The 288358-nt window shown below is 45.7% G+C and overlaps 1 protein-coding gene across 1 annotated transcript; it reads right to left on the reverse strand.

Annotated features, from left to right (window-relative positions):
* Positions 1 to 95754: 95754 nt before the first annotated feature.
* Positions 95755 to 105264, reverse strand: LOC109739270 (uncharacterized). The gene is made up of 9 exons (XM_020298357.3): positions 105058 to 105264; positions 103017 to 103190; positions 102239 to 102644; positions 101827 to 102095; positions 100677 to 100745; positions 100545 to 100601; positions 97396 to 97448; positions 97236 to 97311; positions 95755 to 97083 (listed from the first exon to the last, which is right to left on the reverse strand). Exons 1-9 carry the CDS (start codon positions 105261 to 105263, stop codon positions 96012 to 96014), a joined length of 2382 nt encoding a protein of 793 aa, XP_020153946.2. The 5' UTR covers position 105264; the 3' UTR covers positions 95755 to 96011.
* Positions 105265 to 288358: the final 183094 nt, after the last annotated feature.

Consider the following 288358-nt stretch of genomic DNA (forward strand, 5'->3'; position numbering starts at 1 on the left):
CATTGACCGTTCAACGTCTCGGGAACCGCTACCCTCTCCCTCCTTGGCATTCAAGCACCTATGGACCCGTCGACGACGAGGTGCCTATGGTGACTTCGTAAATTTCAAGATGATAGTGTCGTGCGTGTGTGCGTTCATAGGGGTGAGTGTATGCGCGTGTATATGAGCGCTTGCTTCTGTACTGTGTAAAAAAACGTAAATGCGTGTCAAAAAGAGACTAGTCAGTATACTCAATATTGTGCACCTCGGAGAGGAAAACGATAGAACTAGTACGTATTTATTTATGGTGCAGATTCACTCATTTTGCTCCATATGTACTCCGTCTCGATGTAGTCTAGTCACTTGTTGAAATCTCTAGAAGGGCAAGTACTCCTTTCTGGTTTACAGGGCTATACTAGCAAGTAGTTGTACGTACTAGTACAATAGTGGGCTCACATAGCAATTTTGTCTCATGCAAGAGCCTGGCTATATGCGTGCTCCAATGTTCGCAACTGCAACATTCGGTTTGCGCTTGGCTCTTCGCCTCTTCGAGAAGACGAAAAATGATGTTACTACTACTGCTTCTATAGTGTCGAATCCACTGCTGCATGTCTGTCCACCGCGAGCGGGGCGGATAGCTTGTTGTAGAAGTACTACTAAGCAAAAGCCTGTCCTCGTTTGCGAGCAACCGCGCGCATGGGTGAGGGAGAAGGCGTGTAGTAAAATCAAGCTTCTCCTCGTTGTACGAGTTGACGCGACACATCATAGCACTGGCCCCACATGCTTGCCTCTAAACTTGGGTGAAAGACCCGCAGTGTACAATATATTTGCTGCAACCTCTAACATTTACCCACCAAAAATTAAAATATATGTGGCCGTATGCATCGTTCTGATGCAGAGGCCGGGGAGTCCCCCCTTTTCGAGAAAAAACAAATTAAAATATATATTCCTGTCTTGACCAGATGAGCGTGCAAACTACAATCACCAGGGTGTCAGGTAGGGCCAGAAGACTATTTTAAATTTTTTTTTAACTTCGAGACAGCCACATAGCATGGAGCCGACCCCAAGGATTTTAAGCTTATAGGCACGGTACATGCTATCCTAGACTACTCTACACATGAAACTGCCACACGAGCGTCCGGGCTGCGCTTGGCTCTTCGCCTCTTCGGGAAGTCGAACAATGATGGAGTACTACTGCACTGGAGGAGTACTACAGTACGCTTCTGGCCATCTGACACCGATTGAACTGCTGCATGTCCACCGCGTGCGGGAGGGAGAGCGTGTAGCAAAAGCTTCTCCTAGTCTTGCCAGCCACCACGCTCATGGGTGAGGGAGGGACACTCCTGCCTTTGCGTGTATGACAGGTGGGCCCGACAGGTGTGTGGCCAACTTGTCATACAGCCAAAGGCAGGTGCAGTTAAGTCCGCGAGGGAGAGGATAATCAAACTTCTCGTTGATGTACGAGTTGACGCGACACATCAAAGCACTACACTCAATATATTTCAATAATTTGCGTTTACCGATGCATTAATTACAACGCATGCATGCATGCCGTGACTCTCCTTTTGATACTTGCATGTGTTGATTTAATGCACCTTGAAGTAGTATAAAATATGTGACGGTAAAGCTTTGTAATACCCCGGCCCAAGTCAAGAGATGGTTGTGCACGAGGAGGGCGAGATCATGCAAACCGAACAGGACCCGACGATGAAGCTCTCTAAGATCTCGATGGACCTCACCGTGCTCCACTGCCCCTTGTGCCTCCGCCCCTTGAATTGTGGTTTCTCAACGAGTTGTGCTGAACTTCTTGTGAATTGTGGTGGTTTTCAGTAATGAAAATCGGAAGGGGCAAGCCCTTCTTTGATCAAAAAAAAATTAATCGTCCTTATATATTCATCAGTCTTGCTATAAGTCGCAGTAGATGCTATATAGGTCCGTCGAATCTTACATCAAGATCCGTGCTTTCAGATTTTCTTTTTTCTCTCTTAAATCTCAGTTGAGTGAGACATAGCCACGCCATTAAACAGAGGCTCGGGCGCCATTAATGGAGACCTTGGGAGAGAGGTGGATGGCAGATGGAGGTCAAAGGGCTCTCCTCTCGAAAACACGCGCAGCGGTCTGATCGCACGCCTCTCGTACTCAAATAGCTACCCTGCACGGCGCCTCCTAGCTAATAAAAAATGGGGACGCGTGGCGGCACGTAAATGGTACTAGTAAGTAGAACGCCCATGGTTTCAATAATACTTGTGTTTCCGATTGTAACGTGACAGCACTTGTTCCAAAATGACTTTGTTGATTGTTAATGTGTGCCCATTCGCAAATCGGACTGCAAATTTACCACAGCATGTTGGTGCCATGTCATGGCACCAAGCCAATTTTCATGCGTGTTTTGGAATTACAGGAATTAAAAAACTAAGTTTCTCAATGTTTCCAACCTAGCCACGACGCCCAGAATTTTGAATTTCATTCCCATTTCTTGCATGGAACCTCGAAATTTACCCGAGGACATGATTTTTCAACCAACTCTGGTGCACTAGAACCAAGGTTGGAAAAAGCGGTCAGCGTAAGCGGGGCAGTTGGCCTTCGCCTAGTGCCTAGGCGGTGCCTAAGCGCCCTAGGCGCGGCCTAGTCGGTAATATAGTTTTTACTCGAAGTGTATTTGTGATTATTATATGGGTGTAGGTATTAATTTAGGGCATATAAATAAGTTAATTACCGGCTACTGCCATTGTAATATAACCTGTTTGGCATATCAGTGCAGTACATGGCATGATTTCTTGCTTGGGTAGGCAATTCCTTGCTTGCCCTGCCTAGACCTCCATTTATGCCCTAGGCGAGGCGTTTGGCCATTGCCTAGCGCCTAGGCGTGCCTAAGCGCCCCCTAGGCACTGCCTTTTCCAACAGAGACTGGAACATGTGCTTGTATTTCAAATTTGAATTATGCACACAAAGGTGACACGTTCCCTCCCAGAACCACGAGCCTTCTTGAGAGAAGCTCTGATTTGCAAGAAGCTTATACCAAAATTTGTTCCTATTCGGCCAATTTTTTTTACCATGTCATGGTACTACCATGACATGACACCATGCCAAGTTTCATGATTTTAAAACCAAGTTTCTCAATGTTCTCGACCGAGCCACGATGCCCAGATGTTTGAATTTTATTCTCATTTTTTGCATGGGACCTACTCCCTCCTTCCATCTATATAGGGCCTAATGTGTTTTTCAAGACAGCCTTTGACTATTGACAAGATTAATAGCACATGAGATATATACTATGAAAATTATATTATTGGAAGCTCCTTTGACATACAAATTTGAAGGTATGCTTTGTGTAAGTTGCATGTCATATATTATTGCTCTAACGTTTGGTCAAAGTTAGCCTCGAAAAACGCATTAGGGCCTATATAGATGGAAGGAGGGAGTAGAAATTCAGCCAAGGACACAAATGTGATTTTTCAACCAACTTTGGTGCACGGGAGCATGTGCTTGTAGTTCAAATTTGAATTATGCACATTAAATAACCAAAAACTCAATTAATGTGCAAATAAGGCCAAACGAAGCTGGAATAATTCCAAAATTTAACAGGGCACTCTTGTAGTTCTATGTTGCCTTTGTAAATAAACTCAAGGGGGACAACGTATATCGTTTCGCACTCAAAGGTGGCACGTTCCCTCTCAGAACCACGAGCCTTCTTGAGAGAAGCTTCGGTTTGCAAGAAGCTTATACCAAAATCTGTTCCTATTCGGCCAATTTTTTACCACAACATGGTAGTACCATGACATGACATCCATGCCAAGTTTCATGATTTTCAGACGTGTTTTGGATTTACAAGAATTTTAAAACCACTCAATGTTCTCGGTCGAGCCACGATGCCCAGATGTTCTAATTTTATTCTCATTTCTTGCATGGGACCTAGAAATTCACCCGAGGACACAAATGTGATTTTTCAACCAACTTTGGTGCACGAGAGCATGTGCTTGTAGTTCAAATTTGACTTATGCACATTAAATGACCAGGAACTCAATTAATGTATAAAAACGACAAACGAACCCGGAATAATTCCAAAATTTAACAGGGCACTAATGTAGTTCTATGTTGCCTTTGTTAAGAAACTCAAGGGGGGGCAGCGTATATCGTTTCACACTCAAAGGTGGCACGTTCCCTCTTAGAACCACGAGCTTCCAAATCGGCCCAATTTTTTACCACAACATGTTAGTGCCATGACATGACACCATGCCAAGTTTTATGATTTCCAGGCGAGTTTTGGATTTACATGAATTTAAAATCAAAGTTTCTCGATGTTCTCGGCCGAGTCATGACGCCCAGATGTTTGAATTTCATTCTCATTTCTTCCATGGGACCTAGAAATTCAACCAAGGACACACATGTGATTTTTCAACCCACTTTGGTGCACCGGAGCATGTGCCACTACTGGAATCAGCTAATTTGCCATCTGCCAGCTCTTTGTCGTCTGCTAGCTGACGGCAAAGAAGCTCTTTGCCATCAGCTACCCAAAAGCAGACGGCAATGAACAGGCAGACGGCAAAGAAGCTCTTTGCCATCTGCCAGCTCTTTGCCGTCTGCCAGCAGACGGCAAAGAGTGTGGTGGCCCCCACCCCCCGCTCGTTTGAAAAAATCTTAACGGCCCACCTCTTTACCGTCCGCTAGCAGACGGCAAAGAGGCAAAAAGGCGGACGGCAAAGGCTGGCGGACGGCAAAGAGGGCACTTGACTAACGGCAGGTCCCCCCCCCCCCCCGCCCGTTACTCACTTCCTCCTCGCCCTTCACCTCCCACCCCGCCGCGCGCCGCCGCCCCGTCGCCCCCCGCCGCCCCGTGCCCCACCGCCCCGGCTCCCCGCCGCCCCACCGCCCCGCCGCCCCACCGCCCCGTCGCCCCCCCGCCCCGGCCCCCCGCCGCCCCGCGCCCCACCGCCGCCCCGGCCCACCGCCGCCCCGGCCCCCCGCCGCCCCACCGCCGCCCCGGCCCCCCGCCGCCCGCCCCCCCCCCCCCCCCGCCGCCCCGCCTCCTCCAGCGCCCCGCCCCGGCCCCCGCCGCCCCGCCTCCTCCAGCGCCCCGCCCCGGCCCCCGTCGCCAGCCCCTCCCCGACCCGTCGCCGCCCCCCACAGTGAGCCCCTCCCATTTTTTTCTGTTTTTTTGTCTTTCTTTTCTGTTTAGATAAGGTTTTTTAGTTTAAGTTTTTTCAGTTTAGAATTAATTAGTTTAGGTTATTTAGTTTAATTAGTTTAGGTTTAATTAGTTTAAATAGTTTAGTTTTAATTAGTTTAGGTTTTTAGTTTAGGTTAAGGTTAAGTAGAAGGGGGAAGAAGAAGAAGAAGAGGAGGAGGAGGAGGAGGAGGAGGAGAAAGAAGAAGAAGAAGAAGAAGAAGAAGAAGAAGAAGAAGAAGAAGAAGAAGAAGAAGAAGAAGAAGAAGAAGAAGAAGAAGAAGAAGAAGAAGAAGAAGAAGAAGAAGAGGAGGAGGAGGAGGAGGAGGAGGAGGAGGAGGAGGAGGAGAAGAAGAAGAAGAAGAAGAAGAAGAAGAAGAAGAAGAAGAAGAAGAAGAAGAAGAAGAAGAAGAAGAAGAAGAAGAAGAAGAAGAAGAAGAAGAAGAAGAAGAAGAAGAAGAAGAAGAAGACGGGGGATGAGAAGAAGTAGAAGAATGAGAAGAAGTAGAAGTAGTAGAAGAATGAGAAGACCCCCTGACCCCCTGACCCCCTGACCCCGACACCACACCCCGACACCCGACCCCCTAACCCCCTGACCCCGACACGACACCCCGACCCCCCGACCCCCTAACCCCCTGACCCCGACATGACACCCCGACCCCCCGACCCCGAAACAGCACCCCGACCCCGACACGGCACCCCGACACCGACACGGCACCCCGACACCGACACGACACCCCGACCCCCGACACGACACCCCCGACACCCCGACACCCCGACCCCGAGACCCCGACCCCGACCCCGACCCCGACCCCGACACCCCGACCCCGAGCCTGACCCGACACCCCGACCCCGACACCGACACGGCACCCCGACCCCGACCCGGCACCCCGACCCGAGACCCCGACCCCGAGACCCCGACCCCGACACGGCACCCCGAGACCGACACGACACCCCGACCCCCGACACCTCCCGAAAAGGTGTTCTTTGGCCTTCCAGAAGCCGACGGGGTCATATATTTGTGAATTATTAGTTAGGTCATATATCTTTCGATTTTGTTATGAAAAACATCATATATAATTGTGTTGATCGGGTAGTTTTAAATGTGCAGTTGTTTCATCGCTGCGAGGTTTGGTGTTCGACGACCTCGCCGTGCGTTTGACGAGCTCTGCCCCTTCGTTCGTGGGTGAGCACAAATGACATGTCCTCCTCCCCCATTAATTATTTGATCTATTTCGATGAAACTTGATAGCTAGATATATATGTGTCTTGAATCATCAGTATGCGTAACCAATATGTGTCTCCCGTTCGAAAGCGTCATAGTTATAAATATGCATGCATTTGCATATTTATAACCTTGATTCTTTCGAATTGTCCAACGCTATCCATGGACAGCCCGAGTATGTTTAGATTGGGTTCGTTTTCCCATATGCTTTGCTCCGGATCCGACGCATAAATTTCGTCAGTGCCTCCCCTGTTGTTCTCCGGGTACACATCCTCTCTGTTTATTGCAGAGACGTGTATCAGGAGAACAGCGGGGAGGTGCTGCCGAAATTTTGCGTAGGATCCGGGGCATAGCATGGGAAAATGAACCCAATCTAAACATACTCGGGTGGGATTAGGACCTATCATTACCTATTAGAGTGTAGGTTGCATGGACGTAATAAAATTGACAAAGTAGATCAACTGATGAATACATACATGGTGAATTATATATATATATATATATATATATATATATATATATATTTGTTGTGTGTCTAGTAGCTCTGGAAGTCAAGATGAGTGATCGTGCGTGGATGTACACCGGTCACACTGGTCAGAACAAATGGAGCACTGAATGGTTCACAAAAACCAAGGGGTTTGTGCGAGCCGCATTTGCAAATGGCCAGAGGAAAACCTGGTGCCTCTGTTTATGGTGCGGCAATTGGGAAAAAAGGACAGAGGCTGAAATGGGCAAACACCTTCAGAAGAGTGGTTTTACGCCCGATTATACGGTGTGGACATTTCATGGTGAGTCTGCCCAACGTGACCGAGCTGAGGTGGATCGTCGTCGCACCGACGAGCATGGTACCGGGATGGAAAACATGGTGCAAGACTTTGATGATGCTCGGGATTCGGACGAGGAGATGGAGGAATCTGCAAAGGCCTTCAATGAAATGTTGGAGTCTTCAAAACGTCCGCTCCATGAGCACACTAAGCTTTGTCAGTTGGATGCCATCTCACAAGTAATGGCTCTGAAGGCCCAGTTCAACTTGGGCAGAGAATGCTACGATGCAATGATGACAGTATTTGGACGCTTTCTACCCAAAGGCCATGTAATGCCTGCAAACCTGTACCAGTCGGACAAAATCCTCCGTGCACTGAAGATGCCCTATGATAAGATACATGCCTGTGAGAAAGGATGTGTCTTGTTTAGGCTTGACTATGCGGACTTGAACTATTGTCCCATTTGCAAGTCTTCCAGGTATGTTGTGGTAGACAACGGTATGGGTGAGAAGACACAGACCAAAATCCCCGTTAGTGTTCTTCGGTATATGCCAATCGTACCAAGACTTCAACGTCTTTTCATGGTCGAAGAGACGGCCAGACAGATGACATGGCACAAAACGGGCAAAAGAACCGAACTAGATGTAGATGGGAATCTGATGATTGTACACACATCGGATGGTGTTGCGTGGAAAAAGTTTGATGAATTACATGGTGACAAAGCGGCAGATCCGAGGCATCCTCGAGTCGGCATCAGCACGGATGGGTTCAGTGTGTTTGGTATGACGGCAACCCAATACAGTTGTTGGCCCGTATTTGTCTTTCCACTCAATCTCCCCCTCGGACAGATTATGCAAAGAAAGAACATTTTCCTGACGTTGATAATTCCAGGGCCCAACTATCCGGGGAAAAATATGAATGTGTACATGCAACCGCTTAAGGACGAATTGCAAGAAGCCTGTGATAATGGGTTCAAGACATACGATGCCTATAGCAAACGGAACTTCATAATGCGTGTCTGGTACATGTACTCGACGCATGACTTGCCGGCGTATGCGCTATTCGTTGGCTGGTGTGTGCATGGAAGGTTCCCGTGCCCCACATGCAAGGGAGCTCTTGAGTTTTGTTGGCTTCAGGCCGGTCGCAAGTTTTCTTGCTTCGACATGCATAGACAGTTCCTGAATCCTCGCCATAAGTTCAGGAAAGACAAGAAGAACTTCATCAGAGGTAGAGTTGTCAAAAACTCTGCACCACATGCATTGACAGGCCAACAGACCCTGGATCAGTTAAATGCTCTTGAGCCAGATCCAGAGCGTCCAGGGTACTTCAAGGGGTATAATTCTAAGCACGCCTGGACTAACAAAACATGCTTATGGGATCTGCCTTACTTCAAAGACCTCCTTTGCCCACACAACATCGACGTGATGCACACTGAGAAGAATATCGCCGAGGCACTTTTTGGTACATTGTTCGGCATAGATGGGAAGTCAAAGGATAATACTAAGGCTAGAGTCGATCTGGAGGCGCTATGTGATAGGCCGTTACAAAACATGAAAGAACCGAAAGGAAAGCAGAACTGGACGAAGCCAAAGGCATGGTTCAATCTTGGAAGGCCAGCTATGAGGGAAATTATCTTGTGGGTGAAAATGCAGTTGATGTTCCCCGATGGGTATGCAGCGAATCTACAGAGGGGAGCCAGTCTTGATAAATTGAAGATATTTGGTCTCAAGAGTCATGATTGGCACATATGGATTGAGCGGGTAATGCCGGTGATGTTGCGTGGCTTCATCCCTGAGGATGAATGGCTAGTACTGGCAGAACTCAGCTATTTCTTCCGTGTTCTTTGTGCGAAAGAACTATCGCCTGTCGTGCTAGAAGAAATGGAAGAGTTGGCGCCGGAGTTGATCTGCAAGTTAGAGAAGATCTTTCCACCGGGCTTCTTTAATCCAATGCAACATTTGATTTTGCATCTCCCGACCGAGGCAAGATTGGGGGGGCCCGTGCAAAATCGTTGGTGCTACCCAACTGAGAGGATGCAGAAGACGCTTCGACAAAAATGTAAAAATAAACGTAGAATTGAAGCATCGATGGCTGAGGCATTCATCACTGAGGAGGCGGCAAACTTCGTGACAGCACACTACGAAGCCAAAAATCGTCATTTGCATAATCCGAAGCCTCGGTACAATGCTGACGACCCTAAAAAGGGTGGATCCAACCTCAGCCTATTCAAAGGGAATCTCGCACCAGCCAGTGTTTCAAATCCAGTATCTTTGGATAACGAACAATGGCGGACCATTTCGTTGTATATCTTCAACAACCTGATAGAAGTGCGGCCGTACATCGAGTAAGTTCTCGGTACATAGTTTCGCAACTTCTATTTCCTTTGAACTGCTCTTATTCCTGGATATTTCATACAGTCGATACGTCGCCTTATTCTCGTATGGAGCGGTGATCCAAAAGGATTCTGTCGAAGAGTATGAGCTTCTCGCAAAGCAAGGAGGCGGCTATCCCGGTTTCATCTCTTGGTTCAAACAAACGGTAATTTCTATTAGACTTGTAGGCTAATTTGTAGGCGGCTATCCCGGTTTCATTCGCTAATTTGTGCGTAATGCAACAATCCTTTCATATTAAACTTGTAGGCTAATTCAGAGTCTATGGACGCCGAATTGAGACAAGTCGCTAATGGTTTTGACTATAAGGTCCGTTCATTTGACAAATACGACATCAACGGGTATCGCTTTCGTACCTATGGCAAAGAGCTATCTATGGCCGACCGAAAGTCTACAAATTGTTGTGTATCTGCTATCGGCGAAGGAGGTACCGAGTATTATGGGAGAGTTGAAGCAATTTATGAACTTCTATTCTATGGTGAAAACCCACCGAATGTCGTAGTCTTCAAATGTTATTGGTTTCAGCCGAAGGAGACCAGAAGGACTCATGAACATATAGGGCTAGTTGAAATCAACCAAAGCACCCATTTAGATGTTCCTGATGTCTATATTACGGCTCAACAGGCGACCCAAGTATTCTATCTACCGTGGGCCTGCCAAACTAATCCAAATCTGAAAGGTTGGGATGTCGTTTATGAAGTGCCGCCACGTGCTAGACTATCTCCCCCAAAGGAAGAGGATTATGAACCTCACATTAACCCAGACACATATGAAGGAGAATTCTTCCAAGAGACACGTCTTTCCAAAAAGCGTTTCAAGAACCGCTATACTTCACCCCAAAACATTGAAGTAGACAGCGACAGTGAATCCGACATCACCCCAGAGGAGGAACAAGAAGAGCCGGAACAAGAAGAGGTTACTGCTGCGGATGACCTGTCATTGCTTGACCGATTACGTCAAGGTGGCCTTGCACATGTTGATGCCACTGAACCCTATGAGCCCGTCATTGATTATAGTGATGATGATGATTATGCATTTATTGATGATACTGATCGAGATTATTAGTAGTGTCAGGTATTAAATTTTTTAATGTTGTACTTGATGATGATACACTTAAGTGATACACATATTATTATTCATGTCGGTCTTTTTTTTATGTTGTACTAATTTCGTTTACTGTTTGTCATGGCAGGTGTTGAAAGATGGTGGGCGCTGGTCGGGAGCGCGCCAAGGCCCCTTCTTCGTCGGCGCGTGGTCTGAGGTCTTCGATTCCAGACGTACCTCTCCGCCGAGCGTTGCTGGACAGTATGTCCACACCGCCGGGCCCTTCTTCGTCGACCGCGGTGCCCAGCAGGGGACGAGGTAGGAAGAGAGGAGGTGGGGCACGTGGTCGCGGGAGAGGAGGTAGGGTGACTGCTACGGCGCCTTCCTCGCCGCCACCCCCAGCTGTTTCACCCGAGCACGTGACTGCTAGGGTGGACTCGTCCGAGGAGGAGGCTACACGGACTCCGGTCCACGAGCCTCCGGTCCACGGGTCTTGGGCCCACGAGCCTCGGGTCGACTGGCCTTCGGCCCACGAGAGTTCGGCCCACGAGACCCCGGAGGAGCACACGTCCGGATGGGGTACCTGGCCGGATCAGCCCGAGGAGCCGAGTGGCCATGCTGATCATGGTGGGGAGCCGACTGATCTTGAGGAGGAGGGTGGCACCGTCTACCAGCGTGGTGCTACACGGCTCCCGTCCGTGCCGGCGACCCGCGAGCAGAGGTGGTTGATCTTCCCTGATGGGGAGAGGTACGTAAGTGCATTTAATATTTTTGTACCTTCTGCATTCACGTTTCTTCAAATAACTAATGCCTTGGCCTTGTCATGCTGCAGGGGTTGGGACCACCATCATAGTGTCCGCCGGCCCAACTCCGTCCTTGGAGTTCTTTGCCGGCAAAACTTCCCGGGGTTTGTCACGTTGCCTGGTGAGGGTCGGCTTCCAGAGCTTGGGTTGAGCTGGGAGCACTACGTGGCTGCCCCGGCCCCGCCGGATGTCATTATCGACGGTGTCGTGTGCGACACGAGGGCAGACATGGTGATCAGGACGTTCTGGGTAATTTCTCCTTTACACATTTCAAAATCTTCAACTACCTAGTTATTAATTGTACTAATCAATATTGTCTCATTTGATTGCAGACATTCTACAGGTGTGAGGAGGGATACGAGGAGGACAGCGCAAATGTTATCCAGAACGTCTGCAAGCGCCTACTCCAGAACTTACGGCACGAGGCTCGGGTGCAGGCTGTTCGAGACTACTACGCCTTGCGTGGTATCAAGAAGACCAAGCCGGCATGCCGTGATAAGTTCCTGAGTAAGGAGCAGTACATGAAGGTAATTCTTAAGGCCTTCTACTTAAGTTCCTTCATTTAGTAATTCTTAGCCGTAGCGCTCAAGTTTCTATTTGCTAACTTAGGCGCCTCCAAGATGGTGTGTGGATCGGATGGATTGTTGGGAGGTGTTGGTCGATGAGTGGTGCTCACAAGAATAGCTAGCCCTCCACAACCAGGCCAAGGACAAACGTGCCCAAATGGAAGGTGTGCCACACCATCAAGGCAGCTCCAACTTATATCAGTTCGGGCGCAACTGGGTATGTGGTTTGCTTCATGATTCATGCAATTCATTCATCATGCTAGCTTGAGCCCTTTAATTACTAATTTTCATTGTTTCTCTCTTTCAGGCACGCCACAATAAGGCGGATAAGGTGCCAGAGGTGTACGACCTGTATGCCATGGCCCACACTGGCTCTTTCAAGAAAGTCAAGGCTTTCTCTCAGTCTGACCTCGATGATGCAAACAACTTCACCAACATCTCCTCCCACAACAAGCTCATGAGATATAGAGATGAGGGGAAGGCGAGGAAAGGGGAGGACTTTAACCCGAGCCAGGGTCCCATTGATCCAGAGCTGGTGATGATATCTGGTGGCGGGAGGTCCCATGGCTCCATAGCCATTGGAGATGGACTTATCCGTTGTCCTAGCACTCTCCCGGAGATCAAGGCGCGCCAGTCGAGCTCCGCTCCTGAGATAAGGCCTCGTGAACGGCCAGTGCAACTCGCCATCAAGGTTAGTGATACGTACTCAGTTATCTTTCTCCATTACATTGTGTGCGCTTCCATCAATGATTACAAATGGTCATGTGAGTGGTGTTGCAGGCTGCTATACAGACTGAGAGAGATAGAACGGAGAAACTTCTGGCGGAGGCGGCGGAGAGGCAGCGGGAGATGGAGGAGAGGACGAGAAAGATGATGGAGGAGGAGAGGGCACGGAATGACATGCAGGCAAGGGCCATGTACGAGCTCCTTGTGGTAAGTTTCTTCTGCAGATTACTTGCTAGTCTTAACATTTGAGTCTCATTACTAACTAGTATGACTCTGTTCTGAAAACCAAATGTGCAGTCTGTGTGCGAGAAGTCCGGTCAGCCCGCTCCGCCGATGCTAGTGATTGCTCCTGGGAGCACGGTGAGTTTAGTTTGAATGGACATTACTTGGTAGTCTTAACATTTGAGTGTCGTAATGCTAACGAGATATTGGAAATGATCTTTGGTGCAGCTTAACTCCAGAAACGCATCGCACGATCCTTCTCCAGGTAGCGGTACTAGCCACCCCGCTCCTACACCTCCCTGATCACGGTAAGTTTCTCTAGTGTTTTGCTTAATAAATGCATAAAGACCTAGACTTAGCTTTATTTCCTCCAATATGCTTACCATAATGACCTAGAGTTAGCTTATTTTCCTCCAAAATGACCCATTTTACCTAGGTTAGCTTATAAATGATGCAGTTCATCCAAGTTAGCTCAAAAATGACCCATTTTACCTAGATTAGCTCCTAAATGATCCATTTTACCTACGTTAGCTTTAAAATGGCCCATTTCACCTACGTTAACTCCAAAATGACCCATCTTACCTAGGTTATCTCATAAACGATCCATTTCAACTAATTTAGCTCATAAACGATCCATTTGACCTAAGTGAGCTAAAAAACGATCCATTTCACCTAAATTAGCTCTTAAATGATCCATTTCACCTAAGTTAGCTCAAAAAGATCCATTTCAACTAAATTAGCTCTAAAATGACCCATTTTACGTAGATTAGCTCCTAAATGATCCATTTTACCTACGTTAGCTTTAAAATGACCCATTTCACCTAGGTTAGCTCCAAAATGACCCATTTCACCTAGGTTAGCTCCAAAATGACCCATCTTACCTAGGTTAGCTTATAAATGATCCAGTTTATCCAAGTTAGCTCTAAAATGACCCAATTTACCTGAGTAGCTCCTAGGTTAGCTTATAAATGATCCAGTTTATACTTCTTGTTCTAGTCTTCTTCTTGTTCTAGTCACCTATTTCTAACTTTCTTATTTACCATTTTGCAGATTTCATTCATTTCATGGAAGCTAGCTTGCTATGATGGAGTGCTTGCTTTTCCTTTGATGAAACTTTGCATTGTATCTAGCTTGCTATGATGGAACTTGCTATCTTGATGAAACTTTGCATTGTAATATATATATATGGATGGAACAATGTGTATGGATGGAACTTGCTTATGTATGAACAATGTGTATGGATGAAACTGATGTGATATGTGATATGTGATATGAAACTTATGTGCTGGATATGTGATATGGAAATATATCTATATATGTCATATATATTTTCTGTGCAAATTGTGGGATTTAATAAAAAACAGAAAAAACAGCCAATATGCAGGCTCTTTGCCGTCTGCCACCGACGGCAAAGAGCTCTTTGCCGTCTACCGCGGACGGCAAAGAAGCCACGTGGCAGCCAACTGTGCTTCCTGGGAGCTGACCCATTTGGTCAGTTTGCCTACAGTGGCAGACGGCAAAGACTTTGCCATCTGTGGCAGACGGCAAAGAACCTGCACTTTGCCATCTGTGGCAGACGGCAAAGAACCTGCACTTTGCCATCTGTGGCAGACGGCAAAGAACCTGCCATCTAGTGACGTGTAGATGACATCATACGGCAGACGGCAAAGACCAGAGAAATTTTGCCGTCAGCGGCGGACGGCAAAGGTCTGCCGTTAGCCACTTAACGGACTGACAGCGCAATTATTGCCGTCCGCTATCTTTGCTGTCCGCCGCAGACGGCAAAGAGCCTTTGCCGTCCGCCGCCAGGAAGCAGACGGCAAAGCAGCTGTTTACCGTAGCCTTCTTTGCCGGAGCCTTTTGCCGTCCGCCTTTCGAGCCTTTGCCGTCCGCCGTGGCAGACGGCAAAGTAGTTGTTTCCTGTAGTGTGCATGCAATTCATATTTAGATTATGCACATTATAAGTCCAGAAACTCAATTACTGTATAAAAAGGCCAAATGAACCCGAAATAATTCCAAAATTTAACAGGGCACTCATATAGTTCTATGTTGCCTCTGTAAATAAAATCAGGGGGAGGCAGCGTATATCGTTTCGCACACAAAGGTGACACGTTCCCTCTTGGAACCACGAGGCTTGTTGAGAGAATCTCCGGTTTTGCAAGAGGCTTATACCAAAACTTGTCCCAATTCAGCCAAAAATTATACGTATGAAAACAGGGTTTAGATTATCCCAAACATCTCGCTACCTAGACCAATAATATACTATGATTTGAATTCAACATAAAATGGATACAAATATTTGAATTGGAGAGCGTATGGTACATGTAGTTCATAGTGAAATATGATTACTGCTATATGTATATTTTTATTATCAAGATAATATTTAAATTATTGTATAACTTGACAACAATCGTATTCAAATAAGGAAAATTGATTCAAATTTAGTCCATATGGTAGACGACAATATATATGTTCACATGGTGGAGTAAAATGTTCATATATGATGGAAGATCAAAATGTACGACTACATCAATTATAAACCGCAAGGTCACCTAACGATATATTCGAATTCAACATAACGTGGATTCAAAAATTGAAATTCAAGATCATGGCATCTATAATCATATAAAAAGGGACATTACTCTTTCTTTGGTGGGAATTGATTTGTTTTCTGTTGTTGTTGAGGGAAGTGCGAATCGATTCGGTACTGTGCAGGGTAATCTTGTTCTCCCGATTTTTTTTACATTTTTCTTGTAGTTTTTTCAATGGCATCTATAGCAATATAGTAAAAGGGGACATGACTCTTGTGTCTTGTATGAATTGTTTTTTTCACACGTTAAGTTTGTTCTGCCGAACAAGGAATCTGCACCTTGTTATCCCGAAATTTTCAAGCTCGAGTATCTTTTGTCTCACCTGCTTTGAAACTCCCGCTTCTTCAACCCGCGCCGCGCCTTGTTATCCTGAAATTTGGACGCGCGCAAGAACTCCCTCCTCATACGAAATCGCTCCCGCAGCTCAGACACGCGAAATCCCCCTTCTACCCCTCAGCCGGAAATGAAGCTCCACGTCGCGGTGTCAAAACCGGTGGGGGTACGCTGGTAACTTACCCTACATTTCGGACAAGCGCGTCCCTAAGCTTGGCTCCCCCCTCCCCCTTCGCCCCCCCCCCCAATCGTACACCGAGGCCGCCAAAACCCAAAAAAACCCACGCTCCTCCGTCGGCCTCCCGACCGCCGCCCAGCCGGAGACTCTTCCCCGACTACGTCGTCCACCACAACAGCTCGCCGTCCCTCATCCACCGCACTGGATGAGGATCCGTTGTCGATCTCGTCGTCCCACCGGATCAGCCGCCCCGTCCTCCACCTCCAAGGAGCTGCCCCGACGTTCGCCTCGTCTATCACGCCACCTCAATCCCCACAGTGCCGTCTTGACCTGCCCCACCGGAACCGCAGCACCCTCACCAATTCCTCCGATGAAGCCGAGGCCAACTCGGCGCCACCAAGGAGGTTCTGCACTCACCGCTGCATTTTATCTTTTATTCGATCTCACGGGGCTGCTGGTGCTCGATACCGAGCAGACATGGCGTGCCTCCATCGACGGCGCCGTCGCCGGCCACATCATCCACGGCGTCTCTCCCCCATGTCGTTGCTTCCTCGGCGGCGACTTCCACAACGGCACTAGCTGCAGCTGCTCTGGCTCTCGCTCGCGCTGCGGCTCTGTTCTTGCTGTCGGTCGCGCTGCTGCACTGCTCCTGCTTTCGTTCGTGCTGCTGCTCTGCTCTTGCTCTCACTTGCGCTGCTGCTGCTGCACGACCTCCGGCAGCTACAGGAGTTACTGCTTTAGCACTCGCTCGCGGTGCTACTGCACGACTTGCTCTCTGCTAGTGCGTTCCCTGCTCGAGCGTCTGCTGATTTAGATCACTGCTTCTCTGCTACTAGTGCTCGAACGCCCTAAACATCTTATATGTCATCAGCTTAGTTTAGATTTGCTTTGTGTGAATGCCACCTGTTTGGTTTCTATATCATACTCCCACCATTCCTAAATATTTGTCTTTTTAGAGATTTCAACAAGTGACTACATATGGAACAAAATGAGTGAATCTACACTCTAAAATATGTCTATATACATTCGTATGTGGTAGTCCATTTGAAATTTCTAAAAAGACAAATATTTAGGAACGGAGGGAGTATATGGGAATTATGCAATGCCATCTTCTTTAGCCAGGCATCATATACGTGAATCATGCAATGCCATCCTGTTTAGCCAGTCATCGTATATGTGAATTGTATTGTGCCATATTTTTGTCCATAATGTATTCCATTTGTCAACAATGTTTATACATTCATCTACTCTTCCTGTGCATCAGCCATTTGAGTCGGTCATGGGAAAATATAGAGTGAAAACAAGGTCTTCTGAGCAGTCAGTGCTACCTGTCGATGCAGATTTCTTGCTGGTTATAGGTAGCTCCTCAGAGGAGGATTCAGAGAGAGATGACCAGTCATATTCCCCCCCCCCCCGAGGTGCATGCTCTAACTTGGCTGGGTTATATTGCTCATATCATGCATATGGTGTCTTGCATTGCCATGCCATCTGCTTAGATTAGACATGCTTTGTGTGAATGCCTCATGTTTGCTTTCTATATCAGATATGTGAATTATGTAATGCCATGTTTTTCAGCGAGATATCATATATGTGAATTATGCACCGCCATGGAGCCAGGCATCATATATGTGAATTATCTCATGCCATCTTTTTTTTCATTACGTATTCCATTTGTCAACAATCTGTGTATATTGAACTACTCTTCATGTGTATCAGCCATTTGAGCCGGTTACGGAAAAATCTGGAGTGAAAACAAGGTCTTCAGAGTAGGCAATGGTACCTGTTGAAGCATATATCTCGATGGTTACAGGGAGCTCCTCAAAGGAGGATTCAGAGACAGATGACCAGTCCTATATCCCACCTGAGGTGTATGCTCTAAGTTGCAATGTTTATATTTCTCATATGATGCATATGGTGTCTTGCATTGCTTAGTTTAGACATCATATGCACAATATTGAATTCTATCTGCTTAGTTTAGAGATCATACATGCGAGTGCCAGCTGCTTAGTATATGAATCAATTATGTCAATTATATCATGCCATCTTGTATACTTAGACAACATGTATGTGAATTATTTCATCCCAACCTATTTTAGAAAGACATCATATAGTTTTGTCATGTCATCCTGTTTAGGTACTCATCATATGTTGAATTATGCGATTATATCATGTTAAGTTATCCATCATATATCTGAAACTGTGTCATGCTATCCTGTTTAGTTAGGCATCATATATGTGAAATTGTGTCATGCTGTCCTGTTTGGTTAGACAACATATATGTGAATTACCACATCTGTCTATCATACAATGTCTGTACGCTCAATTTCTTTTCTTGTTTATCAGCCACTTGAATTGGAGGGGGTGATGGCAGTATCTAAGGGAGCAAAAACCCGTTCTTCACAAAAGACAGTGCTACCCGTCGATGCAGATAGAACCATGGTTGTACTGGCCCACAAACTAGCCCCACCACACATAATCGAGACTCTTCCAGATTACACACTTACACCGTTGGGCAGAGAACCAGCTACAACCCATCTAACCGCAACCCCAGCGGATAGTAACCCACTTATAGTTGACAAAGCACCATGTCCACCACAGAGTACCCCCACACGAGCAGTTTGTAAAGATACTGCAGTGCCCAAAGCACGAAGACCACCACAGCTAACCCAAACTCCACGTTTAAAGCAGAAGAGCAACTCTTCTCAGGTCAGATTCCGTAGCTATGGTCCATACTCCTTTGATGTTGCATCACTGTATTTACTCATACCAACTACTTTCGAATTTGAAGGATCCGAAACTCCAATGGCGCAACAGGTATGTTTTAAACCTATTTCTTTAACTGGATTGTTGTTCTAACTTGTTGCTCTATGTTGATTTCAGTTTAAGTTGTATAAACAGTTATGTTCTCATGTGATGCACATTACAAGTGCTGCCAATGTTGTGTAGTTTCTCACACTTATATTCTGTCTATGCTGCTATGTCTTAAAAATATATGAGTTGAACTGTGTCTCTATCTTGATTAGGGAACATAAACTAGAATGATATGGACAATACAGTGACCATAGTACATAGATATATATTTGTTTCATGCTGTTATCCTATCCACCTTACTACTGAACCGGTTTACCAAAATGAGTTTCGTATACTACAAGCTAAACCTGTGATGTGTCTGCTTGTTTCTCTTGTAGTATGCAAACAGAATATTGGAGAAGAGCACCCCACTATGCAATGGTAGAGAAAGTAATGCAGATAAGGTTCAAGATAGTGAGACAACCATGTTGGTCTCCAAGAAAGGTGATAAAAACGATCTTGTAGACAGTGAGAAAACCCCACAGTCCTGCATTGATGTAGTGTTCGAGTTACTGGCCAGTACCGCTGGCACAAGCTCTTCGAACTCGCTGCCTGAATCACTTCAGCTTCTTCAGTCTCAGCTACAAGCTGAAAGGCATCAGTCAGCTGTGCTGCGGCAAGAAGCCGAAGGACTGAGGAAGTCCCTGCAGAATTCAGATGCATACTTTCTTGTGCAACAGCAAGCGCTGGAGGATTTAAGCGCCAAACAAGAGAAAGTTAATAAGCTTGCTAAGCATCTTGCCAACATTATGGGTACCCAGGATATTGTTTCTTGAACTCTTCTGAAGTGGTTTCAGTTCTGGACTTGTTTTGCTGCGGCGTTTATATGCTGCTTTGTTCCCTATATTTGCACTGGTGGCGAACTTTGATGCCCAGTGGATGTAATATGTGTAATAGCCGTGATAGCCTAGCATAAGTTGCTTGCTTATTTATTTCCTTGTTGTCTTGTTTATTTGTTTGCTTGTTGTCAGTGCAGTTCTTTTTCCGCGGTTTGCTAGTGGCTGCAATAACCTATTTTTTAAAACTAGGCCACAATAACCATGGGCTAATATTTACTGTAGTGACACTGGGCCTCCTACGGGCCGTAGAAACAGTGGGCCTTCTACGGGCCGTAGAAACAGTAGGCCTTCTACGGGCCGTAGAAACAATGGGCCTTCTACGGGCCGTATCATCAATGGGCCTTATATGGGCCGTATGATCGATTTGCCAAACATGGGCCAATAACAGGCCGCATTATGGCCGTAAACGGGCTAGAGTTGGAATCGTCCGTTCATGGGCCGACCATAACGGGCCATCATTAATAGGCCGTATTTGATGACGCTATGAAAACGGCCCAACGTATTAATGGACCATAAACGGGCCGACTGTAACCACGGGCTGAATTTGGCCCACAAGCAGAAAATGACAGTAACATGCCGTAAGTAAACGAATGCTGGAAATGAGCCCAAGAATAAATGGACTCTGAGAAGGCCGAAAGATAACATGGGCTGGAAACAGCCCAACAGAATAACGGGCCATTAATGGGTATAAAGTGATACACTGTTCATTACGGGCCGGTTTCACCACAGGCCGTTAATGGGTGTAAAGTGATACACTGTTCATTATGGGCCAGTTTCACCACGGGCCGTTAATAGGCCAAGAGTTACATAGGGCCTCATATGGGCCGAAAGACGTCATGGGCCATACATGGGCCAGAAGTGAAAACGGGCTGGAATCATATTGGATGGCCCAGATGACGCTACTGGGCCTAATTCGGATAGGGCGTAACGGGCCTTGGGTTAGCAGGCTGTAAATGGGCTATATGCGAACAGGCCGTTAACAGGCTTTCCATGGGTCGGCCCGCCACCTTTTGACCAAGTCAAACGGGCCGGCCTTTTCACAGGAATGGGCCTCTGTTGGGCCGTGCCACGTGTCGACGTATCATAGGCGCCTTCTGTCCAATGAGTGGATGACATCTGTCCCAACGATGAGCCGACACGTGTTTCCTCCAGCCAATGATGATTTTACATGTGGAAAATCCCCATTGGTCGGGGCTGTTAACGGGTTATCGGATCCAAAACCCGACCCGATAGCTTAACGGCGTTCTGTTACGGTGGATGCCACGTGTCGGTCACCCTTGACGAAAGCACTTCTGTGACGCGCGATTTATCGTCGTGGAAGTGCACACTTCCGTGATGATAATTTTGGTAATGTCATGGAACACTTCTACGACAGCACAGGTATGACTATCTTGATTCTGTCATAAAATCGTCATGGATGTACATGCATGACAAAAAACGCGACCTACTGTGACAAACACGTATCATCACGGAAGTGTATTGTTTTGTAGTGCATATAGAGACATATCTTTGTTCTAGATATCGAGTTGTAATATTGAGTTGTAAGTAAATAAAAGTGTGATGATCATCATTATTAGAGCATTGCCCCAGTGAGGAAAGGATGATGGAGACTATGATTCCCCCACAAGTCGGGATGAGACTCCGGACGAAAAAAAAGAGAAAGGCCAAAAAAAGAGAAGGCCCAAAAAAAGAAAAAAAATGAGAGAAAAAGAGAGAAGGGGCAATGTTACTATCCTTTTACCACACTTGTGCTTCAAAGTAGCACCATGTTCTTCATATAGAGAGTCTCTTGAGTTATCACTTTCATATACTAGTGGGAATTTTCATTATAGAACTTGGCTTGTATATTCCAACGATGGGCTTCCTACTCCTCACATTGACATCAATTGATGGGCATCTCCATAGCCCGTTGATTAGCCTCGTCGATGTGAGACTTTCTCCTTTTTTGTCTTCTCCACATAACCCCCATCATCATATTCTATTCCACCTATAGTGCTATGTCCATGGCTCACGCTCATGTATTGCGTGAAAGTTGAAAAGGTTTGAGAAACATCAAAAGTATGAAACAATTGCTTGGCTTGTCATCGGGGTTGTGCATGATGTGAATATTTTGTGTGGTGAAGATGGAGCATAGCCAGACTATAAGATTTCGTAGGGATGAGCTTTCTTTGGCTATCTTATTTCAATAAGACATAATTGCTTGGTTGGTATGCTTGAAGTATTATTGTTTTTATGTCAAAGGATAGACTATTGCTTTGAATCACTCGTGTCTTAATATTCATGCCATGATTAGACATATGATCAAGATTATGCTACGTAGCATTCCACATCAAAAAAATTATCATTTACCTACTCGAGGACGAGCAGGAATTAAGCTTGGGGATGCTGATACGTCTCCCTCGTATCCATAATTTTTGATTGTTCCATGCCAATATTATTCAACTTTCATATACTTTTTGGCAACTTTTTATACTATTTTTGGGACTAACATATTGATCCAGTGCCCAGTGCCAGTTCATGTTTGTTGCATGTTTTATGTTTCGCAGAATATCCATATCAAACGGAATCCAAATGGGATAAAAACGGACGGAGCTTATTTTTGGAATATTTGGAAAATTCCGGAAGAAAAATCCACGCGAGACTGTGCCTGAGGTGGCCACGAGGCAGGGGGCGCGCCTGCCCCCCTGGGCGCGCCCCTGACCCTCGTGGGCCACCCGTAAGGCGGTTGATGCCCTTCTTCGGCCGAAGAAAGCTAATTTTTGGTTAAAAAAATCACGACGAAGGTTTCAGTCCAATCGGAGTTACGGATCTCCATATATATACGAAACGGTGAAAGGGCAGCAGAACAGAACACAGAAAGAGAGAGAGACAGAGAGACAGATCCAATCTTGGAGGGGCTCTCGCCCCTCCCACGCCATGGAGGCCAAGGACCAGAGGGGAAACCCTTCTCCCATCTAGGGAGGAGGTCAAGGAAGAAGAAGACGAAGGGGCCCCCTCTCCCCTTCTCTTCCGGTGGCGCCGAAACGCCGCCGTGGCCATCATCATCACCGCAATCTTCACCAAAAACTTCACCGCCATCATCACCAACTCTTCCCCCCTCTATGCAGCGGTGTAACCTCTCTCCTACCCGCTGTAATCTCTACTTAAACATGGTGCTCAACGCTATATATTATTTCCCAATGATGTATGGCTATCCTATGATGTTTGAGTAGATCCGTTTTGTCCTATGGGCTATTTGATGATTAAGATTGGTTTGAGTTGCATGTTTTATTATTGGTGCTATCCTATGGTGCTCTCCGTGTCGCGCAAGTGTGAGGGATTCCTGCTGTAGGGTTTGCAATATGTTCATGATTTGCTTATGGTGGGTGGCGTGAGTGACAGAAGCACTGACCCGAGTAAGTAGGTTGTTTGCGTATGGGATAAAGGGGGCTTGATGCTTTAATGCTATGGTTGGGTTTTACCTTAATGATCTTTAGTAGTTGCGGATGCTTGCTAGAGTTCCAATCATAAGTACATATGATCCAAGTAGAGAAAGTATGTTAGCTTATGCCTCTCCCTCAAATAAAATTGCAATAATGATTACCGGTCAAGTTATCGATTGCCTAGGGACAAATAACTTTCTCGTGACAAAAAGCTCTCTACTAAAACTAATTTAGTTGTGTCTTTATAATAACAGCCCCTAGCTTTTATTTACGTGCTCTTTACTTTCTTGCAAGATTACCCAAAAACACCTACAAAGTACTTCTAGTTTCATACTTGTTTCCGGTAAAGCAAACGTCAAGCGTGCATAGAGTTGTATCGGTGGTCGATAGAACTTGAGGGAATATTTGTTCTACCTTTAGCTCCTCATTGGGTTCGACACTCTTACTTATCGAAAGAGGCTACAATTGATCCCCTATACTTGTGGGTTATCATTGCCTGCCATTAACTAGGTGGAGGGAGAAGAAATGGCGGAGCAAGGCCATGGACGGAGCAATGCCCATGAAGGCCTGGCACAAGAAGGCGAAAGCAGAGAGGAGGATGATGGATCCAGGATCTAGATGCAGCGCCTGGATCTGGTAATGTGAGAGCACGACGTTGAAGAAATTGGAGGATGGAGGCAGCGAGCTGGCAAAGAGAGCGTGGAGATGAAGGGGGATTTCGGTGGCCTCCATGTCTGCTAAGGTCCGGGAGGTAGGCCAGACCGTTGTCGCCTTCCAATCGTTGGAATCGGCGGCAAGGGCTTGCCGGACCTTGTCCAGCCCCTCCTGGTTGATCATCGTGGACCGGTCCACCGCTGGTTTCGGCCCTGGAGAGGGCTCCGCGGCCACACAGGCTTTCCCCTTCTTCGTCCTGGGAGCCATGGCGGCGGAGTGAATTGGAGCTGGCGTGGAATCTGGTGAAGAAGGCGCAAGTCCGCGGGAAGGAAGGGGAGCAGAAGGCCAGTGCAGCGGGCAATGATAGCTACGCGGTGTGGGGAAGTGGAGACGCCCACGTCCCATCAAGCGCCACGCGTCAGCTTGGCCTGCGGGTGATTGGGGCCCGTAGCGCTTCATTGGGACAATGCTCTAATAATGATGATCTTCACACTTTTATTTACTTACAACTCAATAACTAGAAGAATATGACTCTCTATGAATGCATCTGGCAGTGTACCAGGATGTGCAATGATCTAGCATAACATGTATGATAGTGATGAACCATGGCTAAGCCAGAAATACTATGTCAGCTATGTGATCATGCAAAGCAATATGACAACGAATGTGTATGTCGTAAAAATGGAATGGCGAAAGTTTGATGGCAATATATCTCAGAATAGCCATGGAAATGCCATAATAGGTAGGTATGGTGGCTATTTTGATGAAGATATAAGGAGGCTTATGTGTGATAGAGTGTATCATATCACGGGGTTTGGATGCATCAGTGAATTTTGCACCAACTCTCGAGGTGAGAAAGGGCAATGCACGGTACCGAAGAGGCTAGCAAATTGCGGAAAGGTAAGAGTCTGTATAATCCATGGACTCACATTAGTCATAAAGAACTCACATACTTATTGTGAAAGACTATTAGCCCTCGAAGCAAAGTACTACTCGCATGCCCCTAGGGATAGATTGGTAGGAAAATACCATCGCTCGTCCCCGACCGCCACTCATAAGGTAGACACTCAATAATAAGTCCTGCTCCAACTTCATCACAAAACTAGAGACTATACGTGCATGCTTCGGGAATCACAAACCTTAACATCAAATTTTTTACTAAACCACAATCATACACTTGTACCCCCACATATTTCTTAATATCGCAAAACTATTGCAAGAAATTAAACTTATCATGTTTAGTGATCTACATGATTTTTTTTATTATATCCCCTTTCAATACCTTCCTATATGGATTAGTCTTATAACCCATCCAAATTGCCATTAATATTTATTAGAATCTCAAAAAGATTTAAGTGAATCATGAGGGTGCAACTATTTCTTTAAAATATTACCACCATCATGCTCTAAAAGATATAAGTGAAGCACTAGAGTAACTGCCTAGCTCAAAAGATATAAGTGAAGCAAATAGAGTATTCTAACAAATCATGAATAAATGTGTGTCCCTCTCAAAAGGTGTGTGTGCAGAAAACAATGATTGTGAAAAAACTAAAAATCAAACAACACAAAAACTAATATGGCACAAGACGCTCCAAGCAAAACTCATATCATGTGATGAATAAAAATATAGCTCCAAGTGATATACCGATAGATTATAGATGAAAGAGGGGATGCCATCCGGGGCATCCCCAAGCTTAGACATTTGGGTCTTCCTTGAATATTACCTTTGGGTGCCTTGGGCATCCCCAAGCTTAGGGTCTTTCCACTCCTTATTCCTTCATCCATCGTGTTCTCACCCAAAACGTGAAAACTTCAGCACACAAAACTCAACAGAAACCTCGTGAGATCCGTTAGTGTAATAAGCAAATCATAAACTTTAGGTACTGTCATGAACCCATTCATATTTTATTTTCCATAATATCTATTGTGTTCTAACTTATCCATGACTTATACCCCCCGATATGATCCATAGCATCATTAAAACAAGCAAACTATGCAATAGAAAATAGAATCTATCTAAAACAGAATAGTCTGTAATGATATGAAAAACCACTATACTTCCGTAACTCCAAAATTTCTGAAAAATTAGGACAACGTGGAAAATTTGTATATCAATAATGTGTAAAAAAATCAGAATTTTATCGCATTCCAGTGAATTATAGTAATTCCAGTACTGGGCGCAAAAGTTTCTGTTTTTTCACATAATCAAATCAACCATCAACCAAATCATCCCAAAGGCTTTACTTGGCACAAACACTAATTAAAACATAAAAACACAATCATAACAGTAGTGATAATTGTGTCAACACACCAAAACATAAAATAAAAGCAAAAAATTAAGATAACTATTGGGTTGCCTCCCCAGAAGTGTTATTGTTTTATGCTCTTAGCTAGGCTGCATTGTTTCAAGTTTTGTCATCTTTCACATTAATTCCATAGGTGGACCTCATAATAAATTCATATGGTTGTTTAATTCTCTTTCTAGGGTTGTGTTCCACCCCTTTCATTAATCAAAATTAGAACCTTATATTTCCTTCTTTCATATCAATAATAGCACATATGGTTCGTAGGGAAGGCCTACCAAGTATTATAGGACAAGATGGATTGCATTCAATATCAAGAACAATTAAATCCATGAGCACATAATTTCTATTAACAAGTATGAGCACTTAATTTATTCTACCCAATGGTTTCTTCATAATTGAATACACTAAGTGCAAATTAAGGGAACATTCAGCCATATCGGTGAGGCCTAGCACATCGCATAAAGATTTTGGTATAGTGGAAACGCTGGCACCTAGATCACATAAATAATTACATTCATAATCTTTAATATTTACTTTAATAGTAGGTTCCCATTCATCATGCAATTTCCTATGTATAGAAACCTCCAATTCTAGCTTTTCTTCTCAAGCTTTTATCATAGCTTCTACAGTATGTTTAATAAAATCTTTATTTTGTTCATAGAATTAGGTGAATTTATCATGGATTGCAACAAGGAAATACATTCAATTAAAAACAACTATCAAAATTAAAATTCTTCTAAACCAAAGTAGTGGGAAAATCACTATTTAAAGTCTTGACCTCTCCAAACCCACTTTTATCATTTTCATCATTAAGACCATCACCCTCGGAACAATGTTTAGTTAGTCGTTGATCTTCAGAGGTTCTCTGCATTTATGTTTTGCGGTCTCGGAAAGGGCTAGCGAGACACCATCTTGATATATCATATTACGATTGTTTTGAGAAAGTGTTGTCATCCGAGATTTGTTATTATTGCTCGCTAGTTGATTATGCCATTGATATGAGTAAACATGAGACCCAAGTGTTATTGTGAATATGGTTGGTTTATAATCTTTGCTGAAAACTTGAATGCTGGCTTTACATATTTACAACAACAAGATCAAATAGAGTTTGTAAAAGTTTTTCTTTATCACTTTCAGTTTGTCAACTGAATTGCTTGAGGACAAGCAAAGGTTTAAGCTTGGGGGAGTTGATACATCTCCATCGTATCTACTTTTCCAAACACTTTTGCCCTTGTTTTGGACTCTAACTTGCATGATTTGAATGGAACTAACCCAGACTGATGTTGTTTTCAGCAGAATTGCCATGGTGTTATTTTTGTGCAGAAATAAAAGTTCTCGGAATGACCTGAAACTTCACGGAGAATATTTTTGGAATACATGAAAAATACTGGCAAAAGAATCAATGCCAGGGGACCGCACCCTGTCCACGAGGGTGGGGGGCGCGCCCACCCCCTTGGGGCGTGCCCCCTACCTCGTGGGTCCCCTGAGGCTCGACCGACCTCAACTCCAACTCTATATATTCATGTTCGGGGAGAAAAAAATCAGAGAGAAGGATTCATCGCGTTTTACGATACGGAGCCGCCGCCAAGCCCTAATCTCTCTCGGGAGGGCTGATCCGGAGTCCGTTCGGGGCTCCGGAGAGGGGAATCCGTCACCGTCGTCATCATCAACCATCTTCCATCACCAATTTCATGATGCTCACCGTCGTGCGTGAGTAATTCCATCGTAGGCTTTCTGGACGGTGATGGGTTGGATGAGATTTATCATGTAATCGAGTTAGTTTTGTTAGGGTTTGATCCCTAGTATCCATTATATTCTGAGATTGATGTTGCTATGACTTTGCTATGCTTAATGCTTGTTACTAGGGCCCGAGTGCCATGATTTCAGATCTGAACCTATTATGTTTTCATGAATATATGTGAGTTCTTGATCCTATCTTGCAAGTCAATAGTCACCTTCTATGTGTTATGATCCGGCAACCCCGAAGTGACAATAATCGGGACCACTCCCGGTGATGACCGTAGTTTGAGGAGTTCATGTATTCACAAAGTGCTAATGCTTTGGTCCGGTACTCTATTAAAAGGAGGCCTTAATATCCCTTAGTTTCCAATAGGACCCCGCTGCCACGGGAGGGTAGGACAAAAGATGTCATGCAAGTTCTTTTCCATAAGCACGTATGACTATATTCGGAATACATGCCTACATTACATTGATGAACTAGAGCTAGTTCTGTCTCACCCTATGTTATAACTGTTGCATGAGGAATTGCATCCGACATAATTATCCATCACTGATCCAATGCCTACGAGCTTTTCACATAATGATCTTTGCTTAGTTACTTTTCCGTTGCCACTGTTACAATTACTACAAAGCTGCTACTATTACTTTTGCCATCGTTACCGTTACTTCCATACTACTTTGCTACTAAATACTTTGCTGCAGATATTAAGTTTTCCAGGTGTGGTTGAATTGACAACTCAACTGCTAATACTTGACAATATTCTTTGGCTCCCCTTGTGTCGAATCAATAAATTTGGGTTGAATACTCTACCCTCGAAAACTGTTGCGATCCCCTATACTTGTGGGTTATCACAGAGCAAGGATGAAAACCAAGTTTTAGCACACTCTCTTAGCGAGAAAGGAAATAACTTCAAATTTATAATATCATTGTCCACATCGTTTTTTCTTTTGCATATCACATAATTCAACGAAAGTATTAAGATGGGAAGCAGCATCCTCATCAGGATTTCTAGAAAATTGTTCTTTCATAAAATGATTTACCAATGCATCATTAATATCATATGAATCTGCACTAGTGGCGGGAGGAGCAATTGGAGTACTAATAAAATCATTATTATTAGTATTTTAAAAGTCACACAACTGAGTGTTTTCTTGAGACATAGCGACAAAGCAAGCAAACTAGGAAAGAACAAAGTAAAATATTTTTTGTGTTTTTGGATTTTTATGAGAAGTGGGGGAGATGAAAAAGAGAGGCAAATAAAAAGGAAAATAAAAAATAGAGCAAGTAGATGATAGTTTGTGTGAAGGTACTTGATAAGAACTTGATGATGTTTCCCCTGAACAGCGCCATAAATTCTTCCTACTGCCTATGAGTTGCGTTGGGATTTTCCACGAAGAGGAGGGGAGATGCAGTACAGTAGAGATAAGTATTTCCCTCAGTGAGAACCAAGGTTTGTCAAACAAATAGAAGAACCACGTAAATAACCGTCTTCAGCACCTGCACACACAAAAGCTAATACTTGCACCCAACGCGGGCAAGAGGGTTGTCAATCCCCTTGAACTTGTTAGCTGCAAGGATCAAATCTTGTATAGGTAGATGGATAAATTGCAATGTAAAATAAAAGTAAATAATTTGCAGCAAAGTATTTTTTATAATATGATTAAAATAGACATGAGGGCCATAGTTTTCACTAGAGGCTTCTCTCTCGAACACATAGCATATGGTGGGTGAACAAATTACTGTTGGGCAATTGCTAGAAAAGCATAGTTACGAAGTATTCATGGCAATGATCATGTATATAGGCATCATGTCTGAGACAAGTAGACCGACTCCTGCCTGCATCTACTACTATTACTCCACCAATCGACCGCTATCCAGCATGCATCTATGGTATTAAGTTCATGAAAAATGAAGTAACGCCTTAAGCAAGATGACATGATGTACACAAAGTAAACCCAATCAATATGAATAAACCCATCGTTTTACCCTTAATGGCAACAATACAAATACGTGTCTTGTCCCCTACTATGTCACTAGGATATAGAGCACCGCAAGATTGAACCCATTACAAAGCACCTCTCCCACTGAAGATAAAACAATCTAGTTGGCCAAACCAAATGGATAGATAGGAGAGAAATACAAAGCTATAACAATCATGCATAATAAAATTCAGAAAAAACTCAATTACTTTCAATCGATAATCTGATCATAAACCCACAATTCATTGGATCTGTGAGAACCCGGAATTAACTTCCAGACCCTCCTGTGTATATTTGTCAACCCCAGGATCATTGTTGACAACATAGAGAAATTGTATCATTGCACAATACGTAAAAGTATTACAAGTAGTACATTTGCACAAGACATACCTAGTGAAATGTCTCATGACATTTATTACAGTCAGAAAACAACAGAAAGTAAAATGCGTAGCGACTCCATATCAGCCACAGGCATTCAATGTAGTCCACGTGACCTCACTCCTACGGCTCGCCATAGTCGTTGTAGTCATAACCTTCGTCTTCGTGCAACTCTGTTGTTCAACAAAATTATTGCCATGAGTACATTACGTACTCAACATGCCTCCATCGGAGAAGGACCTAACAGCTACATGTAGCTTCAAAGGAAGGTTGTATGGCTCATTTGCATAAAGCTATTTTTTTAAACATAGTAGTTGGATAGAAGCAGTTTTAGATGAAAACATGTTTTATGTCCAGAATAACTTTCATCAAAGTGAGGATCGATCAGCTCACACTCTTCATAGGTTCCAAGAATAGGGGCAAAGAGGGAATAAGCAAGATGGGGCATGTATGTCAAGAAAGATTCATGTGTCGTCCATGACCGTGGACACGGCTATTCGAATAGTTTTACACTCTGCAAAGGTTGTACACTTTACCCACATGACACAATCCCGTCTTGATGCCACCAGTGGCCGCTGTTATAGTACACCATTTGGTATACGCGCAGGGAGATTGTGACGAGGTCTTTGGACTAGATCCCCCAAAGATGTGACATGTCCACCGGGTCTAGCGCACGCAACTGAGAGTACGTCCTCAAACCGGTCCCCCATCAGTGCCAAGGATACTCCCCATAGGGCAACTATCCCATCTGCGGTACGGCGACATCAGCACCTAAGGCTGACTAGCTTACTTGACCAAGCTAGTGCCCATATAGCATGTGGCTGTACTGTTATCACAATCTTCATATCCAAGACTTATTAGGCCTTCTGTGGCACGGACGACTGATTGCCCCTTCAACTTGTGAAGGGCAGCCAATCGCTCCTTCAATCCTTGATTCAACTGTCGCCCGCGCCGGTATTCAGATGGTAAGTTTCGCCCAGAGTAGAAGAGGATAGAGAAGGTCAACAAGGGCCAACTGGCCTAGCTCAGCGTTAAGTTTCAAGTGTCAATGACCCAAAGGTCATTCAACAAAGCACCTATAGGGTGATTAGCATGGCTAAGCATTTCTACTCTACCAGAGCTATATACTTCTACTCAGGTGTCAAGTAAATAGGCGACAAACGGAGCAAGGTAATGTGTCAATCGACACACTAGCTACAAGAATTAAAATAGCATGCATATAGTAACAATAAAAAACAATGCAATTTTGTAAAATATAGGATAAGTATGATCAATAAGGAGGCATGCCTTCATTGTTGAGTCCTTCTTTGGTAACCTGGTTCTGTTGATGTCCAACCTCGTCACTCCCTACTCGTTATAACGATAGAAAAAGACAAACTATAAATACCAGAGCAATATCAAATCCAAATAACATCCAAAACAATTTAAGAGTGGATAGATAGCAAGATATTGATCAAGATGGAGATTCCAAAAGGAGATAGCACAATTGGAAGGTAAGTACAAAGTATTCGACTGATAGGTAGGGCTTAGGTTGAAGATGACTAAGCAAATCTTATCAACAAGACTAACGTTCTAATACGAACTATGATACTAACCATTAGCAGTGCCCACTACACATCTGAGCACTACACATCTGAGCTTACTATACGGAAACTATTACATAACAAACCTAATGGCATCAACACACATGAAAAGGAACCATCCTATGCATTTACCACACAATTACAACATGACATGATGAAGGTAAAAAGTTAACCACAAATAAATATTTAGATAGAATCTAATATTTATAATGGTCAATAGCAGTCAAACATATACATCAATTATATAATAGCTGAAAAGCAAGTGTTGCACAAGACAACCAAACCAACATTGTAAACCATACAAGTTAAGCAATCAAACACAATTCAACAACATGACTTGAATAGATCTAGGTCTAGCCCTCAATCATTATTAAAATAAAATAGGATCAACTACATTATATCAACCACTTCATTTGTCAAACAATTAAAAAGAAACTATACGACACATGGAAAAAATGGATGAACAACTATCCTAGACATGATATGATTCTGACACCCTGGTTTTTGCACACTTTCTTTTACTGGATTTATTTGCTTTTTTATTTAAATTTGAGTTTTGAATCAACTCATTTGGACTTAATCACTTGGGAATTTCTTTGACTTTCACCCAAGTAACTCATCTCACTCTCAAACTCATTTCTTTCTCTCTGATATATCAAAATATGGCCATGGAAATATTTTTCTTAAATGAAAAATATTCATTTTCTCTCTGAAATAACCTTTCGGTCACTTCTACTCTAGAGCAACCCTCATTTTTCTTGCCCACAAAAATCTGAGAAAATTCTTGAATATTCTTTGGACCTTGGCAAACCTCCCTGTGCAAAATTATTTCATGGTTATTTGGAATATTTTGCTACAGAAATCTTTTTTCTGTTCTGGCCAGAAAATGCATGTTGTGAAGGAAGTGCATTTTTCCTTTATCCAATGGAGCTGAAATTTTTAGGGCTTCATTACCCTCCTAAGAAACCCTTAACCACCAAAACTCAGCTCCTAACTCTCTCTATATTCTTATCTATTAAGCTCCAAAGTTTCTGTCCAGAAACTTGCCAAGAGGCTACAGTCTCACTCAGTCGACCTGGCTTCAACTCAAATGATTGGATCGATCTAGCCTTGCATGAACAACACCGTAGACATGAATTTAATGCTCGGCGTGCTGTGTAGCCAAAGTTCACATGGTGACCGCGAGCGGACACGGTGCCAGGCAGTCGCTCGACGTGCTCTGGGTGCCGCCGACGCCTCTGTTTCGCTCGTGCATGCGCCCGAGGCCAAACCACTTTGCCACCAAGCGCCTGCTGCCTCGACTCATCGCCCTTGACCTCTCCTTGCTGCTCGTCGATGCTGGAGTTCGCCACAGCAAGCATGGGCACGACACGACCAAGTGCACAGTGCGCCCGTGCCAATGTGCTTGTCTCCACCCGCGCCCTATGCTTGTCCCTGTCCTCCCATAATAGCCGTGTGAGTCATGGAGGCTTCCCCCTCTCTCACTGGCGCCTCTCGTCGCCGTGCACCGCTTCCGGAGCCTCCGGCGAGCTCTCGATCCCCGCCTCGGCTCCGCCTATAAATAGGACCCTGCCGAGCTTATTTCTCCTCACCACTCCACTCCTCTAGAACCACAACCCCTCCTACATAGCAGCGGCCCGGCAGGGCAGGCCTCTGGCCGCCGTTCCTCTCCCGAGCTCGCCGGTGATCCCCTTCCTCTGCCCCTCCCCACTCCACTGCCTCTCGAGCTCCACCGACTGCGCAGGCGTGTTCCTGGTGATCCACTAGTGCTAGCTGGTGCCTCTGGAGCCACTGGAACGACCTCGCGACGCAGGCGTCTTCCTCACCGACGAGCTCCTCCCGCTGCAGCCGCTGGACATGACCTCACTGAGATCGTCCGTCCACCTCTCGCCAAGCTACAGGTACGTGCGGGTGCGCCATAGTCTTGCGCGTCCTCCCATCCCTTCCCCGGCGGCCGCCGACCTCTCCTCGTCGGAGAAACGCCGGCGATGAACCGTCTCTCCTCTGCTTCTCTCTCCCTCTCTCTAAACATGACGATCGGGTACCACTGTCAGCCTCACCACTCGCGCTCGAAGCGGTATGAGCGGAGGCGTATCGGCCAAAATACCCCTTCGACGTCACCCCTTTCTTATTTTCTGAAAATCAATTTGAATCAGAAATTTGACCAAACTTTGACCAGCCATAACTTCGATTCTATAAGTCTGAATGACCTGATTCTGTTTGCATTTGTTTTGTGTTGAAATTCTCTATCAGCATGCAAAAGATGAGATTTTTGCTTTATTTTCTGGTGAATTAAACAATGTTATGTGACATTTTCTTTTTGCTATTTTAATTATTTTCAGAGGAAGAAACTTGCCTTGAAGATCACCAGAGGGAGTGTGGCCCTCCTCTGCACTAAGGCAAGCCATCACAAATATTTGCAAGAGTGTCATTTCAATAACTATGGTTTTTACTTGAATATGATCATTTTAAACGCATATAGAAATTCATATAAAGTTATTTGATGCTAGTACAAGTTCTTGCTATGTTTGTTCTGTTATCAGTAGCATTATTGTTAAATAACTAAGTTTATGCGATAAAGTAAGGTGATAATATGCTTGATCTAGTTCATATCGGTATTATGTTAAAATGATGAATATATGGTTCATGGCATACTATGACTCGGTAAAATTATTTGCAAGTTGAAACCTGATAATAAACCAACTTGAACATGTTGTTGATTGAGTCATGGTGCCACCGAATCGAGCTTCCCTAAGTGCAACCACATTTGCCTTTATGAGGAGGGGGGCCTTTCTCGGTTATTGTTATGCCTCTAACTGTTGCCTCCAACTAGGGAAGGTTATTCGCTGGCGCTACCCTCGCCTGGTAGGCAGGTATAACCTTGTGTGCCCGAAGTTGTTTTGGTACCATGTCCCCATTTGGGATGATTTTTTTGCCACGACGGTGGTCGTTGGATGCCCGGAGTGGCATCGGGGCCACCCATGACTTAGCCCAAAGGGGAGTTGTTCAGAGTGGCCGGGAGAGTGTCATGGCAATAGACTGGTTCTGTCGGAACATCGTTGGTCCACCCGAATGGGAGTCCGAGGCCATGGGTTCCGTGGTGTGGGTACAGTGTACTAACCTCTGCAGAGTGTGTATAATCTATCAATAGCCGCGTCCTCGGTCATGGACACAAGTTCGTAGTAGGTCACACCGTGGAACAACAAAAATATTAAAACTTGCACACTAAGTGAATACTTGTGGCACTGGTTATGTTGGTGAAGTTGTTGAGACCATCGAGATAGTTTCATTTGTGATCCGGAAGTGATCACCTTGATATGATGAGGTTCATGGTTACGAGGTAACCGAGATGGTAAGCGTGTCTAAAAGGCCCTGTTATGAGCACAATCACTTCATGAAAGGCATGTTGAATTCTTGCATTTAACCTACTTAAATATCATTGTTGTTGTTTGCTATTGTTGCTTTGTTTGTGTGAGCTTGCAAGTACATTCAATGTACTAACCTGGCGTGTCATGCCAGTTTTGGGAGAAATCATATCGGAGTTGGAATTGCATATCGCATCGCAGTCTAGACCGTGTCCACATCAGTGTCCCTGTGAGATTGAGTCCTTCTACGTCGTCGTTTCGCTGCCGTGTAGTCTTATCGTGATGTCGAGGCCCCTACTCATGTCTACTAAATAATGTACATATGTTCAGCAGCATCGTGTGTGCCAGTTGGCCTCGCTACTTGATGTAATATCAAACTCTATGTTCCGCTAGTACCAATAAAGCGGTTGTATTTCTGTACCAATCTGTTGTGTGTTTCCAGAAGACATGATCTCTGGGCTGGCAATGCAAGGCTAACCGGTCGCTCTGAGTCGGGGTGCCACAACAATTGGCATCCGAGCCGCGCTGACTGTAGGACACGCTAGATAGCTAACGTGTTAGTCCAAATGGTAGATAGTAACTCTGAGTGTCGGTAGTGCTTGTGTGCTTTTGGTTGATGCATTGCATGTATATAGTTTATTTTATTACTAACCAACTAATGGTTGTGAGTGTAGATGGCTCCAGTACCGTATGCGTGTCAGTTGGAGCTGGCATCATGCACTTCGCTGCACCTTCTTCGAGGCGTTTGGCATCGACTCTACCCTCACGGTGACGACCAAGTGTATCGGGTGTACCGAGAGCGCCTAGCAGACTCAGTATTAGAGTATAACACGGTGGTTACCTTGCGTTGCAGTTCGACATCTGGCACATACACCCGTTCTTCTAGGAGTGGTTTCGCTTCTACCCCCACTCAGGTTGTTCAGTTTGTTGCGTTTGAGATTCTCGTTGAGTTACGCTATAACGAGATCCAAATGCAGACTCACCCAGGCTTCTACTACTACCCATCCCTGCACGATGATGGGCGTGTCCAATTTCCTATTATTGATCCGGCGGCCGAGAGTCCCGCTAGCCACCTTTCCCGCTTATATCACTGCTAGCTATCTTCTGATTCACGAGCTGGCCCGAGAGCTGACTCGAGCTCGTACTACTTTGGTGGCTGCTAGGTCCAGTTTCGTTCCACATTCCATAGGATTTACCCCCGTTATTTCCACAGCTCTAGCTCGCCAGCTACCCCGGTTACTCCTTCGAGTAGCTCGGGCACCTCGACCGTGACTCCCCACAGTGCCCCTGCCGAGTGGGCTTCACTTCTCGCTACTCCTGCAGCCCCTATGCTCCAGCCTCATCTAGCACCCGCCCCTGAAGGAGAGCCCTTCAGGAAGCGTCATCATGTTACCTTTAACCCGGAGGTTTCCGTTAACATCGTCAGTTCAGGATCCGAGTCCGGGTGAGGAGAGGACCCAGCAGGACCAGTAGAGCACTAGATCACCAGAGTATCTGAGGTTGTCATGATGCTTGGATGTACGGATGTAGTCGTACCTATCATGATGTTTCCTTTCATGTATGAGTGTAGTCGTGCCGGTCATGATGTTTCATTTCATGTATGAGTCTATGTATAATTATGTTCGAACTTCTTCCGTTATTATTCGCCTTGGTTTCTTGTTGCTTTGTTTCGGGCTTTGTCGCTTGCTTTTCTTCCCCATTTATGGATGTTGCTCATCTCGATGCTTCGTATTGGGAAACAAAAATAGGATGACAAGAGGAGGTATCAGCAGTCAGGCAGATGACGATACTCCTGTTGGTTGCTCCGCTCGACAAGCAGGGCATTCCCTTGAACCATATCAGCCACCACCACCTCCTCCACCGCAACCACCTACCATAGAGCAGATTATGAGAATGTTCGAAGAAAGAAGAAACCAGGACTTACTGGAAATACTGAGAAGTGTGCAGGCTATGGTTGGGCAGAATGCAAATCAGTATGGCAATTACTCCAAACTATCAGACTTTCAGAGGACTAAGCCTCCCAGTTTCAGACAGGTTGTCGATCCTTTGGAAGCCGATGATTGGTTGCGGACTATTGAGAAGAAGCTTGAAATTGCCCGCACCAAAGAAGTCGATAAGGTTTCATTTGCTACACACTATCTTGAAGGAGCTGCCGCTATATGGTGGATAATGCTAAAGCTATGTGGCCCGCGATCGATGAGATCACTTGGGATAAATTCAAGGAAAATTTCCGCAGGTACCACATTCCCGCCGGTATCATGAAAGTCAAGCAGCGTGAGTTCCTCGCTCTCACTCAAGGAAATCTGACAATAAATGAGTATCTGCATAAATTCAATCACCTGGCTTGTTGTTCCCTCTATGATGTGGCCACTGAAGAAAGGAAGATCGGTCGATTCCTTGGAGGACTCAATTAGCACCTCCGATGCACACTCAGCATGTTCGACTTCCCCAACTTTTAGACTTTGGTGAACAAGGCCCTCATTGCAGAAAGGGAGCACAAGCTCGTTCACGAAAACAAGCCCACTTATAATGATCAGAAACACAAGTTCGAGCCTAAGAAGGATGGACAGCCAGTGGAGAAGGCTCGTACCTAGCAGCAGCCTCAGTTTGAGTTTAAACCAACCTAGAAGCAGAATACCAACAAGACAAAGAATCAAGTCAAGAACATTGTGACCAATCCTGTCCGGGAAGACTATCAGCGCAGCAACGCATGTTTCTCTTGTGGACAGACCACACACTATGCAAAACAGTGTCCCAAAAACAACAAGCCAAATGCACCCCTCAAGTCTCAAGTCAACCACATGGAATCCTACACCGAGGAGGAGCTGATCCAAGGCCAGGTGCATCATCTCTCCACCGAAGAAGCCCAAGAAAACCCCGAAGTGGTCATCGGTATGTTTTCTGTTAATAACATACCCACAATAATTTTATTCGACTCGGGGGCTTCCCATTCCTTTATTTCGTGGAGTTTTGTTACCCAAAACAAGTCTTCTTGCTCTATTCTTGAGAAAGGAATGATGGTGCAATCCCCGGGATCCATGCTCAAAAAAAATTTGGTATGTCGTGACTTGGAAATACGGATTCTTGAAGTCATGTTCCCTGCCACGGTAGTCATTGAATCCGAAAGGTTGGATGTCATTTTGGGAATGGATTGGCTGACAAAGCATAAGGTCTGCATAAATTGTGCAACCAGGGAAGCTACATTAACAAATCCGGTAGGACAGATAACGAGGTTTGTGGCTCGGAGAACCATGCCTAAGAAGGAAATGGCTTTTGCAGCAATATCCTCAGATGTGGAATTAATACCAGTGGTCAGTGAGTTTCTAGATGTATTCCCTGGAGAATTACTAGGAATGCCACCAGACCGGGAACTCGAGTTTGCGGTTGATCTCGTGCCAGGAACGGCACCCATATACAAGAAATATTACCGGATGCCTTCATCCGAACTGATTGAGCTAAAGAAACAACTTGATCAGATGCTCAAGAAAGGATACATCCGCCCCAGTTCTTCGCCCTGGGGGTCACCTGCCATATTTGTGAACAAAAAGGATGGTAGTCTTCGGATGTGCACAGACTATCGTCAGCTCAACGATGTTACTATCAAGAATAAATACCCGCTCCCCAGAATTGATGATTTGTTCAATCAACTGCACGGAGGTCAAATCTTTTCCAAGATTGATTTAAGGATCGGGTATTATCAACTCAAGATCGGGAAAGAAGATATTCCTAAGACCACATTCACCACTCGTTACGGTCTATATGAATACACAGTTTTGTCATTCGGGCTGACTAATGCTCCTGCATTCTTCATGCATATGATGAACAAAGTGTTCATGGATTTCTTGGACAAATTTGTGGTGGTCTTTATCGACGATATTCTCATATACTCAAAGGAAGAAGAAGAGCATAAACAACATTTCCGAGCAGTGTTGCAAAGGCTTCATGACCACCGGTTATATGCAAAATTCAGTAAGTGTGAATTCTGGCTTAAGCAAGTTGGATTTTTGGGGCACATACTCTCTGCTGAAGGAATAGCTGTGGATCCAAGCAAGATTAAGGATGTGCTAAAATGGCCAGCACCCACGTCAGTGACAGAAATCAGAAGTTTTCTAGGGCTTGCTAGTTATTACCGTCGATTCATTGAAGGCTTCTCCAAAATTGCTAAGCCCATGACAGAATTGCTCAAGAAAGACCAAAAGTTCATATGGTTAGAAGATTGTGAAAAGAGCTTTAACGAATTAAAGACTCGTTTGACCTCAGCACCCATGTTGACACTCCCAGACATCTATAGAAGGTTTGATGTGTACAGCGATGTATCTCGAAAGGGCCTAGGATGTGTACTCATGCAAGATGACAAGGTTGTGGCTTATGCATCCAGACAGCTACGACCACACAAAGGAAATTATCCTACTCATGACTTGGAGCTAGCAGCCGTTGTGCATGCCTTAAAAATTTGGAGGCATTACCTTATTGGCAAGCGGTGTCAAATATTCACCAACCACAAAAGTCTAAAGTACATATTTACGCAACCTGATTTAAAACTTAGACAAAGAAGATGGCTTGAGTTGGTCAAGGATTATGACCTCGGGATAAACTATCACCCGGGTAAAGCTAACGTGGTCGCAGATGCTCTCAGCCGCAAGCCAGCCACAGTCAAGACATTAATGACATATTTGCCTCCCGAGCTACAAGAAGAAATGGCCCAACTCAATTTGATCATTGTAGAGGATGACTGCCCCAATGTGATGGTAGTCACTCCCACTCTAGAAGAAGAAATTCGCAAAGCTCAGTCGGGAGATATGTTCTTGCAACACCAAGTCACTCGGATAAAAGAAGGCAAGACTCAAGATTTCCTGATGGATGAGCAGGGCACCCTGCATTTCGAAGACGGATATGTGTACCCAAAGTAGAAGAGTTAAGGGGGAAGATATTAAAGGAAGCACATGAATTCTCATACTCGATCCATCCCGGAGATACCAAAATGTGCGAGGACCTCAGGAAAACGTTTTGGTGGGATGGAATGAAGAAGGATATTGCATACTTCGTCGCTTGCTGTGATATATGCAATAGGGTTAAGGCGGAACATCAAAACCCGCCGGGCTACTTCAACCTTTGCCCGTTCCCCAATGGAAATGGGACGATGTCTGCATGGACTTTATCACCGGTCTTCCAACCACCCCTCGTGGAAACAACGCTATATGGGTCGTGGTGGACATGCTGACCAAGGTGGCCCATTTCATTCCTATCCAGACCACATACCGTGCAAATCACCTGGCTCAACTCTATGTGTCACGAATCGTCAGTTTGCATGGCGTACCTAGAACTATCACCTCAGATCAAGGATCCCTTTTTACCTCGGCATTCTGGGCATGTCTTCACCAAGCCTTGGGGACATCATTGAAATATAGCACGGCTTATCACCCTCAGACAGATGGCCAGACGGAGCGAGTAAATCAAATACTTGAGGACATGCTTAGGGCATGTGCTCTCTCTCAAGGACCCAAGTGGGAAGACAACTTACCCTACGCTGAGTTTTCCTACAACAACAGCTATCAAGACAGCCTCAAGATGTTACCATATGAAGCCTTGTATGGACGCAAGTGCGTACCCCCTTAAACTAGTCCCAGACTGGAGACAGTCGTATTTTCGGGACTGACTTGATGATGGAAGCCGCGAAGCAAGTTAGGGAATCTGAGACAGATTACAACTAGCCAAGTCTCGACAGAAGAGCTACTATGATGCTAAGCACCGACGGATCAGTTTTGAACCTGGTGAATATGTCTACCTCCGAGTCACACCTATGAAAGGAATCAAGAGATTTCAGACTCGGGGAAAGCTTGCACCAAGGTATATTAGCCCATTTCCAGTTATGTCCAAGGTTGGTACAGTGGCATATCAATTGGAACTCTCCCCTGTTGGGAAACGTAGCATGCAGTTTCAAAAAAATTCCTACGCTCACACAAGATCTATCTAGGAGATGCATAGCAACGAGAGGGGGAGAGTGTGTCCACGTACCCGCGTAGTCCAAAAGTGGAAGCATTTGACAACGCGGTTGACGTAGTCGACTTCTTCTTCCGACCGATCAAGCACTGAACGTACGGCACCTCCGACTTCTGCACACGTTCAGCTCGATGACGTCCCTCGAACTCTTGATCCAGCAAGTGTCGAGGGAGAGTACCGTCAGCACACGGCCTCGTGAAGGTGATGGTGAAGTGATCCGCGCAGAGCTTCGCCTAAGCACTACGTGAATATGACCGGAGGCGTAAACTGTGGAGGAGGCACCGCACACGGCTAACAATGTTCGTCGTTTTGTTCTAGGCGCCCCTCCCCACGTATATAAAGGAGGGAGGGGGAGGAGGCCGGCCCTAGGCGCGCCCAAGTAGGAGGAATCCTACTTGGGCTCCTAGTTGGATTCAGCCCCCCCCCCCCTTTCCTTTTATCGGAGGGGAAAAGGGGGAAACAGAGAGGGGGAGAAGGAAAGGGGGGCGCCGCCCCCTCCCCTAGTCCAATTCGGCCTCCTTCCCTGTGGGGGGCACGCCACCCCTTTGGGGGATGGGGTGTCTCCCTCCTATGGCCCATATGGCACATATCTTTCCCCGGGGGGTTCCAGTAACCCCCTCCCCCCAGTACTCCGATATGTACCCGATACACTCCGGAACACTTTCGGTGTCCGAATACTATCATCCAATATATCAATCTTTACCTCTTGACCAGTTCGAGACTCCTCATCATGTCCATGATCTCATCCGGGACTCCGAACAACATTCGGTCACCAAATCACATAACTCATATAATATAAATCGTCATCGAACGTTAAGCGTGCGGACCCTACGGGTTCGAGAACTATGTACACTCCGGAACACTTTCGGTGTCCGAATACTATCATCCAATATATCAATCTTTACCTCTTGACCAGTTCGAGACTCCTCATCATGTCCGTGATCTCATCCGGGACTCCGAACAACATTCGGTCACCAAATCACATAACTCATATAATATAAATCGTCATCGAACGTTAAGCGTGCGGACCCTACGGGTTCGAGAACTATGTAGACATGACCGAGACACCTCTTCGGTCAATAACCAATAGCGGAACCTAGATGCTCATATTGGTTCCTACATATTCTACGAAGATCTTTATCGGTCAAACCGTAATGAAAACATACGTAATTCCCTTTGTCATCGGTATGGTACCTTCCCGAGATTCGATCGTCAGTATCTTCATACCTTGTTCAATCTCGTTACCGGCAAGTCTCTTTACTCAGTCCGCAATGCATCACCCCGTAACTAAATCATTAGTCACATTGCTTGCAAGGCTTATCATGATGTGCATTACCGAGAGGGCCCAGAGATACCTCTCCGATACTCGAAGTGACAAATCCTAATCTCGATCTATGCCAACCCAACAAACACCTTCGGAGATACCTGTAGAGCATCTTTATAATCCCCCAGTTATGTTGTGACGTTTGATAGCACACAAGGTATTCCTCTGGTATCCGGGAGTTGCATAATCTGATAGTCAAAGGAATATGTATAAGTCATGAAGAAAGCAATAGCAATAAAACGTAACGATCATTATGCTAAGCTAACGGATGGGTCTTGTCCATCACATCATTCTCCTAATCATGTGATCCCGTTCATCAAATGACAACACATGCCTATGTTTAGGAAACTTAACCATCTTTGATTAACGAGCTAGTCTAGTAGAGGCTTACTAGGGACACGGTGTTTTGTCTATGTATCCACACATGTATCAAGTTTCCGGTTAATACAATTCTAGCATGAATATTAAACATTTATCATGAAATAAGGAAATATAAATAACAACTTTATTATTGCCTCTAGGGCATATTTCCTTCAGTCTCCCACTTGCACTAGATTCAATAATCTAGATTACATTGTAATGATTCTAATACCCATGGAGTCTTGGTGCTGGTCATGTTTTTCTCGTGGAAGAGGCTTAGTCAATGGGTCTACCACATTCAGATCCGTATGTATTTTGCAAATCTCTATGTCTCCCTCCTTAACTTGATCATGGATGGAGTTGAAGCATCTCTTGATGTGTTTGGTTCTTTTGTGAAATCTGGATTCCTTCGCCAAGGCAATTGCTCCAGTATTGTCACAAAAGATTTTCATTGGACTCGATGCACTGGGTATTACACCTAGATCGGATATGAACTCCTTCATCCAGACTCCTCCATTTGCTGTTTCCGAAGCAGCTATGTACTCCACTTCACACGTAGATCCTACCATGACGCTTTGCTTGGAACTGCACCAGCTGACAGCTCCACCATTCTATATAAATATGTATCCGGTTTGTGACTTAGAGTCATCCGGATCAGTGTCAAAGCTAGCATCAACGTAACCATTTACGACGAGCTCTTTGTCACCTCATAAACGAGAAACATATCTTTAGTCCTTTTCAGGTACTTCAGGATGTTCTTGACCGTGTTGTCTAGTGACCCACTCCTGGATTACTTTGGTATCTCCCTGCTAGACTTATAGCAAGGCACACATCAGGTCTGGTACATAGCATTGCATACATGATAGAACCTATGGCTGAGGCATAGGGAATGACTTTCATTTTCTCTCTATCTTCTGCAGTGGTCGGGCATTGAGTCTGACTCAACTTCACACCTTGTAACACAGGAAAGAACCCTATCTTTGACTGATCCATTTTGAACTTCTTCAAAACTTTGTCAAGGTATGTGCTTTGTGAAAGTCCAATTAAGCGTCTTGATCTATCTCTATAGATCTTGATGCCCACTATATAAGCAGCTTCACCGAGGTCTTTCATTGAAAAACTCTTATTCAAGTATCCTTTTATGCTATCCAAAAATTCTATATCATTTCCAATCAACAATATGTCATCCACATATAATATTAGAAATGCTACAGAGCTCCCACTCACTTTCTTGTAAATACAGGCTTCTCCAAAAGTCTGTATAAAACCATGTGCTTTGATCACTTCATCAAAGCGTATATTCGAACTCCGAGATGCTTGCACCAGTCCATAAATGGATCGCTGGAGCTTGCACACTTTGTTAGCACCTTTAGGATCGACAAAACCTTCTGGCTGCATCATATACAACTCTTCTTTAAGAAATCCATTAAGGAATGCAGTTTTGACGTCCATTTGCCAGATTTCATAATCATAAAATGTGGCAATTGCTAACATGATTCGGACAGACTTAAGCATCGCTACGGGTGAGAAGGTCTCTTCGTAGTCAACTCCTTGAACTTGTCGAAAACCTTTCGCAACAAGTCGACTTTGTAGACAGTAACATTACCATCAGCGTCAGTCTTCTTCTTGAAGATCCATTTATTCTCTATGGTTTGCCGATCATCGGGCAAGTCAACCAAAGTCTATACTTTGTTCTCATACATGGATCCCATCTCAGATTTCATGGCCTCGAGCCATTTCGCGGAATCTGGGCTCATCATCGCTTCCTCATAGTTCGTAGGTTCGTCATGGTCTAGTAACATGAATTCCAGAACAGGATTACCATACCACTCTGGTGCGGAACGTACTCTCGTTGACCTACGAGGTTCAGTAGTAACTTGATCTGAAGTTTCATGATCATTATCATTAGCTTCCTCTCTAGTTGGTGTAGGCATCACGGGAACGGTTTTCTGTGATGAGCTACTTTCCCATTCGAGAGAAGGTACAGTTACCTCATCAAGTTCTACTTTCCTCCCACTCACTTCTTTCGAGAGAAACTCTTTCTCTTGAAAGGATCCATTCTTAGCAACAAAGATCTTGCCTTTGGGTCTGTGATAGAAGGTGTACCCAACAGTTTCTTTTGGGTATCCTATGAAGACACACTTCTCCGATTTGGGTTCGAGATTATCAGGTTGAAGCTTTTTCACATAAGCATCGCAACCCCAAACTTTAAGAAACGACAGCTTAGGTTTCTTGCCAAACCATAGTTCATATGATGTCGTCTCAACGGATTTAGATGGTGCCCTATTTAACGTGAATACAGTTGTCTCTAATGCATAACCCCAAAACGATAGTGGTAAATCTGTAAGAGATATCATATATCGCACCATATCTAATAAAGTATGGTTACGATGTTTGGACACACCATTACGCTGCGGTGTTCCAGGTGGCGTGAGTTGTGAAACTATTCCACATTGTTTTAAATGAAGGCCAAACTCGTAACTCAAATATTCGCCTCTGTGGTCAGATCATAGAAACTTTGTTTTCTTGTTACGATGATTCTCCACTTCACTCTGAAATTCTTTGAACTTTTCAAATGTTTCAGACTTGTGTTTCATTAAGTAGATATACCCATATCTGCTCAAATCATCTGTGAAGCTTAGAAAATAACGATACCCGCCGCGAGCCTCAACACTAACCGGACCGCATACATCGGTATTGTTGGGAAACGTAGCATGCAATTTCAAAAAAAAATCCTACACTCACGCAAAATCTATCTAGGAGATGCATAGCAACGAGAGGGGGAGAGTGTGTCCATGTACCCTCGTAGACCGAAAGTGGAAGCGTTTGACAACGCGGTTGATGTAGTCGAACTTCTTCTCGTTCCAACCGATCAAGCACCGAACATACGGCACCTCCGAGTTCTGCACACGTTCAGCTCGTTGACATCCCTCGAACTCTTGATCCAGCAAAGTGTCGAGGGAGAGTTCCGTTAGCATGACGGCGTGGTGACGGTGATGGTGAAGTGATCCGCGCAGGGCTTCGTCTAAGCACTACGTGAATATGACCGGAGGCGTAAACTGTGGAGGGGGGCGCCGCACACGGCTATGAATCAATGTTGTGTGTTCTAGCGGTGCCCTCCCCCCACATATATATAGGTGGGAGAGGGAGGGGAGCAGCAAGGGGAGCCCCAAGTAGGAGGGATCCTACTTGGGCGCCTCCTCCAAGTCGGCCTCCCCTCCTTCCATATTCATCAGAGGGGGAAGGAAAGAGAAGGGGGGAGGGAAGGAAAAGGGGAGGTTAAATCCTCCCCTTTCCTTCTCCCTTCACTTCCTTTCCTTCTCCTCCTATTCGGCCTATAGGGGAGCGAACCAGCCCCTTAGGGGCTGGTCTGTCCCTCTCTTGGCCCATTAGGCCCATGTAGTTTGCCGGGGGGTGCCCGAAACCCCTTCCGGTGCCCCAGTATGTACCCGATACCCCTAGAACACTTCCGGTGTCCGAATATCATCGTCCTATATATGAATCTTTACCTCTTGACCATTTCGAGACTCCTTGTCATGTCCATGATCTCATCCGGGACTCCGAACAACATCCGGTCACCAAATAACATAACTCATATAATATAAAATCATCATCGAATGTTAAGCGTGCGGACCCTACGGGTTCGAGAACTATGTAGACATGACTGAGACACCTCTCCGGTCAATAACCAACAGTGGAACCTCGATGCTCATATTGGTTCCCACATAGTCTACGAAGATCTTTATTGGTCGTACCGTAATGACAACATACATTATTCCCTTTGTCATCGGTATATGTTACTTGCCCAAGATTCGATCGTCGGTATCTTCATACCTAGTCCAATCTCGTTACCGGCAAGTCTCTTTACTCGTTCTGTAATGCATCATCCCGCAACTAACTCATTAGTCACAGTGCTTGCAAGGCTTATTATGATGTGCATTACCAAGAGGGCCCAGAGATACCTCTTCGATACTCCGAGTGACAAATCCTAATCTCGATCTATGCCAACCTGTGACGCCCCCGATTTGACCGTACACTAATCATGCACGCAAACGTGTACGATCAAGATCAGGGACTCACGGGAAGATATCACAACACAACTCTAAAACATAAATAAGTCATACAAGCATCATAATACAAGCCAGGGGCCTCGAGGGCTCGAATACAAGTGCTCGATCATAGATGAGTCAGCGGAAGCAACAATATCTAAGTACACAGATAAGTTAAACAAGTTTGCCTTAAGAAGGCTAGCACAAACGGGGATACAGATCGAAAGAGGCGCAGGCCTCCTGCCTGGGACCTCCTAACTACTCCTCGAAGCCGAACTCAACGTAGAATCATCCTCGGGATCTCTAGCTCCTGGACTCCAGCATCTGGTTGCGACAACCAGGTATAGAAAGGGGAAAAGGGGGAGAAAAGCAACCGTGAGTACTCATACAAAGTACTCGCAAGAAAGGAGCTACACTACATATGCATGGGTATATGTGTAAAGGGCCATATCGGTGGACTGAACTGCAGAATGCTAGAATAAGAGGGGGATAGCTAATCCTGTCGAAGACTACGCTTCTGGCCACCTCCATCTTGCAGCATGTAGGAGAGAGTAGATGGTAAGTTCACCAAGTAGCATCGTATAGCATAATCCTACCCGGCGATCCCCTCCTCGTCGCCCTGTTAGAGAGTGATCACCGGGTTATATCTGGCACTTGGAAGGGTGTGTTTTATTAAGTATCCAGTTCTAGTTGTCATAAGGTCAAGGTACAAGTCTGGGTCGTCCTTTTACCGAGGGACACGGCTATTCGAATAGATAAACTTCCCTACAGGGGTGCACCACATAACCCAACACGCTCGATCCCATTTGGCCGGACACACTTTCCTGGGTCATGCCCGGCCTCGGAAGATCAACACGTCGCAGCCCCACCTAGGCTCAACAGAGAGGTCAGCACGACGGTCTAAATCCTATGCGTGCAGAGGTCTGGGCCCATCACCCATTGCACACCTGCACGTTGCGTACGCGGCCGGAAGCAGACCTAGCCCCCTTAATAGAAGCGCGAGCTTACGGTCCAATGCGGCGCGCGCCACTCAGTCGCTGACGTCAAATAGAGCTTCGGCTGATACCACGACGCCGAGTGCCCATAACTGTTCCCGCGTAATTGGTTAGTGCGTATAGACCAAATGGCCAGACTCAGATCAAATACCAAGATCTCGTTAAGCATGTTAAGTATCCGCGAACACCGACCAGGGCCAGGCCCACCTCTCTCCTAGGTGGTCTCATCCTGCCCTGTCACTCCGCCACAAAGTAACAGTCGGGGGTCGTCAGGAACCCAGGCCCACCTCTACCGGGATGGATCCACATATCCTTTCAGCCCCCTCATCAGAACCACTTGCGGGTACTCAACGAGCTGACCCGACTTTAGTCACCACATGTGTCATGTACATAAATTATATAGTATATACCCATGATCACCTCCCAAAGTGATCACGGCCCAGTAGTATAGCATGGCAGACGGACAAGAGTGTAGGGCCACTGATGGAACACTAGCATCCTATACTAAGCAGTAGGATAGCAGGTAACGGTAACAACTGTAGCAAAAATGACAGGCTATGCAACAGAATAGGATTAACCGAAATCAGTAACATGCTACACTACTCTAATGCAAGCAGTATAGAGAAGAATAGGCGATATCCGGTGATCAAGGGGGGGCTTTCCTGGTTTCTCTGGAAGTAGGGGTCGTCAACAGCGTAGTCGGTCGGGGCACTAGCAGCGACGTCGGTCTCGTAGTCTGCCGGAGAGAAGAGGGGGAAGAAACAATGAATATAATGCAAACATAAGCATGACGATGGAAGACAAGACAATGCGCGGTGCTAGGTGTGCCCTAACGCGGTAGGAGGTGGTACCGGCGAAGGGGGAAAACATCCGGGAAAGTATTTCCGGTGTTTCGCGTTTTCGGAAAGATGAATCGGAGGGGAAAAGTTACGAGTTTGCTATGCTAGGGATGTGTGGCGGACGAACGGGCTGCGTATCCGGATTCGTCTCGTCGTTCTGAGCAACTTTCATGTACAAAACATTTTCATCCGAGTTACGGTTTATTTTATATTCATTTTTAAAGATTTGAATCAATTTATAAATCAATATTATTAATTTAATTCGAAAATGGCATTACTGCATCAGCATGACGTCAGCATGATGTCATCAGTCAACTGAGTTGACCATGGTCAACCCTAACGTGTGGGGCCGGTCAGTGCCCAGTCAGCGTTGACTGGGTCAAAATTGACCAGTCAACAGGGTCAATGGGGCCCATCTGTCAGTGTCACATATTTTAAAAGGGGCGTTTAAATTAAGCTAACTAGGGGTGGGCCCCACTGTCATAGAGTCCTCTGACTAACTAATTAGCTAATTAGTTAATTAGGAAAAATCAATTATGTTAATTAACTGAACCACTGATTAATTTAGTACTTATTTTATTTTTATTAACATTTCTTTTTTTGTTTTTCTTAAGACAGGGGCGTGGGCCCCATCCGCCATAGGCCCAGGGCCTTAACGGGGCGGATGTGCGGTTACGGGCGAACGGGCAGGGGCGGAGCCCCAGGGGGCGCGAGCGCGGGCACCGGGCGTCGGACGCCGGAGTGCGTGGCGCAGCGGAGTGGCGCTGGGCGCGGACGAGGGCGGTTGGCCGGATCGGGGCTGCGGGGCGCGGGCGGACGGCGAGCAATGGCGCGGTGGTGCGGCTGCAGGGACCGGGGCGTGCGGGCGCTAGCAACGTCGGGACATGGCCCAGGCCAGGGGAAGGGAAGAGGGTGAGCTCACGGGCGTGTAGAGGAACGGGGGCGGCGAGGCTTGATGAAGCTGCGCGAGGAGGGGACGTGGACGCGGTCCGGCAGCGTCGTGGCTCCGGCGAGGGGGACTCCGAGTGGCGGTGGCCTCGGGGCCGAGTCCCAGTTCCAGATCGAGGGCGGCACGCGGACGGGCGTCGGGGGCGAGTTAAGGCGATGGCGACGAGGTGGCGGGGAGCGGCGACGACGCGGCTTCGAGGCTCGGGGCGCCGCGGGGTCGAGCCCCCGATCCAGCTCGGTCGAGGGGCAGGAGCCTGTGCGGCAGGCGAGACGGAGCAGGCTGCGGGGCGGCGTCGGGGATGGGCGCCGGCGTCAGGGCCGCGAGGCGGCGCGGGATGGGGTCCTCCCCGATCCAGATCCAGGCGAGTGGGGGAGACGAGGGAGAGAGTGGGGTTCGTGGGGGGAGTGGGGATAGTGGTTAGGGTTTCTGTCGGGTGGGTGCAGCGGCCTTAGTAGGCCAGAGAGATGGGTGGCCGGTTGTGCCGGGTGGGCCGTGGCCGGCTGCCAGCTGGACCGAGAGGCCCAGGGGAGGGGGGTTCTCTCTTTCTCTCTTTTTTCTTTTATTGAAAAACAAAGATAGAAAATGACTATTTAGGGTAACCAAAAGAGCTGAGAAAATGTGGGACTTGGCCTATTAAATAGTTTGCATCTTTAGGCGGTGCCACAAAAAGGTTTGGAGGCCAAAGGAATCCATTTGCATTTTTCACAAATAAAATAGCACTTTAAAATGCTGAAATTGCACTGTAATAATTGCTACAGTCCATCTTAGCTCTTAGGTGATGTTGTTTTCCTTAACAATTAAGTGTTATGGAATTTTGGCTAAATGACGAACTATTTTGCAGCAACTTTGGTGCAACTCCATATTTCACTTGCAAATAGAATTTCATTTCAAAGTGGAATTTCAAATGATATTTGAATTGAAGTTGATCAATCACTGCTTAGCAAAACAATCTGCTTTAATCACAGTGGTTTACTGTAGCATGACACTGGGGGTGTTACAAATCTCCTCCACTACAAGAAATCTCGTCCCGAGATTTAAGTGGGGAAGTAAAGAGTAACTGACCCTTATATGGTTAATTATCTGGTGAACAATTCAGGGAATGAGGTGGAAGTATCTCCCGAGTTGAAACTCAATAAAACATCAAGAGCAAAGTATGAAGGTACCATGAGAAGTTTTAACGGGCAGGCAATCATTCGATGCCTAATCAAAAGGTGAAAGGGGTTCAGAGCAACAACAACAAAAATTATTTGATATTAGAATAGATCACTAGGAAGGTGGCACATGAATTACATATGAAGGCAAGTGAAAAATGATGCTTCGGAATCAAGGATGTAAGGGAGTCAGGGTCCGATCCTATGGAACTGTGGGTTATGGGCCCACCATGTGGGTTAAAACTAGAAAGGCACTATCATTTTGCACGGTCATGATGGCAAGGCAGGTCAGAGAATAGCCTGTCAATTATGTTGGCAACAACGTTGGTACCAAGGGCGAGGGACGAAGAGAACCATTTTCCTGCTCGTAAGACGAGGCGGACCAGTACGCAAAGTTCTCAACCATCGGTGGTTACCGAATGTCACCAACAATAGTAACAGGGTCTTACTAACAGAGTTGTACACCGAGGTGTTTGCACAAGCAGGGAATTAATACTACTTAGATCATAATGATCACCAGAAACGTTAAACCAACCAATGGAAAGGAAAATATGATTATCAGATTAAACAGAACAATGGAAAGGAAAATGTGTTTAAACACATATTTCAGGGGTATATCCTTCCCAAGGACAATGGTTAGAAGAGAACCATTTAGGTTAGGGATGAGGAAGTTCATGACATTACCCAAACAATGGTGTTTGAATAATTGATAACGAAAATTTAGCATTGTGTTTCAAATGTTTTTATTGAAGATTGGAGTACCACAGACATGCTTCGAGATAGCATTGACATGGTCATTAGGTAAGATCAGGCTATAGTGTAATGCCCACGATGCGGCTATATCTCCCACGTGTCGAGGCACGACTTAGAGGCATAACCGCATTGTGGTTTAATCGCAAGAAGGGTCATCTTTACACAATCCCAGGTAATGAACAAGAATGGGATAAAGAGTTGGCTTACAATCGCCACTTCACACAATACATTAATAAATCATACATCAATCAGAGTACACACATAGGTCCGACTACGGAACCAAAATAAAAGAAGACAACCCCAAATGCTAGATCCCTGATCGTCCCAACTGGGCTCCACTACTGATCAACAAGAAATGAAACATAGTAACGACCAAGGTCCTCGTCGAACTCACACTTGAGCTCGGTTGCATCACCTGCACTGGTTTCCTCGGCACCTGCAACTGTTTGGAAGTATCTGGTGAGTCAAGAGGACTCAGCAATCTCACACCCGCGAGATCAAGACTATTTAAGCTTATGGGTAGGAAAGGGTAGTGAGGTGGAGCTGCAGCAAGCACTACCATATATGGTGGCTAACATACGCAAATAAGAGCGAGAAGAGAAGCAACGGAATGGTCGTCAACTAGTAATGATCAAGAAGTGATCCTGAAACTACTTACGCACAACCATAACACAAGAACCGTGTTCACTTCCCGGACTCCGCCGAGAAGAGACCATCACGGCTACACACGCGGTTGATGTATTTTAATTAAGTCGAGTGTCAAGTTCTCTACAAATTCCCATCTGCCACATAACCGCGGGCACGGCTTTCGAAAGATAATACCCTGCAGGGGTGTCCCAACTTAGCCCATTATAAGCTCTCACGGTCAACGAAGGATATTCCTTCTCCCGGGAAGACCCGATCAGTCTCGGAATCCCGGTTTACAAGACATTTCGACAATGGTAAAACAAGACCAGCAAGACCACCCGCTGTGCCGACAAATCCCGATAGGAGCTGCACATATCTCGTTCTCAGGGCACACCGGATAAGCTAAGCGTACAGGTACCGACGTAACCCAAGTTGCCAAGGGACCGCACAGTGCTCTAGTTCGGACCAACACTCAGAGGAGCACTGGCCGAGGGGGGTTAAAATAAAGATGACCCTTGAGTCTGCAGAACCCAAGAGAAAAGGCTTAGGTGGCAAATGTTAAAACCAAGGTTGGGCCTTGCTGGAGGAGTTTTATTCAAGGCGAACTGTCAAGGGGGTCCCATAAAACACCCAACCGCGTAAGGAACGCAAAATCAAGGAACATAACACCGGTATGACGGAAACTAGGGCGGCAAGAGTGGAACAAAACACCAGGCATAAGGCCGAGCCTTCCACCCTTTACCAAGTATATAGATGCATTAATTAAATAAGAGATATTGTGATATCCCAACATATCCATGTCCCAACATGGAAAAAACTTCATCTTCACCTGCAACTAGCTACACTATAAGAGGGGCTGAGCAAAAGTGGTAACATAGCCAAACAACGGTTTGCTAGGAAAGGTGGGTTAAAGGCTTGACATGGCAATATGGGAGGCATGATATAGCAAGTGGTAGGTAGCGCGGCATAGAAATAGAACGGAAAACTAGCAAGCAAAGATAGAAGTGATTTCGAGGGTATGGTCATCTTGCCTGAGATCCCGCTAGGAAGAAGAACGAGTCCATGAAGAAGACTAACGGACGTAGTCGAACGGATCCTCACAACTCCGGAACGAAACCGAAGCTAACGAGAGAAGCAAACCGGAAAGAAGCAAACAACATAGTAAACAACCACCACATACACATGGCATGATGCACAATCAAGTATGATGCATGTCCGGTTTAAATGAAGCATGGCATGGAAAAATGCAACAAACAATACTACAAATTAGGTGGAGCTCAATATGCAACGAGTTGCATATTGACGAAACACCACATTCAAATATTTAGTTCTCTCTCGGTTATGTACCCAACAATATTAAATGTTATTAAACGTGGCAAGGGGTGAAGCATAGTAAGACTATCTATCTAGGCAAGTTTAAATGAGGCCGGGACAATAAACAACAATTCCGGAAAATCTCCATGTCATTTAGCAATTTAATGGAAACAACAAATATAAACATTTTAAATGTTGTTATCATGATGCGGATGACATATGCAAGTTTTAAGCAATTTTATGAAAATGTTGACATGAGCATGTTATGAAGCATTTGGTCACCATGGCGGAACAAAAGGGGTGCCACGGCAACGACAACGAAAATGGTGCCACGACAACATTCCGATGATCCGATAACTCATTGAGATACCGGTGCAAAAGAGCAAGTGTGCGGATGTGTGAAACATGCAAAAGATGGTGGGGTGATCCCGATTACCGGGTGTCCCACATGTCGGTGGCATGGAAACAAGGAACACGCAAGCGACAACTGGGACACGGTTCGAACATGAACAACTCATACATCACAATCATTCGTTCACGGGCGTCGTCTCGGCGGTTATACCATCGAAGCGTGCATTTTCGGAGTGGATCGGGTTCGACGGTAGTGGAAGTAGTTGTTCACGGGTCGCCGAGCGAAGTAGTGGTACACGGCGACGGTAGTGGTACCATTTTCATAGATGTTCGGGGTCGTCGGTAGAGGTACTTGACGTCCACGGGGTCGACGCTAGAGTTACACACGTTGTCGGGGTACCTGTTTTTCCGGTCTTGGCGTCCGTAGATGTACACGGCAATCGTAGTGGTACTTGGCGGTTCCGTGTAGTCGAACTTGACGATCCGAGGGGGTACTTGGCGCATCACCGGATAGTTGTACATGGGTTAAATAGAGGCATTGACACATCTGGAGGGGCGTCAAGGGACTTGTCAAGGCCCTGCCTCGGGAGGTCACAGGAGGTGCGTGGAGGTAGCTCGAGCTGCTGGTCGTCGGGGCATGGCCGAGCAGCGGCTGGAAGAAGTGGCCGGCGTTGGTCTTGGCATGAAGCAAGGGAGGCGGAGCTCCTGCTAGGGCAATGGCGGCGAGCAGGCAACAGAACTTGGCGTCGACGTACACGCGCAGCCGAGAGGAGCAACGACTGGAACGTGCAGCAGTGGGCGAGGGACTCCGGGACACGTGGAGGTCGAGGAACTCGGCCGGTGGCGTGGCTTGGAGCAGATCGGGCGCGAGGAAGGTCGGAGGTGCCCGAAGCGAACGACGGAGGGGCGCGAAGGGCGGCGCTCGACGCTAAGGAGGTGGAGCAGAGGAAGGGGCGGAGCGGACGAGGCTGGCGAGCGGCGTAGAGCTTGACGGCGAGGACTCGAAGCATGGCTCCGACAGCGCCGGGAACAGCGAAGACGGGTGGATCCAGTCGGCCGGCGCCGGATCCGGGCAAACGGCAGCGCGAACGGAGCTCGGGGCGGAGGAGCTTGGGCGCGGGACGGCGGCCTGGTGGCGTTGGTGCTCCTGCGGGCAATCATGGCGGCGGCGGCCTCCTGCTAGTCAGGTGGCTGGACTCTGGCAACGAGGAGGAGGCAGACGGGAACGGAACGAGGGCGAGGCGCTGGTCTCTCTCTCTGACGGCGCATCGAGGGAAGAGGGGATTGAGCAGGGCTCTCCTGGCTCGATGCCTGCGTGTATGGGTGGCGGCGGAGGGGAACGAGAGGGGTTGAGTGGTCGAGCGGCTAGGGTTAGGAGGGTTAGGTGGGCCGGCGCTGGTTGGTTAGGCCCAAGAGGCCGGCTAGGATGCATGGCTGCACTCTCTCTCTCCCCCCTCATATTTCTTTTAATAGAAAAGAAATTAGAGAGAAGAAAAGAAAGAGAGGGTAAGGGAAAGAAGTTGGACATAGGGATTATTTTTCCGGACTCACAAAAATGTGCATGAACCAGGAAAAATAGAAGTGGGCATGACCGAAAGTTTAAATTCAAACTCATTTGATTTAAAATTCAAATGGTTTGAATAGGAAGCGAGGGTTGGGAAGGTCCAAAAATGTTGAGAATTTTGGTGGGGCTTCGGTAGATGAAGAAAGAATTATAGACAAGGTTAGAGAGATCGACTCAAAGCAGAAAAGGCATAGGATTAATTTTGCACGTGTGTTATGGTGATTCCCAAAGAATGGAATACTTTGTTATAGCTCCCTAATAATATTGGGAGGATATGTTATAAAGAGAAAACACCATGTGAATTCCCTCGATTTAAATGGATCGAAGATCCATACAATTTATTTATCTGAGTATTTTTTTTTAAAGGTTGCATGATGACATGATGCAATGCAAGAGATGCAACAAACAAAACAAATCACACGACGAAACTCAGAGCATCTGGAAGTCTTCTGGAGCGTCGGTCTCGGGGCGTTACAATACTCCACCACTACAAGAGGATCTCGTCCCGAGATCTAGGATGGCACCGGAGAGAAACGAAAGAGGAAGAGGTAAAACAAAGTTGCTTCTTTGACAAACGAGTGAAACCAAAGAACCTTGAGAGGTCGCAAAGCTTGAAGAAATGACACGACGGAGGTGAACAAAATTTAAAACACTCCGTTCAGCAAGAGGAACAAGGACCATTACAAGAACCTTGTAGGTTGAAAAACATCGAAATAAGAGCTTCACGAACGAAAAGAATATGACCACACCGATAGAAAAGAGAAACAAGGAACACCATGTGAACTTTGGAGTTTGCAAAGCTATGAATGACGAGAACAATGGACGAGAAGTACATGCAAGCACACCGGTTGAAACGAGATGTACAAGGAACGATAAGGATCAATTACGATAACGCTCCGGTCGGAAATGAAAAGAATAGAATTTGAACTTGGCAAAATGAAAGCATTTGGATGAGACTCCGGTTAGAAGAGGAATGATAGACACAACACTCCGGTTAAAACAAGATAAAGAAGGAATAAGAATGATATAATTTGGACAGCACTCCGACTGTAAATGGAAGGAATTGAACATGAACTTTACAAGATGAGAGGATACTTAATGAAATCAACAGCACACTGCCTCCGGAACTATTGAAAGAATGGCACAATGGGTCAGAAAGATTTCAGACAGCACTCTGGTTGAGAAGGGACGCAAAACTTGACAGAATGGGAAGAACTTGAAAAGAGGGCACGACACTCCGGTTGGAAATGGATAAGCACGAAAAGAACACGGTCCTCACAAATCGAGATGATGAGTGAAGAGAGCAACATCACCATGCCTCCGGAAGAAAAAAAATAGAAGATAGATCATTGGAATAAAGGAATGGAGAAGAAAATGACAACTTCTGCCACAAATGAGCTTGGAAAGCATCCTTCCAAGAAGGTTATAACGGAGTTGTTGGGAAATCAACAACGAAAAGAACAAGCTTGTTGTGGGCTTATGGAACACATCTCAAAATTATGAGGTGACAACCCGCCACTAACGGAAGCAATTGCTTGCTTGAGATCAACGAAGAGATGAAAACTTCTCTTGCCGAGAGGATAGGAGAAAACTTGGATCATTGATAGACACCACAATTAGCAACATTCCTTAGGAAATGCTTTAAGCGGAATATGACACAAGATAACTCAAATGAAGAGATTAATGGATTTAAAAGATCTCTTGAACGAATTGAAATTGGTGGTTTTAAAATATGTCATTCCGGACAACTTGTGAATCATGAAACGCGAACTCAAATTGTCAAGAATGACATAACACCACCTCAAATGATAAGGTAGAACGAATTGCACTTTAGAATGCAAGATGAAGAATGCTTGGGCTCCTCAAAACAAAACATGTGTTGAACACCATGTTTATTTTGGAGTAAGCTTGACGGATCATAACTTTGAGAGAAATCTTGAAGAACAATTGAAGAATGAAAAAAATCCTTGATGAACCACCATGTAGAGCCTCCATGAAGAACTCCGGTAATAAAAGAATGATCAAACGAAAGGGAAAGTTGAAAAGAACTCCGGGAGAAGCCTTGCAATGATTAGATGAAGCTTTCAAATGATATAATTGAAATAACTTGGAGCTCCGGAAAGAAAAATGAACAAATGAGATCAAGAATTTTGATATCATGAACGAACTCCGGAAGAAGGAATTAATCACTTGGAGGAAACAAGAATAAGAATTACATTACGCGTATCCTTCACCAATTTAGATTGATGACAAGCAACGGATTTGGCATACTACTTATTCTCGTAGAAAGGATTAAGATAGATATAGCGCAAACTTGAGAAAAGTCTTCAACGAACCACCGGTAGGATTGAAACAACGAATAAATTGATATGATAACGAAGGAAGAGAAATCTTGAACGAACCACCGTAAGAATTGAAAATGAACGAAGAAAAGATCAAGAAACACCGGGAAGAATTAGAAAATGAACGAAGATACTTGAGAGAATTTAGATACAAGTGAAATGAAGATATCATGAACTGATTAGAGGATATTTGAACGATGCACCGGTAAGATTTGGAGAACGAGAGCTAAATGTTGAGAAAGAATAAATCTTCTGAAATGATGGCCTTCAGAGAATCAAACTGAAAAGACTCATGAATTGCCCCGGATGGGTGAAAGGAATTCTCACAATCGAAAATAATTATGAGAGGATGGCATAAGCTAGAACTATGAATCTTCAAGAGAACGGACCAAGATTCAAGAGAAATTCTTCTTCGGTCTTCAAATGTTGAGAATCATGAAGAGAAACACCACCATGATTTTTTGAGGCACTCCGGAATGAAAATTGGAAAGGTTGAACCAACGACGAAAAGAATTTGAAAGATCTTGGAGAAAGACATTTGACTGATGATAATTCATTCTTACGTCAAACTTTGAAAAGAATTTTAGAAGCTCCGGGAAGATTAGAAGAGTCGGGTAAGATCCTGGGAAAAGACCTGTGGGTTAGGGCCCACTCAAAAGATACACCGTTGAACGATTTAAAAGAGAGATTGCGCCAGTTCAATTAAATGGCTTGAATAAGGTAATAGGTAGAAAGGATTAAGAATAGAAACATGAATCCTCTGGGATACCTTCGGCACTCCAGATAAACATGAATAGCAAGAGGTGGATGATTAAGAGGTGCACCGGCATGAGAAAACATTTGAAACGAGGAAAGGATATGATCGACAAAGCTTGAATTGAATCCACCGGAGAAGAAAAAAGAACAAAGAATGATGAACTTGAAGCACCCTTAGTATATTCATGAGAAATCACCAGATAAAAACATTAAAGGAAAGGAATGAAGAAACTTCCCATCAATAAAAGGATACTTGATTAAGAAATCTGAGTCCTTGTAGAAAAGGGTGGGAGGGCGGGAAAACAAAGGCAACTTGGGATGAATGAAACAGACATCATTGAGAAAACTTAGAATTGATCTTGCGGATGGGGAGAATGATGGGATCATCTTGAAGAGAAACGCACCGGTTGGAAATATAATTAAGATGGCAATCTCGATGGTCAAGAAGGATTAGTATCCACATAGGAATATGAGAACACCGCTTAGAATAAGGTATGGAATCAACACTTGTCATTGAAGCAACTCAAATACCACAAAAAAAACAAAAAACAAAGGATTTGGCTTGCAAAATAAGCCGGAAACAAACATATGATAGATCCCATATCGTATCATGTGTGTGTTGGAAAGATATCCTACGAGATACTTGAATTCCCACTGATAAACTCCCGAAACTTTCTAGTTATGCAATCTGGTGTTGGGGATACAGGGGACGCAATATATCTCACCCAAACTAACAATCCCTAGATCCAACTGTATCCATCCGTCAACACATAACCAAGAAAACTCCGGAAATCGTGTACCTCAACCTTCGAAAAGCATCCATTATACGAGTTATGGCAATACTCCCGAACTCCCGCCCCAGTACTAGGTGGCGTCGAGGTGATCTCACCAACAACTGCATAAAAGAGATTTTCGATGTCGGCGAAACTCAGGTATTCCAGAACTGCAACGATAAAATTGTGACGACAACACCTCGGAGCTCAACTCCCCGGGACACTGCCACAACCCCTAAATGTCAGGAGGCACCAAGAACAATGTTCTCGTCACAAAACCATCGGTATGATTCCCAGATACCCGCGTGATCCTAAAAAAAATTTAGTGAAATTTGAGGAGAGAAGAGTCAAAACTTCTACGTCAGGAGACCTCACCAGAGCGACGAAGGGACTGAGGAGTAAAAAGAATCCTACTCTCCGATATATATAATCCTAAGACTCAAAACATTTTTGTTCTAGACTTAACAACGCCAGCGATTCGATCAAGCAGGGGGCTCCTAAGTCGGGGATGGCTCTGATTACCAACTTGTAACGCCCACGATGCGGCTATATCTCCCACGTGTCGAGGCACGACTTAGAGGCATAACCGCATTGTGGTTTAGTCGCAAGAAGGGTCATCTTTACACAATCCCAGGTAATGAACAAGAATGGGATAAAGAGTTTGCTTACAATCTCCACTTCACACAATACATTAATAAATCATACATCAATCAGAGTACACACATAGGTCCGACTACGGAACCAAAATAAAAGAAGACAACCCCAAATGCTAGATCCCTGATCGTCCCAACTGGGCTCCACAACTGATCAACAGGAAACGAAACATAGTAACGACCAAGGTCCTCGTCGAACTCACACTTGAGCTCGGTTGCATCACCTGCACTGGTATCCTTGGCACCTGCAACTGTTTGGAAGTATCTGGTGAGTCACGAGGACTCAACAATCTCACACCCATGAGATCAAGACTATTAAAGCTTATGGGTAGGAAAGGGTAGTGAGGTGGAGCTGCAGCAAGCAATGGCATATATGGTGTCTAACATACGCAAATAAGAGCGAGAAGAGAAGCAACGGAACGGTCGTCAACTAGTAATGATCAAGAAGTGATCCTGAAACTACTTACGCACAACCATAACACAAGAATCGTGTTCACTTCCCGAACTCCGCCGAGAAGAGACCATCATGGCTACACACGCGGTTGATGTATTTTAATTAAGTCGAGTGTCAAGTTCTCTACAACCGGATATTAACAAAGTCCCATCTGCCACATAACCGCGGGCACGGCTTCCGAAAGATAATACCCTGCAGGGGTGTCCCAACTTAGCCCATTATAAGCTCTCATGGTCAACGAAGGATATTCCTTCTCCCGAGAAGACCCGATCAGTCTCGGAATCCCGGTTTACAAGACATTTCGACAATAGTAAAACAAGACCAGCAAGACCACCCGCTGTGCCGACAAATCCCGATAGGAGCTGCACATATCTCGTTCTCAGGGCACACCGGATAAGCTAAGCGTACAGGTACCGACGTAACCCAAGTTGCCAAGGGATGGTCCCGCACGGTGCTCTAATTTGGACCAACACTCAGAGGAGCACTGGCCCGGGGGGGTTAAAATAAAGATGACCCTTGAGTCTGCAGAACCCAAGGGAAAAGGCTTAGGTGGAAAATGTTAAAACCAAGGTTGGGCCTTGCTGAAGGAGTTTTATTCAAGGCGAACTGTCAAGGGGGTCCCATAAAACACCCAACCGCGTAAGGAACGCAAAATCAAGGAACATAACACCGGTATGACGGAAACTAGGGCGGCAAGAGTGGAACAAAACACCAGGCATAAGGCCGAGCCTTCCACCCTTTACCAAGTATATAGATGCATTAATTAAATAAGAGATATTGTGATATCCCAACATATCCATGTCCCAACATGGAACAAACTTTATCTTCACCTGCAACTAGCAACGCTATAAGAGGGGCTGAGCAAAAGCGGTAACATAGCCAAACAACGGTTTGCTGGGAAAGGTGGGTTAAAGGCTTGACATGGCAATATGGGAGGCATGATATAGCAAGTGGTAGGTAGCGCGGCATAGAAATAGAATGGAAAACTAGCAAGCAAAGATAGAAGTGATTTCGAGGGTATGGTCATCTTGCCTGAGATCCCGCTAGGAAGAAGAACGAGTCCATGAAGAAGACTAACGGACGTAGTCGAACGGATCCTCACAACTCCGGAACGAAACCGAAGCTAACGAGAGAAGCAAACCGGAAAGAAGCAAACAACATAGTAAACAACCACCACATACACATGGCATGATGCACAATCAAGTATGATGCATGTCGGTTTAAATGAAGCCTGGCATGGCAAAATGCAACAAACAATACTACAAATTAGGTGGAGCTCAATATGCAACGAGTTGCATATTGACGAAACACCACATTCAAATATTTAGTTCTCTCTCAGTTATGTACCCAACAATATTAAATGTTATTAAACGTGGCAAGGGGTGAAGCATAGTAAGACTATCTATCTAGGCAAGTTTAAATGAGGCCGGGACAACAAACAACAATTCCAGAAAATCTCCATGTCATTTAGCAATTTAATGGAAACAACAAATATAAACATTTTAAATGTTGTTATCATGATGCGGATGACATATGCAAGTTTTAAGCAATTTTATGAAAATGTTGACATGAGCATGTTATGAAGCATTAGGTCACCATGGCGGAACGAAAGGGGTGCCACGGCAACGACAACGAAAATGGTGCCACGACAACATTCCGATGATCCGATAACTCATTGAGATACCGGTGCAAAAGAGCAAGTGTGCGGATGTGTGAAACATGCAAAAGATGGTGGGGTGATCCCGATTACCGGGTGTCCCGCATGTCGGTGGCATGGAAACAAGGAACGCGCAAGCGACAACTGGGACACGGTTCGAACATGAGCAACTCATACATCACAATCATTCGTTCACGGGCGTCGTCTCGGCGGTTATACCTTCGAAGCGTGCATTTTCGGAGTGGATCGGGTTCGACGGTAGTGGAAGTAGTTGTTCACGGGTCGCCGAGGGAAGTAGTGGTACACGGCGACGGTAGTGGTACACGTTTTCGTAGATGTTCGGGGTCGTCGGTAGAGGTACTTGACGTCCACGGGGTCGACGCTAGAGTTACACACGTTGTCGGGGTACTTGTTGTTCCGGTCTTGGCGTCCGTAGATGTACACGGCAATCGTAGTGGTACTTGGTGGTTCCGTGTAGTCGAACTTGACGATCCGAGGGGGTACTTGGCGCATCACCGGATAGTTGTACATGGGTCAAACAGAGGCATTGACACATCTGGAGGGGCATCGAGGGACTTGTCAAGGCCCTGCCTCGGGAGGTCACAGGAGGTGCGTGGAGGTAGCTCGAGCTGCTGGTCGTCGGGGCATGGCCGAGCAGCGGCTGGAAGAAGTGGCCGGCGTTGGTCTTGGCATGAAGCAAGGGAGGCGGAGCTCCTGCTAGGGCGATGGCGGCGAGCAGGCAACGGAACTTGGCGTCGACGTACAGGCGCAGCCGAGAGGAGCAACGACTGGAACGTGCACCAGTGGGCGAGGGACTCCGGGACACGCGGAGGTCGAGGAACTCGGCCGGTGGCGTGGCTTGGAGCAGATCGGGCGCGAGGAAGGTCGGAGGCGCCCGAAGCGAACGACAGAGGGGCGCGAAGGGCGGCGCTCGTCGCTAAGGAGGTGGATCAGAGGAAGGGGCGGAGCGGACGAGGCAGGCGAGCAGCGTAGAGCTTGACGGTGAGGACTCGAAGCATGGCTCCGACGGCGCCGGGAACAGCGAAGACGGGTGGATCCAGTCGGCCGGCGCCGGATCCGGGCAAACGGCAGCGTGAACGGAGCTCGGAGCGGAGGAGCTTGGGCGCGGGACGGCGGCCTAGTGGCGTTGGCGCTCCTGCGGGCATTCATGGCGGCGGCGGCCTCCTGCTAGTCGGGTGGCTGGACTCTGGCGACGAGGAGGAGGCAGAGGGGAACGGAACTAGGGCGCGGCGCTGGTCTCTCTCTCTCTGACGGCGCATCGAGGGAAGAGGGGATCGAGCAGGGCTCTCCTCGCTCGATGCCTGTGTGTGTGGGTGGCGGCGGAGGGGAACGAGAGGGGTTGAGGGGTCGAGCGGCTAGGGTTAGGAGGGTTAGGTGGGCCGGCGCTGGTTGGTTAGGCCCAAGAGGCCGGCTCGGCTGCAAGGCTGCGCTCTCTCTCTCTCCCCTCATATTTCTTTTAATAGAAAAGAAATTAGAGAGAAGAAAAGAAAGAGAGGGTTAGGGAAATAAGTTGGACATGGGGATTATTTTTCCGGACTCACAAAAATGTGCTTGAACCAGGAAAAGTAGAAGTGGGCATGACCGAAAGTTTAAATTCAAACTCATTTGATTTAAAATTCAAATGGTTTGAATAGGAAGCGAGGGTTGGGAAGGTCCAAAAATGTTGAGAATTTTGGTGGGGCTTCGTTAGATGAAGAAAGAATTATAGACAAGGTTAGAGAGATCGACTCAAAGCAGAAAAGGCATAGGATTAATTTTGCACGTGTGTTATGGTGATTCCCAAAGAATGGAATACTTTGTTATAGCTCCCTAATAATATTGGGAGGATATGTTATAAAGAGAAAACACCATGTGAATTCCCTCGATTTAAATGGATCGAAGATCCATACAATTTATTTATCTGAGTATTTTTTTTTAAGGTTGCATGATGACATGATGCAATGCAAGAGATGCAACAAACAAAACAAATCACACGGCGAAACTCAGAGCATCTGGAAGTCTTCTGGAGCGTCGGTCTCGGGGCGTTACAACACTCCACCACTACAAGAGGATCTCGTCCCGAGATCTAGGATGGCACCGGAGAGAAACGAAAGAGGAAGAGGTAAAACAAAGTTGCTTCTTTGACAAACGAGTGAAACCAAAGAACCTTGAGAGGTCGCAAAGCTTGAAGAAATGACACGACGGAGGTGAACAAAATTTAAAACACTCCGTTCAGCAAGAGGAACAAGGACCATTACAAGAACCTTGTAGGTTGAAAAACATCGAAATAAGAGCTTCACGAACGAAAAGAATATGACCACACCGATAGAAAAGAGAAACAAGGAACACCATGTGAACTTTGGAGTTTGCAAAGCTATGAATGACGAGAACAATGGACGAGAAGTACATGCAAGCACACCGGTTGAAACGAGATGTACAAGGAACGATAAGGATCAATTACGATAACGCTCCGGTCGGAAATGAAAAGAATAGAATCTGAACTTGGCAAAATGAAAGCATTTAGATGAGACTCCGGTTAGAAGAGGAATGATAGACACAACACTCCGGTTAAAACAAGATAAAGAAGGAATAAGAATGATATAATTTGGACAGCACTCCGACTGTAAATGGAAGGAATTGAACATGAACTTTACAAGATGAGAGGATACTTAATGAAATCAACAGCACACTGCCTCCGGAACTTTACAAGGTCCAACACAAATTGTCGAAACGACATCGAAGATTCTCGGGAGATGAACTATGGAAGCGAGTTCCGAACAAGGGTTCATCATTAAATCAAGGAGAGGTGAGGAGGTGAATGATTGACTCAGCGACAATCAATTGAGATTTCCAAAAGATGGATTTCCACAACTATGTGACCAAGGAGATAACATTAGCTAGATCGAATGACTTAATGATGTATGCTCGAGGAAAACATACACAGTTAAACATTGGTTGAAATGTGCACCCGAAATATGGGCTAGGTAGCACGATCAATGTTCGAATGATGATTCATTAAGCCATAGACGTAGAATGAAACTATAGACCAATAACTTCAAAGCAATAGGGTTGCTAGAAGTTTAGAATTTACACATCACAGACCATTTGTCGGTATTTCGTTTAGAAACAACACGGGGACCAAGAAAGAATGGTGATGGTGAGAAGTATCACTGTACCAAGAATTCTTAAGAGGTGGAGTAATGCTCACGACATTCTTGACATCAAAGATGGTAATACTCCATGGTAGAACATAACATAAGTTGGATAGCAGGGAAATCAAGATACAACACAAAATATGAACAAGTTTGTGTTGGGGGGAGGCAAGAATGTTGTCGATGATAACACAATTCATCGAGGGGCAAGGATGGTATTTCTCATCCTGAATTTCGACACACAACTTGGAAGAAGTCAAATTGTTGACAATGATCACGACACATTTGTCGAGAGATTTCATGAAGATGTAATCAATCAGCGACGACATCAAGTCAAAGGAATGATGAAGCACACGGTTATTGGAACCATGGGTAGGACACAAACTTGAAGTCAAGCTTGTTGTTCAAGGTGAAATGGTATGAGAGGAAGATCGGCGTAAGCTTAGCTCATCATCGAAAGTTGTGCTCCAGGGTTAAGGACCAGGTAGCACAGTTAAAATTTAGCACGCTAATGATATAGCCGATCAGGCTAGGAATGACTTAAATGATTATTAAACTCGTAAGCAACGAAAATTACTTAGAGTTATTGAATCGGAGTGCGGACTTCATTCACTATTCGGTGTTCTCGGTCGACAAACAACCCAGAATCCATGAAGTGACAAAGACAAGGTAAGGTAGTACTTCATTGAAATTTATAAGATGTAGTGCAATGGTAAGATATCCTCGAGATACCAGGGGTAATACTCAAAGGTAGATCATAATAGAGGTTGGGCAGGTGTATTGACCTGCAGAAGACAAGTGATTTAACTTGTCCAAGAAATGGTATTTAAAGGAGAACATGGTCGGAAACCACGATCATAAATGATCAAACCACGGATACAAGATGAACTTATAACAAGGGGGGTAATTATTTTTACGAGCAGCTTCCATGATAAGTTATACATCGTGTCCATGGGCATGAACGCAAGGTTCAAGGTCGACTCCCACTTCTTCAATGTATAACCTTCCATTCACTTCTCACCTTGATAAAGGCATTAGTGTTGAAAGTTTTACCTGGTGAAATACCATATGAGTATGACTCGTGAAAACTTCCGAGTTCACACATATTAAGGAAGGCATAGGTTCAACCCGTCAGGGTATCGTGGAAACATATACCACAAGCTTCAATAGTAAATACCACCAGCTCGAAAACAGAGCATGGTTGAGAAAACAGAGGATACAATTTACCAAAGGCATGGTGTATCAGGGGAAGAACTCAAGGTTTTGAGAATATGCAGGAATGGTCGGATAATAATCCACCAAAGGATCTGGCGGACCGCAAAGAAACTAATTTGAGTATATATGTTCAGCCAGAAGAAGAAATAATGCCAAGGCATCGGATTATAGAAAAATCTAGATAATTCGAGACCTTAAATGCAAGGAATTATGATTTCCAAATTGGGGGATCAAAAGCAGATGCTCTGATCAAAAGACAAGTAAGTTGAATAGACTTAGAGGCACAAACGGTGTCAATTTTATTGGTCGACAACCTGCTCATGTTCAAAATGACGTCCGAGCCGGAAGGATGAATTCTAGGTTCTGATTGAGGATTGCGAGCATTCGCAACAAATTGAATCAACAGACTCAAAATGATAATGACAAGAGATGCCAATAAGATTACGAGACTTAAGATTAATCATAATGCAAGTAAGCAAGAATTTCAAGAGCAAAAAGGCTCCTGAGGATTTTCGGAAGATCGAATGGTATTTTGAACACTTTTGTGAAATACTTGAATCAACTGGGGATGAGCGGATACTCGGTAAGTGCGAGAATTATCCGTAGGGGTATTCAGGTGACAAAGAATAGCAAGGCAGTAAGCTCAAAGGATTCTCGGAACAACAGAGAGAATTTCGGGGTATCTTGTAATAACAAGATCAACTGGGAAACATTGTATGAATGGCGAGTATACGTGGTTATCCATAGGAGTTTATCAATGAAAGGGAATTGCAAAAGCGATGAACACAAGCTCTCGGGTTATCAGCGGAGAGTATCTTCAGGGTCTTCACGTGCAGCAGACGATCATCAGTAATAAGGGGCTCTCCGGGTGAAAGTGATAACGAGATCCTAATGTTAGATTTAGCAAAATTCACTTAACTCAAATAGAAGAGAGATCAGAGTTCCAGAGTATAGACAAGGAGTAAAAGATCCTAATACCACCCAATGTCGACGTGGGCCCGTAAGCCACACAGCCATGTTAGTAAAAGTTTTTCAATGACTAGACTCGACTTCGGCCAAGGAGTTGGAAAGGGGGATTCCTACAGGCAGTCGGCTCTGATACCAACTTGTGACGCCCCCGATTTGACCGTACACTAATCATGCACGCAAACGTGTACGATCAAGATCAGGGACTCACGGGAAGATATCACAACACAACTCTAAAACATAAATAAGTCATACAAGCATCATAATACAAGCCAGGGGCCTCGAGGGCTCGAATACAAGTGCTCGATCATAGATGAGTCAGCGGAAGCAACAATATATGAGTACAGACATAAGTTAAACAAGTTTGCCTTAAGAAGGCTAGCACAAACGGGGATACAGATCGAAAGAGGCGCAGGCCTCCTGCCTGGGACCTCCTAACTACTCCTCGAAGCCGAACTCCACGTAGAATCATCCTCGGGATCTCTAGCTCCTGGACTCCAGCATCTGGTTGCGACAACCAGGTATAGAAAGGGGAAAAGAGGGACAAAAGCAACCGTGAGTAATCATCCAAAGTACTCGCAAGCAAGGACCTACACTACATATGCATGGGTATATGTGTAAAGGGCCATATCGGTGGACTGAACTACAGAATGCCAGAATAAGAAGGGGATAGCTAATCCTGGCGAAGACTACGCTTCTGGCCACCACCATCTTGCAGCATGTAGGAGAGAGTAGATGGTAAGTTCACCAAGTAGCATCGTATAGCATAATCCTACCCGGTGATCCCCTCCTCGTCGCCCTGTTAGAGAGCGATCACTGGGTTATATCTGGCACTTGGAAGGGTGTGTTTTATTAAGTATCCAGTTCTAGTTGTCATAAGGTCAAGGTACAACTCCGGGTCGTCCTTTTACCGAGGGACACGGCTATTCGAATAGATAAACTTCCCTGCAGGGGTGCACCACATAACCCAACACGCTCGATCCCATTTGGCCGGACACACTTTCCTGGGTCATGCCCGGCCTCGGAAGATCAGCACGTCGCAGCCCCACCTAGGCTCAACAGAGAAGTCAGCACGCCGGTCTAAATCCTATGCGCGCAGGGGTCTGGGCCCATCGCCCATTGCACACCTGCACGTTGCATACGCGGCCGGAAGCAGACCTAGCCCCCTTAATACAAGCGCGAGCTTACGGTCCAATGCGGCGCGCGCCACTCAGTCGCTGACGTCAAAAAGAGCTTCGGCTGATACCACGACGCCGAGTGCCCATAACTGTTCCCGCGTAGTTGGTTAGTGCGTATAGACCAAATGGCCAGACTTAGATCAAATACCAAGATCTCGTTAAGCGTGTTAAGTATTCGCGAACACCGACCAGGGCCAGGCCCACCTCTCTCCTAGGTGGTCTCAACCTGCCCTGTCGCTCCGCCACAAAGTAACAGTCAGGGGCCGTCAGGAACCCAGGCCCACCTCTACCGGGATGGAGCCACCTGTCCTTTCAGCCCCCTCATCAGAACCACTTGCGGGTACTCAACGAGCTGACCCGACTTTAGTCACCACATGTGTCATGTATATAAAGTATATAGTATATACTCGTGATCACCTCACGAAGTGATCACGGCCCAGTAGTATAGCATGGCAGACGGACAAGAGTGTAGGGCCACTGATGGAACACTAGCATCCTATACTAAGCAGTAGGATAGCAGGTAAGGGTAACAACTGTAGCAACAATGACAGGCTATGCAACAGAATAGGATTAACCAAAATCAGTAACATGCTACACTACTCTAATGCAAATAGTATAGAGAAGAATAGGCGATATCTAGAGATCAAGGGGGGGCTTGCCTGGTTGCTCTGGAAGTAGGGGTCGTCAACAGCGTAGTCGGTCGGGGCACCAGCAGCGACGTCGGTCTCGTAGTCTACCAGAGAGAAGAGGGGGAAGAAACAATGAATATAATGCAAACATAAGCATGATGATGGAAGACAAGACAATGCGCGGTGCTAGGTGTGCCCTAACGCGGTAGGAGGTGGTACCGGCGAAGGGGGAAAACATCCGGGAAAGTATTTCCAGTGTTTCGCGTTTTTGGACAGATGAATCGGAGGGGAAAACTTACGAGTTTGCTATGCTAGGGATGTGTGGCGGACGAACGGGCTGCGTATCCGGATTCGTCTCGTCGTTCTGAGCAACTTTCATGTACAAAACATATTCATCCGAGTTACGGTTTATTTTATATTCATTTTTAAAGATTTAAATCAATATTATTAATTTAATTCAAAAATGGCATTACTGCATCAGCATGACGTCAGCATGATGTCATCAGTCAACTAAGTTGACCATGGTCAACCCTGACGTGTGGGGCCGGTCAGTGCCCAGTCAGCAGTACAGTCAGCATTGACTGGGTCAAAATTGACCAGTCAACAGGGTCAATGGGGCCCATCTGTCAGTGTCACACATTTTAAAAGGGGGTTTAAATTAAGCTAACTAGGGGTGGGCCCCACTGTCATAGAGTCCGTTGACTAACTAATTAGCTAATTAGTTAAGTAGGCAAAATTAATTAAGTTAATTAACTGAACCACTAATTAATTAATTAATTAATTTAGTACTTATTTTATTTTTATTAACATTTCTTTTTTTGTTTTTCATAAGACAGGGGCGTGGGCCCCATCCGCCATAGGCCCAGGGCCTTAGCGGGGCGGATGCGCGGTTACGGGCGAACGGGCAGGGGCGGAGCCCCAGGGGGCGCGAGCGCGGGCACCGGGCGTCGGACGCCGGAGTGCGTGGCGCAGTGGAGTGGCGCTGGGCGCGGACGAGGGCGGTTCGCCGGATCGGGGCTGCGGGGCGCGGGCGGACGGCGAGCAACGGCGCGGTGGTGCGGCTGCAGGGACCGGGGCGTGTGGGCGATAGCTGAAGGAAATATGCCCTAGAGGCAATAATAAAGTATTATATATTTCCTTATATCATGATAAATGTTTATTATTCATGCTAGAATTGTATTAACCGGAAACATAATACATGTGTGAATACATAGACAAACAGAGTGTCACTAGTATGCATGTACTTGACTAGCTCGTTAATGTTTCCTAGCCATAGACATGAGTTGTCATTTGATTAACGGGATCACTTCATTAGGAGAATGACGTGATTGACTTGACCCATTCCGTTAGCTTAGCACTCGATCGTTTAGTATGTTGCTATTGCTTTCTTCATGACTTATACATGTTCCTATGACTATGAGATTATGCAACTCCCGTTTACTGGAGGAGCACTTTGTGTGCTACCAAACGTCACAACGTAACTGGGTGATTATAAAGGTACTCTACAGGTGTCTCCAAAGGTACTTGTTGGGTTGGCGTATTTCGAGATTAGAATTTGTCACTCCGAGTGTCGGAGAGGTATCTCTGGGCCCACTCAGTAATACACATCACTATAAGCCTTGCAAGCATTGTGACTAATGAGTTAGTCGCGGGATGATGTATTACGGAACGAGTAAAGAGACTTGCAGGTAACGAGATTGAACTAGGTATCGAGATACCGACGATCGAATCTCGGGCAAGTAACATACCGATGACAAAGGGAACAACGTATGTTGTTATGCGGTCTGACCGATAAAGATCTTCGTAGAATATGTGGGAGCCAATATGGGCATCCAGGTCCCGCCATTGGTTATTAACCGGAGAGGTGTCTCGGTCATGTCTACATAGTTCTCGAACCCGTAGGGTCCGCACGCTTAATGTTACGATGACAGTTATATTATGAGTTTATATCTTTTGATGTACCGAAGGTTGTTTGGAGTCCCGGATGTGATCACAGACATGACGAGGAGTCTCGAAATGGTCGAGACATAAAGATTGATATATTGGACGACTATATTCGGACACCGGAAGTGTTCCGGAGAAGTTTCGGATTAAACCGGAGTGCCAGAGGGTTACCGGAACCCCCCGGGGAAGTATTTGGCCTTAGTGGGCCTTGAGGGGAGAGAGAGGGCAGCAGCCAGGAGGTGGCGTGCCCCCTCCCAGGAGGAATCCTAGTTGGACTAGGAGAGGGGGGCGCAGCCCCCTTTCCCTCTCCCTCTCCCTCTCTTTCCTTCCCCCCCCCTCTTTTCCTAGTAGGACTAGGAAAGGGGAGTCCTACTCCTACTAGGAGGAGGACTCCCCCCTCTCGCCTTGGCGCGCCTAGGGCAGCCGGCCTCCCCCTTGCTCCTTTATATACGGGGGCAGGGGGCACCTCTATACACACTTGATATACGATATTTTAGCCGTGTGCGGTGCCCCCCTCCACCATATTACACCTCGATAATACCGTTGCGGAGCTTAGGCGAAGCCCTGCGTCGGTGGAACATTGTCACCACGCCGTCGTGCTGATGAAACTCCCTCAACACTCGGCTGGATCGGAGTTCGAGGGACGTCATCGAGCTGAACGTGTGTAGAACTCAGAGGTGTCGTGCGTTCGGTACTTGATCGGTCGGATCGTGAAGACGTACGACTACATCAACCGCGTTGTGATAACGCTTCCGCTGTCGGTCTACGAGGGTACGTGGACAACACTCTCCCCTCTCGTTGCTATGCATCACCATGATCTTGCGTGTGCGTAGGAAATTTTTTGAAATTACTACGTTCCCCAATAGTGGCATCCGAGCCTGGTTTTATGCGTTGATGCTATACACGAGTAGAACACAAGTGAGTTGTGGGCGATATAAGTCATACTGCTTACCAGCATGTCATACTTTGGTTCAGCGGTATTGTGAGATGAAGCGGCCCGGACCGGCATTACGCATACGCTTACGCGAGACTGGTTTCACCGTTCGGAGCACTCGTTGCTTAAAGGTGACTGGCGGGTGTCTGTCTCTCTCACTTTAGTTGAACCGAGTGTGGCTACGCCCGGTCCTTGCGAAGGTTAAAACAGCACCAACTTGACAAACTATCGTTGTGGTTTTGATGCGTAGGTAAGAACGGTTCTTGCTAAGCCCGTAGCAGCCACGTAAAACTTGCAATAACAAAGTAGAGGACGTCTAACTTGTTTTTGCAGGGCATGTTGTGATGTGATATGGTCAAGACATGATGTGATATAATTTGTTGTATGAGATGATCATGTTTTGTAACCGAGTTATCGGCAACTGGCAGGAGCCATATGGTTGTCGCTTTATTGTATGAGATGCAATCACCATGTAATAGTTTTACTTTATCACTAAGCGGTAGCGATAGTCGTAAAAGCAATTAGTTGGCGAGACGACAACGATACTACGATGGAGATCAAGGTGTCGCGCCGGTGACGATGGTGATCATGACGGTGCTTCGGAGATGGAGATCACAAGCATGGTGCTTCGGAGATGGAGATCACAAGCACAAGATGATGATGGCCATATCATATCACTTATATTGATTGCATGTGATGTTAATCCTTTATGCATCTTATCTTGCTTTGATTGACGGTAGCATTATAAGATGATCTCTCACTAAAATTTCAAGATAAAAGTGTTCTCCCTGAGTATGCACCGTTGCGAAAGTTCTTCGTGCTGAGACACCACGTGATGATCGGGTGTGATAGGCTCTACGTTCAAATACAACGGGTGCAAAACAGTAGCACACGCGGAATACTCAGGTTAAACTTGACGAGCCTAGCATATGCAGATATGGCCTCGGAACACGGAGACCGAAAGGTCGAGCGTGAATCATATAGTAGATATGATCAACATAGTGATGTTCACCATTGAAACTACTCCATCTCACGTGATGATCGGACATGGTTTAGTTGATTTGGATCACGTAATCACTTAGATGATTAGAGGGATATCTATCTAAGTGGGAGTTCTTAAGTAATATGATTAATTGAACTTAAATTTATCATGAACTTAGTACCAGATAGTATCTTGCTTGTCTATGTTAATTGTAGATAAATGGCCCGTGCTGTTGTTCCGTTGAATTTTAATGTGTTCCTTGAGAAAGCTAAGTTGAAAGATGATGGTAGCAATTACACGGACTGGGTCCGTAACTTGAGGATTATCCTCATTGCTGCACAGAAGAATTACGTCCTAGAAGCACCGCTAGGTGCCAGGCCTCCTGCAAGAGCGACGCCAGAAGTTATGAACGTCTGGCAGAGCAAAGCTGATGACTACTCAATAGTTTAGTGTGCCATGCTTTACGGCTTAGAACCGGGTCTTCAACGACGTTTTGAACGTCATGGAGCATATGAGATGTTCCAGGAGTTGAAGTTACTATTTCAAGCAAATGCCCGAATTGAGAGATATGAAGTCTCCAATAAGTTCTATAGCTGCAAGATGGAAGAGAATAGTTCTGTCAGTGAGCATATACTCAGAATGTCTGGGTATAATAATCACTTGATTCAACTGGGAGTTCAACTTCCGGATGATTGCGTCATTGACAGAATTCTTCAATCACTGCCACCAAGCTACAAGAGCTTCGTGATGAACTATAACATGCAAGGGATGGATAAGACAATTCCCGAGCTCTTCGCAATACTAAAGGCAGCGGAGGTAGAAATCAAAAAGGAGCATCAAGTGTTGATGGTCAGTAAAACCACTAGTTTCAAGAAAAAGGGCAAAGGGAAGAAGAAAGGGAACTTCAAGAAGAACAGCAAGCAAGTTGTTGTTCAGGAGAAGAAATCCAAGTCTGGACCTAAGCCTGAAACTGAGTGCTTCTACTGTAAGCAGACTGGTCACTGGAAGCGGAACTGCCCCAAGTATTTGGCGGATAAGAAGGATGGCAAGGTTAACAAAGGTATATGTGATATACATGTTATTGATGTGTACCTTACTAATACTCGCAGTAGCACCTGGGTATTTGATACTGGTTCTGTTGCTAATATTTGCAACTCGAAACAGGGGCTACGGATTAAGCGAAGATTGGCTAAGGACGAGGTGACGATGCGCGTGGGAAATGGTTCCAAAGTCGATGTGATCGCCGCCGGCACGCTACCTCTACATCTACCTTCGGGATTAGTTTTAGACCTAAATAATTGTTATTTGGTGCCAGCGTTGAGCATGAACATTATATCTAGATCTTGTTTAATGCGAGACGGTTATTCATTTAAATCAGAGAATAATGGTTGTTCTATTTATATGAATAATATCTTTTATGGTCATGCACCCTTGAAGAGTGGTCTATTTTTAATGAATCTCGATAGTAGTGACATACATATTCATAATGTCGAAGCCAAAAGATGCAGAGTTGATAATGACAGTGCAACTTATTTGTGGCACTGCCGTTTGGGTCATATCGGTGTAAAGCGCATGAAGAAACTCCATACTGATGGAATTTTGGAATCACATGATTTTGAATCACTTGGTACTTGCGAACCGTGCCTCATGGGCAAGATGACCAAAACACCGTTCTCCGGAACTATGGAGAGAGCAACAGATTTGTTGGAAATCATACATACAGATGTATGTGGTCCGATGAATATTGAGGCTCGTGGCGGATATCGTTATTTTCTCACCTTCACAGATGATTTGAGCAGATATGGGTATATCTACTTAATGAAACATAAGTCTGAAACATTTGAAAAGTTCAAAGAATTTCAGAGTGAAGTAGAAAATCATTGTAACAAGAAAATAAAATTCCTACGATCTGATCGTGGAGGAGAATATTTGAGTTACGAGTTTGGCCTACATTTGAAACAATGCGGAATAGTTTCGCAACTCACGCCACCCGGAACACCACAGCGTAATGGTGTGTCCGAACGTCGTAATCGTACTTTATTAGATATGGTACGATCTATGATGTCTCTTACTGATTTACCGCTATCATTTTGGGGTTATGCTTTAGAGACGACTGCATTCACTCTAAATAGGACACCATCAAAATCCGTTGAGACGACGCCTTATGAACTATGGTTTGGCAAGAAACCATAGTTGTCGTATCTTAAAGTTTGGGGTTGCGATGCTTATGTGAAGAAACTTCAACCTGATAAGCTTGAACCTAAATCGGAGAAATGTGTCTTCCTAGGATACCCAAAGGAGACTGTTGGGTACACCTTCTATCACAGATCCGAAGGCAAGATATTCGTTGCTAAGAATGGATCCTTTCTAGAGAAGGAGTTTCTCTCGAAAGATGTGAGTGGGAGGAAAGTAGAACTTGATGAGGTAACTGTACCTGCTCCCTTATTGGAAAGTAGATCATCACAGAAATCAGTTTCTGCGACACCTGCACCAATTAGTGAGGAAGTTAATGATAATGATCATGAAACTTCAGATCAAGTTATTACTGAACCTCGTAGGTCAACTAGATCAAGATCCGCACCAGAGTGGTACGGTAATCCTGTTCTGGAGGTCATGTTACTAGACCATGATGAACCTACGAACTATGAAGAAGCGATGGTGAGCCAAGATTCCGCAAAATGGCTTGAAGCCATGAAATCCGAGATGGGATCCATGTATGAGAACAAATTATGGACTTTGGTTGACTTGCACGATGGTCGGCAAGCCATTGAAAATAAATGGATCTTCAAGAAGAAGACTGACGTTGATGGTAATGTTACTGTCTATAAAGCTCGACTTGTTGCGAAAGGTTTTCGACAAGTTCAAGGGATTGACTACGATGAGACCTTCTCACCCGTAGCGATGCTTAAGTCTGTCCGAATCATGTTAGCAATTGCCGCATTTTATGATTATGAAATTTGGCAAACGGATGTCAAAACTGCATTCCTGAATGGATTTCTGGAAGAAGAGTTGTATATGATGCAACCGGAAGGTTTTGTCGATCCAAAGGGAGCTAACAAAGTGTGCAAGCTCCAGCGGTCCATTTATGGACTGGTGCAAGCCTCTCGGAGTTGGAATAAATGCTTTGATAGTGTGATCAAAGCATTTGGTTTTATACAGACTTTTGGAGAAGCCTGTATTTACAAGAAAGTGAGTGGGAGCTCAGTAGCATTTCTGATATTATATGTGGATGACATATTACTGATTGGAAATGATATAGAATTTCTGGATAGCATAAAGGGATACTTGAATAAGAGTTTTTCAATGAAAGACCTCGGTGAAGCTGCATATATATTAGGCATCAAGATCTATAGTGAGAGATCAAGACGCTTAATTGGACTTTCACAAAGCACATACCTTGACAAAGTTTTGAACAAGTTCAAAATGGATCAAGCAAAGAAAGGGTTCTTGCATGTACTACAAGGTGTGAGATTGAGTAAGACTCAATGCCCAACCACTGCAGAAGATAGAGAGAAGATGAAAGATGTTCCCTATGCTTCAGCCATAGGCTCTATCATGTATGCAGTGCTGTGTACCAGACCTGATGTGTGCCTTGCTATAAGTCTAGCAGGGAGGTACCAAAGTAATCCAGGAGTGGATCACTGGACAGCAGTCAAGAACATCCTGAAATACCTGAAAATGACTAAGGATATGTTTCTCATTTATGGAGGTGACAAAGAGCTCATCGTAAATGGTTACGTTGATGCAAGCTTTGACACTGATCCGGACGATTCTAAATCGCAAACCGGATATGTATTTACATTGAACGGTGGAGCTGTCAGTTGGTGCAGTTCTAAGCAAAGTGTCGTGGCGGGTTCTACGTGTGAAGCGGAGTACATAGCTGCTTCGGAAGCAGCAAATGAAGGAGTCTGGATGAAGGAGTTCATATCCGATCTAGGTGTCATACCTAGTGCATCGGGACCAATGAAAATCTTTTGTGACAATACTGGTGCAATTGCCTTAGCAAAGGAATCCAGATTTCACAAGAGAACCAAGCACATCAAAAGACGCTTCAATTCCATCCGGGATTTAGTCCAGGTGGGAGACATAGAAATTTGCAAGATACATGCGGATCTGAATGTTGCAGACCCGTTGACTAAGCCTCTTCCACGAGCAAAACATGATCAGCACCAAGACTCCATGGGTGTGAGAATCATTACTGTGTAATCTAGATTATTGACTCTAGTGCAAGTGGGAGACTGAAGGAAATATGCCCTACAGGCAATAATAAAGTATTATATATTTCCTTATATCATGATAAATGTTTATTATTCATGCTAGAATTGTATTAACCGGAAACATAATACATGTGTGAATACATAGACAAACAGAGTGTCACTAGTATGCCTCTACTTGACTAGCTCGTTAATCAAAGATGGTTATGTTTCCTAGCCATAGACATGAGTTGTCATTTGATTAACGGGATCACTTCATTAGGAGAATGACGTGATTGACTTGACCCATTCCGTTAGCTTAGCACTCGATCGTTTAGTATGTTGTTATTGCTTTCTTCATGACTTATACATGTTCCTATGACTATGAGATTATGCAACTCCCGTTTACCGGAGGAGCACTTTGTGTGCTACCAAACGTCACAACGTAACTGGGTGATTATAAAGGTACTCTACAGGTGTCTCCAAAGGTACTTGTTGGGTTGGCGTATTTCGAGATTAGGATTTGTCACTCCGAGTGTCGGAGAGGTATCTCTGGGCCCACTCAGTAATACACATCACTATAAGCCTTGCAAGCATTGTGACTAATGAGTTAGTTGCGGTATGATGTATTACGGAACGAGTAAAGAGACTTGCCAGTAACAAGATTGAACTAGGTATCGAGATACCAACGATCGAATCTCGGGCAAGTAACATACCGATGACAAAGGGAACAACGTATGTTGTTATGCGGTCTGACCGATAAAGATCTTCGTAGAATATGTGGGAGCCAATATGGGCATCCAGGTCCCGCTATTGGTTATTGACCGGAGAGGTGTCTCGGTCATGTCTACATAGTTCTCGAACCCGTAGGGTCCGCACGCTTAACGTTACGATGACAGTTATATTATGAGTTTATATGTTTTGATGTACCGAAGGTTGTTCGGAGTCCCGGATGTGATCACGGACATGACGAGGAGTCTCGAAATGGTCGAGACATAAAGATTGATATATTGGACGACTATATTCGGACACCGGAAGTGTTCCGGAGAAGTTTCGGATTAAACCGGAGTGCCGGAGGGTTACCGGAACCCCCGGGGAAGTATTGGGCCTTAGTGGGCCTTGAGGGGAGAGAGAGGGCAGCAGCCAGGAGGTGGCACACCCCCTCCCAGGAGGAATCCTAGTTGGACTAGGAGAGGGGGGCACAGCCCCCTTTCCCTCTCCCTCTCCCTCTCTTTCCTTCCCCCCCTCTTTTCCTAGTAGGACTAGGAAAGGGGAGTCCTACTCCTACTAGGAGGAGGACTCCCCCCTCTCTCCTTGGCGCGCCTAGGGCAGCCGGCCTCCCTCTTGCTCCTTTATATACGGGGGCAGGGGCACCTCTATACACACTTGATATACGATATTTTAGCCGTGTGCGGTGCCCCCCTCCACCATATTACACCTCGATAATACCGTTGCGGAGCTTAGGCGAAGCCCTGCGTCGGTGGAACATCATCATCGTCACCACGCCGTCGTGCTGACGAAACTCTCCCTCAACACTCGGCTGGATCGGAGTTCGAGGGACGTCATCGAGCTGAATGTGTGTAGAACTCGGAGGTGTCGTGCGTTCGGTACTTGATCGGTCGGATCGTGAAGACGTACGACTACATCAACTGCGTTGTGATAACGCTTCCGCTGTCGGTCTACGAGGGTATGTGGACAACACTCTCCCCTCTCGTTGCTATGCATCACCATGATCTTGCGTGTGCGTAGGAAATTTTTTGAAATTACTACGTTCCCCAACACTAGCAACGTCGGGAGATGGCCGAGGCCAGGGGAAGGGAAGAGGTGAGCTCACGGGCGTGTAGAGGAACGGGGGCGGCGAGGCTTGATGAAGCTGCGCGAGGAGGGGACGTGGACGCGGTCCGGCAGCGTCGTGGCTCCGGCGAGGGGGACTCCAAGCGGCGGTGGCCTCGGGGCCGAGTCCCAGTTCCAGATCGAGGGTGGCACGCGGACGGGCGTCGGGGGCGAGGTAAGGCGATGGCGACGAGGTGGCGGGGAGCGGCGACGACGCGGCTTCGAGGCTCGGGGCGCCGCGGGGTCGAGCCCCCGATCCAGCTCGGGTCGAGGGGCGGGCGCCTGTGCGGCAGGCGAGATGGAGCAGGCTACGGGGCGGCGTCGGGGATGGGCGCCGGCGTCAGGGGCGCGAGGCGGCGCAGGATGGGGTCCTCCCCGATCCAGATCCAGGCGAGTGGGGGGAGACAAGGGAGAGAGTGGGGTTCGTGGGGGGAGTGGGGATAGTGGTTAGGGTTTCTGTCGGGTGGGTGCAGCGGCCTTAGTAGGCCAGAGAGATGGGTGGCCGGTTGGGCCGGGTTGGGCCGTGCCCGGCTGCCAGCTGGACCGAGAGGCCCAGGGGAGGGGGGTTTCTCTCTTTCTCTCTTTTTTCTTTTATTGAAAAACAGAGATAGAAAATGACTATTTAGGGTAACCAAAAGAGCTGAGAAAATGTGGGACTTAGCCTATTAAATAGTTTGCATCTTTAGGCGGTGCCACAAAAAGGTTTGGAGGCCAAAGGAATCCATTTGCATTTTTCACAAATAAAATAGCACTTTAAAATGCTGAAATTGCATTGTAATAATTGCTACAGTCCATCTTAGCTCTTAGGTGATGTTGTTTTCTTATGGAATTTTGGCTAAATGATGAACTATTTTGCAGCAACTTTGGTGCAACTCCATATTTCACTTGCAAATAGAATTTCATTTCAAAGTGGAATTTCAAATGATATTTGAATTGAAGTTGATCAATCACTGTTTAGCAAAACAATCTGCTTTAATCACAGTGGTTTACTGTAGCATGACACTGGGGGTGTTACACAACCCAACAAACACCTTCGGAGATACCTGTAGAGCATCTTTATAATCACCCGGTTATGTTGTGACGTTTGATAGCACACAAAGTATTCCTCCGGTATCCAGGAGTTGCATAATCTCATAGTCAAAGGAATATGTATGACATGAAGAAAGCTATAGCAATAAAACTGAACGATCAACATGCTAAGCTAACGGGTGGGTCTTGTCCATCACATCATTCTCCTAATGATGTGATCCCGTTCATCAAATGAAAACACATGTCTATGGTTAGGAAACTTAACCATCTTTGATCAACGATCTAGTCTAGTAGAGGCTTACTAGGGACACTGTGTTTTGTCGATGTATCCGCACATGTATCAAGTTTCCGGTTAATACAATTCTAGCATGAATAATAAACATTTATCATGAAAGGAAATATAAAATAACAACTTTATTATTGCCTCTAGGGCATATTTCCTTCAGGTATGTATTATTTCCAATAAGTCAGTGGCTCGCTCCATTGTTCCGGAGAACGGAGTCTTAGTCATCTTGCCCATGAGGCATGGTTCGCAAGCATCAAATGATTCATAATCAATTGATTCAAAAAGTCCATCTGCCTGGAGTTTCTTCATGCGCTTTACACCAATATGACCTAAACGGCAGTGCCACAAATATGTTGCACTATGATTATCAACTTTGCATCTTTTGACATCAATATTATGGATATGCGTATCACCACAATCGAGATAGAACAAAAATAGACCACTCTTCAAGGGTGCATGACCATAAAAGATATTACTCATATAAATAGAATAACCATTATTTTCTGATTTAAATGAATAACCGTCTCGCATCAAACAAGATCCAGATATAATGTTCGTGTTGAACGCTGGCACCAAATAACAATTGTTCGGGACTAAAACTAATCTCGAAGGTAGATGTAGAGGTAGCGTGCCGATGGCGTTCACATCGACCTTGGAACCATTCCCGATGCGCATCATCACCTCGTCCTTAACCAATCTTCGTTTAGTCCATAGCCCCTGTTTTGAGTTAGAAATATGAGCAACAAAACCAGTATCAAATACCCAGGCGCTACTACGAGCATTAGTAAGGTACATATCAATAACATGTATATCAAATATACCTTTATTCACTTTGCCATCCTTCTTATCCGCCAAATACTTGGGGTAGTTCTGCTTCCAGTGACCAAGCCCTTTGCAGTAGAAACACTCAGTTTCAGGCTTGGGTCCAGACTTGGGCTTCTTCCCGGGAGTGACAACTTGCTTGCCATTCTTCTTGAAGTTCCCCTTCTTTCCCTTGCCCTTTTTCTTGAAACTAGTGGTCTTGTTAACCATCAACACTTGATGCTCTTTCTTGATTTCTACCTACGCAGCTTTGAGCATAGCAAAGAGCTCGGGAATTGTCTTATCCATCCCTTGCATATTATAGTTCATCACGAAGCCTTTGTAGCTTGGTGGCAGTGACTGAAGAACTCTGTCAATAACACTATCATCCGGAAGATCAACTCCCAGCTGAGTCAAGTGGTTATGATACCCAGACATTCTGAGTATGTGTTCACTGACAGAACTATTCTCCTCCATCTTGCAGCTATAGAACTTGTTGGAGACTTCATATCTCTCAACTCTGGCATTTTCTTGAAATATTAACTTCAACTCCTGGTTCATCTCATATGGTCCATGACGTTCAAAATGTCTTTGAAGTCCCGATTCTAAGACGTAAAGCATGGCACACTGAACTATAGAGTAGTCATCATACCGCGTCTGCCAGATGTTCAAAGCGTCTACATTAGCGGGAGGGGGCTTGTCACCTAGCGGTGCATCAAGGACATAATTCTTCTGTGCGGCAATGAGGATAATCCTCAAGTTACGGACCCATTCCGTGTAGTTGCTACCATCATCTTTCGACTTAGCTTTCTCTAGGAACGCATTAAAATTCAAGAGAACGGTAGCACGGGCCATTGATCTACCACATAGATATGCAAAAATTATCAGGACTAAGTTCATGATAAATTAAGTTCAATTAATCATATTACTTAAGAACTCCCACTTAGATAGACATCCCTCGAGTCATCTAAATGATCACGTGATCCATATCAACTAAACCATGTTCAATCATCACGTGAGATGGAGTAGTTTTCAATGGTGAACATCTCTATGTTGATCATATCTACTATATGATTCACGTTCGACCTTTCGGTCTCCAGTGTTCTGAGGCCATGTCTGTACATGCTAGGCTCATCAAGTTTAACCCAAGTATTCTGCATGTGCAAAAATTGTCTTGCACCCGTTGTATGTGAACGTAGAGCTTATCACACCCGATCATCACGTGATGTCTCGGCACGACGAACTGTCGCAACGGTGCATACTCAGGGAGAACACTTATACCTTGAAATTTTTAGTGAGGGATCATCTTATAATGCTACCGCCGTACTAAGCAAAATAAGATGCATAAAAGATAAACATCACATGCAATCAAAAATATGTGACATGATATGGCCAATTGGCCATCATCATCTTGTGCCTTTGATCTCCATCTCCAAAGCGTCGTCATGATTTCCATCGTCACCGGCTTGACACCTTGATCTCCATCATAGCGTCGTTGTCGTCTCGCCAACTATTGCTCTACAACTATCGCTAACGCATAGTGATAAAGTAAAGCAATTATATGGCGTTTGCATTTCATACAATAAAGCGACAACCATAAGGCTCCTGCCAGATGCCTATAACTTATACAAAACATGATCATCTCATACAATAACATATATCACATCATGTCTTGACCATATCACATCAAAACATGCCCTACAAAAACAAGTTAGACGTCCTCTTTGTTGTTGCAAATTTTATGTGGCTACTACGAGCTTCTAGTAAGAACCGTTCTTACCTACGCATCAAAACCACAACGGTGATTTATCAAGTTTGTTGTTTTAACCTTCACCAAGGACAGGCCACGGTCAAATTTGATTCAACTAAATTTGGAGAAACAGACACCCGCCAGCCACCTTTATGCAAAACTAGTTGCATGTCTGTCGGTGAAACCGGTCTCATGAACATGGTCATGTAAGGTTGGTCCGGGCCGCTTCATCCAACAATACCGCCGAATTAAAATAAGACATTGGTGGTAAGCAGTATGATGATCACCGCCCACAACTCTTTGTGTTCTGCTCGTGCATATCATCTACGCATATACCTGGCTCGGATGCCACTGGTTGGAAACGTAGCATGCAATTTCAAAAAAAATCCTACGCTCACGCAAGATCAATCTAGGAGAGGCATAGCAACGAGAGGGGGAGAGTGTGACCACGTACCCTCGTAGACCGAAAGCGGAAGCGTTTGACAACGTGGTTGATGTAGTCGAACTTCTTCTCGTTCCGACCGATCAAGCACCGAACGTACGGCACCTCCGTGTTCTGCACGCGTTCAGCTCGATGACGTCCCTCGAACTCTTGATCCAGCAAAGTGTCGAGGGAGAGTTCCGTCAGCACGACGGCGTGGTGAAGTGATCCGTGCAGGGCGTGGTGAAGTGATCGTCTAAGCACTACGTGAATATGATCGGAGGCGTAAACTATGTAGGGGGGCGCCGCACACGGCTAACAATGTTTCTTGTTTTGTTCTAGGCGCCCCCTCCCCATGTATATAAAGGAGGGAGGGGGAGGAGGCCGGCCCTACGCGCGCCCAAGTAGGACTCCTAGTTGGATTCATCCCCCCTTTTTTCCTTTTATCGGAGGGGGAAAGGGGGAAAGAGAGAGAGGGGGACAAGGAAAGGGGGGCGCCGCCCCCTCCCCTAGTCCAATTCGGCCTCCTTCCCTGTGGGGGCGCGCCACCCCTTTGTGGGCTGGTGTGCCTCCCTCCTATGGCCCATATACCCCATATCTTCCCCTGGGGTGTTCAGGTAACCCCCTCCCCCCCCCCCCCCCCCGTACTTCGATATGTACCCGATACACTCCGGAACACTTCCGGTGTCCGAATACTATCATCCAATATATCAATCTTTACCTCTCGACCATTTTGAGACTCCTCGTCATGTCTGTGATCTCATCCGGGACTCCAAACAATATTCGGTCACCAAATCACATAACTCATATAATATAAATGGTCATCGAACGTTTAGCATGCGGACCCTATGGGTTCGAGAACTATGTAGACATGACCGAGACACCTCTCCGGTCAATAACCAACAGCGGAACCTGGATGCTCATATTGGTTCCTGCATATTCTATGAAGATCTTTATCGGTCAAACCGAAATGACAACATACGTAATTCCCTTCGTCATCAGTATGTTACTTGCCCGAGATTCGATCATCGGCATCTTCATACCTAGTTCAATCTCGTTACTGGCAAGTCTCTTTACTTGTTCCACAATGCATCATCCCGTAACTAACTCATTCGTCACATTGCTTGCAAGGCTTATCATGATGTGCACTACCGAGAGGGCCTAGAGATACCTCTCCGATACTCGGAGTGACAAATCTTAATCTCGATCTATGCCAACCCAACAAACACCTTCGGAGATAACTGTAGAGCATCTTTATAATCACCCAATTACGTTGTGACGTATGATAGCACACAAGGTATTCCTCCGATATCCGGGAGTTGCATAATCTCATAGTCAAAGGAATATGTATAAGTCATGAAGAAAGCACTAGCAATATAACTTAACGATCATTATGCTAAGCTAACGGATGGGTCTTGTCCATCACATCATTCTCCTAATGATGTGATCCCGTTCGTCAAATGACAACACATGTCTATGGTTAGGAAACTTAACCATCTTTGATTAACGAGCTAGTCTAGTAGAGGCTTGCTAGGGACATGGTGTTTTGGCTATGTATCCACACATGTATCAAGTTTCCGGTTAATACAATTCTAGCATGAATAATAAACATTTATCATGAAATAAGGAAATATAAATAACAACTTTATTATTGCCTCTAGGGCATATTTCCTTCGCCCCCGGAACTGTAAGAGATACATAATGTCTTCCACGTATCCCAGTTGCGAAGGTGTATCTCACCACCTGAGAAACGGACTGATATGGCAGAAATAGAGCTTGTTAAGGATCTGACATATGAAGAGAAACCTTTCCGAATATTGGATGAGATGGAAACAGTCACCCGCAGCAAGTCAGTTAAGTTTTACAAAGTGCAGTGGGAACACCACACCGAAAGTGAAGCTACCTCGGAAAGAGAGGACTTTTTAAGGACGTGTTATCCTGAATTGTTTCCTGAGCAACCGAATCTCGAGGACGAGATTCATCCTAAGGGGGGAGGTTTGTGACACCCTGGTTTTTGCCCTCTTTCTTTTTCTGGATTTATTTGCACTTTTTATTTAAATTTGAGTTTTGAAACAACTCATTTGGACTTAATCACTTGGGCATTTGTTTGACTTTCACCCAAGTGACTCATATAACTCTCAAACTCATCTCTTTCTCTCTGATATATAAAAATATGGCCATGGGAATATTTTTCTTAAATAAAAATATTCATTTTCTCTCTGAATAACCTTTCAGTCACTTCTACTCCAAAGCACCCTCATTTTTCTTCCCACAAAAATCTGAGAAAAATCCTGAATATTAGTTGGACCTTGGCACACCTCCCTGTGCAAAAATATTTCATGGTTATTTCGAATCTTTTTGCTAAAGAAAATCTTTTCTATTCTGGCCAGAAAATGCATGTTGTGAAGGAGTGCATTTTTCCTTGATCCAATGGAGCTGAAATTTTTAGGGCTTCATTACCCTCCTAAGAAACCCTTAACCACCAAAACTCAGCTCCCAACTCTCTCTAGATTCTTACCTATTAAGCTCCAAAGTTTCTGTCCAGAAAATTGCCAAGAGGCTACAGTCTCACTTGGTCGACATGGATTCAACTCAAATGCTTGGATCAATCTAGCCTTGCATGAACAACACCGCATACATGAATTTAATGCTCGATGTGCCGTGTAGCCAAAGTTCACGTGGTGACCGCGTCTGGACACGGCGCCAGGCAGTCGCTCGACGCACTCTTGGTGCCGCCGACGCCTCTGTTTTGCTCGTGCGCGCGCCCGAGGCCAAACCACTTCGCCACCAAGCGCCTGCTGCCTCGACTCAACGCCCTTGACCTCTCCCAGCCGCTTGCCACGCTGGAGTTCGCCGCAGCGAGCACGGGCACGGCGCGGCCAAGTGCATAGTGCGCCCGTGCCCCTGTGCTCGTCTCCACCCGTGCCCTGTGCTCGTCCCCGTCCTCCCACAGTGGTCGCGTGAGTCGTGGAGGCTTCCCCCTCTCTCACTGGCGCCTCTCGTCACGGTGCGCCGCTTCCAGGGCCTCCGGTGAGCTCTCGATCCCCGCCTTGGCTCGGCCTATAAATAGGACCCTCCGAGCTCGTTTCTCCTCCCCACTCCACTCCTCTGCAACCACAACCCCTCCTAGATAGCCGCGGCCTGACAGGGCAGGCCTCTGGCCGTCGTTCCCCTCCTGAGCTCGCCGGCGTTCCCCTTCCTCTGCCCCTCCCCACTCCACTGCCTCTCGAGATCCACCGACTGGGCATGCGTGTTCCTGGTGATCCACTGGTGCTAGCTGGTGCCTCTGGAGCCACTGGAACGACCTCACAATGCCGGCGTCTTCCTCTTCGACGAGCTCCGCCCGCTACAGCCGCTGGAGATGACGTTGCCGACCTCGTCCATCCACCTCTCGCCAAGCTACGGGTACGTGCGGGTGTGCCTTAGTCTTGCGCGTCCTCCCATCCCTTCCCCGGCGGCCACCGACCTCTCCTCGCCGGAGAAACGTCGGCGATGCGCTGCCCCTCCTATGTTTCTCTCTCCCTCTCTCTAAACCTGACGGGCGGGGCCCACTGTCAGCCTCACCCCTTTCTTATTTTCTGAAAAGCAATTTAAATCAGAAATTTGACCAAACTTTGACCAGCCATAACTTCTATTCTATAAGTCCAAATGACCTGATTCTTTTTGCATTGGTTTTGTGTTGAAATTCTCTATCAGCATGCAAAAGATGAGATTTTTGCTTGCTTTCTGGTGAATTAAACAGTGTTATGTGACATTTTCTTTTTGCTATTTTAATTATTTTCATAAGAAGAAACTTGCCTTGAAGATCACCAGAGGGAGTGTGACCCTCCTCTGCACTAAGACAAGCCATCACAAATATTTGCAAGAGTGTCATTTCAATAACTATGGTTTTTACTTGAATATGATCATTTTAAATGCATATAGAAATTCATATAAAGTTATTTGATGCTAGTTCAAGTTCTTGCTATGTTTGTTCTGTTATCAGTAGCATTATAGTTGAATAACAAAGTTTATGCAGTAAAGTAAGGTGATAATATGCTTGATCTAGTTCATATCGGTATTATGTTAAAATGATGAATATATGGTTCATTGCATTTTCATGGCATACTATGACTCGGCAAAATTATTTGCAAGTTGAAACCTGATAATAAACCAACTTGAACATATTGTCGATCGAGTCATGGTTCCACCGAATCGAGCTTCCCTAAGTGCAACCACATTTGCCTTTATGTGGGGGCCCTTTCTCGGTCTGTTGTTATGCCTCTCGCCGATGCCTTCAACTAGGGAAGGTTATTCGCTGGCGCTACCCTGGCCCGGTAGGCAGGTATAACCTTGTGTGCCTGTAGTTGTTTTGGTACCATGTCCCCGTTTAGGATGATTGTTTTTCCACGACGGTGGCCGTTGGATGCCTGGAGTGGCATCGGGGCCACCCATGACTTAGCCCGAAGGGGAGTTGGTCGGAGTGGCCGGGAGAGTGTCATGGCAATAGACTGGTTCTGTCGGAACGTCGTTGGTCCACCCGAATGGGAGTCCGAGGCCATGGGTTCCGTGGTGTGGGTACAGTGTACTAGCCTCTGCAGAGTGTGTATAACTATCGATAGTTGCGTCATCGGTCATGGACACAAGTTCGTAGTAGGTCACACCGTGGATCAAAAAAAATATTAAAACTTGCACACTAAGTGAATACTTGTGGCACTGGTTATGTTGGTGAAGTTGTTGAGACCATCAAGATGGTTTCGTTTGTGATCCGGAAGTGATCACCTTGATATGATGAGGTTCGTGGTTACGAGGTAACCGAGATGGTAAGTGGGTCTGAAAGGCCCTGCTATGAGCAAAATCACTTCATGAAAGGCATGTTGAATTCTTGCATTTAACCTGCTTAAATATCATTTTTGTTCTTTAACATTGTTGCTTTGTTTGTGTGAGCTTGCAAGTACATTCAATGTACTGACCTGGCGTGTCATGCCAGTTTTAGGAGAAATCATATCGGAGTTGGAGTTGCATATCGCATCGCGGTCTAGACCGTGTCCATATCAGTGTCCCTGTGAGATGGAGTCCTTCTACGTCGTCGTTCCGCTGCCGCATAGTCTTATCGTGATGTTGAGGCCCCTGCTCATGTCTACTAAATAATGTACATATGTTCAGCAGCACCGTGTGAGTCGCTTGGCCTCGCTACTTGATGTAATATCAAACTCTATGTTCCGCTAGTACCAATAAAGCGGTTGTATTTCTGTATCAATCTGTTGTGTGTTGCCAGAAGACATGATCTCTGGGCTGGCAATGCTAGGCAAACCGGTCGCTCTGAGCCGGGGTGCCACAACGATTAAGATTAACAATCAACTACAAATAAATATTTGGATGAATCCAAATATTTATAATGGTTAACAACAAGCAAAGACTAAACCCTAATGATAACAACTATTTGCAACCATTTCTATAACAAGAGCTAGCACAATACTATGGTCAAAGCTAATTTTACAACTAAATAATAAGACACATTTCATAAAAGGAATGTGAGGGGAGAATCTTAAAGATGTCTTATCTAACGACAGAAGCATCAAACATATGTGATCATGGGAAGATATTAAACTCGAACATGCTCTTAATAATAAAGAAAGCAACCAATATCCAAAAACAGCCAGACCACATACTTAAACGAGAGAGCAAACTTTGCACATTAAGCATATGATCAAAGCACAACACTACTATCAGGAACGACGACTTGACAATAGTATGTGATGAACTATTGTAAAATCTATCCAACACTCCTAATGCTAGCATTTGACAAGGGCAATCATCTATAAGAAGTACAAGGGACTAAGTACTAAACTATAGCACATGGACCGTAATTAAACATGAAATATCACTATCATAACATGATGTCTAGGCTTAGGTACCACAAATGAAATAGTAAGATCATGAATGATCATCACATGAGGTACCACATTATGCTACCAATAATACAATTCAACTATAGCATAACTTGATTCATAACAAGTGAGTTAAGTATGAAGTATAGTATGAGCGCACAACCCTAGTAGTATTTATGATGAATAAGTACACCGAGGAATCATACTAAGTATGTAGAGAAGTACTATCGACATCATCGAGCAATGTACTATACTAGCTTGAGTACCAAACTGACATACATTTCTGTATATTACATCCAACACTTGTAAACACATAAGACATACAACTAGCATCACCAAAAGATATTGAAGTAGTACACGCACGTAATGCATCCTAGTTATATAATCAGAACAACATCATGCCATGTATTGACAAGAAGTAACCACACTTATTGAAAGTATACACGATCGATGCATCCCTAACATGTATCACTACCAAACGCAATCTAACCATATGCCTAAACATACAATACAATTAGCAATCCTATAGCACATGGTACGCATAACACGGAAACATGCATTCCACTTCGAGTAAGTACTAACACGACCTAACAATCAACTAAGCATGCTTAGTTATCATCCTAGGTAGATAAAACATTTAGGTAAATAACAAGAAGTAATAATTTAAGTTATATGTCACAAGAGTAAACTATATTTAAGAATACAAATTTAAAACATGACATAAAGGAACCAACCATGCTATCTTGCATAACAACATCTACAAAATAGAGTTAAAGACTACTCAAAAGTTGCTACTTAAATGACCCATGAAACATGTCATGTCACACATATGGGCTAGCTAACACAAGTAATACAATCATCTCGAACCATGATGCATCAACAAGCAATTTGCCGCAAGCAAGACTATGTTCTAAGTTATCATACAATCTCGTAATAACTATTATAAAGAAACTAAACAACATAGAATAGATTGACGGACCACTATCATAGGCATGACATGATTTCAAATATATAAAACACACATGCTACATGGATGTAAATGAATATTGAAAACATATCTAAGATATACTCCCTCCGTCCCAAAATAAGTGACTCGACTTTGTACTAACTTTATACTAAAGCTAGTGCAAAGTTGAGTCACTTATTTCGGGACGGAGGGAGTATATCTTTATGCGAAACAAAAATGAAAATAATCAAACAAGAAATATTATGCAAAGCTTCGAATAATCAAACAAAGTCATAAGCATGGAAACAAATCACCAAAACATATGCATAATCTTAGCATACGATAATACCAAATATTACCCAAATAACAATAATGACATTACACTAAAGATGCTCCAAATCTAATTAAAAAATAACACCCACCAAGCACGTATGAACAATGAAATCCGGTACACCGAATCAACCCCTACACATGATAATAACTCACAAAATCTTGTACATAAGCATATCATATGACTACGTAGCGCATGAAAGAAAAATATCAACATGAAATAACATGGTGAACAATTATTACATGATTGTAATCGGTAAACAATAAATCTACCAAATTATATGTCACAACGAGGATTATGAGACGAACAGCATGCACTCTTAGGCATATTATGAACACAACAAAAATATTAGACAAACAAGAAAAGTTATCGAACTAAAACACTACCGAATTTTATGCCAAAACGGCTATATTTAAATCCTTACTACAACTCCAATAACAAACTATTATTCTAACTCTGGAACATGATTCCTATGTCTTACTAAACGTTTCAGATGTTGAACACAAGATCATCTAAGGAGCTAAAAACTACGTGGACACGGTGATGAAATCCGTTCACGCATCGACACGAGCAACGACGGCGATAGGTTGAATAATGATGTCTACGGGACACACTAGATGATGGCAAGTACACGTGCAAAAGGAATTTGGTAGAGGCTCACCGAGTTTGACGCAACCAGGCGATGAACTTGGCGAACAGTGTAGACAGACATGCTAAATTGTTCGTGTGCGGTCGGCGGAACGAGTTCCTTCTTCCCTGAATGGAGTGGCAGCAAGGAGTAGAACATTCGGGCGCAAGGCATGGGTGGATATGCTTGGAGTCGCCGGGAACGAACACGGGCGTCCATGGTACAGCGGCACTTTAGGGAGGAGAAACTGAGAGAGGAGAAGGGGAACATGCAGAAGTTTATACGGGATTGGAAGAGGGGATGGAGGCGCACATGAAGAGGGCTTCGGTTTGTGGAAACAGCCAAGGGAGAGGGAGATAAAAGGAGGAGGCAGGAGATGAAGCGCTCTGGATGTTGGCGTTTCCTCTCTGTACATGTACGTGTGCGCCTGTACATGTGCGTGCGTGAGTGGAAGGAGATGAAGGGCTTAGAGAGAAATAAGTAAGGGAGAGGGAATAAAAGGAAGGGCAGCAGTCAAGGATGCATGTGTTTCTTCTCTGTACGTTTTTCCTTATGTTTTTTTTTTAGACAATTTTCCTTATGCTTAATGATGAGTACGTAAGAAGGGTTCAGCCACAACCTGAGGGAAATGGGCTAAGGCCCAGGTGGAAAGGAAATAGAGAATGGGAGAGAAATGAAAACACGTTGGGTTAGGCCCATGCAGTTTGGGGGGAAAATGTGGGCTGGTCACATGGAAAAGATAGATGTGTTGGGAAATTCTGCCAGAGTTTGAACGAACAAACAAACTAGATTTTTCTAATAGGAAATCTAAAAGAAGGAATAAAAGATCAACAAAATCAAATGAAGTTCCAAAAATACAAAAGCGCATAATTAATATGCCAAAGACAATAAAAAATAATATTGGGCGAAAAGAGAACAATAAAACTCAAATTTTAATTTAAGTTGGCATTAGTTCAAATTAAGTCCACCGAATTTATAAAAACTCAATTTAAGCTTTTAGTTACAGAAAAAAATCTTGCCCTGATTTTTTGGAAAACTTTTTCTTGAACATTCCGAGAATCGGGATGTTACAGGATCCCAACAAACACACCGCAAAAAAAATTACATCGGATATAACTCCAAGAAGATCGAGGAGAACATGGTATTGAAGATCAAAAGAGTGAAGAAGTCATCTAGTTACTAGCTATGGACCCGTAGGTCTGTGGTGAACTACTCACGCATCATCGGAAGGCAGCAAGGATGATGTAGAAGCCCTCCGTGATCGATTCCTCCTCCAGCAAAGTACCGGAAAAGGCCTCCAAATGGATCACGGAAGAACAGAAACTTGCGGCAGAGGAAAAAAGTGTTTCAGGTGGCTCTCTGTTGGTTTGAGAATATTTAGGAATTTGTAGTTGGAATTAGGTCAAACGGATCTATGAGGGGGCCACGAGCTTAGGGGGCGCGCCACCCCCCCCCCCCCAGGGCGCGCCTGGTGAGCTCGTGGCCCTCTCGTATATATTCCGGCCTCCTCCTGAAGCTTGTATGGTCCCTTCTAGTCCATAAAAAATCACCGTAAAGTTTCATCGTGTTTGGACTTCGTTTGGTACTGATTTTCTGAAAAGCCACAAGCAAAAAACAGGAACTGGCACTGGGCACTAGGTTAGTAGGTTAGTCCCAAAAAATGATATAAAATAGTATAAGCATCCAAGATTGATAATATAATAGCATGAAACAATAAAAAATTATAGATACGTTGGAGACATATCAATTACTCACTCCTGGTGGTGAGCATCATGGAATTCTTGATGGAGAAGGGTTGATGATGATGACGGCGATGAATTCCACCTTTCGGAGCCTCGAATGGACTCCATATCATCCCTTCCGATGAAGAACAGGAGGTGGCGGCGGCGGCGGCTCCGTATCGTAAAACATGATGATTCCTTTTCTCTGATTTCTCTCTCCCCGAGACGATACTTATGGAGTTGGAGTTAGGGCTAACGGAGGCCTGAGGGCCCATGAGCTCACAGGGCACGCCCTAGGGGGTGGGCGCGCCCCCTGAGCTTGTGGATCCTGGGTGGCCCCCCTTCAGTAGTTCTCTTTGCCAATATTTTTTATGTATTCTGGAAACATTCTCCGTAAATTTTCAGCCTAGTCCGAGAACTTTTATTTCTGCAACAAAACAACATCATGGTAGTTCTGTTGAAAACAGCGCCAGTCCAGGTTAGTTTCATTCAAATCATGCAAATTAGAGTCCAAAATAAGAGCAAAAGTGTTTGGAAAAGTAGATACCTTTGGGACGTATCAGGGTTTTGTTCAGCTTATTTCAAAGTGCATCTGGTCTGTTTCCTATAAGTTCAAGATCAACTCAACATACACCGAACTGTTACACCGGGGAGGGGCCTGCGGCAGGGAGATCCAATATCCAACTACCTCTTTTTGTTGTGTGCAGAAGGCCTCTCGGCCCTCTTTCATCAAGCCGAGGAAGCAGGTCTTTTCAGGGGTATGAGAGTGGCCCCAATGGCACGCACTGTGACTTATTTCCTCTTCGCCAACGACTCTATACCTCTGTTCGAGGCAACGGAGGATGGGGCGAATGAAATCGGTCGTATCCTACAAGTATATGAAGCGGGGTCTAGTAAGTTGGTGAACCGAGACAAGTCGTCATTTATGTTCAGCAGAAATACCAAGGCCACTGTAAAGAATGTGATTATGCATACTCTCGGCCTACAACAGGAAACATCGAATGGGAAGTACCTCGGTCTTCCTACATACATTGGCCGCTCAGTCATGCAATGTTTTGAGGATGTTAAGGAGCGTTTGTGGGCAAGGATTCAAGGATGTTTGGAACACTTCCTGTCGATGCAAGGCAAGGAAATCATGGTGAAGGCAGTGGCGCAAGCAATCCCCGCGCATGCTATGGGTTGTTTCGACCTCACCAAGGGCATGTGTGAAGAGCTTAGCAATATGATATGCAAATACTGGTGGTCACAGCAGCAGGATGAGAAGAAGATGCACTGGGTTGGATGGGAAAAGATGAAGTTACCCAAAGAAGAGGGTGGGCTAGGGTTCAGATATCTACACCCTTTCAACATGGCCATGTTGGCATGACAAGCGTGGAGGCTACAGACCCCGGAATCCCTATATGCACAAGTTCTGGAAGCGCGGTACTATCCTGACAGTGACATATTTTCAGTTGTTCCGATGGCGGGCATGAGTTAAGGGCCTGGAGTTAGTTAAGGAGGATCTGGTGTGTTGAAACAGGGGGAGAAGATAAAGATCTGGTCTGACCCTTGGCTCCCGAGACCGAGAGATTAGTCCATGCGGCCATTAACGAAGCAGGGTGCACACCTTCTCACACGGGTCTCGGAGCTGATCGATCCAATATCCAACAGCTGGGATACTGAGCTTGTCATGCAAACCTTCCATGCCGAGGATGCAAACTAAAGCTAATCCTATCCATTCCTGTCCTTGAGCAACATGAGGACTTTGTTGCATGGTATTACGACTCTCGGGGTCTCTTCTCTGCCAAATGTGCTTATAGGGTACACATCGATCTGGTCCGGCGACAGAGCAACAAACCACATGGAGAGGGAATCGAGGGAATAAACTTTCGTAAGAAAGTGTGGTCGGAAATTTGGAAGCTGGACTGTCCGGGCAAGGTCCACCATTTCCTATGGCGGTTTGGGCACAACAGTCACCCTCTGCACATGAATCTTGAACGTAGGGGAGTCGAACTGGACAGAAGATGCGCGGCATGCGGCCGCTTCTTTGAGGATGGTGGCCGCTTCTTTAGATGCAAATTAGTTGAGGCTCTATGGTGGGAGACAGGTCTTGAAGGCGAGCACCTGTTGTGGCGATTAAAGTGCTGGAGTTAGTCCTTGCCCTACCAAACATTAGTTGAGGCTCTATAGCGGGAGACAGGTAGGGCAAGGGACTAACTCCAGCATTCGCCCCTTCGAGTGCTGGAGTTAGTCCTTGCCCTACCAAACATTAAAAAGCTCCAAGTGATCTGCCTGTTGTGGCGCTGGTGGAATGAAAGAAATCGCATTAGACACGGTGAGAGGAAGATGTCAGCGCAAGAATTTGCTAGTCAGATCAAAGTTCTGTCGAACCTCCGGCACGGACCACGGTTGTCACGCCGTGTAGATGGAAGCCACCCCGCCTGAATTGGTTATGCTGAACTTCGACGCTTCTTTCATGGTGTCTTCGGGAACGGCCGGCTGGGCCTGTATTGCCAGAGACTCGACGGGCGTCATGCACCAATCGGCGGCTCTACAGGCTGAGGCCGCAGCCCTCATGAAAACAATCAATCTTGCCATGGGGTTTGGAATGGGCCGGGCGGGATGATCTTCCCCTCAAGCAAGCCATTGACTCAACTTCGGCAGCTGGGGAGCATGCTTCGGGAGTCCAAGTTTCAGCTACAGCTGGGCTTCATAGATTGCAAAGTTAATTTTGGTCAACCTGAATGTAATGTCACAGCTCATTTACTGGCAAGTTATAGTTCTGGGTCGGCTCTGGTGACCGCATGTGGATCGCTAACCTGCCCCCCAATGTACTTGGTGGTTGGAATGCATTGTGTTCCAGGTAAATTTAAAAAGGTAGTACTTGTATTTTCTGCATGGCATGTGTTTGATGAAATGTAGACATATGCCGCGGCTTATCAAGCGCTCCTAATTCACCAAAAAAAATAGCCTGTCCCTGTGTCAGTTATATTCATTAGTGTGAAAACATTAACACATCATGTATACATGTACCAGTCTGGTTTCCGACAAGGATATAAGAGTCCCCATCGAGCTTCACTCTTAAAACTATGCACTATCCATCCTCAAATATTCTTCTACATGGTGTAGAAGTATGCAGAGAGCGGCGTGTCGTATATATACTACGTATGCACAAAACTACGTACAACAACAGCTAGTCAGAAATTTGCATCACTTGCGATGCCCATTTGGTTCACCAGGTATCTCTTCATCTGCGCCTCTATACTCCATGGCACGATCCTTCTCGATTTCTGACTGAACTCTCTTCGGCTTCCTTAGTCGCACAGTGGTCTGCTTGATGCGGCCTTTACCTGCGTCAGCTGCTAAGGCCAGGCGGGACATAACATAGGACAAAAGCTCTTCCCTGTGTGAAAATGTGAAATCCAAATGAGCATACTCGAATTCATTATAGGAGACTTCAACACCAGCCTTCCGCATCAACTTGTAGTGCTTCTTCACCATGGTTGGTGAGATTACTCTGTCTCTTTGCCCAGCAACCAGGTCCATGGGGATGTCAATAAGACTGTAGTGAGCTCCCAGGTCCAATGGTTTTGGTGTTCCATACGCTTCCATGTTTGCCGCGGTACTTCCATAGTCATACATTTGGAACCTCTTCGCCCTCTTTATCTGTGCAAGATGGAGTACAACATGAAACGATACACCGGGCATGTCATCCATGTTGTAGTGAGGCAACCCAAGTACTCCCACCCAATTTGAACTGTCACCACCAACAACGTACCCCATAAGGGTTTGGACGAGACCACCCAAAGCTGGATAGTTGTGGAAATCCCTAGCTAATTTGTTCAGAAGCATCCTGAAGAATCGAGTTGGTATGTACAGCCCAGGCACAAGTGGAGCAAGTACTGGACCAACAAACAGGATGATCTTCTCCACCAAGCTGAACACCACATTTGAATCCTCGTGAAAACCGGCAGGAGATAGCAAGACCAATCTTGACAACCTGTGGGGCTTCTGCGCAATCCTTGATGTCACCACATACATCAACATAACTGCACCACCCAGGCTGTGGCAGACAGCACAGAGCTTATAAGGCTGATTTTTTGTCACGTCTTCCTCTGAAGTCTGTATTTCCGAATTCTTTATGTCATCATTTTGATCTTCCATTTCCTCCCCAATAAGATTCTGACTGCTGCCAAGTTCTGAAGTTTTAATCTTGTGAATTTCCTCGATTATTGCTGGCATATCTTTGGTTCCATGCTCATTGACAGAATATTTCCAGTACCTAACATGAATTGAGAAGGAGCATCAGAGATGAGCAAGCACAGTGACCAAATTGATTTGGCATATACAGGAGTAAAAATTTATCTAAACCAATAAACTAATACAACCTCTGTTCATTAATATAAGACGGTCTAAAAAACAGGTAGTACTTACTTGGAGGAAGAAAGATTTTTATCCATATGCTCTCTTGAAACCAAACCACGGAGATTTCCAAGAAAAACATCATAACCTACACGGAAACAAAAACGAGGAAAGAACTTCAGCATTTGCGGCCCAGCAGTGGAATACATTAAATCCAACTTTGATTACTGACCTTGATCATAAGCTGCAAATGCAGGTGAGCCAACAACACCATTCGATACCCAACTGCAGGGGAAACAAGAGGACAGATTTATATCTGACACACTACCATTATCCCCAAAAAATTATGCATTATCTCTCGGCAGCCATTCAGCACTAGAATTACCAACTATAAACAGTAATTTGTACTATCACACTTAAGTTACTAATTTTCCAGGGAAAAGCACCGGAACTAAGGGCCTGTTTGGAGTCTCACCAGTCCAGAACTCCACTCCCGGAGCGGGGGTAGCTTCAGCTGAAAATAAAGGAACGGGAAACACCCGCTCCGCAGATCCTCGTATTTGTTGGAGCCGGCGGACTACCGAACAGTGCCTAAATCTATATCTATACCTACTAATAAAGTATCTATCGCTTCTTACCACCGTAATTTCATCCATCCCTTCTAATTTTCGTCCGTCCGTCTCAATTTCTTCGTACGTCAGCTTTCCCCGTCCATGCGTCTCACGAAGCCTCCGTGTGCTGACGGCTGGTGGCCCAAAAGCCCAAATAATCACCCCTCCGTGTGTGCTGATGGCCGGTGGCCCAAAAAATCAGGCCGAGGCGCAAAAATTTGCGCGCTGGTCTGGAGTATCAAACTCGCGACCTCCTGTTCTACACAGGTCACAATACCAACCAACGAGCTAAAACATGTTTGTGCGTTAAACAGTAGGTCAATTGCATCTTCAATAGTCCCACATCGACTCCTTAAATCTAACCGATCCAATTTATATACTTCTTTGACTTTCCCAGGTGTTAAGAAGCTGTCTCGGAGAAAGGAAAATAGAGGGTAATTAAACCGTTGAGATATGGAGATACACATGGAGCAGATAAGGGCCAATATGAGTCCAAAGCGTCGTCCAGCACGGCGCCGTCCCGCCGGTGATGTCAACGGTGACAACAGAGATGCCTGTGAGACTGGACATGGATAAGGAGCTCTAGGCGTCAGCATGACGACGGTAATGCCGCTGGGTGTCAACAACCAAAATATTAGCGCCGCTTCTGTCCTTCCCGTGTGAAGGTTTGGGGTGCTGCGGTTGAAGTCGAGTCAGGACTTTGGTTACTTTAGAGCGGATCGAGCATAATTTAAGGAGGGGAGAACCTCGATTCACGTTGCATGATGCCATTGCATGCAGGTTTGCTGCTGCATGCGCTGCTGATACCAAGCAAAATAAAACGTGACGCGTACAGCCGGAAAGCGAAGCAACAGGGAAACACCTATGACTACTACAACATAGTACAACCTATATATAGCAGGAGCATACATGGGCTACGACAAAACAAATTGTCTTTCGGACACTCCACGTAAAACACATTCAGAAATCATGGTCATAGAGTCTAATCTCAGTAAAGTTTGTGAACAAGGAAGATATCATGCCTAGCGTCACTGAAGGTATGGAGGAACAATTGCGTCCGTGTAAAATTACTTCAATAAAAATATTTCATGTATAATATCTTTATTGTCATATGTGAGTAACTCATTAGGATGGTTAATCTGCTAACGTGATATGCTTTCTCATTATGCATCAACATCCGATGTACAACGTAGTACTGAAGTTGGACGGGAAATATACATCCACCAATGTTATATTTTTGATGCAAAATCTAATTTGTTTCTTTTTTAATGAACAAGAGTTGCATACAGTATAAGAAGCTCTTGTGCAGGCAAGCAATTTGGATCGCAATCTTTTTACTGTATGATGTCAGTAACTCAATAGAAGTGTTGTGTATACGACATTTTTATTGTCAGTATGGTGCTTAATCTGCATTGTATACTAAATTATAAAAAGTTTACCCTCATTGTATACTAAAATTATAACTTTCTGTTATGGTTGATAATCTATATTTACTGCACTTATATTTGGTTTGTTCGTTGAGATATACTCACACTATAAACCAAACGATGGGTAGTCAACCTAGCCTATGCTTGATTATAGTACTGAAAATATGCTTTCTCGGTGACAACCTAGCCTATGCTTGATTATAGTAATGAATATGCTTTCTCGGTGACAACCTAGCCTATGCTTGATTATAGTACTGAATATGCTTTCTCGGTGACGACCTAGCCCGTGCTTAATTATAGTACACATTATTCCTATTAAAAGCTGTATCAAATCCTAAATTTTTATTCTTCTGATAATGAAATGAATGTGAGGAATAACATCTTGCATTGGCAGAAGAAATATGTTTCAGTATTTCGAATTTTCATATGCTTTGTATGTCTTTTCTTATGCATGAGTTTATTGTTCATTTCTGTTGGAGATGATTTGTCTTTAACCTAACTCGCAAATTGTACAATGTCTAAATTTCTTAGCCATTTGCAAAGATTGGTTGGCTGAAATCACAATTCTGCTTCATGTTATTCCGCAACATACATTTCCATCGCCATGCATATTGGGTTTAGGGGCGTGTGATCCTTTTTCTCCCGTTGCAACGCACGGGCATTTTTGCTAGTTAAGTCACCTATAAAAACAATACTCCCTCCGTAAAGAAATATAACAGCGTTTAGATCACTATTTTAGTGATCTAAATGCTCTTATATTTCTTTACAGAGGGAGTACTATCGAGGGAAGAGTAGTGTAACTAGAGATACAATGATATACAGTAACTTAAGTACTTAACAACGACCAAGATAGCTCCACAACTGGTAGCACAACCTACAGCTTGCAGACAAGCTGTTTTTCGATGGAGAGATTTTATGTGAGACAGCCCATCAAACATGGAGTCTTATCCCTTAATTAGAGTCCTAGTTGATTAAGCAACTTTGTTAGGAAAGAATCCAGTTAGTTTAGAGATCGTATTCGAGTTTGAACATATTAACCGGCTTGTTGGTCAAGTCTTGTCTACTATATTAAGGGGCTGACCCCTCTCAACAAAGCAGATAAGAAACATTCACTTTTATCTACTTCTCAGTAATTAGGAATTTAGGATTATGACAGTAGTAGATCGTTCCAATTATCACATTATGTTATCAAAAGAAAGAAATAGAAATACAGAAGGAATGAACCACAATATAGGATCAAGTGATCAATTAGCATAGCAACCAATAATCACGGTTGAACAGCCAAACATCGAAAAATCTTCAATTATGTTGTCAAATTTCCAATTATAATTTCATAGACTCACCCCATAGATGAGTCCAGTACTCCATGTTGCAACAACACAACCTTCCGTGAATCACGCCTAAACATGCCATGTGTCAAGTCCCATTCCATAATATTGGGAAAAGATAAGGGCAAGAAATAGCTATTTTTTCACCTGGGGATTCTCTCCAGCAGCAGAACATATCCATCTGAAGTAACCACCTTTATAGCCTGAAAAGGATACCTGGAAATAACGGCAGAATGGTTCCATCATTTATGGACAGTAATGTCATCAATACAAAAAGTCAAATCAATTATTGAAAAGGTTGTGCTACTATGTGGATTCGTAAACAGCATTGTTCATAAGGCGTCCCACCTTGGACGCTTAGGCAGCACCTGGCAGCACCTTGCAATTATGCCCGTTTTAGGCGCTTAGGCGCCAGGGCGGTTGGTGCTCGCCTTACCGCCTTATAAACAATTGTGGCTACAAAGCACCACACTTGTAAGGCTTAGTACAATGTAAGGTGCTTAGCAAGATGCTTAGTAAAATAAACCGAGTTTTTCTAAAGCACCAGTGCTTACCTCTACACGAGAGGTGCTTAATTAAGCGTCTACCCACTACAAATAAGCACCGATGCTTCAAGGATTACTGGTTTATTTCTCTAAGCACCTTCCCTAGGCACCTTCCATTGTACAAGGCCTAAACAGTTCAGGCATATGGTCTAACTTCGCCACAACTAAGCATAGGGAAAGTGTGGCTACAAACTCAGCACCACACGTATGGTCAAAATCCGAGTCTATGACATGCGGGTCATATGAATAGTAAAGTCTGGCCAAGCTACACATGTGACGACCAACCAGACACCCACCTAAACCATTGTGGCACACCAGACCTTTAGGCATTGCAAGCTTCAGCTGGGAACCAAACAGTTAAAGGATTAATAAACATAATCATTCTAGGTGAAGCTTTCAACAAGCCACTCACTTAATTAATTTAAGCTAATCATACTACAGGAAAAGGCTATATATATTAGACAACACTGATTTTTTAGCACTAATATGATATATGCTGGAAAAATGGAAATGCAAGCAGAACATTGTTGCATCTATACTTCAACATCATTTGGCCCTCGAGAGAACGGAGCCAGCAAACATCTCGTGTGTGATACACTAACGGTAACTTGCACGCCTTAAAAATGCTTAAATCATCATTCGCAAAAACAACTTATCCATATCTACAAACAATTTTTATAATCTTGAACTTGCAACTAAGTACCAGATGTTTTAGCATGTTTAACAAACATGGAAGGGTCAGAGGTACCTACCCAAGTTCAGTTATAACATCTTCACATGTCCGAGAATCTGTGTTCAATGCATGACGATATACGGTCTTCCTTTCAGTTGGAACTGGATTATCACTGCCAATGTTAGCTGTTGGCACATCAACAGCAGGACTACTGTTACCAACCCTGTTTCCATGAATCCACCAAAATAACTTCTGCCACACCTCAGAAGGAGAAAGAACATAATGTGCTCCTTTATGAACAACGTCAAAAACTGATTCAATGAATATCTCAACTGCCAAATGAACATCCTAAGAGAAAAGAAAAAAAGGAGTGAATACCAAATGGATATAGATACTTTTAAACAATCTTGAGGTTCCAGATTCCTGGCCTGGTATGGTGTAAGTAAATAAATAAATTACTAAACTGATTCCAATTTGTTCAAATATACTACCTCGACAACTCCGCGCCTTCTATCAGTCGTTCGTTGTAGGACTTGATCCTTCATGTGAATTGGTTTTTTCGCAGATATGCTCCTCGATAAATAAGGACTTTCTGGGGTTTTAGCAGTTGCCCTTGATATCCGATATTTGACAGCATTGAACAAGACGAGCAGCAAAGAAAGGAAAATTTTCACAGGCCAAATAATCCAGGAAACTGCATATTTGATAGGCCTTCTCAATCGACGGTCATGTCTACCAAAGCTGCTTGTGTGTGACAATCGTGAACTTTGGGACAACGGAGAAGGAGGGCAGACAAACTCTTCATTGTCATCATCCCCAGGGACAGAGCCAGCAATTGATTCAGACTCCGAATCGGCAGAAAGTTCGTGAATGAACTCGTTAAATGAAGAGACCCCACTTTTTTTATCAGAAGTTCAAAACAAACGAGTGAGGTTGCAGAATTCAGAAATAGTTCAATGGTATTATCAACTTATCAAGCAAAAGAAGAAGCCATACTTAATCTATACTCCCTCTTTCTTAATCTATACTCCCTCTTTCTTTAGTGATCTAAACGCTCTTATATTAGTTTACAGAGGGAGTATATACTAATAACAGGCAACATGGCAATGAATACTGATAACATGAGTTATCAGGCTAGAGAAAGAAGTACTCATGCAATGATGCAAGCAAAAAGAACCTAGCCCACATAGTACTCGCATATTATGAAAAAAAAAATTCAAAACTATCCAGCAACCAAAGAGAAGTGCCAAAAATTGAAACTGTGTTCACCTTTCCATCCAACGAGGAAGACGTGGCCCGCGAAATGCTGGCCTAAGTTCCCAGCCACTGACCCCTTCCAAAATGTTGGCTTTTCCAGGTAACAGTGTCAACAAGAGTGCTGATATTCCATTTATCAATCTCGCAATGTTGTTCAACGTCTCATATGTGAATGTCTTCACAGACCTGCCCAAACAAGTACAAGGAGTTAAATACTCTAAATATAAGTACAAAAGCTCAAAATAAGAGCAACTCAACTGAAACCTAGATGTTCCCGATCTTGTATGAAGGAAATGAAAACTGAAACTAACAACAATTAAGCTTTACGCTACCAGGGTTAGGATATCTCAGAAGAAGCAAGGGGCTAAAGAAATTTGTGCAGAAATCACTAGCAATCAGCTTAGTCTATGATCCTGGAATCACCCTACAGAGATTGATATAAGAAAAGCCAGGAAACACCTTACACTTTTGCAATAATAAGTTTTGAATTAACAATGCATTGTCATTTAGAAGGTAGAGCAAGTATTTAGCCGAGTTAGCACTGTTAATTTTAACTGTCAGAAACTCAGAACCAAGTTCATCGGTATATTGTATATACATTTCACACTTCATCAACTGTTTCAAAGAGACAGAATAGAACAGAACACCAACATTTTTCGCCTATAATTATCAAATGGGCATCATCATGGAGATTGAAATTAATTATGAATTGTGTGTCATCTGCTCTACATAATACATTTATTTAGTGCTTACAACAAATCAGTAACATATTTTCAGCTGACCATCTCCTCTTTCATTAACAGGTGATTAATTCAAGCATTAGTAACGATTACTTTTAAAACAAGATTTCAAGCACTATTGACGTCATGCATCTAAACAAATGATTTATTAGACCATACCCACAGCCACATTCAGTTGCAAATAAGCGGTATCAGTCGCTTTCTACTTGTCATTTCAATCGTCGGAACTGTTACAAATACACACAGATTGAACATTTCTTTTACTAATCACGTCAGTAAGAACTGTAAAAGATACTTGTATGAAGTACTTTGGGTAATAAATCCACAAAACATAGTTTCCATGTGATAACCCATGTAACTACATACACTACAGAACTTTTAGAAAATCAATTGCAATATTGGGGCCAGAAATCCACTGTCCTTACTAAGACAATCAAAGTTTATCCACTATAATACAACCATATCCATGCTTTTTATGGTATTTCTAGCTGTGACTTTTTTTGTGAACAAGGCTATGGATTTATATTAAAAGACTTCCAAAAATACAAGGCATCCTAGAAAACAGGGAAATTACAACCAGGTCCTCAGATAGCCAAACAAACTTAATCTCCAGCAAGAGACGAACCATCTCCTAAAAAAAGTTGTGCCAGCTTCGCACCGGCGGTGGAGAGAACGCCGCAGCGACCGAGGGAGAGCACGAACCACCAAAGAGCAATATGTCGCATCAGGGAGACACCCTAGGGGAGAAAATAAGGCCACAGCCTCGTCGCTTATGTAAAAACGGCCGGGGGAACATCACCGCGATCACCAAGGGCCGGCCACCAACAAGACTTCCCTAGCCGGGGGCCATCGACGCTGCTGGCTGCCCGCAATACCACCACCACAAAGAGCATGAAGAAGGGTACCATTACCTCGACACCAACACGAAGACATAAATCCAACACTGAAAGCCGAGAAAACAACCAAAGACCTAACTAGTGCGGAACAAGGTCCAAAGTCCGAGGGTGAGGGATTAGCAGACAGCGGGGGTGAGGGAGCCCCAAAGTCCGAGGCACAAGCTCCCTCTTCTCGCTAGATCTCTTCCCAAGACATATCTCTTTTCTAGTGGTAACTTGTGACAAGGCTAAAAACTGCAGAATCTCCACCAGATAATTTAAACCAATTCAAAATCCCTAAATTACCCGGATTAATTCGCTGGTTTAGCCAACCCTAGCCAGCCATTCCTTCGAAGCGACACAAACTAAGCGCAAGACAGAGACGAACAAGTACAAAACAGGGGGAGAGGGGGGGGGGGGGGGGGGGGGGCTGCTCACTCTTTGATGACGGCGATGACGTTGTCGACGAACTCCTGCAGCATTATCGGTGATCGCGGATTAGGGCGCCAGCTTATGCTGGAGACCACGGGGAGGTGCGATGCAAGGACGGAGTCCGGGGAGAGGAGAGGAGAGGAACGAAGAGGAAAGGCGCTGAGAGAAGAACCAAAACAAGGTCGGGTGGGACCGGTCGGACAGTAGGGCATCTATTTTAGTAATTCTCAAAAAGAGAAAGAAAACACAAACGCATTATTTTCGTGGTCCTATTTGGGGAATTATCTGGTCCACATATGCGCGAGCGCGAGAAGGATGGGTTTCATGCTGTTTCGTCACATGACATACGAGGGCATGTACATTGGGACATATGAGGGCATGTACATTGGTTTAGACAGCAGTAGTCTGTAATACACATCCACGTCATGTATAGATAGCTTTATAGACATCTACAACGGGCCATCTTTTTAGTTGTCTGCATCTAACACGAGAAATTTCAGGGCACAACTGCACAAGTAGCGACACCAGCCATACAATGGGAGAAGTGCCATCGTTAGCGAGCGAATTTCACGCGAGTCGACTGTCTGCTGATTTACCGACGACCTCATTCTATTCTTTCATTCTCTCTCCTCCAACTCACTAAATATCTTAGGTGGCATCTCTTACAGACAGCTGACTAGACCCCATTGTACATACCCTAAGACGTGTGCGAAGCTTATGGACCACGTGTCCGGAACCGCTTGGGAAACATCCGGTCTGTACTGTTTTCTCTTATAAGGTGTCTATGACGATTTTGTTAATCTTAAGATAATATGTCAGTCTTATTTTTTCAGAGGTGCCCATAGCCGTAGGGTGTGCGTGCGTGTGTTCATAGAGGTGACTGTGCTCGCGTATATATGAGTGTTTGCGTCTCTGCTATGTTAATAAAAAGGTACTCCCGTGGCAGAGCAATCTTCTGGTAAAACAAGAGTTTTGAACGGATCCTCGAGCAAGAGGAACTTTACTAGACGCATACAAGAATACAACATATTTTCATAACTTCGCGACTGCTTGTAGATTGCAGAACCATATAAAAATTATTACTAATATGTCGACTATCCGTCATGTTCGCTCGTGCTGGCGACGCTAGTGTCGAGGCCATGGTGTTGCTCCCCGCGTCAGTGGCCGCAGAAAGCTAGCATGCATAACTTGAAGCAGAACGCGATGCGACATCCGATGAAAAGTCCATCATGTACTCGATGGCGTCGTCATTGGTGGGCCAGGGTCATGACGTGGCCGCAATGGTGCTCCTTGCAACAATGGCCATAGAAGGCGGCGCCATCACGTGTTATAGACACAGTCCTTGAAGACGGCTTTTCGAAGGCCGCAGTGATGAGATGAGAGGCCAGGAAGAACACTACTCGCTGTGAGTCTGCCCCTGGAGGACACCTTCCCCCATCGTGACCATAGAAGGCGGCACCTGCCGCCATGGCTGTGCTTCTCAATCTTACCGCTGACGAGATCCTCCTCTCACCACCTTCACGCGCAAAGCAACATCTCCCCAGCAGTCGTCGCGAGCAGCACAAGGAGGAGAAGAACCAACCCAGCCCATCCTCCTCCCCTGCCTACGCCCCCTCTACCGACGTCGTCGGCCACCACATTTGTTGAGATCCTGGGGACGACGAGCTCCTCCGTTGATGATCGTGCCCACCACCGAGCTCCTCTGCCGCCATCCACGGGCTATGGACAACCCCGCGCATGACGACTTTCCATGCTTTTCTAGCCGGGAACCAATGCTAGCGGATCTCCGGCGATCTGCCCATGATGGTCGTCTATGGTGGAGCCGACCACCACCGGTGGCTGCAGCAAACTCTGCAAGCAACCATTTAACCAATGGCACCTCTTTGCAGTTAGCACCAATGAACAAAAAGCAAAGTTACCCCTTTTGTGTACAATAAAGGAGTGCACCCCACATGTTGCTGCAGGAATTGATTGATGAAAATTTGGGTTGAGAACATACGACTTGTTATTATATTTGATTACATAGAGTTGCCAAATATTTGTTGAATATACATAGAATAATTGAATTGGAAACACTTTAGATGCATGGTTGAATGTTGTGGTGGGTCTTTCTTCATGCATGATTGCATGGTGAGGTGAGTCTTGTTTCATTCATTGTATGGTGAGATGTGATATGTCTCTGTCGTATCTATAATTTTTGATTGTTTCATGCCAATATTCTACAACTTTTATATACTTTTGGAAACTCTTTATACTATTTTTTTGGACTAACATATTGATCCAGTGCCCAGTGCCAGTTCCTGTTTGTTGTATGTTTTTTCTTTCGCAGAATATCCATACCAAACGAAGTCCAAACGCGATACAAACTTACGGAGATCTTTTTTTTGGAATATATGTGATTTTGGGAATTGGAATCAACGCGAGATGATGCCCGAGAGGCCCACAAGCCCTGGAGGCGCCCCCCCCTCCCCAGGGCGTGGCCAGGAGGCTTGTAGCCACCCCGTAAGGCGGTTGGTGCCCTTGTTTCGCCGCAAGAAAGCTAATATGCAGATAAAAATCGTGTTAAAATTTCCGCCCAATCGGAGTTACGGATCTTCGAGAATTTAAGAAACGGTGAAAGGCCAGAATCTGAGAACGCAGAAACGGAAGAAAACAGAGAGAGAAAGAGGGAGAGAGGGATATATATATAAAATCTCGGAGGGGCTCCCGCCCCTCCGCCGCCATGGAGGCCATGGACAAGAGGGGAAACCCTTCTCCCATCTAGGGGGGAGGTCAAGGAAGAAGAAGAAGAAGAAGAAGGAGAGGGGCTCTCTCCCCCTCTCTCCCGGCGGCGTCGGAACGCCGCCGGGGCCATCATCGTGACGGCGATCTACACCAACAACTTCGCCACCGTCATCACCAACTCTCTCCCCCTCTATGCAGCGTGTAACACCTCTTCTCCCCGCTGTAATCTCTACTTAAACATGGTGCTCAACGCTATATATTATTTCCCAATGATGTATGGCTATCCTACGATGTTTGAGTAGATCTGTTTTGTCCTGTGGGTTGATTGATGATCGTGATTGGTTTGCGTTGTATGTTTTATTATTGGTGCTATCCTATGGTGCTCTCCATGTCGCGCAAGCGTGAGGTATCCCCACTGCAGGGTTTGCAATATGTTCATAATTTGCTTATGGTGGGTGGCGTGAGTGACAGAAGCACAAACCTGAGTAAGTAGGTTGTTTGCGTATTGGAGTAAAGAGGATTTGATACTTTAATGCTATGGTTGGGTTTTACCTTAATGACCTTTAGTAGTTGTGGATGCTTGCTAGAGTTCCAATCATAAGTGCATATGATCCAAGTAGAGAAAGTATGTTAGCTTACGCCTCTCCCTCATATAAAATTGCAATAATGATTACCGGTCTAGTTAGCGATTGCCTAGGGACAAATAACTTTCTTGTGACAAAAAGCTCTCTACTAAAACTAACTTAATTGTTTCTTTATCTAACCAACCTCTAGGTTTTATTTACTTGTTCTTTATTATCTTGCAAACCTATCCCTCTACACCTACAAAGTACTTCTAGTTTCATACTTGTTCTAGGTAAAGCGAACGTTAAGCGTGCGTAGAGTTGTATTAGTGGTCGATAGAACTTGAGGGAATATTTGTTCTACCTTTAGCTCCTCATTGGGTTCGACACTCTTACTTAACGAGAAAGGCTACAATTGATCCTCTATACTTGTGGGTTATCAAGACCTTTTTCTGGCGCCGTTTGCCGGGGGGCAATAGCGTGGGGTGAATATTCTCGTGTGTGCTTGTTTGCTTTATCACTAAGTAGTTTTTATTTTCTGTTCTAAGTTGTTCTCTATCTTTAGTTATGGATACGGAACACGAAATACCAAAAAAAAATAGGTGTACTTGCTACTTTTGGAGATGGGGAACCTCCTAAAACCCTCGATGCTTGCTATGTGGAAAATATTAAACACTACTTTGATAATCCTGAGAAAACCCCATTCAACTTGATAATGTGAGACACGTTGGATCGACGTGAATACTTTAGGGATTATCGCTTGACTCAAAAAGGGAAACTATTATGGGATCAAATTCATATGTTGCATTGGTATGCTTGGAATTTATGCCGGAGATATGATTATACTTGTTGCTCTAGGATGAAGGCTCCACACCTTCCCTTTTCATGTAAATTTAATGATAATGAAACCTTGGCTTCTTATGCTAATGGTATATATGATTACTATGATGTGGAAAAAATAGAAGAATTCGTTGCTTTTAAGGGTTCTTATGAAATTGAATTTTTGTTTGAAAAGTGTGAAAATCTTGATGTGCTTACAAACCTGAAAATTATGCCATACTTAAATATTGCTATGAGAATTATGAATATAATGCCGATATTGATGATTTTATTGAGAAAGTCTCCGCTGTCCAAGAAGAGACTAATATTTTGGAGGAATCTATGGAAGAAGAAATTGATGACACTATGAGCTCATTAGATGAAAAAGATGAGGAGGAGAGCGAAGAACAAAAGGAGGAAGAGCGGATTGATCACCCGCGCCCACATTCTAATGAGAGTAACTCTTTATCACATACATTGTTTAATTTCCCTTCGTGCTTACCGAAGGATGAATGCTATGATGATTGTTATGATCCCTTGGATTCGTTTGAAATATCCATTTTTGATGAACTTGATGCTTGCTATGCTTGTGGACATGATGCCAATATGAATTGTTCTTATGGAGATGAACTTGCTATAGTTCCTTATGTTAAGAATGAAATTGTTGCTATTCCACCCACGCATGATAGTCCTATTATCTTTTTGAATTCTCCCAACTACACTATACCGGAGAAGGTTGCGCTTATTAAGGACTATATTGGTAGGTTGTGTTCTACTATTCCACATGATGATTTTGATGAATATAATATGCATGTGCTTGCCGCTCCTACTTGCAATTATTATGAGAGAGGAACTACATCTCCGCCTCTCTATGTTTCCAATACGATAAAACTGCAAGAAATTGCTTATGCTATGTATTGGCCTTTACTATGTGTTCATGAATTGTTCTTCTATGATATGCCGATGGATAGGAAGAGAGTTAGACTTCATTGTTGCATGATATATGTTACTTTGTGCTCACTACTAAATCACAAATCATTGTTAATTAAAATTGGCTTTGATATACCTTGGGATCCGGGTGGATCCATTACTTGAGCACTATATGCCTAGCTTAATGGCTTTAAAGAAAGCGATGCCAGGGAGACAACCCAGAAGTTTTAGAGAGTCATCTTATTCTGTTGAGTGCTTTTAAAAAGTTAAAAAACAAAAAATATAGAGGGGAACTTAAAACTTTTCAAAAAGAAAAGCGAAAGTGAGAAAGACGAGCATTGTTAAAGTGGGAGCTAGCCTTGAACTTTGTTCATGCCCATGGAAACTTTGTGAACCTTGATTACAGAAACTTTTCAACAAAAATAATTATCCCCTTTGTACAAATCCATTGTATTATAAAAATAATGTGCCAAGATTTGCCTTTAGGATGATTATATTGCTTGTTTGGTTTGTGCAGTGCAAAAACAGGAACTTTGGCTGTAATGCGTGAATTTGCCTTTTTTACTGGAACGTCAAAAGCTTCTGAAACTTTTTGCACATTATTGCTATACAAATTGTTATTTTGTCCTAATTTTCAGAATTTTAAGAGTTACAGAAGTATGGTAAATATTCAGATTTCTACAGACTGTCCTATTTAAGACAAATTCTGTTTTGATGCATTGTTTTGCTTGTTTTGATGAAACTACCGATTGTATCGGTGGTATAAGCCATAGAGAAGTTATAATAAAATAGCTAGAATGAAAATAAAATAAAATATGGATGGGTTTGCAACATTACTTGAAGTGTTTATTTGCTTTATTATACTAACGAATCTCATGAGGTTTTGTTAAGTTTTGTGTGATTGAAGTTTTCAAGTTTTGGATGAGATCACGATGTATGAAGGAATAAGGAGTGGCAAGAGCCTAAGCTTGGGGATGCCCGAGGCTGTAACACCCCGAGAATCATGCTACAGTATCTCTCTGTGATTAAGCTAATCATGTTGCTAAACAGGGCTTGATCACAATTGCATCACATTTCTTTTCAAACTCCTAGTTCAAACTTCAATTAAAATCAAAGTGGAAAATAAAAGTTTTCAAAAATTTAAACAAAAATGTTCGGTGGTTGCCAAATAATACACTGGTAATTTTTGTGGAGAAAACTCCTTTTTAGAAAATGCCTAAGTATTTTAAAATGGATTAAAAGGTGAAAGAAAATAAATAAAAGAAAATGCAAAACAAAACAGAAAACAAAAGGAAACAAAAAAAGCCCCCCCACTGGACCTGGCCCAACTGGGCCAACCCCAGGCCCAGCCGGCCAGCACCATTCCCCCCCCGGCCGAAAGGCCCAGCTCCACCCTGGCCCAACTGGCCTCCCCTATCCCCACCCCAGGAAACCCTAGCCCCGCACCCATTCCCCACTCGCCCCCCCACTCACTCCTCCCTCTGCCCCCGATCTGGATCGGGAAAACGGCGCCCCGACCCCCCTCCCCTCGACGTGCATCGCCGCCCCACCGCGCCTCGGTCCTCCACCGCGGCGCCACCTCGCCGGCGTCGCACCTCCCGGTCTCCTTCCTCTCCCTCGTTCACCGCGGCGTCTTCCCCGAGCTCCGCGCGCACTCCGTCCACGGCGCCTCGCCGCCCGTCTTCGTCCTCCTCCACGACCGGAGCTCCTCCGCCTCGTCGCGCCTCGCCGGAGCGCTCTCCCCCGCCGGACTGCCTCCCCTACGCCGCCGTCCTCGCCATCCCTCTCGACCCCCACTGCCGTGACCCTGCAACCCACGGTGAGGCCACCGGCCTCCATCGCCCGCCCCCTCTCCTCCTCTCTCCTCCGCGCGCGCGCACCGCACCGCCGTTGTCCCCCCACCGGCGTTGGCCTCTGGCTTCGCCCCGCACCCTCGCCCCCGTACGCGCCCGTGGCCGCACGTGGCCGCCGCTGCCCGTCCCCTGCTGCGGCTCTGCTCCGGCCAAGCCGCCGCACGCCGTCGCTCGCCCCCCCGCCTTCGCCTGCCGCGGCCGGCCGGCGAGCCCCTCCTCGCCGCGCCTCGACGGCCTTCGTCCGCCGCGCCCCCTCGCCAGTCCCGTTCGGGCAGACGCCCGACGCCCGGCGCCCGTTGCGCCCGAACCACTTTGGCCTATGGGCCACTGCCTAGTGGGCCTCCCCCCACCAGAGCCACTGGCCACTGGGCCCGAGCCCCCTGGCCCAATGACAAACGGGCCCCAGCGCCCCAGAACGTTTACAAAATAATAATAATAATAATAATAATAATAATAAAATAATAATAAATAATTAAAAATAATAATAATTAAAATAATTAATAAATAAATTAATAAATAAAATAAATTAATACTAATAATAATAATAATAAGAATAAATTAATTAATAAAAATTAATAAATAAAGAAATAAAGAAAATAAAAATAAAAATAATTTTAATTAATTAATTAATTAATTAACTAAATTAATTAAGTTAATTAATCCTGTTTAAGTTAATTAAATAATAATTAGTTAATTAAACACAAATTAACCTAAACAGTAAATGACAGGTGGGTCCCACTGGACCCACATGTGAGTTGACTTAGTCAACCCCTGTTGACTGCTGATGTCAGCATGACATCATGCTGATGTCATAAATCCAAATTTCGAATTAAATTAAATAATTAATTAAATTCCAGAAATTAATAAAATCTTTAGAAAATCATATCTTTTAATCCGTAACTCGGATTAAAATATTTTCAACATTAAAGTTGCTCAGAACGACAAGACGAATCCGAATACGCAGTCCGTTCGTCCACCACACCTCCCTAACCTATCGAACTAGCAACTTTCCCCCTCCGGTCCGTCTGTCCAAAAACGCGAAACATCGGGAATACTTTCCCGGATGTCCCCCCCTTCGCCGGTACCACCTACTGTCGCGTTAGGACACACCTCGCACTGTTCATTGTCGTGTCACGCATCGTCATGCTTATGATTGCATTGTATTTACTGTTTCTTCCCCCCTCTTCTCTCCGGTAGACTACGAGACTGACGCTGCTGCTACCCAGTTCGACTACGGAGTTGACGATCCCTCCTTCTTGTCTGAGCAACCAGGCAAGCCCCCCCTTGATCACCAGATATCGCCTATTCTTCTCTATATTGCTTGCATTAGAGTAGTGTAGCATGTTATTGCTTTCCGTTAATCCTATCCTGATGCATAGCCTGTCATTCTTGCTACAGTTGTTACCCTTACCTGCTATCCTACTGCTTAGTATAGGATGCTAGTGTTCCATCAGTGGCCCTACACTCTTGTCCGTCTGCCATGTTATACTACTGGGCCGTGATCACTTTGGGAGGTGATCACGGGTATATACTATATACATTATATACATGACACATGTGGTGACTAAAGTCGGGTCGGCTCGAGGAGTACCCGCAAGTGATTCTGATGAGGGGGCTGAAAGGACAGGTGGCTCCACCCCGGTAGAGGTGGGCCTGGGTTCCTGACGGCCCCCGACTGTTACATTATGGCGGAGCGACAGGGCAGGTTGAGACCGCCTAGGTGAGAGGTGGGCCTGGCCCTGGTCGGCGTTCGCGGATACTTAACACGCTTAACGAGATCTTGGTATTTGATCTGAGTCTGGCCATTTGGTCTATACGCACTAACCATCTACGCGGGAGTAGTTATGGGTATCCCGGCGTCGTGGTATCAGCCGAAGCCTTCTTGACGTCAGCGACTGAGTGGCGCGCGCCGGATTGGACTGGAACGCCACTAGGCTAGGTCTGCTTCCGGCCGCGTACGCAACGTGCAGGTGTGCATAGGGCGATGGGCCCAGACCCCTGCGCGCTTAGGATTAGACCGGCGTGCTGACCTCTCTGTTGTGCTTAGGTGGGGCTGCGACGCGTTGATCTTACGAGGCCGGGCATGACCCAGAAAAGTGTGTCCGGCCAAATGGGATCGAGCGTGTTGGGTTATGTGGTGCACCCCTGCAGGGAAGTTTATCTATTCGAATAGCCGTGTCCCTCGGTAAAAGGACGACCCGGAGTTGTACCTTGACCTTATGACAACTAGAACTGGATACTGAATAAAATACACCCTTCCAAGTGCCAGATACAACCCGGTGATCGCTCTCTAACAGGGCGACGAGGAGGGGATCGCCGGGTAGGATTATGCTATGCGATGCTACTTGGAGGACTTCAATCTACTCTCTTCTACATGCTGCAAGATGGAGATGGCCAGAAGCGTAGTCTTCGACAGGACTAGCTATCCCCCTTTTATTCTGGCTTTCTGCAGTTCAGTCCACTGATATGCCCCTTTACACATATACCCATGCATATGTAGTGTAGCTCCTTGCTTGCGAGTACTTTGGATGAGTACTCACGGTTGCTTCTCTCCCTCTTTTCCCCCTTTCCTTTCTATCTGGTTGTCGCAACCAGATGCTGGAGTCCAGGAGCCAGACGCCACCGTTGACGACGACACCTACGACACTGGAGGTGCCTACTACTACGTGCAGCCCGCCGACGACGACCAGGAGTAGTTAGGAGGATCCCAGGCAGGAGGCCTTGCCTTTTCGATCGTTGCTACTTTTGTGCTAGCCTTCTTAAGGCAAACCTGTTTAACTTATGTCTGTACTCAGATATTGTTGCTTCCGCTGACTCGTCTATGATCGAGCACTTGTATTCGAGCCCTCGAGGCCCCTGGCTTGTATTATAATGCTTGTATGACTTATTTATGTTTTAGAGTTGTGTTGTGATATCTTCCCGTGAGTCCCTGATCTTGATCGTACACATTTGCGTGCATGATTAGTGTACGGTCAAATCGGGGGCGTCACAAGTTGGTATCAGAGCCGACTGCCTGTAGGAATCCCCCTTTCCACACTCCTTGGCCGAAGTCGAGTCTAGACATTACAAAACTTTTACTAGCATGGCTGTGTGTCTTACGGGCCCACGTCGCCATTGGGTGGTATTAGGATCTTTTACTCCCTGCCTATACTCTGGGACTCTGATCTCTCTTCTACTCGGGTTAAATGATTTTACTAAATCTAACATTAGGATCTCGTTATCACTTTCACCCGGAGAGCCCCTTATTTACTGATGATCGTCTGCTGCACGTGAAGACCCTGAAGATACTCTCTGCTGATAACCCGAGGACTTGTGTTCATCGCTTTTGCAATTCCCTTTCATCGATAAACTCCTATGGATAACCACGTATACTCGCCACTCATACAATGTTTCCCAGTTTATCTTGTTATTACAAGATACCCCGAAATTCTCTTTGCTGCTCCGAGAATCTTTTGAGCTTACTGCCTTGCTGTTCTTTGCCACATGAATACCACTACGGATAATTTCTAGCACTTACCGAGTATCCGGTCATCCCCAGTTGATTCAAGTATTCCACAATAGTCTTCAAAATACTATTCGATCTTTCGAAAATCCTCAGGAGCCTATTGCTCTTGAAATTCTTGTTTGCTTGCTTTATGGTTAATCCCATAAGTCTCGTAATCTTATTGGCATCTCTTGTCATTATCATTTTGAGTCCGTTGATTCAATTTGTTGCGAATGCTCGCAATCCTCAATCATATCCTAGAATTCATTCTTCCGGCTCAGACGACATTTTAAACGTGAGCTGGATCTCGACCTATCAAATTGCCATCGATTGTACCCCTAAGCCTACTCAACTTATCCATCCTTGATCAGAGCGTTGCTTCTGACCCCATGATTTGGAAATCATAACTCTTTTGCATTTGAACTTTGAGTTAGTCAGTTGTTTCTTTAATCAGATCTCCTTGCATTCTTTCTTCCTCTGGTTGAGTACTGATGCTCACATCAGATCCCTTGTGGACCACCAGACCCTTTTGTCGGATTTTATCCGACAATGTCCTCCATATTAAATAAGCTTGTGAGCTTTTCCTCGGATACATGATGCCTTTGGTAAATTGTATCCTCTGCTTTGTCGACCATGCTCTACTTCTGAGCTTGTGTTATTTACTCCTGAAGTTTGTAGTATATCTTTCTTCGATGCCCCGATGGGTTGAACCTATGCCTTCCTTAATCTGTATGAACCCGAAAGATTTCGCGGGACATACTTATCTGGTATTGCACCAGGTAAAACTTTCGACAACTAATGTCATTATCAAAATACGAGAGGCGAATGGAAGGTTATGCATTGAAGAAGTGGGAGTCGACCTTGAACCTTTGTGTTCATGCCCATGGACACGATGTAGATCCTATCATGGAAGCTTCTTATAATAATAGATATTTCCCTGGTATAATATCATCTGGTATCGGTGAATTGATCCTTGGCAATCGTGGTTCCGACCATGTTTCTCCTTGATTCCGTTTCTCATGCAAGTTTGAGCACTTGTCTTCTGCAAAGCAATACCCTAGTCCAACCTCTACCTTGATCTGTCGTCGAGTATTACCCCCTGGTATCTCGAGATTATCATGGAACTGCATAACTTCTTACGAGTTCTTCATCAAGTGCTACATTCTCACTGATTCCAATTTTTCACGGGCTCTAAGTTATTAATCACGCAAAGACACCGATAACTGAACCGAGTCCGCACTACGGTTCAACAACTCTTAGTAATCTTCTTGAAGTACCAGTTTCTACCCGATCGCGTCATTCCTAGCCTGTTTGGCTATATCATTATCTTGATGATTTTAACTATGCTACCTGGTCCTTATTCCCGGAGCACCACTTTCGACGATGAGCTAAGCTTACGTTGATTTTCCTCGTCATATCGTTTCACCTCGAACAACAAACTTGCCCCGAGTTTGTGTAGTATCCGTGGCTCCAATAATCTTTTGTTGCATCAGTCCTTTTGCTTGATGCAGTCGCTGATCAATTGCTTCTTCGTGGATCCCCTCGACAACAAAATGTCGTGATCACCATCAACATTCTGAGCTCTTCCAAGATATCTATCGAATTCTGGATGAGAAATACCATCCTTGCCCTCGATGATTTGTTTTAGCATCGACCATTTTATTACCTTCCATTCAACACAAACTTGTGCGTGTTTTGTGTTGTACCTTGATTTCCCTGCTATCTAGCTTATGATATGTTCTACCCTGGAGTATTACCAAATTTTACGTCAAGTATGTCGTAAGAATTTCACCACCTCGTATGACATCTCGGTACAGTGATACTTCTCCCCATCACCATTCTTCTTGGTCCCCGTGTTGTTTCTAAAAGGAATACCGACCAATGGTCTGTGATGTGTAAATTCTAAACTTCTAGCAACCCTATTGCTTTGAAGTTATTGGTCTATAGCTTCATTCTACGTCTATGGCTTAATGAATCATCATTCGAACATTGATTGTGCTACCTAGCCCATATTTCGGGTGCACATTTCAACCAATGTTTAACTGTGTATGTTTTCCTCGAGCATACATCATTAAGTCATTCGATCTAGTTAATGTTATCTCCTTGTTCACCTAGCGATGGAAATCCACCTTTTGGAAATCTCAATGGATTGTCACTGAGTCAATCAGTCACTTCCTCACCTCTCCTTGATTTAATGATGAACCTTTGTTCGGAACTCGCTTCCATAGTTCATCTCCCGAGAATCTTCGATGTCGTTTCGACAATTTGTGTTGCACCTTTCTTCTCAGGCATCCTGAGTCTGAGGTATCCAAACACCGCTCATATCTGAATCTCGGTCATATATGATGGTTGGAACATTTTTCCAAGAGTTATAACACTAGTCTATTATGACCCAGTAAGGTGGTGATACCCAGCACACCTGGCGGGAGGACCTATTGTTATAAGTTTTCCTTTTTAGCAAGGTTAGCTATTCTTCCATGAGGAAATTGTAAGACTTACTCTATAAGTTGTTCCTGATGGATCCCTTTTGTTTCCAAAGTCTGATCTTCACCTGTTGACCATGTCAATGCTATCTCGAAGCATGTCTATGGTACTCCGATTTTCAACAGGAACATTTGAAGCCCAATGCTAAATATTTCCTGCTCAATTATCCAAACACCGTTGTATGGGTAATGTCATGAAATTTCTCTCCCCTACCTAAAGAGTTTTCTACATTATATCCTGTCATGAATATCATGCTCAGCTTGTCCTTGGGAAGGATATACCCTTGAAATATGTGTTTAAACACATTTTCCTTTCCATTCTTCTGTTTAATCTGATAATCATAATTTCCTTTCCATTGTTTGGTTTAACCTTTCTGTTGATCTATATGATCTAAGCAGTAATATTCTCCTGCTTATGTACGCACCTCGGTGTACAACTCTGTCAGTAAGACCCTGTTACTATTGTTGGTGACATTTCGGTAACCATCGATGGACGAGAACTTTGCCTAATGGTCCGCCTCGTTTCAACGAGCAGGAAAATGGTTCTCTTCGTCCCTCGCCCTTGGTACCGACAATGTTGCTGACATATGACTGACAGGCTACCCTCTGACATGCCTTGCTATCATAATCGTGCAAGATGTCACCGCCCGTCCTACTTTTAACCCACATGGTGGGCCCATAACCCACAGTTCCACAGGATCGAAACCTGACTCTCCTGTGTACCCCCTGTTCCCAAATTTATTCATCGCGCGTGGCCTCGTATGTAATTCACGGACCACCGTCCTACTGATCTATACTGGCATCAGACATAATACTTATTCCGATTGCTTTGAACCCCTTTCACACTTTGTTTCAGGCTTCGAACGATTGCCTACCCGTTTGAAACTTCTCATGGTACTTGCTTACTTGCTCTCGGCTTTTCTTAAGATTTAGTTCGAGAGTTACTTTCCGCCACCTTCCCCGATGATATTGACCAGATAGTAAACCTTGCAGAGGTCCGTTCTTCTAGAATACCCCCTTACTCTGTCGTAAGTACGATGGAGTTCCCGAAGAAAGGACGGCAACTTTATCATGATGACCTGAAACAGCAGAATGAAGACATCAATGTAATGGATCAACCTCTTCGAGAAGGACAACCAAGACCAAGAACACTCCCTAGAATTTCGTAACCCGAACCTTCCCCCTTACTTCCCTCTTAAATCTCGGGACGAGATTTCTTGTAGTGGAGGAGTTTTGTAACACCCCGAGAATCATGCTACAGTATCTCTCTGTGATTAAGCTAATCATGTTGCTAAACAGGGCTTGATCACAATTGCATCACATTTCTTTTCAAACTCCTAGTTCAAACTTCAATTAAAATCAAAGTGGAAAATAAAAGTTTTGAAAAATTTAAACAAAAATGTTCGGTGGTTGCCAAATAATACACTGGTAATTTTTGTGGAGAAAACTCCTTTTTAGAAAATGCCTAAGTATTTTAAAATGGATTAAAAGGTGAAAGAAAATAAATAAAAGAAAATGCAAAACAAAACAGAAAACAAAAGGAAACAAAAAAGCCCCCCCACTGGACCTGGCCCAACTGGGCCAACCCCAGGCCCAGCCGGCCAGCACCATTCCCCCCCCCCCCGGCCGAAAGGCCCAGCTCCACCCTGGCCCAACTGGCCTCCCCTATCCCCACCCCAGGAAACCCTAGCCCCGCACCCATTCCCCACTCGCCCCCCCACTCACTCCTCCCTCTGCCCTCGACGTGCATCGCCGCCCCACCGCGCCTCGGTCCTCCACCGCGGCGCCACCTCGCCGGCGTCGCACCTCCCGGTCTCCTTCCTCTCCCTCGTTCACCGCGGCGTCTTCCCCGAGCTCCCCGCGCACTCCGTCCACGGCGCCTCGCCGCCCGTCTTCGTCCTCCTCCACGACCGGAGCTCCTCCGCCTCGTCGCGCCTCGCCGGAGCGCTCTCCCTCGCCGGACTGCCTCCCCTACGCCACCGTCCTCGCCATCCCCCTCGACCCCCACTGCCGTGACCCTGCAACCCACGGTGAGGCCACCGGCCTCCGTCGCCCGCCCCCTCTCCTCCTCTCTCCTCCGCGTGCGCACCGCACCGCCGTTGTCCCCCCACCGGCGTTGGCCTCTGGCTTCGCCCCGCACCCTCGCCCCCGTACGCGCCCGTGGCCGCGCGTGGCCGCCGCTGCCCGTCCCCTGCTGTGGCTCTGCTCCGGCCAAGCCGCCGCACGCCGTCGCTCGCCCCCCCCCGCCTCCGCCTGCCGCGGCCGGCTGGCGAGCCCCGCCTCGCCGCGCCCCGACGGCCTTCGTCCGCCGCGCCCCCTCGCCAGTCCCGTTCGGGCGGACGCCCGACGCCCGGCGCCCGTTGCGCCCGAACCACTTTGGCCTATGGGCCACTGCCTAGTGGGCCTCCCCCCACCAGAGCCACTGGCCACTGGGCCCGACCCCCCTGGCCCAATGACAAACGGGCCCCAGCGCCCCAGAACGTTTACAAAAATAATAATAATAATAATAAAAATAAAATAATAATAAATAAAATAATTAAAAATAAAATAATAAATAAAATAAATTAATACTAATAATAATAAGAATAAATAAATTAATAAAAAAATAAATAAAGAAAATAAAAATAATTTTAATTAATTAATTAATTAATTAACTAAATTAATTAAGTTAATTAATCATGTTTAAGTTAATTAAATAATAATTAGTTAATTAAACACAAATTAACCTAAACAGTAAATGGCAGGTGGGTCCCACTGGACCCACATGTGAGTTGACTTAGTCAACCCCTGTTGACTGCTGATGTCAGCATGACATCATGCTGATGTCATAAATCCAAATTTCGAATTAAATTAAATAATTAATTAAATTCCAGAAATTAATAAAATCTTTAGAAAATCATATCTTTTAATCCGTAACTCGGATTAAAATATTTTCAACATGAAAGTTGCTCAGAACGACGAGACGAATCCGAATACGCAGTCCGTTCGTCCACCACACCTCCCTAACCTATCGAACTAGCAACTTTCCCCCTCCGGTCCGTCTGTCCGAAAACGCGAAACATCGGGAATACTTTCCCGGATGTTCCCCCCCTTCGCCGGTACCACCTACTGTCGCGTTAGGACACACCTCGCACTGTTCATTGTCATGTCACGCATCGTCATGCTTATGATTGCATTGTATTTACTGTTTCTTCCCCCCTCTTCTCTCCGGTAGACTACGAGACCGACGCTGCTGCTACCCAGTTCGACTACGGAGTTGACGATCCCTCCTTCTTGTGTGAGCAACCAGGCAAGGCCCCCCTTGATCACCAAATATCGCCTATTCTTCTCTATACTGCTTGCATTAGAGTAGTGTAGCATGTTATTGCTTTCCGTTAATCCTATCCTGATGCATAGCCTGTCATTCTTGCTACAGTTGTTACCCTTACCTGCTATCCTACTGCTTAGTATAGGATGCTAGTGTTCCATCAGTGGCCCTACACTCTTGTCCGTCTGCCATGCTATACTACTGGGCCGTGATCACTTTGGGAGGTGATCACGGGTATATACTATATACATTATATACATGACACATGTGGTGACTAAAGTCGGGTCGGCTCGAGGAGTACCCGCAAGTGATTCTGATGAGGGGGCTGAAAGGACAGGTGGCTCCACCCCGGTAGAGGTGGGCCTGGGTTCCTGACGGCCCCCGACTGTTACATTATGGCGGAGCGACAGGGCAGGTTGAGACCGCCTAGGTGAGAGGTGGGCCTGGCCCTGGTCGGCGTTCGCGGATACTTAACACGCTTAACGAGATCTTGGTATTTGATCTGAGTCTGGCCATTTGGTCTATACGCACTAACCATCTACGCGGGAGTAGTTATGGGTATCCCGGCGTCGTGGTATCAGCCGAAGCCTTCTTGACGTCAGCGACTGAGTGGCGCGCGCCGGATTGGACTGGAACGCCACTAGGCTAGGTCTGCTTCCGGCCGCGTACGCAACGTGCAGGTGTGCATAGGGCGATGGGCCCAGACCCCTGCGCGCTTAGGATTAGACCGGCGTGCTGACCTCTCTGTTGTGCTTAGGTGGGGCTGCGACGCGTTGATCTTACGAGGCCGGGCATGACCCAGAAAAGTGTGTCCGGCCAAATGGGATCGAGCGTGTTGGGTTATGTGGTGCACCCCTGCAGGGAAGTTTATCTATTCGAATAGCCGTGTCCCTCGGTAAAAGGACGACCCGGAGTTGTACCTTGACCTTATGACAACTAGAACTGGATACTGAATAAAATACACCCTTCCAAGTGCCAGATACAACCCGGTGATCGCTCTCTAACAGGGCGACGAGGAGGGGATCGCCGGGTAGGATTATGCTATGCGATGCTACTTGGAGGACTTCAATCTACTCTCTTCTACATGCTGCAAGATGGAGATGGCCAGAAGCGTAGTCTTCGACAGGACTAGCTATCCCCCTTTTATTCTGGCTTTCTGCAGTTCAGTCCACTGATATGCCCCTTTACACATATACCCATGCATATGTAGTGTAGCTCCTTGCTTGCGAGTACTTTGGATGAGTACTCACGGTTGCTTCTCTCCCTCTTTTCCCCCTTTCCTTTCTATCTGGTTGTCGCAACCAGATGCTGGAGTCCAGGAGCCAGACGCCACCGTTGACGACGACACCTACGACACTGGAGGTGCCTACTACTACGTGCAGCCCGCCGCCGACGACCAGGAGTAGTTAGGAGGATCCCAGGCAGGAGGCCTTGCCTTTTCGATCGTTGCTACTTTTGTGCTAGCCTTCTTAAGGCAAACCTGTTTAACTTATGTCCGTACTCAGATATTGTTGCTTCCGCTGACTCGTCCATGATCGAGCACTTGTATTCGAGCCCTCGAGGCCCCTGGCTTGTATTATAATGCTTGTATGACTTATTTATGTTTTAGAGTTGTGTTGTGATATCTTCTCGTGAGTCCCTGATCTTGATCGTACACATTTGCGTGCATGATTAGTGTACGGTCAAATCGGGGGCGTCACAGAGGCACCCCAAGGTAATATTCAAGGACTCCCAAGCAACTAAGTTTGGGGATGCCCCGGAAGGCATCCCCTCTTTCTTCTAACGATCATCGGTAATTTTACTTGGAGCTACATTTTTAAACGTCACATGATATAAGTAAATCTTGGAGCATCATGTGCTTTTTATTTTTCTTTTAATAATGCACCTTGCTGGTATGAGATAGTCCTTGGTTGATTTATAGAATGCTCTTTGCACTTCACTTATATCTTTTGAGTATGGCTTTATAGAATGCTTCATGTGCTTCACTTATATCATTTGAAGTTTGAATTGCCTGTTTCTCTTCACATAGAAAACCGCCATTGTAGAATGCTCTTTTGCTTCACTTATATTTGATAGAGGGTGGCCATATCTTTTGTAGAAAGAATTAAACTCTCATGCTTCGCTTATATTTATTTAGAGAGTGACAGGAATTGGTCATTCACATGGCTAGTCATAAAATCCTACATAAAACTTGTAGATCACTGAATATGATATATTTAATTCCTTGCAATAGTTTTGTGATATAAAGATGGTGATATTGGAGTCGTGCTAGTGAGTAATTGTGGATTGGTAGAAATAATTGTGTTAAGGTTTGTGATTCCCGAAGCATGCACGTATGGTGAACCGTTATGTGATGAAGTCGGAGCATGATTTATTTTTGATTGTATTCCTTATGAGTGGCGGTCGGGGACGAGCGATGGTCTTTTCCTACCAATCTATCTCCCTAAGAGCATGCGTACTAGTAATTTCTTTCGATGGCTAATAAACTCTTGCAATAAGTATGTGAGTTCTTTATGACTAATGTTGAGTCCATGGATTATACACACTCTCACCCTTCCATCGTTGCTAGCCTCTTCGGTGCCGTGCATTGCCCTTTCTCACCTCGAGAGTCGGTGCAGACTTCGCTGGTGCATCCAAACCCCGTGATATGATACGCTGTATCACACATAAGCCTCCTTATATCTTCCTCAAAACAGCCACCATACCTACCTATCATGGCATTTCCATAGCCATTCCGAGATATATTGCCATGCAACTTCCATCATCATCATATACATGACTTGAGCATTCATTGTCATATTGCTTTGCATGATCGTAAGATAGCTAACATGATATTTTCATGGCTTGTCCGTTTCTTGATATCTTTGCTATGCTAGATCATTGCACATCCTGGTACACTGCCAGAGGCATTCATATAGAGTCATACTTTTTTCACAGATCGAGTTGTAATATTAAGTTGTAAGTAAACAAAAGTGTGATGATCATCATTATTAGAGCGTTGTCCCAGTGAGGGATGGATACTATGATTCTCCCACAAGTCGGGATGAGACTCCGGACGAAAAAATTAAAAAATAGGCAAAAAAAGAGAGAGCCCAAAAAAATGAGAGAAAAAGAGAGAAGGGGCAATGCTACTACCCTTTTACCACACATGTGCTTCAGAGTAGCACCATGTTCTTCATATAGAGAGTCTCTTGAGTTATCACTTTCATATACTAGTGGGAATTTTCATTATAGAACTTGGCTTGTATATTCCGATGATGGGCTTCCTCAAATGCCTGAGGTCTTCATGAGCAAGCAAGTTGGATGCACACCCACTTAGTTTTCAGTTTGAACTTTCATACACTTATAGATCTTAGTGCATCTGTTGCATGGCGATCCCTACTCCTCGCATTGACATCAATTGATGGGCATCTCCACAGCCCGTTGATTAGCCGCGTCGATGTGAGACTTTCTTCCTTTTTGTCTTCTCCACACAACCTCCACCATCATATTCTATTCCACCTATAGTGCTATATCCATGGCTCACGCTCATGTATTGCGTGAAAGTTGAAAAGGCTTGAGGACATTAAAAGTATGAAACAATTGCTTGGCCTGTCATCGGGGTTGTGCATGATGAAATACTTTGTGTGATGAAGATGGAGCATAGCCAGACTATATGATTTTTTAGGGATAACTTTCTTTAGCCATGATATTTTGAGAAGACATGATTGCTTTATTAGTATGCTTGAAGTATTATTGTCTTAATGTCAAATGATAGACTATTGCTTTGAATCACTCTGTCTTAATATTCATGCCATGATTAGATTATATGATCAAGATTATGCTAGGTAGCATTCCACAGCAAAAATTATCTTCTTTATCATTTACCTACTCGAGGACGAGCAGGAATTAAGCTTGGGGATGCTGATACGTCTTTGTCGTATCTATAATTTTCGATTATTTCATGCCAATATTCTACAACTTTCGTATACTTTTGGCAACTCTTTATACTATTTTTTGGGACTAACATATTGATCTAGTGCCTACTGTCAGTTCCTGTTTGTTGCATGTTTTTGTTTCGTAGAATATCCATACCAAAGTCCAAACGCGATAAAAACTTACAGAGATTTGTTTTGGAACATATGTGATTTTGGGCAATTGGAATCAACACGAGACGATGCCCGAGGGGCCCACAAGCCCTGGAGGCGCGCCCCCTCCCCAGGGCGCGACCAGGAAGCTTGTGGCCACCCCGTAAGGCTGTTGGTGCCCTTCTTTCGCCACAAGAGAGCTAATATCCGGATAAAAATCGTGTTAAAATTTCAGCCCAATCGGAGTTATGGATCTCCGAGAATTTAAGAAACGGTGGAAGGCCAGAATCTGAGAACGCAGAAACAGAAGGAAACAGTGAGAGAGATCCAATCTCGGAGGGGCTCCCGCCCCTTCGCCGCCATGGAGGCCATGGACCAGAGGGGAAACCCTTCTCCCATCTAGGGGGGAGGTCAAGGAAGAAGAAGGAGGAGGGGGGCTCTCTCCCCCTCTCTCCCGGGGGCACCAGAATGCCGCCGGGGCCATCATCGTGACGACGATCCACACCAACAACTTCGCCACCATCATCACCAACTCTCTCCCCCTCTATGCAGCTTGTAACACCTCTTCTCCCCGCTCTAATCCCTACTTAAACATGGAGCTCAATTCTATATATTATTTCCCAATGATGTATGGCTATCCTATGATGTTTGAGTAGATCCGTTTTGTCCTATGGGTTGATTGATGATCGTGATTGGTTTGCGTTGTATGTTTTATTATTGGTGCTATCCTATGGTGCTCTCCATGTCGCGCAAGCGTGAGGTATCCCCACTGCAGGGTTTGCAATATGTTCATAATTTGCTTATGGTGGGTGGCGTGAGTGACAGAAGCACAAACCTGAGTAAGTAGGTTGTTTGCGTATTGGAGTAAAGAGGATTTGATACTTTAATGCTATGGTTGGGTTTTACCTTAATGACCTTTAGTAGTTGTGGATGCTTGCTAGAGTTCCAATCATAAGTGCATATGATCCAAGTAGAGAAAGTATGTTAGCTTATGCCTCTCCCTCATATAAAATTGGAATAATGATTACTGGTCTAGTTATCGATTGCCTAGGGACAAATAACTTTCTTGTGACAAAAATCTCTCTACTAAAACTAACTTAATTGTTTCTTTATCTAAACAGCCCCTAGCTTTTATTTACTTGTTCTTTATTATCTTGCAAACATATCCCTCTACACCTACAAAGTACTCTAGTTTCATACTTGTTCTAGGTAAAGCGAACGTTAAGCGTGCGTAGAGTTGTATCAGTAGTCGATGGAACTCGAGGGAATATGTTGTTCTTCTTTTAGCTCCTCGTTGGGTTTGACACTCTTACTTATCGAGAAAGGCTACAATTGATCCTCTATACTTGCGGGTTATCAAGATGGCATGCTTGCATATTGAGATAAATAAGTTAGTGAAGATCACTCTCTTATGTATATATAGCATGAAGGAGTGTGTTCACGGATGACCGTTCCGAAACTTGGGATAGTGGCGAACACTACTCCTCTCCATCCCATGTGCACTTCTCCTTCCTTTTAGCACATACTCCCTATGTTTCAAAATACTTATAGCGGTTTTTTCAATTCAATTTTCAACTAAAACCATAACAAGTATTTTGAAACGGAGGGAGTAGTATACATATGCATCATGCAGAAAAAGATAAAAGTGATGATGTGAGCTTAGGTTCACTCAAATTTCAAAATATTTTATAACTCAAACCATCGTCCCAATTCAAATTTAGTTTTCACCATTAAATACGTTGAACGAAACCTTCGAAATTAGATACCATGTTGATATGTTTCAATGATTTTTTGATCCAGAGTTACCAGACTCAGGTTACGTTTACTAACCATGCGGACCCAGAAAAGTTGGTTGCCAGGATCAAAGTTACCAGGCACAGGGTACAGTAAGTTAACAGCTCTGTGGTGCGTAAATTACAATATCATTTATGCAAAAGTTCTGATGTATGTTTCAACAAAAAAATTCCAAGGTCAAAGTTACCAGGCCGAGGTACGTAAGTTACCAGCCCTGCAGTGCGCCCTATGCTATTTACACAAAAAGTTATCGAGGTATGTTTCAACCACTTTCCCCGTGTCAAAGATACCAGGCCCAAGTACATAGGTTATCAGGTTGACGGTTTGTATAATTACCATGCTATTTACACAGAAGTTATCGGGGTGCATTTCAACTTTTTTTTACTCGGAAAGTTTTATTACCATGGTTTTTGTAGTTTGTACGTAAGGTATGAAGTGTCCGATGCGTAAATTATCGTGCTATTTACATAGAAGTTAGCCGGGTATGTTTCAGCAACTTATTTTCCCGGGCCAAGTTATCACTGTGTTTTTTCCCAGGCCAAGTTACCACAAAAACTGTAGTTCCAAGCTATCCACTACATTATCCTTGAATCTCCTGCCGGTTCTCATCAATGTACCCGGTTAACCCACTGTAAACCATATAAATAGCAAGAGTATTGTGTTTACGTGCACACAAAAGAAGGGAAATGTTGTTGAACCTTGTTTTTGAGGCCAGGTACCAGGTGAAGGTCATCTATAGAAAAGGTGTGAACTATTAGGAGCGACGTACCATGAAGCCACAAGGTTAAGTCTACCACCGGGTTTATTTTGTTCATCCCAGAAAAGCATGAGCTCTCAATCGATGGTTGTTTATCATCAGAACACAAGAGGATTTTTAGCACATCAAAATGTATCCATTTCAAATTATTTTTCACTGTTGGATAGATTATTATTCTTCAGTTGCATTCCATGTACTTACCTCAGACGAATCTACTACTTCAGTTGCGTCCCCCTGTACTGATATCAGCTAATATCGGCGACAATAGTCTAACTCTTGGAGTTTGTAATGCTCATCCAATCCTTCCCATCTGTACTATTTAATAACTTGAAGAGCTCTCCCCAAATCATCACTTCCATGTTCTTAATCTGCCTGTGCTATGTTACATACTGTTTTTCTAGCTTTCTGTCGGTGTGAAAACTGGCAGACCTCTGGGTAGGGGGTCCCGAGCTGTGGATATCGGACAGATGGTAACAGGAACATGGAGGAGATGTTTTACCCAGGTTCGGGCCCTATTGATGGAGGTAAACCCTACGTCATGCTCTTGTTTATATTGATATAGATGTATCGAGTACAGAGTTGATCTACCTCGAGATCGTAAGATGTAGTCTAACTCTAGGGCTAGGTGAATGATATTGCGTTGATGTCCCCTCTACGGGATAAACCCTTCGGCTTATGATGCTCCAGGTCGGGTATCTAGGGTTAGAAGGTCAGTATCTAGGCATAAGGCAGTAGGAGAAGTCTTGGAGTATACGCAAGTCTTTGATAGATGTAGTCTTGATCACGCCTGTTGCATACAGCCTCTGGAGTCCATATTGATAAGAATAAGGACCCACTAGCCCAATCTGAGGAGCATGGATCGGCTAGGGTACCTGAAAGGATCGAGAAGAGGGGTCTAGAGGGGGTGATTAGACCCTTAACAAGCAAAAATGGCAGTTTTTAATTTCTTCAAGTTAAGGTTGAGTTTAGCACATGTTAAAGCACTCACAACACATTTCAAGCAAGCATGACAAGAGCATAGGCAGCGTAAAAGGTAAAGCATGCAATTTGCGAGAAACTAAAGAGATGGGACTGGAGTGTGCAAACGCAATGGAGACGCAGAGAATTTTTGGCGTGGTTCCGATAGGTGGTGCTATTGTACGTCCACATTGATGGAGATTTCAACTCACGAAGGGTAACGGTTGCGCGAGTCAACGGAGGACTCCACACATGAAGGGTCCATGAAGAAGCAACCTTGTCTATGCCACCATGGCCATCGCCCACGAAGGACTTGCCACACTCAGGTAGATCTTCACGAAGTAGGCAATCTCCTTGCCCTTACAAACTTCTTGGTTCAATTCCACATCACAACGGAGGCTCCCAAGCGACACCTAACCAATCTAGGAGACACCACTCTCCAAAAGGTAATAGACGGTGTGTAGATGATGAACTCCTTGCTCTTGTTCTTCAAATGATAGTCTCCCCAACACTCAATTCTCTCTCTCTCTCTCAGATTTGGCTATGGTGGAAGAGGGATTTGAGTGGAAAGCAACTTGGGGAAGGCTAGAAATCAAGGTTCAAATGGTAGGAATGGAATATCTTGATCTCAACACATGAGTAGGTGGTTCTCTCTCAGAAAATGAATGGTGGAAGTGTAGGCATGTTCTAATGGCTCTCTCACTGATGGAGAAGGGGGTGGAGGGGTATATATAGCCTCCACACAAAATCCAACCGTTACAGACATTTGGCTCATCTCGGTGGCACCGATTAGTTAAACTCGGTGGCACGGATTCAGTTAAAAAATGTGAACGTTAGGTATCTCGGTGGGACCGACTGGAACAACTCGGTGGGACTGATGTGCTAGGGCTTAGGGCAAACCGCGTCTCGGTGGTATTGATTGCATGAACTCGGTGAGACCGAAGTGAAGCAATAAGGCAATAGATAGTTGGTCAAGCCATCTCGGTGAGACCGATTGCAATTTCGGTGAGACTGAAATAATTGTAACTGATAACAGGGAGTTGGCAAGGCCATCTCGATGAGATCAAGATCCGCATTGGTGAGACCGGACTGTTAGGGTTTCTGGCAGTGGCTGTGTCATATGAACTCGATGGCTCCGGATAGAAAGAATCGGTGGCCAAGTTGGAGTTTAGGGTTTGAACATATTTGTATGGAGAAAGTGGCTGAGGGTTTTGGAGCAATATCACTAAGCACTTGAGCAAGTAGACCATTAAGCAACACATCATCCCCTTTTAATAGTATTGGCTTTCCTATGGACTCAATGTGATCTTGGATCACTAAAATAGAAATGAAGAGTCTTGAGCTTTTGCCAATCTTTGTCCTTAGCATTTTGAACGGGTTCCACATCCTCTTGTCCTTGCCACTCCATTGTTGAACTTATCTGAAACATGCTAGATAAAACCATTAGTCCAACAAGAGATATGTTGATATTAATTACCAAAATCACCCAGGGAGCACTTGTGCTTTCAATCTCCCCCCTTTTGGTAATTGATGACAACATACATCAAAGCTTCAAGTAAATGATATGAAGAGTAGTAAGTAAAGCTTTGAAATAACATGTAATATGTATAAGCTCCCCCTACATGTATGCAATCATGTGAAGATAGGATAGAAGAACATGTGAATGCATAGCATGACAGAGTAGGCAATGAGTTACATGTATCTTGGCTATATGCATCAGAGCAAACAATACAGTAGAAAGATGTACCTTCATGTTTATGAATCCTTCTTGCAAACAATATGTGCAAAAGCAAGAGATCATCATGCACATGAGTGTGATGCATATACTTACCTTGTGGTTCTTGAGCTGACTTTTGAAGGAGTAAACATGAGAAACAAGGTTAGATAACACAAGAACACTCCAAACAAAAAGGATCCAAGATCCACAAGAGTACCAAGACTGGGATGGCATGTAATATGTGAGTACCACAAAGTGAGTACTTCATTCAGATGTAGACATGTCCCCAAAGATTTAAAGATTTGCAATAAGCACTAAGGATTTTTCTCCCCTTAAGCATAGACTCTTTCTCCCCTTGAATCTAATATTGGATAACGGGAGAAGGTAGGGTGAGATAAAATCAGAGTATATCAGAGAAGAACTAGATAAAGATATATGACTACTCAAATCATCATAACTCAAAACAAATACTAACATGTATTTCCCCTCTTAAAGACATGGGGCTTCTCTCCTCTTATTAACATGCATCTCTAGAAGAGCTTAGATGTGCTCTCTCTCTCTCCTAATAGACTTTGATGTTCTCTTTCTCCCCCTTTGACATCAATTTCCAAGAACGGTAACTTCAGGAATCATGAGTCAAGTAGGTGTGATCCTTGAGAGATACTACAAAACATCATGTAGCTTAAGATGCTGATAGAGGGAAAGAATCATTGAGTGCAGCTGAAGAAAATAGGCAATATAAGATGGCAGAAACTGTTCTCAGCAGTGAAATCGGTGGCGTCGATCTGTTTCAATCGGCAGCTCCGAGATAACGGAGCCACTGAAGGTTCTCATCGGTAAGACCGAGTTAGTCTATGTCGGTTGTACTGATGAACTGTGCACAAGGAAGCCTTGTGTTTCGGTCTGGCCAATGGGCTTGGATCGGTGGAACATAGTTCAATACAAAGGAAAATTTTGTCAACTCAACACACTTTGCAAAATAAATTTCACAAAGATTTTTGAGGAATTTTCATAAAGATGTGCAATGAATTAAACTTAGGTATAGAGGCATAGGAAACAGAAATAAAAAAGACCTAGATGAAGTTTTTTTATTAGAAGGGAGGTGGTCGGCGACAAAGTCACCTATGTTAGAGTATATTGACTTAGGAGTCAAGTGAGATCACTTGATCGTAGGTCATACTCATCGTTTAAGCTCAAAATAGGGTTGCCATTTTTCATTTAAGCATTTTGATGTATGTCGGGGGGATGGCCTCCGGGCAGGCAAAGGAACCCGGATCCCTTTTAAAAACATCGGGGCATGCAAGACCCCTCAACCCGGCTTGCCAAACTGCTGGCTCCCAAGTGCGAGCCGGCCGGGTACCGCAACCCGGCCCAACCGGCTAGCGCATGCCGGCTGGCCATCAGGAGACAACCCCAGACAACCGGCAAGCATGGCTACAATGCTCCTCCCTTTACATTGGCCCCGGTGGGCGCGACCACAGTGCGCCCTACTCCCCCGCCTGAAGCGGGCGGTGTCTAGGCGACGCATCCCTGTAGCTGGACGACGCTAACCATCTCGCGACGTGGGGCACGGCGTGCCACAGTGCCGGGCAGCCGGGCGTACCTGTGCCCGGTGGCCCCGGTACGGCCTCCACCAGGCGGACCCGGCGCGACCCACACCCGAGGGACCTAGTGGCCCGGCGGCCCCCACTGTCGGCTCCTAGACACTGACACCTGGGCCCCATGCCTATGTAATATTACCATTGTAACCTCGGGGGGGGGGGGGCAGCCTGTAGGACCCCCCGATGCCCCTCCATGCAAAGGGGTCAGCTCTCTTAGAACACACACCCACACACTCACACGAGGCAAGGCAGAGGACCAGTTCCGTCTTCCTCCTCCACCAAACAGCTCTAGGAGCAACTCTGTAACTAGTGCATATCATCCATTCGGCAGGACTACGGGTGTTACCTCCCTTGGAGCGCCCCGAACCTGGGTACGTCTCGTATCACACACTAGCGCGTGCTAACTTCGCCTCTGGAAGCCACTGGCGTCCTCACGTAGCTCCCCCCACTTTTAGCCACCCCATGGCATCTGCCGTGAGATCACCACGACAATTGGCGTCCACCGTGGGGCTGCTCACGGCGTCGGCCGGAGTCAAGTTCCAGACAAGGCCCTTCACCTACTCCGATGAGCGCATGGTGCACGGTGTGGTTCCCGTGTCTGGCGCGGACACCGCCGGCTTCGCTACGGGCTCCATCGTCCCCTTCGGTGCATTCCACGTCTCCGTCGCGCTCGTCCCTGACGAGTACCCCAGCGGGGTGCTCAACTTCACGACTGCCCCGTTCCTGTTGGCTGCGTCATCTCCAGCGATGTGGCGGATCTCTGGACCTGCGTGGAGGTGCTCACCACCGACTCCACTTCCTCTTCGTCTAGCACCGTGACTAAGGACGCCGTGGCCAAGGCCGCAGTGGCTCGCGCCAACCTGGCCGACCCGTTGCATGCGACACTATAGAACCACAACATCCCCATCACCATCGACGTCGATGCCACCCAGGCTAGGGTCCGGCTCGACGAGGAGCGCGTGTGCCTACTGGACGAGGTCACAACGCTTGCTGCTACGCAGCGCTAGCTGGAGTCCGCCCAGTGGGAGCGCGACGCCGTGTATGGCTTCACACCGGCCATGGCCGAGCCCAGCCGGGTCACTGAGGTGCGGGCCCGTGGCGGAGCCATCAGTCATGCATTGGGCGTGGTCCAGCCCGTCTACGACACCCTTGTCAAGAACATGCGCGCCACAGAGGGCCTGGAGCTCCTGCAGGGCAAGGAGTTGCAGCAGCGGCGCATCAGCGAGCTTCTCGCTGCCGCGAACACGCAGCAGAAGCGCCTCGACACCCATGCAGCATCCGACTGGTGCCGCTTCAAAGACCTCAAGCCCCGGGACACCCAATAGGCATCTTCCCCGCACCCTAATACGTCTCCAACGTACCTATAATTTATGAAGTATTCATGCCATGCTTGCAATAGTTTTATATGGTTTTGGTATGATTTTATTATAACTAACCCGGACTGACGCTGTTTTCACCAGAACTATCGTGGTGTCGTTTCTTGTGTAGAAATAAAAGTTCTCGGAATAGGCTGAAAATTTACGGTGATCTTCTATGGACCAAAAGAGACCTCCGAAACACTAGGGCTGGGCCAGGAAGTGGACGAGGAGTCCACAAGCCCCCTAGCCGCGCCCTACCCCCCAGGGCGCTAGCTCCAGGCTTATGGGGCCCTTGGGCACCCCCTTCACGTGAGACCGACACCAAAAATTCTTATAAATACCCAAACCTCCGAAAAGAATCCTAGATCAAAAGTTCCACCGCTGCAAGCCTCTGTAGCCACAAAAAACCAATCGGGAGCCCATTCTGGCACCCTGCCGGAGGGTAAAATCATCATCGGAGGCCATCTTCATCATCCTGGCGGCCACCATGATGAGGAGGGAGTAGTTCACCCTCGGGGCTGAGGGTATGTACCAGTAGCTATGTGTTTGATCTCTCTCTCTCGTGTTCTTGATTTGACACGATCTTGATGTACCATGAGCTTTGTTACTATAGTTGGATCACATGGTGTTTCTCCCTCTCTATCTTCTTGTGATGAATTGAGTTTTACCTTTGAGGTTTCACTATTATCGGATTGAATACTTTTATGGATTTGAGAACACTTGATGTATGTCTTGCGTGGGATACCCGTGGTGACAATGGGGTGTTCTATTGATTCACTTGATGTGTGTTTTGGCACTCAACTCATGGATTCCCGAGGTGACATTGGGGTAATCTATGCATAGTTGATGCATGTTTTGATCCTTGTTTCTCCGGTAGAAATCTTGGGGCACTCTTTGAGGTTCTTTGTGTTGGATTGAATATTATGAATCTGAAGTTGTTTGATGCATATCTGATACGTCTCCGACGTATCTATAATTCTTGATTGTTCCATGCTATTATATTATCTGTTTTGGATGTTTAATATGCATTAATATTCTATTTTATATTATTTTTGGGACTAACTTATTAACCTAGAGCCGAGTGCCTGTTTCTGTTTTTCCTTTTTTTAAGCTTCGTAGAAAAGGAATACCAAACGGAGTCCAAATGGAATAAAATCTTCGCGATGATTTTTCTTGGACCAGAAGACACCCAGGAGACTTGGAGTGCAAGTCAGAAGAGCCACGAGGCGGACACAAGGGTGGAGGGCGCGCCCCCTACCTTGTGGGCCCCTCGTTGACCCGTTGACCTAGATCTTCCTCCTATATATTCACATATATTCCCAAACCACCAAAAGCATCCACAAAAACACTTTTCCACCGCTGCAACCTTCTGTTCCCGTGAGATCCCATCTTGGGGCCTTTTCCTGCATCCTGCTGGAGGGGGGTTCAATCACGGAGGGCTTCTACATCAACTCTATTGCCCTTCCGATGAAGCGTGAGTAGTTTACCATAGACCTATATGGGTCCATAGCTAGTAGCTAGATGGCTTCTTCTCTCTCTTTGATTCTCAATACCATGTTCTCCTCGATGTTCTGGAGATCTATCCGATGTAATCTTGTTTTGCGGTGTGTTTGTCGAGATCCGATGAATTGTGGATTTATGATCAGCTTATCTATGAATATTATTTGAATCTTCTCTGGATTAGTTTATGCATGATTTGATATCTTTGTAATTCTCTTCGAACTATCGGTTTAGTTTGGCCAACTAGATTGGTTTTTCTTGCAATGGGAGAAGTGCTTAGCTTTTGGTTCAATCTTGTGGTGTCCTCTCCCAGTGACAGAATGGGCAGCGAGGCACGTATTGTATTGTTGCCATCGAGGATAAAAAGATGGGGTTTACATCATATTGCTTGAGTTTATTCCTCTACATCATGTCATCTTACTTAAAGCGTTACTCTGTTCTTGATGAACTTAATACTCTAGATGCAGGCAGGAGTCGGTCGATGTGTGGAGTAATGGTAGTAGATGCAGGCAGGGGTTGGTCGACTCGACACGGATGTGATTCCTATATTTCATAATCATTGCCTTGGATATCGTCATAACTTTGCGCTTTTCTATCAATTGCTCGACAGTAATTTGTTCACCCACCGTATTATTTGCTATCTTGAGAGAAGCCTCTAGTGATACCTATGGCCCTCGGGTCTATTTTCCATCATATTAGTTTCTGATCTACTATTTTGCAATATTTTACTTTCCGATCTATAAATCAAAAAACCAAAAAATATTTACTTTATCATTTGTTTAGTTTTATCTATCTCTACCAGATCTCACTTTTGCAAGTGATCGTGAAGGGATTGACAACCCCTTTATCGCGTTGGGTGCAAGTGTTTGATTGTTTGTGCATGTATTGGTGATTTGTGCGTTGTCTCCTACTGGATTGATACCTTGGTTCTCTAACTGAGGGAAATACTTATCTCTACTTTGCTGCATCACCCTTTCCTCTTCAAGGGAAAAAACCAACACAAGCTCAAGAAGTAGCATTATCATATATGTCGTGGTATTCTCACGGGGGGGTGTGAGGCGACAGATGCCACAAGGGCTTTGTGTGAGGGTAAGACTGCTGCTGATAGGCCCGGGAGCGGGTATGCGAGTAGCACGCGCTAGTTTACCCAGGTTCGGGGCTCTCCAGAGAGATAATACCCCTACTCCTGCATGTCTGAGCATATATATCTGGGGTGTAGATCGGGCAGTACAAAGCGCTCCTAGAGCTGTATCTGGGGGCAGTGCCATGGGCATCTGACTCCATATATGTGTGCACAAGGCACGCTTTAGTGGCCGGCCATGAGCATGGCCGTATGTGTGCTTAGGCATGCTTGCCCGTGGGAATGGATGGATGGATGGCTAGCTAGCTCTCTTGCTAGCTAGCTTGCTTGTGTGTACGTGTGAGTCCATCCATGGATGGATGGATGGATGTCTCCTTTTATAGGAGAGGGTAGCTTTGTATCTAAGCTATGTGGAGGTATGGGAGCAAGGCATGGTGCATGTCATGCTTGTCCCCTAGGTCACTTCATGAATAGTGCCAGGGGACAAGTGACACTATACATGATGGTGTTGCGGTACGGTTGTCTTGTCTGCGGTATGGTCGTCTCGTCGGGGTCTTGTCGATGCCGGGTCGAACTGCAGTCGGCAGCCGGCTAGTCGGTGCGGTCGGTCAGCTGGCAGCCGGCCGGGCAGCCGGTCGGGTGGAGCAGTCGGACGGGGAGCCGACAGGAGCGGCCGGGCAGTCGGACTGAGGGGCGTTGCTAGCCCCGATGTCTTGAAATATTGTCTTGCCGTCTTCGGGATACCCGTGTCCAATTACTCCGACAATATAATTGACCCACAGATACTTGTGGTGACATTGGAGTATCTAGGTGACATTAGGGTTGATTGATGTGTATCATATATTATGGTGTTATTTTAGTATGAACTCTAGGGCTGTTTGTGACACTTATAGGAATAGCTCAAAAAATTGATCAGAAAGAATAACTTTGAGGTGGTTTCATACCCTACAAGCAATTTCATCTTATGTTCTCCACGATAGGAACTTTGGAGTGACTTTTTGTCGCACGTTGAGGGATTATCATATGATTTAATTATGTTATCATTGTTGAGAGACTTTGCACTAGTGAAAGTATGAACCCTAGGCCTTGTTTTCAAGCATTGCAATACCGTTTTTGCTCACTTTTGTTACTAGTTACCTTGCTGTTTTTATATTTTTAGATTACAAAAACCTATATCTACCATCCATATTACACTTGTATCATCCTCTCTTCGCCGAACTAGTGGACCTATACAATTTACCATTGTATTGGGTGTGTTGGGGACACAAGAGACTCTTTGTTATTTGGTTGCAGGGTTGTTTGAGAGAGACCATCTTCATGCTACGCCTCCCACGAATTGATAAACCTTAGATCATCCACTTGAGGGAAAATTGCTACTGTCCTACAAAACTCTGCGCTTGGAGGCCCAACACCATTCTACAAGAAGAAGGTTGCGTAGTAGACATCAAGCTCTTTTCTGGCGCCATTGCCGGGGAGGTGAGGGCTTGAAGGTATATCTTTAGATCTTGTAATCAAATATTTTCGTTTCTTGTTTTATCACTAGTTTTGTTTATAAAAGAAAACTACAAAAAAATGGAATTGAGGTTGCCACATATAATTCATGTTTTATAGCTTTTTTTTCAATAAAGTACCAAGTAAAGCCTTTGGGATAGTGTGGATGATAGTTGACTTGATTCTGTGCAAAAACAGAAACTTTTGCGCCCAGTAATAGAATTGATCTGATCTGATGGAGCGACAAAAATTATGAATTTTTTCCACTTTATTGATATACAAATTTCCTACATTGTCCTAATTTTTCAGAATTTTTGCAGTAACAGAAGTATGGTTAATGTTCATATCATTGCAGACTGTTCTTTTTTGACAGATTCTGTTTTCAATGCATAGTTTGCTTATTTTAGTGTTTCCATAGCTTATATTAAGTTATGTAAATTGTGGAAATGATAAGCTACAATAGGCATTATGTGGAAAAAATTATGAATCTTGTCTTTGACAGTACCAAAGTGGATGATTTGTTTTATCATACTAACCTATCTCACGAAGGTCCGTTAAGTTTTGTGTGATTGAAGTTTTCAAGTTTTGGGTGAGATATCGATACGAGGAGAATAAGGAGTGGCAAGACCCTAAGCTTGGGGAAGTCCTAAGGCACCCAAGGTAATATTCAAGGAAGATCCAAGCAACTAAGCTTGGGGATGCCCCGGAAGGCATCCCCTCTTTCGTCTCCAACATTATCGGTAACCTCAGTTGGAGCTATTTTTTTTTCGTGATGTGATATGAGTTTTGCTTGTAGCATCATTTGCTTTTATTGGAATTTGCTTTCTGTTATTTAGTATAATGTTTTGCATATTTTAGTTCAATAAAAAGGTCAAGTATAGCCTTTACCATGCTTAATTTACAAGTCTATATGTTGTTGTTTTGAAAACATAAAGTTTTCTATCATTGTCTGAATTCTTCCAGAAAGTTAGAAAGTTATACAATCTTGAAATTTTTACATAATTAGTAACAAAAAAATTTCTATAGTGTGGTAATTTTTCAAATTTTTTGGAGTTAGGGAAGTATGAATATTATTGCACTCTTTATAGACTGTCCCGTTTAGACAGATTGCTGTTATGTTTGCATTGTTTGCATATGTTTGCTTGTTTAATGATTCTATTTGAGGATAGGAGTATTAAATTTGCAGAGGCATTTAGTATACAATATCAAATTATAGTTCTAGTGATTTTCTACAGTAGAGAATGATAAGGTTTTGCACTGATTTATACTAACTTATCTCACGAGTTCTTGTTGGGTTTTGTGTGGATGAAGTTTTTAAGAATTAGGGAAACCATGGTATGAGAGGAAGTAAGGCGACACAAGAGCTCAAGCTTGGGGATTCCCAAGGCATCCCTAGTTAATATTTCAAGAAGTCTCAAGCATCTAAGCTTGGGGATGCCCCGGTTGGCATCCCACCTTTCTTCTTCAACAATGATCGGTTAGTTTTGGTTAAGCCTAAGTTTTGCTTCTTCACATGATAGCTATCCTTGGAATGTCATTTATTTTGTTTTGCTTGTTGTTTGAATAAAATACTTAAGATCCGAAATTCTTAAATGAGAGAGAGTCTTCACATAGCTATTTAATTAATTGACTACTCATTGATCTTCACTTATATCTTTTTGGAGTAGTTTCTCAGTTGCTCTAGTGCTTCACTTATATCTTTTTAGAGCACGGTGGTGGTTTTATTTTGTAGAAATTGATGAATCTTGATAACCCACAAGTATAGGGGATCGCAACAGTTTTCAAGGGTAGAGTATTCAACCCAAATTTATAGATTCGACACAAGGGGAGCCAAAGAATATTTGAAGGTATTAGCAGCTGAGTTGTTAATTCAACCACACCTAGAGATTAATTATCTGCAGCAGTAATCATTAGCACAGTAATATGATAGTTTGATAGTAGTGGCAGCAGCAACAGTAACGGTAATAGTGATAGCAGTAATTTTGTAGCAAGTGTAACAGTGATGATAACAGTAGTAACTTAGCAAAAACAATATAAGATAAATTCGTAGGCATTGGATCAGTGACTTGTTGGATGATATTCATCATGAGACAGTTATAACCTAGGGCGATACGACACTAGCTCCAGTTCGTCAATATAATGTAGGCATGTATTCCATAGACAGTCATACGTGCTTATGGAAAGAACTTGCATGACATCTTTTGTCCTACCCTCCCGTGGCAGCGGGGTCCATATTGGAAACTAAGGGATATTAAGGCCTCCTTTTAATAGAGAACCGGAACAAAGCATTAACACATAGTGAATACATGAACTCCTCAAACTACGGTCATCACTGGGAGTGGTCCCGACTATTGTCACTCCTGGGTTGCCGGATCATAACACGTAGTAGGTGACTATAACTTGCAAGATCGGATCTAGAACATGGATACAATGGTGATAACATAAATGGTTCAGATATGAGTTCATGGCTCCCGGGCCCAAAGTGACAAGCATTAAGCATGGCAAAGTCATAGCAACATCAATCTTATAACGTAGTGGATACTAGGGATCAAGCCCTAACAAAACTAACTCGATTACATGATGAATCTCATCCAATTCCTCACCGACCAGCGAGCCTACGAAGGAATTACTCACTCCCGGTGGGGAGCATCATGGAATTGGCGATGGAGAAGGGTTGGTGATGATGAAGAACGAAGATCCCCCTCTCCGGAGCCCCAAACGGACTCTAGATCTGGCCTCCCGATGAAGAACAGGAGGTGTCGGCGGCTCCGTCTTGTGGATCGTGATAATTCTTTATCCTTGATTTTTTTCTGGAAAAATAGGATTTTATAGCGTCAGTTTTAGGGTCTGCAGGGCCACCAGGTGGGGACAACCCACTTGGGCGCGACAGGAGAGGGGGGCGCGCCCTGGTGGGTTGTGCCCACCCAGGGGCCCCTCTCCGGTAGGTCTTGATACCATTTTGCATCATGCTTTTATATCGATATTTATTGCATTATGGGCTGTTATTACACATTATGTCACAATACTTATGCCTATTCTCTCTTACTTTATAAGGTTTACATAAGGAGGGAGAATGCCGGGAGCTGGGATTCTGGGCTGGAAAAGGAGCAAATATTAGAGACCTATTCTGCACAACTCCAAAACTCCTGAAACTCGAAGAAAGTTATTTTTGGAAATAATAAAAAATACTGAGCGGAAGAAATACCAGAGGGGGCCCACACCCTGGCCACGAGGGTGGGGGGCGCGCCCTACCCCCCTGGGCGCGGCCCCCTGCCTCATGGGCCCCCTGTTGGCCCTCCGGTGCCCATCTTCTGCTATATGAAGTCTTTCATCTGAAGAAAAATCATAAGCAAGCTTTCGGGACGAGACTCCGCCGCCACGAGGCGGAACCTTGGCGGAACCAATCTAGGGCTCCGGCAGAGCTGTTCTGCTGGGGACACTTCCCTCCGGGAGGGGGAAAGCATCGCCATCGTCAGCACCAACGCTCCTCTCATCGGGAGAGGGCAATCTCCATCAACATCTTCACCAGCACCATCTCCTCTCAAACCCTAGTTCATCTCTTGTATCCAATTCTTGTCTCATAGTCTGGGGTTGGTACCTGTAGGTTGCTAGTAGTGTTGATTACTCCTTGTAGTTGATGCTAGTTGGTTTATTTGGTGGAAGATCATATGTTCAGATCCTTTATGCATATTAATACCCCTCTGATTATGAACATGAATATGCTTTGTGACTAGTTATGTTTGTTCCTAAGGACATGGGAGAAGTCTTGCTATTAGTAGTCATGTGAATTTGGTATTCGTTCGATATTTTGATGAGATGTATGTTGTCTCTCCTCTAGTGGTGTTATGTGAATGTCGACTACATGACACTTCACCATTATTTGAGCCTAGAGGAAGGCATTGGGAAGTAATAAGTAGATGATGGGTTGCTAGAGTGACAGAAGCTTAAACCCTAGTTTATGCGTTGCTTCGTAAGGGGCTGATTTGGATCCACATGTCTCATGCTATGGTTAGGTTTACCTTAATACTTCTTTTGTAGTTGCGGATGCTTGCAATAGGGGTTAATCATAAGTGGGATGCTTGTCCAAGTAAGGACAGCACCCAAGCACCGGTCCACCCACATATCAAATTATCAAAGTACCGAACGCGAATCATATGAACGTGATGAAAACTAGCTTGACGATAATTCCCATGTGTCCTCGGGAGCGCTTTTCTCTATATAAGAAATTGTCCAGGCTTGTCCTTTGCTACAAAAGGATTGGGCCACCTTGCTGCACTTTATTTACTTTTGTTACTTGTTGCTCGTTACAAATTATCTTATCACAAAACTATCTGTTACCTATTATTTCAGTGCTTGCAGAGAATACCTTGCTGAAAACCGCTTATCATTTCCTTCTGCTCCTCGTTGGGTTCGACACTCTTACTTATCGAAAGGACTACGATAGATCCCCTATACTTGTGGGTCATCAGGTCTTGGCTCCAGCAATTCTTATATATTATATAAAAATTCCTTGCAAAGTTTCGTTCCATTCCGAGAACTTTTATTTCTGCACAAAAACAACACCATGGTGGTTCTGCTGAAAAGAGCGTCAGTCCGAGGTTAGTTTCATTTAAATCATGCAAATTAGAGTCCAAAACAAGAGGAAAAGCGTTAGGAAAAGTAGATACATTGGAGACGTATCAACTCCCCCAAGCTTAAACCTTTGCTTGTCCTCAAGCAATTCAGTTGATAAACTGAAAGTGAAAAAGAAAAACTTTTACGAACTCTTTTGCTCTTGTTTGCATAAATAAGCTTAAACAGCACCCAGGTTTTCAGCCAATCATTATAACTAACCATGCCGACAATAAATCTTAAAGATTATATTAACTCATATCAATGACATAATCAGCTAGCGAGCAATAATAAGATATCTCAAACAGCAACATGTTGTCAAAACAACCATGATATAATATGACAATAGTGGTATCTCGCTAGCCCTTTCTGAGACCGCAAAACATAAATGCAGAGCACCTCCAAAGTTCAAGCAGCGACTAAACATTGTAATTCATGGTAGAAAAAGATCCAGTCATGATGCACCCAACATTAGCTACACACAATGCATAAGTCATGACAGCTGTGCTCTCAGGTTCTAGCACTTGTTTTAGAAGGTGATGACACAACATAAAAGTAAATAGATAGTCCCTTCACAGAGGGAAGCAGTGATTTGCAGAGGTGCCAGAGCTCAAGTTTTTAAAACAGAGGTAAATGATTTTTTGAGACATGCACCCTTCTCATTTACTTCACGACCACCAGTTATCAATATCTTCCATGCTAAGCACGCTAGTGGCGGTTCCCAAGCGATAAAAGTAAAGGTTTACTCCCCCTCCACCAATAATCACATTCCACGGCTTGTCCGAAATAATGGGTGCCGTCCAAACAACAACAATCCTGGGGGAGTTTTGTTTAATTATTTGCATTTTTGAGTTCGGGACTGGGAATCCCTATTACCGCCCTTTTTCTCGTGCGATGGCGAGTGAATAAACACTCAACCTGAGAGTAACCCGCTTAGCATGGAAGATACTGACCACCTCCTGTCATTCCATGAATGATCCAGGCACACAAAAAAGGATATATTTTTAGAAGTTTTTAGAGGTGGCACATGCAAATTTACTTAGGACGGCAGGGTAATACCGCATATAGGTAGGAATGGTGGACTCATCTGGAATAACTTCTGGTTCAAGGTTTTTGATGTACAAGCAGAATTCCCACTTAGTACAGGAGAAGGCTAGCAATTAGATTGAGAAGCGGCTAGCTAGAGAGCAACAACGGTCATAAACATGCATTATGCATAAGTAACATTGGACACTAGCATGAGTAGGATATGAACACCATGAACATAAATATCATAGAGGCTATGTTGGTTTTGATTCAACTACATGCATGAACATGTGCCAAGTCAAGCCACTCAAACATTCAGAGGAGGATACCATATCATCATACTACATCACAATCATTTTAACGCTATGTTGATATCCAAGATAAATCATTATCCACTCCTAGCTACTTATGCATGGCATGAGAAACTATAATCTCTAATTGTCATTGCAAACATGTTTAATCATAATGGGCTGAATCATGGATACTAGGTTAAACATATTTACACAAACAGAACAAGTCGAGTTCATACCAGTTTCTCTCTGCCACGGCCAGTTCATCGAATATCATCATTATTGCCTTTCACTTGCACGACTGAACGATGTGAAAATAATAATAGTGCGAGAGTGCCGTGGACTAAGCTGGAATTTGCAACACATTTTATTCAATAGGAGAAGACAAGGTAAAATGTGCTCTTTATTAGTTCAACAATTATTCATATGAGAGCCACTCAACATTTTCATTGTGGTCTTCTCCTCGGTAAGACTCGAATAAAGGTAAGAAAAACGATAAAGGATCGAACTAAGAAAAATGATAAAGGTAAAGGTGTGATGGTGATACGATGCCGGGGCACCTCCCCCAATCTTGGAAGTTGTCAAGGGGAGTGCCCATACCCATGTATTTATGTCTCTTTCTTCGCAGGTGGTGATGATGGAGTTGTTGATGATGTAGTGTCACACTTTGAGCGCAGGAGACACTCCAATCTACAAATGATGCTCTGGAGGGTGATGATATGCTCTTGCAACAGAATATTTTCACAAGTGAGATATTTATTTTGCACACAAACTATTTCAATGATCTTAAAAGCTTCAATTTCAGTAGGGGTAAGATGATTGTAGTATGGTTGGAGGATGTCTTCTTCTTCTGCTGCCGGAACTTGATCTTTCGTGGCCTTCTTGATCTTATCATCCTCGTTAGTTTCCCCAAGTTCTTATTTCTTCATCTCCATCTTCATTAGCCAAGCATCGTCGTCCCCATTGTTGGAGGAGGGGGAAGACAGAGTCCGGAGGGCACACGAGGTGGCCACAAGGCAGGGGGCGCGCCCAGGGGGTAGGGCGCGCCCTCCACCCTTGCGGTCTCCTCGTGTCTCTTTCAGACTAATTTTAATTTTCCTAATTTTTTAAATATTCCAAAACGGAGAAAAATTGCCATTGAAAACGTTTTGGAGTCGGTTTACTTACCGTACCACATACCTATGCCTTTTCGGAGTCTGGAACATTCTGGAAAGTGTCCCTTATGTACTCCTCCAGTGTTACGGTGTCAATTCTATTGGCCTCAACATTTATGGGAGTACTTGAGATATAATGTTTGATTCTTTGACCGTTTACCACCTTCAGATTTGTGCCTTCGGCATTGTTGATTTTTATGGCACCGGAACGATAGACCTCCTCGATAATGTAAGGACCTTCCCATTTTGAGAGAAGCTTTCCTGCAAAAAATCTTAAACGAGAGTTGTATAGCAAAACATGATCACCTACATTAAACACACGCTTTTGTATCATTTTTTCATGCCATCTTTTAACCTTTTCTTTAAACAGCTTGGCATTCTCATAGGCTTGGGTTCTCCATTCATCAAGCAAGCTAATGTCAAATAACCTCTTCTCACCGGCAAGTTTGAAATAATAATTGAGCTCTTTAATAGCCCAATATGCCTTATGTTCTAATTCAAGAGGTAAGTGACATCACTACAAAAAAAGACACATCCATGATATTTTGCGCTGAACGAATTTTTTTCTGTCATGCTTATGACACTTCTATGACGATAATTGTGACAAAACCCGGTATCATCATAGATGTGGTGGGCTCCTACTTCTATGACAAAAAATCATGGCAGAAAATGGGCTTTTCGTCCTGGGCGGGCCGGAGACGCACCTGCATGACATTCTTTGGGCCATCCATGATGGAAAAAAATCATGGTAGAAGTGAGGGCGAGGAAAATTTCGGGGAGTTCCCAGTTACGGTGGGTGGTCGGGGCCGAGCGATGCACCGAGGTTTGCGTGTTTCTCTCATACATGTACGCGTGTGTATGCGAGGTGTTGCGCTCTAACTGAACTCGAGCGAGGCATTGGGCTCTAACTGAGCCCGAGCGATTGCACTATCTACGTTACTGAACCCGATCGATCCCTTGCTGTTAACTGAACCCGAATGATTCCTTCGCTACTGCTGCTAACTGAAGCCGATCCAAGCTGCCTCTTGATGAACAGTTCTCGGTGGGGGTTGGATGAATAGTTCCCAGTGGGGTTGGATGAACAGGATCCCATGGTAGTAGAGGCCATTGCCACTGGATGAATCGGACCACGATCGAGGAGGTGGGGGTGGATGAATAGTAGCCGGTGGAGGGACCCCGTGGAGGGCTGGTTGAACAGGTGTCGGTGTCAAAACCGGCGGATCTCGGGTAGGGGGTCCCGAACTGTGCGTCTAGGATCGATGGTAACAGGAGACGGGGGACACGATGTTTAACCAGGTTCGGGCCCTCTCTATGGAGGTAACACCCTACTTCCTGCTTGATTGATCTTGATGAATATGAGTGTTACAAGAGTTGATCTACCACGAGATCGTAATGGCTAAACCCTACAAGTCTAGCCTATATGACTATGGCAATGTGTATGTCCCCTTTCCGGACTACCCCCTCTGGTTTATATAGACACCGGGGGATCTAGGGTTTACATAGAGTCGGTTACATAAGAAGGAATCTCCATAATCGGTCGCCATGCTTGCCTTCCACGCCAAGTAGAATCCAATCCGGACATGGGTACCGTCTTCGGCCTTCATGTCTTCACAGCCCACCAGTCCGGCCCATGGATAATAGGCCAGATGCCCGAGGACCCCTTAGTCCAGGACTCCCTCAGTAGCCCCTGAACCTGGCTTCAATGTCGAGGAGTCCGGCACGCAGATTGTTTTCGACATTGCAAGGCGGGTTCTCCCTTCGGAACTCCAAGACAGTCTTCGGATGCGATGATAGAATCCGGACCTGTCACATACAACATACACGAACGCAGAGAGAATATATTCTTACACGAGCTCCATCCGCTGACAACTTTTTTGCAGCATGACATTACGTCTGACCGGTCATAATTCCAAACCGCTTTTGTGTTCGACGCCCCACGTCCCGAGACGCGTTTGCCATTGGCACGTCTTGTCAAAGCAGAGATCGTGTCCCCTTATCGCAGGATTCTCATCAATGCTGGCATGGGTAACCCAACCATGCCGTTTATACAACCCTTTGGAATAGGCGAATCTTAAGGCGAGTGAGGAGGGTTCCCAAGCGATAAAAGTAAAGGTTTACTCCCCCTCCACCAACAATCACATTCCACGGCTTGTCCGAAACAACGGGTGCCGTCCAAACAACAACAATCCTGGGGGAGTTTTGTTTAATTATTTGCATTTTTGAGTTCCGGACTGGGAATCCCTATTACCGCCCTTTTTCTCGCGCGATGGCGAGTGAATAAACACTCAACCTGAGAATAACCCGCTTAGCATGGAAGATACTGACCACCTCCTGTCGTTCCATGAATGATCGAGGCACACAAAAGAGGATATATTTTTAGAAGTTTTTAGAGGTGGCACATGCAAATTTACTTAGGACGGCAGGGTAATACCGCATATATGTAGGTATGGTGGACTCATCTGGAATAACTTCGGGTTCAAGGTTTTTGATGTACAAGCAGAATCCCCACTTAGTACAGGCGAAGGCTAGCAATTAGATTGAGAAGCGGCCAGCTAGAGAGCAACAACGGTCATAAACATGCATTATGCATGAGTAACATTGGACACTAGCATGAGTAGGATATGAACACCATGAACATAAAATATCATAGAGGCTATGTTGGTTTTGATTCAACTACATGCATGAACATATGCCAAGTCAAGCCACTCGAACATTCAGAGGAGGATACCATATCATCATACTACATCACAATCATTTTAACGCTATGTTGATATCCAAGATAAATCATTATCCACTCCCAGCTACTTATGCATGGCATGAGAAACTATAATCTCTAATTGTCATTGCAAACATGTTTAATCATAATGGGTTGAATTATGGATACTAGGTTAAACATATTTACACAAACAGAACAAGTCGAGTTCATACCAGTTTCTCTCTGCCACGGCCAGTTCATCGAATATCATCATTATTGCCTTTCACTTGCACGACTGAACAATGTGAAAATAATAATAGTGCGAGAGTGCCGTGGACTAAGCTGGAATCTGCAAAACATTTTATTCAACAGGAGAAGACAAGGTAAAATGTGCTCTTTATTAGTTCAACAATTATTCATATGAGAGCCACTCAACATTTTCATCGTGGTCTTCTCCTCGGTAAGACTCGAATAAAGGTAAGAAAAATGATAAAGGATCGAACTAAGAAAAATGATAAAGGTAAAGGTGTGATGGTGATATGATGCCGGGGCACCTCCCCCAATCTTGGAAGTTGCCAAGCGGAGTGCCCATACCCATGTATTTATGTCTCTTTCTTCGCAGGTGGTGATGATGGAGTTGTTGATGATGTAGTGCCACACTTTGAGCGCAGGAGACATTCCAATCTACAAATGATGCTCTGGAGGGTGATGATATGCTCTTGCAATAGAATATTTTCACAAGTGAGATATTTATTTTGCACACAAACTATTTCAATGATCTTAAAAGCTTCAATTTCAGTAGGGGTAAGATGATTGTAGTATGGTTGGAGGATGTCTTCTTCTTCTGCTGCCGGAACTTGATCTTCCGTGGCCTTCTTGATCTTATCATCCTCGTTAGTTTCCCCAAGTTTTTATTTCTTCATCTCCATCTTCATTAGCCAAGCATTGTCGTCCCCATTGTTGGAGGAGGGGGAAGACATATGCCTGGCCTTGAAAACTCTGGCAGAAAACAGCTAAATGAAAACAAGGGATTTTGCCGTGGTACGGTGGTCAAAACCTTTGGGAGATTATATAATGAATTTTTACCGACCAAAAGAAGTATTGTGCAAGAAAACAGAGTTCGGAGGGCACACGAGGTGGCCACAAGGCAGGGGCGTGCCCAGGGGGTAGGGCGCACCCTCCACCCTTGCGGTCTCCTCGTGTCTCTTTCGGACTAATTTTAATTTTCCTAATTTTTAAATATTCCAAAATGGAGAAAAATTGCCATTGGAAATGTTTTGGAGTCGGTTTACTTACCGTACCACATACCTATGCCTTTTCGGAGTCTGGAACATTCTGGAAAGTGTCCCTTATGTACTCCTCCAGTGTTACGGTGTCAATTCTATTGGTCTCAACATTTATGGGAGTACCTGATATAAGGTTTGATTCTTTGACTGTTTACCACCTTCAGATTTGTGCCTTTGGCGTTGTTGATTTTTATGGCACCAGAGCGATAGACCTCCTCGATAATGTAAGGACCTTCCCATTTTGAGAGAAGCTTTCCTGCAAAAAATCTTAAACGAGAGTTGTATAGCAAAACATGATCACCTACATTAAACTCACACTTTTGTATCATTTTGTCATGCCATCTTTTAACCTTTTCTTTAAACAACTTGCCATTCTCATAGGCTTGGGTTCTCCATTCATCAAGCAAGCTAATGTCAAATAACCTCTTCTCACCGGCAAGTTTGAAATCATAATTGAGCTCTTTAATAGCCCAATATGCCTTATGTTCTAATACAAGAGGTAAGTGACATCACTACAAAAAAAGACACATCCATGACATTTTGCGCTGAACAAATTTTTTTCTGTCATGCTTATGACACTTCTATGACGATAATTGTGACAAAACCCGGTATCATCATAGATGTGGTGGGCTCCTACTTCTATGACAAAAAATCATGACAGAAAATGGGCTTTTCATCCTGGACGGGCCGGAGACACACCTGCATGACATTCTTTGGGCCATCCATGATGGAAAAAAATCATGGTAGAACTGAGGGCAAGGAAAATTTCGGGGAGTTCCCAGTTACGGTGGGTGGTCGGGGCCAAGCGATGCACCGAGGTTTGCGTGTTTCTCTCATACATGTACGCGCGTGTATGCGAGGTGTTGCGCTCTAACTGAACCCGAGCGAGGCGTTGGGCTCTAACTGAGCCCGAGCGATTGCACTATCTACGTTACTGAACCCCGATCGATCCCTTACTGTTAACTGAACCCGAGTGATTCCTTCGCTACTGCTGCTAACTGAAGCCGATCGAAGCTGCTTCTTGATGAACAGTTCCCGGTGGGGGTTGGATGAATAGTTCCCAGTGGGGTTGGATGAACAGGATCCCATGGTAGTAGAGGCCATTTCCACTGGATGAACAGGACCCCGATCGAGGAGGTGGGGGTGGATGAATAGTAGCCGGTGGAGGGACCCCGTGGAGGGCTGGTTGAACAGGTGTCGGTGTCAAAACCGGCGGATCTCGGGTAGGGGGTCCCGAACTGTGCGTCTAGGATCGATGGTAACAGGAGACGGGGGACACGATGTTTAACCAGGTTCGGGCCCTCTCTATGGAGGTAATACCCTACTTCCTGCTTGATTGATCTTGATGAATATGAGTGTTACAAGAGTTGATCTACCACGAGATCGTAATGGCTAAACCCTAGAAGTCTAGCCTATATGACTATGGCAATGTGTATGTCCCCTTTCCGGACTACCCCCTCTGGTTTATATAGACACCGGGGGATCTAGGTTTACATAGAGTCGGTTACATAAGAAGGAATCTCCATAATCGGTCGCCATGCTTGCCTTCCACGCCAAGTAGAGTCCAATCCGGACACGGGTACTGTCTTCGGCCTTCATGTCTTCACAGCCCACCAGTCCGGCCCATGGATAATAGGCCAGACGCCCGAGGACCCCTTAGTCCAGGACTCCCTTAGTAGCCCCTGAACCTGGCTTCAATGACGAGGAGTCCGGCACGCAGATTGTTTTCGACATTGCAAGGCGGGTTCTCCCTTCCGAACTCCAAGACAGTCTTCGGATGCGATGATAGAATCCGAACCTGTCACATACACCATACACGAACGCAGAGAGAATATATTCTTACACGAGCTCCATCCGCTGACAACTTTTTTGCAGCATGACATTACGTCTGACCGGTCATAATTCTAAACCGCTTTTGTGTCCGACGCCCCATGTCCCGAGACGCGTTTGCCATTGGCACGTCTTGTCAAAGCAGAGATCGTGTCCCCTTATCGCAGGATTCTCAGCAATGCGGGCATGGGTACCCCAACTGTGCCGTTTATACAACCCTTGGGAATAGGAGAATCTTAAGGCAAGTGAGGAGGGTTCCCAAGCGATAAAAGTAAAGGTTTACTCCCCCTCCACCAACAATCACATTCCACGGCTTTCTGAAACAACGGGTGCCGTCCAAACAACAACAATCCTGGGGGAGTTTTGTTTTATTATTTGCATTTTTGAGTTCGGGACTGGGAATCCCTATTACCGCCCTTTTTTTCGTGCGATGGCGAGTGAATAAACACTCAACCTGAGAGTAACCCGCTTAGCATGGAAGATACTGACCACCTCCTGTCGTTCCATGAATGATCCATGCACACAAAAAAGGATATATTTTTAGAAGTTTTTAGAGGTGGCACATGCAAATTTACTTAGGACGGCAGCGTAATACCGCATATAGGTAGGTATGGTGGACTCATCTGGAATAACTTCGGGTTCAAGGTTTTTGATGTACATGCAGAATTCCCACTTAGTATAGGCGAAGGCTAGCAATTAGATTGAGAAGCGGCCAGCTAGAGAGCAACAACGGTCATAAACATGCATTATGCATAAGTAACATTGGACACTAGCATGAGTAGGATATGAACACCATGAACATAAATATCATAGAGGCTATGTTGGTTTTGACTCAACTACATGCATGAACATGTGCCAAGTCAAGCCACTCGAACATTCAGAGGAGGATACCATATCATCATACTACATCACAATCATTTTAACACTATGTTGATATCCAAGATAAATCATTATCCACTCCCAGCTACTTATGCATGGCATGAGAAACTATAATCTCTAATTGTCATTGCAAACATTTTTAATCATAATGGGCTGAATCATGGATACTAGGTTAAACATATTTACACAAACAGAACAAGTCGAGTTCATACCAGTTTCTCTCTGCCACGGCCATTTCATCGAATATCATCATTATTGCCTTTCACTTGCACGACTGAACGATGTGAAAATAATAATAGTGCGAGAGTGCCGTGGACTAAGCTGGAATCTGCAAAACATTTTATTCAACAGGAGTAGACAAGGTAAAATGTGCTCTTTATTAGTTCAACAATTATTCATATGAATGCCACTCAACATTTTCATCGTGGTCTTCTCCTCGGTAAGACTCGAATAAAGGTAAGAAAAACGATAAAGGATCGAACTAAGAAAAATGATAAAGGTAAAGGTGTGATGGTGATACGATGCCGGGGCACCTCCCCCAATCTTGGAAGTTGCCAAGGGGAGTGCCCATACCCATGTATTTATGTCTCTTTCTTCGCAGGTGGTGATGATGGAGTTGTTGATGATGTAGTGCCACACTTTGAGCGCAGGAGACACTCCAATCTCAAGCAACCATGTCCGGATCCGGAGGTCAAGGCAAGTGGATGGTCTCCTCCGTCAAGGAGGAGGACATTACTGAGCTCCGGGCGGTCGGATATTTGGCGAAGGAGATCACTCATCGCCTGCCGACCGAGGGACAAGTCATCCCCACGTCGGAGCCCACCGAGAGGGTAGTGTTCATCCCCCATTTCTTCCGCGGGCTAGGGTTTCCCCTCCACCCTTTTGTCCGCGGGCTGATGTATTATTATGGGATAGATTTCCATGATCTGTCCTCGAATTGCTTCCTCAACATCTCGGCGTTTATCGTCGTGTGTGAGGCCTTCCTCCTCATCCAACCCCACTTCGGGCTGTGGCTCAAAGTCTTCAACGTCAAGCCGAAGGTGGTGGATGGCCAGCACGCGGAGTGCGGAGGAGCCATGGTGAGCAAGCTACCCAACGTCTCCTGGCCGAAAGGTACTTTCGTGGAGACAGTAAAGGAGTGGCAGAGACAATGGTTCTACATCACAGAACCCCGCGGCACTACCTGGGCCGCGGCTGCCGAATTCCGCTCCGGTGCTCCCATGCGACTCACCACCTGGGTCGAGAAAAGTCCGGACTGGTGTTCGCCCGATGAGCTGATAGCGTTGCAGACGTGCGTCCAAAGCATGATAGCCAAGGACGTCAAGCTCGTCGATGTGATCCAGGTGATGCTGGTTCGCCGGATTCTCCCATGCCAGCGCAGAAGTCGCCCTCTGTGGGACTTTAACCCGAAGAAGCATCAGACCCTGGTGAGGCTCTTCGAGACCACGCACGAAGATGCCTGGAAGTTGCTCTTTAAGGGCAACGAGAAACCGCCGGCCACGTATTCAGACCATGGTCACGATTGTAAACACCCCGCCAGCGAGGTATGTTATTTTTGATGTATCCCCAACTTAATTGTTTCGAGGATGATGTCTGAGCTTTTATTATTGCTTTTTCGGGATTAGATGGAGAGGGCAAAGCGGATCCAGTGTCCGGCTCCGCTGCCTGAAGAACCGATCATCCCGCGTCTAGCGAAGATGCTGGTGCTGGCGCCATATAAGGCGCCGGAGAAGAAGGCCAAGGGGGCCAAAAGTGGCCCCCGTCGCAAGGGCACTTTGGATGTGATGGCCGAAGACGACGAGGCCCATTCCTCTGTCCCCGAGGACAATGAGGAGGAAGAGGAGGAGGAGGAGGAGGAGAACAACCCTCCCCCTGAGGAGAGAAAGAAGAAGAGGGCGGCTTCCTCGCATCTGGAGGCGGAAACACCCAAAAAGGGGAAGGTCGTCCCAGCGGTCAACACCACGTGGGACGTTGACAACAGTCCAGAACGACGCCCCCGCACTAAGCCCCAGGCCGCATCATAAGTGACATGGCTTGCTCATGCGCACATCCGGCCCTTTCTCTTTATTATATTGACATAGTTAACTGTGCTATTGCAGTCCGGCCCGTGACCTCATCCAGCGATCCTCATCTGGAGGTTCGTTGGCTCCGTCGGAGATGGCGAGCATGTCGCCACCACCTGCTTACTCCCCCGGGGCCAGGGACGACACCGAGGTGTTGTCCCGGAGGACCGCTCCGAAGGGCGAGACCTCCACTGCCGGACACATGGGGGAGCCGATCCTCATGGAGACCGGCGAAGAGGGCCGCATCCAGTCCAACCCTCAGCCGAATACGATTCCGGAGACCCATATGGCTCCGGAGTCGGGCGAGCAGCCCCCTTTGAAGGAGGAGGGTGCGCCGCTTCCACCGGTGGCCCCTGTCCATCCAAGGGCGCTGGATAACCTGATGGAGGCGCTACGAGGCGCCTCCGTTGTGGACGAGCACCGTGTCCTTATGGGTGCGGTGATCGAGAAGGTTTAGTCCGCCAAGAGTGGACTGAACGAAGCCTGCAGCAACCTGTTAACAGGTTTCAAGGTAAGAAAGAGAAAAACCCCGTGTAGACAGTAGCCCCTGAGACACTGTCCGGTGTTCGGCAAGAAGAACCGGATAGAGGATCAATCATTTGTTTATAGGAGACTAACGTAGTATGTATGGATAAGCAGGCGTCGCTGTTGGCCGCAACCTCGCATGCTGCCGAAGTCTCTGAACTGAAGCAGAGGCTGGAGCGGACCGAGAACGAGCTCGGCGAGGTTAAAATTTGGCTCCGGGAGAAGCAAGGTGAATGACGACTTGCTATGTGTTCGGAAAGGATAAGCGTTGTATACTGACCGTAGTGGCGTAATATGTGCAGGAGCCTGATGTCTACTACACAACCTTCTTCTTGTAGACGTTGTTGGGCCTCCAAGTGCAGAGGTTTGTAGGACAGTAGCAAATTTCCCTCAAGTGGATGACCTAAGGTTTATCCACCGTGGGAGGCGTAGGATGAAGATGGTCTCTCTCAAACAACCCTGCAACCAAATAACAAAGAGTCTCTTGTGTCCCCAACACACCCAATACAATGGTAAATTGTATAGATGCACTAGTTCGGCGAAGAGATGGTGATACAAGTGCAATATGGATGGTAGATATAGGTATTTGTAATCTGAAAATATAAAAACAGCAAGGTAACAAGTGGTAAAAGTGAGCGTAAACGGTATTGCAATGCTAGGAAACAAGGCCTAGGGTTCATACTTTCACTAGTGCAAGTTCTCTCAACAATAATAACATAATTGGATCATATAACTATCCCTCAACACGCAACAAAGAGTCACTCCAAAGTCACTAATAGCGGAGAACAAACGAAGAGATTATGGTAGGGTACGAAACCACCTCAAAGTTATTCTTTCTGATCAGTCCATTGGGCTATTCCTATAAGTGTCACAAACATCCCTAGAGTTCTTGGTAAAATAACACCTTAAGACACACATCAACCAAAACCCTAATGTCACCTAGATACTCCAATGTCACCTCAAGTATCCGTGGGCATGATTATACGATATGCATCACACAATCTCGGATTCATCTATTCAACCAACACATAGAACCTCAAAGAGTGCCCCAAAGTTTCTACCGGAGTGTCAAGACGAAAACGTGTGCCAACCCCTATGCATAGGTTCATGGGCGAATCCCGCAAGTTGATCACCAAAACATACATCAAGTGAATCAATAGAATAACCCATTGTCACCACGGTTATCCCACGCAAGACATACATCAAGTGTTCTCAAATCATTAAAGACTCAATCCGATAAGATAACTTCAAAGGGAAAACTCAATCCATTAGAAGAGAGTAGAGGGGGAGAAACATCATAAGATCCAACTACAATAGCAAAGCTCGCGATACATCAAGATCGTATCACCTCAAGAACACGAGAGAGAGAGATCAAACACATAGCTACTGGTACATACCCTTAGCCCCGAGGGTGACTACTCCCTCCTCATCTTGGAGAGCACCGGGATGATGAAGATGGCCACCGGTGAGGGATCCCCCCTCCGGCAAGGTGCCGGAACAGGGTCTCGATTGGTTTTTGGTGGCTACAGAGGCTTGCAGCGATGGAACTCCCGATCTATTCTGTTCCCCGATGGTTTTAGGGTATATTGGTATATATAGGAGGAAGAAATACGTCAGGGGAGCCACGAGGGGCCCATGAGGGTGGAGGGTGCGCCCGGGGGGATGGGAGCGCCCCCTGCCTCGTGCCCTCCTCGTTGATCGCCTGACGTGCACTCCAAGTCTCCCGGATTGCTTTCTTTCCAAAAATAACTTCTCCAGAAGGTTTCATCCCATTTTGACTCCGTTTGATATTCCTTTTCTTCGAAACACTGAAACAAGGGAAAAAACAGGAACTGGCACTGGGCTCTGGGTTAATAGGTTAGTCCCAAAAATTAATATAAAAGTGCATAGTAAAGCCCATAAAACATCCAAGATGGATAATATAATAGCATGAATACTTCATAAATTATAGATACGTTGGAGACGTATCAGCATCCCCAAGCTTAATTCCTGCTCATCCTCGAGTAGGTAAATGATAAAAGAAATAATTTATGAAGTGTGAATGCTAGCAGGTGCATAAGTTTGATCAATGCTAATTTCAATCACCTTTTCTAGCATCACTATATGTCATAACAGTAGTTCAACTCATAGAACTTTTCATGAACAAGTAACAAACTATTCACATGTTAAAGCATAGATCACAAACTTTCTTGAAAACTAACAAACCGTGTTATTAGTCATCAAACAATTACAATTCATCTTATTTTCAGGAAGAGTCTATGTCAGAGCTTTGATTCAGCAAACTTCACATACTCAACTATCATATAGTCTTCCATGATTGCTACCACTCAAAGCATATTTTTAGAACAAATAGCATCCATCGAACACAGAGAAAGATAGGGGCTTAATGTTTCGCCTCCCAACTTATTTATCATATAGATAATTGTCAACAATAATAATTCATGATCAAATATATTTGAATGGCCATATATGCTCAGATCTCTCCATCACATGATGCTTGCCAACTAAAGAGTAGGTTGGAATGAGAAGGAATACTACTGACTCTTGCATAAAATTAAAAGATAGGCCCTTCGCAGAGGGAAGCAGGGATTTGCAGAGGTGCCAGAGCTCGAAGCAAAAACAGAGATGAAAATAATTTTGAGAGGTATGCTTTCATTGTCAACATAACGACCAAGAGTTCCTAATATCTTCCATACTACATACATTATAGGCGGTTCCCAAACAGAAAGGTAAATATTTTTACTCCCCCTCCACCAACAATCATCAATCCATGGCTTGCCCTAAACAACGGGTGCCTCCAACTAACATCAATCCTGGGGGAGTTTTGTTTGCAATTATTTTTGATTTGATTTCGATCTTTTGATCATGGGACTGGGCATCCCAGTTACCAGCCATTTTCTCGTGAATGATGAGCAGAGTCCACTCATCGTGAGAATAACCCACCTAGCATGGAAGATACTGCTAGCCCCTAATCGCTACATGAGCGATTCGGGCATACAAAACAGATTATTATTTGAAGGTTTAGAGCTTGGCACATGCAAATTTACTTGGAACGGCAGGTAAATACCGCATATAGGTAGATATGGTGGACACTCATGGAAGAAACTTGGTTCAAGGAGTTTGGATGCACAAGCAGTATTCCCGCTTAGTACAGATATTTTGGCTAGCAAAGGATTCTAAATAGCAAGCACCACATGTTAGAGGATCCATAACAATATAACTTCTATACAAATATACCCAAGCATAACTCATTACGTTGTCTTCCTTGTCCAACTTCAACTAATTTGCTCAGGTTTAAAAATAATTAATGGGGCTCACAATCATAGAAGATGTCCAAGATAGCATATTTATATGTGAAATCTCTCTTCCTTCAATATTCTTTCATGAATTGTTCAAGTGACCAATACAACGTTTGCTAACTTACAAAAAATTTACCACCTATAGTTCTTATATGTGAAGGTATTACTCCCCATGGGAAAGGCATATGAAACATATATAATTTCAGATTTATGACATTCAAATCATTCAACCATTTACTCATAGGATATAAGTGAAGCACATGAGCAAACAACAAACTACTCCGAAAGATATAAGTAAAGATCAATGAGTAGTTAAATAATTATGTAGCTATGTGAAGACTCTCTAACATTTAAGAATTTCAGATCTTGGTATTTTATTCAAACAGCAAGCAAAACAAAATAAAATAAATTGACGCTCCAAGCAAAACACATATAATGTGGTGAATAAAAATATAGCTCCTAGTAAAGTTATCGATGAACAAAGACGAAAGAGGGGATGCCATCCGGGGCATCCCCAAGCTTAGGCTCTTGGTTGTCCTTGAATATTACCTTGGAGTGCCTTAGGCATCCCCAAGATTAGGCTCTTGCCACTCCTTATTCCATAGTCCATCGAATCCTTACCCAAAACTTGAAAACTTCACAACACAAAACTTAACAGAAAATCTCGTGAGCTCCGTTAGCGAAAGAAAACAAAACACCACTTCAAGGTACTGTAATGAACTCATTCTTTATTTATATTGGTGTTAAACCTACTGTATTCCAACTTCTCTATGGTTTATAAACTATTTTACTAGCCATAGATTCATCAAAATAAGCAAGCAACACAATGAAAACAGAATCTGTCAAAAACAGAACAGTCTGTAGTAATCTGTATCAAACGTATACTTCTGTAACTCCAAAAATTATAAAATAAATTGGGGGACCTCAGGAATTTGTCTAGTAATCATCTTCAAAAAGAATCAACTAAATAGCACTCTCCAGTAAAACGTTTTAGCTAATCTCGTGAGCGCTAAAGTTTCTGTTTTTTACAGCATGATCATAAAGACTTCACCCAAGTCTTCCCAAAGGTTCTACTTGGCACAAACACTAATTAAAACACGAAACCACATCTAAACAGAAGCTAGATGGATTATTTATTCCTAAACAGAACCAAAAAGCAAGAAACTAAAATAAAATTGGGTTGCCTCCCAACAAGCGCTATCGTTTAACGCCCCTAGCTAGGCATGATGATTTCAATGATGCTCACAAAAAGATAAGAATTGAAACATAAAGAGAGCATCATGAAGCACATGTAAAGCACATTTAAGTATAACCCACTTCCTATGCATGGGGATTTTGTGAGCAAACAACTTATGGGAACAATAATCAACTAGCATAGGAAGGCAAAACAAGCATAACTTCAAAACTTTAAGCACATAGAGAGGAAACTTGGTATTATTGCAATTCCTACAAGTGTATATTCCTCCCTCATAATAATTTTCAGTAGCATCATGAATGAATTCAACAATATAACCAGCACCTAAAGCATTCTTTTCATGATCTACTTGCATAGAAAGTTTACTACTCTCCACATAAGCAAAATTCTTCTCATTCGGAATAGTGGGAGTATCATAAGAGACTTGAATACTATAAATTGTTTCCACATTAAAAGAGTAATGTTCAGGAAAAGGGTAATCATAATCATGAAAAGTTTTATAAATATAAGCATCACTACTTTTTATAGCATAAGTTTCATCACAATAATCATCATAAGTAGCGACTTTGTTCTCATCATAATCGATTGAAACCTCTTCCGAAATAGTGGATACATCACTAAACAAAGTCATGACCTCTCCAAATCCACTTTCATAAATATTATAAGATTCAACATCCTCCAAAATAGTGGGATCATTACTTCCTAAATTTGATACTCTTCCAAACCCACTTTCATCAATATAATCATCATAAATAGGAGGCATGCTATCATCATAATAAATTTGCTCATCAAAACTTGGGGTAGAAAAAATATCATATTCATGAAACATAGCTTCCCCAAGCTTGTGGCTTTGCATATCATTAGCATCATGGATATCCAAGGAATTCATACTAACAACATTGCAATCATGCTCATCATACAAAAATTTAGTGCCAAACATTCTAATGCATTCTTCTTCTAGCACTTGAGCACAATTTTCCTTTCCATCATTTTCATGAAAGACATTAAAAAGATGAAGCATATGAGGAACCCTCAATTCCATTTTTTTGTAACTTTATTTTATAGACTAAACTAGTGGTAAAACAAGAAACTAAAAGATTCGACTGCAGGATCTAAAGATATACCTTCAAGCACTCACCTCCCCGGCAACGGCGCCAGAAAAGAGCTTAGTTGACGGGGTGTGAGTGCCGCTTACCTAGCCTCCCCAGCAACGGTGCCAGAAAAGAGCTTGATGCCTACTACACAACCTTCTTCTTGTAGACGTTGTTGGGCCTCCAAGTGCAGAGGTTTGTAGGACAGTAGCAAATTTCCCTCAAGTGGATGACCTAAGGTTTATCAATCCGTGGGAGGCGTAGGATGAAGATGGTCTCTCTCAAACAACCCTGCAACCAAATAACAAAGAGTCTCTTGTGTCCCCAACACACCCAATACAATGGTAAATTGTATAGGCGCACTAGTTCAGCGAAGAGATGGTGATACAAGTGCAATATGGATGGTAGATATAGGTATTTGTAATCTGAAAATGTAAAAACAACAAGGTAACAAGTGGTAAAAGTGAGCGTAAATGGTATTGCAATGCTAGGAAACAAGGCCTAGGGTTCATACTTTCACTAGTGCAAGTTCTCTCGACAATAATAACATAATTGGATCATATAACTATCCCTCAACATGCAACAAAGAGTCACTCCAAAGTCACTAATAGCGGAGAACAAACGAAGAGATTATGGTAGGGTACGAAACCACCTCAAAGTTATTCTTTTCGATCAATCCATTGGGCTATTCCTATAAGTGTCACAAACAATCCTAGAGTTCATAGTAAAATAACACCTTAAGACACACATCAACCAAAACCCTAATGTCACCTAGATACTCCAATGCCACCTCAAGTATCTGTGGGCATGATTATACGATATGCATCACACAATCTCAGATTCATCTATTCAACCAACACATAGAGCCTCAAAGAGTGCCCCAAAGTTTCTACCGGAGTGTCAAGACGAAAACGTGTGCCAACCCCTATGCATAGGTTCATGGGCGGATCCCGCAAGTTGATCACCAAAACATACATCAAGTGAATCAATAGAATAACCCATTGTCACCACGGTTATCCCACGCAAGACATACATCAAGTGTTCTCAAATCATTAAAGACTCAATCCGATAAGATAACTTCAAAGGGAAAACTCAATCCATTACAAGAGAGTAGAGGGGGAGAAACATCATAAGATCCAACTACAATAGCAAAGCTCGCGATACATCAAGATCGTATCACCTCAAGAACACGAGAGAGAGAGAGATCAAACACATAGCTACTGGTACATACCCTCAGCCCCGAGGGTGAACTACTCCCTCGTTGTCATGGAGAGCGCCGGGATGATGAAGATGGCCACCGGTGAGGGATCCCCCCTCCGGCAGGGTGCCGGAACAGGGTCCCGATTGGTTTTTGGTGGCTACAGAGGCTTGCGGCGGCGGAATTCCCGATCTATTCTGTTCCCCGATGGTTTTAGGGTATATTGGTATATATAGGAGGAAGAAATACATCAGGGGAGCCACGAGGGGCCCACGAGGGTGGAGGGCGCGCCCAGGGGGGTGGGCGCCCCCAGCCTCGTGCCCTCCTCGTTGATCCCCTAACGTGCACTCCAAGTCTCGCGGATTGCTTTCTTTCCAAAAATAACTTCTCCAGAAGGTTTCATCCCGTTTCGACTCCGTTTGATATTCCTTTTCTTCAAAACACTGAAACAAGGGAAAAAACAGGAACTCGCACTGGGCTCTGGGTTAATAGGTTAGTCCAAAAAATAATATAAAAGTGCATAGTAAAGCCCAGAAAACATCCAAGATGGATAATATAATAGCATGAATACTTCATAAATTATAGATACATTGGAGACGTATCAGAGCCACGACCAAGGTCGAGGCCCTAAGGAAGGCCCTGGGCGAGGCTGAGGAGAAGGCTGTCCAGCAGCAAGCCGCCCGTAAGAAGCTCAAGGCCCGGGTCAAAGAAGTCCAGCAGGAGCTCCAGGATGCGGTGAAGAAATGCGAGGCCTTGGAGCATGACGCGTCGGTTCGAGGGACCGAACTCGCCAAGGCTCGTCAGAGCGCGGAAACCGCACGGAATGAGGCCCAGGCGGCCCTCCAGGAGATCCAGGAGGCCAAGAAGATCGCGGCGGGTAAGGCATTTAAGATTCAAAGCAAGTATGCAGAGAAGCAGTACCTTTTACTAACCCGGGTTCGGAGTTCCCCAGGGGCTTTTGCGGATTTACCATGCAGTGTATCGGACGCCATGGAGTTCTACCGAGCCGAAGGAGGGGGTTCTACGGAGAAGCTATTCTGCTCGCAATATGCGGTGCCAGAGCCTCCCGTGTCCTTCACCGATCAGCTGAAAAAGCTGGTGCTGCATAGGGTGGCTGAACTAGCCATGAAGGATTTGATAATCCGGCTATGGCCAGCCGAAGTTATGCCTGGCAGCTACTTCAGACTCGTGAGGCGGATGGTGAACGCCTGTTCTCGGCTGGACGTCGGCAAGCGCTCTGCCTGTATTGAAGGTGCCCGCATGGCCTTTGCCCGTTGCAAGATGTGGTGGGCGAAGATGAACGCCGTTGAAGTGGCCAGAGGGCCGCCAGAGGGCAAGGAGCACCGCACACCCGAGCGATATTTTGCGGATGTCATAGAAGGGTCTCGACTTGCAGCAGCTGAGTGCGGGCAGGACATTATTTTTGAATGAAAACATTCGTGTTGCCTTTGCCTTGTATTATGAGAACAAAGCCTGTTTTGTAATGTAATTTTGTTATGCTTTTAATTGTTTCCTCCTGTGCGGCCGTGTTGTATGTAATCTGAGGGTTGGCCAGTCGTCGGCTTCTGCCCTCACGTAGGTAGTACGGAGGTGTTCGGGATGGAATCTAAACAATCTTGATCCAATTGTATGGTCCTTGAAGGAGTTGTTTAGTGCAACGAACAAGGCAATCAGACTATACGGCTTAAACGCCCTCACTTAGCCATAGGAGTTTTATAATAAAGCATGGGCGCAGCCCCTGGTTCGAACCAGAGTGCTGTCAGCATCTAATCGGGAAGTGCCGATCTTTCACATAATGCGAAAAAAATCTCCAACGATTTGTAACCCTCAAACAGCTGACCGGCTCTCGCCGTATCATGACAGTCAGTTTTCGGCTTTCTCTACTGAGGTGCTCATCTGGTCAAGGCCAGGGCACAATCGCAGTAGTTCTCCCTTTACTACCCTAGTCGATTTAGCGGAACGTAGGGTAGCAAGCACAGGAGCCGGGCAACCCAACTATTGACCAAAGACATGATTCGGAGCCAATGCATATAATGCTAAATTCAGGGTGCCGAACTTCTCTATAAGAAGTGTTCGGACTTTGTTGCCGTGTTATGGGGCGATGAGGAGCCCCTGGCAAATATGAAACGTACCAGAGTGTATGGTTGCTAGGAAATAAGTAATTGAAAGGAAACCAGAAGGAAAATAGAGATGGTATCTGGGGCCCTTGAACTTGGGTCATGAGCTATTTCCATTATAGTTGGATTAATGCGTCGAAGCGCATCGGTACAAGGTAATACCATAAGCAACCAGCTATTTGACATGCCTCAACTAAAGGCGAGCTGCGCGTGGGTCCTGAAAACAGATAGAGTAATCGTTGGATTGGCCTCTAGGGCTGCCCTTGTACGCCTGTGCTCCATGTTGATCCGGTGTATTTGTCCTTTGACAGGACCATAAATCAGTCCGTCGAAAGAGGCCTGCATGAGAGAAACCTGCGAAAAAGGGAAAAAAGGAAATAGTAAAGTTATATGTGTGTTCGGAATCGGTCTAGCTGAACTATAGGTCCCGGGCTAGCTTGTGCCTCCGTCGATTTCCATGGAATTTTGAGTGCATAATTATGTACGCGTGGTATGAATGCCACTACTTCATCGGGACTGGGACGGAGGCCGAATTGCTAATCGAGCTCTTGACGAGCCGCGCAGCCCTGTTGCAGTGTAGTCCGGACTCTCTTAATGATGTCCAGGGGTTCGGTAGCCAGACTATGATGCTGCTTGAGAAGGCTGCTTTGTACCTCTGCTGCTAGGGCGGCGGTGTGCTCCTCTGTCCCGAGGGAGCGTTCCGTGTTTCCGTTGACTGTTATGACGCCGCATGGACCGGGCATCTTAAGCTTGAGATAAGCATAGTGTGGCACCGTGTTGAATCTAGCGAACGCGGTTCGTCCGAGCAGTGCGTGGTAGCCGCTGCGGAAGGGGACAATGTCGAAGATTAACTCTCCGCTTCGGAAGTTGTACGGAGAACCGAAGACCACCTCTAGCGTGATTAAGCCCGTACAGCGGGCCTCAACGCCTGGTATGACTCCTTTAAAGGTAGTCTTTGTGGGTTTGATTCGGGAGGGGTTAATGCCCATCTTCCGCACTGTATCCTGATAAAGCAGGTTGAGGCTGCTACTGCCGTCCATGAGGACTCGTGTTAGGTGAAATCCGTCGATGATTGGGTCGAGGACCAGTGCGGCTGAACCGCCATGCCGGATACTAGTTGGGTGATCCCGACGATCGAAGGTGATCGGGAATGACGACCACGGATTGAATTATGGGGCGACTGGCTCTACCGCGTAGACGTCCCTGAGTGCTCGCTTACGCTCCCTTTTGGGGATGTGTGTAGCGTATATCATGTTCATCGTTTTGACTTGAGGGGGAAATTTCTTCTGCCCCCCGGTGTTCGGCTGCCGGGGCTCTTCGTCCTCGTCCTCACTTTGTGATCCCTTTTTTTTGTTTTCAGCATTTAACTTGCCAGCCTGTCTGAAAACCCAACAATCCCTGTTGGTATGATTGGCTTGTTTGTCTGGGGTGCCGTGTATCTGGCACGGACGGTCGAGTATGCGGTCCAGGCTGGAAGGTCCCTCATTGTTTCTTTTCTAGGGCTTCTTCCGTTGGCCGGACTTGGAGCCGCTGAATCCGGCGTTAACTGTGGTGTCATCGGTGTTATCGCCATTGCTTCGGCGTTTGTGTCTATTGCGCCGGAGCTTTCCGGTGCTGTTCTTGGCCTCGGAGGGGCCTGCCTCGCTGGCTGTGTTTTTGCTACGAGCCAGCCAGCTGTCCTCACGCGCGCAAAAGCAAGTCATGAGTGCCATAAGGGCTGCCATAGACTTCGGCTTTTCTTGGCCGAGGTGGCGCGCTAGCCATTCGTCACGGATGTTGTGTTTGAAGGCCGCTAGGGCCTCGGCATCCGGACAGTCAACGATCTGGTTCTTTTTAGTTAGGAACCTAGTCCAGAATTTTCTGGCTGATTCTCCAGGTTGTTGAACTATGTGGCTTAAGTCATCGGCATCTGGTGGCTGGACATAAGTTCCCTGGAAGTTATCAAGGAAAGCCTCTTCCAAATCCTCCCAGCTGCCGATGGAATTTTCAGGCAGGCTATTTAGCCAGTGTCGAGCTGGCCCTTTGAGCTTTAGTGGGAGGTATTTGATGGCGTGGAGGTCGTCTCCACGGGCCATGTGGATGTGGAGAATAAAGTCCTCGATCCATACTGCGGGATCGGTTGTTCCGTCGTATGATTCAATATTGACGGGTTTGAACCCCTCAGGGAATTCGTGATCCAGCACCTCATCTGTGAAGCAGAGAGGGTGTGCGGCGCCTCTATATCGGGCCGCATCATGGCGCACCTCCAATGAAGTCCGTCGGCGGTTATCGGCCCGGGTGTGACTAGGTTTGTCACGTCCGAATGGGTAGCCGTCATCCCGAGTAGGGAAGCGTCCTCGCGATCAGTAGATCGATCTGGTGTGTCCTGCTCTGCTGTCCAATTCCTGCCGAAGGTCATATGTATGGTCCCGAGCTGTTCTGTCCCTGTTTTTGCGAGGCGGTGAGGCAGTCTGTTGTTCGGCATGAGTTGCCGTTTTATCCCGACCGCGGGGTGGTCGGTCCGCCGCTCTATCCCGACCACGTGGTGGTCGGTCCGCGTTGCGCGAGGTAGGTATGGGATCTGGTGCCTCCTCATCGAACTGAGGTAGCAGTCTACGCTTTGGGTAACTCTTGACTGGGCGCTTGAGGCCGTATTCTTTGGCTGCCAGGACATCAGTCCACCTGTCAATGAGCAGGTCTTGATCGGCTTGGAGCTGCTGCTTCTTCTTCTTCAGGCTTCTTGCAGTGGCTATGAGCTGGCGCTCGAAGCGCTCCTGCTCGAGGGGTGCCTCAGGCATGATGAAGTCCTCATTGCCGAGGCTCTCGTCATCCTCGGAGGGTGGACGGTAACTATCGTCATCCGGGTCATTGGTCCTGGCCTGTTTATCAGGGTTAACCTTCTCGTTGTCTTGTTCCTCCTGTTCGGATACGGCTCCAACAGGGTCTTCATTATGGTCGTCGTCGCTCAGAGTACTGTTCTCTCCGGTGCCAGTGTTGCCGTATTTTGAGCGATGTGACTTAGAGCGGCGTTTAGGGCGCCGGTGCCTGGACTGCGTCTCAGTGGGTTTATTCGCATCTGGCTCTTCTTTGTCGTCGCCAGATCCTTTAGGTGTATCAACCATGTACACGTCGTATGAAGAGGTGGCCGTCCAACGTCCAGTGAATGGCGGGTATTGGCCTTGCTCCTTGTCGGCATCATCGTCCATACCGTCGATGTCTTCGGAGCCATAATCGAGCTCGTCGGTTAAATCCTTGACGGTAGCTATGAAGTGGGTGGCGGGTGGGAAGCAAAATTCCCCATCATCAGCCTCTAACTCGAACCGAACATAGTTCGGCTGCGAGTCCTTCTCCAAGGACAAATTCTTTAAAGAGTTCAGCACATCACCCAGGGGTGAGTGTTGGAAGACGTCCGCGGCACTGAATTCGAAGATCGATAACCGATCTAGCTCGGTGTCCTCAGGCGTACATGGTCCGGAACTTATAGCCGGAGATGAGTCCGAAGTTCCGTTGACGCAAATATTGCAGGGTGTTGAGTCCGTGTGCGGCTCCAACGCCGCAGACTCTATGGCTTTGGATGGCACGATCTGCTCTGGTTCTAAGGCCGTTGCAGCGACATGAACCATCTCCTGGATGTGATCCGATGACAGATTTAAGTCATGTTCATCGGAATAAGTGGGAGCGATCGCCGCGGTCTCAAATCCATTGAAGATCAAGTCTCCACGGATACCCGCGACATAGTTCAAGCTTCCAAATCTGACCTGATGGCCAGGGGCGTAGCTATCGACCTGCTCCAGATGGCCAAGCAAATTGGCCCGCAGTACGAAGCCGCCGAACACAAAAATCTGTCCGGGGAGGAAGGTTCCTCCTTGGACAGCGTCATTATCGACGATTGAAGGGGCCATCGAACCTTTTGTCGATGGCATAGTGGAACTCTCAATGAAAGCACAAATGTCGGTGTCAAAACCGGCGGATCTCGGGTAGGGGGTCCCGAACTGTGCGTAACAGGAGACGGGAGACACGATGTTTACCCAGGTTCGGGCCCTCTCTATGGAGGTAATACCCTACTTCCTGCTTGATTGATCTTGATGAATATCAGTGTTACAAGAGTTGATCTACCACGAGATCGTAATGGCTAAACCCTAGAAGTCTAGCCTATATGACTATGGTAATGTGTATGTCCCCTTGCCGGACTACCCCCTCCGGTTTATATAGACACTAGGGGGATCTAGGGTTTACATAGAGTCGGTTACATAAGAAGGAATCTTCATAATCGGTCGCCATGCTTGCCTTCCACGCCAAGTAGAATCCAATCCGGACACGGGTACAGTCTTCGGCCTTCGTGTCTTCACAGCCCATCAGTCCGGCCCATGGATAAAAGGCCGGACGCCCGAGGACCCCTTAGTCCAGGACTCCCTCAACAGGAGCCGGTGGAGGCTGGATGAACAGGACCTCGTGGAGGGCTAGATGAACAGCAGCAGGAGGAGGCTAGATGAACAGGACCCTGTGGATGAACAGTAGATGTTGGAGGCTGGAGGAAGTCGAGGGTGGATGAACAGTAGCAGGTGGAGGCTGGAGGAAATCGACGGTGGATGAACAGTAGCCTGTGGAGTCCCGTTCCGCGGTACGCCACACTCCTCCCAATGAACAGGACCCCATTTTGACCGTAGGCGCTCCAACACAAGTCCGTTTCCTCCGTTTTGCGGTACGCCACACCCCTCCCGATGAACAGGACCCTGTTTCGACTGTATGCGGTCGAACACATGTCCGTTTCCTCCGTTTTGCGGTACGCCAGACCCTTCCCGATGAACAGTACCCCATTTCACCGTACGCGGTCGAACAGAAGGCCCGTTTCCTTCGTTCTACGGTACTCCAGACCTCGTTTTGGCTGTTCCGTCCAAGCCGGTTGGCTCCCGATGAACACGACGTATTCCGTTGCCTCCCGATGAACACGACGCATTCCATGCCTCCCCATGAACACGACGCAGTTTCTCCATTCCGACCCAGCCGGGTGGCTTCCGATGATTAGGACGCCGTTGCTGCCCTCAGTGGCCTCTCCATGTAAACGAGCCCTGGCCGTACGTATGCGCGAGTACGCGTTCGAGACCCCGCCCGTATGTACGTACGTGGTCGTATTGTTTGGCATCTGGCTGTACGTACGTGTACACGGTTTTGACTGGACTGCCTAAACTGCTACAGCTCCTTACTCGGCCACGGTTCATCATGGCAGATAGACTGATCGACCGGTATGTACACAGACAATGCTATGTACGCTTCGACCGGGTGGGTCCCAACTGTCAGGAAGGATCAGGACGCACTTCCTTGCGTGCGAAGATATAGCTGATGGGTCCCAGCTGTCAGGGGGAAGAATCATTTTTTTGCCCGTAATAAGGATGCACTTCCTTGCGTGCGAAGATGTAGCTGGTGGGTCCCAGCTGTCAGGGGGAGAAAACATTATTTTTAGGGTAAAAAGGATGTAGTTGCATGCATGCGTCCATGGGCATGGTGCGTCCCCACTATCAGCCTTTCCACGTACAATCATCTTCCGATGACTCTCATTTGTTGACCACGTTGACCACACCGTGCAGAGCGCAACAAGCCGATGGACGACGGCGAGGCCCCAGACTGGAACGCCCGAAGATGGGGAAGACACGGCAGTGGAGTCGCAGACAGAGAGGAGTGGGAAACTTGACTGGTTCGGGTGCAGGGTGGGCCTACACTCGGCAGAGAATAACAAGAGGTGCGGATGAGTGGAGGGATGGCCTGGCCGTCGGTGGGGTAGCGTTTTGCTGCGAGGCACGCTAAACAGCACCGCTGGATGCTGGAGGCTGGAGCAGGCAGTCCCGGCAGCGCTGGGGGAAGAAGACGAGAGATTGAAGAAGAATGCCGGCCGTTGGATGTAAATCCAACGCCTTGCTTAGGCTTCGACCTTTGTATTTTTATTTTTTCTGAAAGCTCTTAGGCTTCGACCTACTGGCCCACATGTCAGCCAGTCCATTTCTTTCTTTTGTCCATTTGGTGGGCTGGGTGAAACAATGATGTAGCATCTATGCAGCCCGTTTATATATTATGGTAGAATTTAAAGCCCATTTGCATTTTTCTTCAAATCTGCGGACTTGCTGTGCTGGGTGAAAATATCCTGTTGGGCTGGACGGAGAAGTGTTATAAAAACATAAACACATGATTGCACGTCTCTTACTGCATTGGTCGGACTTTTTTTGCCAGCTTATGTACGCAATCACTAGGAGTTAACTTGCCAAGTTATATATACAATTATTATTATTATTTTTTAAGAACTTTCGATTTATGAAATAAAATATCATTTTAATTTGATGAGTTAATAGGACGTGGGGTATTATTATTTTTTAGGCTAGACGTGGGACAATTGAGTTGGTTCTAGTGAAAAGTACTGGAGAAAACTCATATTACATCGAAAAAGAATGTAGGAGAAAATTCAGATATAGGATTAATGAAAACAAAAAATAACGGAAGTGGGAAGGTCTATAAAATGGTTGGACGAACGACAGGTTTAACGGAACCTTATGTTGTTTCCATTATATGTATGTAATAAAATAAGATATATATATATACTATTATAGAAGGGAAAACATAGGTTCAGTTTTGCATTCTTTTAGAAAAATAGAACTGAGCTGTGCGTCGTCTTCAAAAAACAAACATAACTGTATTCGAGAAAAAACAAACATAACTTGGGCTGCTGATGTTATAGACAAGCTAGGCTGGGAGGCCCAGAGGCCGCTTGATACCTGCTGGATCCAAAAAAAGTTGAAAAATGTCGTGGGCTGCCCATGTTAAACAACAAAATCTAGGCCATGGACCTGGTGTGCCCGGGACTGTCAGCCTCTCGACGAATAGTCGTCTCCCGATTCCTCTTGTTTTGCTGACCATGTTGGGAATGACAGACGGCGGCGCCGCGGCGAGAGCACCAAGGTGGAGGACGACGTCGAGACCTAGGACCGAACGAACCGGGGCGGGGGAAGACGCAGGCGGAGGGGAGTACGAGGGTTGACTTGTTCGGGTGCAGGGTGGGCCAGTGGAGCTGCCGCCGCCGGACAATGTGTGGGAGTAGAGGGATGGCTGGCCAACGCCATAGGCTATGATAGGTCACCGAGGCGTGCGCGACAGCGCCGTCAGCTATTGTAGAGGAAGAGGACGAAAGATTGAACAAAATAAAGAAATACAAATGGATAGGTGGTTGGTCCCAAATGTCTGTGTACGAGACCTGCTGGGTCCACCTAAGAAGGGGAATGTGTTGGGAGGAAGGAGATTCAAAGAACGGCAACGGAGTGAACTAGTTACATACATAAGAAAATGGCCACTAATTAAAAAAAGCAAACAGGTTAATGGGTTCTTAGAAGAAATATTTCGGACAAAACAGATAATTACGACACATAGTCTAATGCATGAAACACTCCGATGATAAATGTGCTTAAGCAGATAAAGTACAACATTTAGACCTTCCTGGAACGATTGATCATGGCGCTGCGGCTGTCTGTGTACTCGTCGGTTATGGGAAGCAGACACGCCCTCATGTCCAAGATCCGCCTGTACATGTCATAGCATGTGTATGCATCCTTGGCCGCGTAAGTTATGTAGGCTAGATTCAGAGGTACCTTCCACGTGTTCAGGTCCTTGGTATCGTTGTCTTCTTTCATGTTGGCGTAACAGGGGTCGATGATGGTCTCGGTGAGGTCGACCAAGGAGTCCTTCTCCTGCCCGTTGCCGATGATCTTGTATTGCTTCTGGATGTCGACAAGCTTGTTGCAGCAGATGGCCAAATCGTCGCGTTCTTCCTTCTCTCCATCGTAGCGAAGGTGCAGTCGGTGCTACCGATGAAACGGCCGAATGCTCCAGAACCTCTGATGGCCCTACATCAGTGGTAGATGAGAAGCTCGTCCCGCATGCATACCTAGGCGACGACGATCCGCTGGTCCCTGTCAGGAGATGAATGGATGGGCACAAGGTCTAGTCTTGCGACCTTGTACTTTCTTGTCCTGTAGGTACTGCTTGAACTTGGCGAGGCAGAGCTGCACCGAGTCCGGATCATTGGTGTACATCACATTCAACTTGGTGCAGCCATGAGACTGAACGACGAACTCAAAGGTGAACTCCTTGCTGAAGTCCATATCTAGTAGGCTCACCCCTCGGATCGCCATTGGAGTCTCTTCAAGTGAATGAGTGGGTAGGCAGCGGCAGCAGTTCGTTTTTTAGCTCTTGGGGAACTAGATTCAACAGTAAATTGATATGTCTCCAACGTATCTACTTTTCCTAACACTTTTTCTCTTGTTTTGGACTCTAATTTGCATGATTTGAATGAAACTAACCCCGGACTGACGCTGTTGTCAGTAGAACTACCATGGTGTTGTTTTTGTGCAGAAATAAAAGTTCTCGGAATGGAACGAAACTTTGCGAGGAATTTTTATATAATATATAAGAATTTCTGGAGCCAAGACCTACCAGAGAGGGGCCCCTGGGTGGGCACAACCCACCAGGGCGCGCCCCCCTCTCCTGGCGCGCCCAGGTGGGTTGTCCCCACCTGGTGGCCCCGCAGACCCTGAAACCGACGCTATAAAATCCTATTTTTCCTGAAGAAAATATGGGAGAAAGAATTATCGTGATCCAAGAGACGGAGCCGCCGTCACCTCCTGTTCTTCATTGGGAGGCCAGATCTGGAGTCCGTTTGGGGCTCAGGAGAGGGGGATCTTCGTTCTTCGTCATCACCAACCCTTCTCCATCGCCAATTCCATGATGCTCCCCACCAGGAGTGAGTAATTCCTTCGTTGGCTCGCTGGTCGGTGAGGAGTTGGATGAGATTCATCATGTAATCGAGTTAGTTTTGTTAGGGCTTGATCCCTAGTATCCACTATGTTCTTATGACTTTGCTATGCTTAATGCTTGTCACTTTGGGCCTGGGTGCCATGAACTCAGATCTGAACCATTTATGTTGTCATCATTATATCCATGTTTTAGATCCGATCTTGCAAGTTATAGTCACCTACTACGTGTTATGATGCGGCAACCCCGGAGTGACAATAACCGAGCCCACTCCCGGTGATGACCGTAGTTTGAGGAGTTCATGTATTCACTATGTGTTAGTGCTTTGTTGCAGTTCTCTACTAAAAGGAGGCGTTAATATCCCTTAGTTTCCAATATGGACCCCGCTACCACTGGAGGGTAGGACAGAAGATGTCATGCAAGTTCTTTCCATAAGCACGTATGACTATTTACGAAATACATGCCTACATTATATCAATGAACTGGAGCTAGTGCCGTATCGCCCTAGGTTATAACTATCACATGATGAATATCATCCAACAAGTACCGATCCAATGCCTATGAATTTATCCTATATTGTTTCTGCTAAGTTACTACTGCTATCATCACTGTTACACTTGCTACAAATTACTGCTATCACTGTTACCGTTATCATTACTGATGTCACTACTATCAAAACTATCATATTACTTTGCTACTGATTACTTGCTGCAGATAATTAATCTCCAGGTGTGGTTGAATTGACAACTCAGCTGCTAATACCTTCAAATATTCTTTGGCTCCCCTTGTGTCGAATCTATAAATTTGGGTTGAATACTCTACCCTCGAAAACTGTTGCGATCCCCTATACTTGTGGGTTATCAAGACCTTTTTTGGCACCATTGCCGGGGAGCATAGATATTTTTTTTAGTCACTTGGGATTATTATCATATTATCACTATAAAGAATCTGAAGGATCCAAAGACTAAGATTTATCCCTCTAAGACGGGGGGAGGTAAGGAACTGCCATCCAGTTCTGCTTTAGATTCACCTTCTGTTATGAGTAGACTTGCAACACCAAAACATGCTATCAATTCTAATATGTCGCAAGTTATTGGTGATGCTACTTCTACTATGAATGATGCATATGATGATGCTAGTACCTTGCTTGATAATGATGATGTGCCACTTGGTGAATTTCTCTATGAACAAATTGCTAGAGTAATAAAACATGATGTTGTTGAATCTGATGATGAGCTTGAAATTGAAACTCCTGAAACACCTGCTAGAACTAGCCTTCCTAGATATGAATTGCCTAAGGTACGGGAAGGTTATGTTATGAATGGGGAGACAACTAGAGATATTCTTGCTTGTAGGGATAGAGATGATCTAGAGAAATTATTATGCAAGTATAAAGAAAAATCTCTGAATGCTAGAATGAAATGTGATCCTAAGTTTGCTACTTCACCTATCTTTATTGATGATAAGGATTCTGAATTCTCTGTCAACCCAGAGTTAATTACTTTGGTTGAATCAGATCCTTTCCATGGTTATGAAACTGAAACTGTTGTGGCACATCTTACTCAGTTGAATGATATAGCCACCCTTTTTGCTCATGATGAGAAAACTCGCTATTACTTTATTCTCAAATTATTTCCTTTCTCATTAAAGGGTGATGCTAAAGCTTGGTACAATACTCTTGCTCCTAGTTGTGTGCGTAGTCCCCAGGACATGATTTATTACTTCTCTGAAAAATATTTTCCTGCTCATAAGAAACATGCTGCCTTACAGGAAATATTTAACTTTGTGCAAACTAAAGAAGAGAGTCTCCCACAAGCTTGGGGGAGGCTTTGCCTGATCATCCTCTTAAGAAAAATGAAATACTTGATATCTTCTATAATGGACTAACCGACGCTTCTAGGGACTTCCTAGATAGTTGTGCTGGTTGTGTTATCAGGGAACGAACTGTTGGACAAGCTGAAGAATTATTGAATAACATATTGAAAAATTATGATGATTGGACTCTTCCTGAACCACCGGCTAAACCCACTCCGAAGAAGAGGGGTATATTATATCTCAGTCCTGAAGATATGCAAGAGGCAAAGAAATCTATGAAGGAAAAAGGTATTAAAGCCGAGGATGTTAAAAATTTACCTCCTATTGAAGAAATACATGGGCTTAATACACCACCACTGCCTAAGGTGGTAGAGGTAAATTCTCTAATGAAGTTCAATGATAATGACAATCCTCACAATATGCATCCTAGCCAATGCCTTTATGAGTTTGAAAACTACATTAGAAAACAAGATCACTTCAATGCAAATGTTATGAAACAATTGAAATATAATTCTGATATGATTGCTCGCTTGAGTGACTTGTTTAGAATATCAAATGATGTTAGAGGTGTTGGAAAACATGCTTCTATGGTTCAAACCGAGTTAGAACAAGTTGCTAAATCTCAAAGAGAATTTCTTGATGAAATGAATCATAATATGCATGACTTTGCTGTTAGAGTTGCAACTAGAGGAGGTAAAATGACTCAGGAACCACTTTATCCTGAGGGACACCCTAAAATAATAGAACAAGACTCACAAAGAAATAACACTAGTGCACCTAGTCCTTCTAGAAAGAAAAAAAAAAGAAAAATGATAGGACTTTGCATACTTCTAGTGAACCTGAAATAGAAAAACCTCCTGATAATGAAAATGAAACTTCTATCTCTGATGCTGAAACTCAATCTGGTAATGAACACTCACGTAGTTATAATGAAAAAGATAATGATGAGGTTCATGAAGACACTCAACCAAATAATAAAAGGGGACCAAATAATGATGTTGAGATAGAACCACCTGTCGATCTTGATAACCCACAACCTAAGAATAAAAGGTAAGATAAAAGAGACTTTGTGGCTAGAAAACACGGTAAAGAAAGAGAACCGCGGGTTCAAAAACCTATGCCTTTTCCACCCAAGTCAACTAAAAAGAAAGATGATGAAGAATTTGAACGCTTTGCTGAAATGCTGAGGCCAGTCTTTTTGCGTACTCGCTTGACTGATATCCTTAAAATGCCTCCTTATGCAAAGTATATGAAAGACATCATCACTAATAAGAGAAAAATGCCGGAAGCTGAAATCTCCACTATGCTTGCTAATTACACTTTCAAAGATGGAGTGGCCAAAAAACTTGCAGATCCGGGAATACCAACTATACCTTGCTCTATCAAAAAGAATTATGTGAAAACTGCTTTATGTGATTTAGGAGCTGGTGTTAGTGTTATGCCTTTCTCTTTATATAAAAGACTTGACTTGAATAAACTCACACCTACTGAAATATCTTTGCAAATGGCTGACAAATCAACCGCCATACCTATCGGTATTTGTGAGGATGTGCCCGTTGTTGTTGCTAATGTTACTATTTTGACTGACTTTGTTATACTTGAGATGCCCGAGGACGATAATATGTCGATTATCCTTGGTAGACCCTTCTTGAATACAGAAGGGGCTATTATTGATTGCAATAAAAGCAAGGTCACTTTTCATATCAATGGTAATGAGCATACGGTGCACTTTCCGAAGAAACAATTCCAAGTTAATGGTATTAATGTTATTGAAAAATCTCTGACAATCACTATTGGAAGTTTTCAAATACCTCTACCCGATGTCAAAAAGAAATATGAAATGCTTATTGTTGGGGACATTCATGTCCCCATTGAGGTAACTTAATGATTTATGAAAGTTCTTTGGTTTCGTGCTAATCAAAAGTGGTTGTTAATAAGACCTGACCAACCTTATTAATGAATCATTTTTGAGCGGTATGAAGTTGATGAATTTAGTAAGCACTACCTTCTGTCCCTACTTTTTATTTTCTATTTTTATTAGTTAAATAAAATAAAATGCCATGTTTTGTCTATTTTCTGAATTTCCCGTGCAATAAAAAATGACCCAAAAATAAGAGTTCTCAGAATGCTCTGAAAATTTAGTACGATTTTTTCTGAATATTTCTGAATTTCTGGTGCAAATAATATCAGAGGGAGGTGCACCAGGTGGGCACAACCCACCTGGGCGCGCCAGGTGCCCCCAGGCGCGCCCTAGTGGGTTTTGGTCCCCACGTGGGCCCCCTCACTTATCTCTTTAGCCCACATCATCACTAACCTCCAGAGAAAAAAATCTCCATTGCTCTCTCTCCCTTGTTCTTGCTCTCAAACTCGTGGATTTCGATCTCTTTGCTCGAAGCTCCATTTCCGAAACTGTTTCGGGGGATTGTTGCTTGGTATGTGACTCCACCGTTTGTCCAATTAGTTTTTGTTTTAATGGTTTATATTTTGAATAATTACCTACTCTTGGTGTTGCTGTAGATGAGCTTGCATGTTGAATTCTTAGTGTTCTAAGTAGTTTCAATGCTTGCTATGGGCTCTATGTATCCCTATGAGTAGTTGCTATCAATTTAATAAAGTTTTGTTGACAAATTTTTGTCACCCAAAAATTTTTATTTTCAGAAAATTGTACGCGGACATGAATATCTTCAGGAAGTTTGGCTCTAAGAAGAACTCCAAGGGTGTTATTGGGGAGTCATCTGGTAGTGATCTCCACCCTCGGAGGTTGGCGGAGGTACGGCCATGCGAATAGCCGCACACCCCGTTCTTGGAAGAGGCTGGAATTCTTCAGGAGTTTACACAATATGTTGCCAATGCTGGCGTCACTGACTTCATTGCAGATGAGTGTGACCAGCACCAAATCCTCACATACATATTTGTTCAAAATTTTACTTTCCTGCCTAGGAACAATCCTCCCGAAGTGAGTTTTGATTTATATTCTGAAAACCATCAGATACCACTTACCGAATGTTGTGACACATGCATGATCCCTTCTGATGGGAGCTTAGCCGAGCCTAGGCCGGCTGGGTTTGAGGCCTTTTATCCCACTTTGACAGTGGGAGATGAGAGAGGGGTGTCAGCCACCACGGCTGCTAGCATACACTTTCCTGCCATACATTATTTTGCTTTATTTGTTGCTAAATGTCTGCTTGCTAGAAAGAAAGTAGGTGTGCTCAGCGCACTAGACTTTGCTGTTTTACGCCGGGCACTAGAGGGCGACAACACTCATAGCTTGGGAGCTATTGTGGCTCGTCGCCTCCATCTTAATAAATCCCAGGGTGAAATACATGGTGGGATTTTTGCTACTGTTTCGCGGCTCGCTTCAATGTTGAGATATGCCCTCATGATTACCCCCTGACCAAGTTTTACTTAGACCGTGCAACCATGGAACACCATCATTTTCTTGCACAAGATTATCCTAACATCCCCATTCCTTATAACCTGGTCTTTAGCGTTAAAACTCGTGATATTATTCCCTTGCCTGCACCTGCTTTGTTTGATTCTGCTGCCAGGGGCGGATATAGGATTATGCCTGAGGACATCATCGCCTATCGGAACGCTCAGGCTGCTGCAGAGGCACAGGAGGAGCCTCAGCAGTGGGATGAGTGGATGCCTGCTCCTCAAGATCCCTACTACCCTCCAGGCTACTGATTGATTACCAACTTAGGCCAAAAGCTTAAGCTTGGGGGAGTACGTGTTTCTCACTGACATTACATTCATGTCTACTTATCATTCTATTTGTTGGTGTTCACACTTTTTCATTGTATCATCCATGCTTAGATTTATTTCCTTGCTTTCTTCTTGTGTGTTTGAAAAACTTTAGAAAAACCAAAAAATTAGTTGTAGTAATTTACTTTCTATGCATGCTTAGTAGTAGTATTAAAAAGAAAACCCAAAAAGATTTCCTTGTTCTTCTTTTGCTTGTTGGGAGCTTTCCCGTGTAAATAGTTTTTCTCGTTTTTGCTTTTCCCTTTTATTTGCCTGTTCAAGAAAACCAAAAACTCCAAAAATATTTCAGTGTGTTTCTCTGAACTTCTTTTCTTTTTATTCGAGGCTTACCAAGGAGAAGACCACGATGAAAATGTTGAGTGGCTCTCATATGAATAATTATTGAACTAATAAAGAGCACTGTCGGTGTCAAAACCGGCCGATCTCGAGTAGGGGGTCCCGAACTGTGCATCTGAGGATCGAAGGTAACAGGAGGCAGGGGACATGATGTTTACCCAGGTTCGGGCCCTCTTAATGGAGGTAATACCCTACTTCCTGCTTGATTGACTTTGATGAGTGTAGGGGTTACAAGAGTTGATCTACCTCGAGATTGTAATTGCTAAACCCTAGATGTCTAGCCTGTATGATTGTGATTGTCTCTAAGGACTAAACCCTCCGGTTTATATAGACACCAGAGGGGCCTAGGGTTGTACAGAGTCGGTCTACAGAGAAAGGAATCTTCACATACGAATGCCAAGCTTGCCATCCACGCAAAGGAGAGTCCCATCCAGACACGGGAGAAGGCCTTCTATCTTGTATCTTCATGACCCATCAGTTTGGCCCACGTCACATAGCCCGGACGCCCGGGGACCCCCTAATCCAAGACTCCCTCAGTAGCCCCTGAACTAGGCTTCAATGACGATGTGTCCGGCGCGCAGATTGTCTTCGGCATTGCAAGGAGGGTTCCTCCTTTGAATACTCCAAAGTAGTTGATCAAAAGAACTGTATCCGGCTCTGTATAATAGTTATAACCCTGAACCACAAGGGTAAAATACTTAAACAAAACAGGTCACATCTACTGACAGCTTTTCCCGTGAGACGTTATGTCCTGGCCTTATTATTATTTCGAACCGTTTTTCAGCCTCCCGCTTCGCGTTTCGAGGCGCGGTCTTCATTGACACGTGTTGTCAAAGCAGAGATCGTGTCCCCTTATTGCGGGATTCTCATTAATACGGGTTTGGGTAATCCAACCGTGCCGTTTGCACGACCCCTTTGGAATAGGCGAGTTTTAAGGCTCATGGGGGGACGCTCGATATTCACTGCCTTTATGAGAAGATAAGGATCCATCTTTTTACCCCATGCCTTCTTCCTCCTTAGCCCATCTGCCCTCGAGCTCCAGCGCCCAAGTTTCAATCCTTTTTGTCCCCAGCAAACACTCTAGCCATGTCCGGATCTGGAGCGCAGGGCAAGTGGATGGCCTCCTCCGTCACGGAGGGGAACATCAAGGAACTCTGGGTAGCGGGGTACTTAGCCGCAAAAATTGCCCACCGGCTCCTTGCCAAAAAGCAGATCATTACCACCCCGGAGCCTAACGAGAGGGTAGTGTTCATCCCCCACTTCCTTCACGGACTAGGGTTTCCCCTCCACTCCTTCGTCCGCGGGCTCATGTTCTATTACGGGCTAGATTTCCACGATCTAGCCCCGAATTCCTTCCTCAACATCTCCGCGTTCATCGTCGTGTCTGAGGCGTTCCTCTGCATCCCCCCCGACTTCGGCCTATGGCTCAAGCTCTTCAACGTGAAGCCGAAAGTGGTCGAGGGTCAACACGCGGAGTGTGGTGGCGTCATGGTGAGCAAGCTCCCCAACGTCACCTGGCCCAAGGGGACCTTCGTAGAAACCGTGAAGGGATGGCAACAGGGGTGGTTCTACATCACGGGACCCCATGACACCACATGGGCCGCCACTCCTGAGTTCAAATCCGGTCCTCCAATGCGGCTTGCATCATGGATTAACAAGGGCCTGGATTGGGCATTGTCCGACGAGGTGATGACGCTGTAGAAGCACGTCAAGAGCATGATGGAGAAGAACACCAGTCTTGCCAACATGATCCAGGTGATGCTTTTTCGCTGGATTCTCCCCAGCCAACGCCGGACTCTCCATATGTGGGAGTTTGATCTGGCTAGTCCCCGGACCTTGTAGCGGTTCTTCGGCACAACGCACGCAGATATATGGAAGCTGCTTTTCAAGTCCCAGAAGTCGTGGCCGAAATCAATCGAAGACCTCGACCTCGAATGCGCTCATCCGGCTACTCCAGTAAGTTTTTTAGATTTCCAAACATATCCTCAACTTGCAGATCAGTGGAGTATGGTAAGCCTTCCCCTCATCCTTCAGGGCTGGATGAAGAAGGCGGAGCGGATCAAGTGTCCGGATCCATTGCCCGAAGACCCAGCTATTCCTCTTCTGACGAAGATGCTGGTTCCGGCGCCGTACCAGGCACCAGAGAAGAAGGCCAAGAAGAAGGGCAAGGAGGCCAGAAGTGGCCTTCGCCGTAAAGGTACTTCGGACATAGGGTCTGAAGATACCGAAGCTCTCTCCTCCCACGAGGGAGATGAAGACGAAGAGGAAGAGGAGGAGAGCAATTCTCCCCTTAAGGGGGGAAAGAAGAAAAGGGGGGCTTCCGTGCACCTAGAGGCGGAGGCGTTCAAGAAGGGGAAGATCTCCCTTTCGGACGATTCAGAATCGGACGCCGAAGCCGTCCCTGAGTGGCACCCCAGGCCGAAGACCCTGGCCGAATCGTAAGTATTCAAAGATACTGTATATATCTGGTTTTTTATAAATTGTAGGATGACATATCATATATGTGTTTTAGTCCGACCCGTGATCTCCGCCAACAATCATCGTCTTCGGGGAATTCTCTGGCGCCGGAGATGATGGAGAGCGAAACGCCTCCGCGAGCCTCTCTGCCTCATGCCGCGGACGACATCGAGGTGTTTTCCCAGAGGACCTCTCCGGGCCAGGGAGAGGTGCGGAAGGCCGCAGAAACGGTGCCAGAAGGTAATGCCTCAGCTGCCGAAAACATAGGGGGCACAACCCCCATGGAAACTGAGGACGGGGGCCTGGACCAGTCCTTCCCCCAGCCGAATACGACTCCGGAGACCCACGTGGTTCGGGAATCGAGTGAGCAGTCCCCTTTGAAGGAGGGGGGAGCTCCGACTCCGCCGCCGACCTCCATCAATTCGGAGGCTCCGGATACATTGAGGGAAGCACTCCGACGTGCTTCCGTCGTGGAAGAGCACCGTACCCTAATGGGTACGGTGGTTGAGAAGGTTCAGTCCGCAAAAAGCAGGCTGAACGAAGCTTTTACCAGCATGCTACCAGGCTTTGAGGTATGCGATTTAATATTATTAGCCGCTTTTGCATGTGTAATAATATGCCCTTATATAGATAGTAGCCCCTGAGATTCTATTTGGCTTTTTGAAAAAGGAGCCGGACAGAGGATCAAATCATCGCTGGGTATAACACATTTATCTATTTGAAAAAACAGGCTTCACTGTTGGTGGCTTCAGCCAGGGATGTGGAGGTTTCCGAACTCCAGCAAAAACTGAAACTAGCTGATGGTGAAATCGATCGCATTAACAAGCGGTTCGATGAGTCCCAAGGTATGCTTTAAAAAGATCCCTTACAAGCCTAAATTATAATGCAAACTCAGAGTTTAAGCTCATGCGCTACTATGTAAATGATTGTAGGCAACACGACCGAGGTCGAGGCCCTCAAGAGTGCCCTTGCCGAAGCCAAGGAGGAGGCGAGGGCAAGCAAAGCTGCCGCAGAGAAAGTGGCTATGGATGCGGAGGCCGAAAAGGCCACCCGCCTTCAGTATGAGGTGAGGGTGACCGAAGTAGAGCAAGCGCTCCAGGAGGCCGCCAACAAGTGTGAGTCCTTGGAGGAGAGTAACAAGGCTCAAGAGGCCGAACTCTCCAAGGCTCTTCAAGAGGCGAAGGAGGCGCGGTCCGAGTCCCGGGCGGCTCGTGAGGAGATCAAGCAAGCCGAACTGATAGCGGCTGGTAAGCCTGTTCTTTTACAGAGTATATTCGGCGGTCAAAGTCATGCTTTGCTAAATCGACTGTGGAGTGCTCCAGACGCTTTTGCGGATCTCCCGAGGAGTGCTGCTAATGCCGCCCAATATTTATGGGCCCAAGACGGGAACGCGACGGAGAAGCTCTTCTGTTCACAGTACTTGGCGCCAGAGCAGCCAGCGCTACTGAACAATCAGATGATGTAGCCGGCGGAGCTGCATAGGATGTCCGGTTTGGCCATGAAGGACATCATAGTCCGGCTATGGCCAGCCGGACCCATTCCGAGCAGTTACTTCAGCCTGGTCAAGCGGCTTGGCGATGCCTTGCCTCGAGTAGAGGTGGTCAAGCGCTCAGCATGCATAGAAGGTGCGTGGATGGCTTTTGCCCGTGTCAAGATGCACTGGGCGAAAATGAAGGCCGCTACCGTGGCGGTTGAGGGTCCGCCTGGAGGCAAAGACCACCGCAAGCTGGAGCGCTATTTCGAAGACGTCCTCGAGGGTGCCCGTTTGATAGAGGGTCAATGCTCGAAGGATATCATGTTCGAATAAATGTATCCAGACTACCCGGACAATGTATTATAAACCAAGGCTGTGTAATATATTTTACGCATTTATCTGAGCTACTTTCCTCCTGTGCGGCCGTATATTATTATTCTGGAAGTTTGCCAGTCGTCGGCTTCAGCCCCCACGTAGATACTACGGGGGTGTTCGGGATAACGTGTAATCACTCTTGACCCAACGTCTTGGTCCGCGAAGGAGGTGATTTACGTAGTGAACCAGGCAATCAGACTATGCAGCTTTAGCACTTTCTCTTAGCCATAGAGTTTGACAATGGGACTGTAAGGTAGCCCCTCATGCGTATGCGACTATCCGGACTTGGATGCCTTAAGCGCGTGACTGGAAAGAGCCAGTCCTTCGTGTAATACGGAAGAAATCGCTAGAGATTTAGTAAGTCGCCGAATTGCTGACCAGCTCCTGCCGCATCATGACAGTCAGTTTTTGGCTTTCTCTACTGAGGTGCTTGACCGGACGAACCAGAAATACAATCGCAGTAGTTCTCCCTTTACTATCTTAGCCGAACTAGCGGAACGTAAGTTAGCAAACACAGGAGCCGGGCAGCCCAACTATTGACCAAAGATATGATTCAGAGCCGATGCATATACTGTAGTATTCGAGACGCCGAAATCTACTCTGAGAGTGTTCGGACTTTTCTGTTTTCGCAAATATATATGGCTGAATAGAGCCCCTGGCGATTTAAGTCGTACCAAGGTTTATATGCCAATCTGACGTAAAAAGGGGGGAAAACAGATTAAGAAATAAGCCGATACCGAACAAGGTTGGGTGAAACTGTTTCCATTATAGTCTGATTGGTACGTCAACATGTATATTGACAGAAGATGCGATAAGCATCACGACTATTTTACATGCCGAGAACAAGGGGAAGCTGTGTACAGGTCCTAAAATTTGAAAGATGATCTTGAAGATCCTTTGGACACTCTACCGCACGTCTGCGCCGCTTTTCGCCTTGGTGTATGATCCTTTGAGAGGATCAACAATCAAGTATGCATAAGGGGCCTAGAAAGGGGCCCTTGTTACCACCAGAAATTGATGTGGGTTGTAAAGAACCTGAAAAATAAAAACAAGAAAAAAGGTGAAAAAATATAAAGGTCCGGATAGGGTCGAGCCGTACCGTGGACCTTATGTTTAGCCCGCCTCTGACCTTGCCCATGGTATCTTTAGTGCGTAGTTATGTACGCACGGTACGTATGCCGCTATCAGGTTGGGGCTTTATCGGAGGCCGAATTGCTAATCTAGCTCTGGACGGGCCGGACTGTCAATCTGCAGGGTAGACTGAACCCGTTTGACAGTGTCCGGGGGCTTGACTGCTGATTCGGTTTTCGGCTCAATAAGGCCACCCTGTACTTCGGCTGCAAGGGCCGCGGTATGCTCCTTAGTACGGAGGGAGCGCTCTGTGTTTCCATTTACTGTAATAACGCCGCGGGGTCTAGGAATTTTGAGATTTAAGTAAGCATAATGCGGGACCGCATTAAAGCGGGCGAAGGCGGTTCTCCCAAGCAGTGCGTGATAACCACTGCGGAAAGGGGCGACGTCGAAGATCAAGTCTTCGCTGCGGAAGTTGTCCGGCGAACCAAAGACCACTTCCAGCGTTATTGAGCTCGTGCAGCGGGCTTCTACACCGGGTATTACTCCTTTAAAGGTGGTTTTAGTGGGCTTGATTCTTGACGGATCGATGCCCATTTTGCGGACAGTGTATTGATAAAGCAGGTGAAGGCTGCTGCCGCCGTCCATAAGGACTCACGTGAGGTGGAATCTGTTGATAATTGGGTCGAGGACCAATGCAGCCGAACCTCCATGACGGATACTGGTCGGATGGTCTCTGCGATCGAAGGTGATCGGACAGGCTGACCATGGATTAAATTTTGGGGCGAATGGCTCTATGGCGTAGACGTCCCTTAACGCGCGCTTGTGCTCCCGCTTAGGGATGTGAGTAACGTAGATCATGTTCACCGTTTTGACCTCGGGGGGAAATTTCTTCTGTCCCCCTGTGTGCGGTGGGAGAGGCTCTTCATCGTCGTCCTCGCTGGGCGGCCCTTTACCCTTGTGTTCGGCGTTGAGCTTGCCGGCCTGTTTAAAGACCCAACAGTTTCTGTTGGTATGATTGGCAGGCTTATCGGGGGTGCCATGAATCTGGCAAGGCCGATCGAGTATTCTGTCCAAACTAGATGGACCATCTCTGTTTCCTTTGAATGGCTTCTTCTGCTGATCGGGTTTAGAGCCACTGAATTCGGCGCTGATCGTCGTGTCCGCGGTATCTTCGTTATTGCTTCGACGCTTGTGCTTGTTGCGTCGTGGCTTGCCATTGCTGTCCCTGGCTTCGGAAGTGCCAGGGTCGCTGGTGCTGTTGCTTCTACGAGCTAGCCAACTATCTTCTCCCGTGCAAAAGCGGGTCATAAGTGCGGTAAGGGCTGCCATGGACTTCAACTTTTCTTGGCCGAGGTGTCGGGCGAGCCACTCGTCTCGGACGCTGTGTTTAAAGGCAGCGAGGGCTTTAGCGTCCGGGCAATCCACAATTTGGTTCTTTTTAATTAACAACTTGGTCCAGGGTTTCCGGGCTGATTCTCTGGGTTGCTGGACTATGTGACTAAGGTCATCGGCGTCTGGAGGCCGAACATAGGTGCCTTGGAAGTTGTCTCTAAAGGCATCCTCCAAGTCTTCCAAGCTGCCAATAGAATTTTCTGGGAGGCTGTTTAACCAGTGCCTGTTAGTCCCTTTAATTTGAGAGGGAGGTATTTGATGGCATGGAGATCATCACCGCGGGCCATGTGGATATGGAGAAGAAAATCTTCGATCCATACTTCGAGATCCATTGTACCATCATATGATTCTATGTTCATGGGTTTAAACCCTTCTGGGAACTGATGTTCCATCACTTCGTCGATGAAGCATAAGGGGTGTGTGGCGCCCCTGTATCAGGCGATGTCGCGACGCAGTTCGGATGAAGTCCGGATGCGGTTTTCGGCCCGGGTGAGGTTGTGCCTGTCACGCCAGGCCTGATGGCCATCCTCTCGCATTGGAGCATGCCCCCTCGATCCATAGATTGATCTTGTCTAACCAGCTCTATTGTCTAGGTCCTTGCGTAGGTCGTAGGTATAGCCCGGGGCCGTTGCCTCCTTCCCTTGACGACGGGGTGGCGCGGGCTGGTGTTCGGCGTGAGTAGCCAGTCTGTCCCGTCCACGTGGTGGGCGGTCGGGTTCGTCAGCAGTTTTATGCTTTGGCGGTATTGGCTCAAGGGCCTCATCATCAAATTGTGGTAGTAGCTTGCGCTTCGGGTAACTCTTAGTTGGGCGTTCGAGGCCATATTCCTCCGCTTCCAGGACATTAGTCCATCTATCATTGAGTAAATCATGTTCAACTTGAAGCTGCTGCTGCTTCTTTTTCAGGCTTCTCGCAGTGGCGATTAGCCGGCGCTTAAAGCGCTCTTGCTTGAGGGGTTCCTCAGGCACGATGAAGTCTTCGTCGCCGAGGATCACATCCTCTTCGGAGATCGGTAGGTAGTTACTATCCTCCGAGTCCTCATTCCCGACCGGATCATCGGGGTTAACTTGCCCTTCCTCCCAATCATCCTGTTCGGATGTTGGCTCGACAGGGGCTTTGGGGTCTTCGGCATTCTCCGAAGTGTTATTGTTTCCGACGCCGGTATTGCTGTCTTTTTCGTGACGCGATTTTGAGCAGTGCCACTGACATCGACGCTTCGGAGGTGCTTCAGCAGGCTTGTCCTCAATCAGATCCTTCTTGCCGTCATCGTCATCCTCTTTTGGTGTGTCTACCATGTACATGTCATATGTGGAGGCGGCCGTCCAACGTCCAGTGAACGGAGGGTCTTGGCCTTGTTCGTCTCCGGTATCATCGTTCATGCCATCGATGTCTTCGAAGGCGTAGTCCAACATGTCGTTTCAATCTCCGACAGTGGCTATGAAGTGGGTGGTGGGTGGGGCGTAAAATTCCCCGCTCTTAGCCCCTAGTCCGGGCTGGGCATAATTCGGAAGCTATGAAGTGGGTGGTGGGTGGGGCGTAAAATTTCCCGCTCTCAGCCCCTAGTCCGGGCTGGGCATAATTCGGAAGCGATTCCTGTGTAATGGCGAGGGATCGCATTAAGTCCACAGCCTCTTTTAGGAGCGAGGTTTGGACAGAGAAACGAGAGTCCGCAGGGGTGACTCGGGTGAAAGCCTCCTGGCCGTGCCCGTTTGACGCGGACCTCGAGAGTCCGGATTTGAAGTCCGAGGGAGAGTCCAGCACTTTGGTGATAAGGGGAGCCCGACTCGTCTTCGGTTTTGCCAATGACGCAGTCCCTTCCGGATCTCTGGTAGCAAGTTCCATAACTGCAGAGAGTTCGGCGGGCTCTGAACTCCCACCTTCGGACCTGGTAGTCTGCTCCGGATCTAGGGCGAGTGCCGTGTTCGGGGCCACGAACCCTTCGAAGATCAAGTCTCCACGGATATCAGCGACATAATTTAGGTTCCCAAAACTGATCTGATGACCAGGGGCGTGATAACCCACAAGTATAGGGGCATGCAACAGTTTTCGAGGATAGAGTATTCAACCCAAATTTATTGATTCGATACAAGGGGAGCCAAAGAATATTCTCAAGTATTAGCAGTTGAGTTGTCAATTCAACTACACCTGGATAACTTAGTATCAGCAGCAAAGTATTTAGTAGCAAAGTAGTATGGAAGTAACGGTAACGGTAGCAAAAGTAATATTTTTGGGTTTTGTAGTGATTGTAACAGTAGCAACGGTAAAGTAAATAAGGGGAGAACAATATGTGAAAAGCTCGTAGGCATTGGATCGGTAATGGAGAATTATGCCGGATGCGGTTCATCATGTAACAGTCATAACATAGGGTGACACAGAACTAGGTCCAATTCATCAATGTAATCTAGGCATGTATTCCAAATATAGTCATACGTGCTTATGGAAAAGAACTTGCATGGCATCTTTTGTCCTACCCTCCCGTGGTAGCGGGGTCCTAGCGGAAACTAAGGGATATTAAGGCCTCCTTTTAATAGAGTACCAGACCAAAGCATTAACACATAGTGAATACATGAACTCCTCAAACTATGGTCATCACTGGGAGTGGTCCCGATTATTGTCACTTCGGGGTTGCCGGATCATAACACATAGTAGGTGACTATAGACTTGCAAGATAGGATCAAGAACTCACATATATTCATGAAAACATAATAGGTTCAGATCAGAAATCATGGCACTCGGGCCCTAGTGACAAGCATTAAGCATAGCAAAGTCATAGCAACATCAATCTCAGAACATAGTGGATACTAGGGATCAAACCCTAACAAAACTACCTCGATTACATGATAAATCTCATCCAACCCATCACCGTCCCGCAAGCCTATGATGGAATTACTCACGCACGGCGGTGAGCATCATGAAATTGGTGATGGTGGATGGTTGATGATGACGACGGCGACGGATTCCCCTCTTCGGAGCCCCGAACGGACTCCAGATCAGCCCTCCCGAGAGAGTTTAGGGCTTGGCGGCGGCTCCGTATCGTAAAACGCGATGAATCTTTCTCTCTGATTTTTTTCTCCCCGAACATGAATATATGGAGTTGGAGTTGAGTCGGTGGAGCTCCAGGGGGCCCACGAGGCAGGGGGCGCGCCCAGGGGGGCAGGCGCGCCCCCACCCTCATGGAAAGGGTGTGGGCCCCCTGGCCTTGATTCTTTCGCCAGTATTTTTTATTATTTCCAAAAATAATCTCCGTGAATTTTCAGGTCATTCCGAGAACTTTTGTTTCTGCACAAAGATAACACCATGGCAATTCTGCTGAAAACAGCGTCAGTCCGGGTTAGTTCCATTCAAATCATGCAAGTTAGAGTCCAAAACAAGGGCAAAAGTGTTTGGAAAAGTAGATACGACGGAGACGTATCAACTCCGCCAAGCTTAAACCTTTGCTTGTCCTCAAGCAATTCAGTTGATAAACTGAAAGTGATAAAGAAAAACTTTTACAAACTCTGTTTGCTCTTGTTGTTGTAAATATGTAAAGCCAGCATTCAAGTTCAGCAAAGATTATGACTAACCACATTCACAATAACTCTTAGGTCTCATGTTTACTCATATCAATGGCATAATCAACTAGCGAGCAATAATAATAAATCTCGGATGACAACACTTTCTCAAAACAATCATGATATGATATAACAAGATGGTATCTCGCTAGCCCTTTCTGAGACCGCAAAACATAAATGCAGAGCACCTTTGAAGATCAAGGACTGACTAAACATTGTAATTCATGGTAAAAGAGATCCAGTCATAGTCATACCCAATATAAATTAATAGTAATGGATGCAAATGACAGCGGTGCTCTCCAGCTGGTGCTTTTTAATAAGAGGGTGATGACTCAACATAAAAGTAAATAGATAGGCCCTTCACAGAGGGAAGCAGGGATTTGTAGAGGTGCCAGAGCTCGATTTTGAAATAGAGATAAATAATATTTTGAGCGTCATACTTTCATTGTAAACATAACAACCAAGAGATGGCGATATCTTCCATGCTACACACATTATAGGCGGTTCCCAAACAGAATGGTAAAGTTTATACTCCCCCTCCACCAACAAGCATCAATCCATGGCTTGCTCGAAACAACGAGTGCCTCCAACTAACAACAGTCTCAGGGGAGTTTTGTTTGCAATTATTTTGATTTGATTTGCATAAAGCATGGGACTGGGCATCCCGGTGACCAGCCATTTTCTCGTGAGTGAGGAGCGGAGTCCACTCCTCTTGAGAATAACCCGCCTAACATGGAAGATACGGACAACCCTAGTTGATACATGAGCTATTCGAGCATACAAAACAGAATTTCATTTGAAGGTTTAGAGTTTGGCACATACAAGTTTACTTGGAACGGCAGGTAGATACAGCACATAGGAAGGTATAGTGGACTCATATGGAATAACTTTGGGGTTTAAGGGATTGGATGCACAAGCAGTATTCCCGCTTAGTACAAGTGAAGGCTAGAAAAAGATTGGGAAGCGACCAACTAGAGAGCGACAACAGTCATGAACATGCATTAAAATTAATGAACATTGAGTGCAAGCATGAGTAGGATATAATCCACCATGAACATAAATATCGTGAAGGCTATGTTGATTTGTTTCAACTACATGTGTGAACATGTGCCAAGTCAAGTCACTTGAATCATTCAAAGGAGGATACCACCCCATCATACCACATCACAACCATTTTAATAGCATGTTGGCACACAAGGTAAACCATTATAAACTCCTAGCTAATTAAGCATGGAATAAGAAAATATAATCTCTAATTGTCATTGCAAACATGTTTATTCATAATAGGCTGAATCAGGAACGATGAACTAATCATATTTACAAAAACAAGAGAGGTCGACTTCATACCAGCTTCTCCCATCTCAATCAGTCCATCATATATCGTCATAATTGCCTTTCACTTGCGCGATCGAATGATGTGTATAATAATAATAGTGCACGTGCATTGGACTAAGCTGGAATCTGTGAGCATTCAATAAACAGGAGAAGACAAGGCAATATGGGCTCTTGCTTAAATCAACAATAATGCATATAAGAGCCACTTCAACAATTTCATTATGGTCTTCTCCTATCGACCCCAAAGAAAAGAAAAGAAGTAAAACTATTTACACGGGAAAGCTCCCAACAAGCAAAAGAAGAACATGAAATATTTTTGGGTTTTCTTTTAATTATTACTACTACAGCAAGAAAGTAAACTAGCTAAAAGCTACTACTATTTTTTTTGGTTTTCTTAAGATTTTTCAAACACACAAGAAGAAAGCATAAAAAGAAAATAAACTAGCATGGATATTACAGTGAAAAAGTATGAGCACCGACATCTAGCAATGAGTGTGTAAACATAAATGTAATGTCAGTGAGAAATACGTACACCCCCAAGCTTAGGATTTTGGCCTAAGTTGGTCTATTGCCACGGCTGGCTTGGCGGATATCCAAAGTTATAGCTAGGGTCATATTGTGAAGAAGCGTCGGACTGCCACTGGTTGGCAATCACCTCCGGATCCCACTGGTAATCAGACTGTCGTGGAGGATCAAATTGTGGTTCCGGCTCTGGCTGTGTAGCTGATGTAGGGTTCCGATAGGCGTGGATGGCCGCCAGAGGAACGAGATACTGGCCTACAGATAAATCAAACAAGGAAGGAGTAGGCAAGGTAATAGTCTCAGGGTGATTCTTATCAAATAACAGTTTGTATTTAAGCGCCCTTTCCCTATTCTTAACAATAAAATCATGCGCTACCATACTCTTATAGTCTAGAAAAACAGTAGGCAGCAATTTTTCTTCTTTCTCATAGTGCCTAATAGGTATGTTATAGTATGCAGCGAGGCGCGAGGCGAAGATGCCTCCCAAGATGGGGCCCTTAGTACGGTTAAGATTTAACCGCTTTGCAACAATAGCGCCCATACTAAATGTGTCATCACGAAACAAGGCATGGCACAAAATAATAATATCAGGGACACTCAGGTTACCACAGTTTCCACGACCAATTAAGCACCTACTAGCAAATATAGCAAAGTAACGTAGAACAGGAAAAATGTATGCTAGTTATTCATGCGTCGGAAACCTTCCTCGTCTCCCCTAAAACAATTGTATCAATAAACCCCTCCACATCGTTACGATGTGGTTCCTCTATGAAACCCGGAAAAGGTAACTTGCAAACCTCACAGAATTCATGAAGGGTCATCTCCTTATACTCATCATATAAATAAAAATCCACTGTAGGTGGTGACCTCCTAGAATGGAAATGAAAATTTTGCACAAAGGTGTTGGTGAGTAAGAGATACTGTTCGCGTTGGTCGCGGAGGAAGTCGGTGAGGCCTGCATTCTCAGCCAACTCACAGAAATCATCATAAATCCCGGTTGCTCTCAAGAAATAATCGCAAGGCCATTCACACGGCCGAACCTCCGCGATGCGAGGCAGATTATATTTGGGCCTCTCTTCTTCTTCACTTTGCTTATCCTTCGAGCTTCGGCTCGAAGAGCCCCTCAAAAATCTCTTCATCATTTTCTGAAAATTTCTAATTTATTTAGTAACTTCAAATAAAAGTGAACCAAACTCAACAAAATTGATAGCAACTACTCCCACAAGTGCCTAGAGACTATATCGTGCATTAGAACTACTTGGAACCATATAAATTTGACATGCAAGCTCAAGAACATGGTCACCTAGGCAGCACAAATATGCAATGAATAAAGCACTAGAACAAAAACTAATTGGACCATTGGAGGAGTCACATACCAAGGAACAATCCCCCAAAAAAGTTTTGTGAGAGGTGCTTTGAGCAAGGAGATCAAAAATCGCAACAAAATGAGCTAGAACTCGTGCTTGAGCTGGTTGGTGATTTTTTTGGGAGGAAGAAGAAGTGTGTGAGTGCAGGAATAAGTGGAGGGGAGCCACCATGGGCCCACGAGGCAGAGGGCGCGCCCTGGACGCTCCTGGCCAGGTGCTTTCTCCCCTTGCTGTGTTCTCAGTGCCAGATATTCTCAAATATTCCAGAAAAAAATCATATTTCAATTTCGGGGCATTTGGAGAACTTTTATTTTCGGGGTATTTTTTATTGCACGGATAAATAAGAAAACAGGCACAAAATACTATTTTGACTTTATTTCAACAAAATAACAGAAAGTAGAAGGAGGGCACAGAAGGTTGTGCTTTCTAACTTCATCCACCTCATGCTCATCAAAAGGAATCCACTAACAAGGTTGATCAGGTCTTGTTAACAAACTCATTCTGAATTGCATGAAACCGGAGAAATTTCGAATAACAATATGTTAGCTCAACGGGGATATGCACATCCCCAATAATAAGAATATCATATTTCTTCTTGACAGTAAGTAGAGGAAATTCAAAACCTCCAAAAATAATCGATGGAATTTTTCCAATAGAGTTGATACTATGAACTTGAGGTTGTTTCCTCGGAAAGTGTACCGTATGCTCATTACCATTAACATGAAAAGTGACATTGCCTTTGTTGCAATCAATAACAGCCCCTGCAGTATTCGAAAAGGGTCTTCCAAGAATAATAGACATACTATCGTCCTCGGGAATATCAAGAATAACAAAGTCTGTTAAAATAGTAACATTTGCAACCACAACAGGTACATCCTCACAAATACCGACAGGTATAGCAGTTGATTTATCAGCCATTTGCAAAGATATTTTAGTAGGTGTCAACTTATTCAGGTCAAGTCTACGATATAAAGAGAGAGGCATAACACTAACACCGGCTCCAAGATCACATAAAGCAGTTTTAACATAGTTTCTTCTAATGGAGCATGGTATAGTTGGTACTCCTAGATCTCCTAGTTTCTTAGGTATTCCACCCTTAAAAGTATAATTAGCAAGCATGGTGGAAATTTCAGCTTCCGGTATATTTCTTTTATTAGTAACAATTTCTTTCATATACTTAGCATAAGGATTCATTTTGAGCATATCAGTCAAACGCATACGCAAGAAGATAGGTCTAATCATTTCAGCAAAGCGCTCAAAATTCTCATCATCCTTTTTCTTGGATGGTTTGGGAGGAAAAGGCATGGGTTTCAGAACCCAAGGTTCTCTTTCCTTATCGTGTTTCCTAGCAACAAAGTCTCTCTTATCATAACGTTGATTCTTTGATTGTGGGTTATCAAGATCAACAGCAGGTTCAATTTCTACATCATTATCATTACTAGGTTGAGCATCAACATGAACATTATCATTAACATTATCACTAGGTTCATGTTCATCACCAGATTGTGTTTCAACATCAGAAATAGAAATATCTTTGGGATTCTCAGGTGTGTCTACAACAGGTTCACTAGAAGCATGCAAAGTCCTATCATTTGTGACGCCCCCGATTTGACCGTACACTAATCATGCACGCAAATGTGTACGATCAAGATCAGGGACTCACGGGAAGATATCACAACACAACTCTACAACATAAATAAGTCATACAAGCATCATAATACAAGCCAGGGGCCTCGAGGGCTCGAATACAATTGCTCGATCATAGACGAGTCAGCGGAAGCAACAATATCTGAGTACAGACATAAGTTAAACAAGTTTGCCTTAAGAAGGCTAGCACAAGAGTAGCAACGATCGAAGCCGAACTCCATGTAGAATCATCCTCGGGATCTCCAGCTCCTGGACTCCAGCATCTGGTTGCGACAATCCGGTATAGAAAGGGGAAAAGAGGGAGAAAAGCAACCGTGAGTACTCATCCAAAGTACTCGCAAGCAAGGAGCTACACTACATATGCATGGGTATATGTGTAAAGGGGCATATCAGTGGACTGAACTGCAGAATGCCAGAATAAGAGGGGGATAGCTAGTCCTGTCGAAGACTACGCTTCTGGCCATCTCCATCTTGCAGCATGTAGAAGAGAGTAGATTGAAGTCCTCCAAGTAGCATCGCATAGCATAATCCTACCCGGCGATCCCCTCCTCGTCGCCCTGTTAGAGAGCGATCACCGGATTGTATCTGGCACTTGGAAGGGTGTATTTTATTAAGTATCCAGTTCTAGTTGTCATAAGGTCAAGGTACAACTCCGGGTCGTCCTTTTACCGAGGGACACGGCTATTCGAATAGATAAACTTCCCTGCAGGGGTGCACCACATAACCCAACACGCTCGATCCCATTTGGCCGGACACACTTTTCTGGGTCATGTCCGGCCTCGTAAGATCAACACGTCGCAGGCCCACCTAGGCTCAACAGAGAGGTCAGCACGCCGGTCTAAACCTATGCGCGCAGGGGTCTGGGCCCATCGCCCTATGCACACCTGCACGTTGCGTACGCGGCCGGAAGCAGACCTAGCCCCTTAATACAAGCGCGAGCTTACGGTCCAATGCGGCGCGCGCCACTCAGTCGCTGACGTCAAAAGAGCTTCGGCTGATACCACGACGTCGGGATACCCATAACTACTCCCGCGTAGATGGTTAGTGCGTATAGACCAAATGGCCAGACTCAGATCAAATACCAAGATCTCGTTAAGCGTGTTAAGTATCTGCGAACGCCGACCAGGGCCAGGCCCACCTCTCTCCTAGGTGGTCTCAACCTGCACTGTCGCTTCGCCATAAAGTAACAGTCGGGGGCCGTCAGGAACCCAGGCCCACCTCTACCGGGGTGGAGCCACCTGTCCTTTCAGCCCCCTCATCAGGATCACTTGCGGGTACTCCTCGAGCCGACCCGACTTTAGTCACCACATGTGTCATGTATATAATGTATATAGTATATACCCGTGATCACCTCCCGAAGTGATCACGGCCCAGTAGTATAGCATGGCAGACGGACAAGAGTGTAGGGCCACTGATGGAACACTAGCATCCTATACTAAGTAGTAGGATAGCAGGTAAGGGTAACAACTGTAGCAACAATGATAGGCTATGCATCAGAATAGGATTAACCGAAAGCAGTAACATGCTACACTACTCTAATGCAAGCAGTATAGAGAAGAATAGGCGATATCTGGTGATCAAGGGGGGGGGGGGCTTGCCTGGTTGCTCAGACAAGAAGGAGGGGTCGTCGGTGACGTAGTCGACCACAGGGGCATCAGCATCGTCACGGGGTCTACCGAAGAGAAGAGGGGGGAGAAACAGTAAATACATAGCAAGCAAGTGCATAACAGGACAACAGGCAGAGCTAGACGTGTTCCATCGCGGTATGAGGTGATACCGGTGAAGGGGGGAGACATCCGGGAAAGTATCCCCGGTGTTTCACGTTTTCGGACAGATGAACCGGAGGTGAAATGTTGCAGGTTCACTATGCTAGGGACGGGTGGCGGATGAACGGACTGCATATTCGGATTCGGCTCGTCGTTCTGAGCAACTTTCATGTAGAAAGTCTTTTCATCTGAGCTACGGTTTTAAAAGATATGATTTTCTAAAGATTTACTAATTTCTGGAATTTAATTAATCATTTAATTTAATTCGAAATTGTATTTACGACATCAGCATGATGTCATGCTGACATCAGCAGTCAACAGGGGTTGACTAAGTCAAACTGACATGTGGGTCTAGTGGGACCCACCTGTCATTCTCTGTTTAGGTTAATTAGGGTTTAGCTAATTAATTACTGTTTAATTAAATTAACTAATTAATTAGATTAATTTAAACAGGATTAATTAACTTAATTAATTTAGTTAATTAATTAATTAAATTTATTTTTTTTTATTTTTATTTTCTTTCTTTATTTCTTTATTAATTTTTATTAATTAATTTATTATTATTATTATTTTAATTCGTTTTTTAACCGTTCTTTGGGCGGGACCCCTTTGTCATAGGCCCATGGGGGCCTAGCGGGCGAAACCGGCTGCGGGCACCCGGGCGTTTGCACCCGAAGGGCAGACCCGGGGCGTCGCGGGGTGCCGGAACTGGCCGCCGGCGTGGCGGTGGCCTGCGGGGCCAGAGGCGGAGGCGGGGCACAGGACGACAGCGGGGCCAGAGTCAGGGCGGCCGCGGTGGAGGTGGTGGTGGGGTCGCATGGGCGGAGCAGGGGCACGACACATCACAGCAGCGGCATCAGCACGTGAGCGCGGCGGGGTCGGAGTTAGGCGCGTGCACGAGGAAGCAGGGGCGCGGACGTGGGCGCGCGCGGAGCTGCGGGCGCCGCGAGCGAGCAGGCGCGGCGACGAGTCAAGGGGGAGCAGGGGGGTGGCCGCGCGCGGAGCGCGGACGGCGCGGCGAGCGGGCTATTGGGAGGAGGAGGACCGGGGTCCTCACCGGGGTGCGTAGGGACGGGGCAGCGAGCTCGGAGAGGAGGACGAGGAAGGGGCGGCGTCCGGGTCACCGGCGACGAGTGCGGCGGGGCGACTGGGTCGAGGGCGCGGCGCCGGAACGACGGCCTCGACTCGGGACGAGGAGGAGGCGAGGCGATGGGGCACCGGCGAGGGAGGGCACTCCGGGCGGCGGCGGGATCGGGGCGGTGAGCACTGGGGTGCTCCCGATCCAGATCGCGCGGGAGGGGGGAGGAATGGGGATCGTGGGGAGGGGATTAGGGTTTCTGGTAGTGGGGGGCAACGGGGCCATATAGGCCAGAGGGTTGGGGTGGGCCGGCCTGGCTGTTGTCTGGGCCAAGGCCCAGGGGAAAGGGGGTTTTCCTTCTTCTATTTTTGTTTGTTTTCTGTTTTGCATTTTCTTTTATTTACTATTTTCTGTTCTATTTTAGTCACACCTATTTTAGTTTTTATAAAATACAAAACAAACTCCTATTTTTTTTATAATATAGCCCACTACCTCAAAAAGTTTGGTGCAATATTAAAAATACTCGGTACATTTTTATCATTTAAAAAGTACTTAAATATTTGTTTTAGCCACATTTTTATTTATTTTAGTGCATTAAAACATTTTATAAAATTGTGGATTCTCTACCATAATTACCTATGCATTATTTGTCACAATCCGAACATTTTAGTTTTAATATTTGAAAACTTTTGTGGTTTGCCTTTAACTCAAATTTGAATTTGAATCATTTTGAACTAACGTGAGATTAACAACAGTAACCGCGATGACGTGGCATGATTAACAGGGAATTACTGTAGCTTAAATATCCGGGCGTCACAATTCTCCTCCACTACAAGAAATCTCGTCCCGAGATTTAAGAGGGGAAGTGACGGGGAAGGGATTTGGTTACGAAATTCTAACGAGTCATCTCGGTCTTGGTTGCTCTCCTCGAAGAAGTTGATCCGTTACGTTGATGTCTTCATTTTTCCTGCTCAAGGTCATCATGATGAAGTTGTCGTCCTTTCTTCGGGAACTCCATCATACTTACGAAAGAATAAGGGGGTATTCTGGAAGAATGGGACCTCTGCAAGGTTGACTATTTGGTAGCTAACATCGGGGAAGGTGGCGGAAAGTAACTCTTGAATTGAAACTTACGGAAATATCGAGAGCAAAGTAAGGAGGTATCCTGGGAAGTTTCGAGCGGGTAGGCAATCGTTCGATGCCTGTTACAGGGCGTGAAAGGGGTTCAAGGCAACGGGAATAAGTATTGTGCCTCATATCAGACTTGAAGGTGGCTCGTGAATTAGATACGAGGCCACGCGCGATGGATTAATTTGGGAACAGGGGGTGCACAGGAGAGTCAGGTTTTGATCCTGTGGAACTGTGGGTTATGGGCCCACCATGTGGTTAAAGTAGGAAGGGCGGTGACATCTTGCACGATCATGATAGCAAGGAATGTCAGAGGGTAGCCTGTCAGTTATATGTCAGCAACATCGTCGGTACCAAGGGCGAGGGACGAAGAGAACCATTTTCCTGCTTGTTGAAACGAGGCGGACCATTAGGCAAAGTTCTCGTCCATCAGTGGTTACCGAAATGTCACCAACAATAGTAACAGGGTCTTACTGACAGAGTTGTACACCGAGGTGTTTACATAAGCAGGAGAATATTACTGCTTAGATCATTTAGATCACCAGAAAGGTTAAACCAAACAATGGAAAGGAAAATATGATTATCAGGTTAAACAGAAGAATGGAAAGGAAAATGTGTTTAAACACATATTTCAAGGGTATATCCTTCCCAAGGACAAGCTGAGCATGATATTCATGGCAGGACATAATGTAGAAAACTCTTTAGGTAGGGGAGAGAAATTTCATGACATTACCCATACAACGGTGTTTGGATAATTGAGCAGGAAACAATTAGCTTTGGGCTTCAAATGTTCCTGTTGAAAATCAGAGTACCATAGACATGCTTCGAGATAGCATTGACATGGTCAATAGGTAAGATCAGGCCATGGATACACAAAGGATCCATCAGGAACAACTTATAGAGTAAGTCTTACAATTTCCTCATGGAAGAATAGTTAACCTTGTTAAAAAGCAAATTATAACAAAAGGTCCTCTGGCTAGGGGTGCTAAGCAAAGACACCACCTTACCGGGTTATGTAGAGACCAATGTTATAACTCTTGGAAATATGTTCCAACCATCATATCTGACTGAGATTCAGATCTGATTGGTGTCACGATACCTCAGACTTAGGATGCCTGAGAAGAAAAGGTGCGACACAAATTGACGATAAGAAATCGTAAGATTTCTCGGGAAAGGAACCATGGAAGCTAGTTCTGAAACAAAAGTTCATCATTAATTCAAGGGGAGGGTTAGGAGGTGGCTGATGGACTCAGCTACAATTCATCGAGATTTCCAGAAGATGGATTTCCACAATTATGTGAACAAGGACATAGCTTTTGTCAGTTCAAATGATATAATGAGGTATGCTCGAGGAAACATACACGATTAAACATTGGTTGACGGTGCACGCGAGATATGGGCTTAGGTAGCAAGATCAACGTTAGGGTGACGAATCAATAACCCACAGTCTAAGAATGAACTGTCGATCGTTAACTTCAAAGCAATAGGGTTGATAGAAGTACAGAACTCAAACAACATCGTTAGCATATTGGTATCCTGGTTAAAAGCAACACCGGGACCAAGGAAGAATGTTGATGGTGAGAAGTATCATCATATAGAGAATTTCTAAGAGGTGGAGCAATCCCCACAACATTCTCGACAGAAAAGACGGTAATACTTCAAGGCAGAACACAACACTAGCTGGAGAGCAAGTTGTATTCATAATGTGGACAAGTTCGCGATGAAAAGGAAGTCAAGGGTGTTGACGATGATAATAAAAATCATCGAGGGCAAGGAGGGTATTTCTCATCATGAACACAGTTGACATCTCGGAAGAAGTCAAAGTGTTGAAGGTGATCCGACACATTTGCCGGGAGGTTTCAAGAGGATGCAATCAATCAGCGACGACATCAAGTCAAAGGAATGATGAAGCAGACGGTTATTGGAACCAGGGGTACGACACAAACTTGAAATCAAGCTTGTTGTTCAAGGCGAACTAATATGACGAGGAAGATCGATGTAAGCTTAGCTCATCATCGAAAGTTGTGTTCTGGGAATACCGGGTAGCACAGTTAAAAAGTTTGCACAATAATGATATAGCTGATAAGGCTAGGAATGACTTGAAGGATTATTAAACTCGTAAGCAACAAGAATTACTTAGAGTTATTGAATCGGAGTGCGGAATCGATTCGTTTATCGGTGTTCTCGAGTGACTAATAACTCAGAGCCCGTGGAAAATTGGAATCAGTGAGAATGTAGCACTTGATGAAAAACTCATAAGAAGTTATGCAGTTCCATGATAATCTCGAGATACCAGGGGGTAATACTCGACGACAGATCAAGGTAAAGGTTGGACTAGGGTATTGCCCTGCAGAAGACAAGTGATTTAACTTGTCCAAGAAATGGTATTTAAAGGAGAACATGGTCGGAACCACGATTGCAAAAGGCCAGATCCCAGATATAAGATGAACTTAGACCAAGGGAATAATTAATTTAAGAGAAGCTTTTAATGATAAGATCTACATCGTGTCCATGGGCATGAACACAAAGTTCAAGGTCGACTCCCACTTCTTCAATGCATAACCTTTCATTCACTTCTCGCGTTTGATGAAGTTGCAGTGTTGAAAATTTTTATCTGGCAAAATACCAGAAGAGTATGACTCATGAAAACTTTTGAGTTCACACATATTATGAAAAGCATAGGTTCAACCCATCGGGGCATTTTAGGAACATATACCACAAACTTCGGAGTAAATATTACAAGCTCGAAAGAAGAGCATTGTTCAAAAGCAGATGACACAATTTACCAAAGGCATTATATACCCATGGAAAGGCTCACAAGGTTATCCAATAGGAAGGACACTGTCGGATAAAATCCAACAAAGGAACCGATGGTCCACAAGGGATCTGATGTGAGCATCGGTACTCAACCAGAGGAGGAAGAATGCAAGGAGATCTGATAATAGAAACAACTGACTAACTCAAAGTTCAAATGCAAAAGAATTATGATTTCCAAATCAGGGGGTCAGAAGCAACGCTCTGATCCAGGATGGATAAGTTGAGTAGGCTTAGGGGTACAATCGATGACGATTTGATTGCTCGAGATCCAGCTCATGTTAAAAATGACGTCTGAGCCGGAAGGACGAATTCTAGGATCTGATTGAGGTGCGAGCATTCGCAACAAATTGAATCAACGGACTCAAAATGATAATGACAAAGGATGCCAATAAGATTATAGACTTATGGGATTAACCATTATGCTAGCAAGCAAGAATTTCAATAGCAACAGGCTCCTGAAGATTTTCGGAAGATCGAATGATATTTTGAACACTTTTGGGAAATACTTGAATCAACTGGGGATGAGCGGATACTCGGTAAGTGCGAGGATTATCCGTAGGGGTATTCAGGTGACAATGAACAACAAGGTAGTAAGCTCAAAGGATTCTCGGAACAACAGAGAGAATTTCGGGGTATCTTGTAATAACAAGATCATCTGGAAAACATTGTATGAATGGCAAGTATACGTGGTTATCCATAGGAGTTTATCGATGAAAGGGAATTGCAAAAGCGATGAACACAAGTTCTCAGGTTATCAGCGGAGAGTATCTTCAGGGTCTTCACGTGCAACAGACGATCATCAGTAATAAGGGGCTCTCCGGGTGAAAGTGATAACGAGATCCTAATGTTAGATTTAGCAAAATTCACTTAACCCGAATAGAAGAGAGATAAGAGTCCCAGAGTATAGACAAGGAGTAAAAGATCCTAATACCACCCAATGGCGACGTGGGCCCGTAAGACACACAGCCATGTTAGTAAAAGTTTTTGCAATGTCTAGACTCAACTTCGGCCAAAGAGTCTGGAAGGGGGATTCCTACAGGCAGTCGGCTCTGATACCAACTTGTGACGCCCCCGATTTGACCGTACACTAATCATGCACGCAAATGTGTACTGTCAAGATCAGGGACTCACAGGAAGATATCACAACACAACTCTACAACATAAATAAGTCATACAAGCATCATAATACAAGCCAGGGGCCTCGAGGGCTCGAATACAATTGCTCGATCATAGACGAGTCAGCGGAAGCAACAATATCTGAGTACAGACATATGTTAAACAAGTTTGCCTTAAGAAGGCTAGCACAAGAGTAGCAACGATCAAAAAGGCAAGGCCTCCTGCCTAGGACCTCCTAACTACTCCTCGAAGCCGAACTCCATGTAGAATCATCCTCGGGATCTCTAGCTCATGGACTCCAGCATCTGGTTGCGACAATCCGGTATAGAAAGGGGAAAAGAGGGAGAAAAGCAACCGTGAGTACTCATCCAAAGTACTCGCAAGCAAGGAGCTACACTACATATGCATGGGTATATGTGTAAAGGGGCATATCAGTGGACTGAACTGCAGAATGCCAGAATAAGAGGGGGATAGCTAGTCCTGTAGAAGACTATGCTTCTGGCCATCTCCATCTTGCAGCATGTAGAAGAGAGTAGATTGAAGTCCTCCAAGTAGCATCGCATAGCATAATCCTACCCGACGATCCCCTCCTTGTCGCCCTGTTAGAGAGCGATCACCGGGTTGTATCTGGCACTTGGAAGGGTGTATTTTATTAAGTATCCAGTTCTAGTTGTCATAAGGTCAAGGTACAACTCCGGGTCGTCCTTTTACCGAGGGACACGGCTATTCGAATAGATAAACTTCCCTGCAGGGGTGCACCACATAACCCAACACGCTCGATCCCATTTGGCCGGACACTCTTTTCTGGGTCATGTCCGGCCTCGTAAGATCAACACGTCGTAGCCCCACCTAGGCTCAACAGAGAGGTCAGCACGCCGGTCTAAACCTATGCGCGCAGGGGTATGGGCCCATCGCCCTATGCACACCTGCACGTTGCGTACGCGGCCGGAAGCAGACCTAGCCCCCTTAATACAAGCGCGAGCTTACGGTCCAATGCGACGCGCGCCACTCAGTCGCTGACGTCAAAAGAGCTTCGGCTGATACCATGACGTCGGGATACCCATAACTACTCCCGCGTAGATGGTTAGTGCGTATAGACCAAATGGACAGACTCAGATCAAATACCAAGATCTTGTTAAGCGTGTTAAGTATCTGCGAACGCCGACCAGGGCCAGGCCCACCTCTCTCCTAAGTGGTCTCAACCTGCCCTGTCGCTTCGCCATAAAGTAACAGTCGGGGGCCGTCAGGAACCCAGGCCCACCTCTACCGGGGTGGAGCCACCTGTCCTTTCAGCCCCCTCATCAGGATCACTTGCGGGTACTCCTCGAGCCGACCCGACTTTAGTCACCACATGTGTCATGTATATAATGTATATAGTATATACCCGTGATCACCTCCCGAAGTGATCACGGCCCAGTAGTATAGCATGGCAGACGGACAAGCGTGTAGGGCCACTGATGGAACACTAGCATCCTATACTAAGTAGTAGGATAGCAGGTAAGGGTAACAACTGTAGCAACAATGATAGGCTATGCATCAGAATAGGATTAACCGAAAGCAGTAACATGCTACACTACTCTAATGCAAGCAGTATAGAGAAGAATAGGCGATATCTGGTGATCAGGGGGGGGGGCTTGCCTGGTTGCTCAGACAAGAAGGAGGGGTCGTCGGTGACGTAGTCGACCACAGGGGCATCAACATCGTCACGGGGTCTACCGAAGAGAAGAGGGGGGAGAAACAGTAAATACATAGCAAGCAAGTGCATAACAGGACAACAGACAGAGCTAGACGTGTTCCATCGCGGTATGAGGTGATACCGGTGAAGGGGGGAGACATCCGGGAAAGTATCCCCGGTGTTTCACGTTTTCGGACAGATGAACCGGAGGTGAAATGTTGCAGGTTCACTATGCTAGGGACGCGTGGCGGACGAACGGACTGCGTATTCGGATTCGGCTCGTCGTTCTGAGCAACTTTCATGTAGAAAGTCTTTTCATCTGAGCTACGGTTTTAAAAGATATGATTTTCTAAAGATTTACTAATTTCTGGAATTTAATTAATCATTTAATTTAATTCGAAATTGTATTTACGACATCAGCATGATGTCATGCTGACATCAGCAGTCAACAGGGGTTGACTAAGTCAAACTGACATGTGGGTCCAGTGGGACCCACCTGTCATTCTCTGTTTAGGTTAATTAGGTTTTAGCTAATTAATTACTGTTTAATTAAATTAACTAATTAATTAGATTAATTTAAACAGGATTAATTAACTTAATTAATTTAGTTAGTTAATTAATTAAATTTATTATTTATTATTTTTATTTTCTTTATTTATTAATTAATTAATTTATTATTATTATTATTTTTATTTTAATTCGTTTTTTAACCGTTCTGTGGGCGGGACCCCTTTGTCATAGGTGTTGGTATTAGTGGGCGAAACGGGCTGCGGGCACCCGGGCGTTTGCACCCGAAGGGCAGACCCGGGGCGTCGCGGGGTGCCGGAACTGGCCGCCGGCGTGGCGGTGGCCTGCGGGGCCAGAGGCGGAGGTGGGGCACAGGACGACGGCGGGGCCAGAGTCAGGGCGGCCGCGGTGGAGGTGGTGGTGGGGTCGCGTGGGCGGAGTAGGGGTACGGCACATCACAGCAGCGGCAGCAGCACGTGAGCACGGCGGGGTCGGAGTTAGGCGCGTGCACGAGGAAGCAGGGGCGCGGACGTGGGCGCGCGCGGAGCTGCGGGCGCCGCGAGCGAGCAAGCGCGGCGACGAGTCAAGGGGGAGCAGGGGGGCGGCCGCGCGCGGAGCGCGGACGGCGCGGCGAGCGGGCTATGGGGAGGAGGAGGACCGGGGTCCTCACCGGGGTGCGTAGGGACGGGGCAGCGAGCTCGGAGAGGAAGACGAGGAAGGGGCGGCGTCCGGGTCGCCGGCGACGAGTGCGGCGGGGCGACGGGGTCGAGGGCGCGGCGCCGGAACGGCGGCCTCGACTCGGGACGAGGAGGAGGCGAGGAGGCGAGGCGACGGGGTCGAGGTGGCGACGGGGCACCGACGAGGGAGGGCACTCCGGGCGGCGGCGGGATCGGGGCAGTGAGCACTGGGGTGCTCCCGATCCAGATCGCGCGGAGGGGGGGAGGAGTGGGGATCGTGGGGAGGGGATTAGGGTTTCTGGTAGTGGGGGGCAACGGGGCCATATAGGCCAGAGGGTTGGGGTGGGCCGGCCTGGCTGTTGTCTGGGCCAAGGCCCAGGGGAAGGGGGGTTTTCCTTCTTCTATTTTTGTTTGTTTTCTGTTTTGCATTTTCTTTTATTTACTATTTTCTGTTCTATTTTACTTAAACATTTGTTTTAGCCACATTTTTATTTATTTTAGTGCATTAAAACATTTTATAAAATTGTGGATTCTCTACCATAATTACCTATGCATTATTTGTCACAATCCGAACATTTTAGTTTTAATATTTGAAAACTTTTGTGGTTTGCCTTTAACTCAAATTTGAATTTGAATCATTTTGAACTAACGTGAGATTAACAACAGTAACCGCGATGACGTGGCATGATTAACAGGGAATTACTGTAGCTTAAATATCCGGGCGTCACTTTTTCTTTTTCTTTTTTTTAAAAGGACTGGGTGCATCTACATTATTTCTCTGAGAATCCTGCTCAATTCTCTTGGGGTGACCTTCAGGATACAAAGGTTCCTGAGTCACTTTACCTCCTCTAGTTGCAACTCTAACAGCAAAATCATTATTCTTACTATTCAATTCATTGAGCAAATCATTTTGAGCCTTAAGTACTTGTTCTACTTGAGTGGTAACCATAGAAGCATGTTTACTAATGAGTTTAAGTTCACCTTTAACTCTAGACATATAATCACTCAAGTGTTCAAGCATATAAGAATTGCGTTTTAATTCTCTGCAAATATAAGCATTGAAGTTTTCTTGTTTGGCAATAAAATTATCAAACTCATCTAAGCATTGGCTAGCAAATTTAGTGGGAGGGATTTCAACTTTATCATATCTATAGAGAGAATTTACCTTTACTACCCGTGTCGGGTTATCAAGACTATGTACTTCTTCAATAGGTAATGGATTAGAATCATGTATTTCTTCAATAGGCGGTAAATTAAGACCATGTATTTCTTCAACAGGAGGTAAATTCTTAACATCTTCAGCTTTTATACCTTTTTCTTTCATAGATTTCTTTGCCTCTTGCATATCTTCAGGACTGAGAGATAGAACACCCCTTTTCTTTGGAGTTGGTTTAGGAGCTGGCTCAGCAAGTGTCCAATTATTTTCATTTGTCAACATATTATTCAATAGAATTTTAGCTTCATCCGGTGTTCTTTCCCTGAAAACAGAACCAGCACAACTATCCAGGTAATCTCTGGAAGCATCAGTTAGTCCATTATAAAAGATATCAAGTATTTCATTTTTCTTAAGAGGATGATCAGGCAAAGCATTAAGTAATTGGAGAAGCCTTCCCCAAGCTTGTGGGAGACTCTCTTCTTCAATTTGCACAAAATTATATATATCCCTTAAGGCAGCTTGTTTCTTATGAGCAGGGAAATATTTAGCAGAGAAGTAATAAATCATATCCTGGGAACTACGCACACAACCAGGATCAAGAGAATTAAACCATATCTTAGCATCACCCTTTAATGAGAATGAAAATATTTTAAGGATATAAAAGTAGCGAGTTCTCTCATCATTAGTGAACAGGGTGGCTATATCATTTAATTTAGTAAGATGTGCCACAACAGTTTCAGATTCATAGCCATAAAAAGGATTAGATTCAACCAAAGTAATTATATCAGGATCAACAGAGAATTCATAATCCTTACCAGTAAGAAAGATAGGTGAAGTAGCATAAGCAGGATCATATTTCATTCTAGCATTCAGAGTTTTTTTGTTTCAGCTTAGCTAATAATTTCTTAAGATCACTTCTATCACTGCAAGCAAGAAAGTCTCTAGCACTTTCTTCATCCATAACATAGCCCTCAGGCACAACAGGCAATTCATATTTAGGGGGAGAATCTTCATCATCACTTTCATCAATATTATCAGCTTCAATAATTTCATTCTCTCTAGCCCTAGCAAGTTGTTCATCAAGAAATTTACCAAGTGGCACAGTAGTATCAAGCATAGAAGTAGTTTCATCATAAGTATCATGCATAGTAGAAGTGGCATTATCAATAACATGCGACATATCAGAATTAATAGCAGAAGCAGGTTTAGGTGTCGCAAGCTTACTCAAAACAGAAGGTGAATCAAGTGCAGAGCTAGATGGCAGTTCCTTACCTCCCCTCGTAGTTGAGGGATAAATTTTTGTTTTCGCGTCTTTCAAGTTCTTCATAGTGACCAGCAGGTATAAATCCCAAGTGACTCCTAGAATAGAGCTATGCTCCCCGGCAACGGCGCCAGAAAATAGTCTTGATAACCCACAAGTATAGGGGATCGCAACAGTTTTCGAGGGTAGAATATTCAACCCAAATTTATTGATTCGACACAAGGGGAGCCAAAGAATATTCTCAAGTATTAGCAGTTGAGTTGTCAATTCAACCACACCTGGATAACTTAGTATCTGCAGCAAAGTATTTAGTAGCAAAGTAGTATGGAAGTAACGGTAACGGTAGCAAAAGTAATATTTTTGGGTTTTGTAGTGATTGTAACAGTAGCAACGGTAAAGTAAGTAAGCGGAGAACAATATGTGAAAAGCTCGTAGGCATTGGATCGGTGATGAAGAATTATGCCAGATGCGGTTCATCATGTAACAGTCGTAACATAGGGTGACACAGAACTAGTTCCAATTCATCAATGTAATGTAGGCATGTATTCCGAATATAGTCATACGTGCTTATGGAAAAGAACTTGCATGACATCTTTTGTCCTACCCTCCCGTGGTAGCGGGGTCCTAGCGGAAACTAAGGGATATTAAGGCCTCCTTTTAATAGAGTACCGGACCAAAGCATTAACACATAGTGAATACATGAACTCTTCAAACTATGGTCATCACCAGGAGTGGTCCCGATTATTGTCACTTCGGGGTTGCCGGATCATAACACATAGTAGGTGACTATAGACTTGCAAGATAGGATCAAGAACTCACATATATTCATGAAAACATAATAGGTTCAGATCAGAAATCATGGCACTCGGGCCCTAGTGACAAGCATTAAGCATAGCAAAGCCATAGCAACATCAATCTCAGAACATAGTGGATACTAGGGATCAAACCCTAACAAAACTAACTCGATTGCATGATAAATCTCATCCAACCCATCACCGTCCAGCAAGCCTACGATGGAATTACTCACGCACGGCGGTGAGCATCATGAAATTGGTGATGGTGGATGGTTGATGATGATGATAGCGACGGATTCCCCTCTCCGGAGCCCCGAACGGACTCCAGATCAGCCCTCCCGAGAGAGTTTAGGGCTTGGCGGTGGCTCCGTATCGTAAAATGCGATGAATCTTTCTCTCCGATTTTTCTCTCCCCGAACACGAATATATGGAGTTGGAATTGAGGTTGGTGGAGCTCCAGGGGGCCCACGAGGAAGGGGGCGCGCCCTCCACCCTCGTGGAAAGGGTGTGGGCCCCCTGGCCTTGATTCTTTTGCCAGTATTTTTTATTATTTCCAAAAATAATCTCCGTGAAGTTTCAGATCATTCCGAGAACTTTTGTTTCTGCACAAAGATAACACCATGGCAATTCTGCTGAAAACAGCGCCAGTCCGGGTTAGTTCCATTCAAATCATGCAAGTTAGAGTCCAAAACAAGGGCAAAAGTGTTTGGAAAAGTAGATACGATGGAGACGTATCAGGGCGTAGCTGTCGATCTGCTCCAGGTGGCCAATCGAGTTGGCACGCAGTGCGAAGCCGCCGAATATGGAGATTTGGCCGGGGAGGAAAGTCTCCCCTGAAACAACATCATTGTAGATGATCGCATGAGCCATCGAACCTTCTGTCGACAGCACAGAGGAACTCTCAATGAAAGTACCAATGTCGGTGTCAAAACCGGCCGATCTCGGGTAGGGGGTCCCGAACTGTGTATCTGAGGATCGAAGGTAATAGGAGGCAGGGGACATGATGTTTACCCAGGTTCGGGCCCTCTTAATGGAGGTAATACCCTACTTCCTGCTTGATTGACTTTCATGAGTATAGGGGTTACAAGAGTTGATCTACCTCGAGATCGTAATGGCTAGACCCTAGATGTCTAGCGTGTATGATTGTGATTGTCTCTACGGACTAAACCCTCCGGTGTATATAGACACCGGAGGGGCCTAGGGTTGTGCAGAGTTGGTTTACAGAGAAAGGAATCTTCACATCCAAACGCCAAGCTTGCCATCCACGAAAAGGAGAGTCCCATCCGGACACAGGAGAAGGCCTTCTATCTTGTATCTTCACGGCCCATCAGTCCGGCCCACGTCACATAGCCCGGACGCCCAGGGACCCCCTAATCCAGGACTCCCTCAAGCACATTTTACCATGTCTTGTCCTGTTGAATCAAATGTTTGCAGATTCTAGCTTAGTCCAGGACACTCTTGCACTATTATTATTTTCATATCGTTCGGTCGTGCAAGTGAAGGGCAATAATGACGACATTCGATGAACTGGCCGTGGCAGAGAGAAACTGGTATGAACTCGACTTGTTCTGTTTGTGTAAATATGTTTAACCTAGTATCCATGATTCAGCCCATTATGATTAAACATGTTTGCAATGACAATTAGAGATTATAGTTTCTCATGCCATGCATAAGTAGCTCGGAGTTGATAATGATTTATCTTGGATATCAACATAGCGTTAAAACGATTGTGATGTAGTATGATGATATGGTATCTGCTACCTCTCGAGCATGTGTTGGTTTTCCCTTGAAGAGGAAAGGGTGATGCAGCAAAGTAGCATAAGTATTTCCCTCAGTTTTTGAGAACCAAGGTATCAATCCAGTAGGAGGTTACACGCAAGTCGCCTTGTACCTGCACAAACAAATAAGAACCTTGCAACCAACGCGATAAAGGGGTTGTCAATCCCTTCACGTCCACTTGCAAAAGTGAGATCTGAAAGAGATAATAAGATAAATATTTTTGGTATTTTTATGATATAGATTGAAAGTAAAAATTGCAAAACAAAATAGATTGGAAACTTATATGATGGAAAATAGACCCGGGGGCCATAGGTTTCACTAGTGGCTTCTCTCAAGATAGCAAATTCTATGATGGGTGAACAAATTACTGTCGAGCAATTGATAGAATAGTGCATAGTTATGAGAATATCTAGGCATGATCATGTATATAGGCATCACGTCCGCGACAAGTATACCGAAACGATTCTGCATCTACTACTATTACTCCACACATCGACCGCTATCTAGCATGCATCTAGAGTATTACGTTCATAAGAACAGAGTAACGCATTAGGCAAGATGACATGATGTAGAGGGATAAACTCAAGCAATATGATATATACCCCATCTTTTTATCCTCGATGGCAACAATACAATACGTGCCTTGCTGCCCCTGCTGTCACTGGGAAAGGACACCGCAAGATTGAACCCAAAGCTAAGCACTTCTCCCATTGCAAGAAAGATCAATCTAGTAGGCCAAACCAAACTGATAATTCGAAGAGACTTGCAAAGATATCAAATCATACATATAAGAATTCAGAGAAGAACCAAATATTGTTCATAGGTAATCTTGATCATAAACCCACAATTCATGGGATCTCAACAAACACACTGTGAAAAGAATTACATCGAATAGATCTCCAAGAGAATCGAGGAGAACTTTGTATTGAGATCCAAAGAGAGAGAAGAAGCCATCTAGCTAATAACTATGGACCCGAAGGTCTGTGGTAAACTACTCACACATCATCGGAGAGGCTATGGTGTTGATCTAGAAACCCTCCATGATCGATCCCCCCTCCGGCGGAGCGCCGAAAAAGGCCCCAAGATGGGATCTCACGGGTACAGAAGGCTGCGGCGGTGGAAATAGGGTTTCTTGGTGCTCTCAGATGTTTTCAGGGTATATGAGTATATATAGGCGAAGGAAGTAGGTCGGTGGAGTCACGAGGGGCCCACGAGGGTGGGGGCACGCCTCCCTGCCTCGTGGCCGCCTCGTTGCTTCCTTGACGTCCACTCCAAGTCTCCTGGATTACGTTTGTTCCAAAAATAACTCTCCCGAAGGTTTAATTCCGTTTGGATTCCGTTTGATATTCCTTTTCTGCGAAACACTGAAATAGGCAAAAAAAACAACAATTTGCACTGGGCCTTTGGTTAGTAGGTTAGTCCCAAAAATAATATAAAAGTGCATAATAAAGCCCATTAAACATCCAAAACAGATAATATAATAGGATGGAACAATCAAAAATTATAGATACGTTGGAGACGTATCAAGCATCCCCAAGCTTAATTCCTGCTCGTCCTCGAGTAGGTAAATGATAAAAACAGAATTTTTGATGTGGAATGCTACCTAGCATAATTCTCAATGTAATTTTCTTTATTGTGGCATGAATGTTCAGATCCAAAAGATTCAATATAAAAGTTTAATATTGACATAAAAATAATAATACTTCAAGCATACTAACAAAGCAATCATGTCTTCTCAAAATAACATGGCCAAAGAAAGTTATCCCTATAAAATCATATAGTGTGGCTATGCTCTATCTTCATCACACAAAATATTTAAATCATGCACAACCCCGATAACAAGTCAAGCAATTGTTTCATACTTTTGATGTTCTCAAACCTTTTCAATCTTCACGCAATACATGAACTTGAGCCATGGACATAGCACTATATGTGGAATAGAAGGGTAGTTGTGGAGAAGACAAAAAGGAGAAGATAGTCTCACATCAACTAGGCGTATCAACGGGCTATGGAGATGCCATCAATAGATATCAATGTGAGTGAGTAGGGATTGCCATGCAACGGATGCACTAGAGCTATAAGTGTATGAAAGCTCAACAAAAGAAACTAAGTGGCTGTGCATCCAACTCGCTTGCTCACGAAGACCTAGGGCATTTTGAGGAAGCCCATCATTGGAATATACAAGCCAAGTTCTATAATGTAAAATTCCCACTAGTATATGAAAGTGACAACATAGGAGACTCTCTATCATGAAGATCATGGTGCTACTTTGAAGCACAAGTGTGGTAAAAGGATAGTAACATTGTCCCTTCTCTCTGTTTCTCTCATTTTTTTATTTGGGCCTTTTATCTTTTTCTTATGGCCTCTTTTTTTCTTTTTCTTTTTCGTCCGGAGTCTCATCCCGACTTGTGGGGGAATCATAGTCTCCATCATCCTTTCCTCACTTGGGACAATGCTCTAATAATGATGATCATCACACTTTTATTTACTTACAACTCAAGAATTACAACTCAATACTTAGAACTAAATTTGACTCTATGTGAATGCCTCCGGCGGTGTACCGGGATATGCAATGAATCAAGAGTGACATGTTTGAAAGAATTATAAAGGTGGCTTTGCCACAAATACGATGTCAACTACATGATCATGCAAAGCAATATGACAATGATGAAACGTGTCATAACAAATGGAACGGTGGAAAGTTGCATGGTAATATATCTCGGAATGGCTATGGAAATGCCATAATAGGTAGGTATGGTGGCTGTTTTGAGGAAGGTATATGGTGGGTGTATGATACCGACGAAAGGTGCGCGGTATTTAGAGAGGCTAGCAATGGCGGAAGGGTGAGAGTGCGTATAATCCATGGACTCAACATTAGTCATAAAGAACTCACATACTTATTGCAAAAATCTATTAGTTATCGAAACGAAGTACTACGTGCATGCTCCTAGGGGGATAGATTGGTAGGAAAAGACCATCGCTCGTCCCCGACCGCCACTCATAAGGAAGACAATAAATAAATAAATCATGCTCCGACTTCATCACATAACGGTTCACCATACGTGCATGCTACGGGAATCACAAACTTTAGAACAAGTATTTCTCAAATTCACAACTACTCAACTAGCATGACTCTAATATCACCATCTTCATATCTCAAAACAATTATCAAGTATCAAACTTCTCATAGTATTCGATGCACTTTATATGATAGTTTTTATTATACCCATCTTGGATGTTCATCATATTAGGACTAATTTTATAGCCAAAGAAAATTACCATGCTATTTTATAGGACTCTCAAAATAATATAAGTGAAGCATGAGAGATCAATAATTTCTATAAAATAAAACCACCACCGTGCTCTAAAAGATATAAGTGAAGCACTAGAGTATTCTAATAAATTCCGATTCATGTGTGTCTCTCCAAAAGGTGTGTACATCAAGGATGATTGTGGTAAACAAAAAAGCAAAGACTCAAATCATACAAGACGCTCCAAGCAAAACACATATCATGTGGTGAATAAAAATATAGCCTCAAGTAAAGTTACCGATAGACGAAGACGAAAGAGGGGATGCCTTCCGGGGCATCCCCAAGATTAGGCTTTTGGTTGTCCTTGAATTTTACCTTGGGGTGCCTTGTGCATCCCCAAGATTAGGCTCTTGCCACTCCTTATTCCATAATCCATCAAATCTTTACCCCAAAACTTGAAAACTTCACAACACAAAACTCAACAGAAAATCTCATGAGCTCCGTTAGTATAAGAACACAAATCACCACTTTAAGGTACTGTAATGAACTCATTCTTTATTTATATTGGTGTTAAACCTACTGTATTCCAACTTCTCTATGGTTCATACCCCCCGGTACTAGCCATAGATTCATCAAAACAAGCAAACAACACACGAAAAACTGAATGTGTCAAAAACAGAACATTCTTTAGTAATTTGTATCAAACGTATACTTTCTTTAACTCATTTTTTCCAAAATAGGACAAACAAAATAATTTGTTTATTGATCTACTTCAATTGGAATCAGTATTTTATCACTTTCTGGTGATTTTTAACAATTGTTTTCGTGAGCAGAAAGTTTCTATGTTTTTCAGCAAGATCAAATAATTATCACCCAAGAAGATCCTATAGGTTTTACTTGGCACAAACACTAACTAAAACATAAAACCACATCTAACCAGAGGCTAGATGAAATATTTATTAGTAAACAGGAACAAAAAGCAAGGAACAAAAACAAAATTGGGTTGCCTCCCAACAAGCGCTATCGTTTAACGCCCCTAGCTAGGCATAGAGATTTCAATGATGCTCACATGAAAGACAAGAATTGAAGCACAAAGAGAGCATCATATAGCATGTGAAAAACACATCTAAGTCTAACATACTTCTTATGCATAGGCATCTTATAGGCAAACAAATTATCATATCAAGCAAAAACTAGCATATGCAAGAAAGAAGTGAGAAACAATAACAATCTCAACATAACGAGAGGTAATTTAGTAACATGAAAAATTTATACAACCATATTTTCCTCTCCCATAATAATTACATGTGGGATCATAAGAAAATTCAACAATATAGCTATCACATAACATATTCTCAACACGATCCACATGCATGCAAAGTTGACACTCTTCCGAAATAGTGGGATTAACATTAACTAAAGTCATGACCTCTCCAAACCCACTTTTATAAAAAACTTCATAAGATTGAACATTATCCAAATATGTGGGATCTAAAGTTGACACTCTTCCAAACCCACTTTCAGTATTATTGCAAACATTATTATCAATCTCATATTCATCATGGGGCTTAAACAAATTTTCAAGATCATAAGAAGAATCACCCCAATCATGATCATTGCAACAAGTAGTAGACATAGCAAAACTAGCATCCCCAAGATTAGGTTTTGCATAGTATTAGCACAATTGACATCAAGAGAATTTATAATAAAATCATTGCAATCATGCTTTTTATTCAAGGAGCTATCATGAATCTCTTCATAAATTTCTTCATCACAATTTTCAGATTCATGAATTTCAAGCAAAACCTCATAAAGATAATCTAGTGCACTCAAATCACTAGAAATTGGTTCATCATAATTGGATCTCTTAAAAAGATTAGCAAGGGGATGAGGATCCATAAACTTTTAGCAATCGAAGATGCAAGCAAAAAGAAGGCACATGGTAACACAAGATCGAACAGAAGGAGGGTGAAGAAAAGGCAAAGGTTTTCGAAAATTGTTTTAGAAGTGGGGGGGGGGGAGGAAAACGAGAGGCGAATGGCAAATAATATAATGCAAGGGCATAAGAGTTTGTGATGGGTACTTGGTATGTCTTGACTTGTGCGTAGATCTCCCCGGCAATGGCGCCAGAAATGGCTAGTTGGTGGGAGATCAAATCTTGACTTGACTTGGCGTAAGCCTCCCCGACAACAGCTCCAGAAATCCCTCTTGCTACCTCTCGAGCAGGCATTGGTTTTCCCTTGAAGAGGAAAGGGTGATGCAGCAAAGTAGCGTAAGTATTTCCCTCAGTTTTCGAGAACCAAGGTATCAATCCAGTAGGAGGTTACACGCAAGTCGCCTTGTACCTGCACAAAGAAATAAGAACCTTGCAACCAACGCGGTAAAGGGGTTGTCAATCCCTTCACGGCCACCTGCAATAGTGAGATCTGAAAGAGATAATAAGATAACTGTTTTCGGTATTTTTATGATATAGATTGAAAGTAAAGATTGCAAAACAAAATAGATCGGAAACTTATATGATGGAAAATAGACCCGGGGGCCATAGGTTTCACTAGTGGCTTCTCTCAAGATAGCAAATTCTACGGTGGGTGAACAAATTATTGTCGAGCAATTTATTTAAAAGCGCATAGTTATGAGAATATCTAGGCATGATCATGTATATAGAATCACGTCCGCGACAAGTAGACCGAAACGATTCTGCATCTACTACTATTACTCCACACATCGACCGCTATCTAGCATGCATCTAGAGTATTAAGTTCATAGGAACAGAGTAACGCATTAGGCAAGATGTCATGATGTAGAGGGATAAACTCAAGCAATATGATATAAACCCCATATTTTTATCCTCGATGGCAACAATACAATACGTGCCTTGCTGCCCCTGCTGTCACTGGGAAAGGACACCGCAAGATTGAACCCAAAGCTAAGCACTTCTCCCATTGCAAGAAAGATCAATCTAGTAGGCCAAACCAAACTGATAATTCGAAGAGACTTGCAAAGATATCAAATCATACATATAAGAATTTAGAGAAGAACCAAATATTGTTCATAGGTAATCTTGATCATAAACCCACAATTCATCGGATCTCGACAAACACACCGCAAAAAGAATTACATCGAATAGATCTCCAAGAGAATCGAGGAGAACTTTGTATTGAGATCCAAAGAGAGAGAAGAAGCCATCTAGCTAATAACTATGGACCCGAAGGTCTGTGGTAAACTACTCACACATCATCGGAGAGGATATGGTGTTGATGTAGAAGCCCTCCGTGATCGATTCCCCCTCCTGCGGAGCGCCGGAAAAGGCCCCAAGATGGAATCTCATGGGTACAGAAGGTTGCGGCGGTGGAAATAGGGTTTCGTGGTGCTCTCGAATGTTTTCAGGGTATATGAGTATATTTAGGTAAAGGAAGTAGGTCGGTGGAGCCACGAGGGGCCCACGAGGGTGGGGGGCGCGCCTCCCTGCCTTGTGGCCGCCTCGTTGCTTCCTTGACGTCCACTCCAAGTCTCCTGGATTGCGTTTGTTCCAAAAATGACTCTCCCGAAGGTTTCGTTCCGTTTGGATTCTGTTTGATATTCCTTTTCTGCGAAACACTGAAATAGGCAAAAAAAAAGCAATTTGCACTGGGCCTTTGGTTAGTAGGTTAGTCCCAAAAATAATATAAAAGTGCATAATAAAGCCCATGAAACATCCAAAACAGATAATATAATAGCATGGAACAATCAAAAATATAGATACGTTGGAGACGTATTAGTATCCTCCTCTGAATGTTTGAGTGGCTTGACTTGGCACATGTTCATGCATGTAGTTGAATAAAAACCAACATAGCTTCTATGATATTTATGTTCATGGTGTTAATATGCTACTCATGCTAGTGTCCAATGTTATTTATGCATAATGCATGGTTATGATCGTTGTTGCTCTCTAGCTGGCCGCTTCTCAATCTAATTGCTAGCCTTCGCCTGTACTAAGTGGGAACTCTGCTTGTACATCAAAAACCTTGAATCCAAAGTTATTCCATATGAGTCCACCATACCTACCTATATGCGGTATTACCCTGCCGTCCTAAGTAAATTTGCTTGCGCCACCTCTAAAAACTTCTAAAAATTATCCTTTTTGTGTGCCTGGATCGTTCATGGAACGACAGGAGGTGGTCGGTATCTTCCATGCTAAGCGGGTTATTCTCAGGTCGAGTGTTTATTCACTCGCCATCGCACGAGAAAAGGGCGGTAATAGGGATGCCCAGTCCCAAACTGCAAACATGAAAAAGAGTTAATCTCTTATATAATCAAACAAAAACTCCCAATGGAGTCAAAACCTTTACTTTTATCGCTTGGGAACCGCCACTAACGTGCTTAGCATGGAAGATATTGATAACTGATGGTCGTGAAGTAAATGAGAAGGGTGCATGTCTCAAAATATCATTTACCTCTATTTTAAAATTTGAGCTCTAGCACCTCTGCAAATCACTTGTCACGCCCAATATGCAATGCTATCCTAAAGAGACTCGAGGGTCCCACCAAGGATAGAACCGCATATTGATACGCTTTTGCAAGGTGGATATCATTACATCAACATTACATAATAGATGGGGGTACATACAAGGCATACAAATGCCGCAAGAATACATCAATACATCATACATAAGATCAACATCCGTCTACGGATGGAACACAAACAGAAGCTCAAACGACATCTACCCTACTAGCCCAGGCTGCCGACCAGGATCCTATCCCTCGAACAAGAAGAAGCGGAACGAGAACTCCAAAACTATAAACATCGCTCTCGCGTCATGATCATCGCATAACCTGTACCTGCAACTGGTGTTGTAGTAATCTGTGAGCCACGAGGACTCAGCAATCCCATTACCATGGGTATCAAGACTAGCAAAGCTTAAAGGGTATGGAAGGGGTAAAGTGGTGAGGTTGCAGCAGCGACTAAGCATGTATGGTGGCTAACTTACGAGACGCAAACGGTCGCCAACTAGAGGTGATCAAGAAGTGATCCTGAACTACTTACGCTCAAACATAACCCAACCGTGTTCTCCTCTCGAACTTCCCCGAAAAGAGACCATCACGGTTACGCAACGCGGTTGGTGTATTTTAATTGAGTCCACCAGGTCTTCTACAACCGGATATTAACAAATTCCCATATGCCACATAACCGCGGGCATGGCTCTCGAAAGTTTATACCCTGCAGGGGTGTCCCAACTTAGCCCATCACAAGCTCTCACGGTCAACGAAGGATATTCCTTCTCCCGGGAAGACCCGATCAGTCTCGGAATCCCGGTTACAAGACATTTTGACAATGGTAAAACAAGACCAGCAAAGCCGCCCGATGTGCCGACAATCCCGATAGGATCTGCACATATCTCGTTCTCAGGGCAACACCGGATGAGACATCCTACGAGTAAAACCAGCCCTCAAGTTTCCCCGAGGTGGCCCCGCAGTCTACTCAGTTCGGACCAACACTTAGAGAAGCACTGGCCCGGGGGGGGGGGGGGTTAAAATAAAAATGACACTCGGGAGTGCGACTCCCAAGGGAAAAGTATAGGTGGTGGTGAGGCAAATGGCAAAACCAAGGTTGGGCCTTGCTGGAGGAGTTTTATTCAAAGCGAACTGTCAAGGGGTTCCCATAACACCCAACCGCGTAAGGAACGCAAAATCAAGGAACATAACACCGGTATGACGGAAACTAGGACGGCAAGAGTGGAACAAAACACCAGGCATAAGGCCGAGCCTTCCACCCTTTACCAAGTATATAGATGCATTAATTAAATAAGAGATATTGTGATATCCCAACAAAGTTCATGATATCCATGTTCCAACATGGAACAACCTGCAACTGCACCCGCAACTAGCAACGCTATAAGAGGGGCTGAGCAAAGCGGTAACATAGCCAAACAACGGTTTGCTAGGAAGGGTGAAAAGGTTAGAGGTTTTCATGGCAATTTGGGAGGCTTGACAACAAGTGGTAGGTAGCGCGACATAGCGATAGCATCGAGACAACTAGCATAGCAATGATAGTAGTGAGATCCAAGGTGATAGTCATCTTGCCTGAAATCCCGCTAGAAAGAAGAACAAGTCCATGAAGAAGATGAAGCCACATAGACGAATCAAGCGTAGACGAACGAATCCTCACGATCGCAACGAAACAGGAACTAACGGGAAGGAGCACAACCGGAAAGAAGCAAACAACATGGTAAACACACAACACATAAACATGACATGATGCTCAACCAAGTATGATGCATGACAAGTCTATTTGATGCTACTCATGGCAAGAGATGATGCATCCAAGAGCAACACAACAAGGCAAGTTTAAATGAGGCCGGAAACAACATATAACAATTCCGGTAAGTCCTCATATACAAGTTTCGAAATTGGTCCAGATCTGATTACAACACAATGTTGAAGTTGTTAAACATCAAGTTAAAATGCACCAAGATGATCTGCACTGTTTTCTAGTCAAGTTACATATAAAGTTTGTTTAATTCGGAGCTACGGCCTAGAAGATACGAGCAAAACAAGTTAAACATGGCATTGATGCAAAAAGCATTCAAACAACATCATAAACACTTCAAAACAAGGATGTAACAAGGTAACATGAAACTACATGCAAAACTACGCAAGTTTCATATAGAGCATGCTCAAAACGGAGCCACGGTTCAACACATACACATGAAACAAGTTTAAAGGACAAGCTATCCAAAACAACAACTAGGCATCTTACAACCATTAACATGACATGCTACAACACCCCAACATGAAAACAAATGGCATGGTCGTGATTTAAAGATGAAGCTTAACAAAACATGAACACTGATCTATCTCCAGAAACCAATAGAACATGCTCAAAACAACATGACAAGATTGCAAATAATAACAGATTCGGAAATTACTGGACATGACAGAAACATCATTAAGTAGACATGTTTGCAAGCTTGGAACAGAGGTCATATGAAGTCTAAAATTAACAAACTTTCCATGTGGATAAAGAACTCATAGCATACATCAAATCATGTAATAGGAGTAACTCTAAAAGAGGAACAGATCAATCAATAACAAGCTCGCAACATGGCATCATGAAGTTAACAGAAAACTGGAACATCATTTAGGTATTTTAAAGGCAATGAGAACATATGCTACAGGACATATATGAGGCATCAAAAGGCATGCCATGATATAGAATAACATGGACATCAAAACATGTCAACTAGGCATCTCCAGATTATGCATGGATACGATGGTAGCATCAAGTAAACATAGCAACATGATATAACAGATTCAGGCTAGCAAAACAGTAACAGCAAGTAGCCCAATTGACAAGCTTGTTGCACTCACCACAAGGCACACAAAAATACATGGATTGCACCATTGTAAATATGGAACGAATATGCTCCTAAAACATGTAGATATCATGCTCCAAGAATGCACACACAAAATGCAACGAGAATGACAAAACAACAAGTTATAACAGTCTCAGCAGGTTAACATCATATAGCAAACCGCGGAAAAAGAACTGCACTAACTACAAGCAAAAAAATAAACAAGACAACAAAGAAATAAATAAGCAAGCAACTTACGCTAGGCTATCACGGCTATTACACATATTACATCCACTGGTAATCAAAGTTCGCCACCAGTGCAAATATAGGGAACAAAGCAGGATATCACATACACCGATTGTCAAAGTTGGTGACCAGTGCAAATAAATGCCGCAGCGAAACAAGTCCAGAACTGAAACCACTTCAGAAGAGCTCAAGAAACAATATCCTTGGTACCCGTAATGCTGGCAAGATGCTTAGCAAGCTTATTAACTTTCTCTTGTTTGGCGCTTAAATCCTCCAGCGCTTGCTGTTGCACCAGAAAGTATGCATCTGAATTCTGCAGGACTTCCTCAGTCCTTCGGCTTCTTGTCGCAGCACAGCTGACTGATGCCTTTCAGCTTGTAGCTGAGTCTAAAGAATCCAAAGTGATTCAGACAGTGAGTTCGAAGAGCTTGTGCCAGCGGTACTGGCCAGTAACTCGAACACTACATCAACGCAGGACTGTGGGGTTGTCTCATTGCCTACAAGATCGTTTTTATCACCTTTCATGGAGACCAACAGGGTTGTCTCACTCTTGAACCTTATCTGCATTACTTTCTCTACCATTGCATAGTGGGGTGCTCTTCTCCTATATTATGTTCGCATTCGACACGAGAAACAAGCAGACACATCACAGGTTTAGCATGTATGATGTAGGGTAGAACCCTAGATGCCCGATCTTTCACGAAAGGAGCGGATCCCGCGATGAACACGAAGAACACGAGGGGAAAACATGAGGGGAAACATGAGCGAATCACTAAAAACAACAAGATTCTGTCACACATATGCTAGGTCCTTGAAACACAAAGAGATACAAGATCCACGATCAACAAGGGACGATACAAGTAGCACGTTCTTCTCCGTGAGGAGGTCTTGAGGGTCTTCCCATTAGGGGTCTTGAATCCACTAGGAGGGATCTTCTCCGCAGAGGTCGTGAACTCCTAAGGAGAAGGGGATCAAGTAGAGAGCAAAGCTTCTCAATGAGCTACTTCTTTGCTAACCCTAGAAAGAGGGAGGAGGAGGAGTATATATAGTCTAGGTGGGCGAAGGGGTACATGGGCCTCGGCCCTTTAATGTGCGCAGACAGACGGGGCCGGATGTCCAGGCGTCAGGCCGGATGTCCGGGCTGGCGGGGTCGGCCTCAGTGCTCTCTGGATAGGGTGTGTCTGGATTTTCGGGCTGGAGGCCGGATTTCCGGGCCCGGGGCGGATGTCCGGGCCCTGTAGACTTGACCGCTGGTCCGTTGCTGCAGGCGATACCTCCAGGGGCCGGATGTTCGGGGTCATGGCCGGATGTCTGGGTCGTGGGAGCTGTTCTTGACTCCTTCCATTGGTTCTCTTCGTCCGTGAACTTGGAGACTTGTCCATCTTCACGTGCATCTTTGGGAGGGTCCTCTTGGTACCTAATCATGCACAACATTCCAGACTTAGATAGTAGCCATGTCTCGAGTGGATCATATGTGATATCACTAAGGAAAGAAGTCACCTCGTTCTCGAGAGCTCTAGCTCGTGCTCGTGTGATAGGTCCTCTTGGCACTTGGTGAGATGGTGATAGGTCCATGGGGATGACCATAGGATGCTCGGCATCATCTCCCCTCCCTTGGGAAAGATCCAACTTCGGATCGAAATCTTCATCACCATGGTAGGGAGAGAGATCATTGACGTTCAAGATGTCTCTCATGGAGTACTTGTCGCATGAGATGTCAATCTTGTAGGCGTTGTTGTTGTAGCATGCAAGCACCTTGAAGGGTCCATTGACTCATGGTAGAAGTTTGGACTTGCGTTCGTTGGGGAAGCGGCCCTTGCGAAGGTGCAGCCACACAAGATCTCCAATGTTGAATACCATGGGTTGCTTGTTGAAGTTGAGCTTGGTCGCGAGTCGTTGTACTTGGCACTCGATGGTGTGCCTTGTATCTTCATGCATCTTCTTGAGGTAGTTGACTTGGGCACTCGCATCCATGTTGATGCGCTCTTGTAGTGGTAGAGGAAGAATGTCCAATGGGGACAACGGGTTGAAACAGTAGACAACCTCGAAGGGGGACTTGTCGGTAGTCGAATGTCTTGCGTGGTTGTAGGCGTACTCAACGATGGGTAGGCACTCCTCCCACTCCTTGACGTTCTTCTTGATCAACACGCGTAGGAGAGTGGAGAGTGTACGTTTGGTCACCTCCATTTGGCTGTCGGTTTGAGGATGATATGCCGAAGAGAACGTGTAACGCCCCCCATTCAGTCGTACACTAATCATACACGCAAACGTGTACGATCAAGATTAGGGACTCACCGGAAAATATCACAACACAACTCTAAAAAGTAAAATAAGTCATACAAGCATCATAATACAAGCCAGGGGCCTCGAGGGCTCGAGTACAAGTGCTCGATCATAGACGAGTCAGCGGAAGCAACAATATCTGAGTACAAACATAAATCAAACAAGGTGCCATAAGATGGCTAGCACAAACTGGGATACAGATCAAAAGAGGCACATGCCTCCTGCCTGGGATCCTCCTAAACTACTCCTGGTCGTCTTCAGCGGCCTGCACGTAGTAGTAGGCACCTCCGGTAGTAGGAGTCGTCGTCGACGGTGGCGTCAAGCTCCTGGGCTCCAGCATCTTGTTGCGATAACCAGGAAGAAAGGAAGGGGGGGGAGAGGGAGAAAAGCAACCGCAGTACTCGCAAGCAAGGATCTACACTACATATGCATGGGTATCTGTGTAAAGGGGCAATATCGGTGGACTGAACTGCAGAATGCCAGAATAAGAGGGGAATAGCTAATCCTATCGAAGACTACACTTCTGGCAGCCTCCATCTTGCAGCATGTAGAAGAGAGTAGATGGTAAGTTCACCAAGTATCATCGCATAGCATAATCCTACCCGGCCATCCTCTCCTCGTCCCCTTGTTAGAAAGCGATCACCGGGTTGTATCTGGCACTTGGAAGGGTGTGTTTTATTAAGTATCCGGTTCTAGTTGTCATAAGGTCAAGGTACAACTCCAAGTCGTCCTGTTACCGAAGATCACGACTATTCGAATAGATTAACTTCCCTGCAGGGGTGCACCACATTACCCGAGACGCTCGATCCTCTTTGGCCAGACACACTTTCCTGGGTCATGCCCGGCCTCGAAAGATCAACACGTCGCAGCCCCACCTAGGGACAACAGAGAGGTCAGCACGCCGGTCTAAATCCTATGCGCGTAGGGGTCTGGGCCCATCGCCCATTGCACACCTACACGTTGCATGGGCGACCGGAAGCAGACCTAGCCTCCCTAATACAAGAGCAGGCGTTCCAGTCCAATCCGGTGCGCGCCGCTCAGTCACTGACGTCACGAAGGCTTCGGCTGATACCACGACGCCGGTTGCCCATATCTTGTCCCATGTGGCGGTTAGTGCGTATAAGGTCAACGACCCAACTCAGATGAAATACCAAGATCTCGTTAAGCGTGTTATTATGAAGTAACCGCGGACACCGACCAGGGACAGGCCCACCTCTCTCCTAGGTGATCTCAACCTGCCGTGTCGCTCCGCCACAAAGGTTCACTCAGAGGGCCGTCGGGACAAACGTCCTTTCGGTCCCAATCTGTGAATCACTCGCGGGTACTCTATGAGCCGACCCGACTTTAGTCACCACAGGTATCATATTATATGTATATAAGTATATACCCGTGATCACCTCCCGAGTGATCATGGCCCGATAGTATAGCATGGCAGGTGGACAAGAATGTAGGGCCAATGATGGAAAACTAGCATCCTATACTAAGCATGTAGAATTGCAGGTAAAGGTAACAACAGTAGTAGCAAGGACAGGCTATGCATCAGGATAGGATTAACAGAAAGCAGTAACATGCTACACTACTCTAATACATGCAGTAGAGAGAAGAATAGGCGATATCTGGTGATCAAGGGGGGGCTTGCCTGGTTGCTCTGGCAAGAAGGAGGGGTCGTCAACACCGTAGTCGTACTGGGTAGCAGCGGCGTCGGTCTCGGTGTCTAGCGAGAGAAGAGGGGGAAGAAAAAATAAATATAATGCAAACATATGCATGACGATGCATGACATGATAATGAGCGTGTTAGGTGTGCCCTAACGCGGTAGGAGATGATACCGGCGAAGGGGGGAACATCCGGGAAAGTATCCCCGGTGTTTTGCGTTTTCGGACAAATGAACCGGAGGGAGAAAGTTGCATGTTTTCTATGCTAGGGATGTGTGGCGAACGAACGGGCTGCATATTCGGATTCGTCTCGTCGTTCTGAGCAACTTTCATGTAGAAAACATTTTCATCCGAGTTACGGATTATTTTCTATGGTTTTCTAAACTTTAAATCATTTTCTGGAATTATTTAAATTAACAGGTATTTCCAAAAAAGGAAATATGACGTCTGCATGAGGTCATCACTGCATCAGCAGTCAACAGCGCAGTTGACTTTGTCAAACTGGCAAGTGCGGCCCACTTGTCAGCCACAGTGGATTTAACAGAGTTTAATTTAAACTAACAGAGCTAATATAGAGGGTGGGCCCCATTAGTCAGTGACTATTTAGTTAACTAAATTAATTAATGAAATAATTAGCATTTTATTTATTTACAAAAATGTTTTAAACGACATGGGCCCGCATGTCAGTGGCAGTAGCTGCCACGCAGCGCAGCTGACTCCGGTCAACGTGGCCAGTTGGGGCCCCTATGCTCACAGGCAGTGACCCAGGGGTGGGCCCTGCCCAGGCCAGGTCAGCGCTGGCGCCGGCAAGCTCTCCCGTGGCGGTTCTTCACCGGCGAGGCTCGGGAACACGCGATGGTGGTCCGTTCGCCGTGTTCTCGGCCGCGTTCGAAAGCTGGAGCTGGGCCGCACCAAGCGGGGGTGGTGGCGGCGCCGGAGACGCACCGGAGCAGCGACAACGAGCACAGAGGCGGACGACGGAGTCCGGACACAAGAGGGAACAGCGATGCGGCGCGTTAACTAGTACCCGAAATGGCCAGGAGGCCTCTACGTGTGCGTGCGAGCACAACGGGCACGAGCCCGGGACCAAAGGGTCACCGGACGGCTGCCGGCGACGAGCGCGGGCGGCGGCGCGTTCGGGCGCTCAACGAGCTAGGGCATAGGGGCCATGGGGAAGCGCGTGCGCGGGTGCGTTGGGTTCCTGGAAGCGTCAGGAACACGGTGACGGGCTCAGGCAAGCATGACGACGGCTGTGGCGACGGCCACGAGCTCGTCGGCGGCGGACAGAAAACGGGCGTGGTGGCAAGCTAGCTACGGCGCGCGGGGAAGCTAACGGAGAGGAGCGGGAGGTGGAGGAGCTCACCGTGCGGCACACACAGTGGCCCTTGGGGGTTTAGTAGCAGTAGAGGGCGTCGCCGGAGTTGGTGAAGAGCGGCGGCGAAGCTCGTCGGAGCAGAGGAGGAAGACGGCGGCGTCGTGGGCGTTGCGGTGGCTCCGAACTCCAACGGGGTGCACCAGTCGAAGCAGCGGACGATGGCGGCCCTTGGAGACACAGTGCGGCGGCGAGGTGGGCATGGTGGCCGTGGCTAGGCCGGAGCCATGGCGGCGGTGGCGCTCGGATGCGATGGGGAAGGAGAAGCGGCGAGGTGGATCTGAAGGGAGGGGAGGCGCAGAGGCCGAGAGGGAGAGCAGGGGTGAGTGGGAGATGGGATCGAGGAGGCGGGGGCGTGTCGGCCTTATCCCCCTCCCAGCGTCGGTGCCGGCGAGGCAGTCGGGCGGGGACACACCCCTGTTCCGACCCTGGTCGGGGGAACAGGGAAGGGGAGAGAGCGACCAGGGGAACGGGGGTGTGGGCTGGGTCGGTCGGATGGGCCAGGTGGGCCGGCCTGGCCTGTGAGCTGGGCCGGCTGCCTTTTATTTTTTTTATATTTGTTTGTTTCTGGATTTATTCTTTTTCTTTATTTCATTTTCCTTTTCTTTTTTAATTCAATTTAAAATATTTATGCATTTGGTAAAAGTGTGTTTCCTTCACCTTAAATACCTAGGCATTATTTGGCACACTCCGAACATTTTAGTTTTGATGTTTGAAAACTTTTATCGTTTGCCATATTTTGAATTTGACTTTTGAACCGGTTTTGAACTAACGAGAGATTAGCAACAATAACGGAGGTGATGTGGCATCATTAGCAGAGTTTCACTGTAGCTTAATTATCTGGGCGTTACAATTCTCCTCCACTACAAGAAATATCGTCCCGAGATTTAGGAGGTAGAAGGAAACAGTGCGGGGAATTCTTCACGCAGGCGATCCTCGCGTTCCCAAGTGGCTTCATCTTTAGAATGGTGCGACCACTGGACCTTGAGGAACTTGATCGCCTTCTGACGTGTGTGGCATTTAGCTTGGTCGAGAATGCGGACCGGATGCTCTTTATAGGAGAGGTCTTGTTGCAATTCGAGCACTTCATGATCCACTCCTCGGATTGGGTCCTTGAAGCAGCGGCGGAGCTGTGACACGTGGAACACATCGTGAACCTGAGAATGGTTGGACGGAAGCTCCCGTTGATATGCAACTTTTCCATGCCTTTTGAGAATAGTGAATGGACCAATATAGCGAGGAGCTAATTTGCCCTTGATCCCGAAGCGGTGAGCACCCTTCATTGGTGTAACGCGAAGATAAGCCTTTTCGCCAGGTTGATAGACCATGTCTTTGTGATGACGGTCATACTGACTTTTCTGACATGACTGAGCAGTCTTAAGATTCTCGCGAATAATGCGGACTTGTTCTTCGGCATGTTGGATAATATTCGGACTAAAGAGTGGACATTCCCCAGTTTCTGACCAGTTCAGAGGGGTTCGACACTTTCGTCCATATAACACTTCAAAGGGGGCCATCTTCAGACTAGCTTGATAGCTATTATTATAAGAGAACTCAGCATAGGGGAGAGATTCCTCCCATTTCTTGTCGAAGGAAATAACACAAGCTCGATGCATGTCTTCGAGAACTGGGTTGACACGTTCAACTTGCCCTTGCGACTGAGGATGAAATGCAGTACTGAATGACAGATGAGTTCCCATAGCTTCTTGGAAACTTGCCCAGAATCTTGAAGTGAACAAGTTGCCACAGTCTGAGCTGATAACCAATGGAATACCATGGAGTGAAATAATTCTAGACATATAGAGAGTTGCAAGCTGACTAGCAGTGATCATTTCTTTGACAGCCAGAAAATGTGCAACTTTAGAAAGCCGGTCAACGATGACAAGAATAGCATCATTACCTTTCTGCAATTTGGGAAATCCAGTGATGAAGTCCATTTCAACATGGTCCCATTTCCATTCAGGATAGAGATAGGTTGCCGAGTTCCAGCAGGCCTTTGATGTTCTGCTTTGATACGACGGCAAACGTCACACTCAGCAACATAACGAGCAATGTCTTGCTTCATATTAGACCACCAGAATCTCTGACGGATGTCTTGGTACATCTTTGTACTACCAGGACGGATAGACAGAGGCGTATCATGAGCTTCTTTCATAACTTTCCGAGTCATATCCAGGTTTTCCCTCTTACTCGGAACCACTAGGCGACCTTTGAAGAATAAAGTGCCATCATCAGCAACAGTGAAGAAAGAGGGCTTTCCTTCTGCGAGATAACGTTTAATCCTCTCCACTTCATCGGCACATTTCTGTATCCATTTGATGGTGTCCACAAGATCTGGTTTCGTAACCAGGGTATTGAGAGAACCCTCGGGAACAACATGGAGGTTCAGTTTGGGGAAATCTTTGGGAGGGGGAGCGAGTGCACCCGGAGGAACAATATGGAGGTTCATCTTTCTGAATTCTTCAACAAGCGAGGGCTGAACTTTGTGAACCTGGAGGTGGTTGCAGTAAGACTTGCGGCTCAAGGCATCAACCATTACATTAGCCTTGCCTGGTGTATAGGAAATACCCAAGTCAAAGTCTGCAACAATCTCCATCCATCTCTGCTGACGGAGGTTCAAGTCTGGCTGAGTAAACAGATACTTCAGACTTTGGTGGTCAGTGAAGATCTCGCAACGATTACCGAGAAGGTAATGTCGCCACTGCTTCAGTGCATGAATGACAACAGCAAGCTCGAGGTCGTGAACTGGGTAGTTCTCTTCGTGGGGGCGCAATTGACGAGAGGCATAAGCAATCACTTTGCGCTCTTGCATTAGGACACAGCCTAATCCTTGACGGGAAGCGTTGCAGTAAATGACGAAGTCCTTCTTAGTATCAGGTGGAGCTAGCACTGGGGAAGTCAACTTGTCTTTGAGTGCCTGGAAACTTTCCTGACATTTGTCTATCCATTGGAACTTGACGCCCTTATGCAACAGGTTAGTCAGAGGCTTGGCGATCTTGGAGAAGTTCTCGATGAATCGATGGCAATAGCTGGCGAGACCGAGAAAACTTCTGACTTGCTTGACATTCTTCGGAGGAGTCCATTTGAGAATAGCCTGGACTCGTTCAGGGTTGACGGCAATACTATCCTTAGAGATGACATGCCCAAGATAGGTTACTTCGGGTAGCCAGAATTCACATTTGGAGAACTTGGCATATAGTTGATGCTCTCGTAGCTTTTCTAGCACAGGACGAAGATGTTCAGCATGCTCTTCTTCGTTCTTGGAAAATACCAGGATATCATCCAGATAAACCACGACGAACTTGTCGAGGTAATCCATGAATATATAGTTCATCAGACGAGAGAAGGTGGTTGGAGCATTGGTTAAGCCGAAAGACATGACGATGTACTTGTATGAACCATATCGAGTCACGAAGGCGGTTTTTGGGATATCCTCTTCACAAACACGGATCTGGTGGTAACCCAACCTCAAGTCGAGTTTAAAGAACACTGATGAACCAGCCAGTTGATCATACAGATCATTGATCCGAGGAAGAGGATATTTGTTCTGAATGGTAGCTTGGTTAATTGGACAGTAATCTTGGACCAATCGGTTTGCCCATCCTTCTTCTTGACAAAGAGAGAAGGTGCTCCCCAAGGAGAGCAACTTGGGCGAATGAAACCTTTGCGAAGAGATTTGTCGATTTCCTCCTTAAGCTCAATGAGTTCATGCGGCGGCATCTTGTAGGGTCGTTTGGCTATAGGAGTGGTGCCTGGTTTCAAGTCGATGATGAATTCGACAGCTCTAGCAGGGGGAATCCCTGGAAGTTCTTCAGGAAAGATGTCTTGGAATTCGCGAACGACAGGAGTGTTTTCAATGCCCTCGAGGGGTGCAGCGTTCAATGCGTTCAAGGCATAAAGCCTTGCCTCGGCATTCTGAACCAGTTGAGCATTTTAGCTTATTATTTCATCAGAAGGGTGTAGCAGATGGACGTTCTTAGTGGCGCAAACGATTGAAGAAGTATGCGCTTTTAACCAATTCATTCCCAGAATGAGATCAATGCTACAGGACTTCAGTATGATGGGAGAGACAAGGAATTCCAGTCCTTCGATTTCAACGGGGACGTCGTTGCAAATCATGGAAGTCCGACATTGGCCCACAGGAGTGTGCACTAATAGTGAAGTGTTCATGTCCTCACATTTAATGTCATGCAAGCATGCAAAATCTTCTGACATGAATGAATGCGATGCACCTGTATCAAATAAAATGGATGCTGGTACTGAATTTACAAGGAGTGTACCCATCACAGTAGTAGGCTGGTCTTGAGCCTCGTTCAGATCAATGTGGTTGGCACGAACACGACCATAAGGCTTGGCATTGTTGTTGCGGGGCTGGTTGCTTCCACGGCCAGTTGCTGGAAGGGCTAGTTGATTCTGGTTCTGGTTGCATTCCCTAGCACGGTGTCCTGGTTGACCACACCTGAAGCACAGACCATTATTGGGAGCGGGAGCAGGAGCTCGGGGTGGTGGTGCTGGAAGCCTTGGCTGCCTAGGTGGTGGAGGAGGCAGACGAGGTGCAGCATAGGACTGTCTTGGAGCAGGTGCAGTTGGCTGGTACATGCTGTTGGGAGTCCATATCCTACGCTTCTGCGAGGGCGGGCCCGAAGATGAGCCCGTGTCACGGTTGCGCCTGTGAGAGCTGTGGTGTTCCTGTAGACCAGTTTCGACATTGATGGCCTTGTTCACCAAGGTGGTGAAATCAGCAAAGTCATGCACTAGAAGTGCGAGCTTGATGTCAGCTTGAAGGCCATCACAGAACTTCTCCTATCTACGTGCATCAGTTGCAATGTCTTCTTCAGCATAACGGGATAAGTCCAGAAACTCCCGCTAATAAGCTTCCACAGTTTTGTTGCCTTGGGTGAGGTTGCGGAACTCACGTTTCTTCCGATCCATGACTCCCTGAGGAATGAAGCGGGCACGGAAGGCAGCTTGGAAGTCTTGCCAGGTGATGATTGTTCCAGCTGGCAGAGTACGCCTGTGGCTGTCCCACCATTGAGCTGCGGGTCCCTTCAGGAAGAAGGAAGCAAAGGTGACATAGCTGGCAGGGGCTACATCAGCAGACTCCATCTCATAGGTGATGTCACGGAGCCAGTCATCAGCATCCAGAGGCTGAGTTGAGCTACGGACACAGTTGGGTTGAGGCGCATGAAATCTTGCAGAGTCACTTGGGCTGGCTGCTGGTTCATATTGGGGCGAGGGAACTGAGCCATCATATTTTCCATGAACTGTTGATTCAGCTCGAATTGTTGGATCATACTAGCCACGTACTCAGGCGGTGGTGGGGCGTTGCCACCACGACCACGACCACCTAGTCTAACCATCCTGCTAATATTTAACATGTGTAGTTCAGCATTGAGAAATTTGCAAGGATAAGAATCATTCATGATGAAACATGCATAATGAAAGGAGCACGATAGATACTACATAGTAGTCGGCATATCTTACAAAAGGGATCATGCATAGAGTTCGGTACACAGAGTTTAGTACATAGACTAAACACATCATAGGCGGCACGCATGCTCGTGGCGAATGCATCTAATACTAACAAGCAAGACTACATCAGTCCCAGGAGGAACTGTGGAGGTAGGTGTAGCCTGAAAGCTGGTAGTGTCGCATCGGGAACTCCACGTCAGCAACCTGGGGTCCGGGGATACTTTGGTGCTGAACCCAATGCTCAGGTGGCAGAAGAGGACCAAGTGCGGGCGAGTAGCCTCCCACATCTGGCCAACCGACACCGTGGGGCATCACGGTCCTAGCTGGGTAGATCGCAGAACGCGGCAGCTCTCTAGATCGGACAAAGGGGTGCAACAGCGTCAGAGCACTGTAAAGGTGCTGACGGGTGGTGTACAACTCATGGTGAAGAGCTCGGTTAGCTCGATCCAGCCCATCAGCATGCAGAACCAGGTTCTGATGGTGAAAGGGTTCTCGGGTGACGGTGGAGTAGGCAGCAGTGTAGTATCCCTCCGCACCAACGTCGGATGTGATAGCAATGTGCCTGAAAGGGGAAGTGTCCAATGCTTGATACTCTCCACGAAGATGTGTCAGAGCAGCATAAGAAGCATCATGGACTGCCATATCGATGGTCACTCCAACACCATGAGCAGTGTGCAGCACAGTAGTGGAGTCATACTCCCGAGAGTAGAGGTGGATGATGGCACGGTACTGCTCCTGGTTAAAGTCCTGATACTCCTCGTAGATGGTGTACTCAGGGTGCCAGCGATAACCCAGATAGGTCATCATCTCAGCTACACAATGGCCATCATGTGGCGCACGACCTGCCTCGTGGGTTCCATCGGAAAGCAAAGATGTTTCAAAGGAGTCAAATGACAGTGTGGGAATTGTTCAAAATACTATTCTAAGGAATAACTATGGCTTATCCAACTTTGGGGTGAATGTGGTCACGGGATCCTAATGTTAGAGTTAGTAAATTTGTTTAACCCGAGTAGAAGAGAGTTCAAAGTCCCAGAGTAAAGATCGAGGAGTAAAAGATCCTAGTACCACCCAATGGCGACGTGGGCCCGTAAGACACACAGCCATGTTAGTAAAAGTTTTTACAATGTCTAGACTCGACTTCGGCCAAGGAGTGTGGAAGGGGGATTCCTACAGGTAGTCGGCTCTGATACCAACTTGTGACGCCCCCGATTCAATCGTACACTAATCATACACGCAAACGTGTACGATCAAGATCAGGGACTCACGGGAAGATATCACAACACAACTCTAAAAAGTAAAATAAGTCATACAAGCATCATAATACAATCCAGGGGCCTCGAGGGCTCGAATACAAGTGCCCGATCATAGACGAGTCAGCGGAAGCAACAATATCTGAGTACAGACATAAAGCAAACAAGGTGCCACAAGATGGCTAGCACAAACTGGGATATAGATCGAAAGAGGCGCAGGCCTGCTTCCTGGGATCCTCCTAAACTACTCCTGGTCGTCGTCAGCGGCCTGCACGTAGTAGTAGGCACCTCCGGTGTACTAGGAGTCGTCGTCGACGGTGGCGTCAAGCTCCTGGGCTCCAACATCTGGTTGCGACAACTAGGAAGAAAGGAAACGGGGGGAAAGAAGGAGAAAAGCAACAGTGAGTACTCATCCAAAGTACTCGCAAGCAAGGATCTACACCACATATGCATGGGTATCTGTGTAAAGGGGCAATATCGGTGGACTGAACTGCAGAATGCCAGAATAAGAGGGGGATAGCTAATCCTATCGAAGACTACGCTTCTGGCAGCCTCCATCTTGCAGCATGTAGAAGAGAGTAGATGGTAAGTTCACTAAGTATCATCGCATAGCATAATCCTACCCGGCGATCCTCTCCTTGTCGCCCTATTAGAGAGTGATCACCGGGTTGTATCTGGCACTTGGAAGGGTGTGTTTTATTAAGTATCCGGTTCTAGTTGTCATAAGGTCAAGGTACAACTCCAAGTCGTCCTGTTACCGAAGATCACAGCTATTCGAATAGATTAACTTCCCTGCAGGGGTGCACCACATTACCCGACACGCTCGATCCCCTTTGGCCGGACACACTTTCCTGGGTCATGCCCGGCCTCGAAAGATCAACACGTCGCAACCCCACCTAGGCACAATAGAGAGGTCAACATGCCGGTCTAAATCCTATGCGCGCAGGGGTGTGGGCCCATCGCCCATTGCACACCTGCACGTTGCGTGGGCGGCCGGAAGCAGACCTAGCCTCCCTAATACAAGAGCAGGCGTTCCAGTCCAATCCGGCGCGTGCCGCTCAGTCTCTGACGTCACGAAGGCTTCGGCTGATACCACGATGCCGGTTGCCCATATCTTGTCCCACGTGGCGGTTAGTGCGTATAAGGTCAACGACCCAACTCAGATCAAATACCAAGATCTCGTTAAGCATGTTATTATGAAGTAACCGCAGACGCCAACCAGGGCCAGGCCCACCTCTCTCCTAGGTGGTCTCAACCTGCCCAGTCGCTCCGCCACAAAGGTTCACTCAGAGGGCCTTCGGGACAAACGTTCTTTCGGTCCCAATCCGTGAATCACTCACGGGTACTCTACGAGCCGACTCGACTTTAGTCAGCACAGGTATCATATATTATGTATATAAGTGTTGGAAATATGCCCTAGAGGCAATAATAAAATGGTTATCATTATATTTCCTTGTTCATGATAATTGTTTGTTGTTCATGCTATAATTGTGTTATCCGGAAATCATAATACATGTGTGAATACATAGACCACAACATGTCCCTAGTGAGCCTCTAGTTGACTAGCTCGTTGATCAACAGATAGTCATGGTTTCCTGACTATGGACATTGGATGTCATTGATAACGGGATCACATCATTAGGAAAATGATGTGATGGACAAGACCCAATCCTAAGCATAGCACAAGATCGTGTAGTTCGTTTGCTAGAGCTTTTCCAAATGTCAAGTATCATTTCCTTAGACCATGAGATTGTGCAACTCCCGGATACCATAGGAGTGCTTTGGGTGTGCCAAACGTCACAACGTAACTGGGTGGCTATAAAGGTGCACTACGGGTATCTCCGAAAGTGTCTGTTGGGTTGGCACGAATCGAGACTGGGATTTGTCACTCCGTATGATGGAGAGGTATCTCTGGGCCCACTCGGTAATGCATCATCATAATGAGCTCAATGTGACCAAGTGTTTGGTCACGGGATCATGAATTACAGTACGAGTAAAGTGACTTGCCGGTAACGAGATTGAACAAGGTATTGGGATACCGACGATCGAATCTCGGGCAAGTAACGTACCGATTGACAAAGGGAATTGTATACGGGCTTGATTGAATCCTCGACATCGTGGTTCATCCGATGAGATCATCGTGGAACATGTGGGAGCCAACATGGGTATCCAGATCCCGCTGTTGGTTATTGACCGGAGAGTCGTCTCGGTCATGTCTGCATGTCTCCCGAACCCGTAGGGTCTACACACTTAAGGTTCGGTGACGCTAGAGTTGTAGAGATATTAGTATGCGGTTAACCGAAAGTTGTTCGGAGTCCTGGATGAGATCCCGGACGTCACGAGGAGTTCCGGAATGGTCCGGAGGTAAAGATTTATATATGGGAAGTCCTATTTTGGCCACCGGAAAATGTTCGGGATTTTTCGGTATTGTACCGGGAAGGTTCTAGAAGGTTCCGAAGTGGGGCCCACCTGCATGGGGGGACCCACATGAACGTGGGTAGTGGGGGCAAGGCCTCACACCCCTGGTCAAGGCGCACCAAGATCCCACCTTAGAAGGAATAAGATCATATCCCGAAGGGATAAGATCAAGATCCCTAAAAAAGGGGGATAACAATCGGTGGGGAAGGGAAATGATGGGATTTCTTTCCCCCACCTTTGCCAACGCCCCAACGGACTTGGAGGGCAAGAAACCAGCCCCCTCCACCCCTATATATAGTGGGGAGGCGCATGGGAGCAGCACCCAAGCCCCTGGAGCCTCCCTCTCCCTCCCGTGACACCTCTCCCTCTCGCTGAGCTTGGCGAAGCCCTACCGAGATCCCCGCTGCTTCCACCACCACGCCGTCGTGCTGCTGGATCTCCATCAACCTCTCCCTCCCCTTGCTGGATCAAGAAGGGGGAGACGTCTTCCCCAACCGTACGTGTGTTGAACGCGGAGGTGCCGTCCGTTCGGCGCTCGGTCATCGGTGATTTGGATCACGACGAGTACGACTCCATCAACCCCGTTCACTTTAACGCTTCCGCTCGCGATCTACAAGGGTATGTAGATGCACTCTTTTCCCTCTCGTTGCTAGAAGACTCCATAGATTGTTCTTGGTGATGCGTAGAATTTTTTTTAATTTCTGCAACGATCTCCAACAGTGGCATCATGAGCTAGGTCTATGCGTAGTTTCTATGCACGAGTAGAACACAAACTTGTTGTGGGCGTAGATGTTGTCAATTTTCTTGCCACTACTAGTCTTACCTTGTTTCAGCGGCATCGTGGGATGAAGCGGCCCGGACCGACCTTACACGTACGCTTACGTGAGACAGGTTCCACCGACTGACATGCACTAGTTGCATAAGGTGGCTAGCGGGTGTCTGTCTCTACCACTTTAGTCGGATCGGATTCGATGAAAAGGGTCCTTATGAAGGGTAAATAGAAGTTGGCATATCACATTGTGGTTTTACGTAGGTAAGAAACGTTCTTGCTAGAAACCTATAGAAGCCACGTAAAAACATGCAACAACAATTAGAGGACGTCTAACTTGTTTTTGCAGCATATGCCTTGTGATGTGATATGGCCAAAAGGATGTGATATAGTCAAAAAAATGAAATATATGTGATGTATGAGATTGATCATGTTCTTGTAATAGGAATCATGACTTGCATGTCGATGAGTATGACAACCGGCAGGAGCCATAGGAGTTGTCTTTATTTTTTGTATGACCTGCGTGTCATTGAATAACGCCATGTAAATTACTTTACTTTATTGCTAAACACGTTAGCCATAGAAGTAGATGTAATCGTTGGCGTGACAACTTCATGAAGACACGATGATGGAGATCATGATGATGGAGATCATGGTGTCATGCCGGTGACGAAGATGATCATGGCGCCCCGAAGATGGAGATCAAAGGAGCAATATGATACTGGCCATATCATGTCACTATTTGATTGCATGTGATGTTTATCATGTTTTACATCTTATTTGCTTAGAACGACGGTAGCTTAAATAAGATGATCCCTCACAATAATTTCAAGAAAGTGTTCCCCCTAACTGTGCACCATTGCGAAGGTTCGTTGTTTCGACGCACCACGTGATGATCGGGTGTGATAGATTCTAACGTTCGAATACAACGGGTGTAAGCCAGATTTACACACGCAATACACTTAGGTTGACTTGACGAGCCTAGCATGTACAGACATGGCCTTGGAACACGGAAGACCGAAAGTTCGAGCATGAGTCGTATAGAAGATACGATCAACATGAAGATGTTCACCGATGTTGACTAGCCCGTCTCACGTGATGATCGGACATGGCCTAGTTGACTCGGATCATGTTTCACTTAGATGACTAGAGGGATGTCTATCTGAGTGGGAGTTCATTGAATAATTTGATTAGATGAACTTAATTATCATGAACTTAGTCTAAAATCTTTACAATATGTCTTGTAGATCAAATGGCCCACGCTAATGTTGCCCTCAACTTCAACGCGTTCCTAGAGAAAACCAAACTGAAAGATGATGGCAGCAACTATACGGACTGGGTCCGGAACCTGAGGATCATCCTCATTGCTGCCAAGAAAGATTATGTCCTAGAAGCACCGCTAGGTGACGCACCCATCCCAGAGAACCAATATGTTATGAACGCTTGGCAGCAGCGTGCTGATGATTACTCCCTTGTTCAGTGCGGCATGCTTTACAGCTTAGAACCGGGGCTCCAAAAGCGTTTTGAGCAACACGGAGCATATGAGATGTTTGAAGAGCTGAAAATGGTTTTCCAAGCTCATGCCCGGGTCGAGAGATATGAAGTCTCCGACAAGTTCTTCAGTTGTAAGATGGAGGAAAATAGTTCTGTCAGTGAGCACATACTCAAAATGTCTGGGTTACACAACCGCTTGAATCCGTTGGGAGTTAATCTCCCGGATGACGCGGTCATTGACAGAATCTTTCAGTCGCTTCCACCGAGCTACAAGAGCTTTGTGATGAACTTCAATATGCAGGGGATGGAAAAGACCATTCCTGAGGTATATTCAATGCTGAAATCAGCGGAGGTGGAGATCAAAAAGGAACATCAAGTGTTGATGGTGAATAAAACCACTAAGTTCAAGAAAGACAAGGGTAAGAAGAACTTCAAGAAGGACGGCAAGGGAGTTGCCGCGCCCGGTAAGCCAGTTGCCGGGAAGAAGCCAAAGAATGGACCCAAGCCTGAGACTGAGTGCTTTTATTGCAAGGGAAGTGGTCACTGGAAGCGGAACTGCCCCAAGTACTTGGCAGACAAGAAGGCCGGCAACACCAAAGATATATGTGATATACATGTTATTGATGTGTACCTTACCAGCACTCGTAGTAGCTCCTGGGTATTTGATACCGGTGCGGTTGCTCATATTTGTAACTCAAAGCAGGAGCTGCGGAATAAACGGAGACTGGCAAAGGACGAGGTGACGATGCGCGTCGGGAATGGTTCCAAGGTCGATGTGATCGCCGTTGGCACGCTACCTCTACATTTACCTACGGGATTAGTTTTAAACCTGAATAATTGTTATTTAGTGCCAGCTTTGAGCATGAACATTGTATCAGGATCTCGTTTAATTCGAGATGGCTACTCATTTAAATCTGAGAATAATGGTTGTTCTATTTATATGAGAGATATGTTTTATGGTCATGCCCCGCTGGTTAATGGTTTATTCTTAATGAATCTCGAACGTAGTGTTACACATATTCATAGTGCGAATACCAAAAGATGTAAGGTTGATAATGATAGTCCCACATACTTGTGGCACTGCCGTCTTGGTCACATTGGTGTCAAACGCATGAAGAAGCTCCATGCAGATGGACTTTTGGAGTCTCTTGATTACGAATTATTTGACACGTGCGAACCATGCCTCATGGGTAAGATGACCAAGACTCCGTTCTTCGGAACAATGGAGCGAGCAACCAACTTATTGGAAATCATACATACTGATGTCTGCGGTCCAATGAGTGTTGAGGCTCGCGGTGGCTATCGTTATGTTCTCACTCTCACTGATGACTTGAGTAGATATGGGTATGTCTACCTAATGAAACACAAGTCTGAGACCTTTGAAAAGTTCAAGGAATTTCAAAGTGAGGTTGAGAATCAATGTGACAGAAAAATAAAGTTCTTACGATCAGATCGTGGAGGGGAATATTTGAGTCACGAATTTGGCACACACTTAAGGAAATGTGGAATAGTTTCACAACTCACGCCGCCTGGAACACCTCAGCGAAATGGTGTGTCCGAACGTCGTAATCGCACTCTATTGGATATGGTGCGATCTATGATGTCTCTTACCGATCAAGCGCTCTCATTTTGGGGCTATGCTTTAGAGACTGCCGCATTCACTTTAAATAGGGCTCCGTCGAAATCCGTTGAGACGACACCGTATGAATTATGGTTTGGGAAGAAACCTAAGCTGTCGTTTCTAACAGTTTGGGGATGCGATGCTTATGTCAAGAAACTTCAACCTGAAAAGCTCAAACCCAAGTCGGAAAAATGCGTCTTCATAGGATACCCTAAGGAAACCATTGGGTATACCTTCTACCTCAGATCCGAAGGCAAGATCTTTGTTACCAAGAATGGGTCCTTTCTGGAGAAATAGTTTCTCTCGAAAGAAGTAAGTGGGAGGAAAGTGGAACTTGATGAAGTACTACCTCTTGAACCGGAAAGTAGCACAGCTCAGGAAGATGTTCCTGTGGTGCCTGCACCGACTAGAGAGGAAGTTAATGATGATGATGATCAAGGTACTTCGGATCAATCTCCTACTAAACTTCGTAGGTCCACAAGGACACGTTCCGCGCCAGAGTGGTACGGCAACCCTGTCTTGGAAATCATGTTGTTAGACAACTGTGAACCTTCAAACTATGAAGAAGCAATGGCGGGCCCAGATTCCGACAAATGGCTTGAAGCCATGCAATCCGAGATAGGATCCATGTATGAAAACAAAGTGTGGACTTTGACAGACTTGCCTGATGATCGGCGAGCGATAGAAAACAAAGGGATCTTTAAGAAGAAGACAGACGCGGATGGTAATGTTACCATCTATAAATCTCGACTTGTCGCTAAGGGTTATCGACAAGTTCAAGGGGTTGACTACGATGAGACTTTCTCACCCGTAGCGAAGCTGAAGTCCGTCCGAATCATGTTAGCAATTGCCGCATACTATGATTATGAGATATGGCAAATGGACGTCAAAACGGCATTCCTTAACGGCTTTCTTAAGGAAGAATTGTATATGATGCAGCCGAAGGTTTTGTCGATCCTAAGAATGCTAACAAGGTATGCAAGCTCCAGTGCTCCATCTATGGGATGGTGCAAGCATCTCGGAGTTGGAACATCCGATTTGATGAGATGATCAAAGCGTTTGGGTTTACACAGACTTATGGAGAAGCCTGTGTTTACAAGAAAGTGAGTGGGAGCTCTGTAGCATTTCTCATATTATATGTGGATGACATACTGTTGATGGGAAATGATATAGAATTCTTGGGAAGCATAAAGGCCTACTTGAACAAGTGTTTTTCAATGAAGGACCTTGGAGAAGCTGCTTATATATTAGGCATCAAGATCTATAGAGATAGATCAAGACGCCTCATTGGTCTTTCACAAAGTACGTACCTTGACAAGATATTGAAGAAGTTCAATATGGATCAGTCCAAGAAGGGGTTCTTGCCTGTATTGCAAGGTGTGCAATTGAGCATGGCTCAATGCCCGACCACGGCAGAAGATAGAGAAAAGATGAGTGTCGTCCCCTATGCCTTGGCCATAGGGTCTATTATGTATGCCATGCTGTGTACCAGACCTGATGTAAACCTTGCCGTAAGTTTGGTAGGAAGGTACCAAAGTAATCCCGGCATGGAACACTGGACAGCGGTCAAGAATATCCTGAAGTACCTGAAGAGGACTAAGGATATGTTTCTCGTTTATGGAGGTGACGAAGAGCTCGTCGTAAAGGGTTAAGTCGATGCTAGTTTCGACACAGATCTGGATGACTCTAAGTCACAAACCGGATACGTGTATATTTTGAATGGTGGGGCAGTAAGCTGGTGCAGTTGCAAGCAAAGCGTTGTGGCGGGATCTACATGTGAAGTGGAATACATGGCGGCCTCAGAGGCAGCACAAGAAGCAATCTGGGTGAAGGAGTTCATTACCGACCTAGGAGTTATTCCCAATGCGTTGGGCCCGATGACTCTCTTCTGTGACAACACTGGAGCTATTGCCCTTGCCAAGGAGCCCAGGTTTCACAGGAAGACCAGGCATATCAAGCGTCGCTTCAACTCCATTCGTGAAAATATTCAAAATGGAGACATAGATATTTGTAAAGTACATACGGACCTGAATGTAGCAGATCCATTGACTAAACCTCTCCCTAGAGCAAAACATGATCAACACCAGAACTCTATGGGTGTTCGATTCATCACAATGTAACTAGATTATTGACTCTAGTGCAAGTGGGAGACTGTTGGACATATGCCCTAGAGGCAATAATAAAATGGTTATTATTATATTTCCTTGTTCATGATAATTGTCTGTGGTTCATGCTATAATTGTGTTATCCGGAAATCGTAATACATGTGTGCATACATAGACCACGACATGTCCCTAGTGAGCCTCTAGTTGACTAGCTCGTTGATCAACAGATAGTCATGGTTTCCTGACTATGGACATTGGATGTCATTGATAACGGGATCACATCATTAGGAGAATGATGTGATGGACAAGATCCAATCCTAAGCATAGCACAAGATCGTGTAGTTCGTTTGCTAGAGCTTTTCCAAATGTCAAGTATCATTTCCTTAGACCATGAGATTGTGAAACTCCCGGATACCATAGGAGTGCTTTGGGTGTGCCAAACGTCACAACGTAACTGGGTGGCTATAAAGGTGCACTACGGGTATCTCCGAAAGTGTCTGTTGGGTTGGCACGAATCGAGACTGGGATTTGTCACTCCGTATGACGGAGAGGTATCTCTGGGCCCACTCGGTAATGCATCATCATAATGAGCTCAATGTGACCAAGTGTTTGGTCACGGGATCATGCATTACGGTACGAGTAAAGTGACTTGCCGGTAACGAGATTGAACAAGGTATTGGGATACCGACGATCGAATCTCGGGCAAGTAACGTACCAATTGACAAAGGGAATTGTATACGGGATTGATTGAATCCTCGACATTGTGGTTCATCTGATGAGATCATCGTGGAACATGTGGGAGCCAACATGGGTATCCAGATCCCGCTGTTGGTTATTGACCAGAGAGTCGTCTCGGTCATGTCTGCATGTCTCCCGAACCCGTAGGGTCTACACACTTAAGGTTCGGTGACGCTAGAGTTGTAGAGATATTAGTATGCGGTTAACCGAAAGTTGTTCGGAGTCCCGGATGAGATCCCGGACGTCACGAGGAGTTCCGGAATGGTCCGGAGGTAAAGATTTATATATGGGAAGTCCTATTTTGGCCACCGGAAAATGTTCGGGATTTTTCGGTATTGTACCGGGAAGGTTCTAGAAGGTTCCGAAGTGGGGCCCACCTGCATGGGGGGACCCACATGAACGTGGGTAGTGGGGGCAAGGCCCCACACCCCTGGTCAAGGCGCACCAAGATCCCACCTTAGAAGGAATAAGATCATATCCCGAAGGGATAAGATCAAGATCCCTAAAAAAGGGAGATAACAATCGGTGGGGAAGGGAAATGATGGGATTTCTTTCCCCCACCTTTGCCAACGCCCCAATGGACTTGGAGGGCAAGAAACCAGCCCCCTCCACCCCTATATATAGTGGGGAGGCGCATGGGAGCAGCACCCAAGCCCCTGGCGCCTCCCTCTCCCTCCCGTGACACCTCTCCCTCTCGCTGAGCTTGGCGAAGCCCTGCCGAGATCCCCGCTGCTTCCACCACCATGCCGTCGTGCTGCTGCATCTCCATCAACCTCTCCCTCCCCTTGCTGGATCAAGAAGGAGGAGACGTCTTCCCCAACCGTACGTGTGTTGAACGCGGAGGTGCCGTCCGTTCGGCGCTCGGTCATCGGTGATTTGGATCACGACGAGTACGACTCCATCAACCCCGTTCACTTGAACGCTTCCGCTCGCGATCTACAAGGGTATGTAGATGCACTCTTTTCCCTCTCGTTGCTAGAAGACTCCATAGATTGTTCTTGGTGATGCGTAGAATTTTTTTTAATTTCTGCAACGATCTCCAACAATAAGTATATACCCGTGATCACCTCCCGAGTGATCACGGCCCGATAGTATATCATGGCAGATGGACAAGAATGTAGGGCCAACGATGGAATACTAGCATCCTATACTAAGCATGTAGGATTGCAGGTAAAGGTAACAACAGTAGTAGCAAGGACAGGCTATGCATCAGGATAGGATTAATGGAAAGCAGTAACATGCTACACTACTCTAATGCAAGCAGTAGAGAGAAGAATAGGCGATATCTTGTGATCAAGGGGGGCTTGCCTGGTTGCTCTGGCAAGAAGGAGGGGTCGTCAACACCGTAGTCGTACTGGGTAGCAGTGGCGTCGGTCTCGGTGTCTTGCGAGAGAAGATGGGGAAGAAACAATAAATATAATGCAAACATATGCATGACGGATCATGACATGACAATGAGTGTGTTAGGTGTGCCCTAACGCGGTAGGAGGTGATACCGGCGAAGGGGGGGAACATCCAGGAAAGTATCCCCGGTGTTTCGCGTTTTCTGACAGATGAACCGGAGGGGAACGTTGCCTGTTTTCTATGCTAGGGATGTGTGGCGGACGAACGGGCTGGGTATTCAGATTCGTCTCGTCGTTTTGAGCAACTTTCATGTAGAAAACATTCTCATCCGAGTTACGGATTATTTTCTATGGTTTTCTAAACTTTAAATCATTTTCTGGAATTATTTAAATTAACAGGAATTTCCAGAAAAGGAAATATGACGTCTGCATGAGGTCATCACTGCGTCAGCAGTCAACAACGCAGTTGACTATGTCAAACTGGCAGGTGCGGCCCACCTGTCAGCAACAGTGGGTTTAACAGAGTTTAATTTAAACTAACACAGCTAATATAGAGGGTGGGCCCCATTAGTCAGCGACAATTTAGTTAACTAAATTAATTAATGAAATAATTAGCATTTTATTTATCTACAAAAATGTTTTAAACGAGGCGGGCCCGCATGTCAGTGGCAGTAGGTGCCACGTCAACACAGTTGACTTTGGTCATAGTGGCCAGTTGGGGCCCCTAGGCAGTGACCCAGGGGTGGGCCCCGCCAAGGCCAGGTCAGCGCGGGCGCCGGAGTTGCCCCGGCGAGCTCTCCCATGGAGGTTCTTCGCCGGCGAGGCTTGGTAACACGCGACGGTGGTCCGTTCGCCGTGTTTTCGGTCGCGTTCGAAAGCTGGAGCTGGGCCGCACCAAGCGGGGGTGGTGGCGACGCCGAAGACGCACCGGAGTGGCGACAGCGAGCACAGAGGCGGACGACGGAGTTCGTCCGTGAGAGGGAACAGTGATGCTGTGCGTTAACTAGTACCCAAAATGGCCAGGAGGCCTCTACGTGTGCGTGCGAGCACAACGGGCACGAGCCCGGGACCAAAGGGTCACCGGACGGCTGCCGACGACGAGCGCGGGCGACGATGCGTTCGGGCGCTCAACGAGCTAGGGCATAGGGGCCATGGGGAAGCGCGTGCGCGGGTGCGTTGGGTTCCTGGAAGCGCTAGGAGCACGGTGAAAGGCTTAGGCAAGCATGACGACGGCTGTGGAGACGGCCACGAGCTCGTCGGCGGTGGATAGAAAATGGGCGCGGTGGCAAGCTAGCTACGGCGTGCGGGGAAGCTAACGGAGAGGAGCGGGAGGTGGAGGAGCTCACCGGGCGGCACACACGGTGGCTCTTGGGGGTTTAGTAGCAGCAGAGGGCGTCACCGGAGTTGGTGAAGAGCGGCGGTGAAGCTCATCGGAGCAGAGGAGGAAGACAGCAGCGTCGTGGGCGTTGCCATGGCTCCGAACTCCAACGGGGTGCACCAGTCGAAGCAGCGGACGACGGCGGCCCTTGGAGACACAGTGGGGCAGCGAGGTGGGCACGGTGGCCATGGCTAGGCCGGAGCCATGGTGGCGGTGGCGCTCGGATGCGATGGGGAAGGAGAAGCGGCGAGGTGGATCTGAGGGGAGGGGAGGCGCAGAGGCCGAGAGGGAGAGGGGGGTGAGTGGGAGATGGGATCGAGGAGGCAGGGGCGTGGCGGCCTTATCCCCCTCCCGGCGTCGGCGCCGGCGAGGCGGTCGGGCGGGGACGCGCCCCTGTTCTGACCCTGGTCGGGGGAACAGGGAAGGGGAGAGAGCGACCGGGGGAACGGGGGAGTGGGCTGGGTCGGCCAGATGGGCGAGGTGGGCCGACCTGGCCTGTGAGCTGGGCCGGCTGCCTTTTAATTTTTTTGTATTTGTTTGTTTTTGGTTTTATTCTTTTTCTTTATTTCATTTTCCTTTTCTATTTTAATTCAATTTAAAATATTTATGCATTCTGTAAAAGTGTGTTTCCTTCACCTTAAATACCTAGGCATTATTTGGCACACTACGAACATTTTAGTTTTGATGTTTGAAAACTTCTATCGTTTGCCATATTGTGAATTTGACTTTTGAACCGGTTTTGAACTAACGAGGGATTAGCAACAGTAACGAAGGTGACGTGGCATCATTAGCAGAGTTTCACTGTAGCTTAATTATCCGGGCATTACACAACGATAGATTGATTCCGAGGTTGGCACATAATGTCTTCCAAAAGTAACTCAAGAACTTGACGTCACGGTCTGAGACAATCGTCTTTGGCACTCCATGTAGTTGCAATATTTCCCTACAAAAAAGATTTGCAACATGTGAAGCATCGTCTATCTTGTTGCATGGTATGAAATGTGCCATTTTAGAGAATCGGTCCACAACAACAAACACGGAATCTTTGCCGTTTCCAGTTCTAGTCAAACCTAGCACAAAGTCCATACTAATATCTTCCCATGGGTGATATGGAATAGGAAGTGGCATATAAAGGCCATGAGATTGAGCTTTAGACTTAGCTTTGCGACATGTAGAGCATCGGTTGGTGAAGCGTGAGACATCGCAGAACTTCTTGCGCCAAAAATAGTTCTTGGAGAGTGTAGCAAATGTCTTGTCGTGTCCAAAGTGTCCCATTAGTCCTCCTCCAGGAGATTCTTGCAAAAGTAACAAACGAAGAGAAGACTCGGGAATGCACTGTTTGTTAGCTCTCATAAGATAATCATCTTTGATGTAATAGCATTCCCAAGATGTATGCATCAAACATTTGGCATATGGAATAGCAAAAGTAGTATCATGCGCATACAAGTCTTTTATGTGATCAAAGCCAATGACATTCAATTCAAGTTTGGTAACAAGCATGCATATGCGTGAAAGAGCATCTGCCACAACATTTTCCTTACCTTTGATATATTTGATGACATAAGGAAATGACTCAATGAACTCACTCCACTTAGCATGACGCTTGTTCAACTTAGTCTGACCCTTAAGGTATTTAAGTGTTTCATGGTCGGTATGGATGACAAATTCATGAGGGCGAAGATAATGCTCCCATTCATGCAAAACTCGCACTAAATCATATAGCTCTTTGTCATAGATGGGGTAATTGAGTTGTGCTCCAGAAAGTTTTTCGCTAAAGTAAGCAATTGGGCGCTTCTCTTGCGTTAACACACCTCCTATGCCATTACGACTAGCATCACAATGAATTTCAAAGGGTTTGTCAAAGTTGGGTAATGCAAGCACGGGAGCATGAGTAAGCAAATTCTTAAGCTCAATAAATGCACTATCTTGAGATGATCCCCAAACAAAGGGTGCATTTTTCTTACTCAAAGCATGTAAAGGAGATGCAATGGTGCTAAAATCCTTAACAAATCGACGGTAGAAACCGGCTAAACCAAGGAAGCTACGTACTTGTTGCAAGTTGGTTGGTTGGGGCCAAGTTTTAATAGCATTGATCTTAGATTCATCGACATGAACACCGTTAGAAGACACAACAAAACCCAAGAAAACAAGCTTATCAACACCAAAAAGGCATTTGTCCATGTTAGCATCAAGGTGCTCTTTCCTAAGGGTTTGCAACACAGTTCTAAGATGGGTGACATGATCTTTGAGAGACTTGCTAAACACAAGAATATCGTCAAAATAGACCATAACAAATATGCCAATATAGGGTCAAAGAACAAAATGCATGACTCTCATGAAAGTACCGGGTGCTTTAGATAAACCCATTGGCATAACAAGCCATTCATATAAGCCAAATTTGGTCTTAAATGTGGTTTTCCATTCATCACCTTCTTGGATGCGTATTTGATAGTAGCCACTTTTAAGATCAATTTTAGAGAAACTAGTGGCTCCGCTAAGCTCATCTAGCATATCATTTAGGCATGGAATGGGGTAACGATAACGCACGGTAATAGCATTGATAGGACGACAATCAGAACACATGCGATATGTACCATCTTTCTTGGGAACAAGGATTACCGGTACGGCACAAGGGCTCAAACTTTCTCGTACATGGCCATTGTCGATGAGTTGTTGTACTTGCCGTTGGATCTCCTTTGTTTCCTCGGGGTTGACGCGGTAGGGAGCCTTGTTAGGAAGGGGTGCTCCGGGGATGAGGTCGATTCGGTGCTCGATGCCTCGTAGAGGAGGTAGACCCGGAGGTAGCTCATTGGGGAAAACGTCTTGGAACTCCTGCAATAGAGAAGATAACACTAAAGGTAGATTGTGAGAGGTGTTAGCTTTTGGTGCCTCGTCCTTGCACAAAAGGACATAGTGCATGACACTTGATGGGTTCTCACACACCTCTCTCATCTCACTTTTGGTGGCAAATAGGACTAGATTTTTGTTGTCTCTCATCGTGGAGGCACTCAATTTGGGCTTGTGGCGCTCACTCTCTTTCTGGTGGTTTGCTCTCTCACTATTTTCTCCATGATGGGTGGCTTGCTTGTCGGCGATCACTTGGCTTGGAGACATAGGTTGTAGCACGTACTCTTTTCCTTTCATCTTGAAGCTATAGTGATTTGTACACCCGTTGTGGATGACGCCTCAGTCAAATTGCCATGGCCATCCAAGAAGGAGGTGGAAAACGGACATCGGAATGACATCACACTCCAAAGTGTCTTCGCAAGCTCCGATCTTGAAGGAAACTTGCACCATATGCTCAACTTGGATAGTGCCAGAGTCGCTTAGCCATTCAACCTTGTAGGGATGCGGGCGCTTCATCTTGACCAATTGGAGCTTGGAGCATAATTCTTCACTTGCCAAGTTATGACAACTCCCTCCATCGATGATGACCTTCATGGACCTTCCATTGATGCCGGCCTTGGTATGGAAGATATGGCATCTTTGGTCTTCGTCTTGTTGATGTTGAAGTGTTAAGACCATGGAGACAATAAGAGCAGGGCTCGAATCTTCGTCACAAAAGACTTGATTATCTTCATCTTCGTTCACGTGTTGGTGCATGGCTACTTTGTAACGCCCCGAATCCGATGCGCCAGGTGTCTTCCGTTTAATCGTCATCTTTGCCATGTCATTTGCTTGCGTGTTGCATTTTTCTATGTCATCATCTGCATTGCATCCTCATATTTTCAAAACTTGCATCCGGTCTTTTTCCCCGTTGTCCGTTTCGCGTTCCGACACTCTCACACGCGCCCGTTGCACCTCTCAGACCTCGTTTCATGGGTGGCTTAAAGATGTTCTCGAAATGGGATGAAACTTTGCGTGCGGTGTTGTCAAAGAGTAGGTAGACTGCCTGTCAATTTTCGTTCCATTCGGAGGCCGTTTGACGCCCCAACGGCTAACCGAGCTAACCGAAACCCCCCTTTCCTCTTGCAGCCCAGCAACCCTTCTCACAGCCCACCTAGCCCATCTAAACCCCCTCCATGCTCTCCGCTGTTCGATCACGATCGTGTGGGCGAAAACCGCACCTCATTTGGAAACTCCTAGCTCCCTCTACATATATAAACACCTCCCCCTTCAAAATCGCAGTCTAAACCCTAGCCCCGCTCCCCTCGCGCCGCCGGACTTTTCCCCCGCCATCGCCGGACATGTCCGCCGCCGCCTCCCGACCTATCATGGCGCGCCATGTGTCCCCGCCGGCCTCCTCTCTCTCCCCGCGCCGCCGCGGCCCGTCCGGGCCACGGCAGGCCCGTCCCGGGCCGCGACCGGGCCCGAGCTGCGTCGCCGCCCCGTAGCCGCGTCCCTCGCCAGACGTCGCCTCCTCGCCGTTCGCCGATCCCGTCCCCGAGCGCCGTCCGCGTCCGCCGGACCCCGCCGCCGACCTCCCGACGTCCGCGCCGCCCCCGGATCTCCACCACGCCGGCCTTGCCGAGCTCTTCCGCCCTTCGTCGCCGGCGCTGCTCCGCCGCCCCGTGCGCTCGCCTTCCCCGCGCCGGCTCCGTCTCCAGTCACCGCCGGCAAGGAGCCCGCTGGCCGTGCCGCGCCCGGAGCTCACCGGCCCTCGCCCCGCGCCTCCGACCTCGCCGCCCCCGCGCCCCTCCAACTCCGGCCGCCGCCCTCGCCGGAGTCTCGGTGGAGCTCCTCCGGCCGGATCCACCGCGGGTGGATGAGATCCACCCGTTCGCTCAACCAAACACGGCCCCGCTGCACCGGCTCGTCCCCGGGACCCCTCCGTCCAGTTTTCCCCGAGGTAGTTTTGGCCAAGTCCCTGAAAAACCCATAATATGTGTGCATGTTTGACCCATCATAACTTTGTGCATGTTGCTCCGTGTTGTGTTCATAACATATTAAAATGTTCATCATGAAATGCTGTACATTTCATTACATTGTGGCATGCTTGTTTGAGTTCATCTTGATGCCCTAATCATCGTTGCAACAGTGCTATATGATGTTAACTGCTGAAACTTGATATAACTTGCTGATTTGTCATTTTTGTTGCATTTTGTGTGTGCATCCTATGAGCATGATGTCTACATGTTTGTGAAGCATCTCCATGCCATATTTACAGTGGTGTAAGACTTGTATTTGTTTATGCCCTGTAGTGAGTGCATCAAGCTTGTGAAGTGGGCTACTTGCTGTTAATGTTGTCAATGCTGAAACTGTTATATCATGTAGCTATCTTTGCTTGATGCTACCAATTAATCCATGCATATTCTGGAGATGTTCTATAAGAATGTTTTCTTATACCTGTGATTCTCTATCAATCTATGCCTTTGGTTGCATTTATAGACTGCTGTAGCGTGTTGTAATCGTGCTCTCAAATTGCTATATAATGTTGCTGTCAGCCTGCTAACATTAAGTTCAGTTTTGCCATGTGTTTTGCTAGTGATCCATGCACCCTAAGATTATTCTATTGCCATGCTTAGCTTCACTAACATGTCTTCTTACTGTGAGTTACCTTCACATGCCATGAAATGCTTTGTGATGAGTGACTTGAGCTCGCAAAGATGCCTTCATAATTCCGTTTATGCCATGCTCAGTTTTTCTGCGGTCTGAATCTGTTTATGAAACTTGCTATGTTTACATGGGTGCCATCATATCTTCTGTGACTTTTTGGCTCGTGATCAGAAAGGGACTTTTGTTCTATGCAATTAGTAGATTCATGTCATGCCTTTGTTTGCTATGATATGTTCCTGTAGCATGTTGTTTAATAGCTCTAAACTTTGCAACCTGATGTTATTTCTGCCATGTCCAGTGATTTCTGCCAAGTCTGTGAAACTGTTATTATTTGCAATCTTGCCATGTCCTTTGGAGCATGTTCTATTGATTTCTGGAGATAGCTCAGTCTTCATGTTTTGTTATGCTTTACCTGTACATCATGTCCATGCATTTTGTTTTCATGTTGAGGTGCTGTAGCATGTTGTTTTGATGCTCGCTAGATGCCTAGTTGTTGTTTTAGACAGTTTGTCCTTTAAACTTGTTTCATTTGTATGTGTTGATCCGTTGCTCCGTTTTGAGTGTGCTCTATATGAAACTTGCTTAGTTTTGCATGTAGTTTCATGTTACCTTGTTGCATCCATGTTTTGAATGTGTTTGCTTGATGTTTGAATGCATTTTGCATCAATGCCATGTTTAACTTGTTTTGCTCATATCTTCTAGGCCGTAGTTCCAAATTAAACGAACTTTATATGTAACTTGACTAGAATTTCGTGTAGATCATCTTGGTGCATCTTAACTTGATGTTTAACAACTTGAACATAAAGTTTATTCAGATCTGGGCTAATTTCAAAATTTGCATATGAGGACTTACCGGAATTGTTATATGTTGTTTCCGGCCTCATTTAAACTTGCTTTAATGTGTTGCTCTTGTATGCATCATCTCTTGCTATTAGTAGCTTCATGTAGCCTTGTCATGGATCATACTTGGTTGAGCATCATGTCTTGTTTATGTGTTGAGTGTTTACCGTGTTGTTTGCTTCTTTCCGGTTGTGCTCCTTCTCGTTAGTTCCTGTGTCGTTGCGATCGTGAGGATTCGTTCGTCTTCGTGGCTTCATCTTCTTCATGGATTCGTTCTTCTTCCTAGCGGGATTTCAAGCAAGATGACCGTCACCTTGGATCTCACTACTATCATTGCTATGCTAGTTGCCTCGATGCTATCGCTATGCCGCGTTACCTACCACTTGCTTTTCAAGCCTCCCAAATTGCCATGAACCTCTAACCTTTGTCACCCTTCCTAGCAAACCGTTGTTTGGCTATGTTACCGCTTTTGCTTAGCCCCTCTTATAGCGTTGCTAGTTGCAGGTGAAGATGAAGATTGCTCCATGATGGATTATGTTTATGTTGGGATATCGCAATATCTCTTATATTATTAATGCATCTATATACTTGGTAAAGGGTGGAAGGCTCGGCCCTAGCCTGGTGTTTTGTTCCACTCTTACCGCCCTAGTTTCCGTCATATCGGTATTATGTTCCCGGATTTTGCGTCCCTAACGCGGTTGGGTGTTATGGGAACCCCTTGACAGTTCGCTTTGAATAAAACTCTTCCAGCAAGGCCCAACATTGGTTTTACATTCGCCTAACAACCTAAGCCTTTTCCCTTGGGTTTCCGGAGCCTGAGGGTCATCTTTATTTTAGCCCCCCTGGCCAGTGCTCCTCTGAGTGCTGGTCCAAACTGAGCGATGTCCGGCGCCCCCTGGGCAACCAGGGTCTATGCCAACCCGACGTCTGGCTCATCTGGTGTGCCCTGTGAACGAGATATGTGCAGCTCCTATCGGGATTTGTCGGCACATTCGGGTGGTCTTGCTGGTCTTGTTTTACCATTGTCGAAATGTCTTGTAACCGGGATTCCGAGACTAATCGGGTCTTCCCGGGAGAAGGAATATCCTTCGTTGATCGTGAGAGCTTATAGTGGGCTAAGTTGGGACACCCCTGCAGGGTTTGAACTTTCGAAACCTGTGCCCGCGGTTATGTGGCAGATGGGAATTTGTTAATATCCGGTTGTAGTAAACTTGAAGCAAACTCTTCTAAAATACACCAACTGCGTGCGTAACCGTGATTGTCTCTTTTCGGGGTTGTTCGAGAGGAGAACACGGTTTTTGGGTTATGTTTGACGTAAGTAGGAGTTCAGGATCACTTCTTGATCATTACTAGTTGGCGACCGTTTGCTTAGCTCCTCTTCTCGCTCTTGTTTCGTAGCCAACATACTGTGCTTAGTCGCTGCTGCAACCTCACCACTTTACCCCCTTCCTTACCCATTAAGCTTTGCTAGTCTTGATACCCATGGTAATGGGATTGCTGAGTCCTTGTGGCTCACAGATTACTACAACAATAGTTGCAGGTACAGGTTATGCGATGATCATGACGCGAGAGCGATGTTTACTTGTGTTGGAGTTCTCCTTCTTCTTCTTCGTCGATCTTGGGTTAGGTTCCTGGTCGACAGCCTGGGATAGTAGGGTGGATGTCGTTTGAGTTTCTGTTTGTGTTCATCCGTAGTCGGATGTTGATCTTATGTATGATGTGTTGATGTATTCTGGCAGCATTTGTATGCCTTGTATGTATCCCCATCTATTATGTAATGTTGATGTAATGATATCCACCTTGCAAAAGCGTCTTCAAGATGCGCTTCTATCCTTGGTGGGACCTTCGAGTTCCTTTAGGATATGGTCGCATCTTGGGCGTGACACACTTGCTCAAGGGATTACATTTCCTCTTCACTCATGGAGTCATATGTTCCGTCGTTGTTGAGGATCATGGCGCGCTTGTTGGTACACTCAAAGGACTTGTGGCCTCGGCCGCCGCATGTGAAGCATTTGAAGGAACTTGTCTTGATGGTCTCATCGGTCGGAGTAGATGATGATGCAGCTCTCGGATTGAAGTTGCTTGTAGTAGGAGGACGACTTGAGGTAGTCGAAGTTTTCTTGTAACTTGACTTGTCACCGTTGCTTGTAGAAGGCTTCGTTGAGGTAGAAGGTGTTGGAGTCGTTGAAGCTTGGGTGTTGGAGAAGCCATAGGACTTGGATGAGACCTTGTCATATTTGAGGTCATCTTGCACTTGACGTTCCTCTTTGGTAGCTTGGTGCACTAGCTCGATGAGGTTCGAGTATGGTTGGAAGTCGGCGATCTTCTTGATAGGATGGTTGAGTCCATTCAAGAAACGTGCCATAGTTTGCTCATCATCTTCCGTGACATTAGCGCGTATCATGGCGATCTCCATTTCCTTGTAGTACTCTTCAACGCTCTTGGTTCCTTGCTTGAGTAGTTGGGGTTTCTTGAAGAGGTCGCGGTTGTAGTAGGTTGGCACGAAATGTGCTCTCATGACATCCCTCATTTGCTCACAAGTTGTGATGGGTGGTTCACCTCTTGCCTCTCGGCGCTCAATGACTTGTTCCCACCAAATGAGGACGTAATCTTGGAACTCAAGGGATGACATAGCGATCTTCTTCTCTTCCTCATAGTTGTGCAAGCGGAAGATTTTGTTAACCTTCAATGCCCATGAAAGGTGCTCTTCGGGATCATAGCTTCCGGAAAACTTCGGCATGGTGAACTTTAGCTTGCCGTAGCGTTGCTCTTCATTGTGTTGGGGTCGAGGGTGATGACGTCCTTGACGAGGAGGGTTGGCTCCCTCAACTTGCTCTTGTCGTGGAGGATTTCCATTGTCTTCTTACTCTTGGTGAACTTGAGGTTCTTGTTGAGCTTGTGGAGGAGCTTGTCGAGCTTCTGCAGGAGCTTGAGGAACTTGACGATGCACTCGTGATTGATAAATCCTCTCTTGAACTTCATCGCGAAGTGCTTCTTCTTGTTCATGCCTATGGAGGTTGCGTGCGGCAACGGCGCGACTTGGGTCATGGAGTGCACGTTGCACCTCAAGTTCTTGAGCTTCTCGCCGTTGTTGTTCTTGACGTTGTGCCTCGGCAACTTTTTCTTCTTGGTGTAGGCGCGCTCGGTCTTCCTCTGGTTGTCGTAGACGTTTACGTTCTTGTGCTTGCGCGAATGTAGCTTGGTTTTGACGGTGTCGTTGCTCTTGCGCTCAAAGTTTATCTTGATGATCGGTGTCGTGTAGGGGATTGCGATTTGCTTGACGATCTTGACGCGCGGCTCATCGAAGAGTGTTTGATGTCGGAGTACTTGAGCCGGAGATAGTGTCGTCGGAGTGTGACTCGAGCGGCTTCGTCTTGAGTAGGACGAAGAGGTAGAAGAGCGGTTGACCAACAAGGCATGAAGCTCGTCCATTATTGCATTGCTCTCTTGTTTTGTTCGTCGAGCTTGTCGTCGAAGTAGTCTCTTGTACGTTGCTCGGAGAGGCGTAAGTCGGTGGCGAGATGGTCGATGCGATCGCTCATTGCTTGTTGTTCTTGATGCAAAGCTGGTTGTGCACCAAAGAGGTGGCTCTTTGTGACGTAGGAAGACATGTCATCGTCTTGCTCGATGAAGAGTGGGTTGGTAGAAGAACTTGGCCTATCCATCATTCCAAGAAAATATGTGAGTGGGAGAAAGATAATAACTTTTACCAAATGTACCTTGACCGATGTTGAAGATGGATCACTGATCACTCAAATGTATAACAAGGAAATAGCACAATTGGTACCAATTCTTGTCGGTTCTCACACCTACAGAGATAAAAGCTTATGGTGGAGCTCGGTTAGGATGGTGGCACAAAATTGATGCAATAGTTAGTGAGCTTGAATAATGTTGGAAAAGATTCAAAAATTTGCAAATGCAACAAGTAGACCAATAGCAATATATGGTACACAGGAACACGCACACGGATAGATAAATGGGGTCGTGCAACAAAGGAATGAGCCAAAATGTGGAATCCACGAAATGCTCTTGTTGCACAACACTAGAGAGACGCTAGCACAATTGCACAATAGGCAGATACGAAACTTGTGCACAACCTAGTAAGCAAAAATGCAACGAATTATATCCCAAGTATGCTATATGTATGGTATTGCGATGATATGATCCAAGATAATCGAGTATGACAATCTTAATGTAGTATGATGATATGGTTCTTGCTTAAAAGCTCTTTTCTTATCTTTCCCTTTTGCTTAAAAGCTTCTTTGGCTCTTTCACTTTGGAGCTTTTTCTGATGCAAAACTTCACGAACCAAGATAGCAATTGTGTATGCGATGACAACTTTGTGACACAAAAGATGATACCAAGATATGTACCAAGATGATATGGTAAGTATGCAATGGGAAGCTATGATCACTAATGTGCACAAGTCACATTGCTCGCAATACTCAAAGGCTAGTCTCGATAAGCAAGATATGAAAAATTGGGCTATGGTGGTTATCTATTAATGGCAAGGAGTAGACCAAGATGTTGTCGAGATTACTGTCCTTGCTTACGGTTGAGGGTGTCAAAATTGTTGAGCGGTTGTTGTCGATGACGAGTCCGTGGTAAAGATGAGCGGCGGTGATGTTGATGTCGAACTGTCCCTAAGTAGCCGAAACACGTTAGGAAACGGAAACCGAAACTCAAATTCTCAAAGAAAAACGTGGCAAAATTGTCGGAGGTGATAGCGGGTAAGTGATGGTGGTGTTTGCGGAAAGCGGTGGTGGTATGCGGAAGTGATGGAGGTATGCGGGAGTGTACGTGGGCACCGGAGCAAAATTTGGCGAAAGTTAGGCAGGAAACGAGGCGATGGATGGAGATGATGCTGTCAGGGGCCGGATGTCCGGGCTTGATGGCTGGATGTTCGGGGGTCGGGCCGGATGTCCGGGCTTAGGATCCGTGGATGAACTTGATGTACTCGTGGGAAAATCTAAATTCCTGGGAAAATTCGAGAGATTTTGTGGATGGAATTGGGAGAAAAGTTAGGAGAAGCTAGATCTACCAGCTACACACGAAATCCGCGGATCAAATCCAACAAAACTTCATCACACCAACAAATCACAAAAAAATTGGGGGGCTATTTTTGTGGGGAATTTTCGAATTTGGGACAAAATCAACAAAACAAGGCGAGAAAACAAAGGGGGGAGGCTCCGAAATCGTGATCAACGTGGCTCATGATACCAAGATGATGTAGGGTAGAACCCTAGATGCCCGATCTTTCATGAAAGGAGCGGATCCAGCGATGAACACGAAGAACACGAGGGGAAAACACGAGAGAATCACTCAAACCAACAAGATTCGGTCACACATATGCTAGGTCCTCGAAACACAAAGAGATACAAGATCCACGATCAACAAGGGACGATACAAGTAGCACATTTTTCTCTGAGGTGCTCTTGAGGGTCTTCCCGTTAGGGGTCTTGAATCCACTCGGGGGGATCTTCTCCGTAGAGCCCGTGAACTCCTAAGGAGAAGGGGATCAAGTGCAGAGCAAAGCTTCTCAATGAGCTACTACTTTGCTAACCCTAGAAAGAGGGAGGAGGAGGCGGAGTATACATAGTCTTGTTAGGCAAAGGGGTACATGGGCCTCGGCCCTTTACTGTGCGCAGACAAACGGGGCCGGATGTCCATGTGTCGGGCCGGATGTCCGGGCTTTCCTGAGGGGCCGGATGTCCGGGCTTTCCCGAGGGGCCGGATGTCCGGGCTGGGGGGGGGCGCGGATGTCCAGGCTGGCGGGGCCGGCCTCGGTGCTCTCTGGATAGGGGTGTCCGAATTTCCGGGCTGGAGGCTAGATTTCCGGGCCGGGGCCTGATGTCCGGGCTGGCCGCCGGATGTCCGGGCCCTGTAGACTTGGCTGCTGGTCCGTTGCTGCAGGCGATATGTCCAGGCGCCAGATGTCCGGGGTCATGGCCGGATGTCCGGGTCCTGGGAGCTGTTCTTGACTCCTTCCGTTGGTTCTCTTCGTCCGTGAACTTGGGGACTTGTCCGTCTTCACGTGCATCTCTGGGAGGGTCCTTGTAACACCCCATATGTAAAACTTCCATATTTTGGCAATGTATCCAACCCTGCCATGACCTATTCCAAGTGGTTTCCTCCTTGTTGGTTACATTTTGGGTTTTGCTTTGTTTTTATTTAATTCATTGCCTTGCAATTATTGTCATATTCCTTTTTGCCATCATATGTTTACATCATGTTCATATCAATGTTGTGGTGTGCTTATGTCAACTTGCATTTCCATTGTATTCATGCATGCTCTACGTGGATCCAAGCATCACCACCACCGTCTATCCATCCTTTCTTTCATTTATCAAGATCATGTATCCTCACTCCATTAATGTTCATTTTTGCCTCGCAAATCATCCACCTCATCATTAACCTCCCTGTCAAATTTCAACTCTTTTGAAGTTGTTTTGGTTGGGTTCAAAAATGCTCCAAGTTTGAATTATATTCAAACTTGTTTTATTTTTCTACCTCGAAAAATGTCCAAGGCAATTATTTCAAATACTGCAATATTTCAGGATCATGGTAATATTTTTATATTTACCAAATTCATCTCCTATGCCCCTGACCTTTTTCTATTGGTGTTTTTCTGTGTGAAGAAATAACAGAAAAGAAAAAGGGATGTAGCAGCAGCACCCGCAGCCTACCTGGGCCGGCCTCCCAGCGCACCAGCACATGTAGCCCAACTCACGCAGCAGCAGCCCATCCAGCCCGCTAGCGATAGGAGCGTCGTCTCCCCTATACGGCAGCTCATCCAGACGCGCCACATCGACGTCCGGTCGATTTGACGGCCGGAGAAGCTTCCCTAGCCCTATAAAACATGTCCCCCGCGCCCTAGGGTTCCTCCTTGACCTATCCCCCTGCTCCACCTGCCTCGCTGCCGCCTAGGTAAGGGGCACACACGCTCGCCGTCGCCCTGTCGCCATACCCCGGCCGACCTCGAGCTCAAGCTCGGGGTAGCCTCTCCGACCGCGTCCAACCTCTCCTGCCGCCGTGGGAGGGTCCGCCAAGTTCCTCTACGTCTCCTACCACGACGCACGTGACGCCACGGCCCCTGGATCGACCTCCTCGACCCATCTTCTTCCTCTTCTTCATGGACAGCAAGTCCACCGGAGTTCTTCGTCCCCCCACCGTCGATCTACTGCGTCCCGGCCTTATCTTCTTGTCATAGGTATACTAGGTATACCCAACTCACTACCTACAATTTTCTTGACACCAAACAATCCCCGTAGGAGTTGCTAGGGTCGTGCCTTCTTCGTGTTCTCGGTGCTCCAGCAAAGTCTGCATTGTTGTTGTTGTTGTTGTTGTTGTTGTTGTTGTTGTTGTTGTTGTTGTTGCTGTTGTTGTTGCTGTTGTTGTTGTTGTTGTTGCTGTTGTTGCTGTTGTTGCTGCTGTTGTTGCTATTGTTGCTGTTGTTGTTGTTGTTGTTGTTGTTGTTGTTGTTGTTGTTGTTGTTGTTGTTGTTGTTGTTGTTGTTGTGTAGCTGTTGTACCTGCTGTAGCATGCCCGTGCATTCCCCGCTTCGGGATCTATTGTGTGTCTCGCTGCGCACGTGTCTCGCCCGCACGCATGCTCACACACGAGGGCCCTGCCTGCTTTGCGTCGCCGTGTCCTGCTTTCCTGCTCGCCGCGTCTCGCCATGGCCCCGAGCCGAGCAAATGCCCGAGCTCGAGCGCCACTGCATCCTCTTGTAGCTGCACCTGCATCACCTCCAAGTCCCGCATGCCCGCTACTGCCTCTGAGCCCCGCAGTGCCCTTGATGCTCGCTGGGGCCGTCTGCTTCTTCTCTGTCGCAGAGGTGAAGAAACCCCAGTCCGCCTTGGAGCTTGTTCAAAAGGGACTGAGCCCTCGTATCTGCAATAAGCCTTGCGTAGCCCGACTGGTAGCCGTGATGTGCCTTGACCCAAGAGATCCTGGGTTCGATTCCCCCCAGGCGCAAGGAAACCCCCCTTATTGGGTTATTTGAGTCACTGACATGAAGACCCCACCAGTCAAACTCTCAGCCCCCCTCCTTTTTATTCCAGCGAATATTCCATTTCTGCTAAATTGAATCTTCCACTTAAGGCAAATCCATTTCTGGACATTTCCCTTTGAGGAAAATGCCTTTTCTGTCAACTTCCATATTAGGCAGGTTTTGACTTAATGCATTTGTGGGCATTTTCATATCGGAACATATACATATTATATATCATTTTGATTATAGAAATCCCACCAATCCAGTGGTGGCATTAGTTTAATCATTTGAGCAAGTTTGCACACATCATTTTACATCACATTGTTGTTTTGTCATTTATGTGGATAATTATGCAAAGATGCTATGTGTTAGTTTTGCACATGAACATGCTCTTCATCATTCCTACTAGCTGCTAGAATTAATTGCAACCATGATATGCCTTGTGTAGAGTTAAACAAGCTTGTAAACATGCTATCATGAACCTATTTCTGCTATGCCATGAAATTCTACCGTCTGGGTGAGTTCATATCACTTGCCATGTTTGCATTGATGCTATCATCATTTCTTTTGATCTTTGGAGCAAGTTCACTAAGGGTGTTTTATTAAGTGCATTTAGTACTAGCATGCCATGCGCAAGTTTGCCATGATAGGCACCTATGACATGTAGTTTACTAGCTCTAAACTTTGCAACCTGATGCCGTTTCTGCCACGTCCAGTATATTCTGCCAAGTCTGTAAAACTGATAGCTTTTTTATTTTTGCCATGCTGTTTTAAACATGTTCTACTGAGTTTCAGCAGTAGCTCAGTAATCATGTTTTGTAGTGCTTGACCCTTACTTCAATGCCATGCCATTCATTTTCATGTTGTTGTGCCGTAGCATATTTAAACTTTGCATCCAAGTTGTCATGTTGCTGTTTTAAACAGCTTGCATTGTATATGGTTTTGCTTGTCATTTTCAAACCGTGCATCCGTTTCGGGTGATCTTTATATAGATTTCAACCGAAATCTTCCGATCAATCCAGTGGCATGCTTGTGTTACCAAGATGGTGCCATGTTCATTGTTTCTCCTTCCGTCCCGAATGCACCCCTTCCGAAACACCTCATCCGCATATGCACATCATATCTTGCATTTCATAACATGTCTTGCATCTTGTTGCTTGCGCATTGTGTCGTGATTGATTGTTGTTCCGATGGTTGTGTTCTTGCCTTGGGTAGAGCCGGGAGACGAGTTCGTGTCCGAGGACCTTGCCGAGTACGTTCACGAGGGGCAAGGATTCGATACCACCGAAAACATTGCAGGCAAGATGATCATTACCCCCGATATCACTTCTATCTTTGCTTGCTAGTTGTTCGTTCTATCGCTATGTCGCGCTACCTACCACTTGTTCATATAGCCTCCCATATTGCCATGAAAAGCCTCTAACGCGCCTTCCTAGCAAACCGTTGTTTGGCTATGTTACCGCTTTCTCTCAGCCCCTCTTATAGCGTTGCTAGTTGCAGGTGCAGTGCAGGCTGTTCCATGTTGGAACATGGACATGTTGGGATATCACAATATCTCTTATTTTAGTTAATGCATCTATATACTTGGTAAAGGGTGGAAGGCTTGGCCTTTTGCTTGGTGTTTTGTTCCACTCTTGGCGCCTTAGTTTCCGTCATACCGTGTTATGTTCCTTGAATTTTGCGTCGCTAACATGGTGGGGGTTTATGGGCCCCCCTTGACAGTTCGCTTTGAATAAAACTCTTCCAGCAAGGCCCAACTTTGGTTTTACCATTTTCCTAATAACAATTAAATTTGCATAGGGAGTAATTAACCCGAGGACTTTAATCAACAACCCGGGCCAGTGCTCCTCATGAGTGTTGGTCCAAACCAGGCAGCCTGCGGGGCCACCACGGGGAAACTCGAGGATCGGTTCTACTTGTAGCTTGTCCCATCCGATCGTGGCCTGAGACGAGATACGCGCGGCTACTATCAGGGGGTCGGCGCGTCGGGAGGTCTTGCTGGTTTTGTTTTACCATTGTCAAAATGTCTTGTGCACCAGGATTCCGAGTCTGATCGGAGGGTCCCGAGATGGAGGATTGTCTCCGCGGATCATGAGCTTATCATGGGCTAAGTTGGGACACCCCTGCAAGGTTTAAACTTTCGAGAGCCTTTCCCGTGGTTATGTGGCAGATGGGAGTTTTTAATATCCGGTTGTAGTGGACTTGAAACTAATCTCATTAAAACACACCAACCGCGTGCGTAACCGTGATGGTCTCTTTTCGACGAGGTTCGGGAAGAGAACACGGTGGGGTTATGCTTGAACATAAGTAGTTCAGGATCACTTCTTGATCATTACTAGATTGTGACCGTTTGCGTAGCTTCTCATCTTATTCTTGTATTCGTAAGTTAGCCACCATACAAACGCTTAGTGCTTGCTACAACTCCACCACTTAACCATGCCTTACCTATTTAAGGCTTGATAGTCTTGATACCGTGGGTGATATGATTGCTGAGTCCCCGTGGCTCATAGAATACTACAAACACAGTTGCATGTACCGATGAGTCTGATGCAGGTGATGCCACTGAGCTCAAGTGGGAGTTCGACAAAGACCATGGCCGTTACTATCTTTCCTTTCTGGACGATCAGTTGTGGTGCCCAGTAGGGTCGATCGGGACTTAGCTTGGGTGGTTGTCTTTTATTTGTTTGATTTCGTCCCGTTGCCGGACTCTGTGTTCATCTTGAATGATTGTATTACTTGATGATATTTATGTGTCCTTGTGGCGATTGTAAGCCAAAGCTCGTATTCTATCTATTCAGTACATGAGATGCGCAAAGATACAACCACTCTTACGACCATACCAATATGCGCTTATGCCCTGAGGCGTGCCTCGACATGTGTGGAGTATTGTCGCATATTGGGCGTTACTGTCCTCTTGGTACCTAATCATGCACAACATTCCGGACTTAGGTAGTAGCCATGTATCGAGTGGATCATATGTGATATCACTAAGGAAAGAAGTCACCTCGGTCTCAAGAGCTCTAGCTTATGCTCGTGTTATAGGTCCTCTTGGCACTTGGTGAGATGGTGATAGGTCCATGGGGATGACCATAGGATGCACCACATCAATGTAGTATATGAAACTCATTTTAGTAAACCGGTTCAGTAGTAAGGTGAACAGGATAACAGAATGAAACAAACATATATCTATGTACTATGTTCAGTGTATTGTCCATATCATTCTAGTTTATGTTGCCAAATCAAGATAGAGACAGAGTTCAAATCATATATTTTTAAGACACAACAGCATAGACAGAATATAAGTGTGAGAAACTACACAGCACTGGCAACACTTGTATTGTGCATCACATGAGAACATAACTATTTATACAATTGGAACTGAAATCAACATAGAGCAAGAAGTTAGAACAGCAATCCAGTTAAAGAAATAGGTTTAAAACATACATGTTGCGCCATTCACTACAGAAATCAGGAACTTTGCCGTCAGCCATGGCTGACGGCAAAGGCACGCATGGCGGACGACAAAGACCTTTGCCGTCAGCCTGCAGACGGCAACACATCCGGCTGAACAGGCTACGACAAAGGCTTCTTTGTTGTCTGCTGGCTGGCGGCAAAGATGCAAAGGTCTTTGCTGTCCGCCAGCTGACGGCAAAGAGCCTGGATGGCACACGTGTCAGCTTAGGTCCGTTAAGGGGTTAACGGCGTGCTTTGCCGTGTGCCAGTGGACGGCAAAGTAGCAAAGGTCTTTGCCGTCCGCCAACGGAAGGCATAGGGTGCCACGTGGCAGCACCTGGGGGCTAGCCTATTTGGTAGCTTTGCCGTCAGCTGGCTGACGACAAATATTCAACGTTCTTTGCCGTCCCCTGGCAGACGGCAAAGCATCCAAATAGCCAGCCTACTGCCCCAGGATGCACAGGTAGCTAGCACGTGGCATGTTTGTCGTCTGCTAGCTGATGGCAAAGCTCTCTGCCATCCGCCAGCAGACAGCAAAGAGTCTATATAGCCCCTATTTTTTCTTGAATTCATTCAATTTGACAGAATTTCACACATATATATATACACATATGAAAATACTTTAGACAAGCATACCAACACATATACATATCAAATCATATCCCTGCCATATGGATATGATCATCCAACACATATACATAGCAAATGGTTTCATCCAACACATATACATAGCCAACATATCCAACAACAAGCATACAATGGTTTCATCCATACATATATAGGTAGCAAGTTTGACATTGTTCATCCTACAAAATCAAAACAAGAAGGAAGCATAAAGAGAAGAGTAAACTCCATCAATGCAAGCTTCCCCATCTAAAGCAAATCTGCAAATTGGGAAAGAAGCAAGTTAGAAGAAGAAGAAGACTAGCTAGAAAAAGAAGAAGTAGAAGAAGAGGAAGAAAAGGAAGAAGGAAGAAGAAGAAGAAGAAGAAGAAGAATTTTTCTTCTCTTTCTTTTTCTCCTCTCCTCTTTTTTATCTTCTTCTTCTAACCAAGGTAGGTAAAAATGCCATTTTATTGCTAAGCTAGGTAAAAATGCTAAGTGTAGGTCATTTTAGAGCTAAGCTAGGTAAATAGGTCATTTTGGAGCTTACTAAGTGTCGTGAGTTTGTCACGGAAGATGTCCTAGTGTGAGGACTTAGTCGTGGAGCCATCGCAACGAGGTTAACTTAAAGGGGTTAATCGGGTCAAAAGACACAGGGAGTTATACTGGTTTGGCCCCTTGTGGTGAAGGTAAAGGCCTAATCCAGTTTGAGGTGGTATTGCTAGGGTTTCGATGACCAGGGAGCGAATACGCTTAACCTGGCTCTCGATCTGTTGTTTCTTATCCCTAAACCGCCGCCGGGTCGTCCCTTTATATACACAGGTTGACGCCCCGCGGTTCACAGAATCCCGGCCGGCTCATAAACGTGTCCGGCTTGGTATCTACTCTTTCCTATCTTACAATACAAGTCATACATCTATGGCGGTTTACATCTATAGGCCCTAACCCGCCTTTGGGCTTTGGGCCTTCTTATTAAGTCTCCTTCATAAGTCACCATCTTCTATGTCTTCATGGGCTTCAGTACTGGTAAATCACCATGAGCATAACCCGGCCCCTCCTGGGTGGTTTATACTCAATAGTTATATCCCCAACATTAGGCCCCAGGTTGATTTGAACTTGTTCATGTCAATCTTCAACACTTAGGAAAATTCCTTCTTCGTTACCTTCGCGAAAACTTGTAACTCGCCGTGACGTCATCTTCCGAGATCATGATAACCCGTCATGATGTCACCTGTCATTAATTTTATACAAATCCAAAATCATATATGCATCTCTTTTTTAATGAACCTCCAAAAATTGAGGCGTCAGCCCTGTCACATATCCAATTTGGAGCTCCTCGATACCCGCGGCTGCTACTTATCCATTTGCCTTATAAATAGAGCCAGGGGTCCTTTTCACTTCCCCCCCTCAGCCTCTTCATCTTCATCGTCTTCCTCGCGACGTATTGCTCTCGAGCCTAGTCGCCGCCATCGATCCTCTCCTCTGCATCACCATCGGCCGCTGCATAAACCAGATTAGTCCACATGTCATTCGCGTGCCTCTACCACTCCAGTAGCCTCGGTAAGTTCTTCTTCCTTCCCCCCGTAGATCTCATTAGGGTTCGTGCGAGCTCATGGAGGTTCAACACTGTTCTTCACTTGTTCTTCGCTGTAGCATGAAATTTTGATTCAAACTTGATATTTTTCCTGTGCGGCAATAGCCATAGTCCCTCTTTCCTCATCAAAGCATCTCTTTTTAGGTAGAAAATCCAATCTGGACCTTTATAACCTGTTCAAGTACCAATATTTAGGTCTGAATATATTTTCATTTTCTGACACGCGGTAGATCCAAAATTGTGATATCAATCTGTGAAACCTGTTTTTCATCACTTAGTCATTTTCCAACTTCGGATCTAGACTTTCAATATCTGTGTAGGCGGTTTAACTTAGAGAACAATAACCCTCTAGGTACCATTAGTCCCCTCTTAAACCGCCAATTTCCCATCTCTTGCAACTTGATAACGTCAATCTCCGGTTTAACACTTATGCATGCTTCAACACTTTCTACCTTTTAACCTTTAGCGGATTAACCATGAATCTTAAACCGGCACAAACCTTCTTTCAGGTTATCAATAAATGGCCAAGTCCTTTTATTCCTGCCACTGGGTTCAATCCCAGGTTACAGAAGAAGAGCTGAACGGGTGTGTTGCTACTGGCGCTTTAGCCAAAAAGGAGGACATCCACTGGAGAGCCCCCGGTCCAGAAAATCCCCCTGAACCCAAGGATGGGGAAGTAATCGTTTTTGTTGACCATCTGAGTCGAGGATTCAGCCCTCCCGGATCAAGATTATTCCGTGATGTGCTTCATTTCCTCCAACTTCACCCTCAAGATATGGGACCTAACTCTGTATCCAATATTTGCAATTTTCAAGTGTTGTGTGAAGCTTACCTGCAAGAGGAGTCCACAGTCGAACTGTTCAGAGACTTCTTCTATTTAAACCGCCGTACAGAATTTGTAGATGGCCCCAATACTGAACTTGGTGGGGTTTCAATTCAAAAGAGAAAAGGTGCCAGCTTCCCTCACGCCAACCATCATAGCCACCCCAAAGATTGGAATCAAACTTGGTTCTACTGCCAAGATACATCTCCAGCTGGCGAGAATCCTCTGCCGGGTTACCGTGCTCACCGGCTTACCAGTACACATCCACTCCCCCAAAGACTCAGTGCCAAGGAACGGGCCAATTATGCACCATAGCTTTCAAAGCTCAGAGCCTTTGTGGCAAACGGTTTAACAGGCGTTGATTTTGTCCGTTGCTGGGTGTCTTGGAGTATTTTGCCCTTAAGCTGTTGCCCTGGTTTAATGTGTGAATACACAGGGGACGTGAAAGACCCTCAACACCACACTGATATTCAGCTGACTGATGCTGAAATTACTGAATCTGTCAAGAAAATGTTGAATGAACCAGTGGCCGACTGTAGCAAAACAGGGCTTAGTCCTTTCTGCGCTTCAAATAAACCGCCAGCTGTAAGAATTGCCCAACTCATGCTTTAATCCATATTCTTAATACTAACTTATGATCTTTTCAATCTTTAATAGGGTGATGATCCATTCTCGAAGAGGAAACTGCAGGATAAACCGGCCAAAACAACTCGTCCCAAGACCAAGGCCAACAAGAAGCCCGCCAAGAGGAAAACCATCGAGTCTGCCGAGTTAAACATTGATGATGACAATGATAACCCGAAGTCATAGGTAGAACTTGATTCACTTGGCTCCTTTTTCATACACCTCATTGACAATAATTGTTATCAGGACGACGCACAAGCTAGCCGTGCAAGTTACGCAGAGGTAATTATTCTCTCATCTGGCTCAGAACCTCTGCCCACACAGAAAACCCGACAAGCAAACTAGAAAGTAAGATTTTCTCACCCTCTAGCTCACTTGGATCCAAACTTTCTTTTGAAGAAACAGCAACACGAAGCTCGCCGCACAACCCGACATAGCGGCCATGTGGTAACTTCTTCCGGTTTACTGAACACGCCGGTTCGTAAACGCCGCCCAGAGGTCTCTTATACTTCTGACACATGTTATCCCAAGGCGGGTTATTTCCGACAACCTCTTAATCCGTCTGATTCAAATTATCAGGGAACCTCCCATTCTTCCTCTGGCGAGTCAATAGGAACGCAAATTCCAACCCTCAAAACCGTTCCTGGGTGAGCATATTTAATTGACCCTTCATATCTTATACTTGATCTTTATACTGACCTGATCTACACTTATTATTTTCAGGGCCCAAGCCTGAGCCAGTAAAAGGGCCAAACTGAATAAGCCGGCTGATGACATCATTCCAACTGATCCGGAAAAGACCCCAGAATAGTCTAATCCAAATACTGAAGCTATCTTGATGATCCGCCACCGCAAGATCATGAAATCTTAGTTCAACATATGGAAGTTGATCCGATGATTCATGCTGATAAACCGCCAAGCCCAACTAAAGCTGCTGATGACAAAATTGATGACGTTGTGGTTACTGGCATTGCTTACACAACCCTAGCCAACCCCACTGCTCTGTCAAAACACAGTGCCAAAGAAGAAATCTCTGCTGTTGATAAATGCAAGTGGAAGGTAGACATGGAAAGCTACGCCCACCTCAGTGCCCAAGATATTCATTCCGGGTTTTTAAACCGTTTGTATACAAACCGTGACTATGAAGCCGGTTTGCTAAATCTGATGAAGGAGCGATATGAGGTAAATGATGTTAACTCTGTATGATATACTTCCCTTAGCTGCCAAGTTTATTGGCCATGAAAGAATAGAATGTGCTGTAAACTTCCAATAACCATATAGATCAACTCCAGTAGCCCCCAAGGACCGGTTTATACTTCAATATGAACTGGGACTTTAGAATAGTAACTCTTCAATTTTGCCTATGTAGCTCCCAACGGTCGACTTCAGATATGTTAAGTTGAGACTAATTATGCTGTAAGACTCAAAATTCCTGCTTGGAACCTTCTTAAATCGGTTTACCACCGAGTTGACAGTGGAAGAAAAATCCATAGTTTTGACTGGAGAAAATATGCATTAGCCCCCAAGTGCCAAGAATAATACTTGTATTAGGCTTGGGACTTGTAAAAAATGTGATTCAAAGCAATAGACATTAGCCCCCAAGTGCCAAGTATATTAGTTGTTATGTGCTTGGGACTTTGAATATGCACTGCCCTCTCATAAATTGCTTGTCTCTTGCAGGCTGAACTTATCAAGAAGGAATCCCAAATCGCCGACCTTCAAGAAAATATCAAATCTCAACAAACAAAGACTTCCAAGGCCAAGGATGAACTGACCAGTGCCTTAATAGCAATGGAAAAACTGAAGGAAAGCTTCAAGAACAAGCGGGCAGGTTGGGATACAGAAAAGTCAACTCTGCTGAAGAGGGCTGAGGATGCTGAAGCGGCCCTTAATCCGGTAGCGGAGGAGTTGACTGGCTTGAAACACCAAATAAATGTCATGACTGCTGCCGTTTTTGGTAAATAGCTTCTTCATAAGCTTTAAACATGTATTATCTAATAACCTACCGATTTACAGATGTTTTGGATGATGCAGGAACTCGCGTTGCTCATCTTGGCTCAGATATGCGGCAAAAACTGAAAGCCGCCTATACACTTATAGAGCAGTTATATACCGGCATACAACTGGTTATCTGCAGAACTTCCCATAACAAACTGCCCCCAACCTTGATCAAGGAGACGTTGGAAAGGCTGGCAATGATGCCTGCACGATTTGAAGAACTAAAGAAATCAGCTGCCAGGGCGGGTGCTCTTACTGCACTAACTCGGGCCAAAGCCTGGATATCTGATCTTGATCGGGCCGATTTGGCGAACGGCTACCCGAGCATAAAGGAGGACGGGTCAGACTTTAATACTGATGACCTCGGAGCCCTGACGAGGGAAATGCGCCCATTGGGTAGTAAATTGGCTGAAGAGACCGATTTTTCACATTATCAGTCGATTTATGATGCCAACAACAAGAGAGTTGAAGCACCAACTTATGATGCTCCAAATCTTATTCCTCTAATCCGTAAGCATACCTATGCCCCTGATGTTGCCGCCTCCACACTTATAAGTGATGAAGCTGTATTCAAAGCCTTAACTGGGATCGATTGGACAACCATTGACTTCCAGCCACTGGATAGAGAGGAAGAAGATGAACCGGCGCTGGATGATCCTCAACCTTCAAGTCAACCAGGCCAAGATTCATAAACCGGACGCTGGCTGAATATCTGCTTTCTGCAAGACATTTTAAAACAATTATTCTTTTGGGCATCAAAACGCCTTGTAATAGGCTAGCTTAACTCTTGATCTGCTATGCCATCGCGCATATTTGCTTTGCATGACATTACTGATCCGCCATGTTATGATATGCCATGTATGCTTATGATATGAGCAATTTGAATCTATTCCTGCATTCAACAGATTAAAAGTGTCCTGGCAGTTTACCGCTGGACGGGTTATAATGCCCAATATAAAGCCATGGGAAACTAACATAGTTTATAACCAAGGCTGGACTTAGTGATAACCATAGATAATTTAAAATATATCATACCTGTGATATTTGATCACACTGTTGGTTTACCAAGCCAGTGTAGTAAAGGTGATAACCCAAAATTTGAGCACTGATACTTATCATTTATTGCCGGTTATGAACAAAGCCATGCCAGGTTAATAAACACCGGATATTATCTTATCTCATACGGGCGACTTATAGTCGAAAGCCAGGCCGGGTTAATAAACACTGGATATTATCTTATCTCATACTGGCGACTTATAGTCGAAAGCCAGGCCGGGTTAATAAACACCGAGTAGTTTTTTGTATAAATCATAAGGCATCATAGCCTCATCGGCTTTTTAACCATGTATTATTATGTCACAGGAGAAAAAACCTCAAAAAATGTTCAAATCAAACAACAAAAAATCAAGGCTTTCATAGGCGGCCAGGCCTAAAACTCAAGTGCTTTCATGGGCCGCACAGCCACTAGTTAAACCTTTATACAAACCTTATAAGCCGGACCTCACACAACCAATCGTCGTTTTAACTTTGACAAGTTCAGGGTCTGTATAAGATTGACTCGTCAAAAGTACGGCGGGTCGTTCCAGGATTACCTGGGCGGAGTGGCAGACTTAAAAAGGCAGGATAACCCGGGGTTTTAGGTGAATACACCTGGCTTCCAAGCCTGGCTTTTAAGCCTATTACAAGGGTCATAAAAACTCTTGTTCTTTAGAACAAAGAGCCCCCAAGCAATATTTTTGAGCTGTGCTCAAGGGGCACCTATGTTTGAGTTGTGCTTTTGCAACAGACTCTCTTTGGTCCCTTTAACCTAGGTAGCAAGCCCCCAAGTTTTTTTTTCAATTGGCTTTTAAGCCGGTTCAAAGGGTAATCATAGCTTCGCCCATAAGCCGGAAGCCCCCAAGTAACCAAAGACTCATTATTTAAAAAGAAAAAACGACAGAGGCCCTACTTTAGCAGGGATGCCAGTTTATTATATTGATCATAATATATACATTGTCAAAAATATGTACATCAGAAGAGCCAGTGGCTCAAGTGTAGTAAGGCCGAAGATGAGCAATATTCCACGGCTGACGGGTCTCTTCCTCCGACGTGCGTGAGTCGTTGTGGTCTCGAACATCGATAAGGTAGTATGACCCGTTGTTCAGATTCTTGCTGACCACAAAGGGTCCTTCCCAAGGTCGGGATAATTTGTGCATATCAGTCTGATCCTGGATAAGCCGGAGCACCAGATCACCTTCTTGGAAAGTTCTGGTTTTAACCCGGCGGCTGTGGTAACGGCGCAGATCTTGCTGGTAAATCACCGAACGAGCCGCCGCGATGTCACGCTCCTCATCTAACATGACAAGTGCTTCCTGGCGTGCTTTTTCATTGTCAGCTTCAACATAAGCCGCCACACGAGGTGAGTCATGACGGATGTCACTAGGGAGAACCGCCTCTGCTCCGTAAACCATGAAGAAAGGTGTCTAAACCGTAGATCTGTTGGGGGTGGTGTTAATGCTCCATAACATGGAAGGTAACTCCTCCACCCAACAACCCGGCGTCCTCTGTAAGGGAACCATAAGCCGAGGCTTGATGCCTCTCAGGATCTCTTGATTGGCTCTCTCATCTTGACCATTAGATTGGGGGTGAGCCAGGGAAGATACATCAAGCCGGATATGATCACGTTGAAAAAATTCTTTCATAGCACCCTTGGAGAGATTAGTGCCATTGTCTGTTATAATGCTGTGTGGAAAGCCAAAACGGAAGATCACCTTCTTGATGAATTGAACCGCCGTTGCTGCATCACACTTACTGACCGGCTCTGCCTCTACCCACTTAGTGAACTTATCAACCGCCACCAAAAGGTGGGTCATCTTATCCTTGGACCTTTTAAAAGGTCCAACCATATCAAGCCCCCAAACTGCAAACGGCCAAGTAATTGGAATCATCCTCAATTCTTGAGCCGGCACATGGGCTCGCCGTGAAAATTTCTGACATCCGTCACACTTACTGACCAGATCCTCAGCATCAGCATGAGCCGTCAGCCAAAAAAATCCATGACGAAAAGCCTTGGCCACAAGAGACATAGAGCCAGCATGATGGCCACAATATCCTTCATGAATCTCACGCAGAATTTCACAACCTTCTTCAGGTGAAACACAACGTTGAAATGCCCCTGTGACACTGCGATGATGTAGCTCCCCATTGACAAAATTCATTGACTTGGACCACCGGGTTATTTGCCTGGCCAAAATTCCATCCTCAGGTAACTCGCCCCGGGTCATATAAGCCAAATATGGAACTGTCCAATCAGGAATTACATGAAGAGCCGCCACCAACTGAGCTTCCGGGTTAGGAATAGCCAAATCCTCCTCTGTAGGTAATTTGACCGACGGGTTATGCAAGATGTCAAGAAAGACATTAGGCGGCACCGGTTTACGCTGAGAACCCAACCGGCTTAAGGCATCAGCCGCTTCATTTTTCCTCCGATCAACATGTTCCACTTGATAACCCTTGAAGTGACCAGCAATAATGTCCACCTCTCGTCGATAGGCCGCCATGGGGGGATCCTTAGAATCCCAAGTACCAGAGACTTGTTGAGCCACCAAATCAGAGTCACCAAAGCACCTTACCCGGCTTAAGTTCATCTCCTTAGCCATCCGAAGACCATGGAGCAAGGCCTCATATTCAGCTGCATTGTTAGTGCAAGGGAACATCAAACGGAGAACATAACAAAATTTATCACCTCGAGGGGAAGCGAGCACAACTCTAGCCCCCGAGCCCTCCAATTGCCTGGACCCATCAAAGTGAATAGTCCAATATGTGTTATCTGGCTTTTCCTCAGGCATCTGCAGCCCTGTCCAGTCATTGATGAAATCCACCAGTGCTTGAGACTTGATGGCCGTGCGAGGCATATATTTCAAACCATGAGGCCCAAGTTCAACTGCCCACTTGGCTATTCGACCTGTGGCTTCTCTGTTCTGAATAATATCCCCTAAAGGAGCAGAACTAACCACGGTGATGGGATGACCCAAAAAATATTGCTTAAGCTTCCGACTGGCCATGAACACCCCATATACAAGTTTCTGCGAGTGCGGATACCTCTGCTTGGACTCAATAAGCACCTCGTTGATGTATTAAACCGGCCTTTGAACCGGATATTCCTTGCCCGCCTCCTTCCATTCCACCACGATAGCCACACTAACAACCCGGGCATTGGCAGCCACATATAACAACAATGGCTCTTTATCAACAGGAGCAGCTAGAACAGGTGGCTCAGCCAGCTGCTTCTTCAAGTCCTCAAACACTGCATTAGCGGCATCACTCCAAACAAAATTATCTGTCTTTTTCATCATCTGATACAGAGGGATAGCCTTCTCTACCAACCGGCTTATGAACTGGCTTAGCGCCCGCAATACGACCCGCCAGTCGTTGAACATCGTTGACACACGCCGGTTTAGCCAGAGAAGTAATGGCTTTGATTTTCTCCGGATTAGCTTCGATGCCCCTGTTAGACACCAGAAAGCCCAAGAGCTTGCTTGCCGGTACACCAAAAACACACTTGGCCGGGTTAAGCATCATCTTATAAACCCGGAGATTATAAAAGGTTTCCTTCAAATCGTCTATCAACATCTCCTTCTTTCTGGATTTCACCACAATATCATCCACATAAGCATGAACATTGCGCCCAATCTGATTATGAAGACAATTCTGCACACATTGCTGGTAAGTCGCCTGGGCACTCTTGAGCCCAAAAGGCATGGACACATAGTAGAAGGCTCTAAAGGGAGTTATGAAAGTTGTCTTTTCCTGGTCCTTAACTGCCATCTTGATCTGATGATAACCAGAATAAGCATCCAAAAAACTCAAACGCTCACAACCCGCCGGAGCATCAATAATCTGATCAATATGAGGGAGAGCAAAAGGATCAGCCGGACAAGCCTTGTTCAAATCCGTGTAGTCCACACTCATATGCTAAGTGTCATTCTTCTTAAGTACCAGCACCGGGTTAGCTAACCACTCAAGATGAAAAACCTCAACAATAAACCCAGCCGCCAAGAGCCGGGCTACCTCTTCACAAATGGGCTTACGCCTTTGTTCATTGAAACGACGAAGAAACTGCTTGACCGGTTTAAACTTGGGATCAATATTAAGAGTGTGCTCAGCGAGTTCCCTCGATACACCTGGCATGTCAGAAGGTTTCCATGAAAAGATGTCCCGGTTCTCACGGATGAACTCGATGAGCGCGCTTTCCTATTTCGGATCCAGATTAGCACTGATACTGAACTCCTTGGATGAATCACCAGGAACAAAATCAACCAGCTTGGTCTCATCTGCCGATTTAAACTTCAAGACCGGATCATGCTCTGTAGTTGGCTTTTTCAAAGATGTCGTATCCGCCGGATCAACATTGTCCTTATAAAATTTTAACTCCTCCATTGCACAAACCGACTCAGCATAAGCTACATCACCTTTTTCGCATTCCAAAGCTATCTTTCGGCTCCCATGCACTGTCATGGTCCCCTTGTAACCCGGCATCTTGAGCTGCAGATAAACATAACAAGGCCGCGCCATGAACTTGGCATAAGCCGGCCGTCCAAACAGAGTGTGATACAGGCTGTGAATCTTGACTACTTCAAAGGTCAATGTCTCGGACCTAGAGTCAGGATCATCTCCAAAAGAAACTTCCAAAGCTATCTTACCAACTGGGTACACCGACTTACCAGGCACCACGCCATGGAAAACAATGTTCGACGGTTTAAGATTTTTATCTGTCAACCCCATGCGACAGAAAGTTTCATAATAAAGGATATTGATGCTGCTCCCTCCGTCCATGAGTACTTTGGTGAACTTATACCCTCCGACCTGTGGCGCAACTACCAACGCCAGGTGACCCGGATTATCAACCCGGGGCGGGTGATCTTCCCGACTCCACACAATGGGCTGCTCAGACCAGCGCAAGTAATGGGGAACTGCCGGTTCAACGGCATTCACCGCCCTTTTATGAAGCTTATGATCCCGTTTGCATAAACTTGTGGTGAAGACGTGGTACTGCCCTCTATTCAACTGCTTTGGGTTACTCTGATACCCAGATTGTTGCTGCTGATTCCCCTGACCTGACTGTTGATGGTAGCCACCCTGATTGCCTTGATTGCCTTGATTACCTTGGAATCCAGAGCTAGAACCGCCACCGCCATAACCCGGTCCATGAGAGCCGGATCCTGAGCAACCACCCGGCCCATGATTGTCTTGAAAAAGATTGGAATTTTTGTACACCTTCATAATTAAGCAATCCTTCCAGAGGTGGCCAGACGTTCTTTCTCGCGTCCCATGCCTTGGGCAGGGTTGATTTAGCATCTGGTCAAGATTAAAACCTGATCCTCCGGTCCGTGGGGGCGGTTTACCTTTACGACGCTGGCCATTATTCTATGCGTTGGTGTTAGCCACAAAGTCCAAACTATTATCAGCTTTGCGCTTACCATTGCCTCCCTGATTAGCCGGATTATGCTGCTGCCCTCTGGTGCTGCTGCTCTTTTTCCCTTTCCCGGCTTTTCATCATCAGACTCGGGGTCCTTGGTACCATCAGAGTCAGCATATTTAACTAGAGCCGCCATCAGCTCCCCCATGTCATTGCAGTGGCGCTCGAGCCGTCCTAACTTCTGCTTAAGAGGCGTAAAACGACAATTCTTCTCCAACATTATGACTACTGAACCGACATTGATGCGATCCGATGAATGTAAGATAGTCGAGACCCGGCGCACCCAATTGTCGGTGTGGAACGACACCTATGGGATCACAAGAATCCCTACTACGGTTGCTGGGGCGCGGGGTTGTGAGAAGAGCAGGGCTAGTAGACAGCACAAGGATTGTTTACCCAGGTTCGGGCTGCGAGGATGCGTAAAACCCTAGTCCTGCTTTGGTGGGTGTATTTCAGAGAGTTCTTGAGCTCTCGAACTAGCTATGGTGGGTGCGTGGTTCCAAAGAGCCGAATCCTTCTCCAGGATGCCATGGGCCTCCTTTTCTAGTCGGAAGGGCTGCCACAGTGGCACACAGGAGGTGGAAAGGCGTACAGTGTCATGAGCTTATCGCTCGTATTACAGGACAAGACGCATTTAATGCGTAGCTTAGGTGTCCCCTCGCTTTATTGGGGACGGGGGCGAGGCCCGTCCCGTCCGTCGCCACTCCTCCTTGCTTTGACACGCGCCCTGGCCAGTGAGGCACGTGGTGCCATGTAGGCAGGCAGGCAGCTGAGGTGGCGCAGTGGCGGAGCCTTCATGAAGATATGCATGCCACCACGCAGGCGCTCGATGAGTTGGCCTGGGAGCTGCATGTTGCCACGCAGGTGCCCGCCCAGCTCGTTGGGTCTGGCAGCTGCATGTGCACGGCGGTGGAAGCTTGGTTGGCATGGTCGTGGCGGTGACCCTGCTGGCGTCCTTGGTGAGGGCCTTGCCGGGTGGCCCGGCAAGGGTCTTGCCGTGGCGCGCTATTGTCCCCGGCAAGGGCCTTGCCGGGGGACTGGTGGCCTTCCTCGGCAAGGATCTTGCCGAGGATCATCATCTCCTAATCCTCATCTGATCTTGAATATGTCTTCACAAAGATCTGCATGCCACCACGGAGGTGCCTCCCGAGCCCTGGCCCAACATGATGTTGGAGACTGTGGGCTCAAGGGTGGCCCGCTCTTTTGGTGTGGGGCGAGCTGTCCCGGCAAGGATCTTGCCGGGGCTGCTGAGGCTGCCCCGGCAAGGGTCTTGCCGGGGGAGCCTGCTTCGTCCCTCTGCTCCTTGTGGTCTCGGCCTTGGCGTTGCTCCGATTATCTTGGGCTTCGGTCTTACCTTGGCCCACCTCCCCTGTTCTGCCTGGCGTGACCATAGGCACGGCTCCGACTGCCCATGCACAGGTATAGGGGTACAAAAACGCACCCCTCTTTTTGTACACCGACAGGAGCCCCCGGGCCTAGGCCACACATAAGCGTGACACGTTGTTGGGCCAGGCCCAAAACGGTGCGCGGGCAGGTGGGGCGGTTTTTACCGCGGTAAAACTTTTCGGGTGCTGTCCTTCCCACGACCCGCGCGCGTTGCGTGGCGTGGAGGGGTGTGCGTGATGTGGGCGGCATGCGTGTGGCGGTTTCCACACGCATGCGTCATATCGCAGTAAAGAGGCGGCTCACGCCTTCCCCGTAAAAAGAGGGAGGCATGGAGGAGCGGCTCATTTACTGAACGGGGCCGGGTCGCGGTCTTCAAGGCGTCCACTCCCCACGATTACGGGGTGGGGAGAGGTCGCTTCACCCGTCCCCTCAGTTCTGCATGTCCGCCACGCGTCCTTCATGCGCCTGGGGTGGCAAGTGGTGGAGGTGGGAAACCGGGCCGTCGCTGGTTGGGGCAACGGGTCGGTCCTGATTCCCTGTGCCCCCGGTGGCTGGATTGGCCGAGCGGGGCGGCCGAGCCCGGACCCCGCCCCTTTAAAAATGGGGGGAAGGGGGGATGGCGTCCCGCATTCTTCTGCCTCCTCTTGCTTCTGCTTCTTCCTTTCACTCGCCATGGAGAAAGGGAATCCGGGTCCCTCGACGGTGGCGCCAAGGGTCGCCGCTCGACAGCGCGTCCCTCCTCCTCCTGAGCCCGTGGTGATGGAACCGGCCACGAGGGGAAGGGGGAGAGGGTGAGGCCGTGGGCAGAGGTCGTATTGCTCGGGGAAGAGGAGGACGGGGTGGCGTGCCGGCTTCGCCCCCGCCAATGGTGCCTTTCCCGATGGAAGGCCATGTCGGAGATCAGCCCCGCGAGTTCTTCATTAGGCTGCGCCGGCCTCCGCGTCGCCGTCTCCGTCTCCGTCTTCCCACCCCATTTGCTCAAGAGATGGAGCGTGACCAGCCCCAATCCCTCAGATTGCACATGAGGGGTTGTGGGAATGGGGGCACGCGGGTCGACGTCGACTTCCTGGCTCCTCTGGTCATGTACCTCCATCGTGGGTGGAAGACGTTCGCTCACATCCACAGCCTGACGGCAGGGCTCGTCCTCTACTTCAAATTGATGGAGGACGGCCTGCTCTCCGTCAAGGTCTTCGGAGACTTCGGGACTCTCCGGAAGTGCTGCGTGGAGAGCTCCTCCGATGGAGATTCCGACGATGGAATCTCTTCCTCGAGCGAAAGTGATGAGGAGGACAGCGGGGGAGATGACGGGGATGAGTCCGACTAGGCGTCGGACGCCCCGTGCCTGGGCGGGTGCGGCAGCAGCAGCATTTGCACCTGGCTGCTCCTCCGGCAGGGTTTTGCCGGGGGTGGGGCCAGCTCCTTGAACTTCTCGGGGCCGTCTCCTTGGGCGGCTGGCGTCGGGAGGCTGCAGAAGAGGAAGAGGGTGGGCGGCAAGGCCGTCAACTCGGAGTACGCGGGCACCGACGCCTTCGTCGCGTACTGCTGGTCCTACCACCTCGTCTTCCAGCTCCTTTCCCGGCACCGTCATCACTGGCCTACCCGTGGGCGGCCACCGAGGTGTTCTCTTGGTGCTTTCTGCTGCTCGTAGCTCGCCTAGGCGCCCCTTTTGTCCTCTCGCCTCCTTGACCTGCCTCCTGAGGAGAGGGACAAGAAAGGAATCACGGGCACCCTATCTCTTTTTTAATCTGTAAGCCTTCGGGCCTTGTTAAATTTAAAGCTTGTAATCCCCTTTGTTCATGTTTTTCATTTCGTACGAACTGTACCTGTGCCCCCGGGGCTCGACGGCAAGGACCAAAGGCATTTCTTCCGCCAAGGGAGCGGCTGTCTCTATGGCCTAGGCTTGACGCCCTGCCGGAGCCAGTTGCTCTTGGGCAGGCTCAGCGTCCGCGACAGCACCCTTGCCGGCAGCCCCAGGGGGCTCGGTAGGAAAGTACTTGCCGGGACCTGATTTCCTCCGCTTGTTCTTCCCCGTTGATGGTTTGACGGATGGTTGAGTCAGCCGGAGCAAAAAGGTACCCGGTTCCATTGGTAGCTTGAATGCCGCACGCTTTGACAGGTAATCGGCGGTGTCGTTCTCCATTCGGGGGACGTGCTCCACTTGGATACTGTCAAAGCACTCCTCCAGCTTCCTCACTTCATCTACGTAGGCTTCCATCAATGGGCTCTGGTAATCCTTGTTGACCTGCCTGACAACAAGCTGTGAGTCACCTCTGACGATGAGCTTCTTAACCCCGAGGTCTGCCGCGATCCTGAAACCGGCAAGCAATCCCTCGTACTCAGCAGTGTTGTTGGTGGACATCTCTCGGGGAAAGTGCGTCTAGATCACGTACTTGAGGTGCTCCCCGGTAGGTGAGACGAGCAGCACACCGGCACCGGCGCCTTGCAGCGAGAAAGCCCCATGAAAGTACATGATCCAGTCGCGATCTTCCTCCTTGCCGGGGAGAGTGGTCTCCTGGATTTCTTCGTCAGGCGTTGAGGTCCATTCTGCAATGAACTCCGCCAAGACTTTGCTCTGAATTGTCGAGGTACTTTCAAACTTCAAACCGAAACTTGACAACTCCAAGGCCCACTCGACAATCCTCCCGGTTGCATCCAGGTTATGTAGTATCCGTTGCAAACAGAGACGGGTGATGACAGTGATCTCGTGGGCTTGGAAGTAATGACACAGCTTCCTCGAGGCCATAAGGAGGCCAAAGAGCAATTTCTGCACACCGGATTACCTCGATCTAGCTCCCTGCAAGAGGGAGCTGACAAAGTAAACCGGGTGCTGCATCATCTTCTTCTTCTGCACCACCTCACTTGACTGCGCGGGCACTGCCTCGGTGGTATCAGACTCTGCCGGGGGCCTCGCCTTGCCGGCACCAGGCCCTGTGTAACGCCCACGATGCGGCTATATCTCCCACGTGTCGAGGCACGACTTAGAGGCATAACCGCATTATGGTTTTGTCGCAAGAAGGGTCATCTTCACACAATCCCATGTAATGAACAAGACTGGGATAAAGAGTTGGCTTACAATCGCCACTTCACACAATACATAAATAAAATCATACATCAATCAGAGTATACACATAGGTCCGTCTACGGAACCAAAAGAAAAGAAGACAACCCCAAATGCTAGATCCCCGATCGTCCCAATTGGGCTCCACTACAGATCATCCGGAAAAGAAACATAGTAACGACCAAGGGCCTCGTCGAACTCCCACTTGAGCTCAGTTGCGTCACCTGCACTGGTATCATCGGCACCTACAACTGTTTTGGAAGTATCTGTGAGTCACGAGGACTCAGCAATCTCACACCCGCGAGATCAAGACTATTTAAGCTTATAGGAAAGGATGGGGTAATGAGGTGGAGCTGCAGCAAGCACTAAGTATATATGGTGGCTAACATACGCAAATAAGAGCGAGAAGAGGAGCAACGGAACGGTCGTCAACTAGTAATTATCAAGAAGTGATCCTGAACTCTTACTTACGTCAAACATAACCCAAAAGCCATGTTCACTTCCCGGACTCCGCCGAAAAGAGACCGTCATGGCTACACACGCGGTTGATGTATTTTAATTAAGTCAAGTGTCAAGTTCTCTACAACCGGATATTAACAAATTCCCATCTGCCACATAACCGCGGGCACGGCTCTCGAAAGTTTATACCCTGCAAGTGTGTCCCAACTTAGCCCATTATAAGCTCTCACGGTCAACGAAGGATATTCCTTCTCCCGGGAAGACCCGATCAGTCTCGGAATCCCGGTTACAAGATATTTCGACAATGGTAAAACAAAACCAGCAAAGCCGCCCGAATGTGCCGACAAATCCCGATAGGAGCTGCACATATCTCATTCTCAGGGCACACCGGATGAGCAGCCCGTACAACTAAAACCAGGCCTCAAGTTTCCCCGAGGTGGCGCTGCAAAGGGCTCTAGTTTGGACCAACACTCGGAGGAGTACTGGCCCGGTGGGGGTAAATAAAGATGACCCTCGGGCTCCAGAAACCCAAGGGAAAAGGCTAGGTGAGGCAAATGTAAAACCAAGGTTGGGCCTTGCTGGAAGAGTTTTATTCAAAGCGAACTGTCAAGGGGGTCCCATAAATCACCCAACCGCGTAAGGGACGCAAAATCAAGGAACATAACACCGGTATGACAGAAACTAGGGCGGCAAGAGTGGAACAAAACACCAGGCATAAGGCCGAGCCTTCCACCCTTTACCATGTATATAGATGCATTAATAATATAAGGGATATTGTGATATCCCAACATAAACATAATCCAACATGGAGCAATCTTCATCTTCACCTGCAACTAGCAACGCTATAAGAGGGGCTGAGCAAAAGCGGAAACATAGCCAAACAACGGTTTGCTAGGGAAGGTGGGTTAGAGGCATGATATAGCAAGTGGTAGGTAGCGCAACATAGCGATAGAGCGAACAACTAGCAAGCAAAGATAGAAGTGATTTCGAGGGTATGGTCATCTTGCCTGAGATCCCGCAAGGAAGAAGAACGAGTCCATGAAGAAGACCAACGGACGTAGTCGAACGAATCCTCACAATCGCAACGTAACCGGAACTATCAAGGAGAAGCGCAACCGGAAAGAAGGAAACAACATAGTAAACAACCACCACATACACATGACATGATGCACAATCAGGTATGATGCATGTCCGATTTAATGAGCATGGCATGGCAAAATGCATAAACAATACTACAAATTAAGTGAAGCTCAATATGCAACAAGTTGCATATTGAAGAAACACCACATTTAATTATTTAGTTAACTCTCGGTTATGTACCCAACAATATTAAATGTTGATTAACATGGCAAGAGGTGAAGCATAAGTAAACTAACTATTTAGGCAAGTTTAAATGAGGCCGGAACAACAAACAACAATTCTGGAAAATCCCCATATGTCATTTAGCAATTTAAAGCAAACAACAATTTTAAATGTTTTAAATGTTGTTATCATGATGCGGATCACATATGCAAGTTCTAAGCAATTTTATGAAAATGTTGACATGAGCATGATACGAGGCATTTGTCACCATGGCGGAAGGAAAAGGGTGCCACGGCGGTGAAACGGAAATGGTGCCACGGCAACATCCCGGTTCCGGTAGCTGAGGAGATACCGGTGCAAAAGGAAGTGTGGCGTGAGTGTGTCATGCAAGATGGTGGGGAGATCCCGGCAACCGGGTTCCCACGAGATAGTGGAATGGAAACGAGTGACAATTCGGACACGGTGCAAACACGAACATCTCATACAACACACATGCATTCGTTCACGGTATCGTCTCGGGGTTATACCTTCGAAGCATGCATTCGGGGCGTAACGCATTCGTCCAAGGAAGTAGTTGTACACGTTTCGTAGATGAACTTGGCGTAACCGTGCGGTAGTCGAACTTGGCGACAGTAGTGGAAGGAGTGGTACACGACGACGGTAGAGGTACTTGCTATATTGGCGACGGTAGTCGTACACGGTTCGTAGACGTCCGATGTCGTGTCTAGAGGTACTCGGTTCATCGTTGTACTTGGCGAAACCAGAGAAACGGTAGCCGTACACGCATCGGAGAGGAACTTGGTGCATCACTGGACTTGGCGATCTTGATGAACTGAAGGGGCATCGAGGGACTTGCACGGCTCTACCTCAGGAGGTCTCCGGAGATACATGGAGGTAGCTCGAGATGCTGGTTGATGGTGCATGGCCGAGCCACGGCTAGAAGGAGTGGCCGGCGTCGGCCTTGGCCTGAAGCAGGGAAGCGGCGGCGCGCACAGCGAAGGCCAGCGAGGAGCAGGAGATGGCCGGGGTGCCATGGCGCAACGGAGACGGAGCAGAGGAGGGCAGCGTAGAAGCCGACCGTGGCTGGAGATGGTAGTGGTGCGGGATGCCGGGCGCGGCGTCATGGGGAGGCGACGACGCGGAGGAGGGGAGGCTGCAGGGGCAGCGCTGGTCATCGACGAGGGCGACGGGGAGGTCCGGTGGCGCTGCACCAAGAGCGGCGAGGAGGAGGTCGGGCGCGGGGTCCTCACGGCTGGAACCAGGGTGGAGGCGCACAGGAGGAGGCCGACGTTCGCCATACGAGCTCGAGGAGGAAGGAGGCGTCGGGCAACGGGCGGACATGGAGGAGAGGGAGGACGCGGCGGTGGCAGGGGGAAGAACGGGCGAGGGGGAGCTCTTGTCCCTGGCGATGCATGTGGGTGGCGGCGGTAGTGGGAGGACGAGAGGGAGCGAGCGAGAGGAGGGGATCGGTCTCCTGGCGGCTAGGGTTAGAGGGGTCGGCTGGGACTTGGGCCGAATTGGTTGGGCTACTGGGAGGTCCAGCTGGGCTGGGCTCTCTTCTCCCTCTCTCTTATTTCCTTTAAAAATAAAAGCATTAGAGAGAAGAAAAAGGGAGAGGGGGTCAGGGAAAAAATTTGAGCGTGCGGATAATTTTCCCGGACTCACAAAGATGTGCTTATTGCAAGAAAATGGAAAAGGCCATGATTGAAAGATCTAAATTCAAATCCATTTGAATTTAATTCAAATGGTTTGAATAAGTTCAAGGTATTGAAGAGTCCAAAAATGTTGGAAATCTAGGAAGAGCCTCGATAAATGGGAAAAGAATTATTGGCAAGGTTAGAGAGATCGACTCGAAGCAGAAAAGGCATAGGATATATTTTGCACGTGTGTTATGGTGATTCCCGAAGAATGGAATACTTTGTTATAGCTCCCTAATAATATTGGGAGGATATGTTATAAAGAGAAAACACCATGTGAATTTCCCTCGATTTAAATGGATCGAAGATCCAAACAATTTATTTAGTTGAGTTTTTGATGCAAAGATTAATGACATGATGGCATGATGACATGATGCAATGCAAAATAAAAAGAGCAAGCAAAAGAAACACACGGCGATCATGAAATATATGGAAGGCGTCTGGAGCGTCGGTCTCGGGGCGTTACAACACTCCACCACTACAAGAGGATCTCGTCCTGAGATCTAGGATGGCACCGGAGAAAAGCGGAAGAGGAAGAGGTAAAACAAAGTTGCTTCTTTGGCAAACGAGTGAAACCATGAACCTAGAGAGGTCGCAAAGCTTGAAGAAATGACACGACGAAGGTGAACAATATTTAAAACACTCCGTTCAGCAAGAGGAACAAGGAACAATATGAGAACTTTGTGGGTTGAAAGACATGAATGAAGAGTTCCAGCGTTGAGAAAGGACCTGTAACTAGTCCGGTTGAAATGGAATAAGCAAGGAAATAACATGATCTTGACAAGATGAGAGGATAGTTGATGAAAGATGAAAGGATACTTGATGAAATCAACAAACACTGCCTCCGGAACTATTGGAAGAATGGCACAAGGGGTAAGAAAGATTTCAGACAGCCCTCCTGTTGAGGAAGGAGACAAAACTTGATAAGATGAGAGAACTCGAATGAAAACACGATACTTCGGCTAAACGGATAAGAAAGGAAAAATTAAATGATCTTGACAAAACAAGATGATTGGTCGAGGAGAGCAACATCACAAAGCCTCCGGAAACAATGCATGATAGGTAGATAGTTGGAGTGAATAGAACGAAGAATGAAACCAACATCTCCCACCATAAATGAATTTTAAAAAGCATCCTTACGAAGTAGGATTGAACGGAGTTGTTGGAAAACCAACAACGAAAAGAACAAGCTTGTAGTGGGCTTATGTAAACATCTCAACATTATGAGGTGACAAACGGCCACTAAAGGAAGCCATTGGTTTGAGTGAGAGCACCAAGGCGATGAAAAACTTCTTTCACCAAGAGGATAGGAGAAAACTTGGAGCATTTATAAGCACCATAATAGCAACATTCCTTAGGGAAGGCTTTAGGTGAAACATGACACAAGATAAATCCAACGAAGAGATTGGTGGATTTAAAATATCTCATTCTTGACAACATGTGAATCATGAAACGCGAACTCAAATTGTCAAGAATGACATAACACCACCTCAAATGATAAGGTAGAACGAATTGCACTTTAGAATGCAAGATGAAGAATGCTTGGACTCCACAAAACAAAACATGTGTTGAACACCATGTTTATTTTAGAGTATAGCTTGGCGGATCTTAACTCCGAGAAAAAACTTGAAGAACAATTGAAGAATGAAAAGAATCCTTGACGAAGCACCATGTAGAGCCTCCATGAAGAACTCCGGTAATACAAGAATGATCAAACGAAAGGGAAAATTGAAAAGAACTCCGGGAGAAACCTTGCAATGATTAGATGAAGCTTTGAAATGATATAATTGAAATAACTTGGAGCTCCGGAAAGAAAAACGAACAAATGAGATCAAGAATTTTGATGAATCTCAGGAATAAGGAATTGAATTTTTACTCGATGAAACAGGAATAAGAATTATGTTATGCATATCCTTCACTAGTTTAAATTGATGACAAGCAACGGATTTGGCATACTACTTATTCTCATAGAAAGGATTAAAGAGAGATATTGCTCAACTTGGAAGGTCTTCATCGAACCACCGGTAGGATTTGGAAACAATGAATGAATTGATATGATAACGAGGGAAGAGAAATCTTGAACGAACCACCGCGAGAATTGAAAATGAAAGTAGCAAAGGCACAATTCAACGGAAAGAATTAGAAAATGAATGAAGATACTTGACAGAATTTAGATACACGAGAACGATGAGTTCATGAACTGATTAGAGGATATTTGAGTGATGCACCGGTATGATTTGGAGAACGAGAGCTGAAAGCTTGAATGAATAATTCTGAGATGATGGGCTCCGAAGAATCAAACTGAAAAGACTTCTAAAATGCTCCGGGTGGGTGAAAATAATACTCGCAGTTAAAAACAATTATGAGAGGATGGCAACAAGTTAGAACCACGCATCTTTGAGAGAACGGATAAGATTGAAGAGGAACTCTTCTTCGGTCTTCAAATGCTGAGAATGATGATGAGAAACACCTTGAAGAATTTTGAGATACTACGGAATGAAGAATAGAAAAGGTTGAACCAACGATGAAAGAATTTGAAAGATCTTGGAGAAAGACATATGACTGATGATAACCCATCCTTATGTCAAACTTTGAAAAGAATTTTAGAAGCTCCGGGAAAATTAGAAGAGTCAGGTAAGATCATAGAAAAAGACCTGTGGGTTAGGGCCCATTCAAAAGAAACACCGTTGAAATGATTACTTGAAAAGGAGATTGCACCGGTTGAATTAAATGGCTTGAATGAGGTAACAACCTCGAAATAGTTAGAATTGATGCGGAGTGGGAACACGAATCTTCAGAGATATCTTCAGCACCCCGGAACAATTGAATAGCAAGCGGGGAATGATTAAGAGATATACCAGCATGAGAAAGCATTTGAAAGGAGGAAAAGGCTATAATCAACAATGAAAGCTTCAACTGAATCCACCAGAAAAAAGATACGAGAATGAAGAATGATAAACTTGAAGCTCCCTGAGCATCTTCCTGAGAATCACCAGATAAGAACATTGATGAAAAAGAATGGAGAAACTTCACATGAATAAATGGATACTTGATTAAAATATGAGTCCTTGAAGAAAAAGGGTGGGAGGGCGGGAAAAACAAAGACAACTTGGGACGGATGAAGCAAACACCGTTGCAAAGAACTGAGAATTGATCTCGCGAATGTTGAAATGATCGGATTCACTTGAAGAGAAGCACGCCGGTTGGAAAAGAATTAACATGACGACCTCGATGATCAAGAAGGATTAGTATTCACATAGCAATATGAGAACACCGTTTAGGAAAGGTATGGATTCAACATTTGACTTCGAAGCAACTCGAATACCACAAAACAAAACAAAACAAAGGATTTGGCTTGCGGAATAAGCCGGAACAAACATATGATAGAGATTTCGTCCGAAGTTTTCGTGGTGGGGCCCACACGGGCTCAATCGTACAGCACCATCATGTACAAGGCAGTGCACATGACATACGAAGCGTCCCCGCAGCATAGCCAAGGACTCTTTAAGACACTACGAGACCACTGTAAAACCAACCGTGGAAAGGCGGACCACTAGACGTCGAACCCCAATCTCATATCATGCATCTGTCGGAAAGATATCCTAGGAGCTACTTGAATTCCCACTTATAAACTCCCGAAACTTTCTGGTTATGCAATCAGGTGTTGGGGATATAGGGGACACAAAATATATCACCCAAACTAACAATACCTAGATCCAGCTGTATCCATCCTTCAACACATAACCAAGAAACCTTCGGAAATCGTTTGCCTCAACCTTCGAAAAGCATCCGTTATACGAGTTATGGCAATACTCCCGAACTCCCGCCCCAGTACTGGGTGGCGTCGAGGTGATCTCACCAACAACTGCATAAAAGAGATTTTCGATGTCGGCGAAACTCAGGTATTCCAGAACTGCAACGATAAAATTGTGACGACAACACCTCGGAGCTCAACTCCCCGGGACACTGCCACAACCCCTAAATGTCAGGAGGCACCAAGAACAATGTTCTCGTCACAAAACCATCGGAACAATTCCAAGATACCCGCGTGATCCTAAAAAAAATTTAGTGAAATTTGAGGAGAGAAGAGTCAAAACTTCTACGTCAGGACGCCTCACCAGAGCGACGAAGGGACTGAGGAGTAAAAATAATCCTACTCTCTGATATATATAATCCTAAGACTCAAAACATTTTTGTTCTAGACTCAACAACGCCAGTGATTCGATCAAGCAGGGGGCTCCTAAGTCGGGGATGGCTCTGATTACCAACTTGTAACGCCCACGATGCGGCTATATCCCACGTGTCGAGGCACGACTTAGAGGCATAACCGCATTGTGGTTTTGTCTCAAGAAGGGTCATCTTCACACAATCCCATGTAATGAACAAGACTGGGATAAAGAGTTGGCTTACAATCGCCACTTCACACAATACATAAATAAAATCATACATCAATCAGAGTATACACATAGGTCCGTCTACGGAACCAAAAGAAAAGAAGACAACCTCAAATGCTAGATCCCCGATCGTCCCAATTGGTCTCCACTACAGATCATCCGAAAAAGAAACATAGTAATGACCAAGGGCCTCGTCGAGCTCTCACTTGAGCTCAATTGCGTCACCTGCACTGGTATCATCGGCACCTGCAACTGTTTTGGAAGTATCTGTGAGTCACGAGGACTCAGCAATCTCACACCCGCGAGATCAAGACTATTTAAGCTTATAGGAAAGGATGGGGTAATGAGGTGGAGCTGCAGCAAGCACTAAGCATATATGGTGGCTAACATACGCAAATAAGAGCGAGAAGAGGAGCAACGGAACGGTCGTCAACTAGTAATGATCAAGAAGTGATCCTGAAATCTTACTTACGTCAAACATAATGTAACGCCCACGATGCGGCTATATCTCCCACGTGTCGAGGCACGACTTAGAGGCATAACCGCATTGTGGGCGTTACAAGTTGGTAATCAGAGCCATCCCCGACTTAGGAGCCCCCTGCTTGATCGAATCGCTGGCGTTGTTGAGTCTAGAACAAAAATGTTTTGAGTCTTAGGATTATATATATCGGAGAGTAGGATTCTTTTTACTCCTCAGTCCCTTCGTCACTCTGGTGAGGCCTCCTGACGTAGAAGTTTTGACTCTTCTCTCCTCAAATTTCACTAAAAAAAATTTAGGATCACGCGGGTATCTTGGAATCGTTCCGATGGTTTTGTGACGAGAACATTGTTCTTGGTGCCTCCTGACATTTAGGGGTTGTGGCAGTGTCCCGGGGAGTTGAGCTCCGAGGTGTTGTCGTCACAATTTTATCGTTGCAGTTCTGGAATACCTGAGTTTCGCCAACATCGAAATCTCTTTTATGCAGTTGTTGGTGAGATCACCTCGACGCCACCCAGTACCGGGGTGGGAGTTCGGGAGTATTGCCATAACTCGTATAACGGATGTTTTTCGAAGGTTGAGGTACACGATTTCCGAAGGTTTCTTGGTTATGTGTTGACGGATGGATACATCTGGATCTAGGGATTGCTAGTTTGGGTGATATATTTTGTGTCCCCTGTATCCCCAACACCAGATTGCATAACCAGAAAGTTTCGGGAGTTATAAGTGGGAATTCAAGTAGCTCTTAGGATATCTTTCCGACAGACGCATGATATGAGATTGGGGTTCGACGTCTAGTGGTCTGCCTTTCCACGGTTGGTTTTACAGTGGTCTCGTAGTGTCTTAAAGAGTCCTTGGCTATGCCGACTCGGGGACGCTTCGTATGTCATGTGCACTGCCTTGTACATGATGGTGCTGTACGATCGAACCCGTGTGGGCCCCACCATGAAAACTTCGGATGAAATATCTGTCATATGTTTGTTCCGGCTTATTCTGCAAGCCAATACTTTGTTTTGTTTTGTATTTTGGTATTCGAGTTGCTTCGAAGTCAAATGTTGATTCCATATCTTTTTCTAAGTGGCTTCTCAATTTATGGAAGTGTGATGATTTACTATGGAATTCATTCGTTCATCCTCGTTCAAATGTTTATTGTGAAGACTATTTGTTGCAATTTCTATCTGTTGATTCTACTTGTCTATTTGTCTATCAAGATGCTAACGGATGTCACCCTCTTCAGGATGGCTCCGGCAACGCGTCAGAATCCGGAACGCAATGAAGGGAGTTAGGCGAACCCTCCGCCACCACCTCCGCCTCCGGAGGCATGGCAAGCTATCATGGCAGCCAGCAACGCCAATGCTCAGTTGATTCTGCAACTCTTGCAAGAACGCACCCAAGGGCAAGGCAATCAAGGAAATCAAGGTCAAGGCAACACTCAGTCTCACTTCGCTACCCTCATCCAGTTTCTCGCAAATCAGCCCAAGTCTTTCAGCTACTGTGCCGAGGCCACGGATGCTGATGATTGGCTCGTGGACATCAACAAGCATTTTGAATGTAGCAATGTCAGGCCTAAAGACTATGTCAAGTTCGCTTCTTTTCAACTCAAGGACCAAGCTGCTGATTGTATCAACAATACAAAGATTCCAGAGGAGGTCGTGTGATCACTTGGACTGACTTCTGTCGGGACTTCAAAGCGCACCACATTCCACAAAGTGTTGTTGAGAGCAAGCATGAGGAGTTCCGCAATCTCAAGCAAGGCAACATGTCTGTGTATCAATTCAACATCAAGTTTCAGAAACTTGCTCGCTTCGCTAAAGAAGACGTTCCTGATGAAAAGAGCATGATCTATCATTTCAGAGGTGGCCTTAGAGAGGATCTGCAGTTAGCTCTCGTTCTTGTTGAGCCTACTTAGTTTGATCAATTCTACAATATGGCACTGAAGCAAGAGGCTGCTCAGCTCAAGTGTGAGGCTTCTAAGAAGAGAGTCAGGGACGCAGTTCAGTCTTCTTCTTCCTCACTTGTGGCTGCTAAGCAACAGAAGTTCTGGTTGCCTCCTCCTCCTCCGTTTCGTCAGCCTTACCAACAGAAGAACAAAGGTGGCCATGGATCTTCCCACTCTTCCAACTCTGGCTATCAAAACAAGTCTCAGAATCAAGCTCCAAAGTCCAATGATCCTTATCATCGTCCACTCTCAGAGGTGACTTGCAACAAGTGTCAGCAGAAATGTCACTATGCTAACAAATGCTTCAACCAAAGGCGCCTTCCTCCTCCTCCTCCTGTCAGATCTTCCAGCAATGCAGTGGTCAAGCATTATCCAAAGTCTGCAAAGGTGAACATGATGAATGCAGCTCAAGCGGAGGAATCTACTGATGTGATAATGGGTAATCTCTCAGTTAATGATATTCCTACAAAAGTCTTATTTGATACTGGTGCATTGCATTCTTTCTTGTCATACCCATTTGCATCGAAGCACAATGTTGACACAGAGATTTTATCCAAAGTTATGCAAGTTGTTTCTCCGGGAAAGCTTTTGACTTCTAGTTTGGTTGCTCC

Source organism: Aegilops tauschii, chromosome 3 (genome assembly GCF_002575655.3).
Source record: "Aegilops tauschii subsp. strangulata cultivar AL8/78 chromosome 3, Aet v6.0, whole genome shotgun sequence".
Taxonomy (NCBI): domain Eukaryota; kingdom Viridiplantae; phylum Streptophyta; class Magnoliopsida; order Poales; family Poaceae; genus Aegilops; species Aegilops tauschii.

What these genes read in the sequence shown, in the direction of transcription:
- LOC109739270 (XM_020298357.3), bottom strand. Translation starts at nt 105,263, where the DNA reads ATGCCCTACTGTCCGACCGGTCCCACCCGACCTTGTTTTGGTTCTTCT. An exon ending in GATGTTATAACTGAACTTGG is followed by an intron (nt 100,746 to 101,826) that starts GTAGGTACCTCT and finishes CGTTATTTCCAG; the next exon opens with GTATCCTTTTCAGGCTATAA. An exon ending in ATTTGCAGCTTATGATCAAG is followed by an intron (nt 97,312 to 97,395) that starts GTCAGTAATCAA and finishes GTTTCCGTGTAG; the next exon opens with GTTATGATGTTTTTCTTGGA.